Source organism: Ranitomeya imitator, chromosome 1 (genome assembly GCF_032444005.1).
Source record: "Ranitomeya imitator isolate aRanImi1 chromosome 1, aRanImi1.pri, whole genome shotgun sequence".
NCBI classification, from domain to species: domain Eukaryota; kingdom Metazoa; phylum Chordata; class Amphibia; order Anura; family Dendrobatidae; genus Ranitomeya; species Ranitomeya imitator.
The window spans coordinates 820,303,800-820,530,921 of NC_091282.1; the positions used below are offsets into that span (position 1 = coordinate 820,303,800).

The 227,122-nt window shown below is 45.9% G+C and overlaps 2 protein-coding genes across 5 annotated transcripts; one reads left to right on the forward strand and one right to left on the reverse strand.

The window, feature by feature from the left end:
- Positions 1-15,895: 15,895 nt before the first annotated feature.
- Positions 15,896-119,737, reverse strand: SGTA (small glutamine rich tetratricopeptide repeat co-chaperone alpha). 3 transcript variants are annotated; one of them, XM_069740211.1, is made up of 11 exons: positions 119,327-119,737; positions 114,074-114,209; positions 109,546-109,649; positions 98,722-98,800; positions 92,743-92,842; positions 90,677-90,781; positions 79,274-79,412; positions 79,123-79,185; positions 62,359-62,396; positions 32,006-32,101; positions 15,896-16,889 (listed from the first exon to the last, which is right to left on the reverse strand). In XM_069740211.1, exons 2-11 carry the CDS (start codon positions 114,171-114,173, stop codon positions 16,775-16,777), a joined length of 939 nt encoding a protein of 312 aa, XP_069596312.1. In that variant the 5' UTR covers positions 114,174-114,209; positions 119,327-119,737; the 3' UTR covers positions 15,896-16,774. The 3 variants fall into 3 exon arrangements, with proteins under 3 accessions (XP_069596312.1, XP_069596329.1, XP_069596319.1); XM_069740228.1 differs by having other exon boundaries at positions 114,074-114,233; positions 119,327-119,404; XM_069740218.1 differs by having other exon boundaries at positions 114,074-114,229; positions 119,327-119,395.
- Positions 119,448-213,977, forward strand: THOP1 (thimet oligopeptidase 1). 2 transcript variants are annotated; one of them, XM_069740168.1, is made up of 13 exons: positions 119,448-119,593; positions 120,506-120,706; positions 130,536-130,684; positions 175,295-175,402; positions 175,692-175,794; positions 177,089-177,249; positions 177,689-177,824; positions 182,196-182,562; positions 183,107-183,308; positions 183,385-183,571; positions 185,219-185,347; positions 195,810-195,946; positions 213,599-213,977. In XM_069740168.1, the coding sequence occupies exons 1-13, from the start codon at positions 119,581-119,583 to the stop codon at positions 213,755-213,757; spliced, it is 2,052 nt and encodes a 683-aa protein (XP_069596269.1). In that variant the 5' UTR covers positions 119,448-119,580; the 3' UTR covers positions 213,758-213,977. The 2 variants fall into 2 exon arrangements, with proteins under 2 accessions (XP_069596269.1, XP_069596277.1); XM_069740176.1 differs by having other exon boundaries at positions 119,586-119,675.
- The last annotated feature ends 13,145 nt before the right edge of the window (positions 213,978-227,122 follow it).

Sequence of the window (227,122 nt, forward strand, 5' to 3'; positions counted from 1 at the left end):
GAGCTGGTGTACAGATCCTGGGGGCTGCTGGAGAGGCAGGTGTACAGATCCTGGGGGCTGCTGGAGAGGCAGGTGTACAGATCCTGGGGGCTGCTGGAGAGGCAGGTGTACAGATCCTGGGGGCTGCTGGAGAGGCAGGTGCACAGATCCTGGGGGGCTGCTGGAGCTGGTGTACAGATCCTGGGGGCTGCTGGAGAGGCAGGTGTACAGATCCTGGGGGCTGCTGGAGAGGCAGGTGTACAGATCCTGGGGGGCTGCTGGAGAGGCTGGTGTACAGATCCTGGGGGGCTGCTGGAGCTGGTGTACAGATCCTGGGGGGCTGCTGGAGAGGCAGGTGTACAGATCCTGGGGGGGGGCTGCTGGAGAGGCAGGTGTACAGATCCTGGGGGGGGCTGCTGGAGAGGCAGGAGTACAGATCCTGGGGGGCTGCTGGAGAGGCAGGTGTACAGCTCCTGGGGGGCTGCTGGAGAGGCAGGTGTACAGATCCTGAGGGGCTGCTGGAGAGGCAGGTGTACAGAGCCTGGGGGGCTGCTGGAGAGGCAGGTGTACAGATCCTGGGGGGCTGCTGGAGAGGCAAGGTGTACAGATCTTGGGGGGCTGCTGGAGAGGCAAGGTGTACAGATCCTGGGGGGCTGCTGGAGAGGCAGGTGTACAGATCCTGGGGGCTGCTGGAGAGGCAAGGTGTGCAGATCCTGGGGGGCTGCTGGAGAGACAAGGTGTACAGATCCTGGGGGCTGCTGGAGAGGCAAGGTGTACAGATCCTGGGGGGCTGCTGGAGAAGCAAGGTGTACAGATCCTGGGGGCTGCACAATGGAGCTGGGTGGAGAGGGGAAGGTTTCTTTCTTTTTTTATAGATAGACTAGGTGAGTGTGGGCTGAGGAAGAATTTTGGGCGCAAAGGACCATGAATGATGTTACTATTTGGAGGGGCTGTATGTTGGAAAGTTGGACAGGGAAATTGCTGATGCTGCTTGTATTGGGCGGCTGCTTATTGCGGGACCTTTCTCCGGAAAAGGGTTGATGTTGCTTGAGTGGGACTACATAAGGAAGGATGACAACGAGGGGCTGTGCGGAGAAAGGGGAACAACAGGGCTGGGGGAGAAGGGGGAAACAATGACGAGGAGCTGGGCAGAGAAGGGGTGAGGACGACGGGCTGGGCGAAGAAGGGGGGACGACGACGAGCAGCTGTGCAGAGAAGGGTGGATGACGATGAGGGGCTGCGCAGAGAAGCAGGATGATGAGAGGCTGCACGGAGAAGGGGGACGACGAGGGGCTGGGCAGAAAAGGGGTGATGACGATGGGCTGAGCGGAGAAGGGGAATGACGACGAGCTGCTGCGCGGAGAAGGGGGGATGATGACGAGCGTCTGCGCGGAGTAGGGAACGACGACGAGGGGCTGAGCGGAGAAGGGGGGAATGACGAGGGACTGCATGGAGAAGGAAACAACGACAAGGGGCTGCACAGAGAATGGGGAACGATGACGAGGGGCTGCACGAAGAAGGAGGAACAACAAGGCTGCACGGAGAAGGGGGGAACAATGACAAGGGGCTGGGCAGAGAAGGGGTGAGGATGACAGGCTGGGTGGAGAAGGGGGGACGACGAGGAGTGGTTGCGCAGAGAAGGTGGAACGACGACGAGGGGCTGCGCAGAGAAGGGACAACGAGGGGCTGCGTGGAGAAGGGGGGCGATGAGGGGCTGTGCATAGAAGAGGGATCACAACAACGAGGTGCTGTGCGGAGAAGTGGGGATGACGATGCTGCATGTTGGAGGGACTGCGTGGTGAAGGGGATAATGCTACATGCTCGCTGGCTGCAAGGGGACACGGCTGATGTTACTCGCTTGGGGCTGCATCGGGAAAGAGGGGGTAATGTCACTCATGAGGCTGTATACTTATATTTTAATAAAACTGAGAACTAGGGGTTGAATTTTCATTTCTGTATTTCTAAAGCTCGCGGTGTGGTCACAAATTGCGATTTGTTGGGGAAACGATCTGTAGCAAAGTCTTCACCGTAGACCTGCACTAAATCATTCAGGTCTCACTATTTTTCCTGTCCTTAGCGGCTTTTAAATGAAAGCATGATTATCGCTTACGCAACCAATTTATTAGGTCCTAGCAGTGTCTCGGTGTATCCCGGCTTTCTGTGGTCCATACAGCCTGATTAGTTATAGCAGTCGTATAGGACAAAACATGTTTCCAGGACATCCATCCTGACAGCATCAAGGGGGTGTCTTTCTTATTCTTTCAGGGACAGGAACACGAGAGGTTAAATGGCTCTTCCCACACTTCATTATTTTCCTGTCCTTGTGAGGATAGGAACAGCAAGAGGAAAAGCAGAAGATCGAGAAGAGCATAACCTTGGGCAGGCTCAGGGGTATTGGGGGGCCCAGCTCTTCCTTCCCCCTGTCAAGTTGTCTATCCAAGGAAAACCGTAGGAAAGATCAGCGCAAAATAAGGTCTTTTCAGAGAAATATAGTGAGCTTTACGCTTAGATTAAACTCACCTGTTTAATCTGTAAAAACAGCATATAGTACAATATCAGCTGCAGCAGATCCAGACATCAATAGGTCAGAAGGAGTTTGTGGATAGTCTCCACGCTGCCGACAGGATTTAAGACATATCCCAGTGTAGTAAACTGATGGTTTATTTCAACGCGTTTTGAAGTACAAAGTTACGTCTTCTTCAGAAAAAACCAGATGTATTGTACATGTGGTTTTCCTAAAGAAGTAACTTTGTACATCGAAACGCATCGAAATAAACCATCATTTTACTACACTGGGATATATGTTTTAAATCCTGTCGGCAGCATGGAGACTATCCACAAACTCCTGACCTATTGAAGTTGTATATGGCTGACACCCTCCAAAGGGGGGTTCCTCAGCATTAATCAGTTGAGCGTTTCTCCTGGTTTGCAAGCCTCTCCCCTCTAGTGGCTGACTCCAGCACGCTGAAGATGCGGTCAGATGTAGAGGCGCACTTCCGGCCATGTCAACAGAAAGCACAGGGCATCGCACTTCGGTGTTGATCTCGGCGTGCGTTCCATAGTGGAAAGCATAAGGCAGAGGAGACCCAGAAACAAGGTAGTGTGTAAAAGCATTACCATTGTTTAAACTGTCAAACGCCTGAGGAGTGGGAAATGATGGAAGAATCTGGCAGAGCAGATGTTCCATCAGAACAGCCCCTTGTGAATGCAAGTTTGGGGGATTAGAGATGAAGCAATGTACAAGCTTGAACTTTAAGTTGAAGTTCCTCTTCTGAACAGATAGTGTTTTGCTCTATATATTTTAGGACAGGAGAGCCTCCACCGCTTCGGTGTCAGCACCTAAAAAGGATGTCAGGGAAGCTTAGGAGGTGTGCCATCTGCAGCAACATCGAAATTACCTGAAACATGAGGGAAACAGTTATGTGAAAATTTAACTTCCAAGATCATCAGGGAGGAGCAATCATCTTTTCCAACAGCAAAGAGATCCATGATTAGAGAAGAAGTACAGGCGTCTATCTCAGGTCTCCTTTTCCCACATACATCTCAGCCTGATCCTCACACTAAAAGACAAAGGCAGGAGATGGAGTTGTGTTCAAAGGAAGAATTACACTCCTTCGGATCAGGTGGAGGAGGGAGAAATAGACTCAGATTCTCAGGATGAAGGGAAGAAATACTTCTCATCGGAAAATACAGATGAACTGCAAGCTGTTAGGAGTATTATGGTAGAAGAAGCCCAGAAGTCTCCTATCCAGGATGAGATATTCGGCGCCTAAGGTCTCGGTGATAGAGTCTTTCCAGTAAACAACCAGATCCACGCCATGATAATGGAAGAATAGTATGCGGAAAAAAGACTGGTAATACCCCATGGGGACTTTAGACTCTGTCTGCCCTTTGAGCCAGAAGACATAAAACCCAGGAAGAGACTCCGAAGGTAGATGTCTCAGTAGCCAAGAAGATGTCAATTCCATTTGAAGATTCTTCGAGTCTGAAGGAGCCCATGGATAGGAAGGCAGAAGGCTTTCTAAACAGGACCTGGAAAACAGCAGCGACTATAATAAGAACTATTATAGCTGCAAGATCGGTTGCCAGATCTATGCATCTGTGGATCGACGAACTGGAAGAGCACTTAAGGAATAAGACTGCTAGGGTAGTTATTTCCAGATCCCTTCCATTACTCAAATTAGCTACAGGATTCATGGCAGATGCATCTGCGGAACCAGTCAGATTTACTGCCAGGAATAGTGCCTCTCAAATGCTGCCTGATGGGTCATTTGGTTGAAAACATCTGGGGATACCCAGTCCAAAAACATGGTGTGATCTATCCCCTTTTCTGGATCTAGACTATTCGGACTCCTGCTAGATGAGATTCTAGAAAAGGCATTAGACACAAAGAAAGGGTTTCCCGAGGATAGTTTCAAGAGATATCAACCCACCCCTCCAGAGACTGGGCTATAAAGAGAAATCTGGCAGATGGAGCTACCCCAAAAAGGAGGCAGGGGTAGGTGTTCCCTCTTTGGCTTAGGGTCATGTCTGGGCAGACAATGACGCCATATGTGGGAGGATGGCTACAGATGTACTTAGAAGGCAGGAGGGAAATTTTCCAGGATCAGTGGGTTCTAAAAAGTATATCTTCTGGGTATATGATAGAATTTATCCAGTTTCCACCTGAAAGATTTGTCCTAATGGATTCCCAGTCCCCTGCTGATCCCTCTTCCATGTGGTCAGATGTACAGGACCTACTGAAAATCAGAGCACTAGCCCCAGTTCACTAAGGAGAAAGATTCCGAGGTCATTATTCGAGCCTTGTCTCCATCAAAAATCGAGTCATGTACAATAATAAATTTAAAACCTTTAAATTGTTGGGTAGGATACAAAAGATTCAAGATGGAGTCAATCAAGTCAACCATTCCCCTGATAGAGATGCTGTGATGTGTACTTTGGATTTAAAAATGCCTATTATCACATCCCCATTCATCCTTGCCATCAGAAATTTCTAAGATTCGCAATAAAATCTTGGAATCAGATTAATCACTTTCAGTTTCACTGTCATCCTCTCAGTCGAGCCTTGGCCCCCAGGGTTTTCACGAAGCTGTTAGTGGAAATCGTGGCTTGCCTAAAGGGAATTGAGTATCATCATAATCCCCTACTTGGAAGATTTCCTGATAATAGCTCAAGAGAGGAACTGCTAAAACATTTGCAGAGCTCTATACTTCAAAAGCTAAGTTGAGTAATAAATTGGGAAAAATCGGACCTAGTGTCAGGGACCAGGAAAAATTTCCTGGGGCTTCTCTTATACTCCCGTTTAAGAACCCCATTTTTACCGGGCAGAGAAAAAAAACAGTAAAAGATAGGATTAGTCTGTTCTCAAAGAATCGTTCCATCAGAGGGGCAATGAGAATCCTGGGATTAATGACTGCCTACATCCTCTGTGTTCGATGGAGTCAATTCCATTCAAGAGAACTCCAAAAGGTTACTTTATAAGCCTGGGAAACAGCAGCTAACTTTGGCCAACGCGATGCCTCTTTCCTTGGTGGAAAAAAAATCCCTGTTCTGAGGGACTGTTCCACAGAACCTTCAGGTAGGGATCCTATGGATCTCCTCCCCTTGCATGGTGGTTACTACTGATGTGAGTCAGGATGGGGTGGTCATCTAGAAGGGAAGTTTCTTCAGGCGACCTGACCTCCCGAAGTTTGATCCAGATCTTCGAACAAGAACTTTGTGCCGTAAGGGAAGTTCTACAATGGAGCCGACATCTAGTAAAAAACAGGCATATAAACGGTTCTGTCGTAAAATGCAACGGTGGTATCCTTTCTATGCCATCAGGTGGGATCAAGGCTTCTGTTATTACAGGGTCTAGCTACAAGGATTTTCCTTTGGACAGAGGAAACGGTTTTGTCCATTTCACCTGTCCACTTAGAGGAAGCCCAAAACTAGTTGGCAGAATTATCCAAGCAAAGGATTTCACCCACGGAACTGGAACTAAATGTGGAAGTGTTCTACATGCTATGTCAATAGTGGGGACTTGTGATGATAGACCTCTTAGCGACCAGGGAAAATTCGAAGGTCAGTACGTTTTACTCCTTGAATCCCCCTTAGACAACCTCGAAGGGATCGACGCTCTATCTCAGGATTGGAGCGAAGATCTATCCTACGCTTTTCCTCCACTACCCTTGATTCCAAGGGTTTTGAGGAAGGTTCAGAAAGACCAAGCAAAAATAATCTTCATAGTTCCTTTCTGGCCAAGAGGAGCTGGTTTTCTTTATTGAACAAGATGGCCATGGAGGAACCTATCATGCTTCCCCTAAGGAAAGACCTCCTTCACCAGGGTCAAGTTCTACATCAAAATGTGGTCAAATTTCACCTTTTGGCATGAATCTTGAAAGCGAGATCCTGAGATCATAAGATCCCAAGGGCTTTATAATGAGCTAATATCCACCATACATGCAAGCAGAAAGCCGTTTACATCAGCCATATACAGTAGGATCTGGAAGAGATTCTGCTTAGAATGTGGGGAGTCCTCGGTGAATGTTTCTTATCCAAATATTGCTATAATTCTAGATTTTTTGCAGGCAGAGCTCAAAAAATGGTTAAGGCCAAGTACTCTAAGGCCGGCTTCACACTCAGCGTATGAAAATACGGTCCGTTTTTTACGGCCATAATACGCTGAAAAGTCCCCAAAATAGTGGTCCGTAGCTCCTCCGTAGGCAGGGTGTGTCAGCGTTTTTTGCGCATGGCATCCTCCGTATGTAATCCGTACTGCGTGTTTTTCTCGCAGGCTTACAAAACCAACATACAAGGGATCCATGTGTCAAAAAAAACCAAACCATATATACTGTACATATATATATATATATATATATATATATATGTCAGAAGACACATATATGTATATATATTACTTCATACAGCGCTAGTTAGCTTTAAAGCCGGTAATTCAATTACCGGCTTTTGCGATCTCCTTCCTAAACCCGACATGATTTGAGACATGGTTTACATACAGTAAACCATCTCATATCCCCTTTTTGCATATTCGACACTACTAATGTTAGTAGTGTGTATGTGCAAAATTTGGCCGTTCTAGCTCTTAAATTAAAGGGTTAAATGGCGGAAAATTTGGCGTGGGCTCCCGCACAATTTTCTTCGCCAGAGTAGTAAAGCCAGTGACTGAGGGCAGATATTAATAGCCTGGAGAGGGTCCATGGTTATTGGCCCCCCCCCCTGGCTAAAAACACCTGCCCCCAGCCACCCCAGAAAAGGCACATCTGGAAGATGCGCCTATTCTGGCACTTGGCCACTCTTCCCATTCCCGTGTAGCGTTGGGATATGGGGTAATGAAGGGTTAATGTCACCTTGCTATTGTAAGGTGACATTAAGCCAAATTAATAATGGAGAGGCGTCAATTATGACACCTATCCATTATTAATCCAATACTAGTAAAGGGTTAAAAAAAACACACATTATTAAAAATTATTTTAATGAAATAAAAACAAAGGTTGTTGTAATAATTTATTCTACGCTCAATCCAATCACTGAAGACCCTCGTTCTGTAACAAAAATAACATAATAAACCAACAATATCCTTACCTTCCGCAGATCTGTAAAGTCCAACGATGTAAATCCATCTGAAGGGGTTAAAATATTTTGCAGCAAGGAGTTCTGCTAATGCAGGGCAGCTCCTTGCTGCAAAACCCCGGAGAATGAAGGTAAAGTAGGTCAATGACCTATATTTACCTTCATTTGCGGTGAGGCGCCCTCTGCTGGCTGTTCCTAGATCGTGGGAACTTTCCTAGAAAGCTCCCAGGCTCGAGTTCATATGAGGACAACCAGCAGAGGCCTCCAAATTCAGGTGACAGTGTCCCTTTAAAGGGAATCTGTCAGCAGGATTCTGCACAGTAACCTACGCAGTATCAGGTCGGTGCCATTATACTGATTAAAATGATAGCTTGGTTGGTGAAATACCATGAAGCATGGTGGGGGAAACATCATACTTTGGGGGTGCTTTTGTGCATCGTATTGAAGAGAGAATTGATGGGGAAATGTATTGAGAGATTTTGGGTAACAACCTCCTTTCCTCAGTAATAGCATTGAATATGGGTAGACATGGGCGGACCCCTGGATGTTCGGGTCAGCGGGTTTAGGTACCAGAACAGTACCCGGACCGAACATCCAGTGTTTGCCACGGTGTCATGTGCATGACAGCGCAGCAAACACTGCTTCTGATCAGCAGTAAAAGGATGCTTCTGATCGGCGGCTGCAGGCTGCTATTTTTAGGCTGGGGGTCAATATCCATGACCCCTTACCAGCCTGAGAATACCAGCCTCCAGCTGTCTGCTTTAGCTTTGCTGGTTGTCAAAAATGGGGGGGGGGGGGGGGGACTTGATAGCCAGCCCTGCTGAAGCTGAGAGTTGCAGCCCCCAGCTGTGAATTTGGCCTGGCTGGTTATCAAAAGTACAGGGGAACCCACATAGTTTAAAAAAAAAATTATTTACAGAGCAGGCATCGGATAATAAATACTCCCATCAGCCGGCGCCTGGTCTTGCTGTTATTAGCGGCGGCAGGTGTAGGTTGATGGGAGCAGTAGTACCTCTGATCACAGCACCTGGCTTCACCAAATAACTGTGATCATGTGATGGGACCGCAGACAAATGGCCCTGATCATGTTTTTCCAGGGTCTAGCCGAGATCCGGAAGAGTTTCTGACGCTGGGGGGCACTATACCCTTATTTCTCAGCGCCTTTAAAAAGCGGCGATAGGGAATAAGTACCCTTAACTGCTGCCGTTAAAAAGCGTATCAGTGGTCGTTAAGGTGTTAAACTGAGTGACAATGACAGATGAGAGAGCACTAAAATGCTTGAATGCTCTTTACTCCAACTGTGCAATTTCTAAGGCTCTGGATGCTTGTTTCAAGTAAGAAGTATAATGGGAGTCAATGTGAAATCCGAGCAGACCCTACAAGGAGGTCTAGGGGGCAGTAAAAATGTTGAAATGGATGTGGAAAAAATGCTGAATGGAACGAGAATAGCAAGGGGAAGACACCTGAAAGCATCTTTGACTCCCAGATCGCTGCTGAGAACAATGTCACATTTTTACTCCACTTCAGCCCATTTCACATGTCCGTTTATTTCTGGTACCCAAAAAAATGGTACCGTAGATATCCGTGTCCGTACTACGTGTGGCAACCGTGTGCCGCATCAGTACCACATGGACAGCCGCCAGGAAAGAGGGGCTACAGTAAGGCTAGGTTCACATTTGCGGTTGAGTCTGCAGCATTTCGTACGCAAACGCATGGCAAAACGCATGATAATGCTGCGTTTTTTATCCGCTTCAACGTACGCATGACGGATAAAAAAACCCGCAATGTTTGCACGCGTTTGGGTTTTTTATGCGCATGCGTTTGATGAGAAAAGATTTTCCAGGAGAATTTCCTTGACACAAGCCACGCCCAATCGGCGTGTTTCATGGGATTTCTGTATATAGACCCTTGTGCAAACGCAAGCGAATGCATGTCCTAGCGTTCCTATGTGTTCCCATAGACTGTAATGCATTTATTTGACACACTCCTTCCGCAAGCGTCCAAATGCGTATGGCGGCGTAAATTTGACGCCACAAAAATTCTACCATGGTGCGTCAGCCGCGCCCAGCCGCATACCGCAAAAATACGCATGCGTAAGCAAACGCGGGTGAACTCATCCACCTGCGCCTACAATGTTAAAGATATGAAATGAAGACGCATGTGGATGTATGCGTCAGAAACGCTGTGGACACAGCCACAAATGTGAAACCAGCCTAAGAGCTGTTCCCCCGTGGCAGGTGCTGAAGCCAGCTTTCATCATTCTCCCCTGCTCTGCTGGCGAGCAGAGGAGAATGATGACCATTACATTCAAGTCTGAACAACAGCAGGTGGGGGCTTTTGGGACTGTTACCCCCATCATCCCACACCTGCTGCCGCCAATAACAATGACAGTAGGTGTGAATGATCTGGGTATTCCACAGCCTCCAGCTGCAATCGTTCGGAAATAAATTAATGAAAAATCCGACGTGGGTTCCCCACTATTTTATTGAACCAACCAGACAAAACGTACAGCTGGGGGGCTGCAACCCCCAGCTGTCAGCTTCTGTAAGGTTAGTTATCAAGAATAGAGGGGTCCCCACAACGCTGGTTTTTTTTATTTAAATAAATATAACGGTGTGGGGTGCCCCCCATTTTTGACAACCAGCCTTGCAAAAGCTCACAGCTGGGGGCTGCTATTCTCAGGCTAGTAAGGGGCCATTGATATAGGCCCCCCCAGCCTAAAAACAGCATCCTGCAGCTGCCCAGAAAAGGCGCATCTCTCAGATGCGCCTTTTCTGGTGCTTTGCCCGGCTCTCCCCACTTTCTCTGTAGCGGTGGCAAGTGGGGTAATATTTGTTGGGTTGATGTCACCTTTCAGACACCTATCCATTACTAATCCTATAGTTGTAATGTTAAATAAAGACACGGCCAGAATAAAGTCTTTTATTTGAAAAAATTACAGACACCTTTAATGTTCTAAATTAAAGGGAACCTGTCACCCCCCTGGCGTTTTTAACTAAAAGAGCCACCTTGTGCAGCACTAATGCTGCATTCTGTCAAGGTGGCTCTTTTATTTGGGGTCCCTTCCAACGCTGAAATATTAGTTTTTATAATTTGCCCGCCATACCTGTAGTCTGTCCGGGGGGCATGCCTTTTCCCCCGGACACAAACGCCTCCCAGCCATCCCTCATTTCCTCCGTGCGCCGGCTCCTGTGTCTCTCCCATTACTAAGCCCATGGGCTTGATGTCACCCACAAATACTGCCCCACTTGCCACTGCTACAGGGCAAGTGGGAAGAGCCGGGCAAAGTGCCAGAAAAGGCGCATCTAATAGATGTTTTTAGGCTAGGCCTATATCAATGGCCCCTTACAAGCCTGAGAATAGCAGCCCCAGGCTGTGAGCTTTAGCAAGGCTGGTTGTCAAAAATGGGGGGGACCCCACGCAGTTTTTTAAAATTATTTAAATAATTAAAAAAACAGCATGGGGAACCCTCTAGTCTTGATAACCAACCTTGCAGAAGCTGAGAGCTGGAGGTTGCAGCCCGCAGCTGTGAGCTTTGTCTGGTTGGTTCAATAAAATAGGGGGGAACCCAAGTCGGGTTTTTCATTAATTTCCGAACGATCGGAGCCGGCGGCTGTGGAATACTTCGATCATCCGCACCTACTGTCACTGTTATTAGCAGCAGGTGTGGGATGATGGGGGTAACAGTCCCAAAAGCCCCCACCTGCTGTTGTTTGGACTTTAATATAACACTCATCATTCTCCTCTGCTCGCCGGCAGAACAGGGGAGAATGAGAGCCGGCTTCAGCACCAGCCGCCGGGAAACAGAGCTTATAGTAGCGCTTCTTTCCCATCGGCCGTCCATGTGACACGAAGGACATCAATGTGTGTTCTCCGTGTGCGCTGGACGTGTTGCCGTCCGTGCTGACGCTATAAAAGACATGTCAGGGTATTTTGCCCACGGACACATGGTCCATAGAAACACACTGACATGTGCACAAACCCATTCATTTGAATGGTTCTACGTGTGTCAGTGTCTCCGGTACATGTGAAAACTCTTCCCACACGTACCACAGACAGGGACGTGTGAAAGGGGCCTTAAAGTGAACCTGTCACCCCCTGAAGATGAGCTAAGCCCACCAGCATCAGAGGCTTATCTACAGCATTCTGGTGGGCTTACTTCATTTTCGATTTTGGGGGTAACAGGTTCCCTTTAAGGAGTGACAATAAAACATTCACAATTGGCGAGAAATTGGAAACTTTTTCCTGCATAATGACTTGTATCTAAGGCAAAGTTTAAAAAGGTTTTACAAAAATGTACAAGTAAAGAAAAATTTATTTTTTTATTAAAAAATTGGAAATTTCAGTGTAATTTATGAAGGAAGCAAGAAGTGCCAAAAATTAGGGACTCAGATACACCCTGTATTAGACATAAAGGAGGGCCTCATACACTGTCCAAATTGTAATGTAGTATTAGGCCGGGGTCACACTTGTTAGTGTGATGCGAGAAACTCACGTGGGTCTCTCGCATCAATACCCGGAAGTGCCGCCGCCACTCGGACCGGAGTGTGCGGCTTCATGTATTTCTATGCAGCTGCTTGCTCCGGTCTGAGTGCCGGGTACACACTCGCAAGTGTGACCCCGGCCTTACTGCAAGACTCATAAATGCTATGCAAATCCTGCCACTTTGAAAAGCACTGTGTCAGATCAGCGATCTGACAGGCAGTGCAGGAGGCTTGCTGGAGCCTGCTCTCAGCAGGCGCTTGCAAGCAACCTCCCTGCAGGACCCCCGTGGCCATTTTGGATCCGGGGGCCTGCAGGGAGGAGAGGCTAGGAACAACGCGATCACATTGCGTTGTTCCAAGGGTCTTAGGGAAGCACACAGGGAGCCCCCTCCCTGCGCGATGCTTCCCTACGCCACCGGAATGCTGCGATCATGTTTGATCGCAGTGTTTCAGGGGTTAATGTGCCAGGAGAGGTCCGAGACCGCTACTGGCACATAGTGACGGGTGTTAGCTGTAATAGCTGACACCCCGTGGCGATTGGCCGCGCTCCCCCCATGAGCGCAGCTTATCGCCCATGACATACTATCCCATCCCTAGGAATTAAGTCCCAGGTCATCTCGACGGGATAGTACGTCACATGGCAGAAAGGGGTTAAGCAATGTTTTAGGGTATGTGCACACGTCAGGATTTCTTGCAGAAATTTTCCTGACAAAAACCGGACATTTCTGCCAGAAAACCGCATGCGTTTTTACCGCGATTTTGACGCGTTTTTTCCGAAATGCATAGAATTGCGGGAAAAATGCAGAAAATCCGCAAAAATAATGAACATGCTCATTTTTTTACCGCGATGCGTTTTTTTTCGCGGAAAAAAACGCATCCATGTGCACAAAACATGCAGAATGCATTCTAAATGATAGAATGCATAATGTATGCATTTTTAATGAGTTTTTATAGTGTTTTTAGCGCGAAAAAACCTGTATGTGTGCACATAGCCTTACCCCAAACAATGAATCAGCTGTGATTCCCTGCTGTAATGACTGTATATTCATTTCCACCCCTGGAAACACCTGTGGTGTCAATATGATCACTGCATCATTAGATGAAATCATCGAGAGGTGTAGTTTGTAAAATGTCTCTTATGGGGAAAGGAGGGGGTTTCGCCGTTCCGGCACTTTAGGGGCTCTGCAAGTGTGACATAGCACTCGCAAACCATTTCCTCAAAATCTGGACTATAATATCCCCGATTACATGTAGGATAATGACGCACTCAGGAGAAATGCACGACTTAAGAAACAGAGGGCACCTGTTTATTAATGTTGTTTATAATAAAGTTCAAATTTTATATATTTTCCTGGGAGTTCCCTATTTTTTAGCCCTCAGGAGAAATTACGCAACAAACAGACATTGATGTTTTCCATAAAAACTGGGGCAAAAACATTTTTCTGGTAAAAATGCAATTGTTCTTTCACCAACTAATGGTATAAAATTAGGTGACACACCTGTGGTTGATAATATGCTCAATGTACCCCTAGACATGTTCACTGAAGGGTGTATTTTGTAAAACTGGGTCATTTTGTGTTTTTTTTTGGTTTAGGCAAATCAGGGACCCTGCTAATGCAACATGGCATCTGTTACCTATTCCAGCCAATTTTACATTCCAAAAGCCAATTGGGCGCACGACAAGGCTCCGCAGGGAAGAAACACCAAAGAGTAGTTTTCCACCAAATATGAGGTATCTGAGAAAGTGCCCAATAAATTTATAAATAAACGGGTCCTTATTCTTTCATTAACCCCTTCATGACCCGGGGTATTTTCGTTTTTCGCTCCCCTCCTTCCCAGAGCGATAACTTTTTTATTCTTCCGTCAATTTGGCCATGTGAGGGCTTATTTTTTGCGGGACGAGTAGTACTTTTGAACGACATCATTGGTTTTAGCATGTCATGTACTAGAAAACGGGAAAAAAATTCCAAGTGCAATGAAATTGCAAAAAAAAAAAAACGCAACCCCACACTTGTTTGTTTGGCTTTTTTGCTAGGTTCACAAAATGATAAAACTGACCGGCCATTATGATTCTCCAGATCAGTACGAGTTCATAGACACCAAATATGTCTAGGTTATTTTTTATCTGAGTGGTGAAAAAAAATTCCAAACTTTGCTCTAAAAAAAAAAAAAAAGTCCCATTTTCCTATACTAGTAGCGTCTCCATTTTTCATGATCTGGGGTCGGGTGAGGGCTTATTTTTTGCGTGCCAAGCTGACGTTCTTAATTACACCATTTTGGTGCAGATACGTTCTTTTGATCGCCAGTTATTGCATTTTAACGCAATGTCGCAGCGACCGAAAAAATAATTCTGGCGTTGAGTTTTTTTCCCCCTCGCTACGCCGTTTAGCGATCAGGTTAATCCTTTTTTTTTTTTTTATTGATCGATCGGGCAATTCTGAACGCGGCGATACCAAAGATGTGTATATTTGATTTTTTTGTTTGTTTTATTTTGAATGGGACGAAAGGGGAGGGGGATTTAAACTTTTATATTTCTTTTCATATTTTTTAAAACTTTTGTTTTTACTTTTGCCATGCTTCAATAGCATCCAAGGGAGGCTAGAAGCTGGCACAACTCGATCTCCTCTGTTATATAGGAGCAAAGCTCAGATCGCTCCTCATGTACAGCACCATGGAATCATGCTATGAGCGCCGACCACAGGGTGGCGCTCACAGCAATCCGGCATCAACAACATGGAGGTCTTTCAATAGACCTCTGGTTGTCGTGCCGATGCATCGCTGACCCCCGATCACGTGACTGGGGTCAGCAATGCGAGCATTTCCGGCCGGAAGCGCCGGTTAAATGCCGCTGTCAGCGTTTGACAGCAGCATTTAACTAGTTAATAGCAGCGGGTGAATCGTGATTCCACCCGCCGCTATTGCGGCCACATGTCAGCTGTTCAAAATAGATGACAAGTCCCGACTTTGATGCGGGCTCACCGGCGGAGCCCACATCAAAGCAGGGGATCTGACCTCGGATGTATTATCCCGTCCGAGGTCAGAAAGGGGTTAACCTTATGAAATTGCAAAATGGCTTCAACATGGTTTTAAGTGCTGTGAAGCACCTTAAAGGGTAAATAAACTTCTTGAATGTGGTTTTGAGCACTTCCAGGAGTGCAGTTTTTTAAAATAGTGTAACTTTAGGGTATTATCTGTCACATAGGCCCCTCAAAGTAACTTCAAATGTGAGGTTGTCCCTAAAAAAAAAAAGGTTTTGTAAATTTTGATTGAAAAATTAGAAATTGCTGATCAACTTTTCACTCTTCTAACTTCTAGCCTCCTTGAGAAAGCCATCTGGCAAAACGTACGTTGGAGAGTCTGGGTGTTGAGACTTGGTAATCTCTACGTTTATTTACATTTATTGTGATATCTTCTTGGGTGTTATTGTATATAATCATTTCATTAATCCACTTGGACTTCCATTGTAATATTATTTATGTATAAATTAACCCTTCTGCTATATCTACAATGTACTATTTTATATTTCCTAGGGATACCATCTGATTATCAGACCCACTTCCTATATGTTTTCTCTGTGTTGTTTGGTCCCTTCTATATGTATTTTTATCCTTTCTGCTAAATATGCAGTTTTAGATTGATGCATTAATACATTTTTTATTGAATATTCCAGTGTTTATTTACTTCATTGGTAGGAGTTATGAATACTAATTCTAATCGTGAATACTCACATATGTCAGGTCTAAATAAGATAATTCTGTTATCTTTGTCATTTATCTATGATCATACTGTTGTAAGGGATGTTTGTCAGAGACCCACATAACGAGCAAATACAGACAAGTAGATGATTTATCACGCTCATAGAACATTAACACCTTTATTACCCTTTTCCTTGTACTATTAGAACTAATGTAATAAAATCACACATCCAAAACATAGGACACAGATGCCATGTTTTGTTAGTAGAATTCCACCTGCTCTCAAGAAATAACATGGAAGCTTGAGAAACAACATTTCAACTATGTCCACCACAATAAGTTATTAATAAAGAAATATTAGAGGGTACGGATTTATTTCAATTCTTCACTCAGTTCTTTATTAAAATGCATTAGGCATGGAGACCACTTGGCTGTCATATTTTTTTTTCCAATTTTCCACACCAAAACAGTTACAGGAAGATTCAATTTCTGTAAATTGCAGACAGAGCTTCCGATGGTGGAGAATGTTTGAAGACCATGAAGACTTGATCTTTTTGCATGTGTATTGTGCAAATCATTCCAGGATGAGAATCAGAAACTCTATTTTTTGCTAGGAACCACAAACTCCAAAACCAGAATTTTCACTTTTTACTTGCAATTTCTGTGCTCCTGGAATAGAATATGGGTCATATCAAACAGTCAGTAAATTACAAATGGCTAAGTGGTAACAACCAACACCATGACCCTTCTTTATAAATTATAAACAGACAAGGATAGGCCAGGGAAGGAAAACACCAATATACTGTATCTTGACCCTTCAAGAGCAACAAACAGACCAAATGTTCATACTAAGTCAGCCCTTTGTGCTACATTGTGGCAAGTTATACTTATTAGACCCCTCTGTAGAAGGTGGTGATGCACATAGTAAAAGTAGAGCAATAGCCACTGATTGCACAAACATAAAAAAGGAAGACAGGCCGTGGTGTGGTCACTTGGTAATTCCGGATCATATGCTCTTGAAATATTTAGAATTGGTGGTTCAGATCATTGATGCTGATCTTCATTGCTTGCACTTGGAGTTCGGCTTCTGATCTGACTGCGCAATTGTTCTATTAGTTCTGGGTTTTGTTGCTGCATTTGTTGAGCAAACTGTTGTCCTCTAAAAAGAAGAAAACATAAAATTATGTTCCCGCAAGCCTGTTCTCGCTGGAGGAAGATCCAGATGGTTACAGATTTTTCTTGCAGCAAAATTGTAGAATTACATTGATTACACAGGTCTACAAAAAGTTTTTTTTTTTCAGGTGCGAATGTTTTTTTAATGGATTTAGAGTATGGTATTCAGCAAAAGTATTGGTATTTTTTAAAGAGATCATTCATCTATGAAAATAATGCATTCCCCCAATGCGACTTGTGTGTGATAAATGCAATAGCTTTTTGTTCTGTCTTGACTCTTTACAGTGTCTTAGGTAATGAAATATCTCATTTTGTATTTTAATTTGTAGGCTTTTAATGCTATAAAATTGACTTTTTGAAGCCAGAATTCTACCGTAATTAACTATTAAATATCTCAGAAACTAAAGCCAATCTGGCAAAATCAAAGTAATATTCTTAAATCAGAACCATAAACTTAACATAAAACCGTTCAGAGATCACCGACACCAAAATCACTGTATACCAGTGTTATATTCAAATGAATGGGTGACCATGTAATAAATGGGTGCAGCTGCCTACTTTGGATAAAGAGAATCTGTCAGCTGATACATGCCATTCCTACTTTGGATAAAGTAAACCTGTCAGATGATACATGCCAATGGATTTGGCAGCATCTATCAGGCACAGACTGTATTAACTCATCCAGGTATGTTTGACTCTGAAACGCTGTAGTTCAGAGTAAAACATACTTTAAAGGCTGCCGGGGACATACATGAGCCATACGGGAGACTAGTCGGTTAGGAAGGTTCTCGATGGCTTCTCCCTGCCTGCTGCCCTGGATTGGCAGGTCTCTGCCTATGTGCGCGTATTCACTTTTAAAGTATGTTTTTCTGTTGAGGGTATCTGAGGTGGAGGATCGGGTATAGGCTCTGGATGACCTCACAGCAGGTATGCCTAATGCTATTTGAACGCCAAAGCTCTGATCTCAGAGTGAAGTGTCAAAGGAAGATGACTTGGAGAATTGACAGAACAAAATTTCTGCATTATGGGATTTCTTGAAAGAGCAGAGGGTCAGCGCCCTGATGATTTATTTTTACAAAATGGCTCAAGGAATTATTTCCTGACCCACCTTTCTTCTTGGCCTTTGCTATGGAACATGCTCATAGGGTGCCCCCCAACCCCACTACTCTTGGACAGACTCCTAAATTGCCAGGACCGAGACACAGATCTCCACATGGTTGAACGCAAGAGAGATCTGATTTGACAATGCCATAGTTTCCATTTTCCCAGACTTTTCCACCAAATTGCAGAAGAGCCTCATTCATCAACATCAAATGTCGTCTGCATCATCTCTAGATACCATATTCTATAACATACTGGGCTCGAATACGAGTGGTTGATAGAGAATGGCCAATTTATTTTCCACTCTTAGCGAGCTGATGGCTGGTTAACCAAGAGAAGGAAGGTGAACCGCTAAAATCAAGACAAGATAAGTACATCTACTGGTTTTCTAAGTTGATTTTTCTTAACCCCTTAATCCCATAAGACGTACTATCCCGTCCAGGTGACCTGGGACTTAATTCCCAGGGACGGGATAGTACGTCATATGCGATCGGCCGCGCTCACGGGGGGAGCGCGGCCGATCACGGCCGGGTGTCAGCTGCTTATCGCAGCTGACATCCGGCACTATGTGCCAGGAGCGGTCACGGACCGCTCCCGGCACATTAACCCCCGGCACACCGCGATCAAAGATGATCGCGATGTGCCGGCGGTGCAGGGAAGCATCGCGCAGGGAGGGGGCTCCCTGCGTGCTTCCCTGAGACGATTGGTACACGGTGATGTGCTCACCGTGTACCGAGCGTCTTCTCCCTGCAGTCCCCGGATCCAAAATGGCCGCCGGGCTGCATCCGGGTCCTGCAGGGAGCACTTCCAGGTCAGGATCAGGCTGCAGCTCTAATCCTGCCCGGCTATATGTCAGATCACCGATCTGATAGAGTGCTGTGCACACTGTCAGATCGGTGATCTGTGATGTCCCCCCCCTTGGACAAAGTGAAAAAGTAGAAAAAAAAATTTCCACACGTGTAAAAAAAAAAAATTCCTAAATAAAGAAGAAAAAAAAAAAATATTATTCCCATAAATACATTTCTTTATCTAAAAAAAAAAACAAAAAAACAATAAAAGTACACAAATTTAGTATCGCCGCGTCCGTAACGACCCGACCTATAAAACTGGCCCACTAGTTAACCCCTTCAGTGAACACCGTAAGAAAAAAAAAAAAAAAAAACGAGCCAAAAAAACAACGCTTTATTATCATAACGCTGAACAAAAAGTGGAATAACACGCGATCAAAAAGACAGATATAAATAACCATGATACCGCTGAAAGAGTCATCTTGTCCCGCAAAAAATGAGCCGCCATATAGCATCATAACCAAAAAAATAAAAAAGTTATAGTCCTCAGAATAAAGTGATGCCAAAATAATTATTTTTTCTATAAAATAGCTTTTATCGTATAAAAGCGCCAAAACATAAAAAAATGATATAAATGAGGTGTCGCTGTAATCGTACTGACCCGAAGAATAAAACTGCTTTATCAATTTTAAATGTAACCGATAAAAACGTCAACTCGTCCCGCAAAAAACAAGACCTCACATGACTCTGTGGACCAAAATATGGAAAAATTATAGGTCTCAAAATGTGGAGACGCAAAAACTTTTTTGCTATAAAAAGCGTCTTTTAGTGTGTGACAGCTGCCAATCATAAAAATCCGATATAAAAAACGCTATAAAAGTAAATCAAACCCCCCTTCATCACCCCCTTAGTTAGGCTAGGTTCACATTGCGTTAATGGGTTAACGCTAACGGACAGCGTTGCATGGCGAAAATGTCACAATTAACGCCGTGCAACGGGTCCGTTAGCACAACCATTGACAGCAATGTGATTTTCGGGTGTAGCGCATCGCTAGAGCGTGCCATTTTCGGCTTGCGCTAGCAAGGTGCCGTTCTTTTGTGGCGCGCCTCGGACGCTGCTTGCAGCGTCCGCGGCGCGCCCGAGGTCCGATCCCCGATCTTCCAGAGCGGGGACGTTAACGCGACCACTAAACACGACACCTAAAAAGACATTGCGTTAGCGCAATCCGCTAGCGCTAAACGGATTTCCCTAACGCAATGTGAACCTAGCCTTAGGGAAAAATAATAAAATTTAAAAAAAATGTATTTATTTCCATTTTCCCATTCGGGTTAGGGCTAGGGTTAGGGTTTGGATTACATTTACGGTTGGGATTAGGGTTGGGATTAGAATTAGGGGTGTGTCAGGGTTAGGTGTGTGGTTAGGGTTACAGTTGGGATTAGGGTTAGGGGTGTGTCTGGGTTAGAGGTGTGGTTAGGGTTACAGTTGGGATTAGGGTTTCATTTATAATTGGGGGGTTTCCTCTGTTTAGGCACATCAGGGGCTCTCCAAACGCGACATGGCGTCAGATCTCAATTCCAGCCAATTCTGCATTGAAAAAGTAAAACAGTGCTCCTTCACTTCCGAGCTCTCCCGTGCGCCCAAACAAGGGTTTACCCCAACATATGGGGTATCATCGTACTCGAGACAAATTGGACAACAACTTTTTGGGTCCAAGTTCTCTTGTTATCCTTGGGAAAATAAAAATTTGGGGGGCTAAAAATCATTTTTGTGGGAAAAAAAAAAGGTTTTTTATTTTCACGGCTCTGCGTTGTAAACTGTAGTGAAACACTTGGGGGTTCAAAGTTTTCACAACACATCTAGATAAGTTCAGTGGGAGGTCTAGTTTCCAATATGAGGTCACTTGTGGGGGGTTTGTACTGTTTGGGTACATCAGGGGCTCTGCAAATGCAACGTGACGCCTGCAGACCAATCCATCTAAGTCTGCATTCCAAATGGCGCTCCTTCCCTTCCGAGCTCTGCCATGCGCCCAAACAGTGGTTCCCCCCCACATATGGGGTATCAGCGTACTCAGGACAAATTGGACAACAACTTTTGGGGTCCAATTTATTCTGTTACCCTTGTAAAAATACAAAGCTGGGTGCTAAAAAATCATTTTTGTGAAAAAAAAAAAGAATTTTTATTTTCACGGCTCTGCGTTATAAACAGTAGTGAAACACTTAGGGGTTCAAAGTTCTCACAACACATCTAGATAAGTTCCTTGGGAGGTCTAGTTTCTAATATGGGGTCACTTGTGGGGGGTTTATACTGTTTGGGTGCATCAGGGGCTCTGCAAATGCAACGTGACTCCTGCAGACCAATCCATCTAAGTCTGCATTCCAAATGGTGCTCCTTCCCTTCCGAGCTCTGCCATGCGCCCAAACAGTGGTTCCCCCCCACATATGGGGTATCAGCGTACTCAGGACAAATTGGACAACAACTTTTGGGGTCCAATTTATTCTGTTACCCTTGTGAAAATACAAAACTGGGGGTTAAAAAATTTTGCGAAAAAAAAAAAAAAAATTATTTTAACGGCTCTGCGTTATAAACTGTAGTGAAACACTTGGAGGTTCAAAGCTCTCAAAACACATCTAGATAAGTTCCTTAGGGGGTCTAGTTTCCAAAATGGTGTCACTTGTGGGGGGTTTTAATGTTTAGGCACATCAGGGGCTCTCCAAACCAACATGGCGTCCCATCTTAATTCCAGTCAATTTTGCATTGAAAAGTCAAATGGCGCTCCTTCCCTTCTGAGCTCTGCTATGCGCCCAAAAAGTGGTTTACCCCCACATATGGGGTATCGTCGCACTCAGGACAAATTGCACAACAACTTTTGTGGTCTAATTTCTTCTCTTACCCTTGGGAAAATAAAAAATTGGGGGCGAAAAGATCATTTTTGTGAAAAAATAAGATTTTTTATTTTTACGACTCTGCATTATAAACTTCTGTGAAGCACTTGTTGGGTCAAAGTGCTCACCACACATCTAGATAAGTTCCTTAAGGGGTCTACTTTTCAAAATGGTGTCACTTGTGAGGGGTTCCAATGTTTAGGCACATGAGGGGCTCTCCAAACGCAACATGGCGTCCCATCTCAATTCCAGTCAATTTTGCATTGAGAAGTCAAATGGCGCTCCTTTCCTTCCGAGCTCTGTCATGCGCCCAAACAGTGGTTTACCCCCACATATGGGGTATCGTCGCACTCAGGACAAATTGCACAACAACTTTTGTGGTCTAATTTCTTCTCTTACCCTTGGGAAAATAAAAAATTGGTGGCGAAAAGATCATTTTTGTGAAAAAATATGATTTTTTATTTTTACGGCTCTGCATTATAAACTTCTGTGAAGCAATTGGTGGGTCAAAGTAGTCACCACACATCTAGATAAGTTCCTTAGGGCGTCTACTTTCCAAAATGGTGTCACTTGTGGGGGGTTTCAATGTTTAGGCACATGAGGGGCTCTCCAAACGCAACATGGCGTCCCATCTCAATTCCTGTCAATTTTGCATTGAAAAGTCAAATGGCGCTCCTTTCCTTCCGAGCTCTGCCATGCGCCCAAACAGTGGTTTACCCCCACATATGGGGTATCAGCGTACTCAGTACAGATTGTACAACAACGTTTGGCATCCATTTTATCCTGTTACCCTTGGTAAAATAAAACAAATTGGAGCTGAAATAAATTTTGTGTGAAAAAAAGTTAAATATTCATTTTTATTTAAACATTCCAAAAATTCCTGTGAAACCCCTGAAGGGTTAATAAACTTCTTGAATGTGGTTTTGAGCACCTTGAGGGGTGCAGTTTTTAGAATGGTGTCACACTTGGGTATTTTCTATCATATAGACCCCTCAAAATGACTTCAAATGAGATGTGGTCCCTAAAAAAAATGGTGTTGTAAAAATGAGAAATTGCTGGTCAACTTTTAACCCTTATAACTCCCTAACAAAAAAAAATTTTGGTTCCAAAATTGTGCTGATGTAAAGTAGACATGTGGGAAATGTTACTTATTAAGTATTTTGCGTGACATATCTCTGTGATTTAAGGGCATAAAAATTTAAAGTTGGAAAATTGCGAAATTTTCTAAATTTTCGCCAAATTTCCGTTTTTTTCACAAATAAACGCAAGTTATATCGAATAAATGTTACCACTAAAATGAAGTACAATATGTCACGAGAAAACAATGTCAGAATCGCCAAGATCCGTTGAAGCGTTCCAGAGTTATAACCTCATAAAGGGACAGTGGTCAGAATTGTAAAAATTGGCTCGGTCATTAACGTGCAAACCACCCTCGGGGCTTAAGGGGTTAAAAAATGTAATTCCGATGGATTACCTGGATTTGAGTTCTCCCCAATCCATTTACTGTATAGGAAGGATGTACTTTACTACTAATCTTTTCTGGCAAGATATACAGTCTATGCTGTGATGGCCTTGATACAATCTTTGTTACCTGATGACTCAGATTCGTGAGTATAGGTTCAACTACTTTGTTTATTGGCTCCAGTTGAGCCTGCCATGTTTAATGCTGTATACAGTCATGGCCGAAAGTGTTGACACCCTTGAAATTGTTCCAGAAAATGATTTAATTCTCCCTCAAAATTATTGCAATTACACATTTTGTTCTACACGCTTATTTCCTTTGTGTATTGGAACAACACAAAAAACTGAGGGGAAAGAAAGGCAAATTGAGCTTTTCACAAAAAAACTGAACAAAATGGGCTGAACATAATTGTTGAGACCCTCAACTTAATTGGTTGCACACCCTTTGGAATAAATAACAGCAATAAATAACCTATAACCATCAACAAGCTTCTTACACCTCTCAAATGGAATTTTGAATCCCTCTTTTGCTCAAGCTCTCAAATTTCAAAAGGTGCCTTCCCCCAACAGCAATTTTAAGATTTCTTAACAGGTATTCAACATGATTTAGATCCAGACTCATTGCTGGTCATTTCAGAACTCTCCAGGGTTTTGTTTACATCCATTTCTGGGTGCTCCTTGAAGTCATTGTCATGCTGGAAGACCCATGACACAAACCAAGCTTTCTGACACTGGGCACTACATTGCAACCCAAAGTCTTTTGGTAATCTTTAGATTTCATGATGCCTTGCACACAGTCAAGGCACCATGTGGGAGAGGCAGCAAAACAACCCCAAAACATCTGTGAATCTCCATCATATTTGAATCTAGTTACGGTGTTTTCTTTATAGGCCTCATTCGATTTTTGGTAAACAGTATGAAGTGCTTTACTAAAAAGCTCCATCTTGATCTCATCTGTCCACAAGACGCTTTCCCAGATTTTGCATTACTAACGTACATTTTGGCAAACTGCAGTTTATTTTTTGTATGTCTATGTCCTCCTGGGTCTTCTGCCATAGCATTTCATCTCATTGAAATGTTGTTAGATAGTTGGCGCTGACACTGAAGCTCCTTGAGCCTGCAGGACAGCTTGAATTTCTTTGGAATTTGATTGGGGCTGTTTAGCCACAATCTGGACTATCCTGCGTTGCAGCCTTTCATCAATCGGTTGCTGCCGTTCAAGTCCAGGGAGATTAGCTACAGTGCCATGGGTTGGTAACTTCTTGATTATGTTGTGCACCATGGACAAAGGAATATAAAGATCTCTGGAGATGGACTTGTAACCTTAAGATTGATGTTCTTTTTTAATGATTTTGGTTCTATAGTCCTCAGACAGGTCTCTTCACTTTGTTCTCCATGCTTAGAGTTGCACACACAGACAATGCAAGGATTGAGTAAGCTTCTCCCCTATTTATCTTGTTTCAGGTGTGATTTTGATATTGCACACAACTGCTAATGTGAGTTTGAACGAGAATCAGAGATTTGAAACAAAGTGGTTTACCCACAAATTTGGAAAGGTGACAATTTTGTCCATCCCATTTTTGCAGTTTTGTGTGAAATTATGTCCAATTTGCCTTTTTTTCCTCTCTGTTTTTTTTTGTGTGGTTCCAAAACACACAAAGGAAATGAACATGTGAATAGCAAAACACATGTAATTGCAATTTTCTGGGATAAATCTTTTATTTTCTGGTACAATTTCAAGGGTGCCAACACTTTTCAGACATGACTGTCCTTTGCATTGTTGATTGTTCTGCATACACTATGTTTTGAATTAATGTCTATTACTACAGTGAAATGGTGTAACATCAAATACATGGGCCGTGTGGGTCCTTGGCCTTCCTTTAAAAGGAGACTCGTTGAGGTGTATTCCCTTCTGTTTAACCACTTTATGACCTATGACTGGAGTTGAGCGAATAAGTTTGGAATCGGTTGTCGAATCTGAATTTGCCATATGTGTGCCACATTGGTACCCTATTCATGCTGAATTTATGTTTGATGATCGGTTCCGAACATATTCGTTCATTATTACTCCCATTGTCTCCAATGACGATCGGCTGTGTTCGGCAAATATTGCAAAAAACAGGATTTTTGGTTGCTTACCGTAAAATCTGTTTCTCGGAGCCTCCATTGGGGGACACAGGAACCATGGGTGTATGCTGCCGTCACTAGGAGGCTGACACTATGCACAAAAAAGTTAGCTCTTCCTCTGCAGTGTACACCACACCAACTGGCATAATACTCTTCAGTTAGTGAGAAAGCAGTAGGAGAAAAACAGTAAGGTTGAAACATAACTACAAACATGAGAACTGTAAACATGAAAACAGTCAGAACGCAGAACAGCGAAAACATAACATGGGAGGGTGCTGTGTCCCCCAATGGAGGCTCCGAGAAACAGATTTTAGGGTAAGCAACCAAAAATCCTGTTTTCTCTATCGCCTCTCATTGGGGGACACAGGAACCATGGGATGTCCAAAAGCAGTCCCTGGGGTGGGAAAAACAGACTTCCATCAGGTCAGAGGACTCACCACTGCCGCCTGCAAGATCCCTCTGCCTAGGCTGGCGTCCGCCGAAGCGTAGGTATGGACCTTGTAAAATTTGTTGAACGTGTGGATGGAAGACCAAGTTGCCGCTTTGCAGAGCTGTAGGGCGGAAGCCCTGTGGTGCACCACCCAGGAGGCGCCGACTGCCCGGGCAGAGTGAGTCTTTATCCCAGGAGGTGGAACTCTGTTCTTGACCCGGTAAGCCTCTAAAATTGCCGTTCTGATCCAGCGAGCAGTCGCCTTGGAAGCCGGCAGGCCTCTGCGCGTGCCATCAGGAATGACAAAAAGAGAATCTGTCTTCCGGAAAGCGGACGTTCTATCCAGGTAGATCCTCACTGCCCTGACGAGGTCCAGCTTGTTCAACGATCGCTCCAGAGGATGAGTCGGAGCTGGGCAAAAGGGAGGTAGAACGATGTCCTCGTTGAGGTGGAAGGTGGAAACCACCTTAGGGAGGAAGGAAGGCGGAGGCCTGAGGACCACCTTGTCCTGGTGGATGACCAAGAAAGGAGGTCGGCAAGAAAGGGCCGCCAACTCGGAGAAGCGGAGGATAGAAGTGATGGCCACAAGAAAAGCCACCTTCCAAGAAAGAAGTGACAGGGAAACCTCCCTGAGAGGTTCAAAGGGGGCACCCCTCAGAACGTCCAGCACAAGATTTAAATCCCATGAATCCACCGGGGCTCTGTACGGAGGGACAGCGTGGGCTACTCCTTGAAGAAAGGTCTTAACCTGTGGCCGAGAAGATAACGTCTTCTGAAAAAAGACAGAGCGCAGAAACCTGGCCCTTTAGGGAACTGAGAGCGAGACCCGAATCCAGTCCTGCCTGAAGGAAGGCCAAGATGGAAGGCAGGGAAAAAGACATAGGTGAGACGCGGTTGGACTCACACCAATGTAAGTAAGCCTTCCAGGTACGATAGTAGATCCTGGAAGACGATGGCTTCCAAGCCTGGATCATTGTGTGAATCACCCGGTCCAAAAGGCCGGATGCTCTTAGAACTGCGATCTCAACAGCCACGTCGTTAAACTGAGCGACCGAGAATTCGCGTGGAAGATCGGACCCCGAGACAGCAGATCGGGCCTGTATGGAAGGCGCCAGGGGGCGTCCGCGAGAAGGTTGACGATGTCCACAAACCAAGCTCTCCTGGGCCAATCTGGGGCGATCAGAATGACCGGCACCCCTTCTGCTTTGATCTTTTTCAACAGCTTGGGAAGGAAGGGCAGGGGTGGGAACAGAAAGGGCAGCACGAACTGCAACCAAGGAATGGCCAGGGCGTTGACGCCCACCGCGAGAGGGTCGCGAGACCTGGAGACGAACCTTCCTGTTCATTCGGGACGCCGTGAGGTTCACCTCCGGAGTCCCCCATCGAAGACAAATCTGATGGAAAACCTCCGGATGCAAGGACCATTCCCCTGCCGTGAGGCCCTCGCGGCTGAGGAAGTCGGCGGCCCAATTGTCCACGCCGGGGATATGCACCGCGGATATCACCGAAACTGTTGCCTCTGCCCAGAGGAGGATCTTGGATTCCTTGGCCAAGGCACTCCGAGTCCCCCCCTGATGGTTGACATATGCCACAGCCGTGGCATTGTCCGTCTGGATTCGGATTGGTAGGCCCCTGAGAATCCTTTCCCAGTGACGAAGGGACAGAAAGATAGCCCGAATCTCGAGGACATTGATCGGCAGAGTTGACTCCCGCGCCAACCAAAGTCCGTCGTCACCACCTGCCAGTGAACTGGAAGGAAGGACCTGCCCTGGGAGATGAGAGGGGACGTCAGCCACCAGTTGAGAGACCGTTTGGCCCAGGGAGAGAGTCGGATCGGACGATGCAGGGAAAGGACAGACCTGTCCCACTGAGACGGGATGGCTTGCTGAAGAGGTCGCGAGTGAAATTGGGCGAAGGGAATCGCTTCCAATGTTGCTACCATCCTCCCCAGAACCTTCATGGCCGATCGGAAGGAGGGAAACCGAGGACCCTGGAGCAAGCGTACGTCCTGCCGAAGGATAGATCTCTTGTCTTTGGGAAGGAAAACTTTGGTCTGACGAGTGTCGAAGAGCATGCCCAGAAAAACGATGCGCTGAGAAGGAATAAGGCAGGACTTTTTTCGGTTGACCAGCCACCCGAAGCGGGCTAGGGTGTCGAGGAAAATGGACAGACTTTCGTGAGCTTGAGAAAAAGACGGGGCCTTGCTGAGGATGTCGTCGAGGTACGGAAATAGATCCAGGCCTCTGACCCTCAAGATGACCATCAGCATCGCCATAATCTTCGTGAAAACCCTGGGAGTGGTTGCAAGATCGAACGGCAGGGCGACGAACTGAAAGTGGTCCGGGAGCACCGCAAAGCACAGGAATCAGTGATGTCCCGGGAATATCGGGACATGGAGGTAGGCGTCCTGAATATCTATGGAACACAGAAATTCCTGAGCCTCCATGGAAGCAATTACTGAACGAAGGGATTTCATCCTGAAGTGTCTCAGACGAACTCTCTTGTTCAGCAATTTGAGATCCAGAATGGGACGAACCTTGCAGTCTTTTTTCGGTACCACAAAAAGATTTGAATAGAAACCGGTGAACCGTTCTCGTCCTGGGACGGGAACGATCACCCCGGCTTTGAGGAGAGAAGCGATGGCTGCGAAGAAACCCGGAACTAGAGCGGGGTCTCTTGGAGGTCGGGATTCGAAGAAACGATCCCGGGGTCGTAAAATGAACTCTATTTTGTATCCCGAGGATACAACTTCCCTGACCCATGCGTCCTCTACTGAAGAGATCCAGACGTCCCTGAAGAAGAGGAGACGGCCGCCCAGCCTGGGAAGTTGGCTGGGATTTTGCTGAGAGTCATGCCGAGGTGGATCTTCCAGTCCTGGACCTGAAGGATCTACCCTGGGAGTAGCGAGGGCGCCAGGAAGGAGTGGGTCTAAAGGATACCGTCTTCTTCTCTTGACGTGCCTGTGGCCTCTGTTGCTGCTGGGAAAAGGAGTTTGACGCCGCGAAGCGCCGAAAGGACCGAAATTGCCGTCTAGGAGGAGGGCGACGAGGTTTGGACTGGGGAAGAAGAGAGCTTGTGCCCCCGGTGGCGTCCTTAATGATTTGGTCCAGCTTAGAACCAAAGAGACACAAATCTTTAAAAGGCAGGCTGGTAAGGGACTTTTAGAAGACAAATCCGCCTACCAGGCCTTGAGCCAAACGGTCCGACGGATGGCAACAGCATTGCTGGACGCCTGAGCCGCACAAGACGTGGCATCCAGGGAGGCGGAGACCAGGTATTCACCTGCGTGAGAAATCTGGTTGGCAAGCTCCGCCAGTTGTCCGGGTGGAGCCCCGTCCAGGATGCCCTGACGGAGTTGTTTGGTCCATTTGGATATGGATTTTGAAACCCAAGTGGAAGCAAAAGCCGGGCATAGAGTAGCTGCAGCCACTTCAAAGGCTAACTTCGCAAAGGATTCTATGACTATCGTTAGAATCCTTCACAGATGCTCCGCCGGACAGTGGAAGGACCGTGTTGGTGGATAGCCTGGAAACTGGAGGATCCACCGAAGAAGCAGTCCAATTAGCGGTGAGCTCCGGAGAAATGGGATATAAAACGCCAAGTCGCTTTCCTCTCTGAAAGCCCCTGGTCGGATTCTCTCTTTCTCTGGTCATGATCTTCTCGAATTCAGGGTGAGGAGTGAAAAATTTGGAAGGTGGTTTAGCCTGTCTAAACGAAACTGTCTGATCTGCGGGTTCCGTAGAGGTATACTTGATGCCACAGGTCGAATTTATCACTCCAATGAGGTTCTGAACCATATCCCTAATGGTAGCGATTTGGTTAGAATCCAGCTCCGAAATATCCTCCGAGGGCGCATCAGAGAACGCCTCGCCTGACTCAGGGGAGGAGGAGTGGGGGGAAGTCGACCGCAGAGAAGGACCGTGTGGCGAGATGGAGCGAGAAGAGGACTCAGACTGGCGTTCCTGTCTGGACCTTTTGCGGCTATAATGGAGGGCTCAGACGGAGGATCCTGCGACCCGCTGGCTACTGCGGGGGTCTGCAGGGGTAATCGATCCAGCACGGACACCAGAGTTTGAGACACCTGAGTTAGATCCGCTACCGATTGTGACAGAGAGGAGGCCCAGCTAGGGGTGGGGGTATCACTCAAGCGGAGCAGCCGGGAGATCCTGGGCGGTGGGAACAATCGGGTTGCTGCAGGTCTGACAGAGTGGAGAGGACTGACCTGAGGGAAGTTTGCAGTTACAGGATGAACATGCAAAGTATTTGACTAAGGCAGAAGAAGCGGAGGAAGAAGTAGGGGGACGAGAGCGGCCTCCTTAAGAGGTAGACATTTTGAAGGGTCCCTGAAGAAAATGCCAGAGGGTTAGGGGACGGGGGGGTAGAGGGGAGTGTCAGTCTGCAGTGCAGAGCTACTCACGGCAGCCGGAAAAAAGGATTCCAGGTGGAGGAAGCTGTCCGGCTTGCGGGTGGACCTCCGGAGAAGACCTCTAGGCGTGAGCTCCTGCTGCAATCCGGGAGTGAACTGCAGCTGGTGACCGCTGAAAGGGCGCAGGAATGTGCGCTCTGAAAATGAACTCCTGTCTGGACCTTTTGCCATGGAGCGGAGCGCGATGTGTGGCGCCAAGCAGCGGCATGGAGGGAGGGGCGGAGTTAGCAGTGCTCCCAGGAGCATCAAGATGGCAGCGGTAGACAGGTTGTTGGGCGGGAGAAAGCCCGCCCGATGAAAGCAGAAGTGGGTGGAGTCGCAGCACCGGAAGTAGGCCCGGGCAGAAGCCGGGGCCTAAATTAGAAGCCGGCAACCGCCGGTGTAAAGAGCTGCGGCGCCGGAGCAGTGCGCCGCAGTTAGAAAACGGCGCGGCAGCCTGCCAAGGCTGTCACGCTGGAGAGAATAGCTGCAGTGAAACCCGTGGCGCCAGATCAGTGCGCTGCAGGGAGAAGCGGTGCGGCAGCCTTTCAGGGCTGTCGCGCTGGAGAAGCGCGGTGCCGGAGTAGTGCGCCACAGGAAAAAGCGGCACGACAGCCTGTCAGGATAGTCCCACTGAAGCAGGTGGTGCGGCCGCTGTGAAAACCGCGGCGCCGTGGTATAGTCCGTCTCTTGCGGGTGGACCCAGTGCGGCCGCCGGGGTAGGAAGCGGCGCAGCAGCCTATAAAGGCCCCGCGCCGGAATAGAAGGCAGAGGGGCCGCAGCTGCCACAGGGGGAAGGAGACACGCGGCTGCCTGCAACGGCCGCCGCACAATACAGCAATCCCGGACCATGCTGCTGCAATCTGGGTGCAAGCAACGACCAGGTATTCTGGGAGCCCTTAGCAAAACCCCCCCTTGAATGATCTGGGTTGGGATGGGGAAATACTCACCTCAAGCCTCCCACGCCGATACTAACCTGAAGAGGAATGAGACGTCCAGGGAGCTGATGGACGTCCTAGTCTCCGCAACAGACAGGCTCTGGTGGGCGAGTGGCTGGGGAACGGAGCCAGGACCAGGATCTTGGTCCTGCTGAGGGATCTATGAGGATACGGGGTGGCAGTACACGCCGTACTCATAGTCCGTATTGTGGGACTACAGGTGTGATTGTTCACCCTGTTTCCCTCCGGAAAACCTGAAAGAAAACGACGCACATTGAGGTAGATAAGGGTCTAATGAAAGACCCGTGTCCACCTCCTACTGACACTAAGCTAAACTGAAGAGTATAATGCCAGTCGGTGGGGTGTACACTGCAGAGGAGGAGCTAACTTTTTTGTGCATAGTGTCAGCAGCATACACCCATGGTTCCTGTGTCCCCCAATGAGAGGCGATAGAGAAACAATATTCACCGCTGATCATAATCGGAAACAAATTTTGCTGAACTCTACCTATGACGTATTGGTACATCATAGGTTGCCTCCCCGTTTGATGAGGGCTCCAGCGCTGAGCCTGCATTTTTTCTGGCAGATGACAGCCCCTGTTTATTTCTCAGTCTATTTACCTGCCTTTGTATCAGAATGTGCTCATGTGGCGTGGCGTACTGATGGTGAAAGGGTAAGCACCTGGGTTCTCCTCTGAGTGTTTGGCTTATCACACGATATGTCCTGCAGCAGCTTTTCCTCAGCACAGCTTAGACACAGGTACTGAGCAGACCCTTTCACTACCAGCATTGGTACTCCAAAGGAGTACACTCTGATATCAATGCAGGCAAACAGACTGAGGAAAAGCAGGGGTTTGGCACCAACTACATGCAATTATTTTTATTTTTTACAGGAATGATTACAAATCCCCTAACAAAAAGTTTCATAATAACAGAAAAACAATGACAAGAAAATGAAAAGCTATACATACGCTTGTATAAGACTGGCCAGGTCAGTGGGAGGTGTGTTTCCTGCAGCGGCTGCTCCGGCCATAGGATTACCAGAACCAGATATCATACCGGACATTCTGAAAAGAGAAAAATGGTAAAAACATATTTATCCCTATAACTCTCAATCAGAACTTCACCATGTTCATTTTAATAGAATATGAAATGAGAAAACCTGAAGCGGTTATCTCCAACGCCTTTATGAAGTATTAAATATATGTCAATATGCGTTTCTATTTTCCTTGTCATTTATCATTATTACACAAAATGTAATTAATGGACATCTGTCGTTTGCTTTCTTTGCCTCTGTAGATTTGATGGGTTGTTACCGACATCTGATGGGAATTTCATGTCAATAGCACCTTTAGAAATATATTAACTTATAAAATTGGTACCGTATTCAATACCTACGGGTATTTCAACAGCTGTATTCTGTTGTAATGCATTTTCCGGGACTGCTGTTGTTGGCTCTAAACTACACCAGCCACATAGCTGGCTGAAATTTGCACTATATAGCTATACTGTACTGCTGCTGCCATTGCTGGACCTACACTGCCAGACATCTCGTGTTCCCAATCATATAGTAATATTGTGTGGCTTGTACCATCTCCTGGCTGCCCACTGTGCTTTATGGCTTTAGTGTAGTTTCCATCATATTTTTATGTTATGTGGCTTGGGCCACTGCAATATCACATATATTCTGGTCGCCCCCTGTGTGTTATAGTTATACTATACTACTGATGGAAAGCATACTCTTGGCAGCATACAAACATGAAACAGCTCCTAAAATAGGGCTAATTTTTGGCTTGAAAAATGATTTACGAGCCATTACTTTAAAACGAACAGCTGGCCTGTTCCTGCTCCCTTTAAAAATGGATGATGTTTAAACAGCTTGATAAAAGGCCATTGTAATTTTTGAATCATGTTGACAATAGCAAACCTGTTGAAAAATAGAACTTTCTAATAGTTAAGAAGCCACAACTAATTTTAGGGCTGCTTGTGAAAAACTATTGCTCCATTTACCAAAAAACAAAAGCTCTTGATACTTCTCAAACAGGGATCAATTTTAGGTTATTGTGCACACGTTACGGATTGGCCTGCGGAATTTTCCGCACAGAATCTGCATCTCTTGGCAGAAAACGCAGGTGCGGATTTGATGCGGTTTTGATGCATTTTTTTCATGCAGATTTGTATGCATTTTTGAAAGCTAAAGATAGATCCATAGATAGAAAAAAAGTCTGTGTTAGGCCAAGGTCACACTTTACGAGAAACTCGCACGAGTCTCCCACCTCAATACCCTGGTGCCGCCACTCGGACCGGAGCGTTCAGATGCATAGAAATACATGCAGCCGCACACTCCGGCCCCGAGTGCCGGCGGCAGTGCCGGGTATTGAGGTGCGAGACTTGTGCGAGTTTCTCACAAATGTGACCCCCCGGCCTTAAACGCATTATCTGTTTTTTTTTTTGTTTTTTTTTTAAATCAGATAGATTTTTATTGAGCATAATAAATGGTATCCACTTATATAACAAATTACATTCGTGTTTTTGATTAACAAGAAAATAAACCCCTCCCACCCCCCTCCCCTCAGAAGACCAACCCCAACCATACAAAACTCTTGGAAAGAAGATATTACCCATTACAGACATGTTATACCATTAACATTGTTTACCACAATCCCTCAATTATTCCCATCCAGCCATGGCTGCCATAGCTTTTGAAAAAACCCCATCCTGTTCCTCTTAGTATAAATGCTTTTTTCGAGCTGGACAATATGATTCGCTTGCGCAACAAACTCTCATCTGGTTGGAGGTTCCTCCCTAATCCAATATCTTGCAATCACTTTCCTTGCAATGAACAGTAATCTAGCAATTGCCATTTTTGCAGTTTCGTCGGCCAAGATTTCCTCCACATACCCAAGTACACAAACCACTGGATCCCTGGGAATCGAACACCCATAAATCACCCCAATTTGGTTCAACACTACAACCCAATACGAAAAGAGTCTGGGACAGAGCCATATCATGTGCAGTATACCCACCCGAGACTGAGAGCACCTAGGGCACTCAGAATCAGATCTCAACCCAGCCCTAAACAACATGTCAGGTGTCCTATAGGCCCTATTTACCACATACAGTTGCGACAATCTCCCAGGGCAGGGCCGCGCAGGACCGCTGTCTGTCCTCGGCGCTCTGCTTCTCTGGTCTGGCTGTGAGCGCCAGCCGGAAAGCAGAGCGGTGACGTCACCGCTCTGCTTTCCGGCCGCTGTGCTCACAGCCAGACCAGAGAAGCAGAGCGCCGAGGACAGACAGCGGTAGGTAAGTATGTAGCGGTTGTTTTTTTACTTTTTAGGATGGTAACCAGGGTAAACATCGGGTTACTAAGCGCGGCCCTGCGCTTAGTTACCCGATGTTTACCCTGGTTACCAGCGAAGACATCGCTGAATCGGTGTCACACACGCCGATTCAGCGATGTCTACGGGGAGTCCAGCGACCAAATAAAGTCCTGGACTTTCTTCCCCGACCAGCGACAGCACAGCAGGGGCCTGATCGCTGCTGCCTGTCACACTGGACGATATCGCTAGCGAGGATGCTGCAACGTCACGGATCGCTAGTGATATCGTCCAGTGTGACGGTACCTTTACATGAATCCCTAAATATTTAAATTGTGAAACCACCCTTAATTTTTTGCCTTCTTCCACCTCCCTCGTACAATCCATTTCTCTATCCACCTGTAAAACACTCGATGTATCCCAATTGATAATTAACCCTGAAATTTGCCCGAATCTCTCAATTAATGATATTACATTCCCTAAAGGTTCCCCAGGACTCTCAAGAAAAAGCAATATGTCATCTGCATACAGAGCAATTTTTTCTTCCATTTTCCCATACACAAACCCCTTCACTATCTGTGACCTTCTAATAGCCGCTGCCAGTGGTTCCACCGCTATGGCAAACAGCAGCGGGGACAACGGGCACCCCTGCCTTGTACCTCAACAGTTGAAAGCTGTCTGACAGCGCATTATTCACTTTGATTTTAGCCACTGGAGAGGAGTATAGGAGTCTCACCCATGACACAAAGACTGGCCCAAACCCACAGCGACTCAGTACCGACCACAAGTATTGCCATACGCATTATCTGTTTAATTTAAAAAAAAAAAAAAAAAATAATTTGAAAAAAGTCCAGAGTGGGAAAGCCAGCAACTGGGGGCCGATGTTTATAGCCTGGGAAGGGGATAATAACCATGGATCTTCCCAGGCTTTGAATATCAGCCCACAGCGGTCTGCGTAGCCTTTACTGGCTATTAAAATAGGGGGACCCCAAAAAAATGACATGGGTTCCCCTTATAATTTAAAGCCAGAAAGGCTACGCAGACAGATGCGGGCTGATATTTATAGCCAAAAGAGGGGCCATGGATATTGGGCCCCACCCTGGCTACAAATACCAGCACCCAGCCGCCCCAGAAATAACGCATCTGTAAGATGCGCCAATTCCGGCACTTAGCCTCTCTTCCCACTGCCCTGTAGAGGTGGCATATGGGGTTATAAGGGGTTAATGTCACTTTTGTATTGTAAGGTGACATCAAGCCTAGTTAGTAATAGAGAGATGTCAATAAGACACCTAGCCATTACTAATCCTATAGTAGTGAAAGAGTAAAAAAAAAAAAAAAAAAAAAAGACAGCCAGAAAAAAGTATTTTAACCCCTTAGCGACCGCCGATACGCCTTTTAACGGCGGCCGCTAAGGGTACTTAAACCACAGCGCCGTTAATTAACGGCGCTGTGGAAAAAGAAAATAGCGCCCCCCAGAGTCGGATTTTCTCCGGGGTCTCGGCTGCCGGGGGTAGCCGAGACCCCAGAGAACATGATTCGGGGTTTTTTTTTACCCACCCAGCATTTGCGATCGCTGGTAATTAACCGTTTACCGGCGATCGCAAAAAAAAAAGCGATCTCTTTTTAATTTCTCTGTCCTCCGATGTGATCGCACATCGGAGGACAGAGAAAAGGGGTCCCAGGTAGCCCCCCAATACTTACCTGTCTCCCCCGGTGCTCCTCGTGGCTCCCGGTGGGCGCCGCCATCTTCAAAATGGCGGGCGCATGCGCAGTGCGCCCGCCGGCCGGCCCCGCGAGAATCTTTGGGGTCTCGGCTGCCGGGGGTAGCCGAGACCCCAAAGAGCATGATCGGGGTCGGTTTTACCGACCCCTGTTTTGCGATCGCCGGTAATTAACGGTTTACCGGCGACCGCAAAAAAAAAAAAATGAAATAAAATGTAATTCTCTGTCCTCTGATGTGATCGCACATCAGAGGACAGAGAAAAAGGGGGATTCAGGGACCCTATCATACTCACCTGTGTCCCTGGATCCTCCTGCTGCTCCTCCTGGCCGCCGGCAAAAGAAAATGGCGGGCACATGCGCAGTGCGCCCGCCATCTGTCTCCATCTGCTGGCCGGCAGGAGAACAGCAGTTGGGGCTAAAATTAGGGTTAGGGCTAGGGTTAGGGTTGGGGCTAAATTTAGGGTTAGGGTTGGGGCTAAATTTAGGGTTAGGCTTCTTTCACACTTACGTCGGTACGGGCCGTCGCAATGCGTCGGCCCGACATACCGACGCACGTTGTGAAAATTGTGCACAACGTGGGCAGCGGCAGTAGTTTTTCAACGCATTTGCTGCCCAATCTATGTCCTGGGGAGGAGGGGGCGGAGTTACAGCCACGCATGCGCGGTCAGAAATGGCGGATGCGACGTACAAAAAAAAGTTTCATTCAACTTTTTTTGTACCGACGGTCCGCCAAAACACAACTGATCCAGTGCATGACGGACGCGACGTGTGGCCAACCGTCACGATCCGTCGGCAATACAAGTCTATGGGCAAAAAACGCATCCTGCGGGCACATTTGCAGGATCCGTTTCTTGTCCAAAACGACGGATTGCGACGGAATGCCAAACGACGCAAGTGTGAAAGTAGCCTTAGGGCTAGGGTTAGGGTTGGGGCTAAAGTTAGGGCTAGGGTTGGGGCTAAAGTTAGGGTTAGAGTTGGGATTAGGGTTAGGGTTTGGATTAGGGTTGACATTAGGGTTGTTTTGGGGTAAGGGTTGTGATTATGGTTAGGGTTAGTGATTAGGATTATGGATCAGGTTGGGATTAGGGTTAGGGGTGTGTTGGGGTTAGGGTTGGAGCTAGAATTGGGGGGTTTCCACTGTTTAGGTACATCAGGGGGTCTCCAAACACGACAGCCAATTTTGCGCTCAAAAAGTCAAATGGTGCTCCCTCCCTTCTGAGCTCTGCCGTGCGCCCAAACAGTGGGTTACCCCCACATATGGGGCATCAGCGTACTCAGGATAAATTGGACAACAACTTCTGGGGTCCAATTTCTCGTTACCCTTGTGAAAATAAAAACTTGGGGGCTACAAAATCTTTTTTGTGGAAAAATATATATATATATATATTTTTTATGACTCTGCATTCTAAACTTCTGTGAAGCACTTGGGCATTCAAAGTTCTCACCACACATCTAGATAAGTTCCTTGGGGGGTCTAATTTCCAAGATGGGGTCACTTGTGGAGGGTTTCTACTGATTAGGTACATCAGGGGCTCTGCAAACGCAACATAATGCCCGCAGACCATTCTATCAAAGTCTGCATTCCAAAACAGCGCTCCTTCCTTCCGAGCTCTGCCGTGCGCCCAAACAGTGGTTTACCCCCACATATGGGGTACCAGCATACTCAGGACGAATTGGACAACAACTTTTGGGGTCCAATTTCTCTTGTTACCCTTGTGAAAATAAAAACTTGTGGGCTAAATATTTTTTATTTTCACGACTCTGCATTATAAACTTCTGTGAAGCACTTGGGCATTCAAAGTTCTTACCACACATCTAGATATGTTCCATGGGGGGTCTAGTTTCCAAAATGGGGTCACTTGTGGGGGATTTCTACTGTTTAGGCACATCAGGGGCTCTCCAAACGCGACATGGCGTCCGATCTCAATTCCAGCCAATTCTACATTGAAAAAGTAAAACGACACTTTCTCTTCCAAGCTCTACGGTGCGCCCAAACAGTGGTTTACCCCCACATATTGGGTATCGACGTATTCAGGAGAAATTGCACAACTTTAGTTGTCTAATTTCTCCTGTTACCCTTGTGAAAATAAAAATTTGTGGGCAAAAAGATCATTTTTGTAGAAAAAATGCGATTTTTTTTTTTCACGGCTCTACGTTATAAACTTCTGTGAAGCACATGGGGGTTCAAAGTGCTCACCACACATCTAGATAAGTTCCTTAAGGGGTCTAGTTTCCAAAATGGTGTCACTTGTGGGGGGTTTCCACTGTTTAGGCACATCAGGGGCTCTCCAAAAGCGACATGGCGTCCTGTTATGACCTGGTGGTTAGGAGCACTTGGAACGACCTGATGGTTAAACTCACAGGACAAGCTCTGGGAAGTGGGAACTTTGCTGACCGCAATCCCTAATCCTATCACACACACTAGAAATAGCCGTGGAGCGTACCTAACAGGCCTAGACGCCTCGGACACAGCCTAAGAACTAGCTAGCCCTAGAGATAGAAAATAAAGCCTACCTTGCCTCAGAGAAATTTCCCCAAAGGAAAAGGCAGCCCCCCCCAAATATTAACTGTGAGTAAAGATGAAAGTCACAAACACAGAAATGAAACAGGTTTTAGCAAAGGGGAGGCCAGACTAACTAAATAGACAGAGGATAGGAAAGGTATCTTTGCGGTCAGTACAAAACTACAAAAGACCACGCAGAGTGTGCAAAAAGACCCCCGCACCGACTCACGGTGCGGAGGCGCCACCCTGCATCCCAGAGCTTCCAGCTAGCAAGACAAAATCATGAAAGCAAGCTGGACTAGAAAACCATGAACAGAAAATAACAAACGGGGACTTAGCTTCTTGCAGGAAGAGACAGGTCTCCAGAAAAATCCAAGAGCGAACTGAACCAGCACAGGAACATTGACAGCTGGCATGGAGTAACGATCTGAGTGGAGTTAAATAGAGCAGCCAACCAAAGGATAAACCACGTCACCTGTGTAAGGAACCTCAGAAGCAGCAGCTACACTCACAGCCACCAGAGGGAGTCCATGGGCAGAACTTGCCGAAGTACCATTCACGACCACAGGAGGGAGCTCGACAACAGAATTCACAACAGTACCCCCCCTTGAGGAGGGGTCACCGAACCCTCACCAGAGCCCCCAGGCCGATCAAGATGAGCCAAATGAAAGGCACGAACTAGATCAGCAGCATGAACATCAGAGGCAAAAACCCAGGAATTATCTTCCTGACCATAACCCTTCCACTTGACCAGGTACTGGAGTTTCCGTCTCGAAACACGAGAATCCAAAATCTTCTCCACCACATACTCCAACTCCCCCTCGACCAACACCGGGGCAGGAGGATCAACGGAGGGAACCATAGGCGCCACGTATCTCAGCAACAACGACCTATGGAACACATTATGGATGGCAAAAGAAGCTGGAAGGTCCAAACGAAATGACACAGGATTAAGAACTTCAGAAATCTTATATGGCCAATGAAACGAGGCTTAAACTTAGGAGAGGAAACCTTCATAGGAACATGACAAGATGACAGCCAAACCAAATCCCCAACACGAAGTCGGGGACCAACACAGCGCCGGCGGTTAGCGAAACGTTGAGCCTTCTCCTGGGACAATGTCAAATTGTCCATCACATGAGTCCAAATCTGCTGCAACCTGTCCACCACCGTATCCACACCAGGACAGTTCGAAGGCTCAACCTGCCCTGAAGAGAAACGAGGATGGAAACCAGAATTACAGAAAAAAGGAGAAAATAAAGTAGTCGAGCTAGCCCGATTATTAAGGGCGAACTCAGCCAAAGGCAAGAAGGACACCCAATCATCCTGATCAGCAGAAACAAAGCATCTCAGATATGTTTCCAAAGTCTGATTAGTTCGTTCGGTTTGGCCATTAGTCTGAGGATGGAAAGCCGAAGAAAAAGACAAATCAATGCCCATCTTAGCACAAAAGGACCGCCAAAACCTCGAAACAAACTGGGAACCTCTGTCCGAGACGATGTTCTCTGGAATGCCATGCAAACGAACCACATGCTGGAAAAACAATGGCACCAAATCAGAGGAGGAAGGCAATTTAGACAAGGGTACCAAATGGACCATCTTAGAGAAGCGATCACAAACCACCCAAATGACCGACATCCTTTGAGAAACAGGGAGATCAGAAATAAAATCCATGGAAATATGCGTCCAGGGCCTCTTCGGGACCGGCAAGGGCAAAAGCAACCCACTGGTACGAGAACAGCAGGGCTTACCCCGAGCACAAGTCCCACAGGACTGCACAAAAGAACGCACATCCCGTGACAAAGAAGGCCACCAAAAGGATCTAGCCACCAAATCTCTGGTACCAAAGATTCCAGGATGACCAGCCAACACCGAACAATGAACCTCAGAGATAACTCTACTAGTCCATCTATCAGGGACAAACAGTCTCTCCGCTGGACAACGGTCAGGTCTATCAGCCTGAAACTTCTGCAGCACGTGCCGCAAATCAGGGGAGATGGCAGACAAAATTACCCCCTCTTTGAGAAAACCCGCCGGCTCCGGAATATCCGGAGAGTCAGGCACAAAACTCCTTGACAGGGCATCAGCCTTCACATTCTTAGATCCCGGAAGGTATGAAACCACAAAATCAAAACGGGAGAAAAAGAGCGACCATCGAGCCTGTCTAGGATTCAACCGTTTGGCAGACTCGAGATAAGTCAAATTTTTGTGATCCGTCAAGACCACCACGCGATGTTTAGCTCCTTCAAGCCAATGTCGCCACTCCTTGAATGCCCACTTCATGGCCAACAACTCTCGATTGCCAACATCATAATTGCGCTCAGCAGGCGAGAATTTTCTAGAAAAGAAGGCACATGGTTTCATCACCGAGCCATCAGAACTTCTTTGCGACAAAACAGCCCCTGCTCCAATCTCAGAAGCATCAACCTCTACCTGAAACGGGAGCGAAACATCTGGCTGGCACAACACAGGGGCAGAAGAAAAACGACGCTTCAACTCCTGAAAAGCCTCTACAGCCGCAGAGGACCAATTGACCACATCAGCACCTTTCTTGGTCAAATCAGTCAACGGTTTAGCAACACTAGAAAAATTAGCGATGAAGCGACGGTAAAAATTAGCAAAGCCCAGGAACTTCTGCAGGCTCTTCACAGATGTCGGCTGAGTCCAATCATAAATGGCCTGAACTTTAACAGGGTCCATCTCGATAGTAGAAGGGGAAAAAATGAAACCCAAAAATGAAACCTTCTGAACTCGAAAGAGACACTTTGACCCCTTCACAAACAAGGAATTCGCACGAAGGACCTGGAACACCATTCTGACCTGCTTCACATGAGACTCGCAATCATCAGAAAAGACCAAAATGTCATCCAAATATACAATCAGGAATTTATCCAGGTACTCTCGGAAGATGTCATGCATAAAGCACTGAAACACTGATGGAGCATTAGAAAGCCCGAATGGCATAACCAGGTACTCAAAATGGCCCTCGGGCGTATTAAATGCTGTTTTCCATTCATCGCCCTGTCTAATTCGCACAAGATTATACGCCCCTCGAAGATCTATCTTGGTGAACCAACTAGCCCCCTTAATCCGAGCAAACAAATCAGACAGCAGCGGCAAAGGATACTGAAATTTGACTGTGATCTTATTAAGAAGGCGGTAATCAATATAAGGTCTCAAAGAGCCATCCTTCTTGGCCACAAAAAAGAACCCTGCTCCCAATGGTGAAGACGACGGGCGAATATGACCCTTCTCCAAGGACTCCTTTATATAACTCCGCATAGCGGCGTGTTCTGGCACCGATGAATTGAACAGTCGACCCTTAGGAAACTTACTACCAGGAATCAAATCAATAGCACAATCACAATCCCTATGAGGAGGTAGGGCACCGGATTTGGGCTCATCAAATACATCCCGGTAATCCGACAAAAACTCAGGGACTTCAGAAGGAGTGGAAGACGAAATTGACAGCAATGGAACATCTCCATGTACCCCTTGACAACCCCAGCTGTACACAGACATTGATTTCCAATCCAATACTGGGTTTTGGACCTGTAGCCATGGTAACCCCAAAACGACCACATCATGCAGATTATGCAACACCAAAAAGTGAAGGCGTAGCATCAATTCCTCTCAATGGAATAGGATACTGCAAGGGCTCCAAGAGAAAACCACAGCACCTGGCAAACTCCAAGTCCATCAAGTTCAGGGCAGCGCCTGAATCCACAAATGCCATAACAGAATAGGACGACAGAGAGCAAATCAGAGTAACGGACAAAAGAAATTTAGACTGTACAGTACCAATGGTGGCAGACCTAGCGAACCGCTTAGTGCGCTTAGGACAATCGGAGAAAGCATGAGTGGATTCACCACAGTAAAAACACAGCCCATTCCGACGTCTGTGTTCTTGCCGTTCAGCTCTGGTCAAAGTCCTATCACACTGCATAGGCTCAGGCCTATGCTCAGAGAATACCGCCAGATGGTGCACAGCTTTGCGCTCACGCAAGCGCCGATCGATCTGAATGGCCAAGGACAGACTCATTCAGACCAGCAGGCGTGGGAAATCCCACCATGACATCCTTAAGGGCTTCAGAAAGACCCTTTCTGAAAATTGCCGCCAGGGCACACTCATTCCACTGAGTAAGCACAGACCACTTTCTAAACTTCTGACAGTACACCTCTGCTTCATCCTGACCCTGACACAAAGCCAGCAAGATTTTCTCTGCCTGATCCACTGAATTTGTTTCATCATAAAGCAATCCAAGCGCCAGAAAAAAGGCATCAACATCACGCAATGCAGGATCTCCTGGCGCAAGGGAAAATGTCCAGTCTTGAGGGTCACCACGCAACAACGAAATAATGATTTTTACTTGTTGAACGGGGTCACCAGAGGAGCGGGGTTTCAAAGCTAGAAACAGTTTACAATTATTTTTGAAATTCAGAAACTTAGATCTATTCCCAGAAAATAAATCAGGAATAGGAATTCTAGGCTCCAACATAGGATTCTGAACCACAAAATCTTGAATGTTTTGTACCCTTGCAGTGAGATGATCCACACAAGAGGACAGACCTTGAATGTCCATCTCTACACCTGTGTCCTGAACCACCCAAAGGTCTAGGGGAAAAGAAAGACAAAACACAGTGCAAAGAAAAAAAAAATGGTCTCAGAGCTTCTCTTATCCCTCTATTGAGATGCATTAATACTTTGGGCCAGCTGTACTGTTATGACCTGGTGGTTAGGAGCACTCGGAATGACCTGATGGTTAAACTCACAGGACAAGCTCTGGGAAGTGGGAACTTTGCTGACCGCAATCCCTAATCCTATCACACACACTAGAAATAGCCGTGGAGCGTACCTAACAGGCCTAGACGCCTCGGACACAGCCTACATTGAAAAAGTAAAACGGCACTCCTTCTCTTCCAAGCTCTGTGGTGCGCCCTAACAGTGGTTTACCCCCACATATTGGGTATCAGCGTACTCAGGAGAAATTGCACAACAACTTTTGTGGTCTAATTTCTCCTGTTACCCTTGTGAAAATAAGAATTTGTGGGCGAAAAGATCATTTTTGTGTAAAAAAAGCGATTTTTTATTTTCACGGCTCTACGTTATAAACTTCTGTGAAGCACTTGGGGGTTCAAAGTGCTCACCACACATCTAGATAAGTTCCTTAAGGGGTCTAGTTTCCAAAATGGGGTCACTTGTGGGGGGTTTCCACTTTTTAGGCACATCAGGGGCTCTCCAAACGCGACATGGCGTCCAATCTCAATTCCAGCCAATTCTACATTGAAAAAGTAAAACGGAGCTCCTTCACTTCCAAGCTCTGCGGTGCACCCAAACAGTGGTTTACCGTCACATATGGGGTATCGACGTATTCAGGAGAAATCGCACAACAACTTTTGTGGTCTAATTTCTCCTGTTACCCTTGTGAAAATAAGAATTTGTGGGCGAAAAGATCATTTTTGTGTAAAAAAAGCGATTTTTTATTTTCACGGCTCTACGTTATAAACTTCTGTGAAGCACTTGGGGGTTCAAAGTGCTCACCACACATCTAGATAAGTTCCTTAAGGGGTCTAGTTTCCAAAATGGTGTCACTTGTGGGGAGTTTTCACTGTTTAGGCACATCAGGGGCTCTCTAAACGTGACATGGCGTCCGATCTCAATTCCAGCCAATTCTGCATTGAAAAAGTCAAACGGCGCTCCTTCACTTCTAAGTTCTGCGGTGCGCCCAAAAAGTGGTTTACCCCCACATATGTGGTATTGGCGTATTCAGGAGAAATTGCATAACAAAATTTATGGTTACATTTCTGTTTTTACACTTGTGAAAATAAAAAAAATGGTTCTGAATTAAGATGTTTGCAAAAAAAAGTTAAATGTTCATTTTTTCCTTCCACATTGTTTCAGTTCCTGTGAAGCACGTAAAGGGTTAATAAACTTCTTGAATGTGGTTTTGAGAACCTTGAAGGGTGTAGTTTTTAGAATGGTGTCACACCGTTATTTTCTATCATATAGACCCCTCAAAATGACTTCAAATGTGATGTGGATTTTTTTTAAAATGGTGTTGTAAAAATGAGAAATTGCTGGTCAACTTTTAACCCTTATAACTCCCTAACAAAAAAAAATTTTGTTTCCAAAATTGTGCTGATGTAAAGTAGACATGTGGGAAATGTTATTTATTAACTATTTTTCGTGACATATCTCTCTGATTTAAGGGCATAAAAATACAAAGTTTGAAAATTGCAAAATTTTAAAAATTTTCGCCATATTTCCGTTTTTTTCATAAATAATCGCAAGTAATATCGAAGAAATGTTACCACTAACATGAAGTACAATATGTCACGAAAAAACAATCTCAGAATCAGCGGGATCCGTTGAAGCGTTCCAGAGTTATAACCTCAAAGTGACAGTGGTCAGAATTGCAAAAATTGGCTCGGTCATTAAGTACCAAATTGGCTCTGTCACTAAGGGGTTAATATTCATAATTTAACCATACTTACAACCATGCCTAATTCTCCGAAGCCATCAATCACCTGCAAAAAATAATAAACCAACCGTATACTCCCTGTCCGACGCAGCCCAGTTAATAATGAGTGTCCCACGACAATCTCTCCTATGGAACAGTGACATTGGGTGATGTCACTGCTCTATAGGACCTCCAATGACACACTGACAGGAGACAATGGCTCCTGCAGTGCATCACTGAAGAGGTTACTTGAGTTCATTGTCTCGCTTTACGGCAATGCTGTGTGGGATTTTTCTCGCACAGCGTTGCCGGAGAGAGAGTGAACTTAAGTGACCTCTCTCCCAGCAGCGGCGCAGGGATATACATCGCTGAGGATTACCTCTACTGTCAGTTCATCGCGGGGCCCCTGTAGAGCGCTGACATCGCCTGATGTCAGTGTTCTACATGGGAGATCGTCGTGGGACACTCGTTATTAACTTGACTACGGCAGAAAGGTAAGTATAGGTTAGTTTATTGTGTTATTTTTATTACAGTAGACTAGGGCTTCAGGGAATTAGGTAATTGGTGAGTATGTACTCTGTTATGTGTATGTCCTGTATGTTATATTTTGTATGTTTTTTTTTTTTTACCACGGAAAACAGCCATTGTCTGATGGGACTACTTTCCCATCAATCGGCAATGCTGTCACTGTGAGCATTCATTGCCGGATGGGAGCAGTAATCTTATCAGACAGTGGATGCCTACACAGACCCGCGAACACACACAGGGACACACGCACACACAGACCCGCACACAGATTCCCGCAACATCGGCACACACACATAGCTCTGCCCACACACTCCCTCCTCCCGATCTGCAGCGTTTCATCCGCAGCAAAACCGCAGATCTTTTTTACATCTGCGGTTTTGCTGCAGGATGGCCTGACACAATGGAAGTCAATGGGTGCAGAAATGCTGAATATCCGCCAAAAGAATTGACATATTGCAGAAAAAAAGCAGTGATTCCGCACCTTTTTTTCGGCAGCATGTGCATAACAAATGTCAATTTCACTTAGACTAACATTGGCTGTGCACTACACTGCGGATTTGATGCAAATCCGTGCGGCCAAAAACGCGGCGGAAGCGCATCAAAATTAGCAACGTGTGCACATAGTCTTACAATCCCTGTGTGAACAAGCCGCAGCGTCTTCAGATTTCACTGGCTGTGCATGAACACCAGAAAGGTAGGCATCTTCCCTTGAGAAAGCATTATTTTGTGGACTGTTTTCACAGTTTAAAGGGACTGTCACCTCAATTTGGCGGGATATTAAAATTAATTGTTACCAGTCAGATGGGCGGCGTATCCTCGTAATTTCTCCACCCCGTCCGTCCCTTTTTTCCCCGCAATAGTTTAGTGCATAAGAGTATGCGTGCGCCATAGTTGGCGCGTGCGCCTGCAGTCTTCGGTGGCGCACACGCAGTATGCTTTGCCCTACTGCGGGCAAAGCCAAAAACATTACTACGCACGCGTACTATGTCCCGGAACACAGCGAAATACTTCCGGAACATAGTGCACGGGCGCATGCGCAGTAATGCTTTTCGGGTTTGCCCACAGTAGGGCAAAGCATACTGCGCGTGCGCGACCGAAGACTGCAGGCGCACGCATACTCTTATGCACTAAACTATTGCGGAAAAAAGGTACGGACGGGGTGGAGAAATTACGAGGATACGCCACCCATCTGACCGGTAACAACTCAATTTAATATCCCGCCAAATAGAGGTGACAGAGTCCCTTTAAAGAGAATGTGACAGCTGACTCCTTGTGCAATGAGTTTTTATGTTCTTGCGTTTGCGCGAGTTTCCAGTTTCTCCAAAAACCTACTGATAGGAAATTTAACCCCTTTACCCCCAAGGGTGGTTTGCACGTTAATGACCGGGCCAATTTTTACAATTCTGACCACTGTCCCTTTGTGAGGTTATAACTCTGGAACGCTTCAACGGATCCCAGTGATTCTGACATTGTTTTCTCGTGACATATTGTACTTCATGACAATGGTAAAAATTCTTTGATAGTACCTGCGTTTATTTGTGAAAAAAACGGAAATTTGGCGAAAATTATGAAAATTTCGCAATTTTCCAACTTTGAATTTTTATGCAATTAAATCACAGAGATATGTCACACAAAATACTTAATAAGTAACATATCCCACATGTCTACTTTACATCAGCACAATTTTGGAACCAAAATTTTTTTTTGTTAGGGAGTTATAAGGGTTAAAAGTTGACCAGCAATTTCTCATTTCTACAACACCATTTTTTTTTTAGGGACCACATCTCATTTGAAGTCATTTTGAGGGGTCTATATGATAGAAAATACCCAAGTGTGACACCATTCTAAAAACTACACCCCTCAAGGTGCTCAAAACCATATTCAAGAAGTTTATTAACCCTTCTGGTGCTTCACAGGAATTTTTTGAATGTTTAAATAAAAATGAACATTTACACAAGGCAAGATTGCTTTGTGCAGGCGTGTACTACGGAGGACAGAGAATGAACTTCAATCCAATATTGCAGCCAGCATGCAGCCAGCGGGTAAGGAAAGGGTGAATCAAACACCCAAAAACCCCGCCTCCATGGCTGAAGATTGTTCCCTCCAAATTCAGGTGACAGTGTCCCTTTAAGGAACTTATCTAGATGTGTGGTGAGCACTTTGACCCACCAAGTGCTTCACAGAAGTTTATAATGTAGAACCGTAAAAATAAAAAATCATATTTTTTCACAAAAATTAACTTTCCGCCCCCAATTTTTTATTTTCCCAAGGGTAAGAGAAGAAATTGGACCCCAAAAGTTGTTGTACAATTTGTCCTGAGTACGCTGATACCCCATATGTGGGGGTAAACCACTGTTTGGGCGGATGGGAGAGCTCGGAAGGGAAGGAGCGCCGTTTGACTTTTCAATGCAAAATTGACAGGAATTGAGATGGGACGCCATGTTGCGTTTGGAGAGCCACTGATGTGCCTAAACATTGAAACCCCCCACAAGTGACACCATTTTGGAAAGTAGACCCCCTAAGGAACTTATCTAGAGGTGTGGTGAGCACTTTGACCCACCAAGTGCTTCACAGAAGTTTATAATGCAGAGCCGTAAAAATAAAACAAAAAATTTTTCCCACAAAAATTATTTTTTTAGCCCCCAGTTTTGTATTTTCCCGAGGGTAACAGGAGAAAGTGGACCCCAAAATTTGTTGCCCAATTTGTCCTGAGTGCGATGATACACCATATGTGGGGGGAACCACTGTTTGGGCGCATGGGAGGGTTCGGAAGGGAAGGAGTGCCATTTGAATGCAGACTTAGATGGAATGGTCTGCAGGTGTCACATTGCGTTTGCAGAGCCCCTAATGTACCTAAACAGTAGAAACCCCCCACAACTGACACCATTTTGGAAAGTAGACCCCCTAAGGAACTTATCTACATGTGTGGTGAGCACTTTGACCCACCAAGGGCTTCACAGAAGTTTATAATGGAGAGCAGTAAAAATAAAACAAAAATGATTGCCCACAAAAATTATTTTTTAGCCCCCAGTTTTGTATTTTCCCGAGGGTAACAGGAGAAAGTGGACCCCAAAATTTGTTGCCCAATTTGTCCTGAGTGCGATGATACACCATATGTGGGGGGAACCACTGTTTGTGCGCATGGGAGGGTTCGGAAGGGAAGGAGTGCCATTTGAATGCAGACTTAGATGGAATGGTCTGCAGGTGTCACATTGCATTTGCAGAGCCCCTAATGTACCGAAACAGTAGAAACCTGTTGTGAATTCTGTGGCAGAGCTCCCTCCTGTGGTCACAAGTGGTACTTCGGCTGATTCTCTCTGGGAGCTTCAGTTTGTGGAGGAAACTGGTACTGCTGCTTCCGAGTTTCCTCCCTCAGGTGATCTGGTGAGGTCGTTAGGTGCTTCTCTACTTAACCCCACCTAATGCTTTGATTCATGCTTCCTGTCAATGTTCCAGTGTTGGACTTGTGTTTCTCTGGATCATTCCTGTGGCCTGCTGCTCTGCATAGCTAAGTGCTTCTTTGCTATTTGTTGCTATTTTTTCTGTCCAGCTTGTCTATTTGTTTTGCTGGAAGCTCTGGGACGCAAAGGGTGTACCTCCGTGCCGTTAGTTCGGTACGGAGGGTCTTTTTGCCCCTTTGCGTGGTTTTCTTTAGGGTTTTGTGTAGACCGCAAAGTTATCTTTCCTATCCTCGTTCTGTCTAGAATATCGGGCCTCACTTTGCTGAATCTATTTCATCCCTACGTTTGTCTTTTCATCTTACTCACAGTCATTATATGTGGGGGGCTGCCTTTTCCTTTGGGGTATTTCTCTGAGGCAAGGTAGGCTTATTTTTTCTATCTTCAGGCTAGTTAGTTTCTCAGGCCGTGCCGAGTTGCATAGGTAGCGTTAGGCGCAATCCACGGCTGCCTCTAGTTGTGTTTGGAGAGGATCAGGGATTGCGGTCTGCAGAGTTTCCACGTCTCAGAGCTCGTTCTATTATTTTGGGTTATTGTCAGATCACTGTATGTGCTCTGACCTCCATGTCCATTGTGATACTGAATTGCCTTTCATAACAGTACAGGAAGCCAAAAGTACTAATGATTCTCAATAGAGGGAAAAAAGAAGTTCTGAGACCATTTTTTTTTCTTGGCTTTGTGTTTTGTCTTTTTTTTCCCCTAGACATTTGGGTGGTTCAGTACACAGGTGTAGCGATGGACATTAGAAGTCTGTCTTCATTTGTGGATCAGCTCTCGGCAAGAGTACAAAAGATTCAAGACACTATTGATCAGAAATCTATGTTAGAACCAAGAATTCCTATTCCTGATTTGTTTTTTGGAGATAGAACTAAGTTTCTGAGTTTCAAAAATAATTGTAAGTTATTTCTGGCCTTGAAACCTCGTTCCTCTGGCGATCCAGTTCAACAGGTTTTGATTATTATTTCTTTTTTGCGCGGCGACCCTCAGGACTGGGCATTTTCTCTTGCGCCAGGAGATCCTGCATTGAGTAATATCAATGCGTTTTTCCTGGCACTCGGATTGCTGTACGATGAGCCTAATTCAGTGAATCAGGCAGAAAAGAATTTGCTGGCTCTTTGTCAGGGTCAGGATGAGATAGAGGTATATTGCCAGAAATTTAGAAAATGGTCAGTGCTCACTCAATGGAATGAATCTGCGCTGGCAGCTATGTTCAGAAAGGGTCTCTCTGAAGCCCTTAAGGATGTCATGGTGGGATTTCCTATGCCTGCTGGTCTGAACGAGTCTGTGTCTTTGGCCATTCAGATCGGTCGACGCTTGCATGAGCGTAAATCTGTGCATCATTTGGCGGTATTACCTGAGCTTAAACCTGAGCCTATGCAGTGCGATAGGACTTTGACCAGAGTTGAACGGCAAGAACACAGACGTTTGAAGGGGCTGTGTTTCTACTGTGGTGATTCCACTCATGCCATCTCTGATTGTCCTAAGCGCACTAAGCGGTTCGCTAGGTCTGCCACCATTGGTACGGTACAGTCAAAATTTCTTCTGTCCGTTACCTTGATCTGCTCTTTGTCATCATATTCTGTCATGGCGTTTGTGGATTCAGGCGCTGCTCTGAATTTGATGGACTTGGAATATGCTAAGCGTTGTGGGTTTTTCTTGGAGCCCTTGCAGTGTCCTATTCCATTGAGAGGTATTGATGCTACGCCTTTGGCCAAGAATAAGCCTCAATACTGGACCCAGCTGACCATGTGCATGGCTCCTGCACATCAGGAGGATATTCGCTTTCTGGTGTTGCATAATCTGCATGATGTGGTCGTGTTGGGGTTGCCATGGCTACAAGCCCATAATCCAGTATTGGATTGGAAATCCATGTCGGTGTCCAGCTGGGGTTGTCAGGGGGTACATGGTGATGTTCCATTTTTGTCAATTTCGTCATCCACCCCTTCTGAGGTTCCAGAGTTCTTGTCTGATTACCGGGATGTATTTGATGAGCCCAAGTCCGATGCCCTAGCTCCGCATAGGGATTGTGATTGTGCTATCAATTTGATTCCTGGTGGTAAATTCCCAAAAGGTCGACTGTTTAATTTATCCGTGCCTGAGCACACCGCTATGCGCAGTTATGTGAAGGAATCCCTGGAGAAGGGGCATATTCGCCCGTCATCGTCGCCATTAGGAGCAGGGTTTTTTTTTGTAGCCAAAAAGGATGGTTCGCTGAGACCTTGTATAGATTATCGCCTTCTTAATAAGATCACTGTTAAATTTCAGTACCGCTTGCCTTTGTTATCTGATTTGTTTGCTCGGATTAAGGGGGCTAGTTGGTTCACCAAGATTGATCTTCGTGGTGCGTATAATCTGGTGCGAATCAGGCGAGGCGATGAATGGAAAACTGCATTTAATACGCCCGAGGGTCATTTTGAGTATCTAGTGATGCCATTCGGACTTGCCAATGCTCCATCAGTGTTTCAGTCCTTTATGCATGACATCTTCCGAGAGTACCTGGATAAATTCCTGATTGTGTACTTGGATGACATTTTGATCTTCTCGGATGATTGGGAGTCTCATGTGAAACAGGTCAGAACGGTTTTTCAGGTCCTGCGTGCTAATTCTTTGTTTGTGAAGGGATCAAAGTGTCTCTTTGGTGTGCAGAAGGTTTCATTTTTGGGGTTCATCTTTTCCCCTTCTACTATCGAGATGGATCCTGTTAAGGTCCAAGCCATCCATGATTGGACTCAGCCGACATCTCTGAAAAGTCTGCAAAAGTTCCTGGGCTTTGCTAATTTTTATCGTCGCTTCATCTGCAATTTTTCTAGTATTGCCAAACCATTGACCGATTTGACCAAGAAGGGTGCTGATTTGGTCAATTGGTCTTCTGCTGCTGTGGAAGCTTTTCAAGAGTTGAAGCGTCGTTTTTCTTCTGCCCCTGTGTTGTGTCAACCTGATGTTTCTCTTCCGTTCCAGGTCGAGGTTGATGCTTCTGAGATTGGAGCAGGGGCTGTTTTGTCGCAGAGAGGTTCTGATTGTTCAGTGATGAAACCATGCGCTTTTTTTTCCAGGAAGTTTTCGCCTGCTGAGCGGAATTATGATGTGGGCAACCGAGAGTTGCTGGCCATGAAGTGGGCATTCGAGGAGTGGAGTCATTGGCTTGAAGGAGCTAAGCATCGCGTGGTGGTATTGACTGATCATAAGAACCTGACTTATCTCGAGTCTGCTAAGCGTTTGAATCCTAGACAGGCTCGTTGGTCGCTGTTTTTCGCCCGTTTTGACTTTGTAATTTCGTACCTTCCGGGCTCTAAAAATGTGAAGGCGGATGCTCTGTCTAGGAGTTTTGTGCCCGACACTCCGGGTTTATCTGAGCCGGCGGGTATCCTCAAGGAAGGAGTAATTGTGTCTGCCATCTCCCCTGATTTGCGGCGGGTGTTGCAAAAATTTCAGGCTAATAAACCTGATCGTTGTCCAGCGGAGAAACTGTTTGTCCCGGTGGACAAATAAAGTGATCTCTGAGGTTAATTGTTCGGTGTTGGCTGGTCATCCTGGAATCTTAGGTACCAGAGAGTTAGTGGCTAGATCCTTTTGGTGGCCGTCTGTCGCGGGATGTGCGTTCTTTTGTGCAGTCCTGTGGGATTTGTGCTCGGGCTAAGCCCTGCTGTTCTCGTGCCAGTGGGTTGCTTTTGCCCTTGCCGGTCCCGAAGAGACCTTGGACACATATCTCTATGGATTTTATTTCAGATCTTCCCGTCTCTCAACAGATGTCAGTCATTTGGGTGGTCTGTGATCGCTTTTCTAAGATGGTCCATCTGGGTACCCTTGTCCAAGTTACCTTCCTTCTTTGATTTGGTGCCATTGTTCTTCCATCATGTGGTTCGTTTGCATGGCATTCCAGAGAATATCGTTTCTGACAGAGGTTCCCAGTTTGTTTCGAGGTTTTGGCGAGCCTTTTGTGGTAGGATTGGCATTCACTTGTCTTTTTCCTCGGCTTTTCATCCTCAGACTAATGGCCAGACCGAACGAACCAATCAGACCTTGGAAACCTATCTGAGATGCTTCGTTTCTGCCGATCAGGATGACTGGGTGTCCTTTTTGCCTTTGGCTGAGTTCGCCCTTAATAATCGGGCCAGCTCGGCTACCTTGCTTTCGCCGTTTTTCTGCAATTCTGGGTTCCATCCTCGTTTCTCTTCAGGACAGGTTGAGTCTTCGGACTGTCCTGGTGTGGATATTGTGGTGGACAGGTTGCAGCAGATTTGGACTCATGTAGTGGACAATTTGACCTTGTCCCAGGAGAAGGCTCAACGTTTCGCTAATCGCAGACGCCGTGTGGGTCCCCGACTTCGTGTTGGGGATCTGGTTTTGTTATCTTCTCGTCATATTCCTATGAAGGTTTCCTCTCCGAAGTTTAAACCTCGTTTCATTGGTCCTTATAGGATTTCTGAGGTTATTAATCCTGTGTCTTTTCGTCTGACCCTCCCAGATTCTTTTTTCATACATAACGTCTTCCATAGGTCATTGTTGCGGAGATACGTGGCACCTATGGTTCCATCTGTTGACCCTCCTGCCCCGGTTTTGGTGGAGGGGGAATTGGAGTATCTTGTGGAGAAGATTTGGGATTCTCGTGTTTCAAGACGGAAACTCCAGTATCTGGTTAAATGGAAGGGTTATGCTCAGGAGGATAATTCCTGGGTTTTTGCCTCTGATGTCCATGCTCACGATCTTGTTCGTGCCTTTCATGTGGCTCATCCTGGTCGGCCTGGGGGCTCTGGTGAGGGTTCGGTGACCCCTCCTCAAGGGGGGGGGTACTGTTGTGAATTCTGTGGCAGAGCTCCCTCCTGTGGTCACAAGTGGTACTTCGGCTGATTCTCTCTGGGAGCTTCCGTTTGTGGAGGAAACTGGTACTGCTGCTTCTGAGTTTCCTCCCTCAGGTGATCTGGTGAGGTCGTTAGGTGCTTCTCTACTTAACCCCACCTAATGCTTTGATTCATGCTTCCTGTCAATGTTCCAGTGTTGGACTTGTGTTTCTCTGGATCATTCCTGTGGCCTGCTGCTCTGCATAGCTAAGTGCTTCTTTGCTATTTGTTGCTATTTTTTCTGTCCAGCTTGTCTATTTGTTTTGCTGGAAGCTCTGGGACGCAAAGGGTGTACCTCCGTGCCGTTAGTTCGGTACGGAGGGTCTTTTTGCCCCTTTGCGTGGTTTTCTTTAGGGTTTTGTGTAGACCGCAAAGTTATCTTTCCTATCCTCGTTCTGTCTAGAATATCGGGCCTCACTTTGCTGAATCTATTTCATCCCTACGTTTGTCTTTTCATCTTACTCACAGTCATTATATGTGGGGGGCTGCCTTTTCCTTTGGGGTATTTCTCTGAGGCAAGGTAGGCTTATTTTTTCTATCTTCAGGCTAGTTAGTTTCTCAGGCCGTGCCGAGTTGCATAGGTAGCGTTAGGCGCAATCCACAGCTGCCTCTAGTTGTGTTTGGAGAGGATCAGGGATTGCGGTCTGCAGAGTTTCCACGTCTCAGAGCTCGTTCTATTATTTTGGGTTATTGTCAGATCACTGTATGTGCTCTGACCTCCATGTCCATTGTGATACTGAATTGCCTTTCATAACAGAAACCCCCCACAAGTGACACCATTTTGGAAACTAGACCCCCTAAGGAACTCATCTAGATGTGTTGTGAGAGCTTTGAACCTCCAAGTGTTTCACTACAGTTTGTAACGCAGAGCCGTGAAAATTGAAAAAAAAAAATCTTTCCCCCCAAAATTATTTTTTAGCCCCCAGTTTTGTATTTTCCTGAGGGTAAGAGGAGAAATTTGACCCCAAAAGTTGTTGTCCAATTTGTCCCGAGTACGCTTATACCCCATATGTTGGGGGGAACCACCGTTTGGGCGCATGGGAGGGCTCGGAAGGGAAGGAGTGCCATTTGGAATGCAGACTTAGATGGAATGGTCTGCAGGCGTCACATTGCGTTTGCAGAACCCCTAATGTACCTAAACAGTAGAAATCCCCCACAAGTGACCCCATATTGGAAACTAGACCCCCATGGAACTTATCTAGATGTGTTGTGAGAACTTTGAACCCCCAAGTGTTTCACTACAGTTTATAACGCAGAGCCGTGAAAATAAAAAATCTTTTTTTTTCCCCACAAAAATTATTTTTTAGCCCCCAGTTTTGTATTTTCCCAAAGGTAACAGGAGAAATTGGACCCCAAAAGTTGTTGTCCAATTTGTCCTGAGTACGCTGATACCCCATATGTTGGGGTAAACCCCTGTTAGGGCACACGGGAGAGCTCGGAAGGGAAGAAGCACTGTTTTACTTTTTCAACGCAGAATTGGCTGGAATTGAGACCGGACGCCATGTCGCGTTTGGAGAGCCCCTGCCTAAACAGTGGAAACCCCCCAATTATAACTGAAACCCTAATCCAAACACACCCCTAACCCTAATCCCAACAGTAACCCTAACCACACCTCTAACCCTGACACACACCTAACCCTAATCCCAACCCTATTCCCAACTGTAAATGTAATCTAAACCCTAACCGTAACTTTAGCCCCAACCCTAACTGTATCCTTAACCCTAGCCCCAACCCAAACTGTAGCCCTAACCCTAACTTTAGCCCCAACCCTAACTGTAGCCTTAACCCTAGCCCTAGCCCTAACCCTAGCCCTAACCCTAGCCCTAATGGAAAAATTGAAATAAATACATTTTTTTAATTTTTCCATAACTAAGGGGGTGATGAAGGGGGGTTTGATTTACTTTTATAGCGGGTTTTTTAGCGGATTTTTATGATTGGCAGCCGTCACACACTGAAAGATGCTTTTTATTGCAAAAAATATTTTTTGCGTTACCACATTTTGAGAGCTATAATTTTTCCATATTTTGGTTCATAGAGTCATGTGAGGTCTTGTTTTTTGCGGGACGAGTTGACGTTTTTATTGGTAACATTTTCGGGCACGTTACATTTTTTGATCGCTTTTTATTCTGATTTTTGCGAGGCAGAATGACCAAAAACCAGCTATTCATGAATTTCTTTTGGGGGAGGCGTTTATACCATTCCGCGTTTGGTAAAATTGATAAATCAGTTTTATTCTTCGGGTCAGTACGATTACAGCGACACCTCATTTATATCATTTTTTTATGTTTTGTCGCCTTTATACGATAAAAACTATTTTATAGAAAAAATAATTATTTTTGCATCGCTTTATTCTCAGGACTATAACTTTTTTTTTTTTTTTGCTGATGATGTTGTATGGCGGCTCGTTTTTTGCGGGACAAGATGACGCTTTCAGCGGTATCATGGTTATTTAGATCTGTCTTTTTGATCGCGTGTTATTCCACTTTTTGTTCGGCGGTATGATAATAAAGCGTTGTTTTTTGCCTCTTTTTCTTACGGTGTTTACTGAAGGGGTTAACTAGTGGGCCAGTTTTATAGGTCGGGCCGTTACGGACGCGACGATACTAAATATGTGTACTTTTATTTTTTTTTTTAATTTAGATAAAGAAATGTATTTAGGGGAATATTTTTTTTTTTTTTCATTATTTAGGAATATTTTTTTTTTTTTTTTACACATTTTGAAAATTTTTTTTTAACTTTTTTACATTGTCCCAGGGGGGGACATCACAGATCAGTGATCTGACAGTGTGCACAGCACTCTGTCAGATCACTGATCTGACATGCAGCACTGCAGCCTTCACAGTGCCTGCCTTGAGCAGGCTCTGTGAAGCCACCTCCCTCCCTGCAGGACCCGGATCCGCGGCCATCTTGGATCCGGGGCTGGAGGAAGCAGGGAGGGAGGTGAGACCCTCGCAGCAACGCGATCACATCGCGTTGCTGCGGGGGGCTCAGGGAAGCCCGCAGGGAGCCCCCTCCCTGCGGGAAGCTTCCCTATACCGCCGGCACATCGCGATCATCTTTGATCGGTGTGCCAGGGGTTAATGTGCCGGGGGCGGTCCGTGACCGCTCCTGGCACATAGTGCCGGATGTCAGCTGCGATAAACAGCTGACACCCGGCCGCGATCGGCGGCGCTCCCCCCGTGAGCGCCGCCGATCGCGCTTGACGTACTATCCCGTCCGTGGTCATGGGGGCCCACCCCACCTCGACGGGATAGTACGTCCCATGTCAGAAAGGGGTTAAATTGTGAGCCCCAGTGTGCATATAGAGATAAACCTGTCAATCCAGGGCAGCAGGCGTGGAGAAACTGCCGGGGACTTGCCAGTACGACTAGTCTCTCATGCGGCTTTCTAAGTATTTTTTTCTCAGGACAACATTTGAGAGTGAGTTTATTCAGCAGGTGCCAGATACATGCTGCCCGTGCACTGGGCAGAACATATCGGATGCCAGGTTCACTTAAACCCCTTCACAACTCAGCCAATTACTTTTTTCCTCTTCTTCAAAGAGCCTTAACACATTTTTCTGTCCGCAGACACAAGGGCTTGTTTTTTGGGACGAGTTGTACTTTTGAATGATCTGATTGTTTGTGCTATACGCAGTGATGCCTCAGCATCACTGTATATCGAATACATGATGGAAGGTTTCAAAGGACCTCCATAATGACAAGCACGGAGGTAAAGAGTGGATCCCAGGCTGTCACGACAACCCATCGGCGATCCGCGATCACGTCATGGGCATGCTGATGGGCAGAGATAATGATGCGTGCAAACATAGGCGAGTGCTAAATGCCACTGTCAATGATTGACAGCAGCATTTAACAAGTTAACAATCGCAGATGGAGCACTGCTCCAGCTGTGATTGTTAGCTACAGGTCCTGGCTGTAATACATAGCCATCACCTGCTGAGAAAGGGGAGGACTAGCTCTATACACCCGCTTCCGACATATGCCGTATATATATATATATATATATATATATATATATATATATATATATATATATATATATATATATATATATATATGGTGAATGTCGTGAAGGGGTTAAGTAGCTTAACCCCTTTCTGACATCGGACGTACTATCCCGTCCATGTGGGGTGGGCCCCTATGACCATGGACGGGATAGTACGTCCAGCGCGATCGGCGGCGCTCACGGGGGGAGCGCCGCCGATCACGGTCGGGTGTCAGCTGCCTATCGCAGCTGACATCCGGCACTATGTGCAAGGAGCGGTCACGGACCGCCCCTGGCACATTAACCCCTGGCACACCGCGATCAAAGATGATCGCGATGTGCCGGCGGTGCAGGGAAGCACCGCGCAGGGAGGGGGCTCCCTGCGGGCTTCCCTGAGCCCCCCGCAGCAACGCGATGTGATCGCGTTGCTGCGAGGGTCTTACCTCCCTCCCTCCCTGAGCGAGCCCCGGATCCAAGATGGCCGCGGATCCGGGTCCTGCAGGGAGGGAGGTGGCTTCACAGAGCCTGCTCAGAGCAGGCACTGTCAAGGCTGCAGCGCTGGATGTCAGATCAGTGATCTGACAGAGTGCTGTGCAAACTGTCAGATCACTGATCTGTGATGTCCCCCCCTGGGACAAAGTAAAAAAAAAAATTTTTCAAATGTGTAAAAAAAAAAAAAAAATTCCAAAATAATGAAAAAAAAAAAAATTCCCATAAATACATTTCTTTATCTAAATAAAAAAATAAAAAAAATGAAAGTACACATATTTAGTATCGCCGCGTCCGTAACGGCCCGACCTATAAAACTGGCCCACTAGTTAGCCCCTTCAGTAAACACCGTAAGGAAAAAAAAAAAAAAAAACCAGGCAAAAAACAACGCTTTATTATCATACCGCCGAACAAAAAGTGGAATAACACGCGATCAAAAAGACAGATATAAATAACCATGGTACCGCTGAAAACGTCATCTTGTCCCGCAAAAAACGAACCGCCATACAGCATCATCAGCAAAAAAATAAAAAAGTTATAGTCCTGAGAATAAAGCGATGCCAAAATAATTATTTTTTCTATAAAATAGTTTTTATCGTATAAAAGCGCCAAAACATAAAAAAATGATATAAATGAGGTGTCGCTGTAATCGTACTGACCCGAAGAATAAAACTGCTTTATCAATTTTACCAAATGCGGAACGGTATAAACGCCTCCCCCAAAAGAAATTCATGAATAGCTGGTTTTCGGTCATTCTGCCTCACAAAAATCGGAATAAAAAGCGATCAAAAAATGTCACGTGCCCGAAAATGTTACCAATAAAAACGTCAACTCGTCCTGCAAAAAACAAGACCTCACATGACTCTGTGGACCAAAATATAGAAAAATTATAGCTCTCAAAATGTGGTAACGCAAAAAATATTTTTTGCAATAAAAAGCGTCTTTCAGTGTGTGACGGCTGCCAATCATAAAAATCCGCTAAAAAACCCGCTATAAAAGTAAATCAAACCCCCCTTCATCACCCCCTTAGTTATGGAAACATTAAAAAAATGTATTTATTTCCATTTTCCCATTAGGGCTAGGGTTAGGGTTAGGGCTAGGGTTAGGGCTAGGGTTAGGGCTAGGGTTAGGGTTAGGGCTAGGGTTAGGGCTACAGTTTGGGTTGGGGCTAAAGTTACAGTTAGGGTTTAGATTACATTTACGGTTGGGAATAGGGTTGGGATTAGGGTTAGGGGTGTGTCTGGGTTAGAGGTGTGGTTAGGGTTACTGTTGGGATTAGGGTTAGGGATGTGTTTGGATTAGGGTTTCAGTTATAATTGTGGGGTTTCCACTGTTTAGGCACATCAGGGGCTCTCAAAACGCGACATGGCGTCCGATCTCAATTCCAGCCAATTCTGCGTTGAAAAAGTAAAACAGTGCTTCTTCCCTTCCGAGCTCTCCCGTGTGCCCAAACAGGGGTTTACCCCAACATATGGGGTATCAGCGTACTCAGGACAAATAGGACAACAACTTTTGGGGTCCAATTTCTCCTGTTACCCTTGGGAAAATACAAAACTCGGGGCTAAAACATATTTTTTGTGGGAAAAAAAAAGATTTTTTATTTTCACGGCTCTGCGTTATAAACTGTAGTGAAACACTTGGGGGTTCAAAGTTCTCACAACACATCTAGATTAGTTCCCTGGGGGGTCTAGTTTCCAATATGGGGTCACTTGTGGGGGGTTTCTACTGTTTAAGTACATTAGGGGTTCTGCAAACGCAATGTGACGTCTGCAGACCATTCCATCTAAGTCTGCATTCCAAATGGCGCTCCTTCCCTTCCGAGCTCTGCCATGCGCTCAAACGGTGGTTTCCCCCAACATACGGGGTATCAGCGTACTCAGGACAAATTGGACAACAATGTTTGGGGTCCATTTTCTCCTGTTACCCTTGGTAAAATTAAACAAATTGGAGCTGAATTAAATTTTTTGTGAAAAAAAGTTAAATGTTCATTTTTATTTAAACATTCAAAAAATTCCTGTGAAGCACCAGAAGGGTTAATAAACTTCTTGAATATGGTTTTGAGCACCTTGAGGGGTGTAGTTTTTAGAATGGTGTCACACTTGGGTATTTTCTATCATATAGACCCCTCAAAATGACTTCAAATGAGATGTGGTCCCTAAAATAAAATGGTGTTGTAGAAATGAGAAATTGCTGGTCAACTTTTAACCCTTATAACTCCCTAACAAAAAAAAATTTTGGTTCCAAAATTGTGCTGATGTAAAGTAGACACGTGGGAAATGTTACTTATTAAGTATTTTGTGTGACATATCTCCGTGATTTAATTGCATAAAAATTCAAAGTTGGAAAATTGCTAAATTTTCATAATTTTCGCCAAATTTCCATTTTTTTCACAAATAAACGCAGGTACTATCAAAGAATTTTTACCATTGTCATGAAGTACAATATGTCACGAGAAAACAATGTCAGAATCACTGGGATCCGTTGAAGCGTTCCAGAGTTATAACCTCATAAAGGGACAGTGGTCAGAATTGTTAAAATTGGCCCGGTCATTAACGTGCAAACCACCCTTGGGGGTAAAGGGGTTAAAAACACCAATACTGCAGTATGATATTTTTTTTATTTCCCTATCAGTTTGTGTTTTTCGTGTGTAAAGAAAACGGAGAATCCGGAGGAAACCAATACAAACTCCTTGCAGAAGTTGTACTCTGTGGGATTTGAACTAAGGACCCCAGCGCTGCAATGTGACAGTGCTGACTACTTAGCCACTGTGCAGGCCAGAATGTTAGTTATAAATGGCTACCATCTGTTTTCCTTAAAGGGAACCTGTCACCCCCAAAATCGAGGGCGAGCTAAGCCCACCAGCATCAGGGGCTTATCTACAGCATTCTGGTATGCTGTAGATAATCCCCCGATGTATCCTAAAAGATAAGAAAAAGAGGTTAGGTTAGATTATACTCACCCAGGGCGGTCCCGGTCCGATCCGATGGGTGTCGCGGTCCGGTGCCGCCCATCTTCATAAGATGACGTCCTTTTCTGGTCTTCACGCTGCTGTTGAGGGCAGAGCAAAGTACTGCAGTGCGCAGGTGCTGGGCCTCTCTGACCTTTCCCGATGCCTGCACACTGCAGTACTTTGCTCTGCCCTCAACAGGGCCGACAAAGTACACCTGTGCCGAAGCCGCAGCATGAAGACCAGAAGAGGATGTTATCCTATGAAGATGGGAGGCCCCGGACCGGACCGCGACGCCCACCGGATCGGAAAGCGACGCCCACCGGATCGGACCACCCACCCAGGTGAGTATAATCTAACCTCTTTTTCTCATCTTTTAGGTTACATCGGGGGCTTATCTACAGCATTACAGAATGCTGTAGATAAGCCCCTGATGCCGGGGGGTTTAGCTCACCCTCGATTTTGGGGGTGACAGGTTCCCTTTAAGTTATATAGATTGAGGTCACTTGAATATTAAAAGGGTCTCCCTTTATAGAGTTTGGCTTCACATTAAAAACGGTTGAATACAGTCCCGAAAGACATTTGCGTATCACACATGTTTTCCGAAAAATTAGGGGACTTGCTTTATCAAGTTTTACTTCAAGATTTATTTGCAGCAAGTTAAGTTTTTGAAGAAAATTTGGTGATTCTGGAGAACTCAAATCTCAAATGATCTGCTCATCAATAGCTGGCAAACTTGCTTAGGGCATGTACACACCGAGTGGCTTTATAGGAAAAGCCTTGAGTAAAATAGGTGCATTATTCACATGCGTTTTTGGTGCAGATTTGTTGCATGTCAATTCTATGTGCACCAAGAGGCAGATGATGGCTGATAAAATGTGCTATTACCTGCCAGGAAAAAGGGGGCTTGGCTTGCAAGCCCACATCAAAGAGGTTACGCCAAATCATGTTTTGGGATGAGGTATGACTTACAACAGCTTTATATATTTTGTGTGATCAAATTTACAAATATTTCAAAAGTAAAAAAACAAAGTATATATTTATTCAACATGAAAACTAATGCAGAAAACTTACAACTGCTGAACTTGGGGGTTATGCATGAGGTTTGATGCCTAGAAAAGCAAAAAAACAAAAACAAAAGTCATTAATAAAATTTAAATTGGCATTTAGTACTGCATAAAAATAAACATTCCTTGGCTTCGATTGACCATGGGCATATTTTATTAGATAGAAAATTCACTCTGAAAAATAGATTGCTGCGTCTAGTGCACCTACATTTCATAGGAAGAATGGCAGCAACTTATCATTGCTGTAATACAGCTCTGGCAAAAATTAAGAGACCACCACATCAAATCCCTGTCATGGGCAGCCCAATCTCCAGACCTGAACCCCATTGAAAACCTCTGGAATGTAATCAAGAGGATGATGGATAGTCACAAGCCATCAAACAAAGAGGAACTGCTTACATTTTTTGCGCCAGAAGCAGTGTGAAAGACTGGTGGAAAGCATGCCAAGACGTATGAAAGCTGTGATTAAAAATCATGGTTATTCCACAAAATATTGATTTCTGAACTCTTCCCGAGTTAAAACATTATTGTTGTTTCTAAATGATTATGAACTTGTTTTCTTTGCATTATTTGAGGTCAGAAAGCACATTTTTTTTTTTTTTTTAATTTGGACAATTTCTCCTTTTTAGAAACAAATACAAAATTTATTGCTTGGAACATTGGAGACATGTCAGAAGTTTATAGAATAAATGAACAATTTACATTTTACTCAAAAATATACCTATAAAGAGAAAAATCAGACAAGCTGAACATTTTGCAGTGGTCTCTTAATTTTTGCCAGAATTGTATGTATACTTTCGGGTTTAAAAGACATGGATCATTATAGATCTTTAACCCCTTAGTGACTGAGCCAATCTTTTTACCTTAAAGGCCTGTCCAAATTTTATAAATCTGACCACTGTCACTTTATGTGGTAAAAACTCTGGAATGCTTCAATGGATCCCACCGTTTCTGAGATTTTCATGACACATTCTACTTCATGTTAGTGGTAAAATTTGGTTGCTATGGTGTGCATCAAATTTGCAGCATTTAGGGGGTTAAAGTGCCGGGAGCGGTGCGGGACTGCTCCTTTCACTGAGTGCTGGGTGTCAGCTGTCTGAATCAGCAGACACCCGGTGGCGATCGCACGCACAGGATCTCTGTGCGTTTAATCGCTGGGACTTATCCATACGTCCCAGGTCAATAAATGCCAGGTCACAGACACGTATGGATATGTCTCAAGTGAGAAAGGGGGTTAACAGAACATGAGGGCTCCCCTTTGAACCCTACTGGCACTCTAAGATCATGATTGTGGTGTGATTGTTGTCATCGCATGCGAGTCTGCCAGCTATAGTGGCCTAAAATAAGGGTATGGTCAAAGTGGCGTTGTTAAAAAAAAAATAAAACAAAAAGAAACCCGATACCTTTGGTTAAGAAATCTGGTTCTTGTTTAATCAGCCTCTAAAGTTTTCAACTAATGATTTCCCTGTGCATCAAGGCGGGACTCGTGCTATGGTCTTCTGCTCCTCTATCCCACCGCCTGCCTCCTGTCTTTCTAGGTCAGGTCAATGATTATTAAGTGATCTGCCTCTCTCCATTCTATTCTATGCCCTCACAGACATTGGGATGGTCGGCACGTGCACAGTGCGATTCCATGGCTAGTCTTCAATAAGATGGGCCAGAGGCAGTGCAGATCAAGATCTCGGCTTAATGACATCTCGATCTGCGCATGCGCAACCTTTGGTACATTTTAACAAAGACCTGAAGAATGTACGTGGAATCAAACTGTGCACGTGCACTTATTCCACGGCAGTGGTGCTAAATTTCACAATGTAGGCAAATCACTAAATAATCAGAGACCTGATATAGAAACACCGGAGGCTGGCGGTGGTGTGCAGGAGCAGAAAGACCACCCTACCCCTAGTCCTGCCCCGATGCATAGAGATATTATTAGACGAAAACTCGAACAGAGTCCTTCATCAAAAATATTAGTTTAATTAGTTTAACAGGGCCATCATGGCCCTACCATTACTTTATATTGCTGACAGGTTCTCTTTAAGATGGTAGTAACATTTCTGTGGTAAAAATCCAATTTTTAATTCTTGTAATTCAACTTTATGTTAACTCCTGAAAAGCATTTGAAGGATGAAAATTACCTGACAGCAGTTTTGGATATTATGAAGGGTGTGGTTTTAAAAATTTTTTTTTTTAATATATGGGTCCCTGAAAGTCAGTTCAAAACTTAATAGGTCCCTAAAAAAAAACCTTAAACTGAAAGTGTAAATTTCCTTCTAACATCCTAACCAAGCAAAGGGAGACTTGACAGATGGTGCTGATGTAAAGGAGTCATAAAGTCAATGTTAAATATTGTGTGTGGCATCTGGATTAACCCTTTCACGACATCCGCCATTTACATACACCACAAGTTGGAAGCGGTGTATGTGGAGCGGGCTCGTGCAGCGAACCCGCCCCATATCCAGCACGCGATGGCCAAGTATTACAGCCAGGACCTGCCGTTAACAATCGCAGGTGGAGCGGAGCCCCGCCCACGACCGTTAACCTGTTTATTGCCTGTTAACTAGCACGGATGGGCACGAGTGTCTTTACTTCTGGCCATCAGCGCACCTGCATTTCGGCAATGGGTTGTCACGACAGCCAGGGGTAAGCTGATGACCCCCGTGACTGTCATTGCGGAACCTGTGGCAGAGATTCAAAAAGGAGCGATAATCACATCTTCAAGCCCCCTAAGAGGGCTAACAAACTCAGCGAAAAGTTAAAAAAAAGAAAAAAAAAAAAAAAGTTAAAATCACCTTCCTTTCCCCCAGTGATAATAAACATTAAAAAAAAATACATTTTGTATCAGAAAACTTCAATCAAAACATAAAAACAATTAACCCAATTGGTAAACACCGTAAAAGAAAAAAAATCAAGTAAGTTAAAATGTACATTTTTTTTTGTGATCGCCGTAATTCCACAAAAACAGGGATTTTTGTCTACTCACCGTAAAATCCTTTTCTCCAAGCCAATCACTGGGGGACACAGGACCATGGGTGTTATGCTGCTGCCACTAGGAGGACACTAAGCAATACAGAAAGAATAGCTCTTCCCCTGCAATATACATCCTCCTGCTGGCTCCAAGTGAACCAGTTCGATAAAGCAGTAGGAGCTTAACATTTAGCGAGGATGAACTATGTCAAAACCAAGGCAACACAGAAAACCAAAGCCGTTAGGCTAACAGGGTGGGTGCTGTGTCGCCCAATGATTGGCTTGGAGAAAAAAATGTTACGGTGAGTACACAAAAATCTTTGTTTCTCCTACACCTCACTGGGGGACGCAGGACCATGGGACATCCTAAAGCACTCCCTGGGTGGGGAACAATCAAATGTAATTGCTCCTTGTACCCACAGGTTACAGATGTGGCACAGCCGCCTGCAAAATTCGTCTGCCGACGGTCACATCTGCCGAGGCCTGAGAATGAATATAGCAATGTTTTGTAAACCTATGCAGACTGGACCAGGTCGCAGCTCTGCAAACTTGTGCTGCCGAAGCTTGGTGCCGGATGGCTCAAGACGCATCCACTGACCGAGTGGAACGAGCCTTAATCCAAGCTGGGACAGAATGACCTCTGACTTGGTAGGACTCCTGAATAGCTGAACGAACCCATTTTGCTATTGTCGCCTTGGAAGTGGGAAACCCATTCCTTGGCCCTGCCTGGAGCACAAACAGGGCATCCGACCTCCGGAAGGACGCCGTCCGCGAGACGTATCTCTTGAGAGCTCTCACTAAATCCAGTGTGTGGAGGGCCTTCTCAATGCGATGTACTGGTGCCGGACAGAGAGACGGTAAGACAATCTCCTGATTGAGATGAAAGGATGAGACAACTTTTGGCAAAAAGGAAGGGGATGTTCTCAAAACCACCCTATCCTGATGAAAATTCAGGAATGGAAACTTGACAAGACAGAGCCGCCAGCTCTGAGACTCGTCTAATGGATGTAACCGCAACCAGGAAGGCAACCTTCCTTGAATGAAAAGTCAGGGAAACCTCCTGTAGAGGTTCGAAAAGAGCTTCTTGCAAGACTCCGAGTACCAGATTAAAGGTCCCGTGGTTCCAACGGCATCTTATAGGGCAGCACCCTATGGGAGACTCCCTGAATGAACGTCTTCACTTGCAACCTGTTAGCAATCCTGCGTTGGAACAGAACGGACAGGGCTGAAAACTGCCCCTTGAGAGAACTAAGGGCGAGACCCAAGTCCACACCAGTTTGTAAAAATTTGAGGAAGGAAGGAATGGAAAATTCAACAGGAGAACGTCCCCGGTCGTTGCACCAGGAAAAGAAGGTTTTCCAAGTGCGATAAGTGCGCATAGACGTAGGCTTTCTAGCGCTGATCATGGTAGAGATGACTTCCGGAGAGAAACCTGCCTGGGTTGGAACCCAGGACTCAACGGCCACGCAGTCAAACACAGGGCCTTGGATTTCTGGTGGTAAATGGGGCCCTGTGAATGGAGGTCTGCGCGATTCGGTAATTGCCAGAGAACATCGGCGACTAGTTGGACTAGTTCCGTCTACCACGCCCGGTGCACCAATCTGGCGCAATCAGGATTACCGGTACTCCCTCCGCTCTGATCTTCCTAATGACTCTCGGCAGTAAGGGGAGCGGGGGAAATATATACAGAAGCCAAAATTGATGCCACGGGACTACGAGTGCATCTGCCCCGATTGCTGCTGGATCGTGGGACCGAGCTATGAAGTCGGGAACCTTGCAATTTAGCCGTGAGGCCATCAGATCCACGTTGGGGGAGCCCCAACGACAGCAGATCTGGTGGAAAATCTCTGGATGGAGACACCACTCCCCGGAGTCGAGGCCTTGACGACTGAGGAAATCTGCCTCCCAATTGTCCACTCCCGGATGTGAACCGCGGAAATCATTGAACGGTTTTCCTCGGCCCAACGGAGAATGTGGCCTACCTCGTTCATGGCTGCCATGCTGCGGGTTCCCCCTTGTCGGTTGATGTATGCTACTGCAGTGGCATTGTCGGACTGCATCCTGATGGGACGACCTGCCAGGAAGAGATGGAATTGGAGAAGAGCTAACCTGATTGCCCAAATTTCTAAGATGTTGATCGGAAGGCGTGATTCCTGAAGTGACCGGCGGCCCTGAGCAGTGTGATGTAAGAACACCGCTCCCCAGCCTAGAAGACTGGCATCTGTTGTCACAACTGGCCAATGTAATGGAAGAAAAAACTTCCCTTGATTCAGGGAGAACTTTAATGTCCACCTGAGAACCTGTCTGACTCGCTGGGGAAAGAAGAACCGACGATCGAGGGAGAATGGGTTCCTGTCCCAAACAGCCAGGAGGGCATGCTGTAAAGGACGGAGGTGTATTTGGGCAAATGGAACCGCCTCCAAGGCTGCTACCATTGTGCCGAGGACTCTCATACTGAAGCGCAGAAGGGAGTGCGAGCTTGAGAGAGCTTCCCGCTGTAAGGCTGAGATCTTTTCCGGGGGAAGAAGCACCAACCCCTGGGGCGAGTCCAGTATCCTTCCTAGAAAGGAAATTCGCTGAGCAGGTACTGGGGAACATTTTTTTTTTTAAGTTTATCTTCCAACCCAGGCGAGAAAGAGAATCTATTGTGATGTTCACAGCCTCCTTGCAGGCACGGAAAAAGTGGCCTTTGATGAGGATACGGTAGCACCACCACTCCTCAGGAGTGGAGTATGGCCACGGCAGCCGCCATGACCTTTGTGAGTACCCTGGGGCGATGGCGAGGCCGAAGAGCAGAGCAACAAATTTTAAGTGTTGTTCCTGAACTGCGAAGCAAAGAAACCTTTAGTGGGAAGGTAAAATAGGAATGTGGAGGTACGCATCCTGGATATCTATAGACGCCAGGAACTCGCCTTTTCCCATGGAGGCGATGACAGAACGAAGCGATTTCATCCGGAACCGTCGCACCCTGATGAACGTGTTCAGCAGTTTTAGGTCCAGTATGGGCCGTACTGTAGCGTCCTTCTTTGGAACCATGAAGGGGTTTGAATAAAAACCTTGAAACCGTTCGCTTTGAGGGACCGGAATAATAAGTCCGTCTTTAGTCAGAGAGCATATAGCTTGGAAGAACTCTGAATCTTTTGCCCTGGGAGGACGAGATAAGAAGTCTATCTTGTATCCGGAGAACACTAAGTCGCGGATCCACTCGTCGTGAACGACCGAGAGCCACGCGGCACTGAAGGAAAGCAGGCGGCCGCCTACTTTGAGGGTGTTCCCCGGATACTACAGGAAGTCATTGTGTGGAAGATCTACCAGTTCTGGAGCCTCTGGATCCCGACTACCTAGGCCTGCCTCTCCATCAAGGGAAAGGTGTATAAGAGGCCTGGGAACCTCTGTCTGCACGTTGTGCTCGGCCGGAACCGGGAGATGTGGAAGTAGAGGACCAGTTTGAGTTTGAACGAGAAAAATCGGGACAGAGCCTGTGGTTGTGGAAGAAATTTACTCTTCCCTCCAGTGGCGTCGGAAATCAATTGGTCAAGCTTTTTGCCAAAAAAAGGCGACCGCTCTGATATGGTAGAGAAGTCAATTACTTTTTTGGAAACAGAATCCGCATGCCAGTCCCTGAGCCATAAGGACCTCCGAATGGTGATGGAGTTTGCTGCTGCTTGAGAAGCGCAGTTAGCGGCATCCAGGGACGCGGTCACTACGAAATCTCCAACTCTGGCTATCTGAGTAGCGAGGTCTGCTATCCAGGGGGAAGATTGGTATCCAGCACCGCTGAAGACAAGACCTCAGCCCAGTGGGTCATAGCCTTAACCACCCACGTAGCAGACAAAGATGGGATGAGTGCGGCTGCTGAGGCTTCAAAGGCTGAATGCGCTATATTGTCGATCTGACGATTTATTAGCCAGGCGCGAACGGGGGAGACTGCGACCAATCTTTTCTTGGATTCTGGGCAAAGGAATATTTTGACTCCATGGGCTTCTGCCCTGAGAATCGTTTATCTGGACGGATCTTGTGAGAATCAACGATTTCCTTAAATTCGGGATGAGTGGCGAACACTCTGAGCTCGCTTGGTCCTCTTAAAGGACACGGCATGATCCATTTTAGATAGAGCTTCCTCCTCAAGCTTCAAAGCCTTATTCACAGACTCAATGAGAGAGTCGAGAGTCTCCTGATCGTGATGAAATTCCTGATCTAGGGACGTATCAGAATCGTCCTCTGAAACAGGTTCTCTACTAGCCCCAATGGAAGGGGAGCGAGAAATGGAGCTCTCAGGACCCGAATCCCAGTGATGAACTAAGTATATGGCATGAGTCCTGTTCCTGGAAGAGCGAGAGCTCCTTGGCAAGGTACGACCCCTGGCGTACAAGGGGTTCTGATCATCGGATGTGTCGTTCGAAATAGTGCCCTGGTTAGAAGAGGGGTCTAGGAACGATTCTAACGCTTTTGCCAGGGATGCCATAGACCAGGTAAGAGAGGTAGCCCACTCAGGGGGACTAGGCTCACTGGGTTCGGTATCAGTAACAGGTGGCTCCTGAGCAGTCACCGGTTCACAAGCTATGCGTAATGCAGTATTGTGACCCCAGGGTAATGACACCTTACGAGCGGTACATGCCGCAAAGAACATAGTGTGGGTTTTCCCAGACTTTTTGTGAGGCTTTGATTGAGGCATAGCATAGCCTTGAGGAGAGCGCTTACTAACAGGGGAAGGGTTAAGCCATGTTTCTGCAGCTTACCCAGGTCCTGTGTCTTGAGTCCCCAGGAGAGGTCCATAGTGTATGCACAGAAAACGCTAGTCCTGAAGGCTGTGATTCAAAAGGCTGGAGCAGCGCTGCAGCATCAGACCTGTGGGTGTACCAAGATAGCTGCCAAGATCAGGAAGTGAGAGCGCTTCTCAGGGAACGAGAAGCGCCAGAAAGAGTGGGCAGCAGTAACTGCCGGTGGGCGTGGCCAAAACTCCAGCCTGTATGAAGGGAAAGCCGGGGGCTAAATTTTAAACCTGTGGTTGCGGCCTGCAGCGCCGCGACAGCTATTAGCGCCATTCTTAAGCCACACTCCCTGAATGAATTGCCGCACTGCGGACCACCCACGGACCCGGGCCTTAAGGTGCGGACCTCCCATATCCCAGAGACCAGGACCCCCTCCCCAGCGTACTCACGGTAGATGCGGTGGGCCGGTGCTCAATCCACCGTCGCCATAGTCAGGGAGGGGGTGGAGAGCTTCTGCCGCCTTGCGTCATCCGCTATATCAGTGGTGCTGCAGAGGGGGGCTGCACGGACGCCATACATATTATGTTCGGCTATGCACCTGGCTCCAGGAGAGGTAGATGGAGGGCTACTCCATGTGGTCGCTTGCTATGGAGGGGGGAGATCGGAACGCGAAGGAACCGTCGCCCGTGAGGTGAGCTCAGGGCTGGCATCCAACGTTGCAGGAAAGGATACGGGAGGAACGCTCCACGTACTTGCCTGTTGATGGTTCGGGGGAGATCGGAACCTAGAAAGGATCCGTCGTCCCCATTCGCTCCGTTAAGGGAAAAATAGAATAAAAAACAGGATTTTTGGTTGCTTACCGTAAAATCTGTTTCTTGAAGCCTCCATTGGGGGACACAGGAACCATGGGTGTATGCTGCTGCCACTAGGAGGCTGACACTTATGCAAATAAAAAAAAAGTTAGCTCCTCCTCTGCAGTGTACACCCCACCGACTGGCATTATACACTTCAGTTAGTGAGAAAGCAGTAGGAGAAAAGAACAAGGTTGAAAAACCATAACCACAAACTTGAGAACTGTAAACGTGAGAACAGTCATAAAACAGATAACAGAAACATTGGGAGGGAGCCGTGTCCCCCAATGGAGGCTTCAAGAAACAGATTTTACGGTAAGCAACCAAAAATCCTGTTTTCTTTATCGCCTCTCATTGGGGGACACAGGAACCATGGGACGTCCCAAAGCAGTCCCACGGGTGGGAAAACAGACTTCCATCAGGTCAGAGGACTCACCACTGCCGCCTGCAGGATCCTTCTGCCTAGGCTGGCGTCCGCCGATGCGTAGGTATGGACCTTGTAAAATTTGGCGAACGTGTGGATGGAAGACCAAGTTGCCGCTTTGCAAAGCTGTAGGGCGGAAGCCCTGTGGTGCACCGCCCAGGAGGCGCCGACTGCCCGGGTAGAGTGAGCCTTAATCCCAGGAGGGGGCACTCTGTTCTTGACCCGGTAAGCCTCCAAAATTGCCATTCTGATCCAGCGAGCAATAGTCGCTTTAGAAGCCGGTTGGCCTCTGCGCGTGCCATCAGGAATGACGAAAAAGGAATCCGTCTTCCGGAAAGCGGACGTTCTGTCCAGATAGATCCTCACTGCCCTGACATGGTCCAGCTTGTTCAACGATCGCTCCAGAGGATGAGTCGGAGCTGGGCAAAAGGAAGGTAGGACGATGTCCTCGTTGAGGTGGAAGGTGGAAACCACCTTAAGAAGAAAGGAAGGTGGGGGCCGGAAGACCACCTTGTCCTGGTGAATGACCAAAAACGGAGGACGGCAAGACAGGGCCGCCAGCTCGGAAACGCGGCGAATGGACGTGATGGCCACCAGAAAGGCCACCTTCCAAGATAAAACTGATAGAGGAATCTCCCTAAGAGGTTCAAAGGGAGAAACCCTCAGAACGTCCAGTATCAGGTTTAAGTCCCATGCCTCCACAGGGGCCCTGTATGGCGGGACGGCGTGGGCTACCCCTTGAAAGAAGGTCTTAACCTGTGGCCGGGAGGCCAAGGTCTTCTGAAAGAGGATGGAAAGCGCAGAGACCTGACCTTTCAGGGAGCTAAGGGCCAGGCCCGAATCCAGTCCTGCCTGAAGAAAGGCCAAAAGAGAAGGCAGGGAAAAAACCATAGGCGGAACGCGGTTGGACTCGCACCAACGGAAGTAAGCCTTCCAGGTGCGGTAGTAGATCCTGGAAGACGAAGGCTTCCGAGCCTGAATCATGGTGTGAATCACCCGGTCCGAAAGGCCGGACGCTCTCAGAACCGCGGTCTCAACAGCCACGCCGTTAAACTGAGCGACCGAGAATTCGGGTGGCAGATCGGACCCTGGGACAGCAGATCGGGCATGTCTGGAAGGCGCCAGGGAGCGTCCGCGAGAAGATTGACGAGCTCCGCGAACCAAACTCTCCTGGGCCAATCCGGGGCGATCAGGATGACCGGCACCCCTTCCGCTTTGATCTTCTTCAACAGTTTGGGAAGTAACGGAAGGGGTGGGAACAGGTAGGGCAGCTCGAACTGTGACCAAGGAATGGCCAGAGCATCGACGCCCACTGCGAGAGGATCGCGTGACCTGGAGACGAATTGCGGAACCTTCCTGTTGATTCGAGACGCCGTGAGATCCACATCCGGAGTTCCCCATCGAAGACAAATCTGATGGAAGACCTCCGGATGCAGGGACCATTCCCCTGCTGCGAGGCCCTCGCGGCTGAGGAAGTCGGCGGCCCAGTTTTCTACGCCGGGGATATGCACCGCGGATATCACCGAAACCGTTGCCTCTGCCCAAAGGAGGATCTTGGATACCTCGGCAAGGGCCAAGGAGCTCCGAGTCCCCCCCTGATGGTTGACATATGCCACAGCCGTGGCGTTGTCCGTCTGGATCCGGACTGGAAGGCCCCTGAGGATCCTTTCCCAATGGCGGAGGGACAGAAAGATGGCCCGAATTTCGAGGACGTTGATCGGCAGCGCAGACTCCTGCGGCGACCAACGGCCCTGAACCGTCAGGTGACGAAAAACTGCACCCCAGCCGATCAGGCTGGCATCCGTTGTCACCACCTGCCAGTGAACCGGAAGGAAGGACCTGCCCTGGGAGATGAGAGGAGGAGACGTCAGCCACCAGATGAGAGACCGCTTGACCCGAAAGGGGAGTCTGATCGGCCGATCCAGGGAGAAGACCGACCTGTCCCACTGAGACAGAATGGCTTGCTGAAGGGGTCGAGAATGGAATTGGGCGAAGGGAATCGCTTCCAAGGTAGCTACCATCCTCCCCAGAACCTTCATGGCCGATCGGAGGGAGGGAGGCCGAGGACCCTGGAGCAAGAGTATGTCCCGACAAAGGGTGGATCTCTTGTCCTTGGGAAGGAAGACTCTGGACTGACGAGTGTCGAAGAGCATGCCCAGAAAGATGATGCGCTGAGAAGGAATAAGGCAGGACTTCTTCCGGTTGACCAGCCATCCGAAACGGGATAAGGTGTTGAGAACAATGGACAAGCTTTCGTGGGCCTGAGCAAAGGACGGAGCCTTGATGAGGATGTCGTCGAGGTATGGAAACAGGACCAAGCCTCTGACTCTCAAAATGGCCATCAGCGCCGCCATGATTTTCGTGAACACCCTTGGCGCGGTTGCGAGGCCGAACGGCAGGGCGACGAACTGAAAATGATCTTGTTGCACTGCGAAGCGCAGGAAACGGTGATGTCCGGGAAATATTGGAACATGTAGGTAGGCGTCCTGGATATCTATAGAGCATAGAAATTCCAGAGCCTCCATGGAAGCAATTACCGAACGAAGGGATTCCATCCTGAAGTGTCTCAGGCGAACCCTCCTGTTCAGCAATTTGAGGTCCAGAATGGGACGAACCTTGCCGTCTTTTTTCGGTACCACAAAGAGGTTCGAGTAGAAACCCGTGTACCATTCCTTTTCTGGTACGGGAACGATTACCCCGGACTTTAGCAGAGAAGCAATGGCTGCGAAGAAGCCCGGAACCAAAGCGGGATCTTTTGGAGGACGACATTGGAAAAACCGATCTCTGGGTCGGGAGGCGAACTCTATTTTGTATCCCGAGGATACAACTTCCCTGACCCATGCATCCTCTACTGCGGAAATCCAGACGTCCCTGAAACGGAGAAGACGGCCCCCCAACCTGGGAGTTGGGCTGGAGTCTTGCCGAGAGTCATGCGGAAGTGGATCTTCCAGTCCCAGGCCTGGACGATCTACCCTGGGAATAGCGAGGACGCCAGGACGGAGTGGGCCTGAAGGACACCGCCTTCTTCTCTTGACGTGCCTGTGGCCTCTGTTGCTGCTGGGAAAAGGAGTTTGATGCAGCGAAGCGACGAAAAGGCCGAAACGAGCGAAACTGCCATCTAGGAGGAGGGCGACGAGGTTTAGCCTGGGGGAGAAGGGAACTTGTGCCCCCAGTGGCGTCCTTAATGATCTGGTCCAGCTGGGAACCAAAGAGACGAGAGCGCAGACTAGTGAGGGACTTTTTGGAGGACAAGTCCGCCTGCCAGGCCTTGAGCCAAACGGTCCGGCGAATGGCAACGGCATTGCTGGAAGCCTGAGCCGCACAAGAGGCGACATCCAGGGAGGCGGAAACCAGATATTCACCAGCGTGGGAAATCTGGTTGGCAAGTTCCGCTAATTGCGCGGGAGGAGCCCCATCCAGGATACCTCGCCGTAGATCCTTGGCCCATTTTGAGATGGATTTTGAAGCCCAAGTGGAAGCAAAGGCTGGGCATAGCGCTGCCGAAGCCGCTTCAAAGGCAGATTTCGCGAAGGATTCTATAACTCTGTCATTAGAATCCTTCAGAGACGCTCCGCCGGACAGCGGAAGCACCGTGTTGGTGGACAGCCTGGAAACAGGGGGATCCACCGAGGGAGAGACCGTCCAATTGGCGGTAAGTTCTGGTGAAAAAGGATATAGCACCCCCAGGCGCTTTCCCCTCTGAAAACGTCTGGTCGGATTCTCTCTCTCTCTGGCCAGGATTTCCTCGAATTCAGGATGAGGAGCGAAAAATTTTGAAGGTGGTTTGGCCCGTCTAAACGAAACCGCCTGATCTGCGGGTTCCGTAGAGGGATCCTTAATGCCACAGGTTTGGTTTATAGCCCGAATGAGGTTCTGGACCGACTCACTCATGGTGGCGATTTGGCTAGGGTCCAGCTCCGAAATCTCCTCTGAGGGCGCATCAGATAAAGCCTCGCCTGACTCAGGGGAGGAGGATCGGTGCGACACCAACCGCGGGGGAGGGCCGGGCGGCGAAATGGAACGCGAAGAGGACTCAGACCGACGTTCCTGTCTGGACCTTTTGCAGCTTGGCAAGGAGGTCTCGGGTGGCGGTTCCTGCGACCCGCTGGCCACGGCAGGGGTCTGCAGGGGTAACCGATCCAGCGCGGACACCAAGGTTTGAGATACCCGTGTCAAATCGGCCACCGATTGTGACAGAGAGGCGGCCCAGCCTGGGATGGGGGGATCACTCTCGGGCGGAACAGTCGGGGGATCCTGGGCGGTGGGAACAATCGGGTTGCTGCAGGACTGACACAGCGGAGAGGACTGACCTGAGGGAAGTTTGCTGTTACAGGACGAACATGCAAAGTACGCGACTAAGGCAGAAGATGAAGAGGTAGGGGGGCGAGAGCGGCCCCCTTTAGAAGACATTTTGAGAGATCCCTGAAGATGTCAGTGGGTTAGGGGACAGTGGGGCAGAGAAGGGTGTCAGTCTGCAGTGCAGCTACTCACGGACCCGGTCCTGGAAGATGTCCCACTTGTCAGCAGAGAACTCCTGTCCCGAGGGGCCGTTCTGTGCAGATCGCTGAGCAGAAAAAAACACGTGCGGGGCTGAGCTGGTGCTGCTGCTGCTGCGGAGTGCACACCAGAAGAGTGACTCATTCCCTAGAGGAAGTGGGAGGAGCCAGCCACGGAGGCGCCGGTGGGCAGGACAAAATATGTCGGGCGGGAAAAAAGCCCGCCCGCAGACCGGAAGAGAGGGAGCGCGCAAACCGGAAGTAGGCCCCGGAAGAAGCCGGGGCCTAAAGTAGGAGCCGGCGGCCGAGGAGGATAACCGCGGCGCCGGAAAGATGCGCTGGAAAGGTACGCCGCTAGTAATACAGGCGGCGCAGCAGCCTACCAGGCTGCGCCGCTAGAAAGAAACTGCTGCCGGGAAGCCCCCATGTGGCGCCAGAGCAGCGCGCCGCAGGAAAGGGCCGCAGCGCCGGAGAGCCCCCGGCAAAAGCTGCGGCGCACCGGCTCGACAGGGCCGCAGCGCCTGTGTGCCCCCTGGAAAACCGCGGCGCAGAGGCAGTGCGCCGCGGGGAGAAAATGTGGCCCCTACCGGAAGACTGGATCGCGGAGCCCACACTGTGCAAGCCCAGGTCGTGCTGCGGGAATCTGTGCAAGCAGCGACCCGGGATACGGGAGCCCCTAGTAAGACCCCCAGGAAGCTCTGGGAAGAGATGGGGGGGGGGGGGGGGGGAACGCGGCGCCGGATACTTACCTCAAACATCCTACGCCGGTACTAACCTTAAAAGGGGGGTGAGATGTCCAGGGAGCTGATGGACGTCCTCGTCTCCTCCAACCGACAGGCTCTGGTGGGCGAGTGGGTGGGGGACGGAGCCAGGACCGGACTTCAAAGCACGCTGGTGTGCTAGGATCTTGGTCCTGGAGAAGGATCTATGAGGATACGGGGTGGCAGTACACACCGTACTCATAGTCCATAATGTGGGACTACAGGTGTGACTGCTCACCCTGTATCCCATTCGGAAACCTGAAAGGAAAAATGACGCACATTGCGGTAGATAAGGGTCTAATGAAAGACCCGTGTCCACCTCCTACTGACACTAAGGTAAACTGAAGTGTATAATGCCAGTCGGTGGGGTGTACACTGCAGAGGAGGAGCTAACTTTTTTTTTATTTGCATAAATGTCAGCCTCCTAGTGGCAGCAGCATACACCCATGGTTCCTGTGTCCCCCAATGAGAGGCGATAAAGAAAGTAAAACATTAAAATAAAAACGGTGGGGTCTGAAAGCAGACCCAAGTGCCTCCTACAGACACTAAGCAAGAACTGGTTCACTTGGAGCCAGCAGGAGGGTATATACTGCAGGGGAGGAGCTATTCTTTCTGTATTACTAATATCCTCATAGTGGAAGCAGCATAACACCCATGGCCCATGGTCCTGTGTCCCCCAATGAGGCGTAGGAGAAAATGCTGTAAGAAGCGATCAATAAGTCACATCTATCTCAAAATGGTAATAAAAATGTTGTCTCATCTCGCAAAAAATAAGTTATACAGTTCCATTGGACGAAAAATAATGTTATGGGTCTCAGAAAATGGCAACATAACGCCCACATTTTTTTTCAAACTTCCGATTTTTTTAATTATTTTAGTGGTGAAAAAAAAATCTGGACACGTTTGGCATCATCATAATCGTATTGATGAGGAGAATCATATTGCATGGTCATTTTTACCACAAAATATACACCATAAAAACAAATGTTGGAATTGTGTTTTATTTCACACAAATTCACAGCATTTGAATTGTTTTTCCCCCATTTTTACGTACACTATGTCATTTGAATCATTTGGTCATTTGAATGGTATAAGTTGCATGGTGTGGGTCAGATCTGACTTCAGTCAGATGAGACATAATTTCAAGTGACATATTTTAAGTGTGTCATCTGAAATATACCAGAAATAGTCCAGAAATCGGCCAGACGGTAAGACTAATCACTGTCTTCTAAGTTTACTTGCCTTTCCTTTTCTCCCCTACTCTTTAACCATGCTCTCATTTCCCCCACTGTTTTTCCTCCACTCTAATCCTCACTCTCCTCCACTAACCCCCATACCCTTGCACCCTCAAACCACATAACTATCTCCCCCTCTCTCTTACCCCCCACCTTGCTTCATCTGCAGACCTGCTCTCTTACCTCAGACCTCTACCACCAAAATATAATATAAGCCAATCACTCTCCTTCACCCACCTGTTTCCCTTCCTCTGCTTATTCTCACTGCCGGCGACACATCCCCCATTCCTGCCTCTTTCCTCGCTACTCCCCTGCTTCTCCCCTCTGCAAATCCCTCCACTGGCTCCCAATTCCCCAACGAATCCAGTTCAAACTGCTAACACTGATCTACAAAGCCATCCACAACCTGTCCCCTCCCTATATCTCTGAACTAATCTCCCAATATCTTCCCTCATGTAATCTTCGATGCTCCCAAGACCTCCTACTCTCCTCCACACTTATTCGTTCCTCACACAACCGCCTCCAAGACTTCTCCCGAATATCCCCCATCCTCTGGAATTCCATGCCTCAACACGTCCGACTATCCACCACCCTCGGCTCCTTCAGACGGAACCTGAAAACCCATCTCTTCAAGAAAGCCTACAGCCTGCAATAACCATTCTGCCGCCTCGCCATCGCCAGAGCCGCCGCCTCACCCCTACCTTCTGTCTCTTCCCCACTATCCCATAGAATGTAAGTCCGCAAGGACAGGGTCCTCTCCCCCTGTACCAGTCTGTCACTGTAAATTTGTTTACTGTAAACGATATCTATAGCCCTGTATGTACCCCTTTCTCATGTACAGCACCATGGAATTAATGGTGCTATATAAATAAATAATAATAATAAAAATGAATGCCATTCAAAAGTACAAACTCGTCCTACAAAAAACAAGTCCTCATACGTCTATGTGGACAGAAAAATAAAAAAGTTATGGCTCTGAGAAGAAGGGGAGGGAAAATCAAACGAAAAAATGAAAATGGATTGCGGCGTAAAGTGGTTAAACGGTAAAAATTTAAGTAAATCACTACTGTCAAATTTCTGATTTTTTTTTTTTTTTTATAAATGATAACAAAATATTGACCTAAATTTATTACTACCAAAATGTCCAATGTGTAATGAAAAAAATATCTAAAAAGCACTGGGATCTGTTGAAATATTCCAAAGTTATAGCCACATCAAATAACATGTCAGATTTGACAGATTTAGCCTGGTCACTAAAGGGCTACATCAAGTATTGAATTGGTTTATAAAAGCAATTTAACATTCCAGCAATATTCCGATAGACTTACCATACTCATAAAGCCTGGGTTATTCAGAAGCCCCGCTAGATCTAAGCCTCCAGGAGCACCCATCTGTAGCAGACAGAAAAAAATACATAGCTTTCCAACAAGTGCATAAAATACCAGTCCCCAGCTTCAGAGATAAAGCAGAGGAACTTACTGGACTTGGCATTTCTTTCATCTTCTGTTCAGCAATTTTAAGATTTGCTTTGTAAGTGTCATTGTCTGGGTCCAACTCCAAGGCTCTCTTGTAGAATCCCACCGCTTCAGCATGTTTATTCAAGCTTGATAGAGCCAGTCTGGAGACAAATAAGTACATAGAATAAGCCACACAGGAGAAGAGTGAAGTGTCCATAACCTGACAAGTCTAAATATGGATTGGTACTCTCACGGTAATCATTTGTGGTTTGGGCTACATCACCATTGTACCAACATGGAATGAAGGACATGCTCTGTGATAGATCAGTCGGCACACATGCCCTAGTATTGGCAGTGGTTATTAAATGGTTTTCTATTACACGTTAACTGCATGGGAGGACATCCATTTTATCCAGCTGTCATTCTCTTATAAAGAATTAGCTTCTCTCAGACACCCCAGTCATAGCAAAAAAATGGGGGAAAAAACAAAGCTCTGAACTGTAGCGTGACCAGAAATGAATATCTTTACCATTAAATGGGTATAAATCAAGTTGGTAGAACGCATCACCTACACTGTACTACAGCCAAATTGGTTCAGAGGCAAAAACAGATTAACTCAACTAATTTTGTGGTGCAAATAGGTTTCTAACATTTTCTGATTGGCTCTAATTTTCCAGATCCAGAGCAGGTTGTAATTACTTATGACACCTTTCGTGCAGGTTAATAGAAAAATTGCGTCTTTATTATTTCAGCATCACTATGGCATCGTTAGCAGCTCGTCTATTAAGTCATCTATTTAGTCTATTGAGCCTTCAGTATTCGATCATCCTAGGGTGACCAATAAAAAGACGCCAACTCCGCTCAGATGACGTAATCCTAATAACAGTTGCATTTAATTACATAATTTTATAAATGCTCTATGTAAGTTTTAGGATTTCTTAGCATATGGACATGTTTCTATATGTTTTTTTCAGCTATGCCTCGATATTGCAATGAAGAGGATAGTTTTTGCTACATATGTGGAGAAGTCACTTGACTACCACGATAAGGTAAGCCTATAATATATGTATTTTGGCTGCAGAATAGGAGATCCGGACAAGAGTTGGGCTCCACACATATGCTGCAATAGATGTACATCACATCTTACCCAGTGGTTGCACGGGAAGAGGCAATCTATGCCTTTTGCAGTCCCAATGATCTGGAGAGAGCCAAGCAATCACACAACCAATTACTATTTCTGCATGGCACTCCCCCATTAGGAAAGGATTTTCAAGGAAAATTACGTGGACTTGACAGTACCCAAACATTCCATCTGCAATATGCCCAGTAGCACATACTGTACATAAGAACTGCTGGTTCCAAAAGCACCACAAACATTTTCCACCCAGTCAAGTGAGGAAGAAGAGGGTGCTTGGTCTCATGATGCATCTTCCTCTCACGATACAGACTTTCTGTCTGCAACTTCAACTCAACCACACTTTATAAAACACAAAGTTAACTGAATTGCTCATTAGAGATTTGGATCTGCCCAAGAGTAAGGCTGAGCTCTTAGGCTGTGTGCACACGTTGCTGTTTTTTCGTGGGTTTTTTTCGTGTTTTTTTCCCAATAAAAACGCTATAAAACCGCAAAAAACAAAAAGCATACAATAAGCATCCCATCATTTGGAATGAATTCCGCATGTTTTGTGCACAAGATGCGTTTTTTTCCGCGAAAAAAAAAGGCATCACAGTAAAAACCGCAGCATGTTCATTAATTTTGCGGGTTTTTTTGCGGATTTCCCACTACAAAATGCATTGGGAAATGTCCGGAAAAAAACGCATCAAAAACGCATGCAGATTTCTTGCAGAAAATTTCAGGTTTTTCTCAGGAATTTTCTGTGAGAAATCCTGAACATGTGCACATAGCAGTAGCGTAGCTACCGGGGGGGCAGAGGGGGCCATCGCCCCGGGCCCCGCGCTCTGAGGGGGCCCACCCGGAGCTACGCTACTGTAACTGCATCGGCGCGCGCAGCGCGCCGATGCAGTTACATTCTGCAACAGGGCAGGGAGAATCGATCTCCCTGCTCTGCCGCTATAGGGCCCCCGCCCGTTATCGCAATGTGAGCTGTATCGGCATCAGCTCACCGCATTGATGAGGGAAGGAGCGCTGCGCTCCTTCCCCCATCATCCCCCACACTGACAGCGGGCGCGATGACGTCACCGCCCTGCGCCCGCTGTCAGTGGATGAGCGGGAGCAGGGAGCGCCGCTGGACCAAGGAGGAAGAGATGTGAGTATTGTTTATTTATAGGATCTGCCTATGGGGCGGGGAGAGTGCTGCCTTATATGAATGATCTGCCTAACTGGGGGGGCGGGGGGGGGGGAGGGAGTGCTGCCTTATTTATAGGATCTGCCTATGGGGGGAGTGCTGCCTTATATAAATGATCTGCCTATTTGGGGGGGGGGGGGGGGGGGGAGTGCTGCCTTATTTATAGAATCTGCCTATTTGGGGGGGGAGTGCTGACTTATATAAATGATCTGCCTATTTGGGGGGGGGGGGGGCGCTCTGCCTTATTTATAGGATCTGCCTATTGGAGGGGGGGAGGGGTGCTGCCTTATTTGCAGGATCTGCCTATTGGGGGGGGGGGGGGGGGGCAGTGCTGCCTTATTTACAGGATCTGCCTATTGGGGGGTGTTCTGCCTTATTTACAGGATCTGCCTATTTGGGGGGGGGGGGGGGGGGAGTGCTGCCTTATTTACAAATACAAGATCTGGCTATGGGGGTTGCTGCCTTATATGCATGATCTGCCTATTTGGGGGGGGGGAGTGCTGCCTTATTTGCAGGATCTGCCTATTGGGGGGGGGGGGGGTGCTGCCTTATTTGCAGGATCTGCCTATTGGGGGGGGGATGCAGCCTTACATACAGGATCTGCCTATTGGGGAGGGTGCGGCCTTCTATACAATATCTGCCTCTGGGGGATGCTGCCTTATATACAGGATCTGCCTATGGGGGTGCTGCTTAATACTACAGGGTCTGCCTATGGGGGTACTGTCTTATACTACAGGGTCTGCCTATGGGGTACTATCTTATACTACAGGGTCTGCCGATAGGGGTGCTGTCTTATACTACACGGTCTGCCTATGGGGTGCTGTCTTATACTATATTGAGGACTATCTGGCACAGTATACTATATGGAGGTTATCTATGGGGCCATCACACAGTGAAGGGGCATCATACAGTGTGGGGATTACAGTGAGGGGGCCATCATATAGTGTTGGAGCCATCAAACAGTTTGGAGGCTAATAAGGGGTCAGTATACTGTCTGGGTGGTACTATACAGTTAGGGGGCATTATACTTTGTATAGGGGAGCTGTACAGGGGGGAGACTGAGGACATTATTATTAAATGTAAAGTGGGCACTTATTGTTATAGGGGAACTCAGGTTACTGTGACTATCAAAGGGGCACACAGGGCAATATTACTTTCTAGGGGGCAAAATATGGGCACTAATTTCTAGGGCACTTGCACCCGGCATTACTTTAGAGGGTACAGAGAACCACACAGCAGGTGCAGTAATAGGGAGACATACGGCAGCAGCGGCCCAGTATTGGGGTATCAGGTGCAGTAATAGGGAGACATAAGGCAGCAGCGGCTCAGTATTGGGGTATCAGGTGCAGTAATAGGGACACATACGGCAGCAGCGGCTCAGTATTGGGGTATCAGGTGCAGTAATAGGGAGACATACGGCAGCAGCGGCTCAGTATTGGGGTATCAGGTGCAGTAATAGGGACACATACGGCAGCAGCGGCTCAGTATTGGGGTATCAGGTGCAGTAATATGGACACATATGGCAGCAGCGGCTCAGTATTGGGGTATCAGGTGTAGTAATAGGGACACATACGGTTGAAGCGGCTCAGTATTGGGGTATCAGCAGGATGAAGAGTTTGTGCAGGTTGGGAATAGATGGTGATGGGACTGGAATATTAGAAGTGAAACGTGTCTTTGTTGTATTCTCTGCAGATGAGTCCTGGCTGGAAGAAGTTGTCATGTCGATCTGGGCCAGATGGAAAAGACATGAAAAGTGAACGATTCCATCATAAAGGACTTCGGCAGTAAGACATTATCTGTAACTGTGCTGTGATCTCTTACATGTTCTGTAGGACTGGTATCTACTACTGACCATATGGCGGTAATATCCATGTTGGTCTTTATATAGAGATCATCTTCAATAATAGCACGGTCATCTGCTGAAGTTCTCCTCCACTATTAGGGCGCGTCACCCAGTTATAATCAAAGTTACCTGGTTAGGGGCCCACTCAGAAGCTTCGCCCCCCCTGAACCAAAACCCTAGCTACGCCTCTGGCACATAGCCTTAGGTTCCAGGCTACAGCAGTGGAATCTCCTAGCGGGCAATGTTCCGATTTATTTGGTTTGCAACAGCGATAAAAATCTTGTCCAATACTTCTTCTTGAAGAGTGATCTTGTGGCATGCAATATCATCAACAGTTTAATGGAAGCACTGAAGACAAGTCATAATCCAGAGGAAAGGAGGCTTTTCATCGATTTGTCAAAAACAAGACTAAAAGCCATATTACGGCATAATTGCAATGTGCTACATTCAATTACAGTTGGTTATGCACTCCACATGAAAAAAACCTATTACAATATGTAAGAGCTGCTGAGGTGCCTTAACTATGACCAACATTTGGGGCAACATAAAGGTGGTTGCCCTCATACTTGGTCTCCAAGGTGGATACACAAAGTACTGCTGCTTTCTGTGTGAGAAGGATAGTCGTGCAAAATAATATCACTACAATAAAAGACTGACCTCTCCGACATTAGTAACATAGTAACATAGTTAGTAAGGCCGAAAAAAGACATTTGTCCATCCAGTTCAGCCTATATTCCATCATAATAAATCCCCAGATCTACGTCCTTCTACAGAACCTAATAATTGTATGATACAATATTGTTCTGCTCCAGGAAGACATCCAGGCCTCTCTTGAACCCCTCGACTGAGTTCGCCATCACCACCTCCTCAGGCAAGCAATTCCAGATTCTCACTGCCCTAACAGTAAAGAATCCTCTTCTATGTTGGTGGAAAAACCTTCTCTCCTCCAGACGCAATGAATGCCCCCTTGTGCCCGTCAACTTCCTTGGTATAAAAAGATCCTCAGCGAGATATTTGTATTGTCCCCTTATATACTTATACATGGTTGTTAGATCGCCCCTCAGTCGTCTTTTTTCTAGACTAAATAATCCTAATTTCGCTAATCTATCTGGGTATTGTAGTTCTCCCATCCCCTTTATTAATTTTGTTGCCCTCCTTTGTACTCTCTCTAGTTCCATTATATCCTTCCTGAGCACCGGTGCCCAAAACTGGACACAGTACTCCATGTGCGGTCTAACTAGGGATTTGTACAGAGGCAGTATAATGCTCTCATCATGTGTATCCAGACCTCTTTTAATGCACCCCATGATCCCGTTTGCCTTGGCAGCTGCTGCCTGGCACTGGCTGCTCCAGGTAAGTTTATCATTAACTAGGATCCCCAAGTCCTTCTCCCTGTCAGATTTACCCAGTGGTTTCCCATTCAGTGTGTAATGGTGATATTGATTCCTTCTTCCCATGTTTATAACCTTACATTTATCATTGTTAAACCTCATCTGCCACCTTTCAGCTCAAGTTTCCAACTTATCCAGATCCATCTGTAGCAGAATACTATCTTCTCTTGTATTAACTGCTTTACATAGTTTTGTATCATCTGCAAATATCGATATTTTACTTCACTTCATGACATTCACTTCAGCCAAGGAGTAAACATGTCCTGCATCAACTACTTGTTGATCCACATAAGATTTTTTTTTGCCACAATTGCATATCAAGGTGGGCCTAATGAAGAACTTTGCAAAAGCAATGGATAAAAATGCAAAACCATTCAAGTATCTCATTCACAAATTTTCTAAGTTGAGTGAAGTAGAGATTAAGGAAGGAGCCTTCATAAGACCTCAGATTTGTTAGCTTCTTCAAGATGAGGAGGAGTTTCTCTATTTGTTGCAGGGCAATGAAAAGGCTGCATTGGTAGCATTCGCATTAGTGCAAACTAATTTTTGGGTAAGCTCAAAGAGCAGATAGCTATGAAGATTTGGTGGAAAATCTACTTAAAACATAAGGATCTTGGCTGGAACATGTCCTTAAAGGGAAGGTGCCACCAGTTTTCTTGTATTTTTTTTTTTTGTGAAATTAAGCTTAAAATAGTAATTAAAATGTATTAATGCAATGTTTGCAAACATTTCTATATGAAAAATATTATATATTTTTCTACAAATATACATATTTACCACTAGGGGGAGCATTTTCTGTTTTAGACCTCAAGCAGCTATAGTAAGATTTAGCAGTTCTGCCCCAGGGATATTAGACCACCCAAAAGGGGAGGGAAATGGTGATGTTACTGCCCCCATTTTTCTGCTAACAGTAAGAATGAAGAGCAGCATCACAGGGCAGCACCATTTTGTGTGTGACTGCCCTGTGACCTGCTATCACCAGCAGTTACTGCATCAGAGGAGCAGAACACAGTGGACTCAGCAGCATTTTTTGTGAATAACATTCTTGCCATCCCCCTTCCCCCACCTTAATCCCTGTCCTGTCAGCTGCCCTGCTCTCCAGGTGTCAGCTCCCTCTCTGCAGGCTGTGAGTGCAGTTTACTGGAGATCACAGGGACGGTGTGTGAGGGGGAGGGGGAGACACAGCAGGAGAAGCACACAGGGCAGCGTGTGAGGAGCAGAGGATGTGTGCCCACTGTGCCCAGGACGTGCCTGCCTGGAGTACAGAGGAGCAGTGAGGGCTTCTTCTGTCCTGCGATAGAGAGCACAGGGCTATAATAAAATGGCAGCTAGTCACACCTACAGCAGTGAGTTGTGCAGCCCACAGAGGCGTGCCCAGCTCACTGCTAATGCTGGTGCAATGTTACAGATAGGAGATAATAGACCGGCGCTGACCCTATGTCCATGGGGTGCCGTCAAATGACACTGATAGTGCCCTGCTACTGCTGCAAAACCAAGATGTCAGCCCCCAGTGCATTCTTTAAACTCATATAACACATCAAATCTGTTTCACATGCATTTCAAACTTGCTTATAGCAGCATGTTATGCTACATTACAGTGATTTATTAATGACCTACAAACGCGGTACCTTCCCTTTAAGGAATTCTAACATTTGCACCTAGACTTTTTTCCACCAAACTGCATAGCAGTGAGCGATGAGCACGGTGAGATATTTCAATAAGATATTGCAGCTATGAGAAACACACATATAAATATTTAGAATCTAATACTACACTGGGAAGGCAGAGATTATCCCTCTTATTTCCTTTTTTCTTTAAAACCGGCAAATGCCTTGACCATCTTGATCCTCCCTCCTATATGGAGATAGGTTAGGATCTTTTAAATTTGTCAATCACTAATTATATTTTGTTATTTACAGAACAAGACAGCCCTTTTCTGTTAAAAATATCAGAAGAGGTTAACTAGTTTATTCTTAGTACCGGAAGAGATAATGCCGTACATTATAATTGCTGCCCCGGCGCTGTGTTCTAGGATGACATACAAATGGAAGTCACATGATTAGATACAACACTTCCCGATACCGGAAGTGACATGTGCGGCTCACCAGTGCGTCTCACATTAAGGCGCACAAGAAATGACGGCACATGATTACACATACTTCCCGATACCGGAAGTGACATGTGCGGCTCACCAGTGCGTCTCACATTAAGGCGCACAAGAAATGACGGCACATGATTACACATACTTGCCGATACCAGAAGTGACATGTGCGGCTCACCAGTGCGTCTCACATTAAGGCGCACAAGAAATGACGGCACATGATTACACATACTTGCCGATACCGGAAGTGACATGTGGGGCTCACCAGTGCGTCTCACATTAAGGCGCACAAGAAATGACGGCACATGATTACACATACTTGCCGATACCAGAAGTGACATGTGCGGCTCACCAGTGCGTCTCACATTAAGGCGCACAAGAAATGACGGCACATGATTACACATACTTGCCGATACCGGAAGTGACATGTGGGGCTCACCAGTGTGTCTCACATTAAGGCGCACAAGAAATGACGGCACATGATTACACATACTTGCCGATACCAGAAGTGACATGTGCGGCTCACCAGTGCGTCTCACATTAAGGCGCACAAGAAATGACGGCACATGATTACACATACTTCCCGATACCGGAAGTGACATGTGCGGCTCACCAGTGCGTCTCACATTAAGGCGCACAAGAAATGACGGCACATGATTACACATACTTGCCGATACCAGAAGTGACATGTGCGGCTCACCAGTGCGTCTCACATTAAGGCGCACAAGAAATGACGGCACATGATTACACATACTTGCCGATACCGGAAGTGACATGTGGGGCTCACCAGTGCGTCTCACATTAAGGCGCACAAGAAATGACGGCACATGATTACACATACTTGCCGATACCAGAAGTGACATGTGCGGCTCACCAGTGCGTCTCACATTAAGGCGCACAAGAAATGACGGCACATGATTACACATACTTGCCGATACCGGAAGTGACATGTGGGGCTCACCAGTGTGTCTCACATTAAGGCGCACAAGAAATGACGGCACATGATTACACATACTTGCCGATACCAGAAGTGACATGTGCGGCTCACCAGTGCGTCTCACATTAAGGCGCACAAGAAATGACGGCACATGATTACACATACTTGCCGATACCAGAAGTGACATGTGCGGCTCACCAGTGCGTCTCACATTAAGGCGCACAAGAAATGACGGCACATGATTACACATACTTGCCGATACCAGAAGTGACATGTGCGGCTCACCAGTGCGTCTCACATTAAGGCGCACAAGAAATGATGGCACATGATTACACATACTTGCCGATACCAGAAGTGACATGTGCGGCTCACCAGTGCGTCTCACATTAAGGCGCACAAGAAATGACGGCACATGATTACACATACTTGCCGATACCAGAAGGTACATGTGCGGCTCACCAGTGTGTCTCACATTAAGGCGCACAAGAAATGACGGCACATGATTACACATACTTGCCGATACCGGAAGCGACATATGCGGCTCACCAGTGCGTCTCACATTAAGGCGCACAAGAAATGACGGCACATGATTACACATACTTGCCGATACCAGAAGTGACATGTGCGGCTCACCAGTGCGTCTCACATTAAGGCGCACAAGAAATGACGGCACATGATTACACATACTTGCCGATACCGGAAGTGACATGTGGGGCTCACCAGTGCGTCTCACATTAAGGCGCACAAGAAATGACGGCACATGATTACACATACTTGCCGATACCGGAAGTGACATGTGGGGCTCACCAGTGCGTCTCACATTAAGGCGCACAAGAAATGACGGCACATGATTACACATACTTGCCGATACCGGAAGTGACATGTGCGGCTCACCAGTGCGTCTCACATTAAGGCGCACAAGAAATGACGGCACATGATTACACATACTTGCCGATACCAGAAGTGACATGTGCGGCTCACCAGTGCGTCTCACATTAAGGCGCACAAGAAATGACGGCACATGATTACACATACTTGCCGATACCAGAAGGTACATGTGCGGCTCACCAGTGCGTCTCACATTAAGGCGCACAAGAAATGATGGCACATGATTACACATACTTGCCGATACCAGAAGGTACATGTGCGGCTCACCAGTGCGTCTCACATTAAGGCGCACAAGAAATGATGGCACATGATTACACATACTTGCCGATACCAGAAGTGACATGTGCGGCTCACCAGTGCGTCTCACATTAAGGCGCACAAGAAATGACGGCACATGATTACACATACTTGCCGATACCGGAAGCGACATATGCGGCTCACCAGTGCGTCTCACATTAAGGCGCACAGGGAATGACGTAGGCAAGCTTGTAACATGAGGATCATTCAGCGGTCAATTTAAACAGCACACTTCTGTTAAGACGGTAAGCCGATCCACCCCCCATACTTGTAATGGGTCTTCAATGCTAACACCCACTCTATAGTATTTTATTTTCCTTCCCCTGATGAGTTTGAGAAATGAAACGCGTTGGAAAACAAATCTTTGGGGTCACGACAGCAAGGGTCCTGATTGATTTCTTTAGTGTGGTAATTATAGATGAAAGAAGTGCCTCCCCCTCTGAATGTCTTTCTCATATGGCCCTTTGAAGTTTGGATGAAAAAAGGAAAGCAAGGCGAGACCTTTTCTGTATATTTGATATAATCTGAGCTTGGGAAAACAAAGGAAAGCAAGGAGAGAACTTTCCTATAAACATTGATGTCATTTAACTAGAGCTCAGATTGATGTAGATTGATAAAGGATTGTTTCCTTTTCACAATTGTGTATTATTCATACAATAGATTCAGAATCTTTCTCATGACTTGAGCCAGCAATGTTATTGGGAAATTGTCCCTCTTTTGGTCTCTCTTGGGATCCAAAGCTGCTATTATGGTCAGCAGAATAGCTTCATTTTCTTCATGTGATATTCTCACTATATGTTCGTTTGTTGTCTTTTTGCCCATGTTAGGGCTTTTTTTAACGATATTGTTAATAAAAGTTATTGTAATTTTAAACTAATCACACCCTGGTGAAACACAGCTATGAGAAATGATATAAAGGAAAATGGAATCCATCAATGCTTGCAGATTACTGTTCGAGAGATGATTCGATGCAGGAGTACAAGAGACAAGCAAATAGGAGTTGTCACTGAATGAGCACCAAACTTTGTAGTGCAATCTCTGTAACTCTTTATAATTTGCAATAGTGTTTGGACATGTTTTTAGTTATTTGAATTATTGCCAAGTTTTATCTAAATAAATCATTACATTTGTATAACAACATAGTCTGCACCTTTATATTTGCAAAAATAATAATGTTTCAAAGTACTAAAACTATTACGCATTAATTATAGGTAGCAGTAAATGGAAAACTCTTTGATATCATAGAAACAAGAGGCGACTAAAATTTTCATTGTCAGATTTTGATTCAGGAGGTCAAACTCATTGGGAAATGGCTCATTTCATAACTGAAACCTGACAACTTTTGAAAATATGTTAAACAGTGCTATCAGGGGAAAAGGTGATCAATTCAATCGGTTTGAGTCTGACTGCTCTTCAGAACAGAGGACTTTTATACCCATTAAAATAGCACGGCAGTGCATATGCTCATCCTCAGCTCCATTCATTTGTTATGTGACTGCTGGAGAAAGTCACTGGAGAACTCCAGTAGTTCAATAGCGAATGAATGTTGCAAGAGTTGAATATTTGTTTAAGTTTAAGCCCCCAGTCTTTGACAGTTAATTCATGGAAAACATACTAAATGTAGACTTGGCAATATATGTAATCATTTGCCAGATAACTTACCCCATTCTACCGTAGGCTTTGCTGTAATTGGGATCAATTGTAATGGCATCTTCACAGTCTCGAACTGCTCCAGCATAATTCCCTATTTTACTAAAAGCTGCTGCCCTACATGGTTTAAAAGTAAAACGTGTTATTTTAACAGAAACAGCATTTAAAAGGACAGATTGCTATGAACTAACATTGGGACAACAGCGCTCATAACATTAGAAATGCAAAGTTAAAAGGGAATCTGTCAGCAGGTTTTCCCTATATAAAGTAAGGCCAGCACCTGTAAGCCCTGTTGTAGAATGCTGTCTATATGTCCCCAATGCGATCTCCTGAAAACAAAAAATAGCTTTTATTAGACTCACCTATGGGGTAAATTCTCGAATGCAGTCACATAGGGGCTTACAGGTGCTGTCCCTATTTTAGATGGGAAAAACCTGGTGACTGGTTCATTTTAAAGAGAACCTGTCAGCAGCAGCAGCATCCAGATAGTCTCCACCATGAGGGAGAGCCATGTTATACTTCAAAATCGCTATTGTGTTAGGAAAGTGCAAAACAATAATCCAGGCATGGGAGAAGAGTCTGCTGAGTGTTTTCCTCAAGCTTCTCACCACACCGCTCAGCTTGAATGACAGGTATTTACCTATATGCAAAGACACTCACAAATTAAGTTGAATGGGGTAAAACGAAGCTAGAGAGATGTTCAGGGAACTCTTCTCACTGTGCCTAGCTGTTCATTCAACCTAGGAATTCTCGAAAATGTTGCAGTCAAGTAAAGGAGCAAATCTGGATTTTACACTGCCAGTGGATTACACAGGAATAGTTTTCAGGTTCCCTTTAACTGACAGCAAAGTTCTGTTCATACAAAAGCAATTAAATATTACTGGTTTTGACATAAATGCTTAAAGAGGATGTCCATGATTTTTTATTACTACCATGGGCCTAAAAAGTAACAGGCAGGCACTTGCTAACTACTTGTCTGTTCTACGTGGCGCTGTCTCAGAATGGTCGGTTACCAACCGCTTCATGTCAACAAAACAGCTCTTCTTTCGGGCTGCTCTGTTGGCAGGGCGTGACTACACAAGTCATGCTGAATGACCTTCAGGTCCGTGAACACACGCTGCCGGCCAATCAGAGGCCAGCAGCTGGCGTCGGCATGCACGTGACTGCGAGCAAATGGCAGTGATGTCATATGCTCCCGTAGTTTGCAGGCTGAAGTCAGCTGCCAGCTCCAGAAGAGGACTCCGAATAGCATGAGAAAGGAGGGAAGGTAGCCACTAGTGAGGAGCGAGGGTGTTCGTTACTCGAGGTTTCCAAGCATGCTCCGGTGTTCTCCGAGTATTTTGGGCAAATTTGTAGATTATGTTTTTGTCTCCACAGCTGCATGATTTGTGGCTGCCAGACAGCCTGAATACATGTGGGGGTTGCTATGGAATCCCCACATGTATTCAGCCTGTCTAGCAGCTGTGGAGACAAAAACTAAATCTCCACGTCCTCAGAGACCACCCAAGCATGCTTGGGAAAACCTGAGCAATGGGCTGTGCATTATACGGATATGGAGGTCTATGGACTGTGCATTATATAGGCTCTGTACTATTTATGGGTTGTGTATATGGTGGTGCATTATACTGTATGAAGGACCAAGTGTGGGTGCACATACTACTGTATGGAGTACCAAGGAGGAGGTTGCATTATACCAGGGGTGTCAAACTGCATTCCTCAAGGGCTGCAAACAGGTCATGTTTTCAGGATTTCCTTGTACTGCACAGGTGATAATTTAATCACCTACACACATAATGATTGCAGCACCTTGTGCAAAGCTAAGGAAATCTTGAAAACCCGCGGCCCTCGAGGAATGCAGTTTGACACCCCTGCATTATACTGTATTGATTACTACGGCGGTGCATTATACTTCTGCTATTGGGCTCCACGACTTCTATGTGAGTATAATGGGTTTTTTTTTTCCAAGAAGAGATATAAACTACAATATAATATATAATATATATTACACACACAGACATACAGTGGGGAAAATAAGTTTCTCACATACAAAGAATGGAAAGGTTACACATTGATTTTACCTGTTGCAGAAATACACTGCATTTCTTGGGTTAAGATCGATGGCTTTAGTGTAGAAGGAGACCGCACTCTCAAAGTTTTCAAATTTCATCTGCTCATTGCCTAAATCACAAAAATTATTGTTATGTAGAGTCATATGAATAGATGTACAGATGAAATTTGTGCTTACGACAGTATTTATAGTATATACAGTTTTATTAAAGTATATATCTCCTCCCTATTTTATTGATGCCTACAAGTACCATTTAGAGTAGTAATACAGGGTTCAAAAATCAAGGCCGATATAAAAAAAATAAAATAAATCACACCGACAAAACTATATACAGCTTAAGTGGGTAGTGTCAAGTTCGGATAGTACGAGGTCAGAAGCCCCGCTTTGATGCGGGCTCCGGCAGTGAACCCGCATCAAAGCCGGGACATGTCAGCTGTTTTGAACAGCTGACATGTGCCCGTAATAGGCGCGGGCAGAATCGCGATCTGCCCGCGCCTATTAACTAGTTAAATGCCACTGTCAAACGCAGACAGCGGCATTTAACTACCGCTTCCGGCCGGGCGGCCGGAAATGACGGCATCGCCGACCCCGTCACATGATCGGAGGTCAGCGATGCTTCAGAATTGTAACCATAGAGGTCCTTCAGACCTCTATGGTTACTGATCGCCGGCAGCTGTGAGCGCCACCCTGTGGTCGGCGCTCACAGCACATCTGATTTTCAGCTACATAGCAGCGAAGAGCAGATCGCTGCTATGTAGCAGAGGCGATCGTGCTGTGCCTGCTTCTAGCCTCCCATGGAGGCTATTGAAGCATGGCAAAAGTTAAAAAAAAAAAAAAAGTTAAAAAAATGTGAAAAAAATAAAAATAAAAGTTTAAATCACCCCCCTTTCGCCCCAATCAAAATAAATCAATAAAAAAAAAAATCAAATCTACACATCGTGGTATCGCCGCGTTCAGAATCGCCCGATCTATCAATTAATAAAAAGCATTAACCTGATCGCTAAACGGTGTAGCGAGAAAAAAATTTGAAACGCTAGAATTACGTTTTTTTGGTCGCCGCGACATTGCATTAAAATGCAATAACGGGCGATCAAAAGAACGTATCTGCACCAAAATGGTATCATTAAAAACGTCATCTCGGCACGCAAAAAATAAGCCCTCAACCGACCCCAGATCATGAAAAATGGAGACGCTACGAGTATCGGAAAATGGCGCAATTTTTTTTTTTTTTAGCAAAGTTTGGAATTTTTTTTTCACCACTTAGGTAAAAAATAACCTAGTCATGTTAGGTGTCTATGAACTCGTAATGACCTGGAGAATCATAATGTCAGGTCAGTTTTAGCATTTAGTGAACCTAGCAAAAAAAGCTGCACTTTGGGACTGCACTTTTTTTTGAAATTTCACCGCACTTGGATTTTTTTTCCCGTTTTCTAGTACACGACATGCTAAAACCAATGATGTCGTTCAAAAGTACAACTCGTCCCGCAAAAAATAAGCCCTCACATGGCCAAATTGACGGAAAAATAAAAAAGTTATGGCTCTGGGAAGGAGGGGAGTAAAAAACGAACACGGAAAAACGAAAAATCCCAAGGTCATGAAGGGGTTTTAAACAGCGTGAAAATAAGCAAGTTTGCAAATGACTTGCTTTTGCTATTTGCAGTCATCCAGAGAGAGCTTTTATATTATGTAGTGTACAGTTGGTGTCAATGGATTTTGGTCTCCAGATCCAGGCCAAGCGTGCACAATAGTTACATTCCAGGAGAGGGGTTAACTCTTAACATCCCACTCAGCTCATTAAAAGGGGTTGTCCACTACTTGGAACATCCCCTTTTGAATCCTTCCAGTAAAATAACAACCAGTCCTGCTGAAGAAGCTGGGGGTTGGTATTCTCAGGCTGGTAAGCGGCCATGGATACTGGTCCCCCCCTAGTCTAAAAATAGCAGCCTGCAGTTGCCCAGAAAAGGCACGTCTACTAGATGCGCCAATTCTGGCGTTTTGCCCGGCTCTTCCTACTTGCCCTGTAGCGCTGGTAAGTGGGGTTAATATCACCTTTATATTGTCCGGTGACATCAAGCCCATGGCTTAGTAATGGAGAAACGTCAGTAAGACACCTATCCATTACTAATTCTACAGTCTTATTGTAAATTAAAGACACAGCCAGAATAAAATCCTTTATTATAAACAAAGAAAAACTGTGTTTTGTTTTATTTAAAAATAAAACAGTTATACTCACCTAATGCCTATTCCACCGAAGCCCACGTTCTCCTGTAATAAAACAAAAATAAAAAACAACAATATCCCTCATCTCTCAGTCGTTCTGTCCCATGCCATAATCCATGTCTGGAGGAAAAACAGTTTTCAACCAGGGCGGTGCCAAAATGCCACTGTCCAGGATGAGAACCACTGGTGACTGAAGTGCAGTCTCAGTGACATGTGGTGACGTCATCAAGGTTACCTCCTCTTACTGAGGCTCTGTTCCCAGCCAGGCTGAAGTGCCGTGACCTCGGTGACATCCCCGCCAGCACCATTAGAGTAACATGGATTTCCTGGTTAAGTCCGTGTTCGGAGTCTGTGGCTGAACAGTAGGTGTTCAGTACATCTACTGTTGGGTGGGTTAGCCCATCTCTAATTACAAACTTTTTGCATCATCTGACAGTGCAACAAACACTCGGTGTTCGGGCAGCCGAACCCGAACAGTGACACAGACTTCCTGGTTAAGTCCGTGTTCGGTGTCCGTGCCTTAACAGTAGGCGTTTGATTTGGACGCCAAACTTTACTGTTCGGGTTTGCCCATCTCTACAAACTTTTTGTCATCATCTGAACTATTGATTTATACAATTTTTTTTTTCCCCATCCAAAATTATACAGGATTCCCAATATACCATATATACTCGAGTATAAGCCGACCCCCCTAATTTTGCCACAAAAAACTGGGAAAACTTATTAACTCGAGTATAAGCCTAGGGTAGGAAATGCAGCAGCTACCGGTGAATTTCAAAAATAAAAATAGATGCTCCATACCGTTCATTATTGCCCCATAGATGCTCCATATAAAGCTGTGCCACATATAATGCTCCATATCTTTCATTATTGCCCCATAGATGCTCCATATAAAGCTGTGCCACATATAATGCTCTGCACTGTTCATTATGGCCCCATAGATGCTCCATATAAAGCTGTGCCATATATAATGCTCTGCACCGTTCATTACGGCCCCATAGATGCTCCATATAAAGCTGTGCCATATATAATACTCTGCACCGTTCATTATGGCCCCATAGATGCTCCATATAAAGCTGTGCCACATATAATGCTCTGCACTGTTCATTATTGCCCCATGAATGCTCCATATAAAGCTGTGCCATATATAATGCTCCATACGGTTGATTATTGCCCCATAGATGCTCCATATAAAGCTGTGCCATACATAATGCTCTGCACCATTCATTATGGCCCCATAGATGCTCCATATAAAGCTGTGCCACATATAATGGTCTGCACTGTTCATTATTGCCCCATAGATGCTCCATATAAAGCTGTGCAATATATAATGCTGCAAAAAAAAAAAATCACATACTGACCTCTCTTCAATCAGGACGTCGGCGCTTTCAATATTTACCTGCTCCTCGTGCGGCTCCGTCTCCAGCACTGACGTTCAGCAGAGGGCGCGCACTGACCACATCACCGCGCCCTCTGACCTGAGCGTCACAGCCAGAGGACGCTGGAGACTGAGCCGCACCAGAACGAGGAGCGGTAAATATCGCGCAACGCAGCACTCCCCCTCCCCGTATACTTACCTGCTCCTGGTGCGTTCCCTGCAGTCCCTGCTTCTTCCACCGCTGCATCATCTTCCTGTGTTGAGCGGTCAGATGGTACCGCTCATTGCAGTAATGAATATGCGGCTCCACCTCTATGGGAGGTGGAGCCGCATATTCATTACTGTAATGAGCGGTACCATGAGACCGCTCAACACAGGAAGAATCTGCAGCGCTGGAAGAAGCAGGGACTGCAGGGACCGCGCCAGCAGTAGGTAAGTATAATTAGAGAGCCCCAGCTCCCCCTCACCTGCCGACCCCCGGTATGACTCGAGTATAAGCCGAGAGGGGGACTTTCAGCCTAAAAAAAATCTCGGCTAAAACTCTAGTATATACGGTATATATATATTTTTTAATAGGACAAAACTATTTTGAGAGCAAATTTGTAAGATTACAAAATGCCTAAGACGCTTCCTTTGAAGTCAACTGTATTTGAGCATTCCACATAAACTCAAGATAAAAAATATTGTGTCTGTGTACAGGGTCGGCGTCAGCACCCGGCGTACCCGGGCAAGTGCAGGGGCCCTGGCGAGACAGGGGGGGGGGCCCATTCAGGGCCGGCGTTAGGGGCAGGCAGTTGCCAGTGCCTACGGCCCCCGCTCCCCCTGGGGCCCTCAGCTAGCGGCACATCACGCAGCTACTATGGGGCCCGTGAGGCAGGGCGGCCGCCTGTCGCAAGCACCAGCTCCCTCGCCGCCGCTTTGAACTTCACCGGTGTCTGCCTGACGCGTCACCTGATGCTCCCTCGCCCATCATTCCCCACTCTGCCTCTGACACTGCGGGTGCGCGATGATGTCATTGCGCAATAGCTGTGTGTCAGGCAGTGCAGCGGCAGGCACTGAGACCAGAGCAGGGAGGGAGCAGAGCGGCGCGGGAACGTTGAGAGGTGAGGAGTGTTTTTTTTTTTTGTAACTAACAGTGAGTACTGGACTATGGGGCCATTGTTGGGGGGAGGGGGGCTGTGCTGTACACTACGTGGCCCGCTATATGCTACGTGGCCCGCTATATGCTACGTGGCCCGTTATATGCTACGTGGCCCGTTATATGCTACGTGGCCCGTTATATGCTACGTGGCCTGTTATATGCTACGTGGCTGTGTTTATATGCGATCATGAATCGTGGTATGTGTTAAGGGGAGGGGGGGGGGGGGGGGCACAGACTCTTTCGCATGGGGTCCTCAAAAACCTGGAGCCAGCCCTGTCTGACAGATGAAAACAAATGCTGTGAGCTCAAACTCCGTGCATACTCAGGCAGTGATAAAAATGCTCCTGCGAGAGCTTCCAATTTGAATAGGCAATGCTTACACCCAGAAGTTTCCACAGCTGGGACTGAGAAAGATCACAGCAACACTAAGAAACCAGTGCTCAGCACTTCCCGCCATGTAAAGAAGGAGGAAAGTATCTCAAACATCAGTTACAAGATATTTTATAAGTGACAAAGTTACTGTTAACAATGACAGCAGATATATTTAAATGACAGCTCAGAGAGCTTGTTGAGAGCGAAGGTTACCATTATCATTATTTGAACTACCAGCTTTTACAGCTCTTAATGGAAAGTATTAGAAAATTAGTGATTGAAGAAGCCCTTAACCAAAAGGAGAATCTTGAAAAGACTTTCAACAGATGTTTTATATATCTTAAAATGGATGCTTGCACCTGTCGGAGTGAACTATTTTGCTATCAAAGTTTGATTTATTTGTGACAAGAAAAATTGTTACCAAGACCCTGGCAGTTCAGGTATGTGCACCCGAACAGTAAACGCTGTGGGTTGGACGCTGCATACATGTGCAGCGGTCAGCTGTTACAGCATAGTGGACGGTATTTCAAGAAATCTCATGTGCACTATGTACCCAGAGACGCCCACGGAGACAGACATGCGCTTTGGATCACGCTGGCGCTCAGAAGAGGCCAAGCGATCATCACATCTTATATGTATGGCGGTTTGTGGGAACGCACCTCCCGCAGCAAATTTGTTCGGACCTCCACAGTAGTGCCAGTGCCATATGGGAATATGGCAACCACTGATACAGGTCATATTGCTACTCATAGCACAAGCTATTCATAGCATAAGGCTCTTTTATAGGCAGTTTTTATTTTTGGCTATAGATAGGCGATTAATATAACAAACCAGATTGAAAAGCAATTGATCCAGTAAGTACACCTTTCGGTCTTTACCTTCTGATTTCAATCGCTCAGCTTCTGTTATGTCCTCATCCGATGGAGAAGCACAATTTGAGGTCATTGGTGAAGATTCCTTACCAAGAGAAAAAGCAAAACAGTATTAAAATTACCGATGAATCCACTTAAATATTATGGCTAATACATTGGATTAAAATCTAACAGATAGGATACGATGATATTAGACTAACTGATCAACTCGTACAAAATCTGAAATCTGTCCTATAATTCTACAAGCCCTGTAGAACAAGTGAATGCGAGAACAAAATAGTTAATAAGATTCAGGGTGTAAAACATAAAATATGCATACAGCTTCTAGGCCACTGCCAATAGAGAAGGAAATTAACTTTATTTCTTCCCGGCAGAGCACAGCCTTCGGCCACTGCTGTGTACATAGACTGGCAGCTGCAATCGCGCCCCCGGAATTGACTGACAGCTGGATCTAATGTTGAGCCTGCAGTCAGTCAGTGCCGGAGGCCGCTATGACTGAATGCTGAACACTGCCGGGAGGGAATACAGTTAATTTCCTACTGTATTACCTCCATATCTGCAGGTTAAGGCTATGTGCACATGTTCAGGATTTTTTGCACTTTTTTCGGACATTTTCTGCGGAAAAAACGCTAAAAAAACGCATACATAAGCATCCCATCATATTAATGCATTCTGCAATTTTTGTAAAAAACGCAGCATGTTCATTAATTTTGCAGATTTTTTGCATTTTTGCTAATATATTATTGCATTGGGAAGCTCCGGAAAAGAACACAAAAAATCCCCCCCAAAAAACGAGCAAAAAATGCGAGCGGATTTCCTGCAGAAAAAGTCCGGTTTTGTTCAGGAAAATTCTGCTGACATTCCTGAACGTGTGCACATAGCCTAAAACCTTTCCCACGCGACAGGTTCCATAATGTGTCCACTTGTTAGGTGGTAAATAAGAAATGCTGGAACAGAGGCTGCCAGTAGTTTTCACAACATAGGCCTCGAGCAAAGGGCAGAGTACAGATGTGAACAGCTTTAACCCCTTTATCCCCAAAGCCTATTTTCATCTTCATGACCAGGCCAATTTTTACAATTCTGATAAGTGCTACTTTATGTGGTAATAGTTTTAACAAGAAAAAAGGAGAGCTAACTTCATACTAAAATATTTAGAATTGAGAGTCCTCAGTGGTTGATACCTTTTAATGGCCAACTGAAAAGATGGTAACAAATTGCAAGCTTTCCTGACTGCTCAGGAGACAGAAGTCTCAAAAGCTTGCAATTTGTTACCATTTTTTCAGTTAGCCATTAAAAGGTATCAACCCCTGAGGACTCACGTCTAAATATTTTTCTATCTACTGGCTAACACGGTACCAAGATATATATCTTTCCTGTAACTTCATACTATTGTTCAAAAAGAATATCAATTTATTGAAAACAATACAAATACAATTATACAAAATGTATTAAATAAGAGGCAAACAAAGGAGAATTCAAATAATCTCCCTGGGAACAGGATATCAAATGAAGGGTCTATATTGATCAGATACCAGAAAACATAATGTATTCAAATATCCTAGACGGGGGCTGGGCAAACTGCAGCCCGCGGGCCACATCTGGCTCTTTGACTGTGCCTGTCCGACCCGCAGACAAGAACAAATGCTCCAGCAGTGACAGCTCTCTGGAGCGTGCGGACCAGGTAGCAATACAGCATGCAGTGAGGAATCTGAGGTGGGCAGAGAGGAGGCGGAGCGGCCATGCTGCGGCCAGCATGAGAACTCAGAGGAGGGTGGAGAGGAGGGAGGAGCAGCCATGGTGCGGCTAGCATGAGAACTCAGAGGAGGGTGGAGAGGAGGGAGGAGCAGCCATGGTGCGGCTAGCAAGAGAACTCAGAGGAGGGTGGAGAAGAGGGAGGAGCAGCCATGGTGCGGCTAGCATGAGAACTCAGAGGAGGGTGGAGAGAAGGGAGGAGCAGCCATGGTGCGGCCAGCATGAGAACTAAGGGAAGGGTGGAGAGGAGGCGGAGCAGCCAGCATGAGAACTCAGAGGAGGGTGGAGAGAAGGGAGGAGCAGCCATGGTGCGGCCAGCATGAGAACTAAGAGGAGGGTGGAGAGGAGGCGGAGCGGCCAGCCTGAGAACTCAGAGGAGCCTGGAGAGGAGGAGCAGCCATGGTGCGGCCAGCATGAGAACTCAGAGGAGGGTGGAGAGGAGGCGGAGCGGCCAGCATGAGAACTCAGAGGAGGGTGGAGCAGCCATGGTGTGGCCAGCATGGGAACTAAGAGGAGGGCGGAGAGGAGGCAGAGCAGAGGGCAGTGCTGTTAAAATTCCTGAACATTACTGTGTACATCTGACCTGCGTAGAGATACGTAGAGACGCAGGTCAGATGACCACAGCACGTTGCCCCTGGACTCTCTCAGAGCCATGACTTGTCACAGTGAGCCCACCACCCTCAGTACACCCCCACTACACAATCTGTAGGCATGTCCCAAGTAAGAATAGAGCAAGATATTGGGCTTCATACACGTGACACGTAGAGTGCACGGATCCACATGTGCATGAGGCCCTATATCTGTTATTACAAGTTAAAGGGGTCGTCCAGAGCTGGGATTAAAGTCTGTAGTTACTGTGACACAGAATTCTACATGTGAATCCTCACATAGCGCTGTGTGCGCAATTCTCCAGGAGAGAGAGGCAGTTGTGTGACGCAAGTATGTGATTTGCATACTGCCGGCCACATTCCGACTAGATGGGCCCTGCCTTGCTTAATGCAAGTGTTTTGAGTGAGGCCGGACATGCAAATCACGCACTTGCGATCACACAACTGCCTGCTCACAGAGAATCGGGACAATGCACACACTGCACATTGTGAGGATTTACAAATCTGCCATTACATAGAGTAACTGCAGACTTGAGCCCCAAGCCTGGACAACCCCTTTAAATAAGGCACATGTAATAATAATAATAATAATCTTTATTTTTATATAGCGCTAACATATTCCGCAGCGCTTTACAGGTTGCACACATTATCATCACTGTCCCCGATGGGGCTCACAATCTAGAATCCCTATCAGTATGTCTTTGAAATGTGGGAGGAAACCGGAGTGCCCGGAGGAAACCCACGCAAACACGGAGAGAACATACAAACTCTTTGCAGATGTTGTCCTGGGTGGGATTAGAACCCAGGACCCCAGCGCTGCAAGGCTGCTGTGCTAACCACTGCGCCACCGTGCTGCCCAATGTATGTATGGAAATTACATTCATAATGTGTAAACGCTATTATCCTGCAGATACACCATGGTTACTTACTGCTAGCCGGTTTTTCCGGAGCCCATGACAGCACACCTGAGAGAGGGATCCGCCCAGTCGGGACAGGAAACCTACTGAAATAAAAGGGCGGTACCTCTCCCTCGCTTCAGTTGGTTTTCAGAGCATGAGAGGCCCCCTTGGTTAGTTCACATGGTAATCTACCACATTATAATAATAACAAAAAAAACACCCAGCTAAAAGTGCGCACCAAAGGGTGAAAAAAGAAGGGAGGGAATATACAGGTGCTGTCATGGGCTCCGGAAAAAACGGCTACCAGTAAGTAACCATGGTGTTTTCCCGTCTCCCATGACAGCACACCTGAGAGATTTTTGGAGAAAGAAACACCTTAGGGAGGGACCACCGCTTGTAGCACCCTTCTACCAAAGGTAAGGTCAGTTGAGGAGGATAGATCTAGTCGGTAGTGTCTAAAGAAGGTAGACGGTGAGGACCAGGTAGCGGCCTTACAAATTTGATCAATCGATACCTCTGCTTTTTCTGCCCAGGAAGTAGCCACAGCTCTGGTGGAATGAGCCTTGATGCCTTCAGGGATCGGGGTACCACGAGAAACATAGGATAAGGAAATGGCCTCCCTAATTCACCTAGCAATAGTATCCTTGGATACCCCATATCCTTTTCTGCTACCCTGGAAAGCTACAAATAAGGACTGATCTTTCCTCCACTGACTAGTCAAAGATATGTACTGCAAAATAGCTCTTCTTACATCCAGTGTATGAAATTTCTCTTCCCCTGGGTTCTTGGGAATATCACAAAAAGAGGGTAACACAATCTCCTGGCTTCTATGGAATTTAAGTACTACTTTCGGCAGATATGCCGGATCTGGTCTGAGTACTACTCTGTCATCAAATATCTGTGTGTAAGGAGGGGAGATAGACAGGGCTTGCAAGTCACTCACCCTACGGGCTGATGTTAACGCTACCAGAAGTACTGTCTTAAGAGTGAGCATTTTTATCGATGATTCCTGCAAAGGTTCAAATGGATCACTAGTCAGAGCCTCTAACACCAGATTCAAATCCCATGGAGGAACCCTCTGAATTACTACTGGTCTAGACCTACTACAGGATTTTATAAAGCGGGACACCCATCTATCGGAGGCCAGATTACAATTATACAAGGCTCCTAATGCCGACACTTGTACTTTGAGCGTATTAGTTGCCAACCCTAGTTGTAAACCCGCCTGCAAAAACTCTAAAATAGTACCTACAGGAGCTTTGCCCCCCAAAGGTTGCCCTGAAAAATCCAGAAACTTTTTCCATGTTCTACCATATATCCTCGATGTTACTGGCTTTCTACTTTTCAACAAGGTGGAGACTAACCCTGGTGAAAACCCCTGCCTACTCAATAATGCCCTCTCAAATTCCAGGCTGCAAGATGGAAGCCCTTCACTTAAGAGTGGCATATTAGACCTTGAGTAAGCAGGTCCGGAATTTCTGGCAGAATCCATGGATCGGTTACTGACATTTGTCTCAGGAGGGAAAACCAAGGTCTTTTTGGCCAAAATGGAGCAATCAAAATTACTCTTGCCTGCTCCATTCTGAGCTTCCTTACCACTGTCGGAATAATCGCTATCGGTGGAAACACATACGTGAGACTGAAATTCCATTGTATTTGAAGAGCATCCACCGCGAAGGGTTCTTTTGAAACACCTGGGAATTCAAAGACCACTCTCCTTGTTTCAGTGTTTTGCGACTTAGGTAGTCTGCTTTCGTATTCTCGACTCCCTTTATGTGGAGAGCCGAGAGGGATAGTAGGTGGCGCTCCGCTAGTTGTAGGAGGACAGACGCTGACTTCATCAGGGAAGGGGATCTCGTCCCCCCTTGGTGGTTGATATACGCAACCACTGCGTGATTGTCTGACATGACCCTGGTATGGTGACCCTGAAGGATGGGAAGGAAATGTTTTACAGCTCTCTCTACAGCCCATAACTCTCTTAAATTTGACGCCTGTTGTGATTCTAGTTGGGACCAGGATCCCTGAACTGAGAGAGTCCCTAAATGAGCCCCCCCATCCTGAACCGCTTGCGTCTGTGGTGATGATCTGCTCTATCGGAGTTATCCACTGGACCCCCGACGCCAAATGATCTCTCACGGCCCACCATTTTAGGGAATCCGTTACCTCTAACGAAAGGCGTAGCTTCCCCTCTAAATGCCCTTTTAACCAACTCTGTGCTGAAAGGACCTCCCACTGTAACTGTCTTAGATGGAACTGTGCCCATCTTACTGCGGGTATACAGGACGTCAGAGAACCCAACAGAGACATTGCCTTTCTCAATGTCATTACGGGGTGATGAATTGCTGACTCCACAAGATTTTGAATTTTGACCAGCTTGTTTTCTGGTAGGAGACAAAGCTGACGCCTGGAGTCCAGAACTAAACCCAGAAAGGACTGAACTAGCTCCGGCGTCAACCTCGACTTGGCGAGATTTATTTTCTACCCCAACCGCTCTAGCGTTGTTATAACTTGTTTTATTTGCGCCAGGCAATGTGCTGCCGAGTTCCCTATTATAAGGAAGTCGTCCAGATACGGAACTATAACCACGTTCTGAGAGTGGAGGAAGGACATGACCTCTGACATTACCTTGGTAAAAATTCTCGGTGCTATTGACAGGCCGAATGGGAGGGCAGCGTATTGATAGTGCCTGAGACAACCTTGGACAAACTGCTACTCTTAGGAATTTTTGGTAGTCCCGATGGATTGGGACGTGGTAGTAGGCGTCCTTTATGTCTATGGCTGCCATGAAGCAACCTGGGAACAAGAGTTTTATCGCTGTATTCACAGACTCCATTTTGAAGGAGCAGTTTACTACCGACCGGTTTAGATTTTTTAAATGGACAATGGTTCTCAGTGACCCGTCCGGTTTTCGTATCAAAAAAAGAGGGGAGTAAAAACCTTTTCCCTGCTCTTCCCCCGGGACTTCTACTAGAACTCGTTTTGATACCAGCTCCAATACCTCTGCTTCCAAGGCAAGCTGCTCCTCCGGGGTTTTTCTTTGGGGCGTTAACACAAAAGTCTGTCGCGGTAGATAAACAAAATCTATTTTTAGGCCGTCTTTGATGACCTTCAGAGTCCAATGACTGGGGGAGATGTTTTCCCAGGCTGGGAAAAAAGATGAAAGCCTTCCCCCCACCTCTGGCCTGGCGTCATTGGGAGGGCTTTTTCGCTGATGTTGAGGGACCTTTAAACATATATCCAGATCCCTTCCTGTCTCTGGGGGGCGACCTCTACTAAATCTCCCCCTCCGAAAATAGGGCCTTCTAATGTCCACCGGAAAGCGAGGGAATACCTTTTTTTCTATCCCCTGCTTTCTCCAAAATATCTTCTAATTTTTGTCCAAAAAGGAAATGGCCATCACATGGTAAAGAACAAAGTCTGTTTTTCGAAGGCAAGTCGCCCGGGCACCCCTTTAACCAAAGAGCACGTCTAGCCGCATTAGACATATTCGCAGCTCTGGCTGCTAGCCTCAAGGAGTCTGCCGATGAATCTGCTATAAAAGGCAGCCGCTCCTTTAGCCATAGTTATATTGGTTAGGATGTCTTCTCTCGATACTTTAGATTTTAACTGGTCTTCTATCTGTTGTAACCAGACTATAAGGGAGCGTGCAACACAAGTTCCGGCAATTGCCGGTTTTAACCCCCCTGCAGTTGCCTCCCAGGTATGCTTTAAGAACCCGTCCGCTTTTTTATCTAGAGGGTCCCTTAATACACCAGAGTCTTCTAAGGGAAGAAATGACTTTTTAGACGACCTGACAACTGCACCATCAATTTTTGGAACTTTATCCCATGTTTCCGAATCTTTCTCCTCAAAGAGATAACGTCTTTTAGAAGCCGAGGGCAGATTACCCGATTTTTCCGGCTTCTTCCACTCTCTTTCTATAAGGGCTTTTACTTTGGTATTAACAGGGAAAGTACGCTTTCTTTTTTCCTCTAAACCCCCAAACATAATGTCCTCCAGGGACTTGGCCGCTTTTTCATCTTTAAGGCCCATTGAAGCTCTAACGGCTTTTATTAACTTATCCGTGTTCTCAGTCAGAAAACACGGACGGCCTCCCTCATCGCTATCTGAAGAGGAGCCAGGGGATATAGATGAAGAGTGGAAGGGAGATAACTGTTCCTCCTGATATTCCTCGTCAGACGGAGAGACATCGGAATCTAAAATATGTTCAGGGTTCTTACTACCCTTTGTCTTAAGTGCCGATTTAACTGAGCCTTCAACTTCGGCTCTAATTATGGCTCTAAGACTAGAGGCAGTCAGGGGTATCCTCCTGGATAGTCTTTTGGATACAATCCACACAAAGACTTTTCTGCCACTGGGCTGCCAACGGAACTCTACAGAGGGCACATTCCTTGTTCTTAGACTTGGTGCTAGCCTTCCTCGGCGCCTGCCAAGCAAACAGAAAATGTAGCCCATTACCACCAGGGTGACATTCACGAAGATCACTCACCACCCGCTGACCATGAAGGGTACCGGATTCTGAGGCTGAATAGGAGCATGGACTGCATCCCTCCTAGACGCTGAGGAGTCCTGTGACGTCCGAGGACGATTGCCACTCCTTCCACTGGAGCGGCTACTTCTCTTAATGCGTTGGTGGGCAGGTGAATCACCCGGCTCATGCTGCTGCTATAAAGGCTGCTGCTGCTCCTCCATAGTATTCTCCATCTCTGGAGAGCTTTAATGAAGTGAGCAATGGGTTATGCCATTTCACCCTTAAAAAAGGGTGATCCGCCGTGCTCGCCGCCTCTTCCGGTACCTGATCTGAGCTTCTCCCACCTCCTGAATCCCGCCGGGAAGTTTGAATCAATGCCGGTGTTCTAAGCGATGGGCGCCGCCATCTTGGATCCGGTGCACAGCTCCGACGTCATGCAGGCACGCCCATACCCAGCGTGCCTTGCGCGCAACGCCAGCCGTGCGCCCGGAAGTCACCGATCACAGAGGGGGAGAGCGGCGTGGGAGACACAGAAGGGCCCCAGGACCACGAACTGTGGCTGATCCGCTAACACTGACATGTGGCGTGTCTTTCAGGACCGCAATAGATCAATTTGTCTTGTGGAGACGCGAGCCTCCATAACAGACAATGTATTGGACGTGGTGAATCCGCACGGTTCAGTGATCACATGCGGAGTCACCTGCGTTCAATAGACGGCAGCACTTTAGACGCAGCGTCGTGCAGCTGTATGCGGATGGTGCCGCATGCGTCGTTTTAACGATGCGGCGACCAGCGTAGGACGCAGCCTGTAGCATTTTTTTTTCCGCATCGTCAAAACGACGCATGCGGCACAATCCGCATACAGCCGCACGACCTGCGTACCTAATGTTAAATATAGGTACGCAGGCCGCATGCAGATGTAGGCGGAGCTAGCAGCGGAGGTGCGGCGGAGGGCGGGGCTTCACGGAGGAAGTCTGCAGCCCGCCGCAGATCAGGTAAACGCTAGTGTGAAACCAGCCTAATATCAAAGAAATTTTATTACCACTAATATTAAGTACAATAAGTCATGAAAAAAACGTTCTCAGAATCAGCGAGATCCGTTCAAGCATTCCAGAGTTATAACCTCAAAGTGGTCAGAATTGTAAAAATTGGCCTGGTCATTAAGCTGCAAATTGGCTCAGTCACTGACTAACAAAAGCCTGAAGGCTTTGCTGCATAGTAGACGTACTTGGAACCATTCATAATTCCCAGCACCTTATAGAGTTAGGTCATTTAGGTAAAATTGCTAACTTTTTGCCTTGAGTCAGTGATACATCATTTATATATTTTTAATGTTATTAGCTTTTAAACAAAAACTTTTATAAATAAAATAATTATTTTTGCATTGTTATATTTTGAGAGCTATAACTTTTAAATTTTTCTGCTGGTAGAGTTTATGGTGGCATGTTTTTTGCGGGACAAGATGATTGTTTCAGCAATACCATTTTTATTTACATTTGCCTTTTTGATCGCGATTAGTGTTGAGAGAGTGTGCTCGTTACTCGAGTTTTCCGAGCATGCTTCGGTGTGCTTGGAGATTATGTTTGCAGCTGCTCGACAGCCTGAATACATGTGGGCATTCCCTAACAAACAGGAATCCCTGCATGTATTCAGGCTGTCTAACAAGCGCAAATCATAAAGCTGCGGGGACACAAACAATCTCCGAGCACAACCACGATACTCAGAGTACACCCAAGTACCCATAATATACGAGCATGCCTAAGATACTCGGAGAACACCTGATCATGCTCGGAAAGCTTGAGTAACAAACACACTCATCACTAATCGCGATTTATTCCACTTTTTTCCAGCATTATGATGAAAAATCATAGTTTACCACTTTTTCTTTTTTTTCACGGCGTTCACTAATTTGACCCGTATTGAGATCATGTCGTTCTGGATGCGGCTATACCAAATATGTACCTTTTAAAAAAAAAATTTTATTCATAAAAATGTGTATTTATTAGTGCAATTTGATTTTTCTTTACCTTTTTTTTAAACTTTACTTAATCCCTCTATGTAACTTTCACTTTTTCCCCCCCACTTTGACCGCAGTTATTATTGCATTGCAAAGCATTATACCTGTACAGAAAGCTTCCGAGATCATGCTTTGAGCTTGGTGACCCCGGGGGTCGTCATGATGACCCCAGGTCACCATGGCACCAATTGAAAGGCAATGATATGAAGGCAGAGGAATCTCCTGTACCTCTTCCTGTATTGATGTTGTGATTGCAGCATATAGGGTGTTAAACAGCCAGAGGCGGTGCTGGCACAATCCCTGGTTGTTAGAGCAGGAGTTCGGCCACTGATCGTGTAGAAGGTGCTGATATTTCAGCACCCCCTGTGCAATCATGCTGTGATCAGTGAGACTGACTGACCCTCTGGGTGCGGGGACCGATGGCATGGGTCCCCGCAGCTCCTCCCGTGCCGCTCTGCTGTCACCAACAGCTGTCGGCACTGGACTGTCACTGCGTGTTTACATGAAGAGCACAGCATGTCATTGTGCGGGAACTGGTACCTGCTCATGACGTGCTATGTCTATCATTAGACGTAAAGGGTTAAAAGGTTTAAAAAAAGATGGGCGAATTACACATTGTAGTGGACCACCTCTTTAACATGAATTTAAATGTGATTGGACACTTCTGAACACAAACATGTCCCTAATTATAACAGGGTGCCCAAAGTTATGCAGCCACATCATTTTATTAGCCCCCCTCAAAATGATATAATTTTGTTTCTCAACTCGTTTGTTCAGATTATGGATGGATAAAAGGCAGGAAAAGTTATGAAAACTGAAATTATTCTTTTTAGTATGATTTTTTTTTTTAATAGGGTCTGTTTCCTTTGTATATCCACTGTGCAATACACCATTTATTTGTAGCAAAAATGAACACATTTCAAAACCTTGCACAGGCTGGGTGCCAGCTGGAAGTAAAGGTTTGGCCACTGAGGAGTAGGACAAACAATTGGAAACATTTCAGCTATAACAACTATTTCATATCTGCCAGGTCTACACAAAAAGGAACCCCTCACCTCCACCCCATACACACACCACGCATACCTGTAGCGTAGCTGCAGCAAATAACTCTGGCAGAGTCTGCAATACGGAAAGGCTTTCATCTCCCATAGAGACGTCAAACGCTGTTTCAAGACACTGGATTGCAACTGTAGATAAACAACAAAGCAGTGAATTGTGTTACTTTATATGCAGTAACTCGGATTAAGGGAAAAGATTACAGTTCTCATGTGCTCTACAATAGAATTAAAGGGTCTGTCAGCACAGAATGACTGTTCAAACCAAGTACAGGGGCTCGGTGCATCATGGCGGGGCCAATCATTCAAGCCCACCTTCTCACTTGCTTGTTTACCATTAATCTTCATCCCCCTTCTTTGATTGACAGTTCTGGTTGGGAAGGATGGAGATGGATGGAAACAAGTAAGGAGGGAAGGGGTGGTTACATGGTTGGCCACACCTTACTGCGCCGTCCGCCTGTACTTGGTTAGAACAGTCATTCCGTGCTGGCAGTCGCTTTAAAGGGGTTTACTACAGGTTATTCCATGTAATTTGTTTGTGAGTGTTAGGAATGTGTGACATGAGAAGAATGGAACGAAGAGTAATAGGAAAGATGGTGTGATGGCTGATAAGTATTGATCGATGGATATATACTGTACAGTATATCAATATACTAATACACAGGCATTCTCAGGTTACAAACTAGGTAGGCTCTGTAGGTTTGTTTGTAACCCAAATTTGTATAGAAAGCGGAATATAGACCAAGTCCACAAGGGCCCGCTCCTCACTGTCTCGGGCTGTTACGGAGAGTATGCTCACTGTATTTTATCATTTTGCTCTGTATGTAACCCCTCCTCATGTACAGCACCAGGGAATCAATGATGCTCTAAAAATAATAACCTGGCTGGTAAAGAACAAACCTAACACTAACCCCATCACTGAGCTGTTATGGCCCATCCGGTCCTCTTTTTCTGCCGTTGTGGACGGCATCTCCAGCCTCTTTACCATAGGAAGGGACTCCTGGTTGCATCCAGGCCTCAGAGGTCACTGCGTGCTGTAAGGTTGCCAAGTTGTGAATTCAGGGTGTGTGCAGCAACCTTATGACAGGGCCTATGGTGACGAGGCTGGAGATGCGGTGCACACGGGCAGATAGAATAGGGCCGGCTGGAGAGGTGAGTGATTAGGTGACTAGTAGTGTCTAAGCCTTACATCGGTAACTATGAGTTATAGACAAGTCCAATATTCATTACTAGAGGACTGCCTGCAAATATGTATATTGATATATTGCTAATGGGAGTACATATATTGTTTGGAGACAGAATGCTTCTGGGAAATTACGGTATATATATTTACATTATCAAACTTGCCAACTTTCCTGCAAAGTCTGGGTAAAGGACAAACCTCCTTTGCTAAAGTTGGCAAATGTCCTGGCCAATGCCCTCCTAAGGGTGAACTTATCCGCTGCAGAAATATCAACAACACAATATGCTGCTGATTGCACATAATATGGTTTTTATGCATTTTTCCCACATAAACCCCATAGTGGAATAAAATGGCATCTTAGGCTACATTCACATTAGCGTTCCGCTAATGTGCGTCGCTGTTGCGTCGGCGACGCAGCCCTATGTTTAACATAGGGGACGCGTGCGTTTTTTTGTTTGCGTTTTTCGACACGTGCGTCGTTTCCGACGCTAGCGTCGGACGCAAGAAAATGCAACAAGTTGCATTTTTCGTGCGTCCGATTTTCGTCAAAAAACGACGCACGCGTCGCAAAACGCAGCGTTTTTGCGCGCGTTTTTTGTGCGTCGAGCGTTGCGTCGCCGACGCACCGGCGCGCAACGCTAATGTGAACGTAGCCAAAGTAAGTACAATTCTGAAATGTCACGTACACTTTTTTTCTACCACTTGACCTGTGATGCAAATCTTAAAGCCAGCAGCATGTCAATTATTTCTGTATTTTTGATGCCTTCGTTTTCCAGTGATATCAATGAAGCAGGGGTGTGCCATCCATAGCAGCAGCCCACACAGCCGTATGTGTTTTTTTTTTGGGGGGGGGGAGCCCGGAGCCAGTCGGCCCCGGGTCCCCTCCCCCCATCATCACAATTTCAGAAGCATCCACATCTTCAGGACACAGCATTGAATACCGTGGAGAATCAGAATACCAAAGGCTCCATGATCCACCATACAGCCCGTGTGCGCGAGTCTGAGGCCCTGGGCACTGCAGGCACAATGACGCCATTACATCGCGCATGCGCTGCGGAGCTTCAGAACTCACGCTGTACAGAGCAGCGCCGGGGGAACAGGGTTTATGTCAAATACAATGGTACGTGAATATATTTTGACAGCATTCGGATGCGGATTTCCCCAGACTAATCTTCCCACTCCTGGAGTTATTACGCCCCTCTGGGAGTGACAAGATTTTCAAGAGAAATGTCATTGCTGCCTCTTTGCAAGTTTACGCATATTCATTCTTTTCCCGGTGACTACGCAGTGAACCCGGGAAGCGTACACCTAGCTTTACTATACATTCCCAGGGCACAGAACGTCGCACCAGATTTGCAATGTGCTGGTGGTGACAAGAATTAAAGTTGATTTTATAGTTATTTCTGAATCATAGTAACATAGTAACATAGTTAGTAAGGCCGAAAAAAGACATTTGTCCATCCAGTTCAGCCTATATTCCATCATAATAAATCCCCAGATCTACGTCCTTCTAAAGAACCTAATAATTGTATGATACAATATTGTTCTGCTCCAGGAAGACATCCAGGCCTCTCTTGAACCCCTCGACTGAGTTCGCCATCACCACCTCCTCAGGCAAGCAATTCCAGATTCTCACTGCCCTAACAGTAAAGAATCCTCTTCTATGTTGGTGGAAAAACCTTCTCTCCTCCAGACGCAGAATCATTAAGCTACAAAAAAGGCACTTATTAGGATTTAGAATTTAGTGCAGTAATGTCATGGTGGCGGTTTACGGGGGCTAGGGCATTGGACAGGCTACCTTTAATTTAAATCTAGGGTAAAAACGACAAATGTATAGTTTAGCTACAAACACTATTGTTATTATCATTTAATAGCCGTAGGAAGTGGAGTCAGATTATTTTGCTGATGTCAGGTTCCCTGCTGGAGTAGTTTTAGGATCAAGCTGACAATGTGGTACTACTTTTATTTAAAGGGCAGCTGTGCATTCAATAACTGTTCCTCTGTCTGTACATGAGTAACAATCTCTGGCCATAAAATCACTTATATCCTACATTGTCACCAGTTTTCCCCTTTGTAGTGATTTCTCACGTAGACTGCACAGAGGGAAATGTCTGACCATCATTCATTTAGCTCGCAGAAACGTATTGCAGCAATAAGGAAGACATTATACAGCAGAATGCTGAAAAAGGAGCATGGACCGCACCTCCAAAAAAAAAAATCAGATATTGGTCTAATGTTACTGAACATGAGGTTCTTAGCTTTACATTCTGCTCAGACTGTATGAAGACCACTGCCATGTCACAGCAAACCTCTCAGTGGGGTCCTGTATTTTTGCTCAGTCATGCGGACTCCATCTTGCAGCATGGGAGCTGTGAGCCACCAATCAGCTCGCCCCGCTGGTGCATTGTCGCTGCGGTGGTGGTTAGCGCACAACACCGCTCCTTTAAGGTAATAGAAGTTAGGAACTGCTGAGATGTTCACCGTGATGTGGCAGTGGGCTTCATACACCCTGATCAGAATGTTAAACCCAAGAACCTCATGTTATATATCTTTCTGCTTAGCGGCATTAGATCAATGTATGATTTTTAGAGGTGCTGTCCATGCTCCTTTCTCAGCACATTATACAGCAGGGCTGAGCTGTGTTTATCTGAATCAAGCTCTGAAGTGATGCAAAACACTTGTAGAGCTTTAAGTTTGTCTCCCCCCTTCATAGAGGATAATGGGCTGTAACATGACACCTGCAATCCATCTTTGAGCAACCACAGGGGATCAAATAGAGGACAGGGGCACATGTGAGAAGGTTACCCCTTACCTCCCCTCCTGCATCCATGCTTATTTTCTTCTGTGTTGTCTGACCTCTGCAGGAGGGGAGGAACAGGTTAACCTTCCTACACACCAAAGAACAAGAGTTTCTGACAAGACAGAACTTAAAGGGGCTCCTTCATTTGGTTATTCAGAATTAAAGGGACTGTCGGAGCAGAATGACTGGTCAAGCCAAGTACAGGCGCTCGACGGCGGAACCATCATTTATATACACCTTCCCACCGCTTGTTGTCCCGCTATCACCACCCTTCTCTGTTTCTATGAAACCAGAGCTGTCAATCAAATAAGGGGGTGGAGAATGATGGAAACCACTATGATTGGCCCCGCCATTTGGCTCTGAGCAGCAGAACTTAGTTTGAACAGTCATTCTGTGCTGACAAAATCCCTTTAATAAACACCCCTACACTGCTGGAGGGGCTCCTGCTGCTGACAGTTGTTTCACAGTCACCTGATCTTTGCTTTACAAAAGAATACAAAAAAAAAACTACACCCAAAAACACAGTGTTGAGGAAAATAAAATAACAGACCATGGAAATGCCAAATCCCATACCTTCCAGACTCTCCTGGGCATCAGAGGAAAGTCCGCCATTATGAAGCTGGTCTTGGAGATACTGGATGATAGAAAATGCCAAGCGCTTCTTCTCTGCCATGGTATATGTAAACTCCTGTCCTCACAAGAGTAGCACCTGCAAAGACATGATGCCAGCTGTCTGGCATTTTACTATGCAGACCAGGGTAATGGGTACACATAGAAATACACTTAACATGAAAGCAGCAGCAAGATGTTTTCTCAGGTTGTAACCGTATCTCAGACACATCCCGTAACACTACGGTATGCCCGGATGCACTAAGGGACAGGAAATAATTGGCCGGGACACCCAACATCTGGGAATCTGATATAATCAGTATAACAACACGTAGAACGTCCTAATATACTTTGGGGGTGAATCACTATGACTGGTGTAGCGCATGTCAGTCTTAATAAAGCGCTCAATGGCGTACACTGACCCGATTCACTGCAGCTGGCCGAGACTGGCATGTAGATGGCAAACGCTGCTATATTTGCCCTAACTGAGGAGTTACGCACAAATATTATGATTTAATAAGGCGTTCACAGCAGATTTTAGACATAAGCATCCTAATGAGTTACCTTTGTCTTTCTACACCATGATATCTAGATATTTGTGTGTAAAGTGCATAAGGTGCTTACATCAAAATTCTGGCATAAAACACCTTCATAAACTTGCGACCTTTGACATTTATACGCCAGTCATGGCCAGCTATGCCGCTGTGGGTGTACATGGGCAAGACGGAGAATAACTTACTCCAGAAATGTTCTTCAGCCAACAGCTGCTATACATTTCTGGTGACGGCACACGCTGGGTATCAAATGCGCCATATTCACTTGTACATCAATCTTGATGAATCGCCCCGAAAGTTGAAATTGAGCAGCAGTCCAACACCCATACCTAGATCAGAAGCAATGCATGCAGCTGCTGTGAAAAACACAGAATCAACCCCTGGTCGGGAGATTTCAGTGTACAGCGACTAGGCTTTCAATCCCATAAACGTGCGACATGTCACATGTCCGGCCTGAGGAAGACGTCTGTCCGATGTAGAAAAACGAGTAGCCCTGGATTCATTTTATAAATGCCTGCGGTAATCACCACACCGCTGCATGACCAGCTCTACCCTCGCCTGCTGTATCCTCACCCATCCCTTGTAGATAGTGAGTCCTCGCGGGCAGGGTCCTCTCTCCTCCTGTATCCTCACCCATCCCTTGTAGATTGTAAGCCCTCGCGGGCAGGGTCCTCTCTCCTCCTGTATTCTCACCCATCCCTTGTAGACTGTGAGCCCTCGCGGGCAGGGTCCCCTCTCCTACTGTATCCTCACCCATTCCTTGTAGATTGTAAGCCCTCGCGGGCAGGGTCCCCTCTCCTACTGTATCCTCACCCATCCCTTGTAGATTGTAAGCCCTCGCGGGCAGGGTCCTCTCTCCTACTGTATCCTCACCCATCCCTTGTAGATTGTGAGCCCTCGTGGGCAGGGTCCTCTCTCCTCCTGTAGATTGTGAGCCCTCGCGGGCAGGGTCCTCTCTCCTACTGTATCCTCACCCATCTCTTGTAGACTGTGAGCCCTCACAGGCAGGGTCCTCTCTCCTCCTGTATCCTCACCCATCCCTTGTAGATTGTAAGCCCTCGCGGGCAGGGTCCTCTCTCCTCCTGTATTCTCACCCATCCCTTGTAGACTGTGAGCCCTCGCGGGCAGGGTCCCCTCTCCTACTGTATCCTCACCCATTCCTTGTAGATTGTAAGCCCTCGCGGGCAGGGTCCCCTCTCCTACTGTATCCTCACCCATCCCTTGTAGATTGTAAGCCCTCGCGGGCAGGGTCCTCTCTCCTACTGTATCCTCACCCATCCCTTGTAGATTGTGAGCCCTCGTGGGCAGGGTCCTCTCTCCTCCTGTAGATTGTGAGCCCTCGCGGGCAGGGTCCTCTCTCCTACTGTATCCTCACCCATCTCTTGTAGACTGTGAGCCCTCACAGGCAGGGTCCTCTCTCCTACTGTATTCTCACCCATCCCTTGTAGATTGTAAGCCCTCGCGGGCAGGGTCCCCTCTCCTACTGTATCCTCACCCATCCCTTGTAGACTGTAAGCCCTCGCGGGCAGGGTCCCCTCTCCTACTGTATCCTCACCCATCCCTTGTAGATTGTAAGCCCTCGCGGGCAGGGTCCTCTCTCCTACTGTATCCTCACCCATCCCTTGTAGATTGTGAGCCCTCGCGGGCAGGGTCCTCTCTCCTCCTGTAGATTGTGAGCCCTCGCGGGCAGGGTCCTCTCTCCTACTGTATCCTCACCCATCCCTTGTAGACTGTGAGCCCTCGCGGGCAGGGTCCTCTCTCCTACTGTATCCTCACCCATCCCTTGTAGACTGTGAGCCCTCGCGGGCAGGGTCCTCTCTCCTACTGTATTCTCACCCATCCCTTGTAGACTGTGAGCCCTCGCGGGCAGGGTCCCCTCTCCTACTGTATCCTCACCCATCCCTTGTAGATTGCAAGCCCTCGCAGGCAGGGTCCCCTCTCCTACTGTATCCTCACCCATCCCTTGTAGATTGTAAGCCCTCGCGGGCAGGGTCCTCTCTCCTACTGTATCCTCACCCATCCCTTGTAGACGGTGAGCCCTCGCGGGCAAGGTCCTCTCTCCTACTGTATCCTCACCCATCCCTTGTAGACGGTGAGCCCTCGCGGGCAGGGTCCTCTCTCCTACTGTATCCTCACCCATCCCTTGTAGATTGTGAGCCCTCGCGGGCAAGGTCCTCTCTCCTACTGTATCCTCACCCATCCCTTGTAGACGGTGAGCCCTCGCGGGCAGGGTCCTCTCTCCTACTGTATCCTCACCCATCCCTTGTAGATTGCGAGCCCTCGCGGGCAGGGTCCTCTCTCCTCCTGCATTCTCACCCATCCCTTGTAGACTGTGAGCCCTCGCGGGCAGGGTCCTCTCTCCTCCTGTATCCTCACCCATCCCTTGTAGATTGTGAGTCCTCGCGGGCAGGGTCCTCTCTCCTACTGTATCCTCACCCATCCCTTGTAGACTGTGAGCCCTCGCGGGCAGGGTCCTCTCTCCTACTGTATTCTCACCCATCCCTTGTAGACTGCGAGCCTTCGCGGGCAGGGTCCTCTCGCCTACTGTATCCTCACCCATCCCTTGTAGACTGCGAGCCCTCGCGGGCAGGGTCCTCTCTCCTCCTGTATCCTCACCCATCCCTTGTAGACTGCGAGCCTTCGCGGGCAGGGTCCTCTCGCCTACTGTATCCTCACCCATCCCTTGTAGATTGTGAGCCCTCGCGGGCAGGGTCCTCTCTCCTCCTGTATCCTCACCCATCCCTTGTAGATAGTGAGCCCTCGCGGGCAGGGTCCTCTCTCCTCCTGTATCCTCACCCATCCCTTGTAGATAGTGAGTCCTCGCGGGCAGGGTCCTCTCTCCTACTGTATCCTCACCCATCCCTTGTAGATTGTGAGCCCTCGCGGGCAGGGTCCTCTCTCCTCCTGTATCCTCACCCATCCCTTGTAGATAGTGAGTCCTCGCGGGCAGGGTCCTCTCTCCTACTGTATCCTCACCCATCCCTTGTAGATTGTGAGCCCTCGCGGGCAGGGTCCTCTCTCCTCCTGTATCCTCACCCATCCCTTGTAGATAGTGAGTCCTCGCGGGCAGGGTCCTCTCTCCTCCTGTATCCTCACCCATCCCTTGTAGATAGTGAGTCCTCGCGGGCAGGGTCCTCTCTCCTACTGTATCCTCACCCATCCCTTGTAGATTGCGAGCCCTCGCGGGCAGGGTCCTCTCTCCTCCTGTATTCTCACCCATCCCTTGTAGACTGTGAGCCCTCGCGGGCAGGGTCCTCTCTCCTCCTGTATCCTCACCCATCCCTTGTAGATTGTGAGTCCTCGCGGGCAGGGTCCTCTCTCCTACTGTATCCTCACCCATCCCTTGTAGACTGTGAGCCCTCGCGGGCAGGGTCCTCTCTCCTACTGTATTCTCACCCATCCCTTGTAGACTGCGAGCCTTCGCGGGCAGGGTCCTCTCGCCTACTGTATCCTCACCCATCCCTTGTAGACTGCGAGCCCTCGCGGGCAGGGTCCTCTCTCCTCCTGTATCCTCACCCATCCCTTGTAGACTGCGAGCCTTCGCGGGCAGGGTCCTCTCGCCTACTGTATCCTCACCCATCCCTTGTAGATTGTGAGCCCTCGCGGGCAGGGTCCTCTCTCCTCCTGTATCCTCACCCATCCCTTGTAGATAGTGAGCCCTCGCGGGCAGGGTCCTCTCTCCTCCTGTATCCTCACCCATCCCTTGTAGACTGTGAGTCCTCGCGGGCAGGGTCCTCTCTCCTACTGTATCCTCACCCATCCCTTGTAGATTGTGAGCCCTCGCGGGCAGGGTCCTCTCTCCTCCTGTATCCTCACCCATCCCTTGTAGATAGTGAGTCCTCGCGGGCAGGGTCCTCTCTCCTACTGTATCCTCACCCATCCCTTGTAGATTGTGAGCCCTCGCGGGCAGGGTCCTCTCTCCTCCTGTATCCTCACCCATCCCTTGTAGATAGTGAGTCCTCGCGGGCAGGGTCCTCTCTCCTCCTGTATCCTCACCCATCCCTTGTAGATAGTGAGTCCTCGCGGGCAGGGTCCTCTCTCCTACTGTATCCTCACCCATCCCTTGTAGATAGTGAGCCCTCGCGGGCAGGGTCCTCTCTCCTACTGTACCAGTTATGACTTGTATTGTTCCAGGTTATTGTACCTGTTTTTATTATGTATACCCCACCTCGCGTGTAAAGCGCCATGGAATAAATGGGGCAATCTTTTTACCTTAATTTTTATACTATTTATCTTTTCGTTAAGGTGGATTCCAGGACCTAGCCATAGGAAGGATCATTAATACCCGATCATTGGCAGTCCGGACCCCTCCAATCAGCTGATGTACACAATGTGCTTATTATCCTATAGTTCTGCCTACTGTGTAGCAGCCACTGATGGGAACTGCAGAGCTGCTCCCGTACTGGGGCCGGACCCCTCCAATCTGACATGGGTGGTCTCTCCTACCACCAGTACCACCGGCAGAAGAGCCTCGCCAGGGGGGATGACACTGAGTGTGGGGAACCTTCCCGTACACTGCCCCATGGGCTTACTGGTCACACGTCTATCGCTCTCTGTTATCAGCCACTGCTTTGCGCCGCATGCAGAAGCGTTCGTCCTGTAAGCAGCAATGGTGGCGACAATCCACTAGGCCCCCCGGGCAATGAACAAGTGTCCGTCTTACCAGCACAACTCACATGCGACCACCGTCCCTCAAAGCGGATGCGGAAACTGGTGATGTGGTGAAGGCAGCGCCGGAAGTGACGTCATCCGCAGGCGCCAGGATTGGCGCGTCACACAAGGCGCAGTGCACCGGCCATATTGTAAATACAGCACCACGGGGCCAGCTACACTGGAGAGCCCTCCCCGCACACGTGACTGCCCCTCCCACACTGCACCGCGCGGCTGCTCTGGAGGCTTCTGTGACAGGCGGAGGACATGGCCCCTACAGGTACCGGTAGCAGCGTGGTCCTCGGGCACGGGTGGGGGTAGCAGCAGTGGCGTCGCCTGGCTGTCCGGCACAGAGGAGCACGGTATGCTCGGCCTCCTTTGCTGCTACCCGAATCCTTGTTCTCCCAGAACGCCCCTACTCCGCAAGGATGGGGGTGGAGAGCTGACGTGGGGTTTATTATCCAGGGCAGGAGTTGGTTTCTTAGTCCATTTATTTTTTTTCTATATTTTTTATTTTTTTTTCTGTATTTTTTATTTTTTTACAAGTTTAGTGACAAAAGTGACAATAATAAGCTAGAATGCAGCGAGGCGCCCTGATGTGAATACAGTCAGCTGCAAAAGTTATAAACCGGGCATCAAAATGGGCAATGAAGGGTGTTCTTGAAAGGGTTAAATGACTTTGGGCCACTGCTCGCACACTGCAGACACATCAGGGTGCCCCGCATCACATTCAGGTCTTCAGCTTGGGGCAAATGGCCACTTTTCACAGATTTGGATAAGTGGTGTTTTTCAGGGGTTAAATGACTTTGGGCCACTGATCTCACGCCAACATGACATACAGTGATGGCCCACATCAACTTCAGGCCACTCCAGCTTAGCCCAGGTCTGCGAAAGTCTATTTTCCCACTTTGATACCACTGTGTATGTAATGGTGCTGTGAGACGCCCTTCATTGCTATCTTTGTGCCAGTTTTATAAAATCTGTAGCTGATTTTATGCACATTCACATCAGGGTGCCTCGCTGTAATGAATTATATTATTGTATTTTTATTTTTTTTACGTTAAACCTGTAAAAAACAGAAAAAAATAAATTGTCGAAAAAGAAACCAACTTTAGCCCCAAATAAGAAACTGGACGAATAGGAAACCGACTTCAGCATGGTTGAGATCTGACCATATTTTCTCTTTCTGTAGATCATATGATGGAATTGCCTCCTAAGAAGGAAGAGAACCGGCTCCGATGGGATCTTACTCCAGAACAAATCCGCTCAATGGCTGCCAAGCTTATTGAGAAAACCAAGCGTGTGTATGACGGTGTGGGTAGCCTGGAGACGGACCATGTGTCCTATGAGAACACGCTGAAGGTGCTGGCTGACGTGGAGGTGGAGTATGCAGGTGAGCTGCTAACTGACTGAAGGGGAGCCCTGGCCCCGGGGAAACAGCTCGCTGCTCTTGGATGAGGATTAATGGTAGAATAACACACGTTATTACCTCCATTAATGTAGCAGCTATGAGAGCTTTTTTAAATTTTGCTAAATAAGTTGTATTTTTAAATGCAAATTTTTTTTCTTTATAATTGCCATATATACTCACGTATAAGCCAAGGCACTTAATTTTGCCATGAAAAACATATTGACTGAAGTATAAACCGGGTATGCATTGTCCTCTCATCCCTGTCCTGGTGTGCATGGCTCCCCCATCGCTGTCCTGGTGTGCATGGCTCCCCATCCCTATAAACAAAAAAAAATCCTACTTACTTTCCCTGCGCGCCCTCACTGCATATCGTTCCGCTACCAGCAACCAGGGCTGTGGAGTCGGTAAGCCACAGTTGCAACTCCGACTACTGGATTTTATCAGGTTCTGACTCCGGCTCCAACTCATTCATAAATGGCCAATTCGTAACAATAAATTGTTGTCAAATATTAAAATCGTGCTTATTCAGTTTCTCACCATCCTATAAGTAATCAGTCCACTTAGAGCAAAAACTGTATTTATTAGAATATAGCAAATAACTTTTATAAACTTTTTTAAACTCTTGTAAGTAAATATGCAATAAACACTGTTATGCAGTTAATAAGAACATCTAGTCTAGAGGAGGAGCTTTACTACTAAGAATTTGCAACACATTTTCACTTTGTTTCATACATTGTAAGTAGGGGGGTTGGGGCAGCATGAGGTTAACCCCTTTCTGACCTTGGACAGGATAGTACGTCCGAGGTCAGATCCCCTGCTTTGATGCAGGGCTCCGCGGTGAGCCCGCATCAAAGCCGGGACATGTCAGCTGTTTTGAACAGCTGACATGTGCCCGTAATAGGCGCGGGCAGAATCGCGATCTGCCCGCACCTATTAACTAGTTAAATGCCGCTGTCAAACGCAGACAGCGGCATTTAACTACCGCTACGGGCCGGGCGGCCGGAAATGACGTCATCGCCGACCCCCGTCACATGATCGGGGGTCGGCGATGCGTCTCAATTGTAACCATAGAGGTCCTTGAGACCTCTATGGTTACTGATCGCCGGTGGCTGTGAGCGCCACCCTGTGGTCGGCGCTCACAGCACACCTCCATTTCTGCTACATAGCAGCGATCAGCAGATCGCTGCTATGTAGCAGAGGCGATCGAGTTGTGCCTGCTTCTAGCCTCCCATGGAGGCTATTAAAGCATGGCAAAAGTAAAAAAAAAAAAAAAAGTTGAAAAAAATGTTAAAAATATAAAAGTTTAAATCACCCCCCTTTCGCCCCAATCAAAATAAATCAATAAAAAAAATATCAAATCTGCACATATTTGGTATCGCCGCGCTCAGAATCGCCCGATCTATCAATTAAAAAAAAGCATTAACCTGATCGCTAAACGGCGTAGCGGGAAAAAAATTCGAAACACCAAAATTACGTGTTTTTGGTCGCCGCAACATTGCATTAAAATGCAATAACGGGCGATCAAAAGAACGTATCTGCACCAAAATGCTATCATTAAAAACGTCATCTTGGCACGCAAAAAATAAGCCCTCAACCGACCCCAGATCACGATAAATGGAGATGCTACGAGTATCGGAAAATGGCGCAATTTTTTTTTTTTTTTTTTTTTTAGCAAAGTTTGGAATTTTTTTTCACCACTTAGATAAAAAATAACCTAGTCATGTTTGGTGTCTATGGACTCGTACTTAAGTAAATAAGGCAGCACACTGCAGCGCTAAAACATGTAAACTTGAAAACACGAAATTTGAACTGCATTACTGCACTAGAAATATGAAAAATGAGAGCTTTTAGCGCATAAAAATGGCCAATTTTATGTGTACCTGGTAGCCCCTTTACGGCATCTCTCTTATACCAGGTCCTACGTTTGCCTTACCTCGCTGAGAATAAATGTCTCCATCTGAATGGGTACATTCTCATTTTTCATATTTCTAGTGCAGTAATGCAGTTCAAATTTCGTGTTTTCAAGTTTACATGTTTTAGCGCTGCAGTGTGCTGCCTTATTTACTTAACTATATACGAGTTGGCGACTCTAGGTTCAGCACCTGTTCACACTTAGTCTATGTTTGGATGTGCCGGTCAGGTTTTTGATATGGACTCGTACTGACCTGGAGAATCATAATGGCAGGTCATTTTTAGCATTTAGTGAACCTAGCAAAAAAGCCAAACAAAAAACAAGTGTGGGATTGCACTTTTTTTGCAATTTCACCGCACTTGGAATTTTTTTCCCGTTTTCTAGTACACGACATGCTAAAACCAATGGTGTCGTTCAAAAGTACAACTCGTCCCGCAAAAAATAAGCCCTCACATGGCCAAATTGACGGGAAAAATAAAAAAGTTATGGCTCTGGGAAGGAGGGGAGCGAAAAACGAACACGGAAAAACGAAAAATCCCACGGTCATGAAGGGGTTAACCAAGTATAAGATTAGATCAGGGCAGTGGAGAACAGTGACACACAAGAAATAAAGGTACCGTCGCACTCAGCGACGCTGCAGCGATATAGACAACGAGCCGACCTAAACTAGATCGGTGCAGCGTCGCTGTTTAGGTCGCTGTAGAGACGTCAAACACAGCAACCCCAGAACGATGCAGGAGCGATCCAGTGACGTAACGGCGACTCACTTCTCGTTCTCGCTGGTTGTTAGCTCCATGTCAAACAGCTGGAGTGTACTGATTCGACACACATCTAGGGGCCCTATGCTCGTTGCTGGCGTCGTTGCTTTTGATGTCAAACATGACGATACACGCCGACCTGGCGACGAAATAAAGTTCTGGACTTCTAGGTCCGACCAGCAATGGCACAGCGGGATCCAGATCGCTGCTGCGTGTCAAACACAATGAGATCGCTATCCAGGACGCTGCAACATCATGGATTGTTGTCGTTCTCTTTGCAAAGTTGCTGAGTGTGACGGTACCTTTAGAAATGTCTCTATCTCCAGCAGAACTCCTTATCACTGTTGTTCATAGTTTGATAGAACATATATATTTGAGTAGCATTTATAAAATTCATATGAAAGTTCAATTATGAAATATTAATACTTTTTTTTTTTTTTTTTTTAAAGCTGGAGTCGGTACATTTCTATCGACTCCAACTTCAACCAAAACTAACTCCGACTCCACAGCCCTGCCAGCAACTCTTCTAGCCGAGCGATCACGTGTCCCTGCTTATGAAGGCAATGAATATTCACTTCTCTCCACGCCAATGGGTGTGGAGAGAGGTCAATATTAATTTCCTTAAAGGGAACCTGTCACCCCCAAAATCGAAGGTGAACTAAGCCCACCAGCATCAGGGGCTTATCTACAGCATTCTGGAATGCTGTAACCTGAACCTATCAGCGGTGTCCAGTGCCGGTCAGGTGCCACGTCGGGGTAAGGGGACGCCAGGATCATCCACGTTGTAGGTAACTACTAACTTTTCACATTAATTTGGCAATGTAAAATTGCTCTAAATAGCATTTTACATTATGAAGATTTTGTGGCATGCATTCCAAAAGCCACTAAGCAGTGTCGGCAGATAGGAATTTTTTCTATGTCCCTGTATGTTAATTTTAACAGAGGGTAGACTTGCTAGTACAGACTGCATTAGGGATTATTTGGCCTGGGTATATTTATGCATGTTTTTGGACATTTGCTGGATTGATTTTGCTGGTTCAATAACTCCTTTGGTTGGTGATATAATAAAATGTATGTGATCAGTGTTACATTTGGGAAATTTTCCTATTTAAGCTAATATGGCGTCCCCTAGACGGCATTTTGCTTTTTTATGTTTTTTATAGTATATTGTCATTTGTGGCCTTAATAAAGAAAATATGGTTTTTAATATAGCATGTGGATCTCTTCTTTGTCCCTAGCATTTAATAATGTGGGATTTTGATGTTGAAGCTGTTATAAAAGCCAGAGGTGGTGCAACAAAATACTAGTGATGTGTTGGAGTGTGTTTTTTTTTTTTTTTTTTTTTTTTTTTTTTTTAATGATTCCATAATTTTTTTTTCCTCACAGTTGAGTGATCCCATAATTTTTCCCTATGCTTGGGTAAAAAAAGTAACCATTATTGACTTCCATATTTTTTGGTCTTGATTTCTTTGTGTTTCTTAAAGCCAGTAAGTTGCCATTTGAAATGACATTAGTTTTGTGCCATGTCTGTGATCTGCTTTTTTTTTTTTCTACACAAACAACTGAATGAACATCCTCCAAGGCCGGCGATTCCATAATTTTTGCCAGGGGTTGTAGATGGGCAGCAAGCAGGAGGGAAGGAGTATATAAATGACTAGATGGTGGCCCGATTCTAACGCATCGGGTATTCTAGAATATGCATGTCCACGTAGTGTATATAGCCCAGACACGTAGTATATAGCCCAGCCACGTAGTATATAACCCAGCACAGAGCCGCGTATTGTAGAGACTTAAAAAATAAAATAAACATATACTCACCTATAGCCCATTGAAGTCCTGCATAGGCAGCATCAATAGTAAATAGTTGGGACACACAGGGTTAATAGCAGCGGTAACACAGCGCGTTACACCATGGGCCGTTACCGCTGCCATTAACCCTGTGTGAGCGGTGGGGATTACGGAGCGGGCGACGGGCAGTGAGTGTAGGGGAGGGACTAATCGGACTGTGGCCGTCACTGATTGGTCGCGGCAGCCATGACAAGCAGCTGCCGAGACCAATCAGCGAACGAATAACCGTGACAGAAGGACAGACAGACAGACGGAAGTGACCCTTAGACAATTATGTACATAGATTGGCCCTGCCGTGAAGCATCGAGCGGCCACCCTTGGTTTGAACAGTCCCTTTAAGGCTCATAAAGTCTTAATTTTCTGATGATGAAGCTATATGACAGGTTTTTTTTTTAACCCCTTCCCAAGTGTTATTTTTTATTTTTGTGTTTTTCTCCCATTCTTCGAAAAGCAACAACTTTTTATTTTCTTGTTTGCATCCATTTAATGATATGAGGGTTTATGGTGAGATGTGTTGTACTTTTGAATTAAACTATTCAACGAACTGGAAAACTAGCAGGGACAAAAATTCTAAGCATGGTGAAATTGTATTGAAAACACAATTCTCCAGTAGTTTTTGGCTTTTGTTTTGTTTTTATTGTGCTGTATAAATGAACTGGCAATATGATTAAGAGCTCAGATTAATGAGTGATACCAAGGTAATTTAATTTTTGCTGTTTTTTTTTTTTTTTTTTTAAGTGGTCCAAAAAAAAATAGCTTTTGTAGCCTTGTTTTGACATCTGTTTTTTACATTTTTTTTTTTAGTTGATGGAGCTGTGTGAAAGCTTTTTATGTCTTTTCTTCTTTCTTTGCTCCCTGAGCTTATGGTTTATACTGATCCTGATTTGCAGTGGATATTATATATTTTTTTTCTTTGCAATGTTGTGGCTAACTATAAAAAAAATAAATAAACAAAGGAGAACCTAATTCTGTCATTTTGAAATACCGTAACTTTCTTTTTTCTTCTCGTTACACACTTTACCTATCTTGAAAATGGGTGTGTCTTATATTCCAAATGTAACTTACAGGGTGGGGGACAGCTGCGATGGAGCGTGGTCACAGGAGGCAGGGTCCCTGCTGCAGGAAGCCTGTGGTGGCAGGAGTGTGGCGATGCTGAGGGCTTTGGGCTGGCAGGAGGGGTTGACCTGGTGATGCGAGGCTGCGGAACCTTTGGCTTAAATAAAAAGTGAGCCTTGAGGCAGGAGCTGCGCATTTATTTTTTGGCGGTGGGTTTCAGGAAATGGTTGTCTGAGGCGGCACATGCACAGATTGTGATCTCGCCCAAGATCTCAATCTGCGCATGCGCCGCAAATTTTTTTTTTCCTATTTTTTCCAAAAAAGTGTGTCTTATAGCCTGTAAAATACAGTAAGTATTTGTAAGTTAAATTCGGGAATGGAACAAGTAGAGGAAAAGTATAAGTCTATATGCACACGTTGCAGATTTGACTGTGGAATTTTCTGTTCAGATTCTGTATTTCATGGCAGAAAACGCAGGTCAGAATCTGCACCTTTTTTGGTATGTGCACACGTTGCAGATTTTTGTGTGGATTTCTTCCTTTTTTTTTTTTTTTTTACCCCTGCAGATTTCTACTATGGAATGGGTGCAGAAACGCAGCAGTTCTGCACAAAGAATTGACATGGTTCTTTTTTGAATCTGCTGAATTTTCCGTGCTGATTTTTCTGCACCATTAGCACAGCATTTTTTTTCCCCATGGATTTACATTGTACTGTAAATCACTTGCAGATCTGCAGCGTTTCTGCGCAGAAAAAAAAGCTGCAGATCTGCAGGAAATCTGCAACGTGTGCACATACCCTAATACCCCACAGCTTTGTTTTACATGTGATTGTTCTATATAAATAAAAAGGGATGTGTGTGTATATATATATATATATATATATATATATATATATATATATATATATATATATATATATATATATATATATATATATATATATATATATATATATATACACACACACAGTGGGGCAAAAAAGTATTTAGTCAGTCAGCAATAGTGCAAGTTCCACCACTTAAAAAGATGAGAGGCGTCTGTAATTTACATCATAGGTAGACCTCAACTATGGGAGACAAACTGAGAAAAAAAAATCCAGAAAATCACATTGTCTGTTTTTTTAATATTTTTTTTGCATATTATGGTGGAAAATAAGTATTTGGTCAGAAACAAACAATCAAGATTTCTGGCTCTCACAGACCTGTAACTTCTTCTTTAAGAGTCTCCTCTTTCCTCCACTCATTACCTGTAGTAATGGCACCTGTTTAAACTTATCAGTATAAAAAGACACCTGTGCACACCCTCAAACAGTCTGACTCCAAACTCCACTATGGTGAAGACCAAAGAGCTGTCAAAGGACACCAGAAACAAAATTGTAGCCCTGCACCAGGCTGGGAAGACTGAATCTGCAATAGCCAACCAGCTTGGAGTGAAGAAATCAACAGTGGGAGCAATAATTAGAAAATGGAAGACATACAAGACCACTGATAATCTCCCTCGATCTGGGGCTCCACGCAAAATCCCACCCCGTGGGGTCAGAATGATCACAAGAACGGTGAGCAAAAATCCCAGAACCACGCGGGGGGACCTAGTGAATGAACTGCAGAGAGCTGGGACCAATGTAACAAGGCCTACCATAAGTAACACACTACGCCACCATGGACTCAGATCCTGCAGTGCCAGACGTGTCCCACTGCTTAAGCCAGTACATGTCCGGACCCGTCTGAAGTTTGCTAGAGAGCATTTGGATGATCCAGAGGAGTTTTGGGAGAATGTCCTATGGTCTGATGAAACCAAACTGGAACTGTTTGGTAGAAACACAACTTGTCATGTTTGGAGGAAAAAGAATACGGAGTTGCATCCATCAAACACCATACCTACTGTAAAGCATGGTGGTGGAAACATCATGCTTTGGGGCTGTTTCTCTGCAAAGGGGCCAGGACGACTGATCCGGGTACATGAAAGAATGAATGGGGCCATGTATCGTGAGATTTTGAGTGCAAACCTCCTTCCATCAGCAAGGGCATTGAAGATGAAACGCGGCTGGGTCTTTCAACATGACAATGATCCAAAGCACACCGCCAGGGCAACGAAGGAGTGGCTTCGTAAGAAGCATTTCAAGGTCCTGGAGTGGCCTAGCCAGTCTCCAGATCTCAACCCTATAGAAAACCTTTGGAGGGAGTTGAAAGTCCGTGTTGCCAAGCGAAAAGCCAAAAACATCACTGCTCTAGAGGAGATCTGCATGGAGGAATGGGCCAACATACCAACAACAGTGTGTGGCAACCTTGTGACGACTTACAGAAAACGTTTGACCTCTGTCATTGCCAACAAAGGATATATTACAAAGTATTGAGATGAAATTTTGTTTCTGACCAAATACTTATTTTCCACCATAATATGCAAATAAAATGTTAAAAAAACAGACAATGTGATTTTCTGGATTTTTTTTTCTCAGTTTGTCTCCCATAGTTGAGGTCTACCTATGATGTAAATTACAGACGCCTCTCATCTTTTTAAGTGGTGGAACTTGCACTATTGCTGACTGACTAAATACTTTTTTGCCCCACTGTATATATATATATATATATTTGCCTAGAATACTACTTCCTGCAATTTGTGCCAACTTCCGTGGCTTTGTCCGGAGCTAATGTCCGGAGATAAGTGATGTCAACAGTGTCCAGTGTCTGATTGGTTGCCGCCTGCTGCGAGCGACCAATCAGAAACGTGCCGTACTGTGACACACTCCACCCGCCATTTTGGTGTGATTTTTGAATTTTTACCTCACAGCAAGTTTCTACTGCGTGGAGGCGGGCCCAGTGACGTTGCTCTTCAAGCTCCTGCCGAATTTCGTCAAAAAAATGATAATACCATTTACCAAAACTATATATATTTAGTTGTGAAGTGGTTCAGTGACATTTTCACACCAATTTTGAACTTTTGTTTGGTGTTTTCTCCATATACTGCCTATTATTTTTGTTCTTTCTTACTATTATTTATTAATTGTATTATTCTTACATTTGAATAAATAAAGTATATATGGATTCTAGACTCCCGATTCTTTAGAATCGGGCTGCCATCTAGTGTATGTGTATGTATGTGTATATATATATATATATTCGAGTTTGCCCATCCCTAGTCATGGACTATTAATAAATATTGGAACATGAAGTTCCCTATATAGGTTCTTATAACCTGATATTGACCTCATATTGCTGTGAAGAGGCATTAGGTTACATCCCTTCTCACCTAAGCTGTTCAGCTTTAATAGATCCCTCCCAGACAGAACCAAACTTCTTTATTTCATGTGTCTAGGTGTAATGCGCACTCCACATATTTTTTTTTTTAGTCTTTGAAGCATAAGATTCTTACGGAAACATCAGGAAATTGCTTGTGGTGTTTTCCTCCTGTGACCTGCTCAGCATCCAGCTTTTTTAATCTATACATAACATAGTTGGGTAACGTTCACACTAGCGTTTCCCGTTTTGCGTCGTGTTTGCGTCGGGCGACGCATGCGTCATGCGCCCCTATATTTAACATGAAGGACGCATGCGTCTTGTTGTGCTGCGTTGTGCGACGCATGCGTCTTTTTTGCCGCAAGCGTCGGACCAAGAAAACGCAACAAGTTGCATTTTTCTTGCGTCCAAAATACGACGCATGCGTCGCAAAACGCAGCGTTTTTGCGTGCGTTTTGCTGTGTTTTTGCGTGCGTTGCGTCGCCGACGCAGCGGCGCACAACGCTAGTGTGAACGTAGCCTTATGGCTACCTGACACATGGTCGGATTACTTCTTTTAGCCACTTCTCGGCTTTTGAAGCCTTGAGTGGCTAAAAATGGTGCAGCTTGTACACAGTGCACTGTTGTGACATTGCTTTCCAGTTGTTAAATCTTATTGGCATGTTTTTGTTTTGTTTTTAATTCTTTTATTTTAACATTCATCCTTTTTAAGGAGACTCCATGCTGCTCATCTAATAAATGTCATAGAGGAAAAGTCAATGTTGTGGAATGTTCCTGTCTCTGGGTTTTATATGTCACTGCTCCTGAAATCGTTAGTTAGAAAACCCTGAGCTCAGCATTTGTATAGAACGCTGTTGTAACACTGGGAAATTTCCCGCACTGCATCCTTACTAAAAGGATTAATGTGTCCTATAGGCTATGTCTCCCATTCTCTGTGATCGTTCCAATTGTTGCTGTCCCCACGGAACCTTCAGCATGTCAGTGTTTTCATCTTCCTATTCACAGTTGACAGGAACATGCTGGATTTCCTGCAGCATGTGTCTTCCGATAAAGATGTGCGGACAGCAAGTACCGAGGCCGACAAGACCTTGTCTGAGTTTGATGTAGAGAAAAGTATGCGGGAGGATGTGTATAGAAGACTTGAGCACTTGCAGGTTAGACCACCATTAATCACCAGTTTCCTGCCCACCTTATAATGGATGCTTCGGGGTTATTCCTTGCCCGTAGTCCAGATGAAGTATTATTAAATGTTCTATAAAGCACCATTAGCAGGCATTGGAAAACTGAAGCAAACATTTGCATCATTTCTGCATTTCTTATGAACCTGTCTTGCCACATAATTGCATAAAAGTCCTCAAAATGTTTAACTCTGAAGTACACTCATGTCAGTTTAACCAGTTTAGTTCATGTGTATGCATCTGTGATATACATCACATACACTGTTTTATTAACTCCTTCATGACCCAGCCTATTTTGACCTTAATGACCTGGCCATTTTTTGCAATTCTGACCAGTGTCCCTTTATGAGGTAATAACTCTGGAACGCTTCAACGGATCCTAGCAATTCTGAAATTGTCTTTTCGTGACATATTGGGCTTCATGTTAGTAGTAAATTTAGGTCGATAATTTTTGCGTTTATCTGTGAAAAAATCGGAAATTTTGAAAATTTCGCAATTTTCAAATTTTTATTCTGTTAAACCAGAGAGTTATGTGACACAAAATAGTTAATAAATAACATTACCCACATGTCTACTATACATCAGCACTATTTTGGAACCAACATTTTTTTTTGCTAGGAAGTTAAAAAGGTTAAAATTTGACCAGCGATTCAAGAAGTTGATTAACCCTTCAGGTGCTTCACAGCAGCAGAAGCAACATGGAAGGAAAAAATGAACACTTACCGTCAATTTTTTTATTAAGGGTAAAAGGAGAAAGTGGTCCCCGAAAGTTATTGCAGAATTTTTCCTGAGTACGCCGATACCCCATATGTGGGGGGGAACCACTGTTTGTGCACACGGCAAGGCTCGGAAGGGAAGGAGCACCATTTGACTTTTTCAATGAAAAATTGGCTCCAATCTTTAGCGGACACCATGTATCATTTGGAGAGCCCCTGTGTGCCTAAATATTGGAGCTCCCCCACATGTGACCCCATTTTAGAAACTAGACCCCCCAAGGAACTTGGAACTTATCTAGATGCATAGTGAGCACTTTGAACCCCCAGATGCTTCACAAATTGATCCGTAAAAATGAAAAGTACATTTTTTTTTTTTTTTTCATAAAAAAAAATTCTTTTAGCCTCTATTTTCATTTTCACATGGGCAACAGGATAAAATGGATCCTAAAATTTGTTGGGCAAGTTCTCCTGAGTACACCGATGCCTCATATGTGGTCAGAAACCACTGTTTGTGCACACGGCAAGGCTCGGAAGGAAAGGAGCGCCATTTGAGTTTTTGAATGAAAAATTAGGGGAATGAAAATCGTTAGCGGACACCATGTCGCGTTTGGAGAGCCTCTGATGTGCCTAAATATTGGAGCTCCCCCACAAGTGACCCCATTTTGGAAACTAAACCTCCCATGGAACTCATCTAGATGTGCGATGAGCACTTTGAACCCCCAGGTGCTTCACAGAAGTTTATAACGCAGACCCGTGACAATAAAAAATAATTTTTCTTTCCTCAAAAATTTTCAGCAAGCAATTTTTTATTTTCACAAGGGTAACAGGAGAAATTGGACCCCAAAAGTTGTTGTCCAGTTTATGAGTATGCTGATACCCCATATGTGGGGGGGAACCACTGTTTGGGCACATGTCAGGGCTCAGAAGGGAAGTAGTGACGTTTTGAAATGCAGACTTTGATGGAATGGTCTTCAGGTGTCACGTTGCGTTTGCAGGGCCCCTGATATGCCTAAACAGTAGAAACACCCCCCCCCCCCAACTGACCCCATTTTGGAATCTAGACCCCCCAAGGAACTTATCTAGATGTGTGGTGAGCACTTTGAACCCCCAAGTGCTTCACAGAAATTTATAACGCAGAGCCGTGAAAATAAAAAATCATTTTTTCCCCACAAAAATAAGTTTTCAGCCCCCATTTTTTTTATTTTCCCAAGGGTAACAGGAGAAATTAGACCCCCAAAGTTGTTGTACGATTTTCTTTATCGCCTCTCATTGGGGGACACAGGAACCATGGGTGTATGCTGCTGCCACTAGGAGGCTGACACTATGCAAATAAAAAAGTTAGCTCCTCCTCTGCAGTGTACACCCCACCGACTGGCATTAAACTCTTCAGTTTAGCTTAGTGTCAGTAGGAGGTGGACACGGGTCTTTCATTAGACCCTTATCTACCTCAATGTGCGTCGTTTCTTTTCAGGTTTTTTCCGGAGGGATACAGGGTGAGCAGTCACACCTGTATTCCCACAATGCGGACTATGAGTACGGCGTGTACTGCCACCCCGTATCCTCATAGATCTCTCTCTAGGACCAAGATCCTAGCACAGAAGCGTGCTCAGAAGTCCGGTCCTGGCTCCGTCCCCCACCCACTCGCCTACCAGAGCCTGTCGGTTGGAGGAGACGAGGACGTCCATCACAGCTCCGTGGACGTCTCATTCCCCTCAGGTTAGTAACGGCGTGGGATGTTTAGGTGAGTATTTCCCCTCCATTCCCCCGGGATCTTTTCTCCAGATGTCCCCCGGTCCTCCCTCATGGCGTTTATTTTAGAGGGATCCCAGGGACAGCCACAAGGGCAGTAACTCATTTTCCTCCTAAGCTCTTCTTCCTTGGCGGCCGCAGTTCTCTCCCTGCAGCCGCACAGCCCCTTACAGAGTCACAGCCTAGCAGGCTGCCGCGCCGCTTCCCCCTGCGGTCTCACTGCTCGGCGGCCACAATGCGTCCTGTGTCTGCACGGTGCCCTTGGCAGGATGCCGTGCCACTTACTTTCTGCGGCGCTCCGGCGCCGCGATTCTCCGGCGGCGCCGGCCTCTAATTTAGGGCCTACTTCTGGCGCCGCGACCCCGCCACTTCCGCTTTCCCGGACAGCCTTGGCAGGCTGCCGCTCTTCTCAGTCCCTGCGGCGCACTGCTCCGGCGCCGCGGTTCCCTTCTCCGGCGGCGGCGGCCTCTAATTTAGGTCCCGGCTTAGGCCGGGGCCTACTTCCGGTTTCTCGGCTCCTCACTTCCGGTTCTGCAGGCGGGCTTTTTCCCGCCCGACTTACTGTGCCCTGCCTACCGGCGCCCCTGCGTCTGGCTCCGCCCCCTTCCTCCTGGGACACTTGTCTGGTGTGAGCACCGCTTTGCACCGGCAGCAGCACCAGCTCTCGCAAGCGCACCCGCACTTCGCACGCATCTTCTGTGGGCACAGCTCTATCTGCGCTGAATACAGCTCCTCAGGGCACTCCATCGACAAGTGTGACATCTTCCAGGACCGAGTCCGTGAGTAGCTGCACTGCAGACTGACACCCCCCTCTGCCCACTGTCCCCTAACCCACTGTCATCTTCAGGGTCCCTCAAAATGTCTACCTCTAAAGGGGGCCGCTCTCGTCCCCCTACCTCTTCATCTTCTGCCTTAGTCACGTACTTTGCATGTTCGTCCTGTAACAGCAAACTTCCCTCAGGTCAGTCCTCCCCGCTGTGTCAGTCCTGCAGCAACCTGATTGTTCCCACCGCCCAGGATCCCCCGGCTGTTCCGCCCGAGAGTGATTTCCCCCCCCCCCATCCCAGGCTGGGCCGCCTCTCTGTCACAATCGGTGGCCGATTTAACATGGGTATCTCAAACCCTAGTGTCCGCGCTGGATCGGTTACCCCTGCAGACCCCTGCAGTGGCCAGCGGGTCGCAGGAACGTCGGTCTGAGTCCTCTTCGCGCTCCATCTCGCCGCTCGGCCCTCCCCCGCGGTTGGTGTCCCACCGATCCTCCTCCCCTGAGTCAGGCGAGGCATTATCTGATGCGCCCTCGGAGGATATTTCGGAGCTGGATCCTAACCAAATCGCCACCATGAGTGAGACAATCCAGAACCTCATTGGGGCAATAAACCAAACCTGTGGCATCAAGGTTCCCTCTACGGAACCCGCAGATCAGGCGGTTTCGTTTAGACGGGCCAAACCACCTTCTAAATTTTTCGCTCCTCATCCTGAATTCGAGGAAATCTTGTCCAGAGAGAGAGAGAACCCCACTAGGCGTTTTCAGAGGGGAAACCGCCTGGGTGTGCTATATCCTTTTTCTCCAGAACTTACCGCCAATTGGACGGTCTCTCCCTCGGTGGATCCACCTGTGTCCAGGCTGTCCACCAACACGGTGCTTCCTCTGTCCGGCGGAGCATCTCTGAAGGATTCTAACGATAGAGTTATAGAATTCTTCGCGAAATCTGCTTTTGAAGCAGCTTCAGTGACTCTATGTCCAGCTTTTGCGTCCACTTGGGCTTCAAAATCCATCTCAAAATGGGCCAAGGATCTTCGGCGAGGTATCCTGGACGGGGCGCCTCCCGCGCAATTAGCGGAACTTGCCAACCAGATTTCGCACGCTGGTGAATACCTGGTTTCCGCCTCCCTGGATGTCGCGTCTTGTGCGGCTCAAGCTTCCAGCAATGCCATTGCCATCCGCCGGACCGTTTGGCTCAAGGCCTGGCAGGCGGACTTGTCCTCCAAAAAGTCCCTCACTAGTCTGCCCTTCCAAGGCTCTCGTCTCTTTGGTTCCCAGCTGGACCAAATAATTAAGGATGCCACTGGGGGTACAAGTTCTATTCTCCCCCAGGCTAAGCCTCGTCGCCCTCCTCCTAGACGACAGTTTCGTTCTTTTCGGCCTTTTCGTCGCTTTGCTGCGTCAAACTCCTTTTCCCAGCAGCAACAGAGGCCACAGGCACGTCAAGAGAAGAAGACGGTGTCCTTTAGGCCCACTCCGTCCTGGCGTCCTCGCTTCTCCCAGGGTAGATCCTCCAGGCCCAGGACTGGAAGATCCACCTCGGTATGACTCTCGGCAAGACTCCAGCCCAGCTCCCAGATTGGGCGGCCGTCTTCTCCTTTTCAGGGACGTCTGGATTTCCGCAGTAGAGGATGCATGGGTCAGGGAAGTTGTATCCTCGATCGTTTCTTCCAATCCCGTCCTCCAAGAGACCCCACTCTAGTTCCGGGCTTCTTCTCAGCCATCGCTTCTCTGCTCAAATCCGGGGTAATCGTTCCCGTCCCAGAAAATGAACGCTTCACAGGTTTCTACTCGAATCTTTTTGTGGTACCGAAAAAAGACGGCAAGGTTCGCCCCATTCTGGACCTCAAATTGCTGAACAGGAGAGTTCGCCTGAGACACTTCAGAATGGAATCCCTTCGTTCAGTAATTGCTTCCATGGAGGCTCAGGAGTTTCTATGCTCAATAGATATCCAGGACGCCTACCTCCATGTCCCGATATTTCCCGGACATCACCGTTTCCTGCGCTTCGCAGTGCAACGAGATCATTTTCAGTTCGTCGCCCTGCCGTTCGGTCTCGCAACCGCGCCAAGGGTGTTCACGAAGATCATGGCGGCGCTGATGGCCATCTTGAGAGTCAGAGGCTTGGTCCTATTTCCATATCTCGACGACATCCTCATCAAGGCTCCGTCCTTTGCTCAGGCCCACGAAAGCCTGTCCATTGTTCTCGACACCTTAGCCCGTTTCGGGTGGCTGGTCAACCGGAAGAAGTCCTGCCTTATTCCTTCTCAGTGCATCATCTTTCTGCGCATGCTTTTCGACACTCGTCAGAGCAGAGTCTTCCTTCCCAAGGACAAGAGATTCACTCTTTGTCGGGACATACGCTTGCTCCAGGGTCCTCGGCCGGCCTCCCTCCCTCCGTTCGGCCATGAAGGTTCTGGGGAGGATGGTAGCTACATTGGAAGCGATTCCCTTCGCCCAATTCCATTCGCGACCCCTTCAGCAAGCCATTCTGTCTCAGTGTGACAGGTCGGTCTTCTCCCTGGATCGGCCGATCAGACTCTCCTTTCGGGTCAAGCGGTCTCTCAACTGGTGGCTGACGTCTCCTCATCTCCCAGGGCAGGTCCTTCCTTCCGGTTCACTGGCAGGTGGTGACAACGGACGCCAGCCTGATCGGCTGGGGTGCGGTTTTTCGCCACCTGACGGTTCAGGGCCGTTGGTCGCCGCAGGAGTCATCTCTGCCAATCAACGTCCTCGAAATTCGGGCCATCTTTCTGTCCCTCCGCCACTGGGAAAGGATCCTCAGGGCCTTCCAGTCCGGATCCAGACGGACAACGCCACAGCTGTGGCATATGTCAACCATCAGGGGGGGGACTCGGAGCTCCTTGGCCCTTGCCGAGGTATCCAAGATCCTCCCTTTGGGCAGAGGCAACGGTTCCGGTGATATCCGCGGTGCATATCCCCGGCGTGGAAAACTGGGCCGCCGACTTCCTCAGCCGCGAGGGCCTCGCGGCAGGGGTATGGTCCTTGCATCCGGAGGTCTTCCATCAGATTTGTCTTCGATGGGGAACTTCGGATGTGGATCTCACGGCGTCTCGAATCAACAGGAAGGTTCCGCAGTTCGTCTCCAGGTCCCGCGATCCTCTCGCAGTGGGCGTCGATGCTCTGGCCATCCCTTGGTCACAGTTCGAGCTGCCCTACCTGTTCCCACCCCTTCAATTACTTCCCAAACTATTGAAGATCAAAGCGGAAGGGGTGCCGGTCATCCTGATCGCCCCGGATTGGCCCAGGAGAGCTTGGTTCGCGGAGCTCGTCAACCTTCTCGCGGACGCTCCCTGGCGCCTTCCAGACAGGCCCGATCTGCTGTCCCAGGGTCCAATCTGCCACCCGAATTCTCGGTCACTCAGTTTAACGGCGTGGCTGTTGAGACCGCGGTTCTAAGAGCGTCCGGCCTTTCGGACCGGGTGATTCACACCATGATTCAGGCTCGGAAGCCTTCGTCTTCCAGGATCTACTACCGCACCTGGAAGGCCTACTTCCGTTGGTGCGAGTCCAACCGCGTTCCGCCTATGGTTTTTTCCCTGCCTTCTCTTTTGGCCTTCCTTCAGGCAGGACTGGATTCGGGCCTGGCTCTTAGTTCCCTGAAGGGTCAGGTCTCTGCGCTTTCCATCCTCTTTCAGAAGACCTTGGCCTCTTGGCCACAGGTTAAGACCTTCTTTCAGGGGGTAGCCCACGCCGTCCCGCCGTACAGGGCCCCTGTGGAGGCATGGGACTTAAACCTGGTACTGGACGTTCTGAGGGTTTCTCCCTTTGAACCTCTTAGGGAGATTCCGCTATCAGTTTTATCGTGGAAGGTGGCCTTTCTTGTGGCCATCACGTCCATTCGCCGCGTTTCCGAGCTGGCGGCCCTGTCTTGCAGTCCTCCGTTTTTGGTCATTCACCAGGACAAGGTGGTCTTCCGGCCCCCAACTTCTTTTCTTCCTAAGGTGGTTTTCACCTTACACCTCAACGAGGACATCGTTCTACCTTCCTTTTGTCCAGCTCCGACTCATCCTCTGGAGCGATCGTTGAACAAGCTAGACCTCGTCAGGGCAGTGAGGATCTATCTGGATAGAACATCCACTTTCCGGAAGACGGATTCCTTTTTCGTCATTCCTGATGGCACGCGCAGAGGCCAGCCGGCTTCTAAAGCGACTATTGCTCGATGGATCAGAATGGCAATTTTGGAGGCTTACCGGGTCAAGAACAGAGTGCCCCCTCCTGGGATTAAGGCTCACTCTACCCGGGCAGTCGGCGCCTCCTGGGCGGTGCACCACAGGGCTTCCGCCCTACAGCTTTGCAAAGCGGCAACTTGGTCTTCCATCCACACGTTCGCCAAATTTTACAAGGTCCATACCTACGCATCGGCGGACGCCAGCCTAGGCAGAAGGATCCTGCAGGCGGCAGTGGTGAGTCCTCTGACCTGATGGAAGTCTGTTTTTCCCGCCCTTGGGACTGCTTTGGGACGTCCCATGGTTCCTGTGTCCCCCAATGAGAGGCGATAAAGAAAACAGGATTTTTGGTTGCTTACCGTAAAATCTGTTTCTTGAAGCCTCCATTGGGGGACACAGCTCCCTCCCAATGTTTTTGTTATATGTTCTCTGTCTGTTCTCACGTTTACAGTTCTCAAGTTTGTGGTTATGGTTTTTCAACCTTGTTCTTTCTCCTACTGCTTTCTCACTAACTGAAAAGTTTAATGCCAGTCGGTGGGGTGTACACTGCAGAGGAGGAGCTAACTTTTTTATTTGCATAGTGTCAGCCTCCTAGTGGCAGCAGCATACACCCATGGTTCCTGTGTCCCCCAATGGAGGCTTCAAGAAACAGATTTTACGGTAAGCAACCAAAAATCCTGTTTTTCCCGAGTACGCTTGTGCCCCATATGTTTGGGTAAACAACTGTTTGGGCGCACGTCGGGGCTCTGAAGGGAGGGAAGCACCATTTGACTTTTTGAACGCAAGATTGGCTGGAATCAATGGTGGCGCCATGTCGCGTTTGGAGATCCCTGATGTGCCAAACCAGTGGAAACCCCTCAATTCTAACTCCAACACTAACCCCAACACACCCCTACCCTAATCCCAACTCTAGCCATAACCCTAATCGCAACCCTAACCCCAACACACCCCCTAACCACATTCCTAACCCCAACACACCCCTAATCCCAAACCTAACCCTAATCCCAACCACAAGCCTAACCCTAACCCCAACACACCCCTAATCTTTACCCTATTTCCAACCCTAACTCTAATTCCAACCCTAAGGCTATGTGCCCACTTTGCAGATTCCTGTGAGAATTTTTCCGCACAGTTTGTTTAAAGATTCGCAGGTAAAACGCGTTTCCGCGCTGTTTTCTGCACCATGGGCACAGCGGATTTGATTTTCCATAGGTTTACATGGTACTGTAAACGTGATGGAAAACTGCTACCAATCCGCTGCGGATCTGCAGCCAAAAATGCACCGTGTGCGCACAGCCTAACCCTAGTCCTAACCCTAGTTCTAACCCTAGCCCTAGTTCTAACCCTAACCCTAGTGGAAAAATAAAAGTAAATATTTTATTATTGTCCCTACCTATGGGGGAGATAAAGGGGGAGGGGGGGTATTATTTTTTTTGTTTTGATCGCTGTGATAGGTTCTATCACAGTGATCAAAATGTACCGTGGAACGAATCGGCCGGCAGATTCGGCGGGCACACTGCGCATGCGCCCGCCATTTTGGAAGATGGCGGCGCCCATGAGAAGACAGACGGACACCGGAGCTCGGTAAGTATGGGGGGGGGGGGGGTAGGATCGGAGCACGGGGGTGGGATCGGAGCACAGGGGGGGATCAGAGCACAGGGGGAGCGGACAGGATGACGGAGGGGAGCAGAGGACAGGATGGGGGCGGTGGATCAGTTGCGGGGGCAGATCGCGGTCTCCAGCCATGGCCGATGATATTACAGCATCGGCCATGGCTGGATTGTAATATTTCACCAATTTTCATTGGTGAAATATTACGATTGCTCTGATTGGCTGTTGAAAGTGACGTTTCACATTCAATCAGAGCGATCGTAGCCCCCTGGGCTCAAGTTCCACTCCCCCTGTCCCTGCAGGTCGGGTGAAATTAGTTAACCCTTTCACCCGACCTGCAGTAGCATGACCATGACGCATATGCTGCGTCACAGGTCGGATTGGCACAGGTTTTCATGACTCATACGCTGCGTCAAAGGTTGGGAAGGGGTTAAAGAGGTGGTCCACTGCAATGTATAATGCACCCATTGATTTATACCTTTTTTACACAGGTATTTTTGTAAATTATTTGTTGCCAAATTTGCCTGTAAGTGGTGCTATCGCTGCTCACCCAGTCCAAAACACGTGACCCCGGCTGCAGCTGCTGCTGATATCCACTGATGTCACGTCAACATCTGGGCTCCCTTGCATCACCCAGGCGTGACCCTACTAATGAAGGCAGAGGAGAGAAAACATGCTCGATACTGGGCTGTGACGTGTCGTGAAACCACCAACAGCCCAGTCAATCAGGGGGAGTGCATGCGACGGTGATGCAAGGGGGTCAATATTGCCACACTAGCCATGCGGCTATGCTGCAGAGCCGGACCCACGGCTGACACCTGCCTGCAGAAGCTTTTGTCTCTTACTTCAGTATGTTAGGTATTCATTATGCAAACTAGAGGGCGGGTCTCTGAGGGAGCAGTGACCTGTCAGCAGTCTGCATTATGCATATATAATCAGAGCACCACATACATGAACCCCGCCTTAGGGCACGAGAATCTCATTAACCCCTTCATGACCCAGCCTATTTTGACCTTAAAGACCTTGCCGTTTTTTGCAATTCTGACCAGTGTCCCTTTATGAGGTAATAACTCGGGAACGCTTCAACGGATCCTAGCGATTCTGAGATTGTTTTCTCGTGACATATTGGGCTTCATGTTAGTGGTAAATTTAGGTCAATAAATTCTGCGTTTATTTGTGATAAAAACGGAAATTTGGCGAAAATTTTGAAAATTTCACAATTTTCACATTTTGAATTTTTATTCTGTTAAACCAGAGAGATATGTGACACAAAATAGTTAATAAATAACATTTCCCACATGTTTACTTTACATCAGCACAATTTTGGAAACAAAATTTTTTTTTTGCTAGGAAGTTATAAGGGTTAAAATTTGACCAGCGATTTCTCATTTTTACAACGAAATTTACAAAACCATTTTTTTAGGGACCACCTCACATTTGAAGTCAGTTTGAGGGGTCTATGTGGCTGAAAATACCCAAAAGTGACACCATTCTAAAAAATGCACCCCTCAAGGTACTCAAAACCACATTCCAGAAGTTTATTAACCCTTCAGGTGCTTCACAGCAGCAGAAGCAACATGGAAGGAAAAAATGAACATTTAACTTTTTAGTCACAAAAATTATCTCTTAGCAACAATTTTTTTTATTTTCCCAATGGTAAAAAGAGAAACTGAACCACGAAAGTTGTTGTCCAATTTGTCCTGAGTACACTGATACCTCATATGTGGGGGTAAACCACTGTTTGGACGCACGGCAGGGCTTGGAAGGGAAGGAGCGCCATTTGACTTTTTGAATGAAAAATTGGCTGCACTCTTTAGCGGACACCATGTCACGTTTGGAGAGCCCTCGTGTGCCTAAAAATTGGAGCTCCCCCACAAGTGACCCCATTTTGGAAACTAGACGCCCCAAGGAACTTATCTAGATGCATAGTGAGCACTTTGAACCCCCAGGTGCTTCACAAATTGATCTGTAAAAATGAAAAAGTACTTTTTTTTTCACCCAAAAAAATTTTTTGCCTCAATTTTTTCATTTTCACATGGGCAATAGGATAAAATGGATCATAAAATGGATCATAAAATTTGTTGGGCAATTTCTCCCGAGTACGCCGATACCTCATATGTGGGGGTAAACCACTGTTTGGGCACACGGCAGGGCTCGGAAGGGAAGGCGCGCCATTTGACTTTTTGAATGGAAAATTAGCTCCAATTGTTAGCGGACACCATGTCGCGTTTGGAGAGCCCCTGTGTGCCTAAACATTGGAGATCCCCCACAAGTGACCCCATTTTGGAAACTAGACCCCCCAAGGAACTTATCTAGATGCATATTGAGCACTTTAAACCCCCAAGTGCTTCACAGAAGTTTATAACGCAGAGCCATGAAAATAAAAAATAAAAAATTATTTTCTCAAAAATGATCTTTTAGCCCAGAATTTTTTATTTTCCCAAGGGTTACAGGAGAAATTGGACCCCAAAAGTTGTTGTCCAGTTTCTCCTGAGTACGCTGATACCCCATGTGTGGGGGTAAACCACTGTTTGGGCACACGTCGGGGCTCAGAAGGGAAGTAGTGACTTTTGAAATGCAGACTTTGATGAAATGGTCTGCGGGCGTCACGTTGCGTTTGCAGAGCCCCTGGTGTGCCTAAACAGTAGAAACCCCCCACAAGTGACCCCATTTTAGAAACTAGACCCCCCCCCAAGGAACTTATCTAGACATGTGGTGAGCACTTTGAACCCCCAAGTGCTTCACAGACGTTTACAACGCAGAGCCGTGAAAATAAAAAAATCATTTTTCTTTCCTCAAAAATGATGTTTTAGCAAGCATTTTTTTATTTTCACAAGGGTAACAGGAGAAATTGGACCCCAGTAATTGTTGCGCAGTTTGTCCTGAGTATGCTGGTACCCCATATGTGGGGGTAAACCACTGTTTGGGCACACGTCGGGGCTCGGAAGTGAGGGAGCACCATTTGACATTTTGAATACAAGATTGGCTGGAATCAATGGTGGCGCCATGTTGCGTTTGGAGACCCCTGATGTGCCTAAACAGTGGAAACCCCTCAATTCTACCTCCAACACTAACCCCCCCACACCCCTAACCCTAATCCCAACTGTAGCCATAACCCTAATCACAATCCTAACCCCAACACACCCCTAACCACAACCCTAACCCCAACACACCCCTAACCCTAACCACAACCCTAATTCCAACCCTAACCCTAAGGCTATGTGCCCACGTTGCGGATTCGTGTGAGATTTTTCAGCATCATTTTTGAAAAATACGCGGGTAAAAGGCACTGCGTTTTCCGCGGATGTCCAGTGTTTTTTGTGCGGATTTCACCTGCGGATTCCTATTGAGGAACAGGTGTAAAACGCTGCGGAATCCGCACAAAGAATTGACATGCTGCGGAAAATACAACGCAGCGTTTCCGCGTGGTATTTTCTCCTTCGCCTCATTGGGAGACACAGGACTGTGGGTGTATGCTTCTGCCGCCAGGAGGCTGACACTAAGTAAACTTGAAAAAAAAAAGTTAGCTCCTCCTACATCGTATACACCCTGACACTGGCTACCAGAGACTCCAGTTTATGCTTAGTGTCTCAAGGAGGCACATCTCTGGGTCCTGGATCGTGGACCCGATATTTATTTTTTTTTTTTCCCAAATTGGATTGAAGGGGCGACGGACCTTTTTGAGGGTCCGATCTCCCCAAACCTTCAACGGGCAAGTACGTGCGATATTTCTCCACGTATCCTTCCCCGCTACGTGGGATTTTTCACCGGACTTAGCCCTGACCACCCTGAGGTACCTAGACTCCAGGCTGTACAGGTGCTTGTGTGTTGTCCGTGTGTTCCCCCTGATTTCTACACCCCTGTGGGTGTTAGCTGGGGTGGTGACGGTCCCTCTCCTTATCCTGGGGATAATGGAGATAGGGTTCCTGCACCGTCATTTTTTTCTACCCCTCGTTGAGGGATCTAGTGGCGGGGACGTCGACACCAATCTAACAGTCGGCGCCTATCCAGTGGATTCTGTGTCCACTGGTTTGTGCTGGAATATCACTTTAAAGGATATGTCCACTTTCATATCTAGGGATATTGTCACAGTCTGATCCTAAGGTCAGGTTCACACTTTGCCAATTTGGTGCAGATTTGTTCTCCCCTGCCAATATCTATAGGAGGGGGGCTCCTGGCTTTACCTGTTACTTCCTCCGGGAGTGCGGTGCCTCTTTTCAGCGGCCGGCGCGGCGCTGCGGCATGATCCGGGTGGTCCCATGCTGCTGTATCTGGGCTGCGGCGCTGTAGCGTTGTCGGCGCTGCAGCGCAGCGACGCTGCAGCGTGGTCCGGCGGTGCGCGGTGTTAGGAGCGGCGCTGCGGGTACAGCGCCGCTATCCCCCCATAGGCTTCAGACCTGCCTGGCAGCTTCTCGTCATGGGGCAACTTCCTGGAGCCGGGACTTCCGGCCTTCAGACCGCGCTGTGAGGCTCCGCCTCCTCCGGCGCGTCACTTCCGGTTCCGGCTCTCCGGGCCCTACAGGAGGAAATTTGAAAATTGAAGCCCCGGCTTTGGGCCTGCTCCAGGCCGCAGCTTCTTTGGCGGTCCCTCCCCCTAAGGCCTGCTGTACATATAGACAGCGTTTGTTGGGCTTCGCATCGTGCCTTTAGGATCCTTCTCTGTACTCATGGGGACTCAGGACTGGGGTAAGTGCTTCTTCCTGCATCTGGCTGAAGCATTCTTTTTTTGTCCCAGTCTCTGGCCCTGGGTATATCATTACGGATCGTTATGTCTAGAAAGGTTAAGATTCACACGGTTCTTTTTACCAGTTGTGTATCTTGTAGTGCCCTTTTTCCGCACGCCCAAAGTAATCGCCTCTGTGAGGCCTGTGACCCTGAACATGTCCAGGAGCCCCCCCCTGCCACAAGTCCTCCAGTAGTCTCTCCGGCTCCGGTTCCTCAGGCAGACGCTGTGGTAGCCCCACCGGAATGGGTCACGTCCTTGTCACAATCCATGGCGTCCCTTACTGAAGCGATCAAATCTCTGCAGACCCCGGCGGTCGGGACCGATAATCCACCTGTCTCAGAGAGGGCCTCGGGGTCTCAGGAGTCTGCGGCCTGCAGGGGCCGCGCTCTCACTCGACAGACGCATGGAAAGCGGATTCGCAAAGCGTCTCCCAGGCACTCAGGTGCTTCCGCATCCTGGAGTTCCGTATCTCGCTCTCCTTCCCCTGCAGAAAGCGGTGAAGTTGAGACTGACTATGAGTCGGAAGGTTCTCTTAATTTTGATAAACCTGGATTTCAGGAGTCAGACAGCCTAATTGAAGCTGTAAATCAGTCTTTGGGGATAGAGGACGAGCTCGTCTCTGCCTCTGATCATAAGGTCTCGTTTAAGCGGACTAAACGGGCCCATAGGGTTTTTTCCTCTCATCCTGAGTTCGAGGACCTGATTCGACGCAATCGGGAGCACCCGGACAAACTCTTTTCAGGGCAAAGAGCTCTGAAGGCTAGGTATCCCTTTGCTTCGGAACTTTGTAGCGATTGGGCAGAAAATCCTTCTGTAGATCCTCCAGTGTCCCGTTTAGCCTCTAACACGTTACTATCTCTCCCTAATGGCTCATCGATTAAGGATCCTACGGATCGTCTTATAGAGAGCTTGGCTCGTTCCGTCTTTGAGGCCTCAAGCTCAGCACTTTTTCCTTCCTTTGCAGCAACTTGGGTTTCCAGGGCGATGATTTCTTGGTCAGAATCGTTATCTAAGGCTCTCCAAGAAGGTAATGTGTCAGCAGAATTGGCTGAAATGTCGTCTCAGGTAGCTATGGCCGGTAGCTATCTGATTAACGCATCTCTGGACGCGGCAGATTGTGCTTCTTCGGCTGCATCTAATGCTATTGCCATCAGGAGGGCCCTTTGGTTAAGGTCCTGGCAGGCTGATTCTACCTCTAAAAAATCTCTTACATCCCTGCCGTATCAGGGTGGTCGTTTGTTCGGAGAAAAGCTAGATCAGCTCATTTCTGACTCCACAGGAGGGAAAAGTAAGTTTCTTCCTCAGCAGAGGGCTAGACAGCCTTTTCGGCGCCAATTCCAGGCCCGTTTTAGAACCTTTCGCTATGTCAGATGGGCCCCAGCAGCAGGTTCTCCTGCGCAGGGTCGGCCCAAGCAGGACCGAGACGGTCGGACCCCTTATACAGCCAGCCAGGGGGGAAGAATGCGTCCCCAGTCTTCTAAATCCAAAGATTTTCGGCCAAGTGACTGGAGGCCTCTTCTGGACGTCTCCAAAAAAGTAGGCGGACGTCTACTTTTATTTCGCCAGGTCTGGTGTCAGGTAATCCACGACCAGTGGGTGGCAGAGCTCGTATCTTCAGGTTACAAGATAGAGCTGGTTCAGCTGCCTCCTCCCCGATTCTTCCCATCCCGTCTTCCCAGGTGCAAATCTCTTCGTCAGAGCCTGTTCAATTCCATAGTCTCTCCGTATCAGCGGTGTCATTTCTCCTGTTCCAAAGGAAGAAAGGTTTCAGGGCTTTTATTCCAATCTTTTTGTGGTCCCCAAAAAGGATGGAGCAGTGAGGCCTATCCTAGATCTCAAGCTCTTAAACAGGTTTGTCCGCGTTCGTCACTTTCGGATGGAGTCTCTGCGGTCTGTCATCGCTTCTCTGGAAAAGGGAGAATTTTTGGCCTCAGTAGACATTCAGGATGCTTATCTTCATATTCCCATCTTTCCACTCCATCAAAGATTTCTCCGGTTTGCCGTTAGCAATCTACACTTCCAGTTCACGGCATTACCTTTCGGACTGGCCTCCGCTCCCAGAGTGTTCACAAAAGTCATGTCAACTGTGGTGTCCATTCTGCACTCCCGAGGTATAGTCATCTTGCCATACCTAGACGATCTGTTGATCAAGGGACCGACATTTCTATCTTGCAGGGAAAATGTCGGCATCACTCTGGACACCCTTTCCCGTCTAGGTTGGGTGGTAAATTTAAGGAAGTCATCCCTACAGCCGTCTCGAAAAATCTCTTTTTTAGGCATGATCTTCGACACCTCTCAAGCCCTAACTATCCTTCCCCAGGACAAGGTCTTAGCCCTTCGGCGGGAAGTGAGGAATCTTCTACAACCATACCCTCATACGATTCGGTCCGGGATGAGGGTGTTAGGAAAGATGGTTGCAACCATAGAGGCGGTTCCGTTTGCACAGTTTCATCTTCGACCCCTCCAGCGTGCAATCCTATCAGTATGGAACAGAAATCCTCTCTCTCTCAACCGCAAATTTCAGTTGTCTTTCCAGACCAAGCAGGCTCTCGCTTGGTGGCTAAACAGCTCATCTCTACTCAGGGGAAAGCCTTTTCCCCCAACCAATTGGCTAGTGGTCACAACAGATGCCAGTCTCCTGGGTTGGGGAGCAGTGTTCTTCCATCATACAGCTCAGGGACGCTGGTCTCCTCAGGAATCAGATCTCCCCATCAATATCTTAGAGATTCGAGCAGTCCGGCTAGCCTTGTTGCGTTTCCACCACCTTCTGGCGGGTCGCCCTGTCCGAATTCAATCGGACAACGCAACGGCGGTAGCCTACATAAATCACCAGGGGGGTACCCGCAGCAAAGCAGCCATGCAGGAGGTAAAACAGATTCTACTCTGGGCGGAGAGAAATCACTCTGTGATCTCGGCGGTCCACATTCCGGGCGAAGAAAACTGGGCGGCAGATTTCTTAAGCCGTCAGGGCCTAGCCTCCGGGGAATGGTCTCTCCATCCCGAGGTTTTTTTTGCAGATATGCCATCTTTGGGGAACTCCAGACGTGGATCTAATGGCATCCAAGATGAATGCCAAGGTGCCCAGTTTTGTCTCTCGGTACCGAGATCCCCAGGCTATCGCTGTGGACGCGCTGGTACTGTCTTGGAACCAATTTCGTCTTGCTTATCTGTTCCCTCCTCTGGCACTGCTCCCGAGAGTAATCAAGAAGATCAAATCAGAGAGAGTGCCGGCCATCCTGATAGCTCCGGATTGGCCACGACGGGCCTGGTATGCAGACCTGGTACAACTTCTAGCCGGGGTTCCTTGGCGGCTCCCCGATCGGCCGGATCTTCTATCTCAAGGGCCGATCTACCACCAGAACTCAGAGGTCCTACGTTTGACGGCCTGGCCGTTGAATCTTGGGTTTTAACTCAGGCTGGGTTTTCTCAAGAAGTGGCTGATACCATGATCAGTGCACGTAAGTCCGTCTCGGCCAGGATTTATTATCACACTTGGAAGGTGTTTCTTTCCTGGTGTAGAGAGCGCGGGCTGCCTCCTCTGCGTTTTTCCGTTCCAAACATTCTAGCCTTCCTTCAAGCAGGCCTGGTTTCTGGGCTTGCTCCTAGTACCCTTAAAAGGCAGGTTTCGGCTTTATCAGTTCTTTTTCAGCGCAAGATTGCTCCTAATCGTCAAGTCAGGACTTTTTTTTCAGGGAGTCGCTCATAAGGTCCCTCCTTATAAGACTCCTTTGGAAGCTTGGGACCTTAATCTGGTCTTAAGGGCTTTACAGGACGCTCCTTTTGAGCCTCTTCAAGAGGTTTCTTTGATGTTTCTTTCTTGGAAAGTCGTATTTTTAGTGGCCATAACGTCCATAAGACGGGTATCGGAGCTGGCAGCCCTTTCTTGTCGTCCCCCTTTTTTGCGTTTTCATCAGGACAAGGTGGTGCTCAGACCATCTCCGTCCTTTTTGCCGAAAGTTGTTTCATCTTTTCATATCCATGAAGATATTGTTCTGCCCTCTTTTTGTCCGGCACCTGCACACCGTGTAGAAAAAGCTCTCCATACGTTGGATCTGGTGAGGGCTCTGAGGAGGTACGTTTCCCATACGGCTCCTTTTCGCCAGACAGATGCTCTGTTTGTCCTTCCGCAGGGTCGCAGGAAGGGATGCGCGGCTTCAAAATCTACCCTGGCCAGGTGGATAAGGGCGACCATTCAGGAGGCTTATCGCTCCATGGGCATGACGGTTCCGGCCGGAATCAAGGCTCATTCGACTAGAGCGGTGGGGGCTTCCTGGGCCGTTCGGCACCAGGCCTCAGCAGAGCAGGTTTGCAAGGCTGCGACCTGGTCTAGTCTGCACACATTTGTTAAACATTATAATATTCACTCCCAGACCTCTGCAGATGCAAGTCTGGGTAGAAGAATTCTTCAAGCGGCAGTGGCGCATTTGTAGACAAACATTATCTGGATGTCTTTTACTGGTGAGTTGTTTTTTCCCTCCCAGGGACTGCTTTAGGACATCCCACAGTCCTGTGTCCCCCAATGAGGCGAAGGAGAAATAGGGATTTTTGTGTTACTCACCGTAAAATCCTTTTCTCCGAGACGCTCATTGGGGGACACAGCTCCCTCCCTGGTAGCCTTATGGCTGCTTTGGTTATATGTGATTACATTACTCAGTAGGATCTTTTCTAGACATAAAGTTTCTGTATTTATGCTGTTATATTATTTTTTGTGTTTTTGTTCTCCTACTGCTTTTTGCACCAAACTGGAGTCTCTGGTAGCCAGTGTCAGGGTGTATACGATGTAGGAGGAGCTAAATTTTTTTTTTCAAGTTTACTTAGTGTCAGCCTCCTGGCGGCAGAAGCATACACCCACAGTCCTGTGTCCCCCAATGAGCGTCTCGGAGAAAAGGATTTTACGGTGAGTAACACAAAAATCCCTATTTCCGCACCATGGGCACAGCGGATTTGGTTTTCCATAGGTTTACATGGTACTGTAAACCTGATGGAAAACTGCTACGAATCCGCAGCGGCCAATCCGCTGCGGATCCACAGCCAAATCCGCACCGTGTGCACATAGCCTAATTCTAAAGGTATGTGCACACGCTGCGGAAAACGCTGCGGATCCGCAGCAGTTTCCCATGAGTTTACAGTTCAATGTAAACCTATGGGAAACAAAAATCGCTGTACACATGCTGCGGAAAAACTGCACGGAAACGCAGCGGTTTACATTCCGCAGCATGTCACTTCTTTGTGCGGATTCCGCAGCGGTTTTACAACTGCTCCAGTAGAAAATCGCAGTTGTAAAACCGCAGTGAAATGCGCAGAAAAAACACGGTAAATCCGCCATAAATCCGCAGCGGTTTAGCACTGCGGATTTATGAAATCCGCAGCGGAAAAATCCGCAGAGGACCAGAATACGTGTGCACATACCGAAACCCTAACCGTAGCCCTAACCCTAACCCTAGCCCTAACCTTGGCCCTAACCCTAGCCCTAACCCTAGCCCTAGCCCTAGCCCTAACCCTATTCTAACATTAGTGGAAAAAAAAAAATTCTTTATTTTTTTTATTGTCCCTACCTATGGGGGTGACAAAGGGGGGAGGGTCATTTATTATTTTTTTTATTTTGATCACTGAGATAGATTATATCTCAGTGATCAAAATGCACTTTGAACGAATCTGCCGGCCGGCAGATTCGGCGGGCGCACTGCGCATGCGCCCGCCATTTTGGAAGATGGCGGCGCCCAGGGAGAAGACGGACGGACCCCGGCAGGACCGGTAAGTATGATGGGGTGGGGGGGGGAATCGGAACACGGGGGTGGTGAATCGGAATGCGGGAGGGGTGGAACGGCGCACCGGGGGGGTGGAACGGAGCACGGGGGGTGGAACGGAGTACGGGGGGGGGGCGGATCGGAGTGCAGGGGGGGTGATTGGAGCACGGGGGGGTGATTGGAACATGGGGGCGAGCGGACAGAAGCACGGGGGGAGCCGGAGCACAGGACGGAGGGGAGCCGGAGCAGTGTACCGGCCAGATCGGAGGGCTGGGGGGGCGATCGGTGGGGTGGGGGCACATTAGTATTTCCAGCCATGGCCGATGATATTGCAGCATCGGCCATGGCTGGATTGTAATATTTCACCCGTTATAATAGGTGAAATATTACAAATCGCTCTGATTGGCTGTTGAAAGTGAAACTGCCAATCAGAGCGATCGTAGCCACGGGGGGGGGGTGAAGCCACCCCCCCTGGGCTAAACTACCACTCCCCCTGTCCCTGCAGATCGGGTGAAATGGGAGTTAACCCTTTCACCCGGCCTGCAGGGACGCGATCTTTCCATGACGCCACATAGGCGTCATGGGTCGGATTGGCACCGACTTTCATGACGCCTACGTGGCGTCATGGGTCGGGAAGGGGTTAACACAAAACTGAAAATAAAGATTAAGAAATAGCCACAAGACGGATTTCATCACCATGTATCATTGTCAGGTGGGCGCCGTTATACTGAATACAGTGTGTATAGGTTACTGTGCACAATCCTACTGACAGGTTCCCTTTAAAAGGTTTAAACTAATGGGCAAATTATACAATGTAGTGGACCACCTCTTTAAGTTAAAGAAGCACTCCCAACAACGTTTTTATCCTCTTAATATATTGCAATATTAATTATGCAGCGCTGTGTACTTACAATTGCTCATTTTGCCTTTCTACCCAGTTAATTCTTCTGTTCTTTGCTCTATGTAGAAGCAGAAATCTTCACCTCCTGACCCGGCTGCCAACCGTATCCCCCCCACCCTACATTTGCAGTGACCTATACAGAGATAATTGACCTCCTGTTTCTACATAAACCTTAGGATTCAGTTAGTCTGTTTTTAATCATGTGATATCATAGACTTGATAGAAAAGGGAAGAAAAAAATAGAATAGGCAAACTGAGCAACTTTAGTGGTATTTGATAATAAGTGCAGTATATTAAGAGGATAAAAATTTGGAATGGAGTGCTACTCAAAAAAGGGCTCTAAAAGTGAACCTGGAAATTATAGGCCAGTAAGTCTAACCTCTATTGTTGGTAAAATATTTGAAGGGTTTCTGAGGGATGTTATTCTGGATTATCTCAATGAGAATAACTGTTTAACTCCATATCAGCATGGGTTTATGAGAAATCGCTCCTGTCAAACCAATCTAATCAGTTTTTATGAAGAGGTAAGCTATAGGCTGGACCACGGTGAGTAATTGGACGTGGTATATCTCGATTTTTCCAAAGCGTTTGATACCGTGCCGCACAAGAGGTTGGTACACAAAATGAGAATGCTTGGTTTGGGGGAAATTGTGTGTAAATGGGTTAGTAACTGGCTTAGTGATAGAAAGCAGAGGGTGGTTATAAATGGTATAGTCTCTAACTGGGTCGCTGTGACCAGTGGGGTACCGCAGGGGTCAGTATTGGGACCTGTTCTCTTCAACATATTCATTAATGATCTGGTAGAAGGTTTACACAGTAAAATATCGATATTTGCAGATGATACAAAACTATGTAAAGCAGTTAATACAAGAGAAGATAGTATTCTGCTACAGATGGATCTGGATAAGTTGGAAACTTGGGCTGAAAGGTGGCAGATGAGGTTTAACAATGATAAATGTAAGGTTATACACATGGGAAGAAGGAATCAATGTCACCATTACACACTGAATGGGAAACCACTGGGTAAATCTGACAGGGAGAAGGACTTGGGGATCCTAGTTAATGATAAACTTACCTGGAGCAGCCAGTGCCAGGCAGCAGCTGCCAAGGCAAACAGGATCATGGGGTGCATTAAAAGAGGTCTGGATACACATGATGAGAGCATTATACTGCCTCTGTACAAATCCCTAGTTAGACCGCACATGGAGTACTGTGTCCAGTTTTGGGCACCGGTTCTCAGGAAGGATATAATGGAACTAGAGAGAGTACAAAGGAGGGCAACAAAATTAATAAAGGGGATGGGAGAACTACAATACCCAGATAGATTAGCGAAATTAGGATTATTTAGTCTAGAAAAAAGACGACTGAGGGGCGATCTAATAACCATGTATAAGTATATAAGGGGACAATACAAATATCTCGCTGAGGATCGGTTTATACCAAGGAAGGTGACGGGCACAAGGGGGCATTCTTTGCGTCTGGAGGAGAGAAGGTTTTTCCACCAACATAGAAGAGGATTCTTTACTGTTAGGGCAGTGAGAATCTGGAATTGCTTGCCTGAGGAGGTGGTGATGGCGAACTCAGTCGAGGGGTTCAAGAGAGGCCTGGATGTCTTCCTGGAGCAGAACAATATTGTATCATACAATTAGGTTCTGTAGAAGGACGTAGATCTGGGGATTTATTATGATGGAATATAGGCTGAACTGGATGGACAAATGTCTTTTTTCGGCCTTACTAACTATGTTACTATGTCACTTTAAGTATAGCTAAGGCTCTGTTCACATAACAGTATGTGTTTAAGAATGCTCTGCATAGAGGAGTGTAATAGTTACATAGTTATTAAGGTTGAAGGAAGACTATATGTCCATCTAGTTCAACCCATAGCCTAACCTAACATGTTGATCCAGAGGAAGGCAAAAAAACCCCATGTGCAAAGAGTAAGCTCCACATTGGGGAAAAAAATTCCTTCCCGACTCCACATACGGCAATCAGACTAGTTCCCTGGATCAACGCCCTATCAAGGAATCTAGTGTAAATACCCTGTAACATTATACTTTTCCAGAAAGGTATCCAGTCCCCTCTTAAATTTAAGTAATGAATCACTCATTACAACATCATACGGCAGAGAGTTCCATAGTCTCACTGCTCTTACAGTAAAGAATCCGCGTCTGTTATTATGCTTAAACCTTTTTTCCTCCAACCGCAGAGGATGCCCCCTTGTCCCTGTTTCAGGTCTATGATTAAAAAGATCATCAGAAAGGTCTTTGTACTGTCCCCTCATATATTTATACATTAAAATAAGATCACCCCTTAGTCTTCGTTTTTCCAAACTAAATAGCCCCAAGTGTAATAACCTATCTTGGTATTGCAGACCCCCCAGTCCTCTAATAACCTTGGTCGCTCTTCTCTGCACCCGCTCCAGTTCAGCTATGTCTTTCTTAAACATCGGAGACCAGAACTGTGCACAGTATTCTAAGTGTGGTCGAACTAGTGACTTGTATAGAGGTAAAATTATGTTCTCCTCATGAGCATCTATGCCTCTTTTAATGCATCCCATTATTTTATTTGCCTTTGTAGCAGCTGCCTGACACTGGCCACTGAATTTAAGTTTGTCATCCACCCATACACCCAGGTCTTTTTCATTGACGGTTTTGCCCAGAGTTTTAGAATTAAGCACATAATTATACATCTTATTACTTCTACCCAAGTGCATGACCTTACATTTATCCCCATTAAAGCTCATTTGCCATTTATCAGCCCAAGCTTCTAGTTTACATAAATCATCCTGTAATATAAAATTGTCCTCCTCTGTATTGATTACCCTGCAGAGTTTAGTGTCATCTGCAAATATTGAAATTCTACTCTGAATGCCCCCTACAAGGTCATTAATAAATATGTTAAAAAGAAGAGGGCCCAATACTGACCCCTGTGGTACCCCACTGCTAACCGCTACCCAGTCCGAGTGTGCTCCATTAATAACCACCCTTTGTTTCCTATCCCTGAGCCAGCTCTCAACCCACTTGCACATATTTTCCCCTATCCCCATTATTCTCATTTTATGTATCAACCTTTTGTGTGGCACCGTATCAAAAGCTTTTGAAAAGTCCATATACACTACATCCACTGGGTTCCCTTGGTCCAATCCAGAACTTACCTCTTCATAGAAACTGATCAAATTAGTCTGACATGAACGGTCCCTAGTAAACCCGTGCTGATACTGGGTCAAGAGGTTATTCTTCTTCAGATACTCCAGTATAGCATCCCTTAGAATGCCCTCCAGGATTTTACCCACAGTAGAGGTTAAGCTTACTGGCCTATAATTTCCGAGTTCAGTTTTTGTCCCCTTTTTGAATATTGGCACCACATTTGCTATACGCCAGTCCTGTGGCACAGACCCTGTTATTATGGAGTCTTTAAAGATTAAAAATAATGGTCTATCAATGACTGTACTTAATTCCTGCAGTACTCGAGGGTGTATCCCATCCGGGCCCGGAGATTTGTCAATTTTAGTGATTTTTAGACGCCGCCGCACTTCCTGCTGGGTTAAGCAGGTGACATTTAATTGGGAATTTTTATCACTAGACATTTTGTCTGCCATGGGATTTTCTTGTGTAAATACTGATGAAAAAAAGTCATTTAGCATATTGGCTTTTTCCTCATCCTCATCCACCATCTCACCCAGACTATTTTTAAGGGGGCCAACACTATCATTTTTTAGTTTCTTACTATTTATGTAGTTAAAGAATATTTTAGGATTATTTTTACTCTCTCTGGCAATGAGTCTCTCTGTCTCAATCTTTGCTGCCTTGATTTGCTTTTTACAGAATTTATTTAATTTTCTGTATTTATTTAATGCCTCCTCACTACCTACTTCCTTTAATTCCCTAAATGCTTTCTTTTTGTCACTTATTGCGCCCCTTACAGCTCTATTTAGCCATATTGGTTTCCTCCTATTTCTAGTATGTTTATTCCCATACGGTATATACTGTGCACAGGTCCTATCCAGGATGCTAATAAACGTCTCCCATTTTCTTTGTGTATTTTTGTGTCTCAGGATATCGTCCCAGTTAATTGCACCAAGATCCTCTCTCATCCGTTGGAAATTTGCCCTCCTGAAGTTTAGTGTCCTTGTAACCCCTCTACTACACATCTTTTTAAAGGATACTTGAAAACTTATTATTTTGTGATCGCTATTTCCCAAGTGACCCCCAACCCTTATATTTGATATGCGGTCTGGCCTGTTGGTTAATATTAGGTCTAGCAGTGCCCCCCTTCTTGTTGGGTCCTGAACCAGTTGTGAAAGGTAATTGTCTCTCATAATTGTCAAAAACTGATTACCTTTGCTGGAACTGCAGGTTTCTATTCCCCAATCTATTTCAGGGTAGTTGAAGTCCCCCATAATAATGACTTCTCCTTGAGTCGCAGCTTCATCTATTTGCTTTACGAGGATATTCTCCATTGCTTCCATTATTTTTGGAGATTTATAACAAACCCCTATCAGTAATTTATTATTTTTTCCCCCTCCCCTTATCTCCACCCACAGGGATTCTACATTTTCATTAAATTCACCTATATTATCGCGCAGGATGGGTTTTAAGGATGATTTTACATATAGACACACCCCTCCCCCTCGCTTATCTGTACGGTCATTTCTGAACAGGCTGTAGCCCTGCAAGTTAACAGCCCAGTCATGGCTCTCATCCAGCCACGTTTCAGATATCCCCACCATGTCATAATTATGCTCCAACAACATTAGTTCTAATTCGTCCATTTTGTTGGCGAGGCTTCTGGCATTAGTATACATGCACTTTATGTTCCTCTCTGTTCTTCTATTTCTTAAATTATTAACTGTTCTGACCCCAACCCCCATGCCACCGCCACCCCCAACTTCCTTATTTGTGCCCAGGTCTCTGTCTGCACTATCTTCCCCTCCTATAAAATGAATACCCTCCCCCCCAATTCCTAGTTTAAACACTCCTCCAACCTTCTAGCCATTCTCTCCCCCAGCACAGCTGCACCCTCCCCATTGAGGTGCAGCCCGTCCCTAGCGTAGAGCCTGTAGCCAACTGAGAAGTCGGCCCAGTTCTGCAGGAACCCAAACCCCTCTTTCCTACACCAATTCTTGAGCCACTTATTAACCTCCCTAATCTCCCGTTGCCTCTCTGGCGTGGCACGTGGTACCGGCAGTATTTCGGAAAATACCACGTTGGAGGTCCTTGCTTTCAGCTTGCAGCCTAATTCCCTGAAATCATCTTTAAGGACCTTCCACCTACCTCTAACTTTGTCATTAGTGCCAATGTGCACCATGACCGCTGGGTCCTCACCAGCCCCTCCCAATAATCTGTCCACCCGATCAGCGATGTGTCGGACTCGAGCGCCAGGTAGGCAGCACACCGTTCGACGATCCCTGTCTTTGTGACAGATTGCCCTATCTGTTGCCCTAATAATTGAGTCCCCCACTACCAGCACCTGTCTGGCCTGCCCTGCTCTCCTATTTCCCTCCTTACTGGAGCAGTCACTCCTCCGGCTTTCAGAGGACATGCCTGGCTGCAGCAGTGCTACCCCTGTACTGGCACCCCCCTCATCTGCCAACTTAGCAAACTTATTGGGGTGTTCCAGATCAGGACTAGCCTCCCTGGCACTCTTCCCTCTACCCCGCTTCCTAACTGTCACCCAGCTTGCTACTTCATTGTCCTGCAGCTCCATCCCACCATCACCCCCCTCATCTGTCCCATTGAGCGTCTGCTCCGTGAGCAGAAGACTCCTCTCCATATTGTCTATGGATCTCAGTGTTGCCAGCTGCACATTTAGAGTCAGAATCTGGGTTTCCAAATGCACAACGTGCTCACATCTCGCACAGCAGTATGCACCCTCGATCGGCTGCTCAAGGACTGCATACATGTGGCAAGATGTGCACTGGATGGCATTAACAATCGTGGAGCACATTTCCTAATGGGGATTGCACCAGACAGAACAGTTCAATTAAAAAAAAAAAAAAATAAATAAATACAAAGTATTAATAAAAATCAGACAGCAATTCCTCCCCTGGAAACTCCCTGACTCCAAAGTCACTGAATCACAAGTCACACTTACCGCCGTCCACACTTACGCTCAGGACACACTCAGCTCGCTCACACTCGCTCTGCTGAAGATTTATAGATTTTTTTTTTTTTTTTTTTTCTTTTTTTCTAGTTCCCCTCAACAGCAATCAACCTTGCTGTTCAAATGCACTTCCAAAAAGGAAGTCTGCCTGCTAATATTGTAGAAAAAAGGCATGTTATTTTGGGGAAAATGACCCAACAAGTGTGAAGAATATATTTTTGGAATTTGCTGGGAGAATGCCAGGCCTAGGTTTGGTTTATGCACTGCAAGTTTTCAAATGTAGGGTATAAATGCATTGTGACGATAGCATAACTGGGTTAAATAAGATGCAACTCTATATTGTGTGGTTGGTTAATTGATTTTCATTAGCATACTAGGCCAAATAACCACTCCTTTATTGTACCTATTTCTCCTTCGCCTCATTGGGGGACACAAACCGTGGGTGTATGCTGCTGCCACTAGGAGGCTGACACTAGGTTAATACAAAGAAAGTGATCTCCTCCCCTGCAGTATACACCCTCCTGCTGGCTCCTAGAGAACCAGTTCTGCTTAGTGTCCGTAGGAGGCACACGGGTCTGCTATTCAGACCAAAAACTCCTTGTTTTTTTTTGTTTTTTTAACTTTTGATTTTTAATTCTTAAGATTTTCTTTTTACCTGGACTAAGGGGATGACGGATCCTTTCAAGGCTCCGATCTCCCCGAACCAACAACAGGCGAGCATGTGGAGTGTTGCTTCTACGTATCCTCTCCTGCAACGTGGGATGCCATGCCTGGGATGATTTTTAGGGGGCATCGATGTCCCCGCACCATCAACAGATGAGCACATGGAGTGTCAATTCTATGTACCCTCATCTGCAGCCAGGCCTAATGCCGGACAACCAGCCCTGTCCACCAGGATTCACCCTTGGATGCACAGAGGCACCCTCCATTTTAGAGTCCACGCAGCCTCCACTGTTAAACCACTGTCTAGCGGATGAAGCAAGGAGGCGGACGGTTCCTTTCCATCTTCCTATGAAAGGGAGAGTGGATTGACCAGGGCTGGGCAAACTGCAGCCCTCGGGCCACATCCAGCCCTTTGCCTGTGCCTGTCCGGCCCGCAGACAGGCTAGAACTCCAGCAATGACCGCTCTCTGGAGTGTGCAGGTCCGGTAGCAATTCAGCGTGTAGGAAGCAGAGTGGCCATGGACTACAGCAAGCATAAGGATTAAGGGGGCGGAGCGGCCATCATAAGAACATCAGAGGAGGGCGGTGCTGTTCACAGTCCTGAACATTACTGTGTGCATCTGACCTGCATAGAGATATGTAGAGACGCAGCAGATGACCACTGCACGCTGCCCTGGACTCTCCTGACTTGTCACAGTGAGCACTCCAGCTTCAGGTCATCCACACTACATAAACCTTCAGTTTTATTAAAGGCATGTCCCAGGTAAGAATAGGGCAAGATATTGGGCTTCATACACATGTGACATGTAGAGTGCACGGATCACATGTGCATGAGGCCCTATATATTTCAATACAAGTTAAAGGGGTTGTCCAAAGTTGGGATTACAGTCTGTAGTCACTCCAGGAGCGAGCAGGCAGTTGTGTGATTCAGGTATATGATTTGTGTACTCCTGACCACATTCCCACTAGATGGACACAGCCTCAATTAATGCAAGTATATTGAGCGAGGCCGGACATGTCTATCCAAAATGTGGTTGGAGGAATGCAAATCACGTACTTGCGGTCAGACACCTGCCTGCTCACAGAGAATCCTGACCGTGTATACACCGTTACATAGAGTAACTGCAGACTTGAGCCCCCAACCTGGATGACCCCTTTAAATAAGGCATATGTATATATGGTAATTGAAATTCATAATGTGTAAACGCTATTAACCTGAATATAAAGGTGTAATCTGCAGGTTAATAGTGTTCTACAACTGTACAGCCACATTGAAAGCTCAGCTATGGGAAGAAACAAGCTTTAATCCTCCCGGCAGCCTCAGGGTGATACACGGCCAGTGTCACTGCTCAGTACATGGTGAGCGGCGGGTGTAAGTATGTCCCGAATCTTTGACAGCTTGTTTTGCAGCGCATCAGTACTCACCTGGCTGAACTGCTTCCATCTGCCGCTCACCACGTACTAAGCAGTGACTGAAGCCGCGTCTCCGACTGAATGTCAGATGCTGCCGGTAGGAATAAAGTTAGTTTCTTCCCGGTCGCTGGGCTGTCATTGTAGCAACTGAATGGCTTTCTAAGGGTATGTGCATACAGTCAGGAATTGCTGCGGGTTTGACGTTGCGTACATCCACAGCGTCAAAACCACAGCGGCCAGATGTTACAGCATAGTGGATGGGATTTCAAGAAATCCCATGTTTACTATGCGTCCACAGACACCCGCAGCTCACCTGTGGACACTGACATGTGGTGCATCTTTCAGGACCGCAATACGTCAATTTGTCTTGTGGAGATGCGAGCCTCCATAACTGAAATGACATCAATAGTCTAGTAGATTTTCCCATAAAGCTTATTGTAACCTGTATTCTCACCAGTATACACATCTAATTAAAACCGTATTTTGAAAAACAATAAAATATTGAGCTCAATTAAATTCAGCCGACTGGTTCTGCCCTCCATAACTGTCCCAGTTCCTCATGTGGCCCCTTGGGAAAATTAACTGCCCACCCCTGGGATTGACTGTTTTTAACCTTATCCCTGCATTGTCCAAAAAGTCTCCAGCGACAGCTGCACAACAGAGGTACCTGCACTACAGCGAAGGTACCTGCAGCTTCATCCGAAGGACGTCTCCTACCACTCCTGGTAAGCGCTGAGAGGGGGGGGTCTTTGAGCAGTCCGTGCACAGGCAACAGACTTTTCTGGGGGGAGGGGGGGGAATTTGGCGTTTTTCTGTTTTTAGGGCCTGGGTAAAAATGTAGTCCCTGGCTTTAGCTTTGTACAGGCCGAAGCTCCGCCCCCACTATGTTATTCGGCGGCTCCACCCACTTTTCTGGCGCTTTTCGTTCTGAACGAGAGTTGCCCATGAAATTTCGTCGGCCATCTCCCTACACCTTGTCACAAGCTGACAGGGCCTCCGGATGCTCAGGAAGCCTCCTGCTTACGCGGATAGCGACGCAAAGTGTTATTCTCATGGCTGGAACACAGGACCTGGGTAGGAGCGCTGCCATTAGCTCTCTCTCTCTCTCTCTCCCTTTCAGTATCCTATCCTCTGTGGGAACCCTGATTAAGTGGGCACATAGGTGTACATCATGTCCCAGCCCCAGGCACCTAAAAAGTCCCATAAGACTCTTTAGTCTTTTTCACTTCATGTAACTCCTGCCAGTCTGCGTTTCCAAAAGCTCAGAGTTTGCCACGCTGCAAAGCCTGTAACCCCAAATGCGCTCAGGAGCCCCCCGTTGACACTGAGCCCAGTGTCCTTGGTCCCTCTGAGTGAGTCTCGTCTCTGTTTAAACCTATGACTTCTCTGGCCAAAGCTCTTGAATCCTTCAGTGTTCCTTCAGGGGATCGTGGCATTCACATGTCTGACGCAGAGGGACCTTCCCCCTACACGGGAACAGTTGGCTAGCAGGGGCCTCACGCATTCTAGAAACGTACAAGCGTCCAGGAAACAGATGCGTAGTACGTTACCAGTACAATCGCGTACCATGGCAACCGTGAGCTTTGTTTCTCTTTCTCCCTCTCCAGACGTTGGTAACGAACTCAATTCTGAATATGAATCGGACGTCTCCTTAGATCCGGATTCACCAGACTTTCAGAGGACTGTTAATTCTCTGATAGAGGCCATCAACCAAACTCTGAAGGTTGATGAAGTCTTCGGCTCTGTGCCGGATCACACTGTATGCTTAAAAAAAGCTAAGCATCCTCATAGAACATTCACCCGGAGTTTCGGGATATAGTTAATCGGCACAGGGAGCAACTGGATAAGCACTTTACAGGACAAACACCGCTTGAGGCGAAGTACCCTTTCTCATCTGATCTGAGAAAAGATTAGGCCAAGTCCTCTCTGGTAGACCCACCAGTCTCTCTCCTGGCATCCCAAACTCTTCTTTCCCAGCCGGACGGATCATCTATTAAAAATCCCACTGACTGCCAGATAGAAAATTTGGCTCGATCTGTCTTTGAGGCCACAGGTGCGGCTCTATATCCTTCCTTCGCTGCAGCGTGGGTAGCTAAAACAATGGTTTCCTGGTCGGAGACCTTGGCTAATTCTATTCAGGGCAGTAATCTTGCTCCGGAGACAGCACAGCTGGCTAGCCAAATTTCTGAGGCAGGAGATTACCTGGTACACGCTTCTTTGTATGCGGCTCTATTGGCAGCAAATACCATCACGATCAGAAGATCTTTATGGCTCAGAATGGAAGGCGGATTCTGACAGGACCACTACATAATAGAGCCCATATGAGCAGGGGCGCACTGAATATCGTACGTCATCTATCCCAAATGTATAGGGGTGAAGCAGTGTACCCGAAGAGCAAGGAGGGCAAGAGGGTAAAGGAGAGCCAGAGGGTAAAAGTGACCAGATGGCTTACCGCAAGAGGGATGAGGAGGGAAGGGCGCAGCCAGAGAGAGACCCCGACGCGCGTTTCGCGGCGCTGCACGCCGCTTTCTCACCGCAAAACGCACGTGTCCGACTCCAGTCCACAGGGTGGAAAGGGCTCTCCATACTCTGGATGTAATCAGAGCTCTGAGAAGGTACACATCGAGGATAGCATCCTTCCGAAGGTCAGATTCTCTTTGTTCATGCTTCGTGAGGGGCACAGGAAGGGCCTAGCCGCTTCAAAGGTCACAATAGCTAGGTGGATTCGTTCCACCATTCAGGAGTCCTACCGCATCACAGGTAAGTCTATCCCAGTGGGGATCAGAGCGCACTCCACTCAGATGGTGCTTCCTGGGCTATTCAGCATCAGGCGTCGGCGGAGCAGATTTGTAAAGCCGTGACTTGGTCCAGCCTACATACTTTCTCAAAGCGTTCATACTCAAGCTTCAGCTGATGCGGGGCTGGGCAGAAGAATTCTGCAGGCTGCGGTGGAGCACACCTAGGCAATTGTTAGGTGAAGCCTGATGTTTTCTGTTGATTTCCCATCCAGGTCATGTGTCCCCCAACGAGGCGAAGGAGAAACAGGGATTTTTGTGTACACACACACCATAAAATCTATTACTCCGAGCCACTCATTGGGGGACACAGCACCCACTCTGTTAGCCTAATGGCTGGTGTTTTTCTTTAGTTTGTCATGTTGTACTCTTATATGTTGTTAATGTTCTCCTACTGCTTTTGCACTGTACTGGTTCTCTAGGAGCCAGCAGGAGGGTGTATATTGCAGAGGCGGAGCGAACTTTCTTTGTATTAACTTAGTGTCAACCTCTTAGTGGCAACAGCATACACCCCACAGTCCTGTGTCCCCCAAGGAGTGGCTCGGAGAAAAGGATTTTACGGTGAGTATACAAAAATCCCTGTTTTACAGGATGCAGTTGAGTACATCATAATGTTAAAGTACCGATCGTTATACGATTGTTGCCCTTCTTAACCCCTTCCCGACCCATGACGCCACGTAGGCGTCATGAAAGTCGGTGCCATTCCGACCCATGACGCCTATGCGGCGTCATGGAAAGATCGCGTCCCTGCAGATCGGGTGAAAGGGTTAACTCCCATTTCACCCGATCTGCAGGGACAGGGGGAGTGGTAGTTTAGCCCAGGGGGGGTGGCTTCACCCCCTCGTGGCTACGATCGCTCTGATTGGCTGTTGAAAGTGAAACTGCCAATCAGAGCGATTTGTAATATTTCACCCATTATAACGGGTGAAATATTACAATCCAGCCATGGCCGATGCTGAAATATCATCGGCCATGGCTGGAAATACTAGTGTGCCCCCACCCCACCCCTCCGATCGCCCCCCCCACCCCCCCGATCTGGCCGGTACACTGCTCCGGCTCCCCTCCGTCCTGTGCTCCGCTCCCCCCCGTGCTCGTGTCCGCTCCCCCCGTGCTCCAATCACCCCCCCGTGCTCCAATCACCCCCCCTGCACTCCGATCCACCCCCCCGTGCTCCGTTCCACCCCCCCGTGCTCCATTCCAGCCCCCCCGCGCTCCGTTCCACCCCTCCCGCGCTCCGATTCCCCCCCCCCGTGCTCCGATCCCCCCCCCCCCCCACCCCATCATACTTACCGATCCAGCCGTGGTCCCGTCCGTCTTCTCCCGGGCGCCGCCATCTTCCAAAATGGCGGGCGCATGCGCAGTGCGCCCGCCGAATCTGCCGGCCGGCAGATTCGTTCCAAAGTGCATTTTGATCACTGAGATATAATCTATCTCAGTGATCAAAATAAAAAAAATAATAAATGACCCCCCCCCCTTTGTCACCCCCATAGGTAGGGACAATAAAAAAAATAAAGAAATTTTTTTTTTTCCACTAATGTTAGAATAGGGTTAGGGTTAGGGGTAGGGTTAGGGGTAGGGTTAGGGGTAGGGCTAGGGTTAGGGTTAGGAATGTGCACACGTATTCTGGTCCTCTGCGGATTTTTCCGCTGCGGATTTGATAAATCCGCAGTGCTAAACCGCTGCGGATTTATGGCGGATTTACCGCGTTTTTTTCTGCGCATTTCACTGCGGTTTTACAATTGCGATTTTCTATTGGAGCAGTTGTAAAACCGCTGCGGAATCCGCACAAAGAAGTGACATGCTGCGGAATGTAAACCGCTGCGTTTCCGTGCAGTTTTTCCGCAGCATGTGCACAGCGATTTTTGTTTCCCATAGGTTTACATTGAAATGTACACTCATGGGAAACTGCTGCGGATCCGCAGCGTTTTCCGCAGCGTGTGCACATACCTTTAGAATTAGGCCATGTGCACACGGTGCGGATTTGGCTGCGGATTCGCAGCAGTGTTCCATCAGGTTTACAGTACCATGTAAACATATGAAAAACCAAATCCGCTGTGCCCATGGTGCGGAAAATACCGCGCGGAAACGCTGCATTGTATTTTCCGCAGCATGTCAATTCTTTGTGCGGATTCCGCAGCGTTTTACACCTGTTCCTCAATAGGAATCCGCAGGTGAAATCCGCACAAAAAACACTGGAAATCCGCGGAAAATCCGCAGGTAAAACACAGTGCCTTTTACCCGCAGATTTTTCAAAAATGGTGCGGAAATATCTCACACGAATCCGCAACGTGGGCACATAGCCTTAGGGTTAGGGTTGGAATTAGGGTTGTGGTTAGGGTTAGGGGTGTGTTGGGGTTAGTGTTGTGGTTAGGGGTGTGTTGGGGTTAGGGTTGTGATTAGGGTTATGGCTACAGTTGGGATTAGGGTTAGGGGTGTGGGGGGGTTAGTGTTGGAGTTAGAATTGAGGGGTTTCCACTGTTTAGGCACATCAGGGGTCTCCAAACGCAACATGGCGCCACCATTGATTCCAGCCAATCTCGTATTCAAAAAGTCAAATGGTGCTCCCTCACTTCCGAGCCCTGACGTGTGCCCAAACAGTGGTTTACCCCCACATATGGGGTACCAGCATACTCAGGACAAACTGCGCAACAATTACTGGGGTCCAATTTCTCCTGTTACCCTTGTGAATCTAAAAAAATGCTTGCTAAAACATAATTTTTGAGGAAAGAAAAATGATTTTTTATTTTCACGGCTCTGCGTTGTAAACGTCTGTGAAGCACTTGGGGGTTCAAAGTGCTCACCACATATCTAGATAAGTTCCTTGGGGGGTCTAGTTTCTAAAATGGGGTCACTTGTGGGGGGTTTCTACTGTTTAGGCACACCAGGGGCTCTGCAAACGCAACGTGACACCCGCAGACCATTCCATCAAAGTCTGCATTTCAAAAGTCACTACTTCCCTTCTGAGCCCCGACGTGTGCCCAAACAGTGGTTTACCCCCACATATGGGGTATCAGCGTACTCAGGAGAAACTGGACAACAACTTTTGGGGTCCAATTTCTCCTGTAACCCTTGGGAAAATAAAAAATTCTGGGCTAAATAATTATTTTTGAGGAAAGAAAACGTATTTATTATTTTCACGGCTCTGCATTATAAACTTCTATGAAGCACTTGGGGGTTCAAAGTGCTCACCACACATCTAGATAAGTTCCTTTGGGGGTCTAGTTTCCAAAATGGGGTCACTTGTGGGGGGTTTCTACTGTTAAGCCACATCAGGGGCTCTGCAAATGCAACGTGACGCCCACAGAGCATTCCATCAAAGTCTGCATTTCAAAAGTCACTACTTCCCTTCTGAGCCCCGACGTGTGCCCAAACAGTGGTTTACCCCCACATATGGGGTATCAGCGTACTCAGGAGAAACTGGACAACAACTTTTGGGGTCAAATTTCTCCTGTTACCCTTGGGAAAATAAAAAAATTGCAGGCTAAAAGATCATTTTTGAGAAAATAATTTTTTTTTTTATTTTCATGGCTCTGCATTATAAACTTCTGTGAAGCACTTGGGGGTTCAAAGTCCTCACCACACATCTAGATTAGTTCCTTTGGGGGTCTAGTTTCTAAAATGGTGTCATTTCTGGGGGATCTCCAATGTTTAGGCACACAGGGGCTCTCCAAACGTGACATGGTGTCCGCTAATGATTGGAGCTAATTTTCCATTTAAAAAGCCAAATGGCGTGCCATCCCTTCCGAGCCCTGCCGTGCGCCCAAACAGTGGTTTACCCCCACATATGGGGTATCAGCGTACTCAGGACAAACTGGACAACAATATTTGGGGTCCAATTTCTCCTATTATCCTTGGCAAAATAGGAAATTCCAGGCTAAAAAATCATTTTTGAGGAAAGAAAAATTATTTTTTATTTTCATGGCTCTGCGTTATAAACTTCTGTGAAGCACCTGGGGGTTTAAAGTGCTCAATATGCATCTAGATAAGTTCCTTGGGGGGTCTAGTTTCCAAAATGGGGTCACTTGTGGGGGAGCTCCAATGTTTAGGCACACAGGGGCTCTCCAAACGCGACATGGTGTCCGCTAACAATTGGAGCTAATTTTCCATTCAAAAAGTCAAATGGCGCGCCTTCTCTTCCGAGCCCTGCCGAGTGCCCAAACAGTGGTTTACCCCCACATATGAGGTATCGGCGTACTCGGGAGAAATTGCCCAACAAATTTTATGATCCATTTTATCCTACTGCCCATGTGAAAATGAAAAAATTGAGGCGAAAAGAATTTTTTTGTGAAAAAAAATTACTTTTTCATTTTTACAGATCAATTTGTGAAGCACCTGAGGGTTTAAAGTGCTCACTAGGCATCCAAATTAGTTCCTTGGGGGGTCTAGTTTCCAAAATGGGGTCACTTGTGGGGGAGCGCCAATGTTTAGGCACACAGGAGCTATCCAAACGCAACATGGTGTCCGCTAACGATGGAAATAATTTTTCATTCAAAAAGTCAAATGGCGCTCCTTCCCTTCCGAGCCTTACCATGTGCCCAAACAGTGGTTTACCTCCACATGTGAGGTATTGGTGTACTCAGGAGAAATTGCCCAACACATTTTAGGATCCATTTTATCCTGTTGCCCATGTGAAAATGAAAAAATTGAGGCTAAAAGAATTTTTTTGCGAAAAAAAAGTACTTTTTCATTTTTACGGATCAATTTGTGAAGCACCTGGGGGTTCAAAGTGCTCACTATGCATCTAGATAAGTTCCTTGGGGCGTCTAGTTTCCAAAATGGGGTCACTTGTGGGGGAGCTCCAATTTTTAGGCACACGGGGGCTCTCCAAACGTGACATGGTGTCCGCTAAAGAGTGGAGCCAATTTTTGATTCAAAAAGTCAAATGGCGCTCCTTCCCTTCCAAGCCCTGCCGTGCGCCAAAACAGTGGTTTACCCCCACATATGAGGTATCGGCGTACTCAGGACAAATTGGACAACAACTTTCGTGGTTCAGTTTCTCCTTTTACCATTGGGAAAATAAAAAAATTGTTGCTAAAAGATAATTTTTGTGACTAAAAAGTTAAATGTTCATTTTTTCCTTCCATGTTGCTTCTGCTTCTGTGAAGCACCTGAAGGGTTAATAAACTTCTGGAATGTGGTTTTGAGTACCTTGAGGGGTGCAGTTTTTAGAATGGTGTCACTTTTGGGTATTTTCAGCCATATAGACCCCTCAAACTGACTTCAAATGTGAGGTGGTCCCTAAAAAAATGGTTTTGTAAATTTCGTTGTAAAAATGACAAATCGCTGGTCGAATTTTAACCCTTATAACTTCCTAACAAAAAAAAATTTTGTTTCCAAAATTGTGCTGATGTAAAGTAAACATGTGGGAAATGTTATTTATTAACTATTTTGTGTCACATATCTCTCTGGTTTAACAGAATAAAAATTCAAAATGTGAAAATTGTGAAATTTTCAAAATTTTCGCCAAATTTCCGTGTTTATCACAAATAAATGCAGAATTTATTGACCTAAATTTACCACTAACATGAAGCCCAATATGTCACGAAAAAACAATCTCAGAACCGCTAGGATCCGTTGAAGCGTTCCTGAGTTATTACTTCATAAAGGGACACTGGTCAGAATTGCAAAAAACGGCAAGGTCTTTAAGGTCAAAATAGGCTGGGTCTTGAAGGGGTTAAAAGGCCGTTCCAAGAATCATACATTATGCCCTATCGAAAGTATAGAGTAAACTTGCTGATTGCTGGAGGTCCCAAGGATGAGTCTCCTGGGAACCAGGCCTGACAGAAGCCCATTTTGAATGCACCTGACGGCTGCTTTATTAATGGTCTATGGGACTGCAAAAGAAAGAAGAGTACATTACTTGGCGGATGGAAAATTCCAGCAACTTACCGGTAATAAAATCTTCAAGTCTTTCTTTATTTCAAAACATAAAAATTCATGATGTTCTGTGTAATACCACTCAGACACGTTTCTGGCATGAACTGCCCTTGATCACTGAGTATAGCAGGAACCACATAAGTCATTTAAAAAAAAAAAAAAAAAAAGAGCACTGACCAATCACGAAACAGCAAAAACACACGGATGCCAAATAATTACATATAAACAATTTATAGGTTATACAAATGAATGAACATAGTGTCGTTTCTAAAATTAATTCTCCGCGGCTGTTTGGTGTCTTAATTCCATTTCCCGAGATTCAAAAGGTGTTTTTTTTTTCCCTCCAATTACCACCTCTATCTGGGCAATTAACCCTTTTAATTCCAAAAAGTTAAGATCTTTGATGTTTCTGCCATGTACCTCTAGAAAATGTTTGGAAACTCTTGAATGTTTTGTTTTTATGATTAGTATTCTGTAAGTGTTAAAAAAAAAAAAGAAAAATCGATTTCTTAAGCTTCTAAATAGTGCTTATATTTAACCCTTTCACGACATGTGCCGTACTATTACTGCGCATGCCGTGTCACCCCCTTTGATGTGGGCCCCGGCGGCGAGCCCACATCAAAGTCGCGACATGTCAGCTGTTTTGTACAGCTGACATGTGCGCAACAGCGGCGGGTGAAATCGCTATTCACCTGCCGCTATTAACCTGTTAAATGCCGCTGTCAAACTCAGACAGCGGCATTTAACCGGCTTCCGGCCGGGCGGCTGGAAATGATGTCATCGCCGACCCCCGTCACATGATCGGGGGTCGGCGATGCATCAGGAAGGTAACCATAGAGGTCCTTGAGACCTCTATGGTTACTGATGCCGGCCTGCTGTGAGCGCCCCCCCTGTGGTCGGCGCTCACAGCACCCCTGCATTTCAGCTACATAGCAGCGATCTGATGATCGCTGCTATGTAGCAGAGCCGATCAGGCTATGCCAGCTTCTAGCCTCCCATGGAGGCTATTGAAGCATGGCACAAGTGGAAAAAAAAAAAAATGTTTTTAAAAATATGAAAAAAATATAAAAAAATATAAAATGCAATATATTAAAATGCAATAACGGGCGATCAAAAGAACGTATCTGCACCGAAATGGTATCATTAAAAACGTCAGCTCAGCACGCAAAAAATAAGCCCTCAAACGACCCCAGATCACGAAAAATGGAGACGCTTCGGGTATCGGAAAATGGCCCTTTTTTTTTTTTTTTTTTTTTTTTACCCCTTCCCGACCTTTGACGCCACGTAGGCGTCATGAAAGTCGGTGCCAATCCGACCCATGACGCCTATGCGGCGTCATAGAAAGATCGCGTCCCTGCAGGCCGGGTGAAAGGGTTAACTCCCATTTCACCCGATCTGCAGGGACAGGGGGAGTGGTAGTTTAGCCCAGGGGGGGTGGCTTCACCCCCTCGTGGCTACGATCGCTCTGATTGGCTGTTGAAAGTGAAACTGCCAATCAGAGCGATTTGCAATATTTCACCCATTATAACGGGTGAAATATTACAATCCAGCCATGGCCGATGCTGCAATATCATCGGCCATGGCTGAAAATACTAGTGTGCCCCCACCCCACCCCTCCGATCGCCCCCCCACCCCCCCGATCTGGCCGGTACACTGCTCCGGCTCCCCTCCGTCCAGTGCTCCGCTCCCCCCCGTGCTCGTGTCCGCTCCCCCCGTGCTCCAATCACCCCCCCGTGCTCCAATCACCCCCCCTGCACTCCGATCCACCCCCCCCCGTGCTCCGTTCCACCCCCCCGTGCTCCATTCCAGCCCCCCCGTGCTCCGTTCCACGCCCCCCGCGCTCCGTTCCACCCCTCCCGCGCTCCGATTCCCCCCCCCGTGCTCCGATCCCCCCCCCCCCCCGTGGTCCCCCCCCACCCTATCATACTTACCGATCCAGCCGTGGTCCCGTCCGTCTTCTCCCGGGCGCCGCCATCTTCCAAAATGGCGGGCGCATGCGCAGTGCGCCCGCCGAATCTGCCGTCCGGCAGATTCGTTCCAAAGTGCATTTTGATCACTGAGATATAATCTATCTCAGTGATCAAAATAAAAAAAATAATAAATGACCCCCCCCCTTTGTCACCCCCATAGGTAGGGACAATAAAAAAATAAAGAAATTTTTTTTTTCCACTAATGTTAGAATAGGGTTAGGGGTAGGGTTAGGGGTAGGGTTAGGGCTAGGGTTAGGGTTAGGAATGTGCACACGTATTCTGGTCCTCTGCGGATTTTTCCGCTGCGGATTTGATAAATCCGCAGTGCTAAACCGCTGCGGATTTATGGCGGATTTACCGCGTTTTTTTCTGCGCATTTCACTGCGGTTTTACAATTGCGATTTTCTATTGGAGCAGTTGTAAAACCGCTGCGGAATCCGCACAAAGAAGTGACATGCTGCGGAATGTAAACCGCTGCGTTTCCGTGCAGTTTTTCCGCAGCATGTGTACAGCGATTTTTGTTTCCCATAGGTTTACATTGAACTGTACACTCATGGGAAACTGCTGCGGATCCGCAGCGTTTTCCGCAGCGTGTGCACATACCTTTAGAATTAGGCTATGTGCACACGGTGCGGATTTGGCTGCGGATTCGCAGCAGTGTTCCATCAGGTTTACAGTACCATGTAAACATATGAAAAACCAAATCCGCTGTGCCCATGGTGCGGAAAATACCGCGCGGGAACGCTGCGTTGTATTTTCCGCAGCATGTCAATTCTTTGTGCGGATTCCGCGGCGTTTTACACCTGTTCCTCAATAGGAATCCGCAGGTGAAATCCGCACAAAAAACACTGGAAATCCGCGGAAAATCCGCAGGTAAAACACAGTGCCTTTTACCCGCAGATTTTTCAAAAATGGTGCGGAAATATCTCACACGAATCCGCAACGTGGGCACATAGCCTTAGGGTTAGGGTTAGGGTTAGGGTTGGAATTAGGGTTGTGGTTAGGGTTAGGGGTGTGTTGGGGTTAGTGTTGTGGTTAGGGGTGTGTTGGGGTTAGGGTTGTGATTAGGATTATGGCTACAGTTGGGATTAGGGTTAGGGGTGTGTTGGGGTTAGTGTTGGAGTTAGAATTGAGGGGTTACCACTGTTTAGGCACATCAGGGGTCTCCAAACGCAACATGGCGCCACCATTGATTCCAGCCAATCTCGTATTCAAAAAGTCAAATGGTGCTCCCTCACTTCCGAGCCCTGACGTGTGCCCAAACAGTGGTTTACCCCCACATATGGGGTACCAGCATACTCAGGACAAACTGCGCAACAATTACTGGGGTCCAATTTCTCCTGTTACCCTTGTGAATCTAAAAAAATGCTTGCTAAAACATAATTTTTGAGGAAAGAAAAATGATTTTTTATTTTCACGGCTCTGCATTATAAACTTCTATGAAGCACTTGGGGGTTCAAAGTGCTCACCACACATCTAGATAAGTTCCTTTCAGGGTCTAGTTTCCAAAATGGGGTCACTTGTGGGGGGTTTCTACTGTTTAGGCACATCAGGGGCTCTGCAAACGCAACGTGACGCCCGCAGAGCATTCCATCAAAGTCTGCATTTCAAAACGTCACTACTTCAATTCCAAGCCCCGGCATGTGCCCAAACAGTAGTTTACCCCCACATATGGGGTATCACCGTACTCAGGAGAAACTGGACAACAAATATTGGGGTCAAATTTCTCCTGTTACCCTTGGGAAAATTAAAAAATTCTGGGCTAAATAATTATTTTTGAGGAAAGAAAACGTATTTATTATTTTCACGGCTCTGCATTATAAACTTCTATGAAGCACTTGGGGGTTCAAAGTGCTCACCACACATCTAGATAAGTTCCTTTGGGGGGTCTAGTTTCCAAAATGGGGTCACTTGTGGGGGGTTTCTACTGTTAAGCCACATCAGGGGCTCTGCAAACGCAACGTGACGCCCACAGAGCATTCCATCAAAGTCTGCATTTCAAAACGTCACTACTTCACTTCCGAGCCCCGGCATGTGCCCAAACAGTGATTTACCCCCACATATGGGGTATCAGCGTACTCAGGAGAAACTGGACAACAACTTTTGGGGTCAAATTTCTCCTGTTACCCTTGGGAAAATAAAAAATTGCAGGCTAAAAGATCATTTTTGAGAAAATAATTTTTTTTTTTATTTTCATGGCTCTGCGTTATAAACTTCTGTGAAGCACTTGGGGGTTCAAAGTCCTCACCACACATCTAGATTAGTTCCTTTGGGGGTCTAGTTTCTAAAATGGTGTCATTTCTGGGGGATCTCCAATGTTTAGGCACACAGGGGCTCTCCAAACGTGACATGGTGTCCGCTAATGATTGGAGCTAATTTTCCATTTAAAAAGCCAAATGGCGTGCCATCCCTTCCGAGCCCTGCCGTGCGCCCAAACAGTGGTTTACCCCCATATATGGGGTATCAGCGTACTCAGGACAAACTGGACAACAATATTTGGGGTCCAATTTCTCCTATTATCCTTGGCAAAATAGGAAATTCCAGGCTAAAAAATCATTTTTGAGGAAAGAAAAATTATTTTTTATTTTCATGGCTCTGCGTTATAAACTTCTGTGAAGCACCTGGGGGTTTAAAGTGCTCAATATGCATCTAGATAAGTTCCCTGGGGGGTCTAGTTTCCAAAATGGGGTCACTTGTGCGGGAGCTCCAATGTTTAGGCACACAGGGGCTCTCCAAACGCGACATGGTGTCCGCTAACAATTGGAGCTAATTTTCCATTCAAAAAGTCAAATGGCGCGCCTTCTCTTCCGAGCCCTGCCGAGTGCCCAAACAGTGGTTTACCCCCACATATGAGGTATCGGCGTACTCGGGAGAAATTGCCCAACAAATTTTATGATCCATTTTATCCTACTGCCCATGTGAAAATGAAAAAATTGAGGCGAAAAGAATTTTTTTGTGAAAAAAAATTACTTTTTCATTTTTACAGATCAATTTGTGAAGCACCTGAGGGTTTAAAGTGCTCACTAGGCATCTAAATTAGTTCCTTGGGGGGTCTAGTTTCCAAAATGGGGTCACTTGTGGGGGAGCGCCAATGTTTAGGCACACAGGAGCTATCCAAACGCGACATGGTGTCCGCTAACGATGGAAATAATTTTTCATTCAAAAAGTCAAATGGCGCTCCTTCCCTTCCAAGCCCTGCCGTGCGCCAAAACAGTGGTTTACCCCCACATATGAGGTATCAGCGTACTCAGGACAAATTGGACAACAATTTTTGTGGTTCAGTTTCTCCTTTTACCATTGGGAAAATAAAAAAATTGTTGCTAAAAGATAATTTTTGTGACTAAAAAGTTAAATGTTCATTTTTTCCTTCCATGTTGCTTCTGCTGCTGTGAAGCACCTGAAGGGTTAATAAACTTCTTGAATGTGGTTTTGAGTACCTTGAGGGGTGCAGTTTTTAGAATGGTGTCACTTTTGGGTATTTTCAGCCAAATAGACCCCTCAAACTGACTTCAAATGTGAGGTGGTCCCTAAAAAAAATGGTTTTGTAAATTTCGTTGTAAAAATGACAAATCGCTGGTCGAATTTAAACCCTTATAACTTCCTAACAAAAAAAAATTTTGTTTCCAAAATTGTGCTGATGTAAAGTAAACATGTGGGAAATGTTATTTATTAACTATTTTGTGTCACATATCTCTCTGGTTTAACAGAATAAAAATTCAAAATGTGAAAATTGCGAAATTTTCAAAATTTTCGCCAAATTTCCGTGTTTATCACAAATAAATGCAGAATTTATTGACCTAAATTTACCACTAACATGAAGCCCAATATGTCACGAAAAAACAATCTCAGAACCGCTAGGATCCGTTGAAGCGTTCCTGAGTTATTACCTCATAAAGGGACACTGGTCAGAATTGCAAAAAACGGCAAGGTCTTTAAGGTCAAAATAGGCTGGGTCTTGAAGGGGTTAAAGCAGTGTTTGGAATTTTTTTTCACCACTTGGATAAAAAATAACCTAGTCATGTTAGATGTCTATGAACTCGTACTGACCTAGAGAATCACAATGGCAGGTTAGTTTTAGCATTTAATGAACCTAGCAAAAAAGCCAAACAAAAAACAAGTGTGGGATTGCACTTTTTTTGCAATTTCACCGCACTTGGAATTTTTTTCCCGTTTTCTAGTACAAGACATGGTAAAACCAATGGTGTCGTTCAAAAGTACAACTCGTCCCGCAAAAAATAAGCCCTCACGTGGCCAAATTGACGGAAAAATAAAAATGTTATGACTCTGGGAAGGAGGGAAGTGAAAAATGAAAACGCAAAAACGAAAAAGGGCCGCGACTTGAAGGGGTTAATGCTGCATGCCTTACACTGATCACCGCACACCCCATACTTGGTGTCGCAATTAATGAATGTCATGTGCAGGAGCGAAATGTATGGTAATATGTGCCAATATGCTCATAGAACAAATAAGGTCGATGACACAAGGTATTAATGCATTCATTCATTAGACACTAAACAGCCGCAGGGAATGAATAGTAGAAATGATACTAATTATTCTATATCCGTGTGTTTTTGCTGTTTCATGATTGGTCAGTGCGTTTTTAAATTTCTTGTTATGTGGTTCCTCCTATACTCAGTGATCAAGGGCAGTTCATGCCAAAAACACCTACCATCATGAATTTTTATGTTTTGAAATACAGACTTGAAGATTTTATTAAGTTGCCAACACTTAGAATTTATCCTAAATTGATTTCACCGTGGGTCAGCGGTTCTTCCTGGAGTGGCAGTGCAATACCGTGAATAGCTCCAATATGAAATAACATGATGAGACATAAACCTTTTTTCTACAGTGATATGACATTATTTGGCTGTTTACTTCAGCCGTATAGACAACAATTGGAACGGGGGTTGAGCATCTGCACCTCTGCACTTTTCTATACAGGCCTCTGCTGAGCTTAGTTTGCAGGTACCTGAATCCCGCTCTTGGGACTGCGGGGGCTTCCAGTGGTTGGCCCCCAAGCGCTCAGTAGATTCTGGAATAACTCATTAGGACTGCTCTAATGCAATAACAAAGACTATAGCAATAAATATACAACATATATACCCTAATAATAAAATGGTGTGTAAATGCCAGTCACAAAATCTATTTTGGCAGCTGTGATATTAAGACGTCCATAAAGCCATCTCCGTACACACAATCTTCTTTCATTTTTATTCTGTGATCTTAGAATAATCATCATACGTGAATAATCTACTGATTCTGCATTGGTTGAAGGCTATATTCACATGTGGCAGACTTATTGCAGGCATTTTTGTCCCATGATTTCCAGAATTGTATACATGACATCTGATGTATTTTCACAGACCCTGTTACCTCCTGATACTTTGAAACCAGAGGCAAAGAGGTTCTTGGAAAGGCTCATTAAATTAGGTCAGAGGAATGGCTTAAACCTTTCCCCAGAGAAGCAACAGGTAAGATTTCTTGCCTTTCCTTTGCCCTGGCCGCTGCAGCTATAAGAAGATTGTGGCTATGTAACAGCTGCCATCTGCCTGGGATGATGCGGGGTCAGTTCCTGAGCCTGCTCTATATATCTGCTGTAACCACACGCTGTAAATATGTGGTCATTAAGGAATTAAATAATGCAGGGGAACACTAAAATACAAAAAATCAAATTAAGCATAAAATGTTTATAACATGGCAGATGTCTCAGTAAAAAATGTTTTTCTCACCACTTTATTTTTAATTTTTTTTTTTTTTCAGAAAATTAAGGACATTAAAAAAAAGATTAGTACACTATCCATTGATTTCAGTAAAAATTTGAATGAAGATATTACATTTCTAATGTTTTCCAGGGAGGAACTAGGTGAGTCCCAAGTGTGTATAAAATGATCAGAAATGCATCATTCACAATTCAGCCAATGTAATGTGACTGCACACAATGAAAGGAGGGATCGTTTCTACAGTGCCCACATTTTGTCAGAGGATTTGGAAGCAAAACTGCGGTACCAGCGCCTGGCAGTGCACAGCGCCTTCATCTCTACTAACGCGTAGGGCAGTTTAATGGCATGAGCTCTGCAGCTAACTGAACTTGATAGATCACAGCTGTAGACAATGAGGACACTTCTGTGTCTACATCTGATATAGGCCAGCATCTGAAGAGTGGCCCACTGTCCTTGTATGTGTCATCATGCAGATGACTGACAGCTTGTTACAGGTTGGGCGTTTTCTTTACTCGACTTCTGGACACATTCATGATCTGGTTCCATGCATTTTGGCCAGAGTGCAAACTTGTATCCGAAAGTATTTAGATTTTTCGCACCGTTTGAATAAGATTCCAATAGTGTATTAAACGTGTTCGGGGGGGAAAAAAATATTTTTTTTGAAGAGCACAGACTAGTAATAAAAATAGAAGTAACACGTCCTCATCGAGCATTGCACAAGTTTTACTAGGTCCCTTTTAGTCGCTACACTATGGTCCTGTTTCGACTTGTTGGAAGTTCCAATCCCAAGATTCATTGGAAAGAGCAGCTCTGGTGCACTAGTAAGTAAAGTCCCCCATATTCATTAGACTAATGTCATCATGATCAAGCCAATATTAGCTGGATGGGTACATAGTCTGTGTATGGGGGCCTTTCAGTTCTCTCGACAGATGTCAGGGGAAATTACGGATGGGCATGTCCTTCAAGAGATGATCCACTGCCAGAGCTTTTGGCAGCTGCTTTCTTCACACTCCCAATAAAAATGCATGAATGCTCAACCAATTTCGTTCATCTGTATGGGGTAGTTGGGAGAGCTTAATGAGTGCTTGGTCGTCAATTGTCGTATTTGTATTGATAGTATAAGGAAAGAGAAAATGTTAGAAGTGCTATTGAATGTTTAATACTTTAACACTAAAGCCGAGTGACAATAGTCATGTTTCAGATGCTTATGGCAATGGACACATCAGGTACTGGGCTATTAAGAATACTTATGAAAAGTTCTTGGTAATCAATGTTCTAAAGTAAATGACATCATTATATATCTGTTCTTGTAGAGAACAATTTGCCTAATTTACCTGTGGTTTTATACTAGATTTTGTAGAATCTCTTTAGCTTTTCTGTAAGGACTTTTTTCTTTCCTTGGTAGCACTCAATTTATATTGCTTCACTGACTTACAGGAGGCCTTCCTGATGATTTCTTGAACTCTCTGGAGAAAGCAGAGGATGGTAAATTAAAAGTCACCTTAAAATATCCTCATTATTTCCCTTTGATGAAAAAATGTTTTGTTCCGGAGACTAGGCAAAAGCTGGAGTTGGCTTTCAACTCTCGCTGCAAGGAGGTATGAACATTTCCTGCTTAAAGGGGTATTCCCATCTCCAAAATCATATCCCAGTATGCAGTAGGTGTAATAATAATAATAGCAAATACGTCCAATTAGAAATGTGTAGTTATTCTGATTCGTTATGTCACTTATCCCATGTGCAGGGCATTGCAGTAGATTGGGTATCCATAGATACGACCACTAGCAACTTACTGTCACTATATGAGTGGTTGTAACCATTGATGCCTAAGCTACTTCAATGGCCTTCACATGGAGTAGGCAATATAGAAATGTAGTAAGGTTCTTCTGATAAGCTAATTGCTATTATTGCTATTATTATTACACCTACTACATATTTCGATAGGATCTTGGAGATGGGACTACCCCTCTAATCTTCATGGACAGTGTAGTCTTCACATTGGCATCTTGGTAATATTGTTGTAATTGACTTCAATAGGAGAACAATAATCTTCTTCGAGAACTAGTAAAGCTTCGTGAAGAGAAGAGCAGTTTACTTGGGTTCGACACTCATGCTGACTTCATATTGGAAATGAACATGGCAAAGAGCAGCAAAATGGTGGCAGGATTTCTAGGTAAGGCAATAAAAACTTGCCCCCCTCCCCGTCCCAATTTTTCCTTTAAAATAGAGTTTGATCTGCAATGGGACGAGATGAATCCCATATTTTGAAATGAATCTGAACTCTTCCATTTCATTAGAACACTTTATAACTAACAATAATAGTGTTGTCCTTACTAAAGTTTACATGGAAAGCTATATATCATGTGTATATATAACTTGCATTGCAGATTGTTAAATGGCAGTAAGGACAGGCCAAGATCTGTGCCGCTGATCATTAGGACACAGAGCAAGTGCTGTAGATTCACAATACATCCTACAGTGTGGGACATTGTTTGCTAGTGCACAGCTATGAACAGACCGTGGCCAGTCTGTGTTACTGGTTGTAGCAAGGATGCACAGCCTGGGTCCCCCAAACATGGACAGAAAAATGTTTGACAGGTTAGCTACCGTAGTTTTGGGACTATAAGACGCACTTTTTTTTCTCTAAAAATGTGGAGGAAAATGGGAGGTGCGTCTTCAATTCCGGTTGTACCTATTTTGGCTTTGGATGGGGAGGTGGGGTAGCAGCAGCGGGTCACAGGAGGCAGGAGCCGGCTGCCGCGGCGAACACCTGTGCCCTCTGCTAAAGAGAAATGAATATGCACTGTTCTCCACGCCCATGGGAGTGGAGAGCAGTGAATATTCATTTATCTTTAATAGCGTACACACTGTTAGCCGCAGCCACCGGCTTCATGCAGCAACTGGGCTCTTAAGTGTGCCTGCTACTTAAGGGAATGAATATTCACTGCTCTCCACTCCAATGGGAGTGGAGAGTAGTGAATATTCACTGATCTTTAATAGCGGGCACAGTAGTTGCGACCGCCAGCTTCCTGCATCGACCGGGCAGCGCATGATGTCACTGCAATGCGCTGTTTACAAGCATAAATCAGCTGCCGGTGTCGGAACAGGACGCTGCGAGGGAGCACAGGGAAGGGGAAGTAGAATGGTTTATTGAATGGGGATTGAGGGGACCATGCATAACAGAATAGGGATTGAGGGGGCCATGCATACCAGAATGTGGGTTGAGGGGGCCATGCATGGCAGAATGTTGGTTGAGGGGGCCATGCATAGCAGAATGTGGGTTGAGGGGACCGTGCATAGCAGAGTGGGGATTGAGGGGACCATGCATAGTAGAATGGAGATTGAGGGGGCCATGCATACTGGAATGGGGATCAAGGGGGCCATGCATTCCAAGATGGGGGATATTACTACAGAATTGACCATGTTTTTTGCTTCAATTTTGTTTCCTATTTTCCTACTCTAAAACCTAGATGGGTCTTATGGTTCGGTGCGTCTTATAGTCTGAAAAATATAATATATGTGAGCAGGCAGGCATCTGAGAAGCAGGGACTGGCAAGTACTTATGGTGCTCTGTGTAGGCTTCTCATGATGCCTAATTCATCTGGAGGATGGGGTCTCTTAAAGGGGTTGTGCCACCATAAAAGATGCATTTAATTTATCAGGAAATGTGTAAATATATTTGTAATTTACAGCTATTCAAAGTTATGCTCTTTTCAAAATATGACTTTCATCTTCTGGAATTGGGCCCCCTGGCGTTATGTCGTTGAGCTTTATCCGTCCATCCCAGTGTCTGTGCATGCCAGTTCTGTCTGCAATCACTGCACACACTACAACAGCATCCTGCATACATTGTCAGAGCTGTGTGAGCACTAGGGTAACTAATATCGTAACCTTTTCACCCCCGAATCCGTTTTTACCTTTATGACCAGGCCAAATTTTACATTTCTGACCAGTGTCACTTTATGTGGTAATAACTCTGGAACGCTGCAAAGGATCCCACGGATTCTGAGATTTTTTTTTTTTTACATATTGTACTTTGTTAGTGGTAAAATTTGTTCGATATGACTTACGTTTATTTGTGAAAAAAATCAGAAATTTGTGACTAAAGCAAGAGTTGTGTGAAAAAAAAAATTAACCTTTTCAACATGACGACCTAATGTTATCAAATTCTGTGTCATATCTGTGTGCTCAAAATGCTCACTATACCCTTGGATAAAATCCTTAAGGGATCTAGTTTCCCAAATGAGGTCACATATATGGCGTGTCCGCTGTTTAGGCACATCAGTGGCTTTCCAGACGGGACATGGCGTCCGATCTTGAATCCAGCTGTTTTGGGTTTCAAAAAGTCAAATGGCGCTCCTTCCCTTCCGAACCCTATTGTGTGCCCAAATAGTAGTTTTCCCCCCACATATGGGGTATCTGCGTACTTGGGAGAAATTACACAACAAATTTTGGGGTTAATTTTTTCCGGTTAGCCTTATGAAAGTAAAAAATTTGGGGCTAAAATAAGTTAAAAAAAAAGTGAAATGTTAATTTTTCCTTCTACATTCCAATAATTTCTATGAAGCACATGAAAAGTTAATAAACTTCTTGAATGTAGTTTCGAGGACGTTGAGGGGTGCAGTTGTTAGAATGGTGTCACGTTTGCATATTTTCTGTCCTGTAGGCCCCCAAAGTCACTTCACATGTGATGTGATGTCCATAAAAAAAATGGTTTTGTAAATTTTGTTGGGGAAAGAAAATGAGAAATTGCTGGTCAACTATGAACTCTAACTTCCTAGCAAAAATTGTTTCAAAAAATGATGCAGATGTAAAGTAGACTTATGGGAAATGTTATTTATTAATGTGTGGTATAATTATTAGTGATGAGTGAACGTGCTCAGATAGTGTCATCCGAGCATTCTTGTGTGCTAACAGAGTATCTTCGCCGTACTTGAAAATTATGTTAGGGTAAATCGGCAATCCCTGCATGTGTTGCGGCTGTTGAACATGCATCTATGGGGAACATATTTTTCGAGCACGCCGAAGATGCTAGGTTAGCACGCGAGCATGCTTGGATAACACCTGATCTGAGCACGTTCGCTCATCACTTAAAGACTTAATCTTTATGCCCTTAAATCAGAGTTTAAAAATTGTGAAATTTTCAATATTTTCATAAATATACTCATATCGAACAAATTGTACCACCTACATGAAGTACAATATGTCGCTAAAAAGCAATTTCAGTATCAGTGGGATCCGTTTAAGCGTTCCAGAGTTATTACCACATAAAGTGACATTGGTCAGATTTCACAAATTTGGCCAAGTCATGAAGGCCAATATTAACTCTTTCATGAAGGGTTTGACCTGAATACGCTTTAGTTTTGTTAAAGCAACTTGTACATTAACATCTTTTGTCTGAAAAGTAAAACACCATAACAGCTTTCAATTATGCAAACAACTTTTTATTGAATGGTAGAATTTTTCATTTGGCATGTTTCTCTGGAAAGCACTATGGTGTTGGTGCTGTCGGCAAGGCGTTGTGGCTGTGGGTGCTGTCGGCAAGGCACCGTGGTTGTGGGTGCTGTCGGCAAAGCGCTGTGGTTGTGGATGCTGTCAGCAAGGCATCGTGGCTGTGGGTGCTGTCGGCAAGGCATCGTGGCTGTGGGTGCTGTCGCCAAGGCACCGTGGTTGTGGGTGCTGTCGGCAAGGCACCGTGGTTGTGGGTGCTGTCGGCAAAGCGCTGTGGTTGTGGGTGCTGTCGGCAAAGCGCTGTGGTTGTGGGTGCGGTCGGCAAGGCGCCGTGTACTTTGCTCCAGCACAAGTCTCTATCATGGTTTCTGGCTAGCCAATAACATTTCGTTCTTTGGCCACTTGACTGCTGAGGCCTTTTACGAGGTATCCACAGAAGCATATCCGATGATGTCTTGTTCCAGTCACCTGAAGTCTTATTGGTCAGATGACCAAAGAATGGGATGTCTCTGCTTCCTGTCCTGCTAGAGGCCACCAAAGCAGCTTGTGCTAGACCAGGGGTGGGGAACCTTTTTTTTATTTTTGCCAAGGGCCATCGTTCAGGGCGTTACTAAACTACTTGAAAATGATTCTGGTATATATGGTGAAATAATTAACTCCCCACTAATATGATGGCTGAAACTGCTTTCCTTTTGTGCTGCTGTAATGTAGGTGGTAGTGGTGGTGATGCTACTCGTAACTGCTTTTCCAGTTTTGTGTCAGTCTGAAGCGCAATTTGTGATGATACATTTTGTGAAGAACTCACAGCAGAGAAAGACAGGAGGACAGACTGCATATTACTGTAGTATTCCCACTTGACCTGTCGGTTTAAAACTGGATCTTTCAGGCTTGTTAATGGCACAACTCTTGGAGAATTTTGTTAGGGAATTACTTGATGAAAAGACTTCATGAAGACCTGAAATATAATGGCTTGAAACCCAAACCTTACTATGTGATAAAGCCATTTGATTTCTAGTTATGTTATATTAAAGGATGTATATGTATTACGCTACACTATGGGTTGTATTAAGATATATGTAATGTTTGTTTTCAGATGAATTATGCCAAAAACTAAAGCCTTTGGGTGAAAAGGAGAGGGAAGTCATGATTGAACTCAAAAAGAAGGATTGTGAAAAGAGAGCACTTGAGTATGATGGGCAGATCAATGCCTGGGACATGCGATACTATATGAATCAGGTGGAGGAGACCACATACAGTGTGGATCAGAACCTTCTCAAGGAATACTTTCCAATGGAAGTTGTGACTGCTGGTCTGCTAGCCATTTACCAAGAACTGCTGGGTCTGACATTTCAGCAAGAAAAATGTGCTCACATATGGCATCCGGATGTGTCCTTGTACTCCGTGAAAGATGTAAAGACAGGACAGCTAATTGGGAAATTCTACCTTGACTTGTATCCTCGGTAAGGCATAATTTACTTTTCATCTGTGGCCCAGTGGTTTGCGATGCCATTCTATGTGGCCCCATACCATCTAGTCACAGATTGCTTGCCTTTGTGTGGCTGTTTGTATCTAGTTTCCATAACCAAGAAAGTGGAATGGAATTTTAGTATAACCAAGTCCCCTGATTCATTTGTTACTTCAGAAAGATATGATTCATACATATGGCCACCTATCTCCACGTTGTAATTTGACATGTTTCCCATGAGGAGAGCCATATTTGTGCAAGGCCTTCCCCCTATCCTAAGTGCTAAATGTGTGTGGAGGGAACTCCTATTATTCCCATAGGCAGAGGTTCCACTTTTATGGGCGACTATCTAGCAGGCATTTATGGCATATTATTTTGGTAAGTTTTATTTCTGCTCTTGGGAGTGATGTAACATGGCAATGTGTCTCTGGGACTAGAAAAGGTTGCACATCCCTGCACTACACCATGGTTTTCATAACCTTTGTCACTCAGATTACACTTTTTATTGTTTTAAAAAAAAATGTTCTCTGCTATTTTAGGGAAGGGAAGTATTCCCACGCAGCTTGTTTTGGATTACAGCCTGGGTGTCTTCTATCAGATGGAAGCAGACAGATATCTGTTGCCGCTATGGTTGCCAACTTCACCAAACCAACCCTGGATGCACCATCGCTTCTGCAGCACGATGAAGTAGAGACCTACTTCCATGAATTTGGACATGTAATGCATCAGATCTGTGCTGAGGTAGGTGCCACCTGGTTCTTCGTGTTTGACATACCTGTTTGTCAAGCTGCACCTTAAACCAGTCTACATGCCACAGGCAGATTTCGCAATGTTCAGTGGAACCCACGTGGAAAGAGATTTTGTTGAAGCGCCTTCCCAGATGTTGGAGAATTGGGTATGGGAGAGGGAATCTCTACAGCGCATGTCAAAGCATCACAAGACTGGAAGCCCCATTCCTGATGACACTTTGGAGAAGCTCATGAAATCACGTCTGGCAAACACAGGTATCCTTATAAAAATCCCAAGATATCATTGTCTGGTCAGTGATGTGATTATGTATTACACAGCGCTATTATACCCAAATCTAAGATCCGCGATAAGTATTCATGTGGGATTATTTGTATATACAAACATGGAATTAGTCCGCTTTTCTAGGCGGGCAATCACACTCGTAAGTTCTAAAACATTTTGGTATGTATAAATGCATCAAATCCGCAATTTACTTGGAAAACCACAACGTAGCTGATGTTTCAGACCTGTATGGTTTTTGCTTGCAGTTCTTCATCAGTACTATACTGTAGTTCTAAGTTCACGTTCACACACTCAGTATTTAGTCAGTATTTTACATCCGTAATTAAAAGCCAAAACCAGAAGTGGAAGAGTCAGGAAAAGTATAATAGAAACACGTCACCACTTCTGTATTTATCACCCACTCCTGGTTTTGGCTTACGGATATTGATGTAAAATACTGACCAAATACTGAGCATGTGATCGTGGCCTAAATATAAACCTATCACTATAGCAGAGACCGTTATTAGGCCAGAAATGAAATCATATCCGTTTATTTGGACCAGCTAAACGAGGAATTTTTTAAACGAGATACAACTCCGATTTAACCATTTTTGAGATATGGCAATATTTATTAGGAATACCCTTACAACATCTAAAACAAGGTGACTGATCGGGACGGTCCTACGATGTCTAATGTTAAAAACCTTACCATGTGTCAGAGTTGACCTCAGTGAGTGAATAAGGTCAGACGAAAAGACTGGGTCCCAACCAGTGGACACCGGTCTTTGTTTCGTGTAGGTTTTGTACGGATTTAAAACTATAGCATGCCTTAATTTAACTTAGGTTATGGTATAGTCAATGCTTGAACCATATAAAATTCATGTTAGCGTTGTACCTGTTACTGGTACACTGAGGAAAATAAAACTTCAAATGAGGATGCAGTGGTGCACGCTTGGTGTGGCCAAGAGTTCAGTGCACAGTTAGTTTCCCCCCTTTTTTAATGTTTGGGGCTTCCCCCTGTTTCTGATTAAGAGCACTCTACCCGAAGCAAGCAGTATGTAAAGTCAGCTGCCATACCTGTGGTCGGGGCGTGTGTATCAGTGTAGTAAGAGATGTCGGCAGAGAGGAACTGGGGTGCAGAATGGGCACAGGCAGTGTCTATGCGCACAGACGCCAGCTGACTTTAAATAGGGCTCACTATGAGAAACAAGGAGTGTCAATCAGAAGTGGGCAAAGCACCCAACATGCAAATCAAAGTGGTCTAATGGACACCAACTACTTGATTATGCCAAAGGTGCACCAAAGCCATCTCACTAGCTTAAACCTTTAAACAATATTTTCTCGCGTACTGTAACACTAAAAGGTATAGTGCTAGTATGACTTTCATAGGGACAAAATCTCCTATGTCACAGTATGGCTCATTTAAAATCTATCTTGGGGTGATGAACTTAATTTAGTGCATGTCATACAAAATCGAAATGGCCAGAACCATTCCTCCTTGTGTATGCTGGTCATATTGGTGATGAAGAGGTTTGGCATTTCAGAACCATCCCTGCTCTGGCTACAATTGCAGTTATTGTATGTTACTTTATCAATTTTCTTTCTATGCTGTCAGTTATGGAGTCTCCCATATCTTGCAGGTGTTCTGAATCTTCGTCAGATTGTGCTAGCAAAAATAGACCAAGCGCTTCACACACAGAGAAATGTAGACCCTGTTAATGAATATAGCAACTTATGTAAAGAGATTCTTGGCATTCCTGCAACACCAGGTGAGTGGCGTAAAACCTCTTCCTCTTACATTATTTTATAATTTATGTAAAAATTATGCCATAGAGCAAACGCACAGCGAAACTGCATTAACCCCTTAACGACATATGACATACCTATACGTCATGGTTGGATAAAGGTTGCCAACCGATGACTTATGGACGAACGTGCGCTGCACAGGAGCTGTGCCTGCACAATCGCCTGGGAGCTCAGCTTACGCGCAAGCCGAGCCCCGGCTGTCACAGCCAGGACAGGTGTCCGTACTGCTCCAGGCTGTTTAACCCCCTAAATGCCACGATTGGTATCAATTGTAACCTTTAACAGACTGGGAGAGGCAGGGGGCCTGATCATCAGTGTAACACTGGCAGGTATAAAGCATTAAAGTGCTTTTACATTGCAATACATTATATACCTGTGATCAGAGTGATAAAAGCTAAAGTCCCATAGTTGGACTAGATAACAAAGTTATTTAAAAAATTGTAAAAATATTTTTTAAAAACTAAGAGAACTTGGTTTCGTGTCCATAACAACCTAATCTATAAAACTCACAATAGTTAACTCCTGCAGTAAACATCATAAAAAATGTAAAAAAAAAACGATTGTTTCATCATGCCACCGAACAAAAAGTGGAATAAAACGTGGTAAAAAAGACAAATGTAAACAAAAATGGTATCTCTGAAAACGGCATCTTGTCATGCACAAAAATAAGTCGCCATACGGCTCTGTCAGTGGAAAAATAAGTTAGAGCTCTCAAAATACAGCAATGCAAAGCAATCTTTTTCTATAAAATAGATTTTGTGAAAAAGTGGCAAAACATAAAATCATGATCTAAACGTGGTATCGCTCTAATTGTATGGACCTCAAAAATAAAGTAGCCTCATCAAAACAAAAAATTATTCCTTAATTGCTGTTTTAGTTCATTCTACCTCCCAATAATTGGAATAGAAAGCGATCAAAAAATGTGTCCGAAAATGGTGCCAATAAAACCTTCAACTTGTCTCGCAAAAAATCGAGCTCTAACATGACTCTGGCAGAAATATAGAAACATTATAATTCAAAATATAGAGCTGCAAAAAAAAGCGTATTTTAGTGTGTGATAGCAAGCAAACAGAAAAAAAAACTACATAAATCTGTAATCTCGCCAACCCGAAGAATGTAGTCTAATCACATATATCGCATGAGGAACAGCGTAAAAAATAAGTAAAACAAATTCTAGATACAGATGGAGGCGCTCTGGACGCTGTCTGGCCTATGATCCGGCAGTGTTCGTCTTTTTTTTAAGCGTGCATAAAAGCTTGGTCGGACCACAGTTTTGTTCACAGATGGAAACCCCAGTGTAAGTGCTCAGCGTAGAGCGTAGGATAAATGTGATCCAAAATGTTCTGTAAAATGTTCCCAATAAAAGCTTCAACTCAATCCACAAAAAAGCCCTCTCAGGTCCGTTATCTGTTTACTGGTAGCACAAAGGCTCTGGAAAATTTAAATGGCTTTTCACACACCCCTCCCACCCCATAAGAAATCCAGCAAATTCTGCGTTCCAAATCCAAATGCCCCCCTCCCTTCTGAGCACCACAGTGTGCCTAAACCACATTTAGCGCCCACATGTTTGGCATTTCTATAGCGATGAGAGCCCGCTTAATTTATGGGTTTGTGTCTTCAGAAGCATGAGCTGGGCACAATGTGGGCACTAAAATGTTCAGGCCCTTCAATGTACTGGGCTCTATAATGGCAGTTTGCAATTTTCACTCAGCAACCTCCACTGCTGTTTATTGTGGATAAACAATTTGTGGCTAAAACAACATTTTAGTGGTAAAAATTTAATTTTATTCTTTCTTCGCTGCCCAATGGTATAAATTTCTACGAGGCACATGTGGTGTCAATGCGGTCACTGCAACCCTAAATGGATGATTGAGGATTATAGTATGTAAAATTGGGTCACTGATGGGGAGTTCCATTGGTCTGGCACCTCAAGGGCTCTGCCAATGTGACATGGCCCCTTCAAACAATTCCAGCAACATCTGCGCTCCAATATGGCGTTCCTTCCCGTCTGAGGTTTGCACTGTGCCTCAAACGTAATTTGTGACACCGGTTTAGTTTCTCCTATTATCCTTTTTGAAAGCGAAAAACTTAAAGCAACATTTTAGTGGAAAAAATGGTAATGTTTTCATTTACTTCTGTAAATCGCCTCATGGTTAAAACTGCTCACTGCACCCCTGGATGAATTTCTCAAGTGGTGTAGTTTCTAAAATAGGGTCACTTGTGGGGCTTTCTGCTGTTTTGACATATCGGGGGCTCTTCAAATGTGACATGGCATCCACAATCTATTCCAGTTAAAATTGCGCTCCTTTCCTTCCCAAGCCATGTCGTGCGCCCAAACAGTAGTTCTCCACCACATATAGGGTATCTGCCTACTCGGGAGAAATTGCACAACAAATTGTATGGTCCATTTTCTTATTTTTTTTATTATCACTGCTCAACGTTACAAAATTCTGTGAAGCACATGTGGGTTCAAAGTGCTCACCAAAGCTCTAAACCGAACTTTTAAATCTACCATTTTTCCTTTTTGTACTTTTTAAAATGTGGGAAAAAAGATTGTATGTATATGCACGTGTGTGTGTGTGTGTCAGTACAGACCAAAAGTTTGGACACACCTTCCCATTTAAAGATTTTTCTGTATTTTCATGACCATGAAAATTGTAAATTCACACTGAAGGCATCAAAACTATGAATTTACACATGTGGAAATATATACATAACAGAAAAGTGTGAAACAACTAAAAATATGTCATATTCTAGGTTCTTCAAAGTAGAGACCTTTTGCTTTGATGACTGCTTTGCACACTCTTGGCATTCTCTTGATGAGATTCAAGAGGTAGTCACCGGGAATGGTCTCCACTTCACAGGTGTGCCTTGTCAGGTTTAATAAGTGGGATTTCTTGCCTTATAAATAGGGCTGGGACCATCAGTTGTGTTGAGCAGAAGTCTGGTGGATACACAGCTGATAGTCCTACTGAATAGATTTTTAGAATTTGTACTATGGCAAGAAAAAAGCAGCTAAGTAAAGAAAAAGGAGTGGCCATCATTACTTAAAGAAATGGTCAGTCAGTCAAAAAATTGGGAAAACTTTGAAAGTGTCCCCAAGTACAGTTGCAGAAACCATCAAGCGCTACAGAGAAACTGGCTCACATGAGGACCGCCCCAGGAAAGGAAGACCAAGAGTCACCTCTGCTTCTGAGGATAAGTTTATCTGAGTCACCAGCCTCAGAAATTGCAGGTTAACAGCAGCTCAGATTAGAGACCAGGTCAATGCCTCAGAGTTCTAGCAGCAGACACATCTCTACAACAACTGTTAAGAGTAGGACTTTGTGCAGCAGGCCTTCATGGTAAAATAGCTGCTAGGAAACCACTGCTAAGGACAGGCAACAAGCAGAAGAGACTTGTTTGGGCTAAAGAACACAAGGAATGGACATTAGACCAGTGGAAATCTGTGCTTTGGTCTGATGAATCCTAATTTGAGATCTTTGGTTCCAACCACCGTGTCTTTGTGCGACGCAGAAAAGGTGAACGGATGGACTCTACATGCCTGGTTCCCACCGCGAAGCATGGAAGAGGAGGTGTGATGGTGTGGGGGTGCTTTGCTGGTGACACTGTTGGGAATTTATTCAAAATTGAAGGCATACTGAATCAGCATGGCTACCACAGCATCTTGCAGTGGCATGCTATTCCATCCGGTTTGCGTTTAGCTGGACCATCATTTATTTTTCAACAGGACAATGACCCCAAACACACCTCCAGGCTGTGTAAGGGCTATTTGATCAAGAAGGAGAGTGATGGGGTGCAACGCCAGATGACCTGGCCTCCAGTCACCAGACCTGAACCCAATCGAGATGGTTTGGGGTGAGCTGGACCGCAGAGTGAAGGCAAAAGGGCCAACAAGTGCTAAGCATCCCTGGGAACTCCTTCAAAATTGTTGGAAGACCATTTCCATTGACTATCTCTTGAAGCTCATCAAGAGAATGCCAAGAGTGGCCAAAGCAGCCATCAAAGCAAAAGGTGCTACTTTGAAGAACCTAGAATATAAGACATTTTCAGTTGTTTCACACTTTTTTGTTAAGCATATGATTCCACATGTGTTAATTCATAGTTTTGATGCCTTCAGTGTGAATGTACAATTTTCATAGTCATGAAAATACAGAAAAATCTTTAAATGGGAAGGTGTGTCCAAACTTTTGGTCTGTATTGTATATATGTATAGTGTGTGTGTGTGTGTGTGTATATATATATATATATATATATATATATATATATATATATATATATATATATATATATAATTTTTTTTTTTTTTATTATTATTATTTTTTTCCCCTAAAATAGAAAGGAGACGTGTCATCTTTAACCTTGGGCCTTTTAGAGATCGTTTCATCGTCAACTTGTTTAACTGTTCACACTAACAGTAATTTTCACCATTGACCAGGTGTGATATGCTATGCGGGTATCATTTTTGTGTATATTTCTATTTTACTTATTTTCATGGTGTTCTCTTGTACAACGAGTTAATTGCTAATTGATGAATGGCTGTTGCTGCCATCTGATGTCAGCCCCCACAGTACTTTGTTTGCTAATGACATGTTACCCTAGCTTGTTGAAACAATGAGCCCCTGAGACCTTCCCCCTCCTGACCTGTGAAAGAGGAGGGAGATTTTTAAAATATCAGGGAGGTGAGACACAGATCAGTCCTGTGTGGAATGATGTGTTCACAACATCTCAGAGAGAAAGAAGAGTATATGGACTATGCTATCCTCTGTCTGCTGGATTGTTGGACTTTTATCCTGTTACTGAACTGCATTCATGTTCTGGACTATTTTATCCTTTGTGTGGTGGATCGTATATGGACCTTTCGTATTTTTGCCTAAATAAAGGTCTTGGGATTGTTCACTCTTTGCTGGCTCTGTTGATTGGGTGGTACCAGAGAAGGACCCCGTGACAACTAGTGGCAAGCAGTGGGGTCAGAGCAGAGGGAATGGAGGACAGCGGCTCATCAATTACTAGACGAGGTGGGGCTCCCTCCGAATCCTTAAGGGACAGCCAGACTGCAAATGTCCAGGTTGCCCACACCCATAACATCTCTCTGTGATACACCCAGGTCGTGGTCGGAACTGTTGGGGCCCAGGATTGTGAGGCGTGATTGTCATCGGCTTGCGACTAAGTGGATGGACAGATATAATCTGAGGAGGTCGGGGTGCGGTAGAAGGCCGTGGTTCATTGTCCAGAAGCCTCCTCCATTGCGGTCGGATAGTAAGGGCTTCATCTGCTAGAGCTGCAGCTCTATCCATGGTGCACGGCGTGCGCTCCCTGACCCATTCCCGTACCTCTGTGGGGCACTTGGCAAGAAATTGTTCTATAAGGAACGCCTGTATAACCTCTTCCACAGTAAAGGCGTTTTCTGCTTCCAGCCATCTCTGACATGCCTGGCACATCTTATGTGCATACATCCTAAACGATCCCCCCGTTGTGCATGGGAGGTCTCGGAACTTGACCCTATATGAGTCTGGGGTGATAGCATGGTAATCTAGGATAGTCTGCTTTACAATACTATTATCCCGATTCCGCTGTGAGTCAATGGTTTGGTTAGCCTCCGCCAAGGCTACCGTTCAGGAGTCCCACTAACAAACGCATCCAGTCAGTGGGGCACCTCCATCACAGCACACTGCTGCTCGAAGTCCTTGAAGAACCCCTCCACATCTCCGTAAGCCTCATCAAATGGCTTAAACTTAAAACGGGTGATCCGTGCAGGCTCCCAGATCGTTGGGTTTACACTCCACATTGCATTACACCCTCTTTGAAGCTCCATTGCTTCTTGTCTCCGCTGTGCCCGGCGGGCAGCCTCCTCCTTGTACTCCTGAGAGACGCCTGGGCCCAGAACCGCCATCTCTTCTTCGTACCACACCACACACTGGCTTTTTGGGGTGGGAGTCCTTGTCTCTAGTGCTCGTCCTTCAGACATATGGGAGGAGGTGGCCGGGCTAGTACACACCAGTAGGTCAATTAAAGCCTCTTTAGTCATTCCCTGGTAGTTCAGTCCCAGGTCTCTGTCTCTCTCCTGTAAACTGGATACAGTCCAATTTCTGTGCTCACTCTGTGGGTGGTTCTCCATTAGGTTACGCTCTGCTGATCCCACCGCTGCCACCAGTTGTCACGGAGTCCTTCTCGGGTACCACACAATCAACAGAGCCAGTGAAGAGTGAACAATCCCAAGACCTTTATTTAGCCAAAAATACGAAAGGTCCATACAGTGGGGCAAAAAAGTATTTAGTCAGTCAGCAATAGTGCAAGTTCCACCACTTAAAAAGATGAGAGGCATCTGTAATTTACATCATAGGTAGACCTCAACTATGGGAGACATACTGAGGAAAAAAAAATCCAGAAAATCACATTGTCTGTTTTTTTAACATTTTATTTGCATATTATGGTGGAAAATAAGTATTTGGTCTGAAACAAAATTTCATCTCAATACTTTGTAATATATCCTTTGTTGGCAATGACAGAGGTCAAACGTTTTCTGTAAGTCTTCACAAGGTTGCCACACACTGTTGTTGGTATGTTGGCCCATTCCTCCATGCAGATCTCCTCTAGAGCAGTGATGTTTTTGGCTTTTCGCTTGGCAACACGGACTTTCAACTCCCTCCAAAGGTTTTCTATAGGGTTGAGATCTGGAGACTGGCTAGGCCACTCCAGGACCTTGAAATGCTTCTTACGAAGCCACTCCTTCGTTGCCGTGGCGGTGTGCTTTGGATCATTGTCATGTTGAAAGACCCAGCCACGTTTCATCTTCAATGCCCCTGCTGATGGAAGGAGGTTTGCACTCAAAATCTCACGATACATGGCCCCATTCATTCTTTCATGTACCCGGATCAGTCGTCCTGGCCCCTTTGCAGAGAAACAGCCCCAAAGCATGATGTTTCCACCACCATGCTTTACAGTAGGTATGGTGTTTGATGGATGCAACTCAGTATTCTTTTTCCTCCAAACATGACAAGTTGTGTTTCTACCAAACAGTTCCAGTTTGGTTTCATCAGACCATAGGACATTCTCCCAAAACTCCTCTGGATCATCCAAATGCTCTCTAGCAAACTTCAAACGGGCCCGGACATGTACTGGCTTAAGCAGTGGGACACGTCTGGCACTGCAGGATCTGAGTCCATGGTGGCGTAGTGTGTTACTTATGGTAGGCCTTGTTACATTGGTCCCAGCTCTCTGCAGTTTATTCACTAGGTCCCCCCGCGTGGTTCTGGGATTTTTGCTCACCGTTCTTGTGATCATTCTGACCCCACGGGGTGGGATTTTGCGTGGAGCCCCAGATCGAGGGAGATTATCAGTGGTCTTGTATGTCTTCCATTTTCTAATTATTGCTCCCACTGTTGATTTCTTCACTCCAAGCTGGTTGGCTATTGCAGATTCAGTCTTCCCAGCCTGGTGCAGGGCTACAATTTTGTTTCTGGTGTCCTTTGACAGCTCTTTGGTCTTCACCATAGTGGAGTTTGGAGTCAGACTGTTTGAGGGTGTGCACAGGTGTCTTTTTATACTGATAACAAGTTTAAACAGGTGCCATTACTACAGGTAATGAGTGGAGGAAAGAGGAGACTCTTAAAGAAGAAGTTACAGGTCTGTGAGAGCCAGAAATCTTGATTGTTTTTTTAACATTTTATTTGCATATTATGATGGAAAATAAGTATTTGGTCAGAAACAAACAGACAATGTGATTTTCTGGATTTTTTTTTTCTCAGTTTGTCTCCCATAGTTGAGGTCTACCTATGATGTAAATTACAGACGCCTCTCATCTTTTTAAGTGGTGGAACTTGCACTATTGCTGACTGACTAAATACTTTTTTGCCCCACTGTATATGATCCACCACACAAAAGATAAAATAGTCCAGAACACAAATGCAGTTCAGTAACAGAATAAAAGTCAAACAATCCAGCAGATAGAGGATAACATAGTCCACATACTCTTCTTTCTCTCTGAGATGCTGTGAACACATCATCATTCCACACAGGACTGATCTGTGTCTCACCTCCCTGATATTTTACAAGTCTCCCTCCTCATTCACAGGTCAGGAGGGGGAAGGTCTCAGGGGCTCATTGTTTCAACAAGCTAGGTCAATATGTCATTAGCATATTAGCAAACAATACAGTACTTTGGAGGCTGATATCAGATGGCAGCAACAACCATTCATCAATTATCAAATAACTCCTTGTACAAGAGAACACCATGAAAATAAGTAAAATAGAAATATACACAAAAATGATACCCACATAGCTTACCACACCAGGTGTGCCCAAACTTTTACATTTAACTGTATATGTATGTATAGAAGTCTCTTGACACCATTTTAAGAAACCGATGACTTAGTTACAGTAGGTCCAGAGATATTTTGATAGTGACAGAACCCTCGTGATTTGGGCTCTGTATGCTACTATTTTTTCTTTGAAACAAATAAACTGATAAGTAATTGAGGTGTAGTAGTTGAGGTGTAATGGCTGTGTCTGACAGAACAGGAACATGTCTGATCATATCATAGTTCCTGGACAGGGGAGAAAGCAAAAGAGCGTATACAGACATTACAGCACTGGATCACAGATGATTCTTTTTGTGAGATAAAATCTTTCCCTGTTTGTTTACAAAATTACTTTTGCTGAGGTATAACATCTCTGATTCCGTGCTGTCCTGTCTGTATCCTCTCTTTTGCGTCCTCCCCTGCCCTGGAGCTGTGGCATGATCAGACCTGTCCTTGTACATTCAGACACGGCCATTACACAGTACACAGCAGGAGCACAGGTATAAGATTATCGTGGCACAGAGACATTTTATTTTATTTTTTACTTTCAGTTGTGCAGCTTAAAGGGAACCTGTCACCCCCAAAATGGAAGGTGAGCTAAGTCCACTGGTATCAGGGGTTATCTATAGCATTCTGGAATACTGTAGATAAGCACCCGATGTATCCTGAAAGAGGAGAAAAAGAGGTTAGATTATACTCACCCAGGGGCGAACCCGCTGCGGTGGGTGTCACGGTCCGGGGCCTCCCATCTTCTTACGATCACGTCCTCTTCTTGTCTTCACGCCGTGGCTCCAGCGCATGTGTACTTTGTCCTGTTGAGGGCAGAGCAAAGTACTGCAGTGCGCAGGTGCTGGGAAAGGTCAGAGAGGTCCGGTGCCTGCGCACTGCAGTACTTTGCTCTGCCCTCAACAGGGCAGACAAAGTACGCCTGCGTCGGAGCCGCAACCTGAAGACCAGAAGAGGATGTCATCCTATGAAGATGGGAGGCCCCGAACCGCGACGCCCATTGCACCGCAGCGGGTTCGCCCCTGGGTTAGTATAATCTGACCTCTTTTTCTCATCTTTCAGGATACATTGGGGGCTTATCTACAGCATTCCAGAATGCTGTAGATAAGCCCCTGATGACGGTGGGCTTAGCTCAACTTCCATTTTGGGGGTGACAGGTTCCCTTTAAAGGGAACCTGTCACCAGTTTTGTGACATAGCAGCTAAAAATATCACCTTATTCAGTGTCTGCACTGCATTCCATAAACCCCTGATTCCCCTTGTATACTCCCGAATACTTTTTTTTAATTTCTCCCGTGCTGTATGGTAATCATTAGTGATGAGTGAGTGTACTTGTTGCTTGGGTTTTCCCGAGCACGCTCGGGTGATCTCCGAGTATTTATGACTGCTCAGACATTTAGTTTTCATGCGGCAGCTGAATGATTTACAGCTATTAGCCAGGCTGAGTACATGTGGGGGTTGCCTGGTTTCTAGGGAATCCCCACGTGTAATCAAGCAGGCTAGTAGCTGTAAATTATTCAGCTACGGCAATGAAAACGAAATCTCTGAGCAGTTACAAATACTCTGAGACCACCCGAGCGTGCTAGTAATCACCTCAGTCTGGTCCAATTGGTGTGGTTTTAGGCCTCTGTATCCCTCCTCCTGGCTTCTGCTTGCGGCCTCCTGATATGGGTAACAATCCACATCGGCATGCGACATGCAGTTTAGCAAAGCATGCTGTGCAGGTGTGAAACGCAATATTCCTGAGCAGGCGCGAGATGTCGCAAGGCGTAAGAGGTGTCATCCATGAAGTAAGACGGCGAGCAACAGCCAAAAGGAGTGATGTAGAGGCCCGAAACCATGCCCATTTGACCGGACTGAGAAGATTACCATAAAGCGCGGGGGAAATTAAAAAGGTATTTCGGGCGTATGTAAGGGGAGTCAGGGGGTTATATAAGGATTTAGGGAATGCAGCTCAGAGGCTGAGTAAGGTGATATTTTTAGCTGCTATGTCACAAAACTGGTGACTGGTTCCCTTTAATTGTAGTCTAAAATCTATTAATTAAAATGAACCATGTTAGTGTGACAACCCCTTTAAGGGGATAATATGATATTCACCTAAAACAACCATTGTATTTCAGGGACCAATATGCCTGCTACATTCGGTCACCTTGCTGGAGGATATGATGCCCAGTATTATGGATATCTGTGGAGTGAGGTCTATTCAATGGACATGTTTTACACACGGTTTAAACAAGAAGGAATTATGAACCAAAAGGTAAAGGCCCCATCACACATAGCGACGCTTAAGCGATCCCGACAACGATACGACCTGTCAGGGATCGTTGCTGCGTCGCTATGTGGTCGCTGGTGAGATGTCACACAGTGCGATCTCCCCAACGACGCAGCAGCGATGCGGCGAACTGTAGCGACCTGTAGAACGATGCTATTTCATGATGATTCAATGGGACGTCCTGTCAACGAGGTCGTTGGTAAGGTGTCAAACACAGCAATGTGTGTTACCCAGCGGGACCTCAACGATCAAAAAATGGTCCAGGCCATTCCGACATGACCAGCGATCTCACAGCAGGGGCCTGGTCGCTGCTACGTGTCACACACAGCGAGATCGCTACTGAGATCGCTGTTGCGTCACAAAACTTGTGACTCAGCAGCGATCTCGCTAGCGATCTCGCTATGTGAGACGGGGGCTTAAGACTTGGGGAAGTCACAGAATATCATGTGTTTATTAGAAAGTGTGACTTAAAGGGGTTTTCCCTCAGACACAGTTCATTCTAACCAATAGATCTGCTGTGACCCCCTGCTGTAATGTCTGTATCCTCTTTTGTTTTTTCCCCTGCCCAGGAGGGACACTGCCATTACACAGTACACAGCAGGGGCACGTTTATATGATTCTTGGCACAGGAACAATTGTGGAACTTGTTGTTATTCCAAGATCTATTGATTAAAATCAACTTTAAAATTAACTTTGTTCTTGGGATAACTTCTTTATGAAAATATTTGTCACAATGCAGATTATGAAAAATCACTTTTGTGAACACGATATATATTATTGCTGCACTCTCCAGTATTGGTTTTGTAGTCTTCAGTGATCTTACATGGTCGCCTCAAGAGCTTTACATTGGGGGTCAAGCTAATAGATTTGAATGCAATTTCACTAAAGACAGTGGAGTTTTTTTTTTTTTTTTTTGCACCATCACCATATATACAGTGTGGTTTTTGCACCAACACCATATATACACAGTGTTGTTTTTGCACCAACATCATATATACACAGTGTGGTTTTTGCACCAACATCATATATACACAGTGTGGTTTTTGCACCAGCACTGTATATATACCCTACCATTCAAAAGTTTCAAGAGTCACCCAGACAATTTTGTGTTTTCCATGAAAAACTCACACTTTTATTAATCAAATGAGTTGCCAAATGAATTGAAAATCTAGTTCAGACATTGACAAGGTTTGAAAAAAAGATTTTTATTTGAAATAATAATTTTCTCCTTCAAACTTTGCTTTCGTCAAAGAATGCTCCCTTTGCAGCAATTACAGCATTGCAGACCATTGGCATTCTAGCAGTTAATTTGCTGAGGTAATCTGGAGAAATTTCACCCCATGCTTCCAGAAGTCCCTCCCACAAGTTGATTTGGCTTGATGGGCACTTTTTGTGTACCGTACGGTCAAGCTGCTCCCACAACAGCTCAATGGGGTTGAGATCTGGGGACTGTGCTGGCCACTCCATTACAGATAGAATACCAGCCACCTGCTTCTTCCCTAAATAGTTCTTGCATAATTTGGAGGTGTGCTTTGGGTCATTGTCCTGTTGTAGGATGAAATTGGCTCCAATCAAGCTCTGTCCACCAGGTATGGCATGGCGTTGCAAAATGGAGTGATAGCCTTCCTTATTCAAAATCCCTTTTACCTTGTACAAATCTCCCACTTTACCAGCACCAAAGCAACCCCTGACCATCACATTACCTCCACCATGCTTGACAGATGGCGTCAGGCACTCTTCCAGCATCTTTTCAGTTGTTCTGCGTCTCACAAATGTTCTTCTGTGTGATCCAAACACCTCAAACTTGGATTCGTCTATCCATAACCCTTTTTTGCAATCTTCCTCTGTCCAATGTCTGTGTTCTTTTGCTCATATTAATCTTTTCCTTTTATTAGCCTGTCTCAGATGTGGCTTTTTCTTTGCCACTCTGCCCTAAAGGCCAGCATCCCGGAGTCGCCTCTTCACTGTAGACGTTGACACTGGCGTTTTGCGTGTACTATTTAATGAAGCTGCCAGTTGAGGACCTGTTAGGCATTGATTTCTTAAACTACAGACTCTAATGTACTTGTCTTGTTGCTCAGTTGTGCAGCGGGGCCTCCCACTTCTCTTTCTACTCTGGTTAGAGCCTGTTTGTGCTCTCCTCTGAAGGGAGTAGTACACACCGTTGTAGGAAATCTTCAGTTTCTTGGCAATTGCTCCCATGGAATAGCCTTAGTTTCTAAGAACAAGAATAGACTGTCGAGTTTCACATGAAAGTTCTTTTTTTCTGGCCATTTTGAGAATTTAATGGAACCAACAAATGTAATGCTCCAGATTCTCAACTAACTCAGAGGAAGGTCAGGTTTATAGGTTCTCTAATCAGCCAAACTGTTTTCAGCTGTGCTAACATACTTGCACAAGGGTTTTCAAGGGTATTCTAACCATCCATTAGCCTTCTTACATAGTTGGCAAACACAAAGTACCATAAGAACACTAGTGATGGTTGTTGGAAATGGGCCTCTATACACCTATGAAGATATTGCATTACAAACCAGATGTTTGCAGCTAGAATTGTCATTTACCACATTAACAATGTATAGAGTGTATTTCTGAATCATTTAACGTTTGCTTCATTGGAAAAAACTGTGCTTTTTTTTTCAAAAATAAGGACATTTCTAAGTTACCCTAAACTTTGGAACGGTAGTGTACACCGTGTGTTTTTTGCACCAACACTGTATATATCCACAGTGTGGATTTTGCACCAACACCGTATATATACAGTGTTTTTTGACATTTTCTTTGACTTGTCCAGCAGAGGGGTGTGGTTATTGGAAAATGGAGCATGAAGTAATAGTTGGCGAGGAGCTTCATAATTTTGGCACAAAGTAATCAACTAATAGGACAGCTGAAAGATGTCCCCAGCTATATCCTGCCTTGGTTTATAGTCCCAGGCCATCGTTAAACGGCTAAACATTGTGCAGCCAGGTGCCGATTCCTGCTGACCCTGTTTTGGGTTACATGAATGAAATGACGGGCTCCTTTGTAAAGTGCACCACTGTGTACATTGTAAACCATATTGATAACTAATGCCCTATTGTGTATGACACATTATTGTATTAATGTGCTGTTTCAATCCTAACACGCAAGGGAGACCGCTGTGTGCAATTCATTATTGGTGCGGATGGCTAGAGTGCTGTGTAATATGTTGAAGATAAAGGGATACGTCACCTATATGGATATGCTGGTCATAGAAGGTGGAGTAACATGATACCTTGGTATCTGAAAGCCGATCTCTATTCCAGAGAGATTCATGTTTTTTCCATAAATGAGATGTTACGATTTATGGGTTGGAACATTAGTGTACTGCTAATAGCGGCAGGCCAAGTGTCCTCTATGGGGGTGTGAGTAGGGGGCATCCCTGCCTAGCATCACACTTTTCAACCAGCTGCATCATGGGTGCAAATATTGTTGAAAGCAGTGTTGGAACAGGGTCCCGTAAGTCCCTCGTGGTCATTACATTTCGAGTGATCCAAATGTGAATATTTTTTTTAGCTGATATCTTAGGATATTTTTTTTTCTTTGGTATTTTTTTGAAGTGCTGTTTTAGTGAATTAAAGGGAATCTGTCACCCCAAAAATCTTACATGACCTAAGGCCACCGGCATCAGGGGCTTATCTACAGCATTCTGGAATGCTGTAGATAAGCCCCCAATGTATCCTGAAAGGTAAGAAAAACAGGTTATATTCTACTCACCCAGGGGTGGTCTCGCTGCAGTCCGGTCCGATGGGCTTCGCGGTCCGGTCCGGCGCCAACCATCTTCATACAATGACGTCCACTTTTTGTCTTCCGGCGCAGGCCCGGCACCTGCGCACTGCAGTACTTTGCTCTGCCCTCAACAGGGCAGACAAAGTACGCATGCGGCAAGAAGCAAAGAAGAGGACATCATCGTATGAAGATAGGAGGCACCAGGCCCGGACCGCGATGCCCATCGGACCCCAAACGAACCGGGACCGCCCTGGGTGAGTATAATATAACCTGTTTTTCTTACTTTTCAGTATACATTAGGGGCTTATATACAACATTACAGAATGCTGTAGATAAGCCCCTGATGCCGGTGGCCTTGGCTCGTTTACGATTTCTGGGGTGACAGATTCCCTTTAAATTTTTAACATTTTATATTTTTCCAAAGTTTTTAAAGCCTGAATTTTGGCCTTGTATGACTTTACATTTATCATAATATCTCGGGCTAGAATTAAGATGAATACTTGAAGAGGCACCATTTTGTTCCGTATTGTACAAGCTTTAATTTGATGTGTCGCAAGACGATTTGGGGAAACCGGTTATACATTTTTAAAGATGCATATGGTGTTACTTGTGTTTTTGGTTACATTTGTTCGGGGATTCAGGATGGGAACTTGGTAGGATGATATTACAAAGCATGATTTTCTAAGTATAGTCTCATCCTAATCATTATGTATCAACATTTTTAATACTTTTTTATATATACATGGAACAGTTTTATTACATCATTAGACATGTCCTTTTTCAAGTTGGTAAATAGAATAGTACAGTATTTAGGCAATGTGCACACGTAGGAAATGTGGTGCAGAATTTTCTGCACTAAATCTGCATCTCCTGGCAGAATCCGCAGGTGCGTCTTTTGTGCGTTTTTTATGCGTTTTTGTGCAGTTATTGTGCAGATTTTACCACTGTGGATTTCTATAATGGAGGGGTGCAGAAACGCTGCAGAACTGCACAAAAAAAGTGACATGCACTTCTTTGAAATCTGCAGCATTTCTGCGCAGATTTTTCTGCACCATGTGCACAGCTTTTTTTTTTTTTCACATTGATTTACATTGTACTGTAAACCACAGTGCAGTTCTGCAGCGTTTCTGCTGCAGAAAAATCTGCTGCAGTTCTGCACTAAATCTGCACTAAATCTGCATCGTGTGCACATACCCTTAAACCCTCAAACTATAAAATAAAACAATATGAACTAGTCTTAAACAATTATCGTATTTTTCAAACTATAATACGCACTTTCCCCCCTCTGACCCAAATCTGGAAGGAAAATGATGGTGTGTCTAAGGCTAGGGTCACATTGCGTTAGTGCAATCCGCTAGCGCTAAACGGATTGCACTAACGCAATGTTTTCTATGGGGCTGCGGTCGGGGTCGCGGTAACGTCCCCGCTCTCGCAGATCTGCGAGAGCGGGGAACGGACCGCGGGCACGCCTCGGACGCTGCAAGCAGCGTCCGCGGCGCGCCAGGAATCACCGGCGCGTCGCTAGCGCGTGCCGAACATGGCACGCGCTAGTGAAGCGCGTTCCCATTGCCTTCAATGGGCGCGTTAACGGCCGCGTTGCACGGCGTTAATTTCGCCGTGCAACGCTGTCCGTTTAAAGCGGTCCCATAACGCAATGGGAACCCAGCCTTAGGGTATGTGTCCACCTTCAGGATGGCCGGCGGTTTAGTCGGAGCAGCAAACCCGCTCCGCGCTAAGCTCTGCCCCCTTCTGGGACGCGATGATGCCGGATGTGTTCATAGCAAACATCCGGGATCATCGCAACCCACCATAGGGCCCTGTGTTATACCTTGCGGCGCCGCAGCATCGCCGCAAGGTATACGGACATGCTGCGATCTTAAAAGACGCGGCGCATGTCCGGAGTCGCAGGGCCGCCTTGTGCGTGTTACCACGCGTAGTGGAGACGGGATTTCATTCAATCCCCTCCACTATGCTGTAACATCTGGATGCTGTGTGTTTGACGCTGCGTCTCTATGCAGCGTCAAACACGCAGCGTTTACTGCACGTGGAAACGTACCCTTATAGTCAGAATGTAGCTTCCCGGCAGTTGGCTGGAGTGCGGTTACAGGAGGCTGTATCTCTGCTGCAGGAAGCCAACGGCGGCAGAAGTGGGGCAATGCTGCAGGCCCTGGGCTGGAAGGAGGGATGTCAGCAATGAGGCAGTAGCAGAGTGCACGCTCTACGTAATGGTTTCCTGACAGCGGGCTTCAGACAAATGGCCTCTGGAAGCGGTGCACGCACAGATTTGGATCTTGGCTCAGCTAAGATCTCATTCTGTGCATGCGCTGGCGGAGGCGGCCATCTTCCTGAATCCCACCACTGGGATGATCCAACCCAGCACCCGCAGCCGCGCACCGCAGAAACACCTCCACCTCCAACCCAGGACCTACAACATCGCCCAACTTCTGCCGCCACTGGCTTTCTGCAGAATAGAATCTGCCTCCTCCGACCCTGCTCCAGTCATTCTCATGTTGAGTCCCAGGGGCAACTTCATCCCATACCAGTGCATTGACAGGAGATGTGAGGAATCTTAGCTTTGCAGGGAATAACAGTATTTATACCCCTTCTCTTGCAGCTTGGCACGGATTTCAGCAAATTGAGTATGTTGTCTTCTGACAGCAACTGAGAAATCCGGGTTAAAGGAGGCCCAATTGTTGTTGTACAGGACCTCACACTTCAGGCAGATGGCTCTGAGTATGGCATAGCTATCACATTAATGCAGTAGTTGGGCCAATAATGCCATAGGAGGTCTACATGAGGGGTCTCGTTGTGTGGGAACTCAATGTGCTTGCTTAACGGTAAAGAACGACTAGAACACTTCTGTAGCCAACAAATCCTTCAACCAGTGTTCAGTGAAGGATACGGCATGAGCCCCTTCGGTTTTCTGTGGCAGGCCCACTATCCTGATGTTTTCTCCTTCACTAGAAGCAATGATTTGTTTCTGTAATTCTGCACTCCGAGCCGGCATAGGCCTCTAAGTATCCTATCCCTCTGAGATTCTATGCTCCACCTCTGTGTGTTCTCTAATTTTCTGCAAGTCCTGTTTCAGAACCACAAAGTCCTGCAGGAGTTTGTCCACTTTAGTTACTACGAACATGATCTGACAGTTGTTCATGACTGCCAGAATCTGGCAAATTCCTGGTCAATGTTTGTAAAGGAGCAAGGGGATGTTTGGGGAGAATGCGACTGAGAAGTTAAGAATTCCTAGTCCGCAGGCAGAGTGAGATCCGGTGTGAAACCTTGTGAAGCATCCGGGCTCCTGGAGTATTGCTCCCATTACTTAGCCGCAGCAGCGCTAATGTGCATCAGTGCGCTGGCTGAAGTGGAGGAGTTACCCGCATCATTGGTCATTTGTTCCTGGGAATTCCCAGCATTAAGCCATGTTCACATGACAGTATATGGTCAGTATTTTACCTCAGTATTTCTCCGCCAAAACCAGGAGTGGGTGATAAATACAGAAGAGGTGACGTGTTTCTATTCTACTTGCCTCTGATTCTTCGTCCCCTGGTTTTGGCTTACACTTACTGAGGTAAAATACTGAACGTGCGGATGTGGCCTTAGAATCAATATATAGTAAACAAGGCTGGTCATATTGGGAGGACTTCACCTCATTTTTTTTCCTTTCTATTTACCACAGCAATGTTAGTTTCCCCTCAGAATGAGCTGATAAAAGCAGAGACCAACTTCTAAAATATATTAACAGCTGTAAAATGTCTATCAGGAAACATTCTTAATCTTCACACATCAGTATTTTTGATCAGTATTTCATCAGCATTTGTACGTCAAAACCAGGAGCGGCTGCAAAATACAGAACAGGTGTCGGTCTTTCAATTATACTTTCTCTCTGTAAGTTCCACTCCTGGTCTTGGTATACAGATGCTGACCAAATACTGACCTGTGAATGATAATGGGTATATGAAGTCTAATATATAAGCTGTGTTGCTCTTAAACACCAGCAGGTGGCAGTGTTGCTCACAATTTGAACAGAGTCCAGGACAGAGACAAAGGCATCTGAAAAAGTCAAACTCTGGACAGTCAGGATCAGGAAGGTCTTTACCACTGTCCAAATCAGGACTACCTGCATTCACTGGTCAATAGCACTGCTGAAGAAGGAATAGATTAGGTGGCACACCATGTCTTTCTCCACGTGAGGGGCACTAATAGCCGCTTCGCCCAGCTTTTCCCCGGGATTCTGGATGTCGATCCGCCCCAGCACCCTTGACTTCACCCTCACCACTCTCCTCCATGATTCAAACACTTGTCAGGTGGCAGGAGCAGCTGCTTCACACTTGACTGAGCAGCATCCACACAGCTCAGGAGCCAGATCAAGGACAGCTCCAAGACTGCCTGCAGAGTATACCTGAGTGAGGGTTTACTGATAGGAATGAGATTACAATCGGGAGCAGAAAGATGCAGCCATCAGACCACTCCTCCCTCCCTCCAGTCATGAAGATATTTGAACCGGAACCCCACCCCCTTCCCACCCCCCCACCCCCTCTCTCGGGTCATGATGTCCAGTCCTTACCTTGACAAGGGTACATAAAGGAACTTATTAAAGGAATGTTGTGATTTATGAGCCTGTTTTACTTTCCCTTCTAACTCCTTACAAACATTTACAGCCGCATTTGTCCTCTCCTAGTTCTGGCAGCACTGCTGCAGAGCTGATCCTGGTTATAACCAACACAGTAGAGTTAATCCTTTACACATCTGCAGTGACGTACAGTCGGGAAATAAGTATTTCATACACTGCTGATTTTGCAAGTTTACCCACCTATAAAGAATGGAGAGGTTTGTAATTTTTATCATAGGTACACTTCACCTGTGATGGACAAAATATGAAAATAAGAACCAGAAAATCACATTGTATGATATTTAAACAGTTACTGTAAATTGCATTTATTGCATGAAATAAGTATTTGATCACCTACCAACCAGCAAGAATTCTGGCTCTCACAAACTTGATAGTTTTTCTTTAAGAAGCCTCCTACTCTGTACTCATTAACCTGTATTGCACCTGTTTGAACTTATCTGTATAAATGACACCTGTCCACACACTCAATCACACTCCAACCTCTCCACCATGGCCAAGAACAAAGAGGTGTCTAGGGACACCAGGGACAAAATTTTAGACCTGCTCAAGGCTGGGATAGGCTACAAGACAATAGGCAAGCAGCTTGGTGAGAAGGCAACATCTGTTGGCACAATTATTAGATAATGGAAGAAACACAAAATGACTGTCAATCTTCCTCGGTCTGAGGCTCCGTGCAAGATCTCGCATTGTGGGGTAAGGATGATTCTGAGAAAGGTCGAGGATCAGCCCAGAACTACACTGGAGGACCTGGTCAATGTCCTTAAAAGAGCTGGGATCAGTCTCAAACATTACCATTGGTAAAACACTACGCTGTCATGTGTTAAAATTTTGCTGGGCACGCAAGGCTCACGTCAGCACGTGTCCAGTCCCATTTGAAGATCCCCAATAAACATCTGGATCATCTTTGAAGGAAGAAGGTTGAGTACAACCCCAAGAACATTGTTCCAACTGTGAAGTATTGTTGGGAAACATCATACTTTGGGGGTTCTTTTCTGCAAAGGTGACATGACGACTGCACCGTATTGAAGTGAAGATAGATGGGATCATGTATCACAAGATTTTGTCCAACATTCTTCACTCAGTAAGAGCATTGAAGATGGGTTGTGGCTGGGTCTTCCAGCATCACAATCGCCTGAAACACACAGCCAGGCCAACTAAGGAGTGGCTCCATAAGAGGCATTTCAAGGTCCTGGAGTGGCCTAGCCAGTCTCCAAACCTAAACCCGATAGAAAATCTTTGGAGGGAGCTGAAACTCAATGTTCTCCAGCAACAGCCCCGAAACCTGAAAGATCTGGAGAAGATCTGTATGGAGGAGTGGGCCAAAATCTCTGCTGCAGTGTGTGCAAACATGGCTAAGAACTACTAGAAACATCTGACATTTGTAATTGCAAACAAAGGTTCCTGCGCCAAATGTTACATTCTGTTTTTCTATTGCATCAAACACATTTCATGCAATAAAACACAAATGAGTTATGTAAAAAAAATCATACAATGCAATGTTCTGACACACATGCACAGGCACTGAGAGAGGACAATAGCATTAGTTAGTACAACAGTAGTGAATTTTGCCTCATTACAGTGTTCTTTGCTGTACTGTTAGTCCTGATCGCACCGTAGAGTTGACAACATAAGAGCAGACTGTCAGTCTGAGGGTATCTACTAGCGTACAAAAAATCGAACCCATTCTCATCTGGGTGACTATATGCAATCTGTGTTTTTCTTTTACTCGGCAACTATTTCATCTTTTACAGGACCACTTACAGTTTTCTATGCTACAGGAAATGTAATGTATCTGTAAAAATCAGGTGCCATACTGATGGTCCATATGCAATGCGTTTATTTTTTTTTCTCTTGCTCTGTACCGATTTCGGAGTGAAATCGCAGCAAACTGCAATCTTTATTTACTTTTGTAATCTGATCAAGAATATAGGTAAGAAAAAATATGCAGATCTGCACTGCCTCATTGAATAACATTGGTCCAAGTGCAATCCGATATTTTTTTTTTTTTTTTAATTGGATTGCACTCGTTTGATTTTATATGCTAGTGTGAGATAACCCTGAGTCATTACATGTCTCACAATGGTAATGTCCCCTTTCATTTAAAATAAGCTCTGGAGGCAGATTCTAATTCTGTTGCGTCTGAACCATAGAACTTGATACAACCAACAATTGCAACCAAGTCAACGTAGGGTATTACTAATAGAAATCACAGATTGCCAAAGGCAAATAAATCCCCAACTAAAGGCTCTAAAACATAACTTTTACTATTAAAATTAAAAAGGGAAATTTTGTAAAACCGACATGTGGAAGCCTCTACACTGGTAGCCCCTTTTATATAACAATAGATGGTGGCCCGATTCTAACGCATTGGGTATTCTGGAATATGTATGTAGTTTATTTATGAAGATTTCAGAATAATGCAATGCATACACAGGATTCAGCCGGCCGGATGCGACCAATTAGCGAAGCGTGGTTCAAATCCCGCGCCAATTCGCGGCTGGACTGCGTCTGTCGCTGATTGTTCGCGGCCGGCCGCAAACAATCAGTGAAGCCAGGGCGAGCTCCAGGTTTTTGAGGGCCCCGCGACGTCATCTGGGGTCATTGCCGCAATCAGGGTGGATTTGATTTAAATCTAACTGATTTAAATCACGATTTAAATCACTAGTCAGTAAGGCTTGATATAAATCAGTGATTTAAATCAAAGTTTCTACCTAAACTAGTTCTTGCTACTTTAACATGCAAGTAGATGAAGATTTTTAGAATCACTATTTATATTACTTTTTTCTCCCCAGTTTAATGGGTTAATCATTCATATTTGGACACCACTGTTCTGTTGTACTTAGGAAGGAGAAAAATAATCCTGACCTTAATAACAATTTAAATAGATTTATTCAACTGAAACAATAACAACATTACAGCATAAGTTATTTGCTTAAACAAACATCCATGTTTGTTAACTAATTTGGCTAAACAAAAAATATATATTATAAGAAACTTACTGTCAGCCAAGCCGACACATGAAAAACTTAAATACTACTGTCCCTGCTGTCCTCTGTAGCTCACTTGTCGTCATCTTCATCATCATCTTCTTTGTTCCTATTCATAATCTGGAAAAGAAAAACAAGCTTTCCTGCTTTATTGGGTCCCAACCGATTTCTCAATTTAGAATGAATGAGTCCAAAGGAAGAGAATATTCTTTCAACGCCTGCAAAAGAAGCTACTGCTGTTAAAAGTGAAATCATTACTTGAACAGTCTCTAAATGCAAGCGCTTAAGGGACTTCCACCAGTTTACTGGTGTGACCTTCCTTAAAATATCTTCAGCAAACATATATTTCTTGAATGGTTTCCCCTTAGCTCTGAAGTTTATTATAGTTGGCATTAAAGATGGATGATTGCTGGATACCCATGTCATAGCTAACTCCTCTTCCTCAGCACTTAGGTTTTGACCCTGATATTGGATATTGACAATATTTGCCAAAAAATGAGCTGGAGTCGGTGCTTGTCACATTCGTTTGTTTACTGCTTGTAATTTAATTCTGTCCATGTGTAGTTCTGTTTTTAAGTGTTCACTCAGTTCCTTCCAAATTTCAACAGCATCCGCAATAAAACAGCTATTTTTCTGTATTTTGTTTAAAGCTTGAGAGATGGGTTTCAGGAAGCTCAGCATATGTTCAACATTTCTCTTAAGCCCAATGTTGAGGATTTTGGCCGTGACAGTGCCATCTATTTTATCTCGATTTTCTTCACAAAGTGTCATCAGAATAGGCCAGTTTTTGATATACTGCTCAAAACCGTCCACCACAGAGTTCCATCTAACATCTTGTGGGAGCGTTAGCTTGGTTCCACCCATCCTTTTCAGAGCTGCTGCAGCAAAATGATTATTACGGAAGTATTTAGCAATTTCAACAACATTAGCCTTTATTTCTGGAACACTTAAGTCTTTGGCTAAAGGTACCTTCACACATAACGATATCGTTAACGATATCGTTGCTTTTTGTGACGTAGCAACGATATCGTTAAGGAAATCGTTATGTGTGACAGCGACCAACGATCAGGCCCCTGCTGGGAGATCGTTGGTCGCTTAACAAAGTCCAGAACTTTATTTCGTCGCTGGATCTCCCGTGGACATCGCTGGATCGGCGTGTGTGACACCGATCCAGCGATGTTTACCCTGGTTACCAGTGAAGACATCGGGTTACTAAGCGCAGGGCCGCGCTTAGTAACCCGATGTTTACCCTGGTTACCAGCGTAAAAGTAAAAAAAAAAAAAACACTACATACTTACCTACCGCTGTCTGTCCCCGGCGCTGTGCTCTGCACTCCTCCTGTACTGGCTGTGAGCGTCGGTCAGCCGGAAAGCAGAGCGGTGACGTCACCGCTCTGCTTTCCGGCCGCTATGCTCACAGCCAGTACAGGAGGAGTGCAGAGAAGCAGAGCGCCGGGGACAGACAGCGGTAGGTAAGTATGTAGTGTTTGTTTTTTTTTACTTTTACGCTGGTAACCAGGGTAAACATCGGGTTACTAAGCGCGGCCCTGCGCTTAGTAACCCGATGTTTACCCTGGTTACCGGCATCGTTGGTCGCTGGAGAGCTGTCTGTGTGACAGCTCTCCAGCAACCAAACAGCGACGCTGCAGCGATCCGGATCGTTGTCGGTATCGCTGCAGCGTCGCTTAATGTGAAGGGGCCTTAAGAGGTGCAGCAAATGAGCACTGTAACCATATGTTATTAGCAGCTTTGTATTCCCTCCCTGCTCTTCTAAATCTCTTCTCATCTTGGATACGTTTGCAGCATTGTCAGTGACCAAACTGCGTACTAGACATTTGAATTTTTGTTCACATGTCGTTATAGCTTTTACTGCCACTTCTTGTAAGTATTCTGCTGTGTGTGCATTTCCTGACGTATCAGTTGTTTGTGCAAGGAAGACTTTACCTTCTTCTGTTGTTATACAAGCACATACAATAGGATCATTGTGGACATTAATCCACCCATCAATACTTAGGTTAACAATTTTACCCTCCAAAGCTGTTGCACATTGCTCCATTTCTCTGTCATACACTTGATCCAGCAGTTTCCCTGCAACATCAGCTCTGCTGGGTGGACTGTATCCTGGTCTCAGTGACTGAACCATATTAATGAAATGTGGGTTCTCAGTCAGACGGAAAGAAGAGTTCATTGCATAAATAAACTGGGCAATTTTTTCATCAATCATCTCTTTTTCTAATCTGCTAGTTCTTATCACAAACCTATCTATGGTGGTTCCAGGAGGTAAAGGTTTTTTCTTCCTTTTGGGTGATGGTGATATGTGGCTGTGGGTGTCTGATGATGATGCTGCTGCTAATGAAGCACTATCCTGGATGGATAACTCTGAAACTGTAGAACAGGATGATGGTGATCTTGGAGGTGGATAGTTTCCAGAATCCATGAAATCCCCTAAACAAAAAAAGTCAATGCTGTTATTTTATTGTTTATACAATTTCTGCTTAACCCCTTAGCGACCGCCGATACGCCTTTTAACGGCGGCCGCTAAGGGTACTTAAACCACAGCGCCGTTAATTAACGGCGCTGTGGAAAAAGTAAATAGCGCCCCCCAGAGTCGGATTTTCTCCGGGGTCTCGGCTGCCGGGGGTAGCCGAGACCCCAGAGAACATGATTCGGGGTTTTTTTTACCCACCCCGCATTTGCGATCGCCGGTAATTAACCGTTTACCGGCGATCGCAAAAAAAAAAAAAAGCGATTTCTTTTTAATTTCTCTGTCCTCCGATGTGATCGCACATCAGAGGACAGAGAAAAGGGGTCCCAGGTAGCCCCCCAATACTTACCTGTCTCCCCCGGTGCTCCTCGTGGCTCCCGGTGGGCGCCGCCATCTTAAAAATGGCAGGCGCATGCGCAGTGCGCCCGCCGGCCGGCCCCGCGAGGATCTTTGGGGTCTCGGCTGTCGGGGGTAGCCGAGACCCCAAAGAGCATGATCGGGGTCTGTTTTACCGACCCCTGTTTTGCGATCGCCGGTAATTAACTGTTTACCGGCGACCGCAAAAAAAAAAAAAAAAGTAAAGTGTAATTCTCTGTCCTCTGATGTGATCGCACATCAGAGGACAGAGAAATAGGGGGATTCGGGGACCCTACAATACTCACCTGCGTCCCTGGATCCTCCTGCTGCTCCTCCTGGCCGCCGGCAAAAGAAAATGGCGGGCGCATGCGCAGTGCGCGCGCCATCTGTCTCCATCTGCTGGCCGGCAGGAGAACAGCAGTTGGGGCTAAAATTAGGGTTAGGGTTCGGGTTGGGGCTAAATTTAGGGTTCGGGTTGGAGCTAAATTTAGGATTAGGGTTGGGGCTAAATTTAGGGTTAGGCTTCTTTCACACTTACGTCGGTACGGGGCCGTCGCAATACGTCGGCCCGACATACCGACGCACGTTGTGAAAATTGTGCACAACGTGGGCAGCGGCTGTAGTTTTTCAACGCATCCGCTGCCCAATCTATGTCCTGGGGAGGAGGGGGCGGAGTTACAGCCACGCATGTGCGGTCAGAAATGGCGGATGCGACGTACAAAAAAAACGTTTCATTGAACTTTTTTTGTGCCGACGGTCCGCCAAAACACAACTGATCCAGTGCACGACGGACGCAACGTGTGGCCATCCGTCACGATCCGTCGGCAATACAAGTCTATGGGCAAAAAACGCATCCTGCGGGCACATTTGCAGGATCCGTTTCTTGTCCAAAGCGACGGATGCCAAACAACGCAAGTGTGAAAGTAGCCTTAGGGTTAGGGTTGGGGCTAAAGTTAGGGCTAGGGTTGGGGCTAAAGTTAGGGTTAGAGTTGGGATTAGGGTTAGGGTTTGGATTAGGGTTGGTATTAGGGTTAAGGTTGGCATTAGGGTTACGCTTGGGATTAGGGTTAGGTTTGGGATTAGGGTTAAGGTTAGGGTTGTGATTAGGGGTGTATTGGGATTAGGGTTAGGTTTGAGGTTAGGGTTGAGATTAGGATTAGGGGTGTGTTGGATTTAGGGTTTTGATTAGAGTTATGGTTAGGGTTGACATTAGGGTTGTTTTGGGGTAAGGGTTGTGATTATGGTTAGGGTTAGTGATTAGGATTATGGATCAGGTTGGGATTAGGGTTAGGGGTGTGTTGGGGTTAGGGTTGGAGCTAGAATTGGGGGGTTTCCACTGTTTAGGTACATCAGGGGGTCTCCAAACACGACAGCCAATTTTGCGCTCAAAAAGTCAAATAGTGCTCCCTCCCTTCTGAGCTCTGCCATGCGCCCAAACAGTGGGTTGCCTCCACATATGGGGCATCAGCGTACTCGGGATAAATTGGACAACAACTTCTGGGGTCTAATTTCTCTTGTTACCCTTGTGAAAATAAAAACTTGGGGGCTACAAAATCTTTTTTGTGGAAAAATATATATATATATTTTTTATGACTCTGCATTATAAATTTCTGTGAAGCACTTGGGCATTCAAAGTTCTCACCACACATCTAGATAAGTTCCTTGGGGGGTCTAGTTTCCAAAATGGGGTCACTTGTGGGGGGTTACTACAGTTTAGGTACATCAGGGGCTCTGCAATCGCAACATAATGCCCACAGACCATTCTATCAAAGTCTGCATTCCAAAAAGGCGCTCCTTCCCTTCCGAGCTCTGCCGTGCGCCCAAACAGTGGTTTACCCCCACATATGGCGCATCAGCGTACTCTGGATAAATTGGACAACAACTATTGCAGTCCAATTACTCCTGTTACCCTTGTGAAAATAAAAACTTGGGGGCTACAATATCTTTTTTGTGGAAAACAAAAATATTTTTTATTTTCACGACTCTCCATTCTAAACTTCTGTGAAGCACTTGGGCATTCAAAGTTCTCACCACACATCTAGATAAGTTCCTTAAGGGGTCTAGTTTCCAAAATGGTGTCACTTGTGGGGGGTTTCCACTGTTTAGGCACATCAGGGGCTCTCCAATCAGCGACGCGGGATTTACGTTACACAGACGGAAGTGGACCTTAGACAATTATTTATATGCTAGATGGTGGCACAGACAGCCACGTAGTATATAGCACAGCCCACGTAGTATTCAGCAGCCAGGCCGTATATAACACAGCCCACGTAATATATAGCACAGCCCATACTACACAGGCCACGCAGTATATAACACAGCCCACGTAGTATATAGCAGTGTGGGCACCATATCCCTGTTCAAAAAATGAAAATAAAAAAAAATAGTTACTCACCCTCCGGCATCGACCTTTCGCTGTCCCGATGCGCTTGATGCTGCCGCCAGCTTCCATTCCCAGTGATGCATTGCGAAATTACCCAGATGACTTAGCGAAGTCATCTGGGTAATTTCGCAATGCATCACTGGGAACGGAAGCTGGCGGCAGCATTGCGTGCATCGGTGGACTGTGGAAGGTGAGATTAGCACTTATTTTTAACATTCTATCTTTTTACTATTGATGCTGCATAGGCAGCATCAATAGTAAAAAGTTGGTCCGGGATGGGGCAACACACTGGCGCTGACTGGAGGGGAGTGGGGAGGGGGCACTGACTTGAGAGTAGGGAGGGGCCAATTCATGGCCAGACTAAGCCTGTCGCTGATTGGTCGCAGCATGCCGACGCGGGATTTCCGTTACAGACAGACAGACGGAAGTACCCCTTAGACGATTAGATAGATGGGCTTTGTCATTTTTTTTGGCATACCTAATAATAAGTTAATTTTTAATTCAGCATAACCTGACATTAGCTAAGTTTATTTAGGGCTGTTAATTTTTGCTGTTTGTAGTCAGGTGTAGAATAAGTAATTGAATAATCTGCTATATTCTTCGTGAAGAGATTCTGTTTTCCTTGGGTAGAAAAGTTTATATTAAGTACATTCTCGGATCATATAATCCAGTCATTGCTAAATTATTATAACCCTCAATGGTAGGCTGCTGTCACTGGAAGTAACCTTTCCTGTACTGATAACTGAATTACCTCTTTATTTACAACTAAGGGCATGAAGTCCTTTGTTCAGTTCTGTTATAAAAAAGTATTGAAGGATAATAGGCCAGAGAAAAATCACAGGATTCAACTATTTTATCAGGTTCACAATTAGAGCGTGCCGAAAGGCACAGGCACATGCACCCATCGGTGACGTGGATGAGTACAATTGAGAATTTACACCTTTTTGTGCGATCTTGGCCTAAGTCATATTCACAATATTCTGTGCATGTTCTATGTGAGTAGTAATTTAACGGATCATGTTTTTTTTTTTTTTTAATTTAATTCCTTTTAGGTGGGTTCTGACTACAGAAATTGTATCTTGAAGCCGGGCGGATCTCTAGATGCTAGTGAGATGCTGCGCAATTTCCTTGGTCGTGATCCAAAACAAGATGCATTCTTTCAGAGCAAAGGACTAACCAGCGTGACCTGCCCTGTGCCATCAGCTTGTTAATAAAGTAGCTCGAGATTCTTCCAAGTGGATGAACTGTAATTTCTGGGAGATGTAATGAACCCTAGACCTATAAGTATGGAATTTCTATGGATCAGATATAGGTCATTGGGAGCATTAATGTTTTTGGATGACTGGAGTTGACTTACATTCCTACTCTTGTACTCTACTATTGAAATGGCCTAATGTTCTCTTCCGAATTAAATAAAAATTTGTACCAAAATGTGACTTATTTTTTTTATTCCCTTTTGAAAGACAAATAACTTCAAAAGTTTGTGTAAATATTATCCTATGCAACTTTATTGTGGCTATTCAGCTTGGGTAAATGCAGCCTGACTCCCCCATACACATGAATGCTCATTCTCAACGTGACTGATCGTTCATGTATTTTCTATGGAAGGAGTGAGGCTGGAGCTTATCTGTTTGTGCAACAAATGGATCAGTTAAATAAATTAAAACAGCCAGATCCTAATTTTCCTCATCTGCTATAGGAAAGGCTGGAGGCCCCAAACACATTAGCTATGGGTTGGTCCTACTTCTATCTAGTGTGTATGGGGACCTTTAGGCTTTAATCTATATACCGTATATAATTGGCTAAGGGGTACTTCCATCTTTCTGTCTGCAACTTCCGTAACGGAAATCCCGCGTCGCTGATTGGTCTCGCCAGCTGCCTGTCATGGCTGCCGCGACCAATCAGTGACGGGCACAGTCCGATTAGTCCCTACTCACCTGCAGTCAGTGCCTGGCGCCCGCATACTCCCCTCCAGTCACCGCTCACACAGGGTTAATGCCAGCGGTAACGGGCCGCGGGTAACGCACTCCATTATCGATGCTATTAACCCTGTGTCCCCAACTTTTTACTATTGATGCTGCTTATGCAGCATCAATAGTAAAAAGATGTAATGTTAAAAATAATAAACAAAAAACTTGCTATTCTCACCTTCCGTCAAGGCGCGCGCGGCTGCCGCCAGCTTCTGTTCTCAGAGATGCATTGCGAAATTACCCAGAAGACTTAGCGGTCTCGCGAGACCGCTAAGTCATCTGGGTAATTTCGCAATGCATCCTGGGAACGGAAGATGGTGGCAGCTGCGCGCCCATCACCAGAGCTTCGCTGGATCCCGGCAGGTGAGTATATAACTATTTTTTATTTTAATTATATTTTTTAACAGGGATATGGTGCCCACACTGCTGTATACTACGTGGGCTGTGTTCTATACTGCTTGACTGCTATATACTACATAGGTAGTGTTAGATACTATGTGGGATGTGTTTTGTACTGCGTGGGCTGTGGTATATATTACATGGCCAGTGTTAAATACTGCGTGGCCTGTTATATACTACGTCGCCTGTGTTCTATACTGCGTGGCTGCTATATGCTACGTGGCCAGTGTTAGATACTGCGTGGGCTGTGCTATATATTACGTGGCCAGTGTTAAATACTGCGTGGGCTGTGTTATATACTACGTCGCCTGTGTTATATACTGCGTGGCTGCTATATACTGCGTGGGCTGTGTTATATAGTACGTGGGCTGTTATATACTGTTTGGGCTGTGTTATATACTGCGTGGCCACTATTTTATATTGTTTGGCCTGTATTAAAGCATCGGGTATTCTACAATATGTATGTGTATAGCAGCCACATAGTATATAGCTCAGGCCACGTACTATTTGTCTGCTATATACTACATGGCTGCTATATACTACGTGGCCTGTGCTACATACATACATACATACATACATATTCTAGAATACCTGATGCGTTAGAATCGGGCCACCATCTACTGTGTGTATAATAATCTAACTAATCTTTAGACAAGGCCTGCACAACATACGGCCCGTCAAAGTATGTTGTGCGGCCTGTGGATCTCTCCGGGATGCGCTGGCTGCTTCTTAAATTCAAATGTATTTGTGTCTTTGAGACGCGAATATATTTGAACACAGTGGTGCCGAGACTGGCGCAGCACTCGTCATTCCCAGCCCCGAAGTGCAGCAGCGTGATGAGGCACCAAAGAGGAGGAGACGACGCTACCAATGGTATGCGCTCCATCCGGGAGCCAAAGACTGAGTGCATTATCATTGTGGGTGAGGTGGAGAGAGTTTAATGTTACTCTGAGGGCACATAATGGGGCTGACCATTTTGAAAGGGGGCATAGTTTTGCAAGAGGTGGGGGAGACAGGTACTCAGAGGGGCAGTGTGCTAGGGATATTTTGCCGAGGATGTGTGTGGCATATTTTGCACAGGGGCACTGTGGAGTGATATTTTGGAGAGGGTGCAGTCTGGGGGACATATTTTGCAAGGGCAATGTGGGGGTATATTTTATGCAGGAAATTATATCTATCTGCATGGGAGATATCTTTATGGGGTAGTATAATGCATTCATTTTTAAAAGCACCATGTTGGGACTTGCCGCTGAATATGGAGAAGAGGAAAGTCTGCAGAGACTAACTTTGGACATGAAATCTCATCATGGCGTCTGTGCTACAGGGAGACAAAAAGTGATGGGAACAACTTTAATCAGAAAAGATGTCAAATATAAGGTACCTGGATGTAATTGTTTATTTGTGATACTGACTAGGTTTCATCAGTACTGTGGTTCCTGTATATTCTGCAGTCTGATGATAACTGTTAACAACAACTCCCAGTATCTCTTTACTATTGTTAAAGTCATAGTGGTAGTTCTAGGTTCATGTGATACAATTGTACATGGGGCTGACCTGACATTGCAACTGATCACTGTATTAAGCTTGGTGATTTATTCATGTACAACCCCTGGCAAAAATTATGGAATCACCGGCCTTGGAAGATGTTCTTTCAGTGGTTCAATTTTGTAGAAAAAAAAACAATCACAGACATGGCACAAAACTAAAGTCATTTCAAATGGCAACTTTCTGGTTTAAGAAACACTAAAAGAAATCAAGAACAAAAAATGTGGTAGTCCGTAATGGTTACTTTTTTTAACCAAGCATAGGGGAAAAATTATGGAATCACTCGATTCTGAGGGGAAAAAAATTATGGAATCGTGAAAAACAAACACTCCAAAACATCACTAGTATTTTGTTGCACCACCTCTGGCTTTTATAACAGCTTGCAGTCTCTGAGGCATGAAGTTAATGAGTGTCAAACAGTACTCTTCATCAATCTGGCTCCAACTTTCTCTGATTGCTGTTGCCAGATCAGCTTTGCAGGTTGGAGCCTTGTCATGGACCATTTTCAACTTCCACCAAAGATTTTCAATTGGGTTGAGATCCGGACTATTTGCAGGCCCTGACATTGACCTTATGTGTCTTTTTTTCAAGGAATGTTTTCACAGTTTTTGCTCTATGGCAGGATGCATTATCATCTTGAAAAATGATTTCATCATCCCCAAACATCCTTTCAATTGATGGAATAAGAAAAGTGTCCAAAATATCAACATAAACTTGTTCATTTGTTGAAGACTAAATGGTGGCCCAATTCTAACGCATCGGGTATTTTAGAATATGTATGTATATAGCAGCCACATAGTATATAGCACAGGCCACCTACCAAACCGTATATATAACACTGCCCACGCAGTATATAACACTGCCCACGCAGTATATAGCAGCCACATAGTATATAACACTGCTCACGTAGTATATAACACTGCCCACGTAGTATATAACACTGCCCACGTAGTATATAGCAGCCACATTGTATATAACACTGCTCACGTATATAGCAGCCACGCAGTATATAACACTGCCCACGTAGTATATAGCACTGCCCCTCGCAGTATATAACACAGGCCACGCAGTATATAACACTATATAGCACAGCCCACGTAGTATATTGCCCAGCCACGCAGTATATAACAGCCACGTAGTATATTGCCCAGCCACGTAGTATATAGCACAGCCCACGTAGTATATTGGCCAGCCAAGTAGGATATTGCCCAGCCACGTAGTATATTGCACACACGTAGTATATTGCCCAGCCACATAGTATATACTGTAGCACAGGCACGTATATTGCCCAGCCACGTAGTATATTGCACAGCCATGTAATATATTGCACAGCCATGTAATATATTGCACAGCCACGTAGTATATAACACAGGTCACGTAGTATAGAGCACAGCGATGTAGTATATTTCGAAGCCACGTAATGTATACCACAGCCGCTACGTCATCATCTTGCGAGACCACGATGCATGGACCGGTCACCGGAGCGTAGCGAGGAGCGGGAAAGGGCTTTGATGGATCCTGGGGCACACGAAAGGCGAGTATATGATTATGTTTTATTTTTTGTATTTTTAACATTAGATCGTTTTACTATTGATGCTGCATAGGCAGCATCAATAGTAAAAGTTGGTCACACAGGGTTAATAGCAGCGTTAACGGAGTGCGTTACCCGCGGCATAACGCGGTCCGTTAACGCTGCCATTAACCCTGTGTGAGCGCTGACTGGAGGGGAGTATGGAGCGGGCACTGACTGCGGGGAGTAGGGAGGGACTAATTCTTTTCCAGACTGTGCCCGTCGCTGATTGGTCACGGCAGCCAGGACAGGCAGCTGGCGAGACCAATCAGCGACGCGGGATTTCCGGGAAAGACAGAGACGGAAGTGACCCTTAAGGTACTGTCACATTAAGCGACGCTGCAGCGATATAGACAACGATGCCGATCGCTGCAGCGTCGCTGTTTAGTCGTTGTGTGGTCGCTGGAGAGCTGTCACACAGACATTCCGGTGTCTGTCGCGTCCCCCGGCGTCAGCTTCCCTGCACTGTGTAAGCGCCGGCCGTAAAGCAGAGCGGTGACGTCACCGCTGTGCTCTGCTTTACGGCCGGCCGGCGCTGACAGTGCAGGGAAGCTGACACCGGGGGACGCGACAGACACCTGAATGTAAGTATGTAGTGTTTTCCCCTCGGCGACCTAGCACGCCACCAGCGCTGCAGCTTCACCACGTGCTGACCTCCGGATCTTTTTAGCGCCGCTGTGCACTACACACCCCAGATGTACGCATTGCATTTAGTGTGGTGATAGCCATTACATTGTCAGAGGGATCCCCCTACTGGCCATACGCATTATCCTTCCATTCCAGATAAATTGAACTGTTCTGAAGAAGGTCAATCTGGGACCGAAAACGTTCAACAAACAAACTGGTTCTATGTCTGGATAATAATAAACTGAAATTGTTACTTTTCACAATTTTTGAGTGCCGGGTGATTCTTGAATACTTGTGACTGAGGGTTGGATACCCTACTCGAGCACCAAAACTCATATCCTCACAGAGTGCCGTGTTTATCTACTTTTATACCGGAATGTAAGTATGTAGTGTTTTTTTTTTTTTGTTTGTTTTGTTTTACATTTACAATGGTAACCAGGGTAAATATCGGGTTACTAAGCGCGGCCAGGATGTTTACCCTGGTTACAAGTGAAGACATCGCTGGATCGGCATCACGCACGCTGATTCAGCGATGTCAGCGGGTGATCCAGCGACGAAATAAAGTTCTGGCCTTCTAGCTTCGACCAGCGATGTCACAGCAGGATCCTGATCGTTGCTGCGTGTCAAACACAACGATATCTCTATCCAGGACGCTGCAACGTCACGGATCGCTATCGTTATCGTTCTAAAGTTGCTCAGTGTGAAGGTACATTTAGACAATTATATATTCGATGTAATGACAGCCATCTCCCCAGTGCCTTTACCTGACAAGCAGCCCCATATCATCAATGACTGTGGAAATGTGCATGTTCTCTTCAGGCAGCCATCTTTATAAATCTCATTGGAACGGCACCAAACAAAAGTTCCAGCATCATCACATTACCCAATGCAGATTTGTGATTCATCACTAAATATGACTGTCATTCACAGTCCACGATTGTTTTTCCTTAGCCCATTGTACCCTTGTTTTTTTCTGTTTAGGTGTTAATGATGGCTTTCGTTTAGCATTTCTGTATGTGAATCCCATTTCCTTTAGGCGGTTTCTTACAGTTCGCTCAGAGACGTTGACTCCAGTTTCCACCCATTCGTTCCTCATTTGTTTTGTTGTGCATTTCCTGTTTTGGAGACATACTGCTTTAAGTTTCCGGTCTTGACTCTTTGAAGTCTTCCTTGGTCTACCAGTATGTTTGCCTTCAATAACCTTCCCATGTTGTCTGTATTTGGTTCAGATTTTAGGCACAGCTGACTGTGAACATCCAACATCTTTTGCAACATTGCGTGATGATTTACTCTCTTTTAACAGTTTGATAATCCTCTCCTTTTGTTTCAATTGACATCTGTCGTGTTGGAGCCATGATTCATGTCAGTCCACTTGGTGCAACAGCTCTCCAAGGTGTGATCCCTCCTTTTTAGGGTATGTGCACACATTGCGGATCCGCAGCGGATCTGCAGCTGTGGGTCCGCAGCAGTTTTCCATGCGTTTACAGTACCATGTAAACCTATGGAAAACAGAAACCGCTGTGCCCATGTCGTGGATAAAACCGCGCGGAAACACTGTGGTTTACATTCCGCATCATGTCAATTCTTTGTGCGGATTCCGCAGCAGTTTACACCTGCTCCTCTGTAGCTATCCGCAGGTGTAAAATCCACATAAAATCCGCGGTAATTCCGCAGTAAATCCGCAGGTAAAAAGCAGTGCCTTTTACCTGCGGATTTATCAAATCCGCTGCGGAAAAATCCGCAGACCTCTAGAATACATGTGCACTTAGCCTTGATGGAGACTAACAAGCAGATCTAAATTGATGCAGGTGTTAGTTTTGGGAATGAAAATTTATAGGGTGATTCCATATTTTTTTTTCCTCATAATTGAGTGACTCCATAATTTTTCCATATGCTTGGTTTAAAAAATTAACCATTACGGACTACCACATTTTTTGTTCTTGATTTCTTTTAGTGTTTATTAAAGCCAGAAAGCTGCCATTTGAAATGACTTTAATTTTGTAGAAAAAAAAGCAGATCACAGACATGGCACAAAACTAAACAACTGAATGAACATCTTCCAAGGCCGGTATGGCCGCCGTCACACTTGCGAGTTTTACGGACGTAAGAGCGCAGAAACTACGTCCGTAAAACTCGCAAAACATACGGCACAATTATTCTCTATGCCCCTGCTCCTATCTGCCGTATTAAACTGATCAGTATTATATGGCTTTCTACGGCCGTACAAAATCGCAGCATGCTGCGTTTGTCACCGTACTGCGCAAGAAATACGCCAATGAAAGTCTATGGAAGCGTGAAAAATACGGATTACACACGGACAAGCAGTGTGACTTGCGAGAAATACGCAGCGGTGTTAGAGAGAAAAGCCGGTAATTCAGTGCGGTGTACAGTAAAATCACACTGACAGCTTCCAGTCCAATAGGTAGAATAAATGTGTACACATAGAATAGGTGTATATATATATACATATATATATATATATATATATATATATATATAATGTGTCAGTGAGACACATATATGTATATATATTAATATTTATTCCAGCGCTATACAGCTTGAAAGCCGGTAATTCAATTACCGGCTTTTTCTTTCTCCTTCCTAAACCCGACATGATTTGAGACATGGTTTACATACAGTAAACCATGTCTTCTCTCCATTTTTTTTGCAGATTCCACACTACTAATGTCAGTAGTGTGTATCTGCAAAATTTGGACGTTCTATCTACTAAATTAAAGGGTTAAATGGCGGAAAAAATTGGCGTGGGCTCCCGCACAATTTTCTCTGCCAGAGTAGTAAAGCCAGTGACTGAGGGCAGATATTAATAGCCTGGAGAGGGTCCATGGTTATTGGCGCCCCCCCCTGGCTAAAAACATCTGCCCCCAGCCACCCCAGAAAAGGCACATCTGGAAGATGCGCCTATTCTGGCACTTGGCCACTCTCTTCCCATTCCCGTGTAGCGGTGGGATATGGGGTAATGAAGGGTTAATGTCACCTTGCTATTGTAAGGTGACATTAAGCCAAATTAATAATGGAGAGGCGTCAATTATGACACCTATCCATTATTAATCCAATTGTAGTAAAGGGTTAAATAAAACACAAACACATTATTTAAAATTATTTTAAGGAAATAAAAACAATGGTTGTTGGAGTATTTTATTCTACGCCCAATCCAGTCACTGAAGACCCTCGTTCTGTAACAAAAAAAACATAATAAACCAACAATATCCTTACCCTCCGCAGATCTGTAACGTCCAACGATGTAAATCCATCTGAAGGGGTTAAAATAATTTGCATCCACGAGCTTTGCTAATGCAATGATGCTCATGGCTGCAAAAACCCCGGAAAATGAAGGTAAAGTAGGTCAATGACCTATATTTACCTTCATTTGCGGTGAGGCGCCCTCTGCTGGTTGTTCCTAGATCGTGGGAACCTTCCTGGAAAGCTCCCTGGCTCTAGATCATATGAGGACAACCAGCAGTGGGCGCCTCTTATAAACTCGAGCCTGGGAGCTTTCTAGGAAAGTTCCCACGATCTAGAAACATCCAGCAGAGGGCGCCTCACCGCAAATGAAGGTAAATATAGGTCATGTTCCCCAGCCTTTTGTGACAGCTGTTTTCTTGGAACCCCCATGCAAGTTGAACGTGTTAGGTTGGCTGAGCAGCAGCCGGAACACTGTCCTACCATACTACTGCTCCGGTAGCACGGAATACTGCACCCATTCTTATCCTAAAAGGACTGTGAAACTCCAAAGTCTAGGGCCTGTGGGACTGTAGGAAAAGCTACTCTAGGCAAGAATAATACCTCTCCACCATTGATTCAGACTATACCCATATCGTGTTCTGACGTCTCTGTAGGGAAGGAAGCGGAGACGTTACCACTACACAGATGGGGCTATTGTTCCATAGACCTGCTCCTGGTATCCCCTTGGCCTCAGGGAAGTATCTTTGTGGACATCGGTTTGAAAATTGATTCAGAGAGGGTATCTTTATTTCACAGGTGGATGGCTGATGTGACTGTCAAGGTGGATGCGCCCTCTTCAGTCTGCCCCGAGGATGTCTTGGTGGTAAGAAGCATCCTGGCTTTGAAGAAGATGAGAAGTGAAAACTCTTACTGTTTGCTGAGAAGAACAGAGATTTGGCCAACATACCACGAAAGTTTGATGCACTTCAAAATGCCCTGAGTTGCATATCGGACAGGCCATGTGTGGGGTAAAATGGAAAAGAAAAAAGCTCACCATATAACTAGTGATGAGCGAGTGTACTCGTTGCTCGGGTGACCTCCGAGTAATTATGACTGCTCTGAGAATTAGTTTTCATCATGTCAGCTGAATTATTTACAGCTACTAGCCTGCTTGATTACATGTGGGGATACACTAGCAACCAGGCAACCCCCACGTGTACTCAGCCTTGCTGGTAGCTGTAAATCATTCAGCTGCCACGATGAAAACTAAATCTCCGAGCAGTAATAAATACTCGGAGGTCACCCGAGCAACGAGTACACTCGCTCATCACTACATATAACTCTTTCCAACCTAAAAAAAAGGGTTAAATGCCCAGATGGAGGTGGGAGCTGGCAAAAGCAACTTCTCACACATAGATTCTCACTTTGAATACTAAACATCCATGTGGCATGATTCTAAAGAACGACCTTTTCTATACCTATTGAAAGTGTTATAAATAATGCATACACAGTGCTTCCTATTCTTACTATATATATATAATCAGGTGTTTATTTATTTTTGCAATTCCACAGTTGTTGTTTTGTTTTTTTACCATGTTTACTAAATGCTAAAACTGACCTGCCATTATGATTCTCTAGGTCATTACAAGTTCATACACACCAAACATGTATAGGTCCTTTTTTTATTTAAGTGGCATAAAAAGTGTTAAAAAAAAGGTGCCATTTTCCGAGACCTGTAGCGTCTCCAATTTTTGTGATCTGGGGCTGGGTGAGGGCATATACAGTGTTTTGATCGCCCGTTATTGCTTTTTATTGCAAAGTTGAGGCAACATAAAAAAGTAATTTTTTTTACTTTTTTTTTCTCGTTATGCCATTTAGTGATCAGATTAATTCTTTTTTTATATTGACTGGGCGATTCTGAACTCGGCGATACCAAATGTATATTTTATTGTTTTATTTTGAATGGGTTGAAAGGGGGTGATTTTCACTTGTTTTATATTTTTAATAACGTTTTAAAAACTTTTTGCATGCTTCAATAGTCTCCATAGGAGACTAGAAGCTGCACTACTTTGATCGCCTCTGCTACACACAGGCGAAGATCAGATCGCCTATGTGTAGCACAAATTCACACTTGCTATGAGTGCCGACCATGTTATATGTTATAGTTATTAAGGTTGAAGGAAGACTTTAAGTCCATCTAGTTTAACCCATAGCCTAACCTAACATGCCCTAACATGTTGATTCAGAGGAAGGCAAAAAAACCCATGTGGCAAATAGTACGCTCCACTTTGGGGAGAAAAATTCCTTCCCGACTCCACATACGGCAATCAGACTAGTTCCCTGCATCAACGCCCTATCAATGAATCTAGTATATATACCCTGCAACATTATACTTTTCAAGAAAAGTATCCAATCCCCTCTTAAATTTAAGTAATGAATCACTCATTACAACCTCATATGGCAGAGTTCCATAGTCTCACTGCTCTTAAGGCCCCTTCACATTAAGCGACGCTGCAGCGATACCGACAACGATTCGGATCGCTGCAGCGTCGCTGGAGAGCTGTCACACAGACCGCTCTCCAGCGACCAACGATGCCGGTAACCAGGGTAAACATCGGGTAACTAAGCGCAGGGCCGCGCTTAGTAACCCGATGTTTACCCTGGTTACCTTCCTAAAAGTAAAAAAAACAAACAGTACATACTTACCTAACGCTGTCTGTCCTCCAGCGCTGTGCTCTGCACTCCTCCTGTACTGTCTGTGTGAGCACAGCGGCCGGAAAGCAGAGCGGTGACGTCACCGCTGTGCTTTCCGGCTGACCGACGCTCACAGCCAGTACAGGAGGAGTGCAGAGCACAGCGCTGGAGGACAGACAGCGTTAGGTAAGTATGTACTGTTTGTTTTTTTTACTTTTAGGATGGTAACCAGGGTAAACATCGGGTTACTAAGCGCGGCCCTGCGCTTAGTTACCCGATGTTTACCCTGGTTACCAGTGAAGACATCGCTGGATCGGTGTCACACACGCCGATCCAGCGATGTCCACGGGAGATCCAGCGACGAAATAAAGTTCTGGACTTTCTTCAGCGACCAACGATCTCCCAGCAGGGGCCTGATCGTTGGTCGCTGTCACACATAACGATTTTATTAACGATATCGTTGCTACGTCACAAAAAGCAACGATATCGTTAACAATATCGTTATGTGTGAAGGTACCTTTACAGTAAAGAACCCGTGTCTGTTATTATGCCTAAACCTTCTTTCCTCCAGACGTAGAGGATGCCCCCTTGTCCGTGTCTCAGGTCTATGATTAAAAAGATCATCAGAAAGGTCTTTGTACTGTCCCCACATATTTATACATTAACATAAGATCACCCCTTGGCCTTTCGTTTTTCCAAACTAAATAGCCCCAAGTGTAATAACCTATCTTGGTATTGCAGACCCCCCAGTCCTCTAATAACCTTGGTCGCTCTTCTCTGCACCCGCTCTAGTTCAGCTATGTCTTTCTTATACACCGGAGCCCAGAACTGTGCACAGTATTCTAAATGTGGTCAAACTAGTGACTTGTATAGAGGTAAAATTATGTTCTACTCATGTGCATCTATGCCTCTTTTAATGCATCCCATTATTTTATTTGCGTTTGTAGCAGCTGCCTGGCACTGGCCACTGAACATGAGTTTGTCATCCACCCATACACCCAGGTCTTTTTCATTGACGGTTTTGCCCAGAGTTTTAGAATTAAGCACATAATTATACATCTTATTACTTCTACCCAAGTGCATGACCTTACATTTATCCCCATTAAAGCTCATTTGCCATTTATCAGCCCAAGCTTCTAGTTTACATAAATCATCCTGTAATATATAATTGTCCTCCTCTGCATTGATTACCCTGCAGAGTTTAGTGTCATATGCAAATATTGAAATTCTGCTCTGTATGCCCCCTACAAGGTCATTAATAAATGTTAAAAGAAGAGGGCCCAATACTGACCCCTGTGGTACCCCACTGCTAACCGCGACCCAGTCCGAGTGTGCTCCATTAATAACTAACTATGGGGCGGCGCTCATAGCAATCTGGCAGTGACGACCATAGAGGTCTGCTGCAGACCTCTGGTTGTTATGCCGGCCCATCGGTGACCCGTGGTCATAGGGTAACCGATAGGCGGAGTAATTGACTCGCTTCCGGTAAGCACAAGTTAAATGCCGCTACCAGAGAATGAAACGGCATTTAACTAGTTAACAGCTGTGGGTGGACCGTGATTTCACCCACGGGTCATGCGGGCACATATCAACTGTATAGATCAGCTGTCATGTGCCCAGAAAGGTGGAGCCCTCACCAAACTAGGAATCCAACATGTGCTTATTATTACAGCACATGTTGGAAAGGGGTTAAACTATCTCCGTTTGGATTTGCCGAATTTCTACTTTTCTACATTAGTCGGAAAGGCTCTACAAATTGCTTCACAACTACCCAGTTTGGAACTGTTTGGCGGGTCACAAGACAGGAGGTAAGAAACTTGGCAACCAATGTGGATTACTCTAGCTCCTACTGGTTCATGATCCAAAGAAATGATTCAGTGCAAGTGCAAAAAGTCTTGTTCTGCCTTATGTAAATGTGTTAAATCTGATTTACCGTGCAGTGCCCTTTGCGGTAGCTGTGAAGTAGATTCCCATTGATTATTAAGTCACTCATGGCTGCCACAGTGTCCATCAAAAACTCTGCCTCTTTCCCCCGACATTGTTATGGTCGTCATCAAAGTAGGACCAGGTCCTGAGGGAACAAGGACAGGGTACTCATTTGTCACGGGGTTGCCAGTTTCCTAGTCTGAAGGCAAAGGAGGTGAAAAACCAGTCTGCTTAGTGTCCTTTGTCACATCTGTAGGAGTCTTAATTATGCGTCCTAGTACGTCACTGCCGTTCGCACTTCCCAAATTCTCTTGGTCTGCCCAGGTGCACTTATACGTCTGTTGTATAGTCTTTTTTTTTTTTTCTTGTAAAATGGGAAAGGTTGGTTTTCATGGTCAGGCAACTGTTTCAACACAGACCGCTGGTCAGATGGGCTCCAGGGATAATACCGCTGTGTCTGTCTTACTCTAGTCACCCTCCTTGGTCCTGTTTTGGATGGTTGTCTATTGGTGGAGGTGCCATGATGTTCTACAACTTCCCTTGTCTGTGCCATTTTTGTACATCCAAACATCCATACTCTGGCAAGTTTGCCTTTTTCAGTATTGGTCCCACATTCTTCACTGCTTATTTTCCTTCTCTCTCTTTTACGATCTGTATAGCTA

Bases quoted from the DNA above. Each gene is read 5' to 3' on its own strand.
- SGTA (XM_069740211.1), bottom strand. From the start codon at position 114,173: ATGGCAGAGAAGAAGCGCTTGGCATTTTCTATCATCCAGTATCTCCAA. The intron at 92,843-98,721 runs GTAAAGACCGAA...TTTGTGATTTAG, and splicing joins TGAGCGATTGAAATCAGAAG to GCAATGAGCAGATGAAATTT. The intron at 90,782-92,742 runs GTAAAATCAATG...TAAACCATGTAG, and splicing joins GCAGTGTATTTCTGCAACAG to GGCAGCAGCTTTTAGTAAAA.
- THOP1 (XM_069740168.1), top strand. The intron at 175,403-175,691 runs GTAAGATTTCTT...TTTTTTTTTCAG, and splicing joins TTTCCCCAGAGAAGCAACAG to AAAATTAAGGACATTAAAAA. The intron at 177,250-177,688 runs GTATGAACATTT...TGACTTCAATAG, and splicing joins TCAACTCTCGCTGCAAGGAG to GAGAACAATAATCTTCTTCG.